The 219997-nt window shown below is 46.5% G+C and overlaps 1 protein-coding gene across 1 annotated transcript; it reads left to right on the top strand.

Annotated features, from left to right (window-relative positions):
- Positions 1-27009: 27009 nt before the first annotated feature.
- On the top strand, positions 27010-217773 carry LOC143430329 (neural cell adhesion molecule 2). Its single transcript, XM_076906522.1, has 14 exons — positions 27010-27345; positions 164807-164939; positions 166578-166786; positions 190330-190440; positions 191163-191366; positions 208618-208769; positions 211036-211180; positions 211308-211438; positions 211606-211765; positions 212190-212483; positions 215210-215518; positions 216314-216640; positions 216982-217172; positions 217394-217773. Exons 1-14 carry the CDS (start codon positions 27222-27224, stop codon positions 217664-217666), a joined length of 2763 nt encoding a protein of 920 aa, XP_076762637.1. The 5' UTR covers positions 27010-27221; the 3' UTR covers positions 217667-217773.
- Positions 217774-219997: the final 2224 nt, after the last annotated feature.

Here is a 219997-nt window from a genome sequence, read left to right as displayed (position 1 = left end):
CTCTAGCTGGTTGCCTCGATACGTTTGCACGGGCTTCTTGGCGATCATCTCACAGGTTGGTGAGATGAATCCGGTTCTTTGAAGTGTCACAGCGATCTAGAGGATATTTGAGGTTTTAAAGTAATATTTGTACAGCTGATACCTATATTGTGTCGTGAGATGAGAGATTTTTAATTAATTGAGCTGTGGTTGCACTTCGAATCTGGGATCTGTTACTTAATTGAAGGGTAGATTCATTTTGTCGTTGTTTTGTGCATTTAATATTTATCTTGAGGGGGAATATTATTTACTTGTGGATGGAAGGAGCTCGTAAGAAATTATTACGATTTGTTTCATTGGTTTCTCTGATACGATCGACCTCTAAACTCGTCAATGGCGGATGGTATATCGCGCATTCGAATCCGCTTTCACAGAAGTGCCAATTACCTACCGATACCGCCGTGGAACATTCTTTCCAATTACCCCCGGACAATAACCATAACGAAAAACCGCTCATTATGCGGTTAATCCCTTTTTCGCAGTTACCAGCAAGCGAAACGGCGTTCCACGCTAGGTTAAATTCTCTTAAATGCGCAACGGTTGCCCGCGAAGGGTCGTAGCGCGCACTTTGAAACTCGACCCGTCTATCTCGCCATTTCTGAAACATTAACCAGTGCATTAGAAAACGATAAAAAAAGGTATTTCCATTAAGCTGTCTCGCGGGGTGAAGGCAAACCAACGCAACACCCTCACGGACCCGCTCGAGCCCCAAATGCGACCGCAGAACTTGGCCAAACTTCAATTTACCCTCGCGAGAAACTTGGTGTAAGAACGCAAAACTTGGCCACCGACATCTACTATTCAATTAATATCCCCACCATCGTTTTAGTGATATCGATCATTTTGACGATCAACTGGACGCATCTAAAGAAGGAAAAATTGATTGTTTTATTCCACGAAAGTGTAATAGGACTTGGAAGAAGGGAACGACCGTTCGAGCGTTTCGATCCTCGCTTTCGAGCAGCTCCTACGTTTCTTCACTGTCCAACTTTTCGCCACGCCTCGGAAGAAACGCGTCGTTTGTATGCGCTGGGACTGCATAAGAAACTCAACCGAGTGTTTGCTACCCCACGCGTTACGGGGTTGAAACGGTGGAAGGGCGAAGAGGAGAGAATGCAGAGGGACGGGACAAAAGAGGGAATAAGAGGAAAGGAGAATTGTATCTGGATCAGTGACGATCAACCCTTTCTTCTACTGCTTCCAATTTTACTACCCTTATCGCGGTGGATATTTTTGACAATTTAGAAAGTTATAAGACTATTTTCTAGATAATAATGCGTAGCGACTAGCGACGAGGTGAAATAGACGACTTTTCGTTGCAAAAAGCTAGCATGGTTTATGGGACGTACACTAATTAAGTTATTTTTGAGGTACCACTTTAGCCCTCTGCGCTCGACGATTTCTTCGGTTGGACGTAAATGAATTCATATAAATATTAACATACGAAAGCGTTATATTTTGATATATTATCTATGAACTTCGAGTTCTGCAGTTGCATTTGATGCGATATTTTACAAAACACTGACCAAAGTATTCTGAATTGCCAGCATCTTGTGGGTCCACTGCTGCTACTTCCGGATTCACTGTCTATTCACACTCCAATTTCTCACACGTGATCGTCATCACTGTTCACACTTGTACTACAACTAATTTCACCATGGATAGATAAGTTTCTAATCAATTGAAAATCGAACTCGCCTTAAAACTTTAAAACTTCGCGATACGTGTACTCGCTACGACCGTCGCACTGTACTAACGCTAGACACGTCGTATTCAGGACTACAGTCGTAGAAAAATCTTATCTCAATCCTCGTTTGACGTCACAAAGTCACTTTCCAACCAAAAATATAAACAGCCTGAGGCACTTATTCTCGAAGTAATACTTCTATTCAATTGGAGATAACGAATCTCAACGTAAACAGAGTCCGTTGCCTCTCGAGTTGCCACGCCAAACATCGTGGCGAGTGAGCGAAATAATTATCTTTTCCTTAATCTATCAAAACTTTTACGTAAATTAATAATTTCAAAGGTAGACAGATTTAAGGTTGTATCGTGGTCCGTAGAAAATGAGCGATGTCGTGGGTTGGAGTAGGTATCACTCGCAACTTCGATGGGCCACGGGTTGCTCGTCACTGTCGCGGATAATGGTAAGTGGGTGGAGGACGAGCGAAGATTAATGAAGTTCCGATTTTCCGGTGGCTCGTGCATGTCCCTGGAAGGGTAGCGCGCGCGGCTACCAGAGGAAATAATGATCGGAGTCGGCTTGTATCGGGAAGCCGGTTGGTTTAAAATGGTAATGGCTAGAACGAGGGAACGCGACGCCCGTTAAATCGGAGGCGTTCAAGTTTTTTTCTTTTTTTTTCCCTCATGGCAGAGCTCGTGTTGATTGGAAAGGCAGTTTTTTGTAGAGCAAGAACAATTTGCGGGGATCTGAAAAGGGTGGTTGACTATGGTTTGTCGCTTGAGCTCGATGGTGACGGGGGAGCAATTTGTTTGGACAAAAAATACCTGTCTAATGGTAAATGTTGAAGTAATTGTTTCTTCACGAATACTTCGATATCGGAGAAATTATTTGTTGGTATTTAATAATCAAAGTAATTACTTATATGATCACTCATAACTATCTGATTTTGCTTGAAGGTCTGGAAAATTCGACTTTAGTCGATCTTTTTGTATTTCATCGAACACACATCACATGGAAATTAATTAAAGCGTAAATGGAGATGAAATTAACCATTGTGGAGCAAGAGATTCTCCGGATTTAAAATTCGCTCTTCGTTATTAATTCACATGACTCACTATAAAATAAAACAGAGACACTGATATCGCAGATTACTTAAATCAATGAGATCATTTCGTCGTCCCCGACATTCGAGGATCCCCGGATTAATATCCGAGTCTCGCAGTAAATAAAAATTTAACGACCAGAAAAGAAACGATGGTCTCAATAGTCGTTGCATAACATTGAAAAGACTCCTCTCCGTTCCTTGTTGATTTCTCGAGACGACGCGAGAAAAAGGGTCAGGGTGATCGCGATTAATGCAAAACTGCGAGCCAGACCTTTCCAATCCCGACGAATCCGATATTCTCTACGATCATTACGTATGAAAAAGAGAGAAGGATCCGGGGAGGCCAGCTATGCAACGAGATGAGAGAATGGCGGGACGAGAACGGGCTGCATCGCTGGAATTAATAAGATTCTATCCCATGGATAACAGGAAAATCAGTTTCTGCAATGAAGAAATATTACATGCACCGTGGAAATCCGAAAAATTATTTTGCATTTCATGAATAAATTAGTAATATTAAAATTCCACCCTCTCGAACGTTACACGATATCGGACTCTCGATATAAAAACATCGAGAATCAAATGTTATCCGTTCGCATCCGCGCGCGATCTTCGCGAGGGAGAAGAAGAAAAAAATATAATATATATACACGCACGGCTCTCGCGTCGTTGTCGTGCACATTGAGCAATGAAAAGCAGGAAATCGCAGTTGGCACGGAAAAAGTTGGCCGGATCGATGGTTTTTATTTCGAAATAAACGCGGAACGAGGGCAGCCCGGGGAACAACGCCGGATAAATCGACGGTACGCACGTGGTCGAATTCGTGCGCGTCCATTCGCCATGAAATCGGTCTTTATTCGAGCGGGCCAGTCTTAAAGCTCTGTCGCGCTAAAAACTCCGTATTAGGCGTTCAATGGCCGCCACGGCTCGATATCCCGCCATTGAAATCCGGACCCAGGCGAAATATGGACGCGCTCTGCTGTGTCAATTAACTGTTCCATCGGCCGGATCGGCCCTTGAGCGCACCCCCAATAGCGATGGCGACTCGATCCACTGCGACCAACCACCTCGAACAACTCGTATCTAAAACATTTTCAGCCAGTGATTGCTAATCGTCCATGCGAAATGGCAAGTGATTGAAAAAGCGCGAGACACTCGACTTCTCGCGAGTTTGTATTAACGGAGTTATGGGGTTCGAGTCGATTCGGATTCAAGAAAGTCTCGAGAGTTCCGAGAGCTTTGAAAATCTGAAAGGCAACGGGAAATTAGAGTTCCTTAAGAGTTTCTTTCCGAAACGAGTTGGAAGCCCGACTTTCGACGATCTTTTCAAGTTTCAAGCAGCCAAGAGAAGCTTCAGCTTTATGCGTTTCGAGACCCCCGAAATTGAAAAAATTCTTGATCGAAGTCCAAGGAAGTTAGCTCGAACGAGAGGAAGTTTGTTCGCGGCTAGTTTTGTTGCGCGTCGAGGCCATCGCTGACCGGACGCGAACAATTATCGATTCTCGGGAAAAATGAATGCCCCTTTCGACGGTTCTCTCGTCGTTACAAACGGCTGAATGCGCGGCGAAAAAATATCTGAAAATTTCAATCGGCCAGGGGATGCACTGTTCCCCCCTTTTCGCAGCCGGTTTCGCTATTCTCGCCCTGTTAATATCCATTCATCCGAAATTCTCCTCCCGCGGCGCCTGATCTCGCGGTCGATTTTCAACCCTCGTTACGCTTGATCCTCGCTTTATAACTCTGCCGCTCGTCTTTTCATGCGTGGACACCGATGATAGCCGTGCGATCTGAAACGAAATCGCCTGGTGGAATTCCGAATATATCAATCACAAAAATTATTTCCATACCATCCACTTGGCCAGCGACGAGAGCAGAAGTTGCCAGAAAATTTCGAATTTATTTCCTCTGCTATAATAAAAAAAAAATGTCGGTTGATCATATCCATTCGTATCGTCACCTGTTTCGATTTCCATTGTTTGCAGAAATTCTGGTCTCTCGTAATCGACGACAATACGTGTTTATATGTATCCCTGCCATCAGATTATTTTCGTTCCGGCAAATATTTGGCAACGGTAAATATTGCGATGAAACTTCGAACAAATATTGTATGATTTCACTGATGTACACGCTGGCTGTGTTTAGCGAGAGATTAAAGGGAAAAATTGGCGAAACGAACGGGGTTCGAGCAACCCCGTCGATAAGATCCGCGACGAACGAAGGCAGACAGCAACGACCACTTCCGCGAATTCACTCGACGTGTTTTATAAAACCGTTCGAACTTAATAAAGTTTCGACTGGTCGTTATCAGTCGTTCTGCTCGATAACGAAGCGGACCAGGGTTCGCGAACTCTTCTGTTCGAGTGCCTCTGATCGACTCTCTGCTGCAACGACGTTCCTCCTGGACAATCGAAAAGGGCGAAACGCCATTCAGACGTCCGCGAGGGAAACTGAGCTGGAGTTTTCGTTCTTATCGCTGTAAAACTTCCGAAAGTAGTAAACCTTCGTGTCGGAAGCGATCGTGGCGTTCGAAGAATGGTCTGTGTAATACTTTGAGTCATTTTTCTAGATTTCGTGAGACATTCGAGATTACACGAGGCACTCAATCGAACACCCAAATAATCTTCTAAACACAGAGAACGAAGAAAATTCGCAAGATTATTATTAACGCGATTATATTTTTATTGATTTCATCGAGAATAGAAATGACATTATTCACGACTCCCTGAAATTGGTCAGCGTCTCTGGTATTATTTTTTAACCGAGCCACGCGTGTAACGTCACGTTCGAGGGCGGAAGAAGTCGAGGGTGAAGAGGCAAGGAAGAGAAACGGCGGTGTACGTATCGCGCGGCAATGAAATATTCACGGTTCAATCCGGATTCTGGTTTATATCCATTTGAAGGACGGCCATACGCCAGTGACAGCCTCGGAGTCAGCTTCGCTGAACTTCCAACCGTCGTGTCGTTTTTTCGCCAACCGTTCCTGCGATCCTCCACGACTGGTAGAGCTTGCTGAGAAATGTCAGGATGTTCTTCGTTGCGCAACTTTTCCACCCATGGTGCGGTGGTTTTGTTCGCTTGTAGAATCGTTGAGTACGCTGTTCTTTTTATTCGTAATATTTTTCGAATCGCAAAGATAATTTTTGAATTATTTCGAGATCGTTCGTTGTCTCTGTTGAAATGTCCATGTCGAGAAGTTATTTAATATTTCGACCATCGCCAGCTGTTCATCGTGTAGAGATTGCTGAGAAATGTCAGGATGTTGTCGATTTCGCAACTTCTCGTCCATGGTACGCTGATTTCGTTCGTTTGTGGAATTATTGAGTACGCTGTTCTTTTTATTCATAATATTCTTCCAATCGCAAAGAGAATTTTTCAATTATTTAGAGATCGTTCGTCGTCTCTGTTGAAATTTCCGCGTTGCGAAGTTACTTAATATTTCGACCATCGCCAGCTGTTCATCGTACGTGGCGAGAAATGGCGTTCCCTGACGAATTGTAACTCTGATTTACCACCTGCCAAACGCCACGGCTCTCATTACGATATATTACCGGTGTAAATGGACGGGGCCGCGGGTCGGTCCGGTGTTCGCGTCGCGTCACACAAAATATATGCCGCGGAAATAGATTTCCGCGGTTATGAATATGAAACACCCGGAAACTGTCCCGGGTAAATGCGTGTCCCGCGTTCTTTTTTCGATTAAACGGAGCCGCGCACGGAAATCGTCCAGCGGTGACGAAGAGATTAATCGCTACCTGACTACGACAGTATCCAAAGTCAGTTTATTCTCGTTTGTCGCTTGTTTGACGTTAGAAAAATTGTACAAAAATTCTGACGTTAGAGAAAACTCGTGCGACGATGACAAGCGTCGCAGAATCAACTGAGATTCTTATCATTAATAATAAAAAACGTGGGCTTCGAGAATCAAATAATTGCTCGCCATTAATCTTCAATTCCAGACGTCGGACGAGCTCATTCGCTAGAAGATTACTCGGTTAATGGGTTGAGATTAGCATTTAATAATTTCAGAAAATTAAGAATCATTCCAGACTCACGCGAGGATTTAATAAGCGCAGGGAGACGTCGTTTGCGAGTAAATTACGGCGATGTTTCGCTGTTAGCCCAACGCGATACCTGTCGTCGGTGTACGGTTGAAACAGATTACACCAGTCACGGGTCGTTAAAGGGGACCCGACGGTGTCCAGAGATGAAGAAACCGGGCTGCGACTACGATTACGTGACGCGGCTGCATTTACGTGCTAATCGAAATACTTTACGCGCGATCTGCTCTTTTTACGTCCGCCGCGAGGGCGGTAAAAGCCGACGAGCGACGGGAAACGAATCCGATCCTGCATTTAAATGAAAATGAAATTGATATCCGTGGAAACGAGGGTGTTTAACAGCGGCGACGAACGCGACTTTCGTCGAGGTCGAGCGCGATTTAGATTTTCCAGAGCGCTTCGAAGTTTACGTCGAAGTTTTATCAGCGACGTTACGCGTTTCGAAAGATTCGCAACGCGACAGTTTACGCGGTTTGTCCGCGGTTGTCCATAAAAATTGTAGCCATTCCAGATTTTCAGAGGGTTCCAAAAGTATCGCGCTGTTTCTGGAGGACTCAAGGAGTTATTAAACTCGAAGTCTCCTCCCGAAACATTCGAGACTCACCGCAACCCTTTGAAACTCCTGAGATTTCGGAGGTATCCCAGAATATTTCTACAGTTCCCAGCGAAGTTGGCCAAGTTTTGAATCCAGCCGAGGCCCACGGGATCCCTGGAACCACCTGTAACTTCGAGTAACCCTCTGAACTACGAGCCAGCTTCCCCGGTTCCGCGAGGGGAATATTAATTGTTCAGCCAAATGTTTGTGCACGTTTTGCCGTGGTAACTCAAAACGGTCGAACGAGATTGGCTGGTTTAATCGAATCAAGTGGACGCGCTTCAATGTTACCACCAAAATATATTCTCCATTTTGTACATAATAAAACTGAAAATAATATCTGACCAATTGTTCAATAACTTAATTGTTCAACGTTAATTTTCTCCGCCATTTTGGTGCAAATATGTTTATACGAATTCTTTGAACACACCTTGCGTCCATCCTAACAACAGTGAGAACATCGTATTCAAAGATCGACTCCCTTTCTGGCGCCTCCTCAGACGTTGTTGTGTCCCGTTCAGATCAACTCGCACGGATCCCATAATTCGTACGCCTACCAGGCGAAGCCCATCGTTCAAGCGGCCATTGTCCGGTCGAACGGCGACGCGGAACCTGCGAGACGATAATGGAGCGCCGTTGTAAACGGATCGGGCGTCGACGATCCCGTTGTTCACGGAAGAACTCCGTGGCGATAGATACGACGGAATGTGGGCCACCGCGTCCAGATAACCCGTGTACGCCGCGATCCACGATAGATCCGTTGTTATCTCGATCGGACGCCTTGTTCGCCAGGCCCTGCGCGCGGTTCGCCCTTCTTCTGGGCGATTCAACGGCAGTCACGGATATCCTGCTCGCTGGTTTTCGACTGGCGATGCTTTCTGACTTTTCGAAGTTCCTCTGCGTTGCTTCAGAGTTTTAACATTTCGTTCGATTGGGTTTGGGAGTTTTATAATAAAATGTTAAACTACGAGTGGGATTGGAATTATTTGGTTCACTGTAGTTCTACAGGATTGAATCAGATGGTCGGTTGCCACGGTTTCTCGGTTCCCTCCCTCATCCCACATGATTATCGCCATTGTGGCTAACCGAAATAAATCGAACCCTACATCCGTTCGATCCTTCATTTATCCTGGGTTCCTTCGTTTACCTCCCCAAATGGAGGAATTATTCCCATTGTACCATTTGTGCTTGCTCCTTCGTAAATCATTGATCCCTTCACTCAGCTACGAAAATTGCGTTTCCTCCCTTCGTAATGAAGGTACGCGAGCAACCCTTCCAAGAAAAATTACGAGAATTCTTTCGTTCTCGTATATACAAGTGCCTAAAAGAATTGTGCCACGGCTAATAGCCAGCAATTGCGTTTGTATTCAACTTCTCTTTCACACCATAAATTAATCAACGCATCGTTGATACAGATTCGCAAGCAGCTTAACAAAGAATTGAAGATACGACAGGTTTACGACGCGGTCGAAAGTCCGGCGAAAGTTTCGCTGGTCAACGCTGGCGAAATTCGCCTGCGTTTAGCGTACGAAATGGCGCGCAGCCGCTTGGAGAACGCGTCGTACCGCAACAATAAAACGGTATCGCCTTTAATTTAGCGCGAGCCGGGGAAAAATTACAGGCCAGCCGAAAACTCGCACGGAAACAACATTTCTCACTGGCGCAACTTCCGAAACGCACACCCCCGAGCGCGTGGCCAGCGGCGGTCATCAGATATCAGGGAACGCAGCGATTTCCAGCGGACGGGACGTGGGAATTTTACGAGAGGTTTGCCGCTGGATATCTTTCGCCTGGCTCTGGATAACCGTGGACGGGTCCAGCGGTGTTATTTTCACGCGATACCGTCACAGGTCGTTCCGTGGGAACGTGGTGATCTCTCGGCCGCGAAAATTGTTTCGCATCAAGGAGAGCGTATCGTTGTCGACGAGAACTGACGTCAGATAAATTCCGTTTGTTAAGCGACTGTGATTCGAGTCGGATGCTGTAACTATTTGCCAAGGATGTACAGATGTAGTGAAGGGTAGATGGATTTTGGAGTGTAAAAATTGGTCCCTGCGTAGCTGCGTTCAGGAGGTGGGTTAGGGTCCTTGGTAACGTTTTTGAGAGATTACTATCTGGAAAACGATATTAAGTTAGAGACTATGCACTTAGATTTAAGTGAAGGTAGTATATTTTAATGTTAACTAGATTATTATATTCGATACCGCTATAATTTTTACGAGGATCCAGTCAGACGATGAAATTATAAGTAAAATATTCGATAACAGAGAGAAAATTAGCTTATAATAGTATAAATGTAAGTTTAATTTGTAAAAAAATTATAAAAAAATTATCTGCACTATTGCAATAGAGTGCAAAGAGCATAAATTTACAATAAAAATACGAAAATTAACAAATTATGAACTGCCATAGCATGAAAATTGATTTTGTTAACTAGGAACCTTCAGGAGGGTGGGAGGTTGACGGTAGTGGGAGTGGGTGTATAAAAGCAGTGCGAGCCTGTCAAGGGTCTTTTGGCCGTCTGGACGCCGAGGCGAGAAGGTCAGGGTGAAGATGAGATTGGTCGCTTCTGGTGGCTATCTGTGGACGAGCCAAGGGTAGTGGACACTTGTGGACACTGGTGGACACTTGTGGACACTGGTGGACACTGATGGTCACTGATGGTCACTGATGACCATTGATGGCAACTGATGGCAACTGATGGCAACTGATGGCAACTGATGGCAACTGATGGCAACTGATGGCCACTGATGGCCACTGATGGCCACTGGTGGCCACTGGTGGCCACTGACAGACACTGGTGGACACTGATGAACACTGATGAACACTGATGAACACTGATGGGCACTGATGGGCACTGATGGGCACTGGTGGACACTGGTGGACACTGGTGGACATTGGTGGACACTGATGGACACTGGTGGACACTGGTGGACACTAGTGGACACTGATGAACACTGATGAACACTGGTGAACACTGATGAATGCTGGTGGATACTGGTAGACGGTGGTGGAGCCAAGGATAGTGGATCCTGGTGGACGATAGTGAACACTGACTTTCACCTGCTGATCGGTAAGTGAATAAAGAATGGGTCCCTGCGTAGTCACCTCCACGGGGTGGGCCTGGGCCCTTGGTAACGTTTTCGAGAGATTGCGCTCTCGGAAACGATATCATGCTAAGGACTACGCGCGTAGATTTAAGTACTGATGTAAACTCGATACTAGAACTACCAAAGCATTTAGACTCTTATCATATATTAATATCATATATTATCATATATTAATTTTTAAAATTTTCTATAATTTTGCATCAGTTCAAATTTTCTTTTCACTTGTTATATTCTATTCTTTGCTTTCCCTTTCGAGTATTTTTACCTTTTCGCATAACTATCATTCAACTTTGTTCGCATGAAATCGAAATACTTTTATTGCGGGTAGTTCTAATGTCGAGTTAATTGTAAAATTTGTACTGGATTGTATATTGTACAGTTAAGCTAGAGTTAAGCTAGATTTTAAGTTAAGTTATGATTAGGTTCTCGCCGTTGGATCGCCGATGGATCGCCGATGGAGCGCCGATGGATCGCCGCTGGATCGCCGAGGGATTTTAATTATACATTCTTTCACTTGTTTTATATGTATGTAATTCCCCTATTCCTTTCTTACTTCCTTATAATAAAATTGTAAAGGAATACATTTTCTTATCCGAAGTGAAAGAGCCATTTCTATAACCCATTACCGTCCGTTTATTAAAATAGAACATAATTGTTCTCTCAGAAATCGGTTCGCGTTTAGTCTATACTGATGAACGTGCGTTACGTACTTCCTTGAGCATTCTTATTTTCTGCTACGTGAAATCGTTTCACGTATTTTTCTTTTCTTTTCTATTTCGTTCGAGATTTAGCCTTCCATAGCCACGCAGCGAGATAGTCGATGCTCAATCAAACTGATGTGGTTTTCGGAGCCCATTGAGATTTCGCAGCCCTGTTCGATTGGTACGCCCGTTGGGTACTCGAGCAGGGTATAGGCTTAGCACATTGGACGCGCTCATCGCGGTTCGTTCCGAGTAGCTCCTACCCCGTGTCGCTGGGGTCTTCGGACCTGCTGTAAGACGGCTTGGGGCGGTCTGCGAAGTTCGTTCTCGTCGGTGGGCAATGCGTCCTACTGCTAAGCCTCGCTGAATTCTTGATGGTAGCCGCATTCACCATTGGGGAGAGCGTGGTATCAGCTGTTTCGTTGTAAGACGTGGCATAAACTTAATTTGCTCGCGATTCGCGTCGGGTATGGTTCACCTAGTGACTAGTGTTGAACCATCGCGATAGAATGCTCTCGCGAGAATGTGACGCAGGTTTATTGGTATCTGTTCGTTTCGGTCGCGTCGCGAATTTTATCTATTCTTGCTTCAACTTAGCTTCATTTCTTAATTTTCATTTAATTTTCTTAGTATCAATATTTTTCTCAATAGAAAAATAGAATTTAGATTATCGCATCGTATTCCCTTTTGCGAAACACTTGAATTATTCTAAAGTGTTTGTAGAGTCACTTTAGAAATTTCACTTTGGGTAAGAAAATGGCACTCCTAATCATCCCTTTCGTAAAGTCCATACTGCAATCTCTAAAATCTATGTAAAGAGAATGTATTATGGATTCCGCGTTTAAATAATTAAAGTAGAGTCAGTCCTCGGTACCTTCTGTACCGAGAACACCTGAATGTAATGGAGGGTGGATGGGATTAGGGACATAGGGATGGGTCCCTGCGTAGTCACCTCCACGGGGTGGACCTGGGCCCTTGGTAACGTTTTCGAGAGATTGCCCTCTGGAAAACGATATCATGCTAAGGACTACGCGCGTAGTTTTAAGTACAAATGTAAATTCGATGCTAGAACTACCAGAGCATTTAATTTTCCATCAATTAAAATTTTCTTTTCACTTTTTATTTTCTCTTTGCTTTCTCTTTCGGATATTTTTATTACTTTCTCGCACAACTCATTCTATTTTGTTTGCATCAAATTAATACACTTTTATTGCGAGTAGTTCTAGCCTTGAGTTAGCTATAAACTTTGTACTGGATTGTAAATTGTGTAGTTAGTTAAACTAGAGTTTAAGTTAAGTTAAGATTAGGTTCTCGCCGTTGGATCGCCGATGGAGCGCCGATGGAACGCCGTTGGATCGCCGATGGATCGCCGAGGGATTTTAATTTTTCTATATTTTTTATATTTTTGTATATTATATATGTATATTTTTCTGTATATTATATATGTATATATGTATGTAATACCTCTATTCCCTTCTTCTCCTTTATAATAAAATTGTAAAGGAATACATTTTCTTATCCGAAGTGAGAGAGCCACTTCTATAACCCGTTACCGCCACTTTATCAAAAGAGAACACATAATTCTCTTATAAATCGGTTCGCGTTTAGTCAGTACTGATGAACATGCGTTGCATACTCCCTTGAGCATTCTAGTTTTCTGTTACGTGAAATCGCTTCACGTAGTCCTTTTCTTTTTCTTTTTCTTTTTCTTTGTTCGCTCGAAATTCCGTGTTCCATCGCCACGCAGTGAAACAGATGGGACTCAATCAAACTGATGTGGTTTTCGGTGCCCATCGAGGTTTCGCAGCCCTGTTCGATTGGTACGCCCGTTGGGTACTCGAGCAGGGTATAGGCTTAGCACAGTGGACGCGCTCATCGTGGGTTCGTTCCGAGTAGCTCCTACCCCGTGTCGCTGGGGTCTTCGGACCTGCTGTAAGACGGCTTGGGGCGGTCTGCGAAGTTCGTTCCCGTCGGTGGGCAATGCGTCCTAATGCTAAGCCTCGCTGAGATCTCGATGGTACCCGCATTCACCATTGGGGAGAGCGTGGTTCCGACTGTTTCAACGTAAGACGTGGCATAACTTGTTCGCGATTCGCGTCGGGTACGCTTCGCCTAGTGACTAGTGCCGAAGCATCGGGTTAGAATGCTCTCGCGAGAATCTGACGCAAGTTCATTGGTACTTTGTTCGTACCGGTCGCGTCGCGAATTTTATCTCAATTTTTCCTTTAACTTAGTTTCTTTTCTTAACTTTAATTTAACTTTCGTAGTATCTATTTTGTGTTAGAATAAAATAATAGAATATCGTATCGTATAATCTTTTGCAAGGCACATTAATCTTTCTAAAGTGCCAGTAGAGTCACTTTAAAAATTTCACTTCTGGTAAGATAATGGCATTCCTCGTCATCCCTTTCGTTAAGTCAAGTCCATACTACAATCTCTAAAATCTATGTAAAGAGAATGTATTATGGATTCCGCGTTTAAATAATTAAAGTAGAGTCAGTCCTCGGTACCTTCTGTACCGAGAACACCTGGATGTAATGGAGGGTGGATGGGACTAGGGAAATAGGGATGGGTCCCTGCGTAGTCACCTCCACGGGGTGGACCTGGGCCCTTGGTAACGTTTTCGAGAGATTGCGCTCTCGAAAACGATATCATGCTAAGGACTACGCGCGTAGATTTAAGTACAGATGTAAATTCGACGCTAGAACTACCAGAACATTTAATTTTCCATCAATTAAAATTTTATTTTCACTTTTTATTTTCTATTCTTTGCTTTCCCTTTCGGATATTTTTACTTTCTCGCACAAGTCATTCTATTCTGTTTGCATGAAATTAAAATAGTTTTATTGCGGGTAGTTCTAGCGTTGAGTTAGCTTCAAACTTTGTACTGGATTGTAAATTGTATAGTTGGTTAATCTAGAGTCTAAGTTAAGTTAGGTTTAGGTTCTCGCCGTTGGATCGCCGATGGAGCGCCGATGGAGCGCCGTTGGATCGCCGCTGGATCGCCGAGGGACTTTAATTTTTTTATATTTCTATATTTTTGTATATTATATATGTATGTATTTTTGTATATTATATATGTATGTAATACCCCTATTCCCTTCTTCACCTTTATAATAAAATTGTAAAGGAATACATTTTCTTATCCGAAGTGAGAACTAATTAAAAAGAATTTTAATTTTCATTTATAATTTTTTCACAATTTTTACCAAGTTTCGAACCATTGAACAGTTCAGTAGAGTTTAGTATATTGTACCGTATTCCCTTTTGTGAAACACGTTAATTTTTCTAAAGTGTTGGTAGAGTCAATCTAGAATTTTCACTTTGGCTAAGATAATGGCATTCCTAGTCATCCCTTTCGTTAAGTCCATACTGCAATCTCTAAAATCTATGTAAAGAGAATGTATTATGGATTCCGGTTTTAAATTCAGAAGTAGAGTCAGTCCTCGGTACCTTCTGTACCGAGAACACCTGGATGTAATGGAGGGTGGATGGGACTAGGGAAATAGGGATGGGTCCCTGCGTAGTCACCTCCACGTGGTGGACCTGGGCCCTTGGTAACGTTTTCCACAGTCTGGTCTCTCGAAAACGATATCAAGCTAAGGACTACGTGCTTAGATTTAAGTCATTTACATTCCAGTTGAAATTTTCCAAGTTCTTTTCAGGACTTTGAAACTTTCAATTTGATTGTAAATTGTATAATTAATTAAGTTAGAGTATAAGTTGCATAGTTCACCTGTTCCCCTTTCCCTTTTTCACCTATATATTTTTGCGAGTCGAGTAAGCACAGTCTTTCGAGTAGCAACGCAACGTCGAGAAGTATAGAGTCGAGTAATACGACAAAGTTCACGCACGTCCGCGGTATTTCCGGCGACTCGTTCCGCAGAGTCATTTCGTAGCGCGGAACTTGCTAAATTGGAGCTCTTGGTAAATGTACATTTCGCTCTTGTTGCTAGTAATAAAATTAACCGAGGAAAAGGACCGTGAAAGAGTTAATGCAACCCCTGTTGAACGAACGAGTCCCTGCAACGTGTATCGTGCAATCTTATGCAGCCGTGTTTCGGGATACAAATGCAAGCGTACAATGCAAGTGTTTCACGTTTTAAAATTATGAAGTACCACAATTAATGGACTAAAATCTGTGCTAGCGGAAATTAAGCGAGGAATGTAGTACAGGGAAGTTTCTCAACAATGTAGTAAACGACTGTTAGTGAAAGAAGAAATCACTTACGAACGTAATTAATTAGAATACGCGTGGTTCTAATCGCTAAATTCGCGTGATATTTGAGAAAACTGTGGTGGAAAGACATAGTTGCCTCGTACATTCGTGATTTCTCGTATCAATTTCTCGTTTATTTATTATCGAATCGAGGGATGCGATGTTATACAGCGAAACGCGGCACGCAATAAATTCATCGAAGTTCGCAAAACGCATTAATATTTATCAGGCTCAAGTTTAGTCCCAGACCCCAAACAGCCATCGTTTCTTCGCGATCCACAATAGATTCCTCCTTCGAGGAATTTCCCTTCTGTTGCGCGGCGCAGTGTAAACGAAAATTTGCATAAGCGACAAGAACACCGTAAATAACGGACGCTCTCCTCTTTTTATTCCCGACGGCCATTTTGTCCGCGTGCCGATATTGAACTGCGTCTTTTAAACGGCCCTCGATAAAAGGATTCGACGGTTCTATATATTAAGTACAGCTACAAGCATTTCCATTGCACTGAATAAAATCCCAGACAGATACAAGACATTTTAATTATAAATAAAACTTTCGAACTATCATCTCGTTATATCAGTATCCTTTCAATCTCAAACGTATTCTGTAACATCTGTCATACTCATAACTTCACTGCAAACAGCTATAAAACTTTTTCAGCTATAAAACTTTTTCAGCTATAAAACTATTCCATCTCTATTATTTCAAAGCATTGGACAAAACCACAAAGATAGACAGAATTTTGCTCGACTAGTTCACGCAACCCTTCGCGCCTAAAAACCGAGGGCCCATCGTTCGCGTGCATGAATTATACAGAACCCTATCACGCGACGTACGGGTTAATCTTTATTATTTACGCGGGTGCCCCAATAAACAACGATTTAAATTGCATAAATATTCATCAGGGGTGGACGCGTCCTACGTATAATATGTAATTCATGGAACGTTAAAAATGCATAGGATCTCGTTTCATCCGCGTGATTCGTCAGCTGCAACTGCACCAAACCGACTGGTGTGCCAGCGTAAATTTTTCCATCCGCGATTCCATCCGTCTGGCCGCAGTGGTCGCGTTGCGGAAGACGCCTCGCGATTACACGGCGCTTCTTCCGCTAATTGTGGATATCAACGAGATTGTACAAGCCTCATTGACAATCAGCAACACGTATTGTTTGTTCGTTGGCGTTTATTCAGTGCATACACGGGCTCGAAATGTTTCCCAAGGTGCATATTCAACGCGCGTTATTATCGTTTGCTCAGAGAGAACATCCCCTATAACCGCTGAACGTACGCCTGCGATCGTGGACGTAATTCTCGCGGCTGAGAACGCGCAAAATGGCGGCTCGTGTGAACCCAAAACTCTTGCGTACTCTCTTCAAGGGTTTCGAGGAATTTTAGGACCTCCTTGCAGTTGTGTAGTTACAAATATTCCAATTACCCTCAGAGTGGACGAACGTTCGAAGGGTTTCTGGGTATTCGAGGAAGTTTGAAGGTTCAAGAGAAGCTTAACGAGTTCGGAGTTTGCGAGGGGTTCAAGGAAGTTCGAGGATTTCCGGGTGTCTCGAATTTCTCAAAGATTAAATTATAAACTCCTGCCGAAGTCATTGCTTTGTCAACGCTGTCTGAAGTACTCTTTCCCATAAGTACCGCTGCATTCCAACGGTGAAATTTACTCTGTCGTTATTGCGATTGCCACATGTTCGTAGTAGCATCATACGAAAAATGATAATTCACACTTTCCATGTAAGACGGTGCGTCGAGAGAAATCAAATTTAAAACAAATTGGAGAATAAAAGCTGTAGGTAATATTGCGATATCGGCGCGGATGATATACACGGTTGAACAAGGATTCGAAGTTTATGCAGAAACGTATCGGGGTAGCCAATAAAAAATGAATTAGTTCGACAGGGGGCGCTCGCGACTTTCTAAGAAGCAGGAATACGTATCTCGTTTCTCAGTGTCACCGTTACGATATGGCGAGCATTTACGTGATATTTCTCCAGATTTATTGTTAGTTCTGACACGGCGTTGCATCATTTTTCACGGGTTGCGAATGCACTACCTTTCCGGTTCCGCGTGGAATTCCTCGGGGCCGCGCGATTCCTCGTATCAATCGCTGGAAACGGGTCCTCCACTCCCGATCGTCGGCCGCCCCTTCTCCACCCTCTTCCTCCCCTTTAAACGCACCCCCGTGCGCCGCTTCCATTCCCCGTTCCAAACTTCTTATTTCAACTAAACGGAAAAGATAAAGCACTTTTCCCTGTAACAGCCCGCAGAGCAGATTTATGGTACGATAATTCATAAGAACCCGCGGGTCTCGCGAGCAGGTAGCCCCAGCCAGCGAGCATTAACGCCTCGTCGGCGAAACTATTCCGCGGGATTAATCGTCGGGGTTGTTCCTCGGCAGGACCGTGCCGCGCGTCCATTGCGTATCGTTACGAACAATGCTGCTCGCTCGTTCGAAATTGTTATTAACTGAGACACGCGTACTAATCGCGAGGTTGCCACTGAAAGCGATTAAGGCGGTGATTCATACCACCCGGTTGGTAATCACCCCTCTGGACGGTAATTAGTCATGTTTCCGAGGGTAATGAGCTGGTCAACTGGCGCGCGTTTCGAACTGGGCGCAACCGCGAACACCAAATGACCCTCTGTCATTCTCGCTCTTCCGCAATTCTGTGCAACTCTGCGCGAGGTCGCTCCAAATTGAAAATCCACGCGAAAGCTCAACTTCGAAACGGGTAACGCGGCCAAAGGGCGGGATATCGTCGACGCGATTCGATTTCGTTTTAACCCAGGTGGATAGGAGATCTCTGTTGGGGGACGAAGAATTTGGAAACGATCGTGGTAGCCTCGTGCGATCGGAAAGGGTAATTGAACGATTCGATCGGCTGCGAGGCACGCAGATACAAAGTACGGGATAACGCGTCCGTGGTACGAATTGCCGCAACGAATCAGAGTAAATAGGGAATATTGATATTAATATCGCAGCGCTCGCATCACGGAAATGAAAATCCCCGCTAATGCATTCCAATTCGAGCGCGGCTCGGAATTTACGATCCGAATTCACCGGGAGGAACGACGGCCCTCGTAGTTGGCGAGTTAATCGCGGGAAAGCACGTGTGCCGGAGCACTCCGCGCGAAATACGACGAGGACGAGGTGAAAGCCGGAATAGTCATCGTCGGACGTTGCGAATAGACATTTCATCGGCGGAATTATTTGGATGGAAGCATTATTGCGAGGTTTTTACGCAGAAGACTCGCCAGGATCCGCCAGTGGTCGTCTACGTAGATCAGTGCTCGTCAGAATTTGTCGAGAAACATTTTTTAGAATGGTAAGTAGCTAAATATAATTGAATAGAAATATTCTTTGATCTGACCGTATGATATTTCTACTTTATCTCATTCCTAAGTAAATTGTCAACACTCCACTTTTCAATTTCCCGAAAATTCGTCGGAGCGTGCAAAAGCACGCTCGCCTCGCGACTCCGGCACGTACCGTTCCTGTTTGGCTTGGCTTTTTTCGAAGCGTCGAACAAACAAGGGGGTTGCGTTTACGCGCCGCGATGATTCGTGTTTGCCAATTTCGCAACGAATTAAATCGAATCGACATACCAACTAGCATTTCCGCGCCAGCCAAAACAGAGTAATATATATGTACATGTGTATATACATACGTATAAATATATAAATATATATACATGCGCGTGTACGACAGCAGAAAATTTGCCAGCGACCAGCGGCGTGTTTCGAAACGGTATTTTCGAAACGGAGCGGGCAGCGTCGTCGAAAAGGGCGTCGACGAAATTTTTGGTGCCCCCCCGTTCATTCGAACCCGACGAAACGTAAATAGTCGGTTTTACGAGTTTTCGCGTGTCCCGCTGTTTTTCACGCGCCCCCGCGTCCGAACGCAATTACACCCCCGCCGCGTAATTCTGACGGGTCATTTCGCATCGAGATTATATTTCCCGGTTTCTGTGTTATTTAATTCCGGAGTATTTCCGTTCCGGACGCGCGCTGCTATGATTTTCGCTCCACGTACGAGGGCGTACCCTCCCCCGCCCTCGTTTTCGTGCGCGAGTACGTTTATTTCGACGGGAGGGTGTTTATTACGTCGCAGAACGCGGCGAAAACGTATCGCCTCGACCACGGTCCATTGTTTCTCGTTAGGCGAGCGAAAATTACGGCGTGACTTCAGATCGAGAATCCCTTCTACGCGATGCGTTCGCGTTTCGTTCGAGGAATCGCGTTCCAACGTCTACGCGGCCATCGTCAACCCCCTCGCGCGCGACGCTCGATCGAATTTAATTAATGTTATCGCGAATAATTAAGAGAGGGGAACCCGTTTCACGTTCTGGTCCCAGTATGGCTCGAAATTAGAATCGCGAACGGGCCGTCGAGTCGAGGGTTGTTACTCGTTCAAATTTAACGTCACGTCGAACGTCTGAATAATTTATTTTAGGCCGCTGCGGACGTTTCAATCCTCGCGAACTGACGAACAACGGGCGGTTAATTGTTGCTTTTCTATGGAGGCGAATGGTGGCAAGGGTGAAACAGGGGTGGTCGCGTCTACGGTTCCTTTTTCTCTTTGGTCTGCTGTGCAAGGGCCAGAAAGGGACGCGTCAGTTTCTTGGACGGACGGCTGGAGAGTTTATGCTCGCGTCAAATTAAATTCTGGTTAACTCTGCGAGCGATATTAAATATTGTTTTCGTTAAGCACGTGACATGCGAGAATTTCGTGACGAATTTTATTTAATGTTCTTTTTTCTTTTACGGCATCTGGTATTCTATTCATTGTTCGGCTGTCTTTTCAAGCTTCCAATATATTTCTGATATAAATTATCGGGGAGAGATACAGGGAATTCTGGATGAAACTTCAGTGCGCCTCTGCTCTGAAATCTGTCGGAATCCGTACAAGCAATACCAATTTCGTCTTTCCACTCGTCAGGCTCGTTTCAGGAACGAAATATGTTTATAGCGGTTGAAGAACGCATCGTTCCTCGAAATTTTGCAAGTATTACGAATCTTTATAGTATTTTCAACATCTAATTAAGACTACTCCAAACCTCGATGCTTATATAAATATATCCTTTCATAATTTAGATTGAATTGAAAAAGGGAGGAAAGTGCGAGCAGCATCTTGCATTAAAAAAAATTCGATAAAACCATTTTAGATATATTATGACGATTTATCGAAACTACGCGTCGTAAACGAATCATAGATATTTAAAACGCAACTATAATTTTATAATGGTAAGAAATTGAGTATGAAATGTGATAGGATCGATCCTATCTTCAACTGACTCGTTCGTTCGTACGCGAACCACCTTTTTTTTCGAAGATAATTAGCTTCATTTTTTCGGTTAGTTTAATGGAGTCGCTATTAATTCCGTCGAGTTCCGAGTAATAACGAAATGTAAATACGTGAATACGAGGAACGAAGAGAGCTTCTTTTTTCACCGACCGGCTTCCTTCTTGCGCCGCGAGCCACATTTTCCACGCACGGGGCTGGTTCAGTTCCAGCGGAAGCTGTGCGCGCGTGTTCGCGAAATTAAACCGAGCCAAAGGAACTTCTCGGGTTACAAATGTTTAAAAAATAACGCGCACGAACCGCGTTCCGCTAAAAACTCGATGAATTTATCGCCAGACTCCCATTTCGTATACGGCGGTGGAACTCCTGTACCGCTTCTGTTTGGGGAACGTTGAACGCCGTTGCGAAACCCGTAACGCGCTAATAAAATTCAATTCGATGCTGTAAAATGGCATACTTTACAAATCGACTGAATTGGAAACGTTCCTTTATAGTTCCGCCTTTCTTCCGTTAGAGTTTCGTGCTTAGAAAGCGCCTCTGTTTTTTGCTTTCCATTTTATTCCCGTCGCTTGAACGTTTCACAGATTCAACCCTTTTACGTACGATTTTCGTAGTGGTTATGAGTATTCAGTACTCGAACACAGATTTAAATTACAGGGATACACGTAATTTCTATGTTTGCTTGGACTTAAAAAATTATACTTTATTTAGATCGTCGCGATCAGTGGTCATGTTAAATTTTCAGCTACGAAGGGGTGGACATAAAAAGGTGACAAAAAGAGGGTCGAACGTGGAAAGGGACGGTGGCGAGTGATCATATAAAAATTGAAGAGGGGTCGCGCGAAGGTGATCGAACACAGAAACATATGTCATGCTTAACCCTCTTCCTCTTTCTCCCTCGCTCTTATTTCCACTTTTTTCCTTCTCAAACGTACCCGTTCCTCGCTTTCATCGACGTTCCGCTTGCTACTCGAACGGGTGGAAATTCGAAATTTAACCGTGCTCCCCTTTTTTGCACGGGCGTTCGAACGTATCCATTTATATTTCTCTTTTTCGAGTGGACGAACTCGAACGTTTGAACGATGCGTTGTTCCGCAGTGAAAAATTTCGTGCTGAACCCGTGGGAAGAAAGTAAACGCGTCAAGGTCGACGTGAAAGAGGAAAAATTTATAGGGAAAAAGTCAATGGAATTTCTCCTGCTTCTGCTATTTGACCAATTCTCTTTTCCACTTTTAGCGAACGTAAATGAATAATGTAGTAATAACTCATTTTAAAAAGCACCCCGTTTCACTCTGTTCTATCGTAGAATACAGAAACACGCGAAGAATAAAAAGGGTAGATACGTTTCAAGCTCGAATCCATCAATTATTATTTTAAGGTCGAAGAATGAAATTCGAACAAATCCAGATTCGCGAGAGGCGTTTCAAGCAAAGTTTGTGGAAAATGAGAATAAAAGAAGAGAGAAAGAGAAGGGAAGGAAGCCCGCAAAGGGGTAAAGAAAAGTTGGCGTGGTTCACTCCCAGTAATTGGACAGCATCGCCTGTAGATCCACGAGAATCGCGATGTAAATGTGGCCGTAGTCAAAATTAAAGGAAATCCTTTTCCTGGCCGACGTAAGCTGGCATTCGGAACCGAGCGAACGCAATCGAGCGGCTCCTCCAAGTTTCGTTCGAAATAAACATTCATTGGGTCCCGCGGAGCTTAACATAACACGATTCCCTTTTAAACGTTCCTCCCTCCGCGGGGCCATAAAAGTTCCCCTGAGAATTCGCCTACTTTCACTTGAAAGTAACAATACTCTCGCGAATAGTCCTCCAGCGTTTTACTCGCAATACGGAACTTTCGTATATCAAAAATAACGTCCCTTCTCCCTCTTCGATTCTATCTCGAGATCGTTATTCTTTTTACCCTCCGTATTTCTTAATTATCGCACGTATGTTAGGTATAATTATAAATTCATCAGGAAAGTGCACGTGTGTCGAAAATTTACCATTGATATTCCGCGGCATTAGGTGCATATCTAGCAAGGTAAGCTCTCTGAAAGCGAGAGAGGCAGAGAGAAAAGCGGAAGAGGGCCATAGGACGATGCATTCACCTTTCAGTGGAACGTCCTCATTAACTCATTCGCCCAGTCATACATCCGGTCCCGGCTCGTCATCGGAATTATGATCACGCCGCGCACGAGCCTCGTTTCCATCGATGACCGACCCTTCATCCACCCTTTGAAAGCTCGTTTCGCCCGATCCGTTTCACGCTTCCGCGTTTATCCGCAATAGGGACCGGGGAACTGATTAAAGAAATACGAGGAGAAACGTGGAACTCGTGGCGAACGCTTGCGAGCGCATATTCAGGTTTGGTTGTGCGGCGCTCGGGAAAAAGAAGCGACGAAACGAGACGAAAATGAGGGAACCGGCGAGGAGGCGAGAGAAAAGAGGCGGTGAGAATCTGTCCGTTAATCAGCGCTAAGCGTTGTGAAACGTGACCAGGAAGTCGAGGGGTTGTCTAACGTAAGATTAACGATGGTCGGAAGGCGCTGAGAATATCCAGTGACATTAGCAAAAATTTCAGTGTCTTTCAGTCTTCTTTATCGCTGCTTTAAATGTTCTTGGCATTATTTCTTTTTCGTTTATTTTTGAAAACACGGGCTGAGTCATAATTTTATATTTACTCGTACAACCCTCTTAAGACGAGGCTGAAACCGCAGGTTTAATGTAACACGATGCAAAAATTGCTTGCCACAGCTTTCTTATAATACGATTTCCATACAGTGCGACTTGTCGAACTCGAACCCTGAAGAGCAGAACCCTCATTAGTAAGTTTCGATGTAGTTGAATGTACGTAGACGTAATTATCAGGCCTGATCAAATCCAATAATTATCGAAGGTAGAATATATTAAATGGAAATTCAAGGTTTTTGGTACTTTCAACATTTAATACAAGTGTTAATATGTTAGTTCACGATACATTGCGATTTAAATCGCATCCCCTACAAAAGGACGCAGCAACGAAGTCAAGAATGGAGAGACCACCCCTGAACATCGATAAAACAATCGAACGACGACAGTGTATAATAAAAAGAGCGAAGAAAAAAATATAAAATGGCCACAAAGTCTGAATAAAAGCACAAGCCCATAAACCGCGGCGGAACGAGGCACGCGAGGCTAAAATAAAAATGGGGTGGCGAGAACGGGGTTAAACCGGAACGAGTTTCCCTTATAATTAAACGCGTTCGTTTAAGTTTGTTTTTGTTTCCACCGCGACAGTATTCGAGCCGTCTCCTCGAGCCCCGTCAAATTCAATTCCCTCTGTATCGGTAATTTTTCATTCATCCTCCCCTTTTCATCGATACACGCTCGTCCGCCGTCTCTCTGGATCTCTCTATTTTCTCTTCTGATAAGCTTTGCGACGATTGCGAGGGTGAGCCGGCGTGGGAAAAGAGATACCAGGGAATCTCTGCTGGGGTAAGTTGAACAGCCAAGCGAAGGGGTAGTCACGGAGAACCGGATGAAGCGAAACGAATGGATTAAGCGAGCTAATTTTCGTACGAAAAGGGTGAACTGGAGAAAAGGGGAGATCGAAGCTCCAGACAAAAATACGATTAAGCGTTCCTTCGAACGAATGATCGTCTTATGAAAATAAAACATACGAAAGTAGAGTGAAATGTTTGCGCGTACTTGTTTAGATCGATTCAATTATTTGTACACGTAACCAACCCTTCGTATCATTCAGAGGCGGTATCCAGAAACCCAAAGTGAATCCTCTGAATCGAAGTTACCTCGAATTCTTGGGCGCGATGCCACGTCTAGAGCCGCTTTATAGAGAAACTGACTTCCCGTTTAAACTCCGTTGGTACAATAATGCGGACACTTGGACGTTGATCAAACGCAGCTCGTGCGCCGAGCGTTTAAGTGGGCATCCTGCGAGCGGAAAGCCTGCGCGACCGGTAACGAAGGAGGGCGAGATCACAGGGAAACAGGTGAATTTGTTTCTCTCTGTAATTAAACACCCTCTCTCGAGTGCGCCTCCGTTCGAACGGGTCGAAACGCCGCGGGAGTCGGACACCGTTGCTATATCCGTCGTTAATATAAACGAGGAGGACCTCTATCAACCCCCCATTCACGATTCCTCGATATCTTCTCGTCGCTCTAGAAATTTTTGCATTCGAGCTGGAGCATCGACACAAAGAACGAGGTTCCTGTGCTTATGATGAAGGAAAAGAAAGGACGGTTCGGCTGGTACGAGAAGGGAGGAAGCAAGGGGTGGTACCGTGCAGCGCAATGGAAACAAGTGCGCTTGGACGACGACGGAAAGGGGACGTTCGTAGTCGTTAAGAAAAAAGGAAGGAAACGTAGGAGGACTGTGAAGGGGGTGGAGATACATGGAGGAATTTGCATTCAATTCCTGGTATAATTGACCAGTTCGATTCGCACCTCCATTCAAACGTCACAGCAGAGAATGTCGCTTTATTTGGAATTAATAGGAATTCTGTCTCCCTTTGGAAAGCTGCACCTCCGACTATAGCGCGCCATCGCCATCCAAACGCTTCCTCCCTTTTTTCTCACCTACGTTCACCGTTCGCATTCTTGCAAGTACGATCCCAGCGACCTTGTTGCTGGAACTCTTCCCGTCAGACAGGACCTCGAATGAATTTAGTCGATGGCAAAGGTAGGAAGGGGAGTAGGAACAAGGGAAAGGAAACGATTGTCGGGGGGAGAACGACAAAAAGAAGCGGAACGAAGAAGAACGATGGGAAGATGAGACCGTGGTAGGCTACATCGATCAAGGAAATACGACCAATGGAAACGAGACAAGAAATTCACGCGATTAGCTCTATTATCGAGTACGTGGCAATAATTCCGGTCGAATTACGATTACGAATATCATTAAAATTAAAAGTAGCTATAAGTACATGAATTATAGAACCACGACCTGAATCGAACGAATCAATAGTAATTATTCTATGCATCATGTTTCTTTCAGTACAAATCTAACCACGAATGTTCCTTTCCATGCTTTAATTCATCTTTTCCGCGTGTCTCAGCAACTCTCAGTCCCACATCCCCCGTCGATCGCCAAGCGCGACCAGCTGTAACAGAAACGAAAGGGGTGAAAATGATAAAAATCCTAAAAATTCGCCTGGTCATATTCGCGGGGCGCTTCGAGATTAACATAAATTCGTCTGATTCGTCTCCATCGACGGTGGCCGTTCTTTTCGCGAGGCCATCCTCCTCCGTGGGTTCGGAACGCGGCACTGCGCTGAGCGGAGGCGATAGAAGCGAGCGGAGGGTGCGAGGCAGACGGCTGTATCGAGGGTGCCGTGGAAACGAGAAAGAGGCAGGAACGGTGCGTTCAATACGCATGCGAGGTAAAGCGTGTGCGCGGGCGCGTAGAGCGGAGGCTCTTTTCGATCGACGTAGCGCACCGCGATTCCGGCAACGACGTCGAGGACGAGCACGGCGACGACGACGGCGACGGCGACGCCGGCGACGAACCACGACGTCGACGTCGGCAGGTTGGTTTGCGTTGCGGAGGGTGGTCGTACTAGGGGGTAGTGTCACTGCCGTGGCGGCTGTTAGAATCGCGGTGGGGATGGATATCCGCGATGGTGGGGGCAGCTGGGGAGGTAGTGGTGGCAGCAGGAGCGACAGTGGCGACGCTAACGTCAACTGCGGTGGCTCAGCGTAGCGGTCTGCATCGCACGGTCCGGTTCTACTGATACACAGTGTGTGTGGGAGAGCGAAATCTCGCCGAGTGCGAGTGGCGCGCATTACGTCGCTCCCGTTCGACCCTCGAAATCGTATCGTTCGCGCGACGGGCAGGTTTCTCGAGGACCGCGTCGATGGCGTGCGACGCGTCACGTCGCCGACTGGGGAGAAACTGGCGCGATTCCGCGTACGGGGCGAAAGTTTGAAAGTCTCGAGGGAGCTGGAAAGGGAGCGAGGCGAGATCGAGGGTGCACAGGAAGTTGAGGACCGGCGGTGGTACGCGTCGAAGGAGTCGCGTGCGAGCGGGGTCGCGTACTCTTGCTCAGCGTCCCGACAGTGTAAGGTCGCGTGTTCCCGTCGATTGCGTGGGTTCCGTCGTTCGCGAAACGGTGCGTCTGACCGGATTGCGAAACGGGAGAGTGATTTCGAAGTGAGCCTGTTTTCGTACGTCGCGTTCTCGAGAGCGGTTCATCGATCGGTGGTTCGATTTTCGCGACGTGCGAATAAGATGTGGGAACAGTGCGCGGGGAACAGCCAGATCGAGGATACAAGAAGAGAGTCTACGTGAGAAGGCGAGCCAGGCGGAGGAGGATCCCGTGAGGTCGTCAGGGACACGGTGTCTGTGGAGTTGGCGGACGATGCTGCTGGACAATCGGTTGCTATGATCGAGCCGCGGAGAGTTCACGTGGAACGATCATGATTTACCTGAGGCTGCACGTCGGGAGGAGTCTACGGTGCAACGCGAATACGAGACACTGGAACGTGCTCATCGTGCCGCTCTTCCCACTCTGGATTATAGGCGCCTTCTGTGTCAAAGACAGTGAGTACACGGAATTACGAAATTACTTGTTCTCCTCTCGTTTTCTCGACGTCGACTGATCATGCATAATAAATAGAAACTTGGTGTTTTGACCGTGAGTCGGTAGGAAGATGTTATTCGACGAAATCACAGATAATCACGTTTCGTGGAAAATGAGGGTCGCGTAAACACGCTCTCGTAGTAGATAAACAGTGTATCACTCAGCTTCTGCGTCGACTACAACAATCTGTGGCCTCGATGTTAATTGTTATCTCCCTTTCACGCTCGATAACAACTCCTCGATACGAGCACTCGAATATACGTTCTTCGCATGTTTCTGTATTTCACACGTGGCGTAGTTCGATAGTTAAAACCCGTGGATTCGTTTAAAGCCAGTTTTCGAGACGAGGAATATTTTAACAGTATCGGATCAAAGGAAGGCTGACGCTTGGGGATGTGATTTTTCTGGGGACAGAGGGTGGCGATTGTTGCTTCTCGATTGATATTCCGCCGGCTTCGCCCGATAATCTACCCGTTTCCGTATAAGACTTCATTTGCCTGGCTAGCCGAGTCGACAGCCGGTGTTGTCATCTGAAATTGCTCGTCGAGAGGAAAAGGATTCCTTTTGTGATTTCGCGCAGGGTGAGCCCACCCTCGAGTAACGCGATCGCGACAATACGGAAACGCAACCCCTTCGCGCTTGGACGCTTGGGTGTCGCGCAAACTTATTCAACTTTGACACACGAGCCTCGCAATCTCATCTCTTTTTTTTACCCAATTCGAACGGTCACTGGAAGTGCAGACACCGGAAGCATAGAAACACTCGACTCGTTGCTCGTTCGTTTTCACTTTTTACCAGTTTTCGCGGAAACATCGATAACCAATCGCTCGCGTTTATATTTATTCATCACGCTGACGCTTACGAAAATGTTTTCTTTTCGCACGAGGAGCTCGTTCATCGTGTCTTACATTTTACTCCAACTATATCGAGCTTCTGCGATCACACTCGTGTGTTATTAACTCTCTTGCTGTTTGCTCGAAGCACGTATGAATTTTTGTTTTCGTTCACACGCGTTCCATCACTGTTGATACATTTCCACCCCTTTATCGAACGAATTCACTGCTCGTAGATCCGATCGATCGGTGCATAAATACCAGAATAAGTGGAATTGCGTGCAATCGTTTCGTATAGCGACAGTGTTATTTAACTGCGAAAGTTCAACAACCGGGGGCGAGCAGAATAAACAAGTCGACCGAGGTCGTCGCTCAGAAAGAAGTACACGCCTGCACTTTGAGCAGGCTCCGTGTCGTTCGGGGTTAATTAAGATCCCGCGAATCGATCAGCGTTTTCCACTTTAATCGCCGTCGAACGATCTATCGGAAGTACCTCCGCGCTTTACATATTCATCGCGACGTGGAGATAGGTGGACGCAGTTGGTTGCGCGTCCGCTCAAAGACAACTTTCCGCTTTGACTCGGCTCAGGGCGTCCGTATTAAACCGTGCGTCGGTCCTCGCTGGCTTTTACCCGGAAACAAGACTAGCGTTCGACGATTGGCTTCGCCTTAGTTGGTATTCAGTTCGCTTCTTGGCGTCGAGGATACATGGGAGTATAATACAGAGCGTTTCCGAAATTTTCGTCGATCCCCTTGGGAGCTGATAGGGGAACGTGGGAAGTATCATCCCTCCGCGCGCTTCTTCTCCGTTTAATACGAGAAGAACTCGAATCTTGTTCCTCTGTTCGTCGCGGATAGAAACTCGATGCATTCGATATCTGCAAGCATAATAAAACCGTCCACGTATCGCGTACTGTTCGTCGATAAACGCGAGAATCCAAGTGTCGTTAATATTTCATGATCAGAGGATAAAGAACCCCGCGCACGTCTTCGAGACTAGTTTCGAATGGTTCGTAACTCGGTAACGTGTCGCGGGAAATTGCTTGGAGAACGTAAGTCTGATCGGGTCGCGGCGAACAATGTTGCTGGGGATAGTCGAGGAAGGAGGCTGGGAACGGTTGGGCGCCGCGCACCCTTGGTACGCGTGCACCACGAAGATTTAATGCCCCTCGCCAGAGGGTGGGGCGCAAAAAATAGAGGCGCGTGAAATTGCGAGGCCACGAAACTTCGCGACGTAGTACACCTACGAATTGCGTTTCCCTTGTCGCGCGACAAAGTTATGGGAGCGGTGTTCACCTAAGTCACCAAGAGGGAAGTTTTTCCGCCCCGCTTCGTCTCGAGCAACGGGTGCGCGCGCGAGCAAAGGCGCCCTCTTCGTCGCGGGATCGACGAACGGAACGCGTTAACAGTTGCCGATATCCTCTCGAAGGATATTATTGTTCGAGGCGCCGGGGTCGCACGCTATTTATTACACGCCCCGTAAAGGAACCGGCCATTCACGCGAAACTACCGCAAACAGGCGAGATTTAAGTACGAGACGGCGCTCCGCGAGGCGAGCCAAGCACCGCCGCGTTATTATTCGAAAGTAATGGCCGTGCTTAACCGGGTATCGCCAATATTTGCGGTGATATCTCGCAGCAGGGTGGTCCGGATTATCGAAAGACGCGAGAGCCTGGGAACGGCGTGTTAAGCCGCGTTTAGACGAGCCATTGTTTCCGCGCGACCTGCTGCGCGATTATGTACGCGATCCGCACCCTGCTGCTGGTTCAAGTTCAACGGAAATGGTACCTCTTTTGGTTCATTTTTAATCCCCCGCTGACAAATTCTTATTTCTATCGCAGAGGGGTTTAAAATATTTTACTCAAGTGTTACGTTGTGTAGTAAGTCAATTTAAAATTCATGAAAACTGTATAGAAAGTATTTAAGAAGAGTAAGTTAGACTTCTTCGACAACTGAAAAGACTATTTTAATTAAATAGTAATTAGAGAGGATTTTAAAGCACGTCGTCTGTTATTACCCTCGTATCTACATCGTAAAACGTGTGTCCAATTATTAATCACCCAGCAACCCGGAAAATAGCGTAGAGTAAGAAGATCCACGTCAGCCTTAATCGCCTGACACCCTGACGACCATATTTACTCACGATCGGCTCGTCAACGTCGAGACAAACGACTCACTAACCGCGTTGAACCTTCGTCAAATTCATCCCTCCGAAAGTTCGTCAGATTCGATCGTTTCAACGCGCCACTCCGCTCGACTAATGGGCGACGGGTGTTTGTTTAGGGGCGCGTTCACGCCGCGCGCGACAGTTCGAAGGGGTGAGAGGGCTGCGTGGCGTAAGTAAAAGAGTTCAGGCACCTTATTCGTCGCTTTGACGAATTACACGTTTCTTCGTTACTCGAGATTCTCGACCTTCGACACGTCGCGTTCGACGCTAAGCCTCCCGTTATCCAGGCCAAGGTTGAAAGACGTTGACCTGATAACTTAGAGGGGTGAGTTCGCGGGGGTTAATGTAAGAACTTGGTGGATGGTCGTTTTATGGGGAAATTCCGTTCGCGGTGTTTGAAATTAATTTCAACTCGAGGAGGAAATATGACGTGGAACAGATTGAGTGGTTTTATGGGCTGATTCCGGGACGAATAATTTAATCCTTTCACTACGACAGTGGGTATTGCAAAATTACATGCATTATTCAGTGGTGTCCCTGGAAAATTTACTACGCGAAATCGTTCGGATTATTAAAAGCAGCGTGCACAATTTCGCTCGTGACATTTTATTTGCAATTTAACTTTCGAATTCGCAAAAACTGGCTTTCGTAGTTCGTGACCGTGTATGATACTAATTCGCAGATGCTACCCTCTGTAAGAAACTACTGATTCTACGCATCTGCACATGTGGTACCTCCAAACATCCTCGCAACGTTTATACAAGATAGAATAGCATAATTCTGCAAGCTAACAATATCAAAAGAAAAAAGAAAAGAAAAAGAAACGTGAAATATATCACTTTTCTGGAATGATAAAACTGTTGCCTCCGTTTCCCGCAAAGAAACGACAGAAAAAGTAACCGTGCAACGATTAACCTGGATGCTCTGCCGCGGAAAGCCGACGGAGTTGTCCGCGACACGTTTCAACTGGTAGCTGCCGCGCTGCGACATCAGCATGTTTTCGTTTCGTTCCCCAGGATGTCTGCGCCACGTAGAAACGCAACCTTATCACCGTGTTATCCAAGTAACACGGCTCGTACGGTCGTTGCACGGTTCTTTCGCGAATGTTCGCGGTATCGTTCGACCGATTCGTGATATAGGTAGTCATCGCGTTGGAAATACCATCGCCCACTTTGATAATCGAATTACGGATGCTCGTTGAACCCCGTTACAGGAGGTTTCGAACGGAGATCGTTATTAGATATCTCGCGTGATACTGCGAGGATCAACGATTGACTCTTGCGAATAATACTGGTTTCGTTTTTTCTTTCTCAATTTTATTTTTCACTACGATCAAAGGGAGGAATTAAAAGCGAATTTTTGCATGGCGCAATGATGACTGGTCGCTGCGAGTCGCAGTCGCCATCGCAGTCACGAATGTTGTTAGCCGTGATTTATGAGTGGAATTTTGGATGACAGCGGTTGGATAAGGAACAGAAGTTGACGAAGGACTCGCCCCTTGGGTTTAAGGGCGCGAATATGTAGATTTCTGTATATACTTGAGTTATTGGGTGAATATGTCCCAAGATGAAGTCGAACAAGTAGTACAAGTCGATACTACACTCTCCACTCGAACGCAAGAGATACAGATCGTTTCCCAGGCTCTTTGAAACCAGTTCAAAGATAAATAACCGGTGTCAGACATTTATTAACCTTCACAGTCAATTTGTAAAGAACATACGGTGTCGCTCGCCCTCGAAGAAATGGCCAATTACGGTTTTTACCATGCCCATCGGTCAGTCTTTTGAAAACTGCCGATGGTTCGACGTGTCCCAGCAGCGAAGTCGCGTGACGCGTCACGTGTGTAAAACTTGGAAGCCAATTAATCGACGTCGACCATTCTCGCGTTCGATGAAAAAGCAGTAACGTGAGAGCATCGGTTTCCCAGGTCTGAACGCGCGCTTCGATTGAAAGGAGTTCGATTACCCCCGCGTTCGACCGCGAGGGATCGTTTCGACGTGTAATTATTCAAATTATAGCCATCGTTGTGATCGATTCACGCCTCGAGAACGAAGAATTGTCCCAACTTTCGCGAAACGCGTCAAGTTCACCGCTCGACGGTTCACCGCGTCGCGCTCGTTGATCAGCGTGAAATGTTATCCTTTGATTCCCGCTTTTAATGGACGAATCGCAGGTGTTCTGGCGGATGAATGTTGCACGGGCGCGATTAAAAGAGCGATCGCTGACAGGCACTCCCCAGGTTAACTGGACGCGACGAATCAGTTTTTCGATGAAACGATCACGCGCCGCGTTTATCGCGATGCTGGGATTTAGCCCGCGGCACTCCGCGTGCCGTTCAAGCAGCAGTCCATCATTAGCCGTATGAATGGTCGTTTCACAGCGTATCGCGCGTCGATTCAACGCGGGGTGTCACTTAAACCTGCGATCAAAGGAAAATCGTGCACGCGCACCCCTCGTTCACGGTTTTGCCGTGCCCGCGGTCCCGCTGCCATTATACCCACCCCCGTTAATCGCTGCCGCGTTTGCGACCGCCATTTCGCTTCATTTAATGCCACGTCGGTTAAAAAGAACGAAAATTGTATGAGCTGTTTATCACCTTGGGTCAGTTTGAAAGCTTTATGGGAAATAATGGGATCTTTCAGAAAAGCAATGAAGCAATTCCGTTGACGTTCGTCCATCGATTTTTCGAATCCACGTAATATCGATTCACAGTATCGCAGAAGCATTCTTCTCCATTGATTCACTAACGCAAATAAACGTGTCCTTTATTATCGTTCTCGTTATCGTCTTCAGTATCGACAGGTACTCGACAAACTAAGGCCTCTGTACTCGTTTCCATATAAAAAAAAAATGCAGTTGTATATCTGTGTGTACGAACGACCAACTGGCCTGCTACTGTCTCAGAAAGCATTCCCGGAATAATTACAACTTTTGTTCCAAATTTCACTTTTTACAACGCACTGGAGTTTCATTCGTCCGAACCGGGAACTACCTCGCGCATAAAAGACAAAGTAAAGATAAAGCGAAAGGCGGACAAAAAGAAACGCGAGGACGTAGACGGAAGAGAAAGGTCAAGAGAGAAACGAGAGGAATAAAGAAATAAAGGAAGAGAAATAGCCGGGTTAAAGAAAGCACGGGGAGGTAAAAAGTGGAAAAGTGAAGAAAACAAATAGACAGGGGGGTGAAAGAAGAAAAGTATAACAGCTGGTCGCTGTTGTCCGGCACTGCGATCGCTGCTCGATCCACGGAATGCTCCCTTTTACTGCGCTCTCTACCGATAACGTACAATTTCGATGCTCGAATCAGCCCTCGCGATACGCAAACCGGTCGCTGGTTTGACGCGATGAGAAGTAATGGATCTCCAGCGTCGATTTTTATTGTACGCGACGAACGAAAGGGAGAAGGGGCTGTTACTTAATGGACGCGGGAAATGTACAGCTCTCGATAAGCCGCGGCGGGGATTTACGAGGCTCTTAAACGCGAGCCGCGAACAAACTCGAAGTTAAACTTTCGAGATGACCGTGATGGTGAGCACCCGGCTAATTGCCATGGGAACACAGCACATTTTTCACCGATAAACCGCAATCTCGCGAGCCGTACATCGTGATAACAATTGGGTACATTTGCTTTCTTCCTTTCAGCTTGATCGTGGAAACGGAGATAGCTCTTCCTCTGCTATTTATTACATTCTGACTCAAATACATTTCAATTCGAATGCAAATTTTGTACAGTGGTATTTAAAATTACCAGAATTATTGTAATCATCCCAGATAACATAGAAACGTCTTCTTCCACCTATAAAATTCGTATTCTTACATAATAAATCGTTTGGTACAGCAATTAAACGAAAATTCCAACAACCACGCGTGTACCTTCGGGGTTCACCGCGAAGACCACCCTCAACAGGTCAGAAATCACGGTTTAAGCCCCGACACGGGGCAACGTGGGAACGATCGCGCAGCGTTCGAGATTCTTCCGGCTCGTAAGTTTTACAGTCGAGCGGGATTCGCGCTCGATCCTCCGGGCGACGTTAATTGCGGAAGATTTTGCAAATGGAGCGCGCCGAATTACCCCCGGGGGCGGCATGTTCGTCGCATCCGCGCCGCGGATCCCATCGTCGTTAATCTCAGCGTAAAAAAAAAAGAAAGAAAGAAAAAAACATATTCAGCCGGCGAGAGTGTTTCGCGCGGCCCAACATTGATCCCGGGGATATTAATCGGAACGAACGGCCCGTCCCCCGTCGGCGTTAGTTTGATATTTATGCCCGGGCATATTTCTCAATCCCGCGGAAATTTAATAAACGCGAGCAGACGAGTACTACTTCGCTGTAAAATCGCGCGGAGCCCCCTCGTGCTACGGTGCGAAATATAAAATGCACCGGAACCCTCGTAAAGTTCATCCCGCTTATCTCGTCAAGTTCTCGGGGAATAAAATAGAGCCCTTTACGCCCTTTCTCATCTTTTTAGGGGATCGAAGGGTGTCGATCGACTGCAGATTTCATTTTTGAGGTGCTAGAGTTACTCTTTGGTTACGCATATACGATTTCGTTCTCGTAATTGATCTTGGAAGTCTAATGGGAATGACAAGTGCAATTAAATGAAATTGGCATCGAGGATTTTTCTCTTTTTTTTAGCTTCGATACGAGCTTACGTCATTCGCATTGGACGATCGAGAATCCTTTCTCGCGCAGCCAGAATCATTTCTAGCTCTCGAAGTTATCATTCATGCCGCTCTCACGCGCCATTCTCCGTTTTTTTTTTTTTTTTTTTTTTTTTTTTTCTGTGGAAGCACCTTGGAAAATTATGGAAATGCGGTCGGTTACGTGTCGTCGCGGACGTGAACGATTCGCGGAAATCTCTACTTTTCGCGCGAACGACTCGTGAATCCATTTCCTCGTCGTCGAATTACCCGCTGGTATGGGCTTGGTCGGATCGTTTCGAAATCTGTCCACGGAGCGTCGATCGAATTTTACTCTTCCCCGTCGCCCGATAAATTTCAACCGTTCGAATTGTTCGAGGAATTAGGCGCGGCATTGCGCGTCGAATTCCCGATAAATTGAATCTCGCGACGGCGAACGAAATTGATACAGCCGCGCCAGGATGTTTGTCATAGGTGCCGGAGAAGAATTCACGCCCGCGACGCGCAACGCTAACCGACTACACCGCTTTTCCGTACACTTAATGCAAATTCACTGGGAAGAGCGGACCAAGGTAAATGTTGAGAGCTCTTCCACACGCCCAGAGACAGGGTGAAGCGAAACTTCAGCGGGAATACACGCGTACTCGTACGTACTCGTTTAAAACGAGCATACAAACATGAGATAACCAAGTGAAAATCGCGGATATTTATGAAACGTAGAAACGATCCTCTTTCAACCATTTCCACTCGTGTCTTTATTTAAGAAGACTATCAAGTAACACGGAATCCATCGAGTAACAGAAGATCCATCGCAACTGTTGCTCGCGCCACTACATTAAAATATTAATATCATTAATAATTTATCTTATAGTTACAACAAAATTCCTCCTACATCGCTCTCTATAATCGTAACGATTAGAAGAAACCCAGTTTCTCCATTCAACGTTCGAACACAAGCTCGCCATACCTCGTTGCTAGCTTCAACATCCTTCGAGCTGTCGCCACGGCACATCGAATGCAACGAACACTCGAGAGGATTGCGACGGCGTTCCTCGCGGACAGAAGCGGGGCGAAGTTCGCGTAACGCCGTTTCCCGGCTGAATATTTAACCGTTCGCTGGCAATTTTCATAAAACCCCGTTTTTTACTTGGTCGAGCGTACGTAAGGAACGCGCAGGGGTGAGGGCGGTCCGGCTAAAAGCCTGCGGTGCAGTTAACCGGCGCCGGATGTAAAAGCAGCCGGCCTAAATTATTACCACGGCAACATTATTACCATTCTTAATTTAACACCGGGTGCCGGGGGCCACTGGCCGTGCTCCAGCGGCGCGGCTTTGCGAAATTAGCGGCCATCCCTCTCCCTTTCCGTAAGGGCGAATCCTTGCCACGAGCCACGCCAGCAGCGGATCCATTCTCGATCGTCGCCCCGCTACCCTTTACGACTTTTCCATTTCTACGTGTAAATTGGCTCATCAATTTCGATTCCACTGTTTCGAGGTACTTTCGTTATTTAAATTCCTCCAGAAGAACGTATAATACTTTGAATACATAGAGAAGCGATAATAATTTTTCTTTTCTTTGAATGTACGTTCTCCTTTTGGCGCAAAGGATATCATTCGAGTTTCCTGACATTGATGCTTGTTAACGCAAGGTATACACGATAACAACGTGTTTCGATGGTGACGCAGCGTCAAAGGAATTTCCACCCTCGATTGCCACTCGAAAGTATCGCCCAGGTCGCGTTCACGGTGCCCTCGTCCCTATCCATTATTCCCGCACTCTAGTTACCCGACGACTGGTATCCGCGTAACGCGTGTGCACGCTGGCGTGCTATATCATCGCGCGGAGGAACGCTCGACAACGTGCCTCGTCACTCCTCGTCCCTCGACGTCGAGGATCTTCCTGTTTAATGCACCTTCCCAGTGACAACGACACCGCACCGCGGGCAACCCTCTCTCTATCGGGTATTGTGTTTTGCCGTTTCGAAGACGACAGGGTCGTTCCTCGAAGACTGGCTTCGACGACGCCACTCGACCTACATCGCGCGTCCCTGCACGCTGCGTTTTCTCGCCGTGGACCGAACGGTGACGTCAGATTGCGGTCGATGCATATGTATGTCCGAAATTCCGTTGTTTAACGCGTTATCCGTCGATACGCTATCGTCGAGTGTCACGCAGGAGCTGCCAGGAGCTGAACGCTCTCTCGTCCTTCGAAATATGGTCATCGCTAGCAGGAAATAGATTGTGTTGGTACGCGGATGACGCGTCCTCGTGAACGCGTTCAAGATTGCTTTAAATGGTAATCATTGGCGTGGTGAACTTGGTTTATTCGGATATTTAGAAATGGCCCCTTGCAAATATGAAAGTTAACGCATCAGTTATCAGATTTTGTTCCTTTTTTTTATCATACGTATTGTATCAGGTGTACGTATATCGCGAAAAGTAGACCGTTTCCTTAACGTATCGAACGGAACACAGTGTCTGATCTCGAAACAGTTCAATCATCCGATTACCCGCAACACTTTCGCGAGTTGATCGAGTAGCTGGCCGCTGCCAGTGGCTGTGGCGTAAACAATGGATGGTAGCTGTGTCAACAAGTAATAATCGAGTGGATACTGGTCTAGGGATCACGGGAACCAGGCAATTGATTCCCTGCGTGCTGACCATTTACCGTGGAACCGCTCGTCCGCGTAACCATTTAGCTTCTCGATTAAATAGCGTGACCGACCTTGGACGAACCGCACCTTGGTCCTTGATCCGTCTTGAATCACGAGAGAACTTCAGTGATTTATTAATTCGAAGGTGTCACGAGAAAGTGTGAGATATATATATATATAATATATTAGATCCTTTTATACAGCTATACGTCCTCGAGTTCACTTTTATACCAAGGACTACGCCAGTACATAAATTCCCCAGACGTTATATAGATGCGAGCATATTTTGCGAGGAAATACGATTCTCGTATTACCCGGCCAATTTTACATCGCGACGTTGAGCAGAGCGGTATATGCGCATCCCTGATCGTCACTCCCACCGAGATGGATGTACTTTATGCTGTATCCGACGATATCGATGCTCGTTCGAGAGTCTCTTACGGATATTTTCGTCCTGTTGAATAACAATTTCTACCCTCTTCGGTTGAACGCTCCGCGCCTTTATTGTCCTTGCCGATATCGGCTGTTCGGGGGCTGTTCTCACGGAAACGTTTCGAAAGCTTCCCTCCCCACCTTATTTCGTCGCATTATATTTTCCCAGCGACTTTATTACCACTTATCGACACACGATCGCGCTGTCACGCGTGTATAAATACAGCGAGTTCATTTTTAAAATCGAATTTTGTTACGATTGCTTGGATTCAGCTGTCTTTAACGTTGGCATAACGAGGACACGAGGATTCTATTATATTTATTAATCGAGAACGCAAGCTACGTAAAAGGGTTACGTATACAATGTTTGTCACGGATAAACGTGATTTAAAAACATTTAATTGGGACTTTTTTTGCGACTAGCTTGTTAGATACAAAACATGGAATACGATGGGAAGTTCTAATTAAATGTTATAAATTAGTTCCCCCAGTAACGAATACTTTGTTAGATAACACTTTCAGGTATTTGTGTCTTCAATTGTATTTCACGGTGAGTGAAATGTCCACGAGAATTGTTAGCTAAAGACTCTCATTTATTTCATATTACACCAGATATACGTACTTTGCACCACTTTCGATCCATAGTAGTTTCTCTTTTGATCATTTTCACATTTCTAAAAGTGGTAATAATATATGTATACGATCGTCTATGGAACACCCTGTATGCTATACAGACATTTAAATTACGCATTTACCCGCTTTGGAAGCCGCAACCCAAAGAAACTTTCACGATTGATCGGCGGGAACGCTGCGTTTGACTAAACTTATCTGTAACTATTAATGGCTGACTAACGCAGCGCTCTGCTACTGGTCTCGCCAGTAGTAAAAACCCGCATCAAAGCAGCCATACCGTAGGGCCGACAATGATAAGCCGGACAAAGTTGCTACGATCGTTACCTCGCAGTGGAGGATGCAAACCATCGTCGAGGAGCTTCCCAAAACAAACTGCATCGATACCCGTTGCCTCGCTATTCTAATTAACCCCAACAAATTGTCTAATTGATATTTAACTGCGACGATAAATCCCTTCCTTTCGCGTATTTCCGTTTAATTGAAATTTAACGAAGGAATCTGAAGATTAGACTCGAGATTAAATGGAAATCTGGACGGGGAGAGGGTCCGAGTAATTCGAGTGGCCTCGAGGAGGCGTCTTAAAACTCGCTCGGTCCACGATGGAGGGGCCCTGCTCGTCGCTTAAATTATTCAGACGCGCCGTATTTCGAAGGCAACGACGCTTGATTAACATTAATTCACCTGTGATCGCGTGGCCACTGATTTCGCATTCACCAACGTCTAACTTTTATATTCGATACACTTTCCTCGTCCTCAGAACTGTTTAAACAGTCCCAGAAGCTTGCACGGGCTTCAATAATTTCTCTTATCGATGTCACGCGTATTTTTATCAGCAATCAGTTTAAATTCCCTTAAATAATTAGAAAGGAATCGTGGCAGAGATTTTTAACCAACGACGAACTACCCTCTTCGTGTTCCAACCATCGATCTTCCGTCACCCTTACTCTCTCTCCTTGAAGAAAATGTTGCAATTAAGTGTACCGACAGTGCTCAAAGAAACATTAAAATATCGCTAAGTAGTTAAAGCGGGACGTAACTTTGTTCAAAAGGAATCGATCGATTTCCTTCGAATTCCCAGAGTTGGGAGTTCCTCGAGAGGAAAGAAAGCAGCTTTCAAACTACCCCGTGGTTCACGGTATTCATATTGCATCGATTCGATCAGCCAAGTTTTTTCATTACCTTCCACGGTCACTGTTGTGTCTTTAAATCGAAGAGCACCTGTAATTCATACCTAATTTAATCTACCTTAATGAACGCTGTATAATACTTTCGTAAAGTAATCGAAGACACCCTCCATATTCATCTCGCATATGTCTATATAAATAGTAAATACGAATGACATATTTATGAACGATAGTACAGACTAATTTCTATCCTGCACGAGACGATTTCAAGATTTCATGTGTACGTGTCATCAGAAGACTGCGATGAACAACGACAACGACAGCGACCAGAATTTCAACCCCTAACCGCCGCGCGTCAATTAATCGTAGTTTGCTACGAAGTCCCGAGAGTTAATCTGATTTCGTGGAACGACGATACGATGGCTGTGATCCCGCTATAACCCGAGTACGACGCGTACGAAACGGAACGGGGCGATGGTGCCGCTAATCTCCGGAATCTTCTAATCTCGCGAGTGTAATAACCGAGCTTTCGAACTCTGACTACAGCCGCGCGAACCTCGCTTTGTCTGCCGATGCTGCTATGGTGTTACATCATTAGAACCGCGACGTAACGTTGTTCTCGAGTGTGCTTAGCCATCTTCGAGTACATGACGAGTGTGAATTACCAGCCAATAAAACGGAACTGTTGCTGTCACCAGCTCCTGGATGGGATTCTAATTTTAAACCAGCTCGCAATAATCGATAAAGTGGTATCGGATACGCACACATCGGATACTGCACACGTACAACGGCTCCACACACGCGGATCGCTCTCATTTATCATACGTGGCTCCTTTCTTTTCTTATCAATACAATCTAGAGCCCATTTACCACGTTCTTTGATCTATTTCGACGTCGAATTACCGGTTTTCTGCTCCCGCGCGGCTGAACCAGTGAACGCATTAGCGGCCAACCGAGCCACCCCCATTATCACGTTTCTTTACGACCAGAAAACGACGAGACGCGCATAAGCAACGTCCCAGGGTATATACGTGTATTCCTCGCGAGGAACAAATGTCCAACGACGTAACGATATCCGTTCTATCCTTACGAATCGCTTTGACTCTTGGAGAACTGAAATACAACGGGGGTGGAAACGTGGCGGAGGCACCCCCGGCAATTTCACGCGTCGTTTTGTCTATTCCTTTGAACGGGGGGTGGAAAGACCCGGCAATCGATTCGAAATATGCTTATCGTTAGTTATTCTTCTCTCTGAACGCTGTCTAATACGGTAATCGAGAGGTTTCCTACGATTTGGGTGAAAGATACGATCGCGAGGGGGTCGTTTCGCGTCACGTCCACGGTAGCAGCGGTTGTTTGCTGCGGCATTAGTCGCGCGTTGGCGAACGTCGCGAGTTTCGATCACGAGTCGAACTTGGATTCTGGTATCGAGTTCATGGCGGTACCTAGCGGAGTATTGAATTATTCTCTGAAAGCATTCGATATTGCTACGCTCGGGGAAAATATCGTCGATGCATTATTGAAGTTATGAAAATAATCATTCGTCAGAGTCTTGCGCGGGGAATTCTATTTTGAAGGATGCTCCCTGGAAATTTTAAGTCTCCAGCAGTGCTTCAATTACATCGAAGCGCGTTTCTAATTTCGCTCCAGCAGTCAGCGATTAAAAACGAACATCGAGACGAATATTCTTGAAGGAATGAACTTTTAACTCGCATCGAGCAGTCTCGAACATTATCCAAAGTTAGCGGGTAACTAACCAACGTCGTTTCAACACGTTTAACCAACAAGCCCAGTGCGCGTCTCTCTATTTTCGATGGGAACCGAATTAGCTCCGCCGTCTAGTCCGAACAGACGACAACTCTAGCTGGTCCACGGGTTCCGCTAACCGAATTCGGTCAATAGCCAAGTTGTCGCGTGATTTTTGAGGCCAACCACCGCCACCTTCCCTCTCGAGCGGATTTTTCCTACAAATCCTCCGGTAATACCCAGCTCGTGGCATCGCATTAATTAGCGGCTTCCTTCGCAGCTTAAATCGTTCTATTTTTCCACGCCAAGGAACGTTTCGAGCAATCGAGCAACTGGTGCGAAACAAACTCGAACAGAGTCGACCCTTTTGACGATTAATCGAAATTAGCGAGCAGTCGAGGCAACGACTACGTTGATATCGTAATTCTCGTGCCTGGATTAATTATTATTGCCAACGAATTAATACTAAAACTGCATCGCACCGAGTTAGCTTGTACGTCACCAACAAGGAGAACGCCAAGTTTCTTCGTTTCTTCCCACCGTGTACAGGTGGATAGAGCGAAGCTCTAAGCAGCAACTACCGTGTAACATTCGGATGAGCTCAGTAACAATTCCAGTGGAAAAGAAGTTCGGAAGACGGACTTCCGAACTCGCGAATTACCCGTTACCCAGGCTAATCTTCTCGGCTGCTGCGTCGGGGCGTAATGAGGATTCTTAATAAAACACGCTCGAATCGGACAAGTTCGTAACACCGCTGGGGGTAAGTTAGATTAAGAAACCTCCCTTATCCCACCACCAGTCTTACCTTCCACGTTAACTGCAGTTCTCGCCTCGATAATAGAATTGTCTGATGACTTTCGTATACGACATCCTCGTAATTTTTCGAAAATACTTCTCGAAGGAATTTTGAGTTTACACGAGACTACATACTCTTGTTTCTGTCGCTCATACAAGCTACAGAGTTATCGTTGCTTTTAATATTCTCGACAAGTTTGTCGAACATTCTCGCGACACTCATAAATCGCTGCGTGATATGGTCTGCAGGGTATGTAATAAAATCGATAGAAAAATGTAGCGTTACATGGAATCACGTCGTAATTGTGAGAAGGAAATGGAGGTGGAAGGGCAAAGGGGTAAACGTACGTAGCGTGATTGACAAACGCATTTGCCTGCGCTTGATGGAAATTAGTCGGCGTGTCGCGTACAGTGGAAAATTGTTTCATTCGCCGGGCGAGTTCTGTAACTGGATTTACGCGGACCAGGGTGTTGCACGGGCATTTCCGTCCGTGGAAGTTGCGGAGAAATGTTGTTAAGGACGGGACGTAACGGTCTCGCGGTGATTTTTCTCCCTTCGAACTAATCATCGTTGCGTAAACTTCCGTTCCGACGGTTGCTGCGAGTTAAAACTGCTTTTGAGTTTGCGTTGCCGCCGATGAGTTGTTTGAGAGAAAAACTTGTCATGTGTCACCGATCTCTTACCTAAAACACATGCCAAGAACGCTAATTTCTCTGTGTAAATTAACTCCGTGTCTCTAATTAACTTCGTACGCGATTTCGTCGACGTTGCTACTTTGAATCCACGTATATGCATTGGAAAAATTCTCCTCGCATATATTTCTACAGGATTGTAAAAATATACTCGTTTCAGTAACAGAAACAATGTAATATCCCTCGTTAATTTCGCGAAGCAAAAGAATCCGAGCAGATAAAAGCGGTAATTGATTTTCGCGCGAAATCGTTTAACCCACGCGAACGAGCACCGTGTAGTTGCTCGTTTGCTGGAGAAAGAAAAAACGGCGAGCTCAGCGTGAAAGGTTCGTTAACGGCACTTTGATTTAACGATAAACAGACGTAGCGGGGGGTGAGGGTTCGCCAGCGGAAATTGCACGGATGTGGAATTAGTTGGCTGTTTATGCTGACAATAAGTTTAATTTCGAACGCTCGTGGAACTTGCGATATCATTATGAATTATTGGCGCTCGTCAAGTCATCAACAGCTGGCTTTTAAACCTCGTAAAAACAATGAATAATAATTATCGCTGCTGACTTCCACTCGAGCGAGATGAAAAGCGCAGCGAACGTTTGAAAATTAACGCCACCGGCTCGTCTTCCGCGTTTGAGCGAGGGTTAAAAGGGGTGAAAAGTGTCGGGTGGCGGCTGCAAAGACGCGACGCACCTGTTAAGTGCGTTTTGTCGATGCGAGCTAAAAAAAAGTGCCGTTTAAAAGTCAACCAGCGCTCGCGTGCGCCTCTTCCTTTGACTCGAAGCCAGCCGATCGACTCGCGTTTCTCGTTCTCTTGCGTTTCCAGTTTACACTCGTGCGAGTCTTAACCGTAAGAACCTCTGTTGTCTTTTCTTTCCTCGTACACGGTGCAGCAGTTAACACGTGCCAAATGGAGCAGAGAGAAAATAGATCCATCAGTTTTACTTATTGCAATTATGAAACACGATGATCTTTTCAGTAGTGTAAGAAAAGAATAGTGATTGATCTTTTCTCTCAAAATACAAAATTGACAAATCCTTGTAACTTATTGTAAAGGACAGTATAATCATAAAGAAACGCGAATAACTAAATTAAAGAGAAACGAAATTAAAATTAAACGAAACGATTCAATCGAAAATTTACTCTCTAATAGCTACCAAAGCTACCACTGTTGAGTCACCAGTCGATAAAACCAAGAACGTATCCCAGAAGTCGTGAAACTCGAGCGAACTCGCTTCCACCGGACCCGGTGAAAATAAAAACGCTCGTCACACCCGAGGAACCGGCTAACTTTCCGCGTTTAATCATTCGCGCGCATTTTCGCGGCCCAGTCTCGTCGTCGTCGTCGTCGTCTCGTGTCGAGTTTCACCGGGTGCGCGACCAGACGTCGCGTTAAATAATCGACTGGAAGCGGTCCCCGCGCGCTCGTACCCTGGCCCTGTTCGGCTCGACGCCGATGTCCCGCGCGGACGGTCACGAATCGTCGCGTCGAGGATCGTAAAGCTCGAATTTACGGCATCGTATTTCGTTTGGGCGACGCGAGGCAGGGAAAGGGTGGACACACCGGCTCGTAATTCCAGCGCCCATCGCGCGCCGCTCGCCCCGACGCCGCCCTCGCGGGGGCGGCGTTCAACGGCGGAACGACGTCGCCTTCGACCTGTAAACGGCACCGAGTAAGTGGCATCGAGTGCAGTGTAAACGACGGCGATGTGAAACGCAAACTTCGACGCCCAGAACGAGCCACTCGCGAGGGTTGTAATTACGCGCGCCTCGTCTCTCGCGTTGCTGACGAAAACTCGTGATTGCGCGCACTTTCAGTATGGAATCGGCAGGAATCGTAGGCGTTTGAGTTTTGTAAGTGAACGTAAAAGCATTTCGTATGTTGTGGAGAGAAATTTGAATTGTGGTTAGTCTTATTATTTGTATATATGTCATTGTTATAATGGCAGAGTTTACGATTTGATTATCTTTCGAATTACGCAGCGATAAATGGACCGCCCAAAAGTCTGTTGTCTACAGAATGTTTCCCAGAGTTCCAACGTTCGTTTATCCTCGCAAGCGAAAAGTTTGGACAGTGGCTAATAAATTGAGGAGCATAAGTAATCGTCCGACACTTGGTCGTAGTTCGTCGACATCTACGGTGGAACGGTTAGAACTCCCTTATTTTATCGAACCGGGCGAAGAGGTTCCATTTCCACCGGAAATAGAACGAACGCCGAAACATTCCTCGAAATCACAACGATTCAAAAGGATCCAACGAATTTCCCTGTAACACCGCGAACCATCGAACTGTTGAACGACCGCGGCAGAGCCGGTTGCGAGCGCAACCGATTCTTCTTTTTCCGCTGCAATACCCGAACCTCTTTCCCACACCAGCGGAGCCCACCAAATACTTTCTCTCCGCTTCGTACAACTTTCGTGCCGTTCTCCCACGGAGAACTCTCGCTCGCCACACATTGTTCGTCTTTTAAGCTTTCACGACCAGCTGTTACTCGCGCAGACGTTCGCCCGCATTCCTCGAATCCTTCCTTTCAGATATCGTACACACGTGATGCCAGGAACCACTTCGACGAACCTTAAAATACCACTTTGCCGAAACAGCCACCCATCGGTTACTGCTGACCAGTAGCTGCAGCAAAAAACCACCAACGCGAACTGTCCTCGCGCGATTCTCGCTTGTTCTCGGTTATCGCGACGAATTCGAAGCCTCGAGAATCTCACGAGACAGAAGACATTTATACGTTAAAACGTTCTTCGCGAACGCTATTTATCTTCTATTAGAACATTCCACTTATCCCTATTTATAGCAAGCACACACACGTTCGCAACATCAGCATACGATCTACATAACGTTACATACCCTCATTATAATTAATGCGATGATAACGTCGTAAGTAAACCTGGGTTCCTGCCGCACCTAAACAACCCTTAAACATACAGGAAACTACAGGATGCGCGTAGCATGCAAAAATATGCAAAACATCCGAGGCGAAATATACTTGATACACAGAAGGCGAAAAGAATCTTCGTTGAAGCTACCCTGTCGGTTGTACATATTTCGAATAGCACGTTGGTTCGTATAAATATCGAAGTCTAAATCTATTATCGCGAGCGATCGAGGACGGACACGTACAAAGTCCCAACGCAACTGTAAGAGCCTGGCTCTCCTCTATTTCTTTCTGATTTACCACTTCCTACCCGGAGCCACCCTCATCAGTCAGTGGCCTAACGTATGCTCGCGTATCGCGTACAGCAAATTACGGGGAAGTTGCGGCGGCGGGGGTGACTGCGCAATCGTCGAAACCCCGGCGTCGACCTTAGCCTTTGGCCGCGCGCCACCCCTATGCAAATTACCGGCGCAGCCGGCCAATAAAACTGTCGGGGACTGCTCGAACTTAATTATCGCCGGAACTTGTGTAACGGATTGCGTGGCGCGGCCGCTCAGACGCGGACCAGCCGCGCGTTCGACCCGCGGAAATTACCGCGGGTAAATAACGATACCGGTGAAAGACGCGGAAATTAAGGGTGCAAGCGGCTGGCCCGCGGAGCCAAGTGAATTCCGCGCCACCCTCGAATTAACGATGCTCGCTTCCTGCGTCGAGGGTGTCGATCTGTACGCGACGGAAGGGTTGAGAGGTCGGTGGTTGCTTCCATTTTGGTTTAACATCCACCTTTTGAGTTTTTAAGGGTGATTTTAACAGTAGCAACGTTGGTGATCGAGAGGTTGGAAAGTTTCATTGATTTTCGTGATAGGATTTAGGTGATGTATAGAGTGGATATATATTTTATGCTATTTTTGGATGTAGTGTGCGTGAAATGGAATTATTTAATGATTTTTAAAAGGTTTTTTGAATGGCAAGGATAAATAAAGAGAATCGTCAAAAAATGATCGAGAGATTTTTGGTGGAAGCAAATTGTAATTTAGAGCGGAGTATGGTAAAACGGAATTATTTAATGACTTTTCGAAGTATCTGTGTGGCATAAAAATTGAGTGGAGGAAACTGGCTTGTGAAGTGCTGAAACAGAGGGTGTCTTGAAACGATCGAGAGATCAAGATTTCGAAATGGAATTTCGGTGAAATCAAAGGGAATTAATTTGCAATTTAGGGCGAGAGGGTGCATCGAAGTGGAATTTTTTAACGATTCCTAAAAGGCTTCGTTAATAGAAGGAATCGTTTAATGCTTAAGGATCGAGGTCGAGGTCGAAATGGAAATTTCGACGAGAGGAACCAGTTAAATCGAAATTTTGGCGACCACCAGCGATTTTTCAGAGAGCTTCGAAACAACGAAGACAGTAAACCGGTTTGAGAGTTTCGAGAACGTTAAAGTGGAATTTTTGACGAGGGATAATGGAGTTAAAGCCCAACGTGTAATGGAGTAGCGCGGAATTTTTAATTCGGCTAATTGCCAGTATGGGGTGGCGGCGTGTGTTGCAGGCGTTTAGCCAGATTTGGTAACGAGCGCGGTGTACGTAACACGCTTGTACAGATTTAGACAGACGCGCCTCGGCATTGAAGATTAGCATTTCAGATGTTTCATTAGCAGCATATTGGGCTTAACTTCAGCGACGGGCTGCTCGAGCATTGTGTCGCCTCGTCTTAAGCAACGTTCGTAAAACCGATTACCAACTTCTGCTCGACTGTTCACCGAATTCAGGCACAATTTTAATTCCAACTGAGACGTACAATAATATTCCACTTTACACCACGTTCTCGCGCCTGGAAATTAACGTAACAGCTCGTACATACTCTTCCAAGCGAGATAACTTTCTTAAAATTGAACCAAACGACTTGAATTTCATTCAACTATTAAAAAAACCACACTTTGCACCATACAAATGTCACAGCAATGTTTCACGTACAATAACGCTGAGCACACTACAACTAAAATAAAGAAGAAAAAATATTCCAAGCACTCCACCGCATCAAAGTTATTCTTTAATGGATGAAAGAAACAAGACTGAGAAAAGGACGTACGCGTTAAGCGTCGTGCACACAGCGACGCAGAGGCGACTTCTCGCGACCAAGTCGAGGGTGCAACGGGAAAAAGCAGGTGTGCGTGTCGCTTGTTGATCGCATCTTAATATCCTTGTAGCCAGAGTCTAGTGAACAGCCAGTCGACGGGAGTCACGTCCTAGCCACTTTGTGCTGGAACTTGGACTTTACTCCGACGTGGCGCAGCGTGGCCGGCGTTAATCTTCCTTTTAACGCGGCCCAAACCGCGCCGCACCTGCTGCTCGTAATCGGCCCGCGGAAAGTATTTTCGCCTGGCAGTCTGTCTGCGTTGGGATAAAATTGCTTTGGCGGATTTATTTTGTCTGGACTGGGACGGTGAGTTGCGACGCGACGTGCCCTCGAGGAAAACTCGCGGAGCTGGTGGCCAACGCGCTCGATCGAAGGTTCATTTTTCGGGTGAGAAGGGGTGGTTCAGGCGTTCGTTGTTGGTTCTACCAATGTTTTCCTCTGTTTTTCTATCGTTAATAGTGTCTATCATATTTAATATCGTTTCTGAGGGATAACGAAGGATATCGTAGTGAATCAGAATGATTTTCATTAATTTTTGTGTACGCGTGGAGGGATGAAGATTTAAATAGCACTTAAACGTGGATTATTATTTCGATCACAGACAGTTTACGTTCGATATTGGTAATTACTACGTAGAAATAGTTAATTAACAGGCCGATGTAATGGATCAGGCTGCAATTCCGGATCCACTGGCCAACTAACCTGCTCTAACCAATTGATTTATCTAACCTATCAACGGATTCCTTCTCTCCAACCCTAACGTTCCAGCCGGATGCCTGCAATTATCCCTGGCTGACAAACGCGATCTCCCCCGGCTATATATACAATTCGTGCCGCAATTCGGCACATTAATTTCCATTAGACCAAAGCAAACGCGAGTTCCACGTCGATGTACCGTCTCATATTCGAGGGGGGGATTGGAGGGCAGGATTCAATGGAAACGGACACCAGGACGCGAGAACCGCGCACGCCATTCGACGCGGTGCCGCGCGGATCCTGCGGAGCGATAAAATCCAGTCGAGACGGTCCCTCGAGCCAGAAGTCGCGGTTTACGGATCCGGTCGCTTCCCAAGGAGCTTCCGGGGTCTTTGAACGGTTACTACGACGGAATAGCGGCGGTCGACGAGCGACAGATCTCTTTCAGCCATTGTGAGCACGAGACACACGTCAGAAGTCGAAACGATCGAGAAACGCGCTTCGTATCCGCGTTCGAGGGAGCAGAGGCAACGGAGAAAGGGGTGGCGCATCGTGGAGACGCGAGTTGAGAGACACACACGTGGTAACCGTTGAAAGTTAAAGGCTTCGGATCGTATCGAGCAAGTGGCCCATGAAATCAAGTCGTGGGGTGGTCGGGGTTGAACGAACCCGCGGCAGACACGCTTTAAAAATATCATTTTCCATCGGACGTCGATGCAATTCCCATAAAACGGCAAATCGAGGGCGATCGTCGGGGACCTTCGTCGGTGCTCGATAAAGATGGTTCGTTCGACGCAATTTCGTTTCGATTTGCTTTTCGAATTTAGTCGATGCGTTGCGGCTGTTTAATATCGTCGATGTCTCTTGGTGTTCTCGTTGAGATTCCGATTTCGAAGCTACCTTTTCCAGTGTTTTTTTTCATACACATACAGGGCTTATTTTTATATCATCGCGCAATGTAAATGAACACGGTAATTCCACGGTCGCGAATATCGAGATCGCAGAGTAGGTTAATTAATTATTGCATAAAATAGTTAGAAATTCTTTTTTATTCTTAAATACGCTGGTAATAGTATTATAAAAATAGCATTGGGTATTTAAATATACCGTTCGACGTTCACGTAAATCGATCCAATATCGCGCGGCTACGCAAACGGCACGTACCCCGTAAATTAGAAAGCGAAGCGATAAACGCAACCAACGCTCACCAACACACGTTCACAAAGCTATCAGAGGCCCCTCAGAAACTTGGACTCGCTACGAAATTAACAGGAAACTTATCGATCCTCCGCGTCTCTCGTCGCAGCTCGCACCCCTCTCTAATTTTTCGAATCGCGTTATTTACACGCAAACGATCGCTCGCGACGAACACCACCGAACACCGCGTTCCACCCCGCGCGAATGTATTTTCCAACGGGCTCGCTAATGGAATCCGCATCGATTCGCAGCGCGTCGAAAAACGCCGGGACCGGTTTTCTAATTTACCAGCGGGACGAACCTCGCGGACGTATCCGGTGCTCGTTCAATTTTCCTTCCATATCCGGGGCTCTCGCGCGAGCCAACCGGATGCGCGGCGTACCCACGGGAGGGCCACGTGGTATCTACGCCCGCGCTCGACCCTAAATTATTAATCGAGCATCGATCTGACATTGAGGCGTCTTGCGTTCCGTGAAATCGCGGTGGTTAGAAACGACGGACAGTCCAGCGAGCTGAAAGGGAATACGTTAAGCGGATTTATGAATTCGGTTTGTGACGAGCCGACGCGTGACGGTCTTGGCATAGATCTGGGACGATCTATGCATTTTCTAAGCTCGATTCGACGGACGATTTTTTATATTCTCGCCTGCGATTCGAGCTGGTGGACGAGTATTCAAGCAATTGGAACGTTGATGATGAAAATACGAGTTGTGTGTTTAAATAATTTTGCGTGATACCGGAGAAATTTCTTATGTACTTTGCATGCGATGGAAAGGGGAGGACTGCGGCGTGATTACGTTGCATGCGCCTAATGGCGTCATTAGCGCCTATTGTGTCGCGCTGTTTATTGCGCACCATTCTTAAAGCTGACAATGTCGCTGCTCCTTAAATAAATCGCCCGACATTGTCCCCAATTTTCGGGAATTATAACCGAAAATGCACGCGCATCACCTGAAAATTATAGTTGATACATCGGATTACCGTCCCTCCAGGCGGTAGAATCGTAACGAATGTGGCACACGTGTACCAGACTGGGTCAGTTAAGCTTGATGCTACGGAATACGAATTTAAGTACAGTGTAATATTTTATTGCGTCGTTTCCTCGAGCAACGGCCATTGGTCTGTTCATCTGATACAGACCTGTCGTTTGAATAATTAACCTCGAGCAATTTCGACGTTGATCGCGTATTGCATTTAGAGAAACAAGCGAGTCTGAAACGATCTGAAGTGCAGTCCTCCGCTTCTTCGCGTAATTGCCATTGCCGTTATCGAGCGATCGCGTTGTCGTCGACGTTAAAATCAGAATGACACTTTTAAAGTAAACAGCGTTCGCAGTCGCAGACAAAGCCCCCGTTCAATTTAACTTCCGAAGAGCAACACGGACAGCCGGATAATCAGCAACAGCAATCGTGCACGGTCCGCTGGATAACAAAGTGGTTCCAGCCAATTCCATAATTGTCCGTAGCACCGTGTCCGCGAGCGTTGCGCGATTATACCAGATCCGTGCAGCTCCCCTCCTGCACGCCACCCCAATTCCGTGGCCCATCCTGCAACGATTCACCGGAAACGCACTGGTCAAGCTTCCGCGGGTTCTCTCCGCCGTTTGGAGCCGTTTTCTCCCGCATTTTGAGGTACGTTTCGTTTACGAAAGGCCTCGAACTCCTCGACCATCTCGAGCAAACAGTTCGCCCGAGGCTGATCGAAAATTCTGCCTCGCAGCGTCTCTTCCTGCTCGTCTCTTCCATTCTCGAATCCTGCAGCTTACTCGAAATCGTGGAGAAGGTTTAAGCATTCCGTCGAGGAATTTTTCTTCGCCATCAATCACGAATTAGAGGAATTGTTTAGTCGTTATACATTATAGAAGAGTTTTGAGTCGACTTGTTACGAGAGAGCAGTTTTTCAATGGCTTTGTGCTGCACTTTTAAATACTTTGAGAGCGGAATAATAGTTAGTGGTAAAGAAAAATGATTCCAAGTAGTAACTTTGTGTAACATTCTGCTTTCGCGGTTGAAGGCACACCTTCACGCTGGCTACTGTTGGCCGAGTTCTAAATCTTGCCAAGGGTGCAGATGGAGCTTTACAAAATGTATTCCCACTGAACTTCGATGCTCGCTAGACAGTGCGACTGCTATCGCGATCGATACCGACGATTCTCGCGCATCAACCACCGTGCAACCCTTAAACGCTGCTCCACGCTCAAAGGGGGTGGTACTAACCACCAACGAGTACGGAAGATCGAAGGCGCTCGTAAACCGTTTCAGACGGCTGTTTAACAGTTTCGCCTATTGATCGTCGATTAAATTTCCGTTTCAATTATGTTGATATCGATCAGCCAGCGATAACCGCGACGCCCAGCCAGCTGAGCAGTTAACAGGTGGTCAAGAGGCTCGCAAGAGAGCAGGTAATCGAGCCGAGGCCGCAACCGCGCAATTTGCGCCTCGCCACGAAAGGATCGCCGCGTTTTATCGCACGATCGATCCGATCGCCAGGCTAAGATAACACCGATCGATGCCCCCGAGTATGTTGAATTTAATTTCCGCGGCGGTTTTATCGGCGAGAGGTCGGGGTGGATCCGCCCAAGTATTCTCGAGGCGCGGTAAAAAAGGCTGGGAAAGGAGGTCGACGAAGAATGGGGACTTATCTCGAAGATATTCCCCATTGTTGCAATAGTTGGAATTCCTCGCGTAATCCTGCACGCGCCCTTTATTATTTCATCCACGAATTGGATCGAGTTTTATTCCCGAAACATCGCCAGTTTTCGATTATTATCGCGCTTAGTCAGAGGGTGCTTCCTAGCGTTCTTGATTGCATTTCTTGTTGAACGTTTTAGATGAGAACGCGAGTCATTCTCTATCGAGTATTTCATCCATGATTAACTAATAATTCGATGGCAGTTGTGGAAATTGAAAAGTCTTGAGGATTTTTAGAACGCGCTCACCCCCCTCGTGGTCTCGGTTAACATCGACGACCCTTCATCCCTCCACTGGCAACAATATCGTCAACGAGCGACCGTCCTCGTTATCCAAACACCCGGGCACACACAGTCTGAGCAATGGCCGTCAATTTGGCGAAATGTGGAGCGAGGCGGCTCGGTTCAAGTACCCAGGCATCGTAGGCACGCGAGCCCATTCAGCAGCCGGAAGATAATTAGGCGCGTGCATTAAACGAGCATCCATCGCGTCGCGTCTGGAGGAAGTGGCCCATGAAACCGTTGTCCCGTCCCTTCCGTTCGCTCTCCCCCCTTCACCAGGATTAGACCGGATCGAAAACCGGATTAAAACGTCCGGGTGGCGTCGAGATGACGAAGAGGACCAAGAACAAATGTCGACCTTCGTTTTCTCAGATCTTTTACGTGTTGCACAGCGTTTTCGATGGTGGCCCGCACCACAGGATGTGGCTTCGATGATCGCCCCGTGAATGTTTCAAAATCAACCCCCAAGACATTTTAGCATTAGAGCATTTAGAAACGATCATCACAACTCTTCGCTGATCACAGATTTATCAGTGCGAAGATAGAATAATCGTCGCTATCTCGATTGTTCGAAAGCAATCCTTAATTCGAATACGATTCGCGGCGAGACAAGCGGGAAGCTTCTCGCGTAGAAAAACCAAGGCCGTATAAAGGCGATAGGGGGGTTGCAATAAATTGTCCGCTCGTTTTGGGATTCAACTCTCGCGCGGCCGCTTTCGCATTGTCTGCGAGCGCCGCGAAATAATTATTCGCGGGTACGTGTCCGTGCGGACGGCACCGCGATTAATTCTTCGCCGTTCTGGTTAATTTTAATGCGGCCCAGGATCGCGAAGGCGCGCGTGCGGGTCGCGCAGAGTTGTGATGGATCGTTTCGCGTCTGCGGTTGTTGTTCCTCGCGCCCTCGATGACGTAGTAGCCGGAACAATAATTTCGTTTTCTCCCCCATTTTTTCGTTTTTTTTTTTCGTTTGACCACACCGCGATCGAGCTTGACGGAGCTCGTGTCTGGAGTGCGATTTGTTCCCAGCGCCGGTGGGATTGCGCTGCTCGCAAATGGAATCCTCCGCGGCGTCGTTCCGAGCTCGTAATAGGGTGGAGACGGATGCTATTAATTCGGTAATGAGGTTGCCGAGTTTTTCGTCGCTTCACCAGGGGCGGTTTTATTTCGTGGCCACCCCGCTTTGTATCGCGGGAGCAATTTAGTGTCTTGTCGAGGGGCGTATTCTATGGACACGGTGTTACGTAATCCGACATGACCGAACGTCGCGCTTTTATTTTCGCAAGCTCTCTCTCTCTCTCTACTCTTTTCACGCGCACTCGGTGTAGCTTTTATTTTGCGCGCTCTATATTTTTGTTCGCCTGATTTATCGCCTCTCCCGGCACGTTTATTAGCGTTTTTTGTTTAGCTAGACTTTAATAGACGCTTCGAATGCGAATGCGAGCTCGAGGATGAATTATAATTTACTGCTAGCAAGTGTATCGTTACATCTGTCTTTGATTAAGCTTCTGTGCTAGCTTTAACAATCTCACCTTCCCAGAAAAATCGACGAACTTATGACACTTGAACTCGAGCGACAACCACAGTTTTGCAAATTAATCTGCCACAATTTCCACCCCTAAGAAAGTGCAGGACGTAGTTTTATTTCACGCCACTCGAAAGTGAAGGTTTCAGGGACGTTTCGCGAAGTAAGCAGCTTGCGTAGCTGTAGTTCATTCGCAGCCAGTCGATCACGCGCAGCGTCCTGGATTACGAGGTAAACGATCAGCCTTTTCGCGAGGGCGGAACAGAGCGAGTGGACCGGAAGACAGGGTCTACGACTACTTGGACGCGACGGGCCGTCGGTTTTTCCACGGCGGAACAAAAGGGGCCGCTTGGCGCTGGTTAAGCAAAAGTCACGTTCGACGGTTACAGCAAGTGGCACTCGTTTCAAACAATCACGAATCGAGGCCAGGAGAGCGTCTCTGGCTCCCTCGATTCGAACCGTCCGTCCTCGTTTAATCGCCCTCGAGTGTCCCCGAGCAGACGCGAGATCGCCTGATAGACGCGGCGCGTGAGAAATACCAATTTACCGGACGAAACGTGCCGTTTCGAAAGCACCACTTTTCTAACTGCCCAAACGGCGGGGCGCTGTTGCAATCTGGCGAACGATGGGCGCTGTTTAAGAACTACCATCGGAAATTCCGCTCGTACAATTCTTTCGGTCACTCTGTAAATTAAATGAGCTTGGACTTCGAGGGAAATTAATTTTATACACATCGCCAACGTTGAAGTTTCTCAAATATTAAACGTATACCAACCCGTTTCAAGTCGACAGAAAACATGCTACAGTTTCATTTGCACGGAACACGAAAATTCTACTAATTAAGTAACGAAAAACTGTTTGTGAAAACTTTTTCGTCGTGTAACTCGTGCACGAAAAATAGCCGAATTGGTTGAACCTGGGAGCGAAACGGGAGCAAAATACGTAGGAGGATCGTAGCACATATCCGCGGAAATTTTCGAGCATTAAAATGATACGAGAACGTATTCCAAACACGAACTATTTAACCCGATTGCGAGTATCGCAAGGGTGGCGTGTTCGCCCTCGAAAAAGTTGCGCACGCTGCCGCGGTGCCGGCCGGCAATTAGTCAGGAATTAAACGGACGTAGACCACGTGACTCCGCGGCATTTGCCGTTAAATACATATTCCGCGGTGATTAAAAGCTCGCCGCCTAAAAGCTTGGTAAACTGGTAGCCTTAAATCCGGCTGGTACCCGGGGGTGCAATAACCGGAAACGGGGGCCGCACTATTTTGTCGCGCGCTCCTGAGACCTATCGCCAGACGACCCAATAAACGGAGAATCTCGATCCCTGGTCGCTTGCCTCCGAGACCTCGTTTCTTATGTATTATTCTTGCGATAGGCAACACAGTACTGTACATGGTATATACAGATATACATTTGGAAATAAAATAAGAAGAGCACGCTGTTACAGCGTACTTTGTGCTACGCTACACTGCAAGCGAGCTTCGACCATTTAAATCGTTCTGATTCTTTAAATAGCAGCGATGCTGCTATTTTGATTTCAATTCCGCGTGCTTCTTCTGTAGAATCTGAAGCGAAGTGCTTCAGTTTGCTATAGAAATGGAAAAGGAAAGAAGGAAGGAAAAGAGAGAGGAAGAATGATAAATCAAAAGTAGAAACGTGAAGTTTTATTGGTGTGTGCTTTACGTAGATTCTTTTATTTTAATATTGTAGAAGCAATACAAATTAAATTCGATATTGTAAGTCTATTTTCAATGAATTTCAATTTTTCTGCACACATTCGATCATATTTTACTGGACGCTGAACTTAATTAATTGTTTACCGCTCGGCTGGCAGATAATAAGACACCAGCGCGAACAGATTCGCAGTAATTCTGTGCCGTCGCGATCGAGGATCCGGGATATTTGCAAATTCATTATCGAAGTTCGCTCAGCGATAAACGGTAATTTCCAAAGTTGTCCGAACGGCGCTCTTAACTCGTCGAAAGTTGGCGAGCTGGCACCGAAAGGAACGCCGACAAATCGCCCGGAAAGGGAGAGCCTTGTGAGAAACGGTAATAAACAGAACTGCCTCTTCTATCTCGATTTGCGAAACGCGAAGATTCCACGTGACACGATCGTATCTCGTCGTGGATAATCGATTTTAGCCTGACCATCGCGATACGCTCTTCAGTTTACCTGGTACACGCTTCGAACCGTCGAACACGATTTCTTTCTCACTCTGTGGTACGTTTGATTTTCAATTGCGACCACTTTTATGCGTACATGTTCCGCGTCTTCGTTTCCTGCGTAAAAACTGTCGAAGCAAATGCGTATCTACTCGTAGTGTAGAGTATAAACGATTTTGAGGGCGTGCGAGTGAATATGCGTGGACGACAGGGTGTTTAGAACGAAATGAATAAAATAACTGCGTGCGATTGGGTTCGAGAGGTCGAGGTGCGATAGAAGAGCGCTTGCAAAGAAATAAGTGAACTGTATGAAGCACGAAGAAACAACGACGATCGTGACTAACGAAAATCGTCGATGGTTTGCTCGATATTTCGAAGGAGATCCCGAAAAATCGCAGAATTTTCGATGCCACGGTTTCCATCAGGGGGTAGAAGGGTGGCAAGGGTTGCTGAGGAAAGGCTGGAGAACAGAGCGGCAGGAAATTATCGTGCAAGCTTCTTCAATCCAACTTTCCCCCTTCTTCTCTGTTAGGCTTGCTTTTTCATTTCGTCGCGCGAGAGGAATCGAGGTCAGCGGGTGAACTGACCGGACGAAACCTCAGCGACATCTTGGGGACCATCGACCAGTAGAGAAATCGCTAATCAGCTGATTGATAGCGCTGAGGAACCTGGGGAAATTTGGGCATCTTGTGTTCGTCGATCGATCTGTTACGCTTCGAGCTTTCTGACTTCAAGTTTCTCAAGTCTTTATCTTGTTCGTTGATCTTTTAAGTTTCGAGTCGCGTGACATTTGGAGCGTGGCTTTGCTGGTTGAGCTTAGAATTTTGTAGTTCGAACTATTAAATGAACTTGTTTATTTCATTCCTCTATTCTGAGGGACTTTTTAAATCAAACATTCCCGTAAATTTTGCCATGCCACAATGCTCCCGTTTCAAACCTCCTACGCAAACTCCATTTCGATTTCAATCCCATTCAACCTGTTTCGTGAAAGCACCGCTGCCGTTAATTAACGCGAATAAACTCTCACACATATCGAAGAAATAAAAACGAAGGGAGAAAGAGTGAGAGAGGCTGACACCAATTATGTATTGGTCAATCTTCGAGTTCATTAGAAGGACTGCGACGACCGAGTGCAGTCTGAAAAGTGCAACCAATGGTAGCCCCTCGATCGCAACGGAAGTCGTGGCAGTCGATTACATTATGCTAGTCTATATGGCATGCTGTGCACGCTAACGCGAGCTTGATTACATATTATTAACTTACTATTATAAATATTAACGATCAACGAAGTTAGAAGCTTGGCGATTCTGAAAATTAGGCTGCGTCGCCTTCCACGCGAGAATTCGATCCGCGACAAGTACGAAGCTCGTTGAAAAATGCACTTGTGACTGTACTACAAGTGTTCAGAGGAGAAAATGGTGTTAATTAACAGCATGGAACTTGCGAACGTTAATAGAACAGTAGTAGTAGTTTCCACTGCGTTCTGTTGTGTAAAGGGGTTGGAAATTTTGATACAAAGTGATCATAATGGAGGCTAGACTAGCGGCGAACGCCATAGTGTCGGAAATGTTGAGGTAATTTATACAAATGATGATGTGCTAAAAGAAATGTGAAGCGTTAATGTTTAAAGATATCGAAAAATCCTATGTGTATTATCATAACCGAGGTGAATTAACCCAGCACCATAAAAAGCAAACGGGGACCAAAAAATGCAGCCCAGTTTCAAAGAGACTCGGAAGCCAATAGCCTGTGCATTTATTTATAGACTGAAATGGGTCATCCTTTATAACACTTTCCGATACGCCGCCATTGCACGTGAAACACCGCTAATAAGCATCGAGCGCGGCACGGGGCGAGATTGAAAACTGCTTAGACGAGCTAAACGAGTCCAACAATACAGTCAATTAAATCTCGAATGTCGAATAACCAAATTCCATTCGAACAAATAATTTCTACGAATCCATCGATGTAAATTGATTGCAAACTTCGCGAAGAATATTAAATCCCACAAAACGATTCGTCCTTCAATATTCATCTGAAACACAATTTTCGTTTTATCGTCGCGTGTCTGTTTTCTCCACGAACAGAGACGTTGGTCTTCGACAGAGCGTGACAGGTAAGAAAAATCTCACGGCTAATCACAGGCCACGGAGAAAGAGACGCAACCCCTCGAAGCCATGGGGGATGGGGAAGCGAGTCAGCTGGGGTGGGAGCACGCAGACCAGCGAACGTTCGACGCGAAGTGGAGCTCACATCCGGTTAGTCAGTTGGGCCGGGAGTTAGAAGAGAAACGTCGAATGGAATTCTGTGGTAGAAATTGCTGGTTTCACGGTGATAGAACGAGCGTTGCAGGTGAAAACGAGAAACGAGTAGAATTCCCGGGCCGCGGCTGAAAATGGCAACGAGCTCGCTCGCTGAACGAGATCAATGGCGTGCCTATGGCCGCGTTTGTTCTACGCTAACGACCACCGTTCCGAGTGTTCAACGACAGATCGTGCCTCTGTTCTTCTCCCAGCTACTTGCGTTTCAGTTTTTTTCAATCCACACTTCCACTTTATTTCTATTTCTCGCTTCATTGCCCGTTACGATGGCCGCGCGAGCCCCCATCCGCATCGACGCACCAATAATACGTCGTACTTCCTGATTTTCGTGCTGTTTCACGCTATTTCACTCTGGTTTTTTTTACAAACGGACAGCGATAAACAAGCGAGCTGTAAATAAATTTGAATATCTATGGGAGTAAACAATTGTCTGCTCCCTACTCGCGCGGGAGACTGCGATGGAAATATTGCATTTGTAAAGAAAAAAAAAATTGGAAAACCTTGCTGGCAACACGCGATGTAGGTTCGTATTAATTAAAATGATATTACTTGTCGTCCCTCTGCGATCAGAGTTATCGTTTCGGTCGGATGCTTTCCCCCAAATTTCATTCCGCCAGTATTATATTCGGTACAGTTTTTGCATCGCTGATGAAGGTTTTTCAACCCCCTGGTCCCCCTCCACCTTGTCCCGACCCGGTTGGTACATATTTCCAATGCAATTTACCGTCCGACTCCCGCGCCGTCCATAAATTGAATACGCATAGATTTTCGAGCTCATTCGATTCTCGCAAAGGTAGCACTTTGCAGCTAAATGTCGAACGAAACGAAATGATATCGCGGGGCGAAATGAACGTCGAGGCATTTTTCAAACGGGGCGCACGCACGGCGAGTTAGTTAATTGCCGCGAATTAATATTATCAATTCGTTGCACGCGTGTTTTACACAACTGCGTGATTAAAAGGTCGAACGAGTCGACGGTGAACGAAAACAAAAATAAGAAATTACTTTTTTTTTAACGAGAACGAACGCTTTCATCGCCCGCGTAATATAATTTCTTCCGAATTCACGAGAATCATAAATATTCGCGACGGTGATAATTTACACGTCGACATCCGCGAGAAGTTAACGAATAGAGAGAGACAGAGAATGTTCAGGAACCCATTACAGGTAACTCGCTAATTAACAACACGATTCAACGAGGAAATAATAAAACCAGATTAACGAACGATGAATAGTTAGCGTGGATGCAGTTAAGTTCCAACCCCTCGAACTGCCAACTCTGTTTCGCGAGCGTTTCTTGCTGTTCCATCGTCGAACAGACCGGAACTTCTTACCGCCCTCGCGAGCTACGAATGCGCGAATTAAAGAGACACGCGCACGTGGTCTTCGCGCGATATGAATTATGGAAACAGCGAGCGACGATGCGAGCCCGCTTTCTAAACACGATTTTAGCGAAGTTAATTTAAAAAATTAAACGGGAACTTGAAATATTCGAGTTACGCTTGTAATTCAACGCGCGTCCAGTGGCCGCCACCCTTTCGACTTCTTGCTTGGTGTTTCTCTCACATTTTTTTTTCCTTGCCCCGCGTAATTTCAGCGGGCACGACGACGAACGAATATTTTTGCGTTGGACTCGAGATTAACTATCTGTAGCAGTCGCTGACGATGTCCTATACGATTAGGGACTTCATCCGCTGATCTCTCTCTCTGTGGAACTCAAAAATTTGTCAGATATTCGAAAAAGAGAGAGCCGCCTAGCTAGGAACGTTAATTAGAAATTTTTCCAACGCGTTTCGCAGCGGCTGCGTTATTTGTTACAAAAATAAAATTGGCTCACGAAAGTTTGGGAATGGTTGTTCCATTCGTGGTGATTAAATTGTGGAACGTCACTGGCACGATTCAGAGGACTTTATAAAAATTGGAAAAGCTGCTTTGCACGTGTCTTAGAGAGCTTTATAATACTCGCAAATAAATGTAAAACCATCCAACATATTTGTAGGTTCATAATAGACCAAGATAGACCGGTTGGAGGGTTGAGAAAGTTTCCAAGTACCTGAAAAGTTCCCGAGATTCACCTTGAAAGCTTCACCAAGCATCGCGAACCAACATTTCGTGGTCGCAGCAGTGTCAGATCTCGCTGGCGTTTGATTAAACGTATTTCTGCTCTACTTGTTTAGTCTCCAACAGTCTTGCATCGTTTGTCGGACCAATTACGACCCTCCGCTACTGTCTACCCCTTCTACGACCAAAAACCGTCTACCATATTATACGTCGAACTGAACCACGCTTTCATTGCACTTGTTTACGCGTACCACGGCTAATATTTCTATTCAGGAGACGGCGAGAATGAAATTGAAAAGGGGGACGTGACGACGCGCGCGACTAAATATGATCAGCCGCGTTCCTGGTGAAAAATGTATGAAAGTTAGGCGGGAAACGAGACGACGAGCGACTGTTACGGTTATTTTCAAAGCGACCTACTTTAACCCTTCTAATTCAATTACATCATAACAAGCGAGCTGTAGTAATTTCACGGCGAGCTATAAAAAGCTCGTATCGGCGATCTCAAACGGCGTTTAATAATAGGGGGAATTTTATTCGCCAATCTCCCGCCACTCTAATGAGGGACTAATTGGTTCTGTTTAACGGACGACTAATAGTTTCGGGATTCTGTCGAAACTAATCGTACAGATAATTGAATAGCGGATCGAATTAAGTTAAATGAACGTGTAAGCCGGATAATGAGATTCTCCGCGAAGATATTCCGTTAAGAGGTGTGGATAGCGTTTGTTGTGTTGGTTCGCGTTTGGAAAAGTATGTATACAGTAGAAATAATGGTTTTACAAAATTGATATTTTGGTAGTCGATGCTTTTACGAAATGAGAATCGTGATAATAACAGTCGCAGCAGTACGATATTAGCGGTGGAAATAGTTTCTCTCTAGAAGAAGGGAAATTTTTCGAAAAACAAATGTTGACCAAGGAACAAACAAGCATTGTACAACTTTCATAAAAGTGGTGCATCTTACTCGCGGTAACGAGGAAGGTACACAGCTTAAAATTCCCTTCTCTTTCCTCTGCAGTTGTTTGCGATGCTACTCTGCCATCGCTCTTTACAGCCAACGCAAACTTGGTAATACCAAAACATTCTCAAATATAAATAATTAAAATAATTATTTAACGCGCTCCGCGTCTCTCCCACAAGAATTAACCACTTAACTCGAACAATTCTCTGCTCTCCTGAATAAAAAGACTGTTGCTAAATATTCGACTGCCGCCTCGTTCCGGTCTAATGAAACACCGCGAGTATCGTTGCACGCGTCACCCACCCCTTCTTATCGCTCTTCATCCATCAGCACCCCGAGCTCTTCAGCCGAAAAAACACACCGAAAAAGGAAGCCTGCGCTTCCAATCGATCACCACGCACACCCCCGCGGCCGTCATTCGCCACGTCAAACGGTGCACGTTTCGTGTTTCCCTTTGTCGTCCGTTAAAAGCCCCCGGTATTGCGTGCAAACGTTTTCCCTCGACGCCGGGACAATTTTTCACGAGGCGCTCGATCGGACGAAAACTCGCCATCGCCGCTATTTTCCTCTGTTTTTTTTCTTCCTTTCTCGCTCCAGCAACGGAGCATCTCTCCAGCAATTACGTCGGCTCGACGGTATAAGTGGAGGTTGCCCTTCGTCGCCCATCGACGATGCAACCATCCACCGCTAGGATCGATTTCGATTCCAATTTCCGTGAGTTGCGTTCGTCCCGCGATGTCTGAGAGGAATGTTCCAAGTTTTCGGCACGGGACACGTCCTCTGGGCATGCAGGGAACCGCGTATTCGCGGGAGAACGTTGCGCAGCGCACCCTGGAATCCTTGCTTCGCTAATTCGCATTCCCCAGGGCCCGTCTGCGGATCTTTCGGAGTGACCGTTTCGAGGCATGCTCTCGTTGCGAGAACATTGAATCAACAATATGCTCCTGTTGTTGGAACGCTGAGAGCTTTTCTAAGAGCAAGTTTAAAGGGGTTGATTCGTGGAAAACAGATGTTCAGGTTCGATTCTCAGGGAACAGGGTAGTTTGTTTTGAATTCTTGTTAAAGAAGACATTATCAAAGGTATTTTACGATGATTAAGTTCAGAAATAAAGAGAAACATACATATTGTAATGAAACGCCACTTACATCTGCATTTAAATAACGCACAAAGAGCTTTCAAGGAATAACGGGACGATATTCGCTCGCGTACACACGTGCCGTTTAATTTATATGCACCAGGAAGTTCGACAAAGCGGACAAACACACGTCGCATTGATCTCGGCAACAATAATCAACCCGAACAGAGCGAGCTATCTCTCGTTTCCCTCGAATCGTTTCAGACGAGCATCTCGCGCATAGAATTCCGCGGGAGCGGTGCCATTTTGCAGAGCATCGAGGGGGGACGTGTCGTTTCTGGGCCGTTCTCATTGGAATTACATCAAGGCTGGCCAGGCACGCGCGTCCGAAAGACGCAATCAGTTGTGTTGCCAGCAAGTCTGACACGGCGGAAAGTTTTAATTGCTCGCCACGTTTCACGCTTCAGGAATGATCGCCACGGTGTACACCACGATGGAAACTGGTTCCCGGCTCGAACCACGGCGTATCGCAGTTTATTACTGCGATCCCTCGTTCGGCGAGCAAAAATGTCCATTGAAATTCTTCCTCTCGTGAAAACTTTATTACTTCCTCGACGTCTTTCTTCTATTTTCCGCCATTCCCGTAAATGAATCCCAGCGAGCTTATTGTACGTGAACGGACTATGGTTCACTCGCGAATAATGGAAAAGTGTATCAGGAAAGCGTTAAAGTTACGCTCGACGATCATTAGAGGAGTCAGAAATAACGCAAGTTGAAATGTTGTTCCACGTATAAATTTGTGCAGCGATTTTTTACGTTTTATTGTACAGTCGTTGCGCGAACGAGAGTTTGATGAATTTTGCGAAGGCCCCAGAAGAATATCGTACCCCTAATTTTTAATAGATTGCTAGGTTGCCCAGCCGAGCGGCTGTAAAATTAGTTCCCCGCGAGTTTTTAATTTAATCGCCGGCTCTTCGCGTAACTTCGTCCGACAAAAATGTGCCGGAGTGATCCAGTTACCGTGGAAACTTTAAATTATTTAGCTTCGTTCCCCTGTTCTTCCGCGCTCCTCTTATACCGATTCATTCGATATGTATCGTTAGACGGTTCGAACGATTTCTAATTCTTATCTGCCCATAAAAGAACAAAAAAATAAAATTCATTCTATAGAAAACTGTTACGCAAAACTGTACCAATTAAAGGTTTATCTTAGCAAGAAAAGTTAATAAAAATATAATAAAAGAATTGTGCCCTTTCGATACACAGAGCAGCTCTCTGTCGCATCGTATTTAATTGACATCGATAATAACATGTTGCGGGTACATTTATCGTCACCCACTTCACTGATTCGCGAGACATTTCCCTCGAACAGTGCACAGTCCTACAAGTCACGCTTCAACGAATCGTTAGCGATCGTTCTCCAATTAAAACCGTTCAGGTTACAAAGCGGAGCGCCCCATCGTTCGAACTTTCTTCCTCGCACGCGTGTTGGCAATATCCGCTCGAGAGACGCGACAGAGTCCCGCGTGCCTCGATCGTTCTGAATATTCATCGCGATATTAATTAACGGATATCGCGACAGAGGCCTGGCCGCATGAAAATTTATTAGAAAACAATCGGAAAGGGATCGAACGTGGCGCAGTATGAAAAATGCGCGACGGCTATGGGAATATTCATCAGGAGGTTGTTTATCAAAATCAACGATCGCGCAGGCACGCGGGGAATGAAACGATCGTCAGATTAATTCACGTCTGAGATTCGTCCTTCTGTGGAATCTGTTGCGCGACTCGAATCAAATTTGTACGAGCAATCTCGTTCGCGGCGATCTATCATGCCTTCTGTCGTGGATGGTGCGGCACTGTGGATCGTTTCTGTGACGCTGCTCGATGCGTGCCAAGTTCAATTGACTCTTTGAACATTTCAGCAGATACACCTTTGATATCGTCTCTCTTAATTTTGTCCGTTTGATTTACTTGGAAAATCTTTGCGTTGGATAGCAATTCTGATTGCTATTCGAAGGGTTGATCCTGAATTCCTCGAATTTAAGCTTGCTTGCTACTTGATATCTTAGTTGCTTTGGATGGTAACTCTGATTGCTATTCAAAAGGTTGATCCTGAATTTTTCGAATTTAAGCTTGAGTTGTCACTTGAGATCTTAGTTGCATCCATAGTGAATCAAAGAACCTTGTTGTCCAACTCTTCAGTTTCCTACAACTCCAGAGAAACACTCTTCGAGCACGATCTAACGACATCCATCGAGCCATCCAATAACCCAGCAATTATCGGTCAGTTTCGAGCAGCGTTTCGTAAGAAACCGCGAGTTCACGATAGGATCGCAACCGCAGATCTTAATTGCGTCCTCCAGTCATTAGTCGAGTCGATCGTTCGAACTGATGAATCGAGATGAATTATTAAAACGTGGACAACCTAAAAACCAGCCTGGACGCGGTTCCTCTGGTTCACAGGACGCTAGCGCGACTTTCAGATTCAACGAGGACCCACTCGTGGTCCGTGGTAAGAATCGGATGTCGAACGGTTACCCATTCACCCTAAATATTCGCAGATATCGAGAGCGTCGGAAGCGCGGAACGGGCTTGTTAAAATTCATAAGGAATAAACGAGGCTACCGGCAGAAGCGGGATTTTTTGGTCGTTTTATGTCATTCCGATGCAATGTACTAGTTCGAACGACGCGGTTAGATGGTTCTCGATGTAAAGCACCGTTCGCCAGCTAGAAATCGATTCCATCTGAGGCACTTGAAAGGTTGCGGAGGCGAGTTCCTGTTGCGAGCGAGTTCCCAAAGCGGATTTATAATCGAACGCGATTTTTCTTACTCCCAACGTATCGAGATGCTCTCTCTCCTTCTCTCTGTCTCTTAAACACGGAAATTATTTCACTTGGATCCGTTTCTTCCTTCAGTAATTGTTGCGTTCATGAATTTTGCACTAGGACTGTAAAAAGATTGATATCATCTTTATTTAACGTGGAAATTTTATAATTCTGCTGTGGAGCAATTTTTGAATCTTATCTTAATCTTGTTGCGAAGAGTGTGGATGGAAATTTCTTTTACAACACTGTTATCGCCATTCTTTTTGGTACAAAATTTGATTATTGGTAATTCTAGCACCAAAATGGAATCTAAGCCAATCTCTTCACAGTTCTCCTCATCGATTCGTTCTGGTAAATGCATAAACATCGAATGCAAAGCTACCGATCGATAAACACGGCCGAACAATCGTCGAACGAGTGGACCAGCAAAGAAAACCGTAGCGAGGAATCGGTCGACGCGACAAAGAAAGCGGGGGCTGATTAAATTCACGGCTCGAATTTAATTAGCGGCCTAATTAATCCTAATAAGCGGTCCAACGTTGAACGACGCCAAGCGCTCGCTGTCCAATTAAGGGTTGAAACGTGGCCCGGTTTTTATTTACCAGTTTCCGGCTGGATCGCGGCCCGTTCAATTATATTGCAATTTATGAAACAACAACGGGGAACGACGGATCTTTGAACGACGCTGCCGCGTCCCGCATCGCCGGCTAATTACACAAAGTACCGGTGGAACTGCATTAAAAGCGGACGGCGATGGGTCCACTTCCGTTGGCGGGCCAGGCGGGCGTCTTAAGAAAATCTCTGGTAATCTTCCCATTAAGGTAGCTAGGCGGCGTTCTCAGAACGCGGCTGGCAAATTCAATCGCTGTAATGCAACGTTGCTCTTTGTATCGAGGAGAAGCAACGCTCGCCTCTCTTTCTCTCTGTTCGAGGGGAGTGCCAGTGGAATATTCTTGCTACGGAACGTCGTGGTTTTAGCGAGACTGCGCTGGTTTTTCTCTGTTTACCCAACGACTGTTACGGTACATGTGAATGCAATAGCTGGGTAAATGTGACTGATTGAACGGTGAAAGCAATTTCCCGGGAATATTCCTTGGGTTTCTCGAAAGGGTGGCTCTGGTGCTCGCTGAGGTACGATGCTATAGTTACGCGGAGATATTAAAATTTGCGTGGATCTTGCGGAACTTTTCAAAGTTTGCCAAACGTTACCTGTGAAACATTGCATCGCGTATGAAAGACGATGCACACCAGTTTCCAACTAGTTGCGCGGTGGAGCGTGGCCTCGTGATGGATCACGATTCATTGGTGAAAGTGTAGACAGTCTCTCGAGATCAATCGATCACTGCTGCGTGCTATGAAAGAACTTATGATCATCGAATACCTCAATACCAAGAGAAACCACTTTGGACACGCGCTTCACTGCTACCTCAGCCAATCGTTTAACTCGCAGAGCCTCGAAACCCTCGATAAAAAGGATTGCATTCGAAAGTACTTCAAACTGGATCAGCTGTTCTCACTATCGACGATTCAATGGCGTCAATAATAGAAACTATCGCTAAAATAGCAACTATTTCATCGCTAATCGATGCTGTCATCTCGAAAGAGACATCCAAGCCCAAAGTGTCACTTGATCGATATCAGGTATTCATTTATTATCAACTCTTTACACGTTCACCGTTTATCACGCGTCGATTCCCAATAACTCGTTCAAATCCGTCGAGTGTTGACTTCATCGAAGCTTACAAAACAGACCTCGATTATTCCCAATCAACACGGCGGTCCGACCAGCCAGGAACGAATTAATTTCGGCGAGCGGCGACAGCGAGGTTCGCGGTTCACCGACAACCTGTCGATGCCTGTTTTCCACCGCGGCGTCCGGACGCATCCGGCCGTAATCCCGTCACGTACGTCGCGATCGTGAATGCGCATCGCGGAACACGGATAAAGGCGACCTTCTAGGCCGGGTTAACTAGAAGGCGAGCGTGACCACCGAGCACGTGTTGCTGCGCCACGGTAAATCGTTGCCCTCATCTTCGTTGAAAGGTTCACCACGAGGGGTCTCTCGACATGTGAGCCTACCAAAACGACAGAGTCACGAGTTAGACTGCGAAGATGTTAGGGACAGATCAAGAATTTTGTTCTACAGAAACGAAAATGGAAAATGGTACATTCGAGAAGGTATGTTGTACGTGTTAAGATTGTTGTTCTTTTAGTAGCGAGTGTTGGATATGCTAGACATGTGGCAATTAATTATTTGTATCCCTGGGTTGGTTCAGGGTCGACGAAATGATTCCTCGACGTGCTGCTAGTAAAAGTATTTCTATGTAACACCCCATTCACCCTTATCATTTACGACCCACCGCGGTAACTGAAATTGATTACAACCACCCCCAACGACGCATCGGGGTCGATAACTCGCGCGAATCTATCGATACCTCGCAAGAACGGCGAGGAGTGAAAAAAGAAGAGAATTGAACGATGGCTCGTACGGTGGTCCCTTAATATAGTACAGATGAAAGTATTCCCATGTATCATCCCGTTCTTCCTTATTATTTTCGACGGTCACGGTAACTGAAATTGATCGCGAAACCCCGATGACGCATTGTACCATAAAGCTCGTATAAATCCGTCGATACCCGAAAAGAAGCAAAAATCCGACGACCCCGTTCCGTACGATCGATGTTTCAAGATATACACATACGCAGGAAGTGCAGCGCAGGAGGTCTCAGCCACCATGAGCAATAATGTATCCTCGTGCAGATAAAAAAAAACCACATTCGTGTGGCTAGCCACTTGGAGGATCTGAAAAAAAGAGCGAGCCAGCCTCGTACGTCGCGCCCATCTCACGCACAGGGTGCTGTGGGTGCTCTGGGTGGGGCTTGCACCCCAGACGAGGACCGACGCTAGAGTTTCTCGAGGCTGTGCGAGGTTATCGAATCGAAGGAGCCTCGCACAGGGTACGGAGGCCGTGTTCCGGAAGTGGATGTCGATAAATATGCCATATATATGCAAAGTACGACGTCCGAGGAAATATCGCGGCGAACTAACGATCATTTGGCGTCGTATTTTAAAGCGACTCGCGAACGCCGCGATCGCCAGCGTGAAATTTCCTCGTACCCCCCTCCCTCCCTTCTATACGTGTACGTGTACATATATCTGAGATTTCGACAGGTAGCCGCGACGCGTTCGCGGATTACCAGGGAATTTGTGTATCCGCGATAATGCGACCCGGAGGCTCACGACTCGATCCGGATGAATTATCGGAAGCCGTAGCTTCCGGTCGGGCGTGTACAGAGCCCCGCCGCTCCTATACTAAACTTCCTGTTGCTTTCGCCCATGGTTTCGCCCCGGTTACGTACGAGGGAATTTCGCTGGTCTGATTTGTCGAGCCGTTCGCGATGAGATATTGGGTAAACAGGTATCGAAGGGTGCTTACACCCGTTTGATCTATCGGCAGCGACGGAAAAGTCGGAGGAGATCAGGCGATTAACGTAATAGGATATAAACTGGAACGATTAACGGTGAATCGACGTGGCGGATTAATTTTCCCTCGATACTCGCGCGCTCCCTGAGTTATAATTAGAATTATGGCTACGTTAATGATAAACACATTTTAGTAATTATATAATTCATTATATTTAGTGATTATATATTTAAAATGGAGAGAGAGAGTAGCGCAAAGGCAGAGTACACGTCCTGAATTTTGTCTTCTAAATCGATGTCAACCCCTATCATACTAATCTACACCTATCTCTTCTCCCTTTCTCCGAGAATTTCCAGTTTGCTCTCCCAATCCAAGATACTTTTATAGACATTAACCCGTCGTGAACTGCTGCGCGCCCCTCGTTCGCACCCCTATCGCTCTGAGCTTCTACCACTCGGAAATCTCGATCAGCGCCCAGCGGAGGGTAGACAAAGGGGGTGGTCCCAAAGTGAATTCAAAGAGGCGCGAACGGTGGAACTTGGCTCCTTCCGGATTTTCGGACCGACGATTTATTACGCGAATGTAAACGTCGCCGGATAATCTCACCCTCATCGACTCGAGGGCGTTCGATGTTAAAATGGAAGCGGGACCAGCGGAAATAAGCGTCCACCCTGTTCGACGGTCCCAGGAAGACAAGTCGGACGCGATTACTTTAAACGCACCGCGCGTGCCTTGCAAGAATATCTTTTTTTATCGTGACAGTGCGACGTTTTGGTGCACTCTGCAAGCAAAAAGAGCCAAAAGAGCCAATTAGCTAGATTCGTCGACGAAGTTGAACCGTTTCACCCCAGGACGCGACGCGAGACCTTCAAACTTACGAAGTTACGTTTATTTCGAGGCAAACACTCGAGACTCGGGGCCGCTTGAAACGGATTAGCTCGGACAGAGGGTGGAAAGTTGTCTTTGTTAAACAGAGACATCGAGGACAGAGATTAAAGATTCCCTGGTGGTTAAGGAAAAACGTGCCGTGGCGGTCCAGGCCCAATTTTCGCAAACAGCGAAGTGCGCGCAATTAGTCGCGAATTATCAAACGGCTGTGTCTCCCAGCAGCGAACTTTCGTGAAATTAATTCGCTCTTATCGTGGGACTCGTTTGAAAATTAGGGGACGCGAGTGTGCGCTCTCGACGGGGATGCAAGACTTCAGCTTCTGAAAACGAGACACGCTGCTTTTGTATCGTGTTGGTAAGAAATACTGGATAGTCGAAATCGAATAACACTTCGAATCTGGTACGTATCGAGCCAAATATCTTAATATTCCACGTCTTACGCGACTCGTCTTGCTTGCCTCAGCCATTTCGAATCTCAAGAGTACACAGAATATTTCAATATTCTAATGTTCCTCTATCATTCGATGTAAGCAATTCGTAACTCTTTCGAATTAAAATTGAGTCAGTGGGATTTTAATGCACACTGACAACTCACGTAGCTAAGTATCGTCGATGGGGTAGCTATGAAAAGTGTAACGTGGATCGACGTGTCCCATATATCGCTCCAATCAGAAGCACCTTGGGTGCGTCGAGTAGGAGGCTTCAGTAATCAGCATTAATTTACGGAATAGCTGAATCGCGGGTGTATCACGGAACCACGACGTCTGAAAGCTAATCACCGCAGAAATCTTAAACGATCGAACGGCTCGGTTCGGGTTACGCTCGAGGGTAATTAGCGCGCGAGGGTGTTCTGGATTGAACTCGCGCGCGATCAATCATGCGAGCTGCACGGACGCTCGAGTTTCAGCGAATTCGGTGTACGCTATCCGTGTCGTGTGATCTTAATCGAACGGTGAGCTATCAGGAAACGCGACGATTTTCATTAATCCGTCGCCAAGCGAGCAACTTCCGGCTTTTGTAGCCGCGATAAATTGTTGACTGCGACGATACGATTGAATTTTCTCTCTTTCGACGTATCGTTTGGTTTTTTCTGTTTTTTTTTATACGAGATTTAATTCTTAACATTGAAACGTGTGGCGTTTGGAGAGCAGCCGTCTAATTGGTGGACAAAGGTACGCGGTTCTCTCTAGCGTCGTCATTTTTCTTCGCACGGTTGCACTGTGCCCATTTGTCTTGCTAAAGCAAGAATTACTGCTCGTTTTATATTTTTAAAACAAACAGACAAGATGGAGCGAGGACATAGATTACTCCTCTTATCAGCATTAACCTTAATTATAATAACAGAAAATGCGCGAGAGAGGGTGACGCGCCAGGCTACTTTCTTCGATATTCAAACTAGTTACGTTTACATTTTGAAATTGGTATCTTCGAAAATCCTTCGTCAAAAATATCGAGATGAGCAACGAGCAACGACTAACAGCTCGCGAGTCGATAGGTGTTGGTAACGAAAAAAGAAAAAAAAAGGATCGCGCTTCGAGCCAGTTGTGATCAATTCGTGACCAGCAGCGATTGTAACCATCGCGTGCACGCACAAATTGTAATCGTACGCGATGAAATTGACAGAGCTCCGCAACCGCAGGCCGCAAAAATGGCGCCGTAGGGAGGTGGGTAACGAAAAAAAAAAAAAAAAACAGCAAGAACGATCGAAGCATCGCTCGACTCGGTTCAATCAAGCACTTCGACACCGCTCGAACGCCGATCCCATCGGTTTGACATAGTCGCTCGTTTCAGCCCTGCTTTAACGCCCCTCCCCGCGCGATGTTAATAAAATATCGCTGGCATGTTTTTCGATATCGATTCCGTGTCATCGACGAGCTCGTTTCGCGAACTGCTCGCTTTGTTGTCGAATTACACTCGGCTTCATTGTTTACCATGGCACGCGCCACTTATTTCCCACGAAATGATTGGTTTCGTTCGAACGAAAAAAAAAAAGAAAAATGAATTTCGTGTTCTATTTGACGTAGAAAACACAGAGAACGAAAATAAAATGGCTCTCGAACCGTCGCAGGTCTTGCAGGAGAGTCTCGAAGCTGTGAATATTCAATTCCCTTGTTTCGTCCCCTCCGTTCCTTTTCAAATCGCGCCCTCAGCTTCTGTCGCGCTGTTCTGCAATTATAATCGACCTGTGGCGATGGCGAAGGTGCAGAAGAAGCTGCGCAGACAACGTGGCAACGATAGAAACGGCGGAACGGCGACCGGATGGCCTGGCGGATGAATGAATAGACACAAAACGAGCGTTCGCCTCTCTTTCTTCATCTGTTCTGGCCATCTATCTTTCCCGGTGTCTCCTTCTACCTCGACGTCGGTTATTCCAACCGTTCCACCGCGAATCATCCATCTCTAGCCGCTCGTCAGGCTTTCAACGAATATTACAAACTTCACCTTTTCATACGTTTCCTGGCCCGCCACGAAAAGACGCGAGGATTCTCGAGCCACGGGACAAGTCATTGTGAGCCTTGGAAACGCCTTTGATTGATAAATAACGATTAAAAGTACTGGCTGAAAAAACCAGGCAGAAGAAAATTACACAATAATCAATGCAAAGTGTGTTTTGTTAACGTCGAAGAAGCTGGAAATACGCTGAGTTTTCTTCAGAAAATATCTGTCTGCCATTGAAATCGTGGGCTGTGAAAAACGTGGACGCGACTTTCCTCGAGTTCTTTCGGTCCTTGTACCCGCGTCGTCGCTGAGGAGGGGGTGAGTCGAACCGTGGGCCGGGTGCGCCCGCCCTAATCCGCCTATCAGAAACTTGTCGTCGAGGGTTGAAGTCGCTGGGACACTTTGTAGCGAGCGTTGTAACAACTTAAATTGCTTCGCGTTCGGTTACATGGTAAACGAGGCCTAGGCATGGAACAACGTTAAGCATCGATCACGGCGGTTGACCCTTTAACTTCGCTGCCAGGACGAAGACATTCTCACGCGACACGTGTTCCCTGCCTCCGCCTGGGACGATATACTGCAGCCTGCGCGCGACATCAGCACAGAATACGTTTTATTAACAGTGTGCTCTGTAACGATGCACGAAACCCTCTGGAAACCGAAGAACCATTCATATTCAAAAGATTACCGGGCTATTACTTTCAAGAGTGAAATGCAAGCTTCGCGATATTAACCCCTTACACTTGGTAATACCAGCTGCACTCACCCAGGCAGTTACAATGTGTACGCAGTAGCTATTGCCTTAGAAATGTATAGGAATAATTAATACACCCGATAAAAGTTATCTGTGCACGGGATATATTTCATTATTATATTCGATATTAAACGGAATATTAAACTTTCCTCGAGCATCAGTGATATTCTCGTAATAACACTGTCAGATACTGATTAACAATGTAGAAGAGAGTTTATGTATGCACCTTAATCAACGCAGAACAGATTTCATTCTAGCACAGCTATGTTGTAATATTCTTAAATGCAATCAATATTTAAAGCATCTCAAAGCAAAGCACCCCTCGTATTTAATACGATCACGCGTAACCTCGAGGCGCGCTAATTATATAATTACGTAGAGACGTAACAAGCAAACGAATCGAGCAGAAATCGTTGCATTTCATTCGATGAGAAGAGAAGTAGAAAAGAAAACGGAAGGAATCTGAGCGAAAGGAAGTCGGGGGTCGTAAAATTAATGCAAACGTCGCCTGGGACCAAGGACGAGGACCAATCCTCCTCAGCGAGGGTCGCGACCCGATCCGTGGCCAGTCGTTACCCAGCATACAACTATTTATTCTATGATTCACGTTAACGAACCCTGTAAAGTTAATGAGGTCGTTCTCGAAACGGGATTAGGGTACGCCTTTATGCAATTTTGACGACGTTCGTTCTCAGACCCTCTCAACGGCGACTTCATTAACGAACGTTACGTAATGGTCAGTTATACGCAATGTTAGCGACCCTGACGCTAACTACTCGCAACGATCGTGAAGATCGGTATCCACGTTTCAATTCGAGTCTTCTCGAGAGCTCGATTATCATCGCTGAGATCTTATTGATTATCGTTCGAGGGTCGTCGCGTTGAGATCGTGCCTCGTCTGAGTAACTGTTTGGTCGCACTACTGCGAGCAGTCGAATCGCACGCCTGTACTACTTGCGCGATTCCATAAGAACTGCCATTGAGACACCCGTTCTATTGCGAGTGTATTCTTGCAGAAAGTTTCGACGAAACTTTGAAGCAGACGAAGTTCGCCAGAAGTTGCCTCGAGAGATTTTATTTCGAATCGAAGGGGTAGTGGTTGAATAACTCGGATGTTACGATGTTTGCATCGACGGTGTTTCGTGGTTTCATCTCGATTGCTAATTGTTCGCGTGTACGAGAAAATTTCTATCTCACGAGCTTCGAGATTAAAAGCTGAAGAATGTTGTTCGTTTAATAATTTTGGATAATCTTGGAACGCCTCGTCACAGCAATTTCATTATTCCTCCCTCGCTTATTTCGCCCTTCCACCACGCACCATTCTCCCCGGTGTAATCTAAAATGTAGTACCTTCTCAAATCAACGATCCACTTCCAGTCGTACGACGTCCGCAGGCCTAACTACTCCAGCACAATGGCTGCGTTATATACACAGGGAGGACTGTGAAATTTGCCAAACAGCCGGCTATAAAGGCTAACGTACCGCGCTAAGGAGCAAGCAATCTGTAACTGGAGACCAGTACGTCTGTGTATTCGGCCAGTTGTTCATAACGAGCACCAAAATGGCGATGGGACGAATTAATTTCGGAAAGTGTTCGGATGGTGGACATCCTACGCGTATCGTAGACGAGAATTAAAACGAGAACAACTACTGGAATACACTACAATATCTCTCACTACAAGTAAATTGTGTTTAAATAATATATCTTCGACGTTCACAAATTTGTTGCCACCCAAAAGCAACCTTAAAAGAGCGTTCATACCATTAACGAAATAAAAATCCGTTCAGCAGGGCGCAAATGCCTACTCGCAGAGCGATCTATTTAAAGGATCGCTCGAGCGAGACGTGTATCGAATTTAAAAACGACCCGTCCCGCTAATGGACGAATTAATTTCGAACGTATTTCACGTGTTAAGTGATTGCCTACGGATTGAAAAAGTTATTCGTTTTACGAACGCGTTCTGGAACACATTTCGTCCATCGCTGGCCCCCGCAAACAGCTCCAAATACGCAATCTCGGTGATGTCGGTTCGGCTTTCATAAATACGCGGCCGCTTTGTGCCACTTTGCCCCAATGTACTCGACCACGGCTGCAATATCGCCTGGGTTATCACGAGGAACACCGCTGCCGGTCAACGAGTCCTCTATTTCTCTTTCTCCTTCTCTCTCTATCTCTCTCTCTCCTTCAACCACCCCCGTTAATAATTACGTAACACCAGCGTCGTTGGTTGATTGATTTCTTCAGGCAGGCGGAAAGTAGGCCGCGGCAATTACTCGATCCCCGTCAAGACACTCGACTCCCGGTTCTCGCCCTCTTAATTCGACCCTGCCGCCTCTCGCCTCACTTTTTCAATCTCCTCCGCCCTTCGCCACGACTGTGGTCGACTCCTCTCCAACCCCCTGCGTGGTGTCCCTCCCCACGCGCTGTACTCGCGTCCACGTTTTTCTCGCCACGCGCGGAAAATGGGGGTTAATTTGTATTCATGAGGCGCGGGCAAGTTCAGCGGCCGGGTCCGCGCTTGAAAAACCGTCCGGTTCCTCGAGGAACGGTTCTGCTTAGCTGGCGCGGTTGTTGATTTTTATTAACGAGTTGCGAAATGTTGCGGTTGTTTAAACTGTCTCGACTAGGGGGGTGGCGTTGGTCTTCCCTTATTCCTGAGAGTACAGCTGATGCGTAAAAGTGGACGAGGCGGGGTTAAAATAGGGCAAGCTGAATCCTGTGCGATAATTTATCGAATAAATTGCTAAGAATTTTAATTAACTAATAATACGCAAGTATCGTAGCAATTGATGACACGTCTGTTTTGCTGACGGTTCTCACTATTTAGATAAATGATTTTTTACTGATATCATTGGTCATGCTATACACACTTGGTGCTGGTAACAATATATGATTTACAGAATGAAGTCTTATGGTTGTACAACGAACAGCTGAAAGTAATACTCGAAACTAGAAGTAACATGGCGCTAATTGAACCTCTACTTAGAGGTTTCAGTCGGGAACGAGTTATAAAATTGAAGCCTCAGTAGTTCGCCAATTAATTTTAATTCGATGCAAAGCTTCGTACGATGCGAGAGTTTCCACGCTCTCCAGAATCTCTTCCGGTAAAATCGTGTTCTCTCGAAGCACCCGATATTACCACCCCTCTACTTGTGCCCCGCGCGGCCCTTTAAAGGTTTCTATCGACACATTCATCGATACGTACAAACTTCGATATACCCGCTCGACTCGACGACCTCGTTACATCAAGAAGACTATACGATTAATTAATATATACGACCGAGAAATGGCGTGTGTGCTGCGAATGAATCTAAATCAACCGCGCTCGGATCGCAATTGATGGAAAGCGGAAATGAAGTCTCCTGTTCGCCATCAGTCGCGTCTGAATGGTCGATCGTTTCAGCCGCGAGGAGGAACGAGGGGAGGAAGCGTCCAGGCATTGGGTAATCGCTAAAATCGACGGAAGAAAATCGAAACCGAAGCGTAGATCGCGTCCTTCTTGACCAATTCCGCGCACGTTCCCCGCGCTCGATCGACTTCCCGAATTTATCGACGCTTTCACGATCCCCCGCTCCGAATCACGTTCCACGCCCGTTCACGCAGCCGTTCTCTCGTAATAGAAAACGTCGCGAGCAACATTCGAAATAGAGTAGCTTGACTGGTCACGCGTCGTATCCTTTAAACGAAACCCACCAAACACTGAACAGTAAACATTTTTAAACTCCATCCATATAGACTCCTGAATATCTCTAAAAAATAAAACCTCAAGTTGCACGAATTGTAGTTAATTCAATTCAGAGTTTTAATTCGTGGAACTGAATCTCTACCAGTTAGTTAAAAAATGAGCCACGAAACGCAACGACGCGTACACGGGCGTTAAACAAAAATTAGCATCCGGTTACGCGCGTGAATCGCGCGCTCGTCGAGACGAGTAGTTGGCGAGCGCGCACAGTGTGCTCCACATTTTCCCCCATCGTTTCGCGATTGTCTGGCGCGCGCTCGATATTTGCGAGCGCTGCTTCGCGCGGGCGATTGTCTCGCGAGAGATCGGGACTGTTACGTCGGGGACTGAATAATTCCCGTGCACGACGCAGATGCCACGGGTTCAATTAAGCGGCGCTCGTGCTGAATCCTGAAAGATTTATTCATGTTTCGCGAGCGGCGGAACCAGGAAACGGCGAAGAGAAAGAGGGTCGATGGGCGGGGTGAACCGGATGCTGCTGGCTGGGTGCACCCCTGGTAGTTTCGCGCTGGAACGAGCGCCGTGGTGGAGGCAGAAAAGAAAAAAAAAGAGGAAAAAAGAAATAGCGTGGGAAAAGAGCGGGAAAGGCTTTTGTGCCGCAAGTTTTCCGTACGTCTAACGAGTTGGAAGTGTCGCGGCCACGTTCAACCCGCGACCCTCGATGTGCGTTCACGCTCGCCCGCGAGGCACCGGGAGACGCACGAAAAACCCGTGCGCGAAAAGTGTCGCCGAAAAAAACCGGTGGAACGCGAGAGCAATTAACTTTAATTGAGAACAACACGTAGACGCACTCCGCAGCCTCCCTGGGAAATCGTAGTTTTACCCTGTTTTTTTTTCTCCCTTTTTATTACTTTCATGTATTCCTTTTCCGTCCCTCGCACTCGCTTCTTCCGCGGGCTCTTTTATTTCCCGTCCGCCAGCGACTCCGCGCTTTACGCGCAGCCTGCTCTCCCCGGGACCTGAAAGTCGCTAACGTCGGCTTGATATGTGGAAAAAAATGTTCTTTACTTTAGCACGAAGGTGGAAATTGCTTGAGATAAAATTCGCTCCCGGCTCTCTTCTTATTCGCGCGAGATCCGCGTTCAATTGGAGGATCGTTAATTACGGGTTTTTATTAAAACGTTTTTAACTACCTGTGTTATTTAGTTGGAAACTAGTCGAGCGGCTCGTAGAATCTTTTCTACGAGTTGAAATGAACGTACAAGCGTCCGCGATGGCTTCTCCGTACTTCAATATCGACTAGCTTTCCAGCGATTTTTATTAAGCCACTAGCTCTCGTTTCGAAAACATTTTCAACGTTTTTATATACGTCTAGGTATATTCATTCTATAGAAATGGAGAGAACGGTATTTTGCAGGATATTCGCGACGTGTATCGAAATGATTGAGATAGGAACGTTTCCTCCGCGTTTGACAGAAGAAACAGTTCTATTAATCGTGGCGCTAGATGAATTATCCGGGTTCATTAGTCGAAGGTATTTCAGTCAACGTATCTAGTTACCCGGTATTAAATTCGGAGAGCAGCCAGCTTACCGCAGAGATTAATTCTGGAACTTATGAGGCCATACAGGGGGTGCTGAATGGATCTTACGATGTGGACAGGGGTGGGTCGCCATTGTGCGGGCATCAAAGTTGATGCTCGCGATGGGAATTACCGATCGTTCAGATCGCTTGGAAAGGTTAAATTTTGATTCGCGACCCTGTATCGTCTGCTATTTAGCGTCCTCCTCGTAAACGCAAAATTTCCAAGTTTCCCGCTCCGCTCGTAATCGAAAGAGCGACGATTACCGTAATCAAATTGAGAATTGATTACGCAACCGCGTCGCGTAATTATGGTCCAGCAGATAACCCTCGTTAATTAAATTAGAGATTAATATATAACCCTATAATTAGGGATTACCAGATAGCGCTGGCTAATCAAATCGTAAATTAATACGAATAGCAGTTCACAAAATCAGTGGGAGTAACCGGTTGCTAACGATTTTCTAAGTAATCGCGTTACCACCCCTATGGACTTAAACGTTCGTAACGTTATCTGACATGGCACTTGCGATCGAACAGAATTCCATTTTATTACGAACGAATCTGTTTTCGAAAATATTAACAATTATGTCAGTTAATAATATTAATCCTTGCAGAACACATTTAGCAATGAATAAATATTTAAACTACACCGAGCGGATAAAAATATTTTACTTTAATACACGGCGCATTTTACTGTGCAATTTTTTTTACTGATCATTCTCGAATGCGAGCGCAAACGAGACAAGGAATGTTCTGATTTAACAAAAGCATCCCTTACGCGTTGCTCGACGAATAGGGGGGCGCGTATCACGGCGAACACACGCGAAACGGAACAATTGGTGCGTTTCGTTCACGGTAAAATAGAAACGGTCGTTTTGAACGTCCAATTAGTACAGTTTACCGACGTATCGGGGAAATATTCAAATCGAATCACCCGGCGGGGGTCGCGAGAGCACGGCCCGATCGGTGTCGCGGAATGTCGCGGAAAAACGCGCTGCCGTCGACGCACGCGTTTTAATTGCGGTTAATTAATATAATCCCCGGGTCGCATTTTGCATTTTCCGCGCTATTAATTTCCCCGGGAAATCCGACTGGGCTCCGTTTATTAAATTAACCAGCGCCTGGCCGCGATAAAAATACAACGGTTCCGAGTGAAACGATGCGGCGGCTATTATTATGTAATTAAATTTCAACCGCCATGCTGTTTTACGATCGCTAATAACACGTGCGCCGATAATAAACAGCGGATATGTGCGCCGCGTTTGACAATACGCGCGCTGTTGCGCTTGTCGCGGGACCATCGACGTTGTTCGTTTCGTTCCCTCGAAATTTCTTCGACTTCTATTTTTATCGATACAGTTAAATATCCATTCTATTTGGTTGATTGGTTGTTCTTGGAAAATCACGAAAAATAGTTGGGAACGTTTATATTGTTTTCTGCATTGCAAATCAATTAATATTGGAAGAAAAAATATGGAGTAATGGCAGCACACCCTCGATGAATATCTGTTCAGGTGGATCGAATGAACGTAAACGAAGAGTGAGTGAAATAATAATTATCGAAGCTTCGAATTCGAGGAATATTACTTGAAAAAAATTTGAACTTAGTGGACGATGGATTTTTTTAAATCAAAATCTCGATAATGTTTCTTTTTGTCTAGGCTTTACAGATTTCCGTATTCGTCTACGCGACCACCTGTAGCCGAACGCTCAACGACGGTTATCAAAACGCATCTATTTATAATTTTTAACTAACAAGGGAGAATACAATTAGCAAGAGTAACAAGGTTGTAATTTCGCGTGGCCGCGACGTATCTCGTTCCGTTTCTAAACGAGCCACGGACGCTGCTAACGAAGGATCGCGAAGGTAATTAAAATAAAGCTTCTTATTCCGTAGGAACTTCCGTCCCTTTAGCGAGCTGCGAAACTTTATCTGCCCGATACAGACACGTTTGTAAACCGTATTACCGTGTTAATTGAATCCCTTCTCGACCCCTCGCGATCTTATCGCGATTATATTTACGCTGAGCAGGTCGTTCGAAATTAGCAACCCTAACGATGGATATGGAAACGATGAAAACTCTTTTCTCTGCGATACAACACGATATTATGTGTATAGGACAAGAATAAAGTCTAAAAAGTAATCCATCGATGAAGTTCTTCGAGAAAAATCAGCAGAAAATCTTGCACAAGTCCATTGCATTTATCTTGCTGAAGACAATTAAATTGTTAGAAATTTGTGGTACTAACGTTTGCAATATTAACGCGAATGTTTAAGAACTTATAATATTAATAATATTAGCACGACTTGTGTCAAGTATCTACAATACTCGTACGAAGTAATCGTTTCGACTAGTTTCACAAGCGGCACCGTAAATTTATTCGAAGAAAATTCCTCGAACGGGGGTGCAGCGCGCCATCGCTAATTAACCAGGGAAAAGAAGATACTGGAACCAGGGGACGAGATCGCGGGCATAAATCTAAGGCGTTCGTATCTACAACCTTATCGAAGTTAGTTCCTTGGGCACTTTCGAACTGGGAAAGAGTGCCGGTGCCAAAGAAGCGCGAGAGGTGATTAACATAAGGTCCTTAACTCCCGAAACTTTCGACCCGCTGATGGGAATTCGTAGACCAGACGGAGTTACTCTTCCCGCGCGACGTTCGTGAAGCAAATACGGTATCGATGGGTTCGAATGGTTCAGAGAATCCCAGTAGACGATAACTGAGCAGACCATTTTCTGCTCATCTTTCTACCATTGAGCAGAGGAAGTGAAATTAACATTGAATGGTTCCAATTTTGGACAATTGAAAAATTTAGAAAATTGCTAAGTTCCTTTGTGTAATAAAAAAAAAGTTCGATAGCAAAGATGAAAGCTGCTGTAATTACGAATTTGAAACGATTTGTAAGTATCGAAAAGTGAGGTTTCCCAGAAGCAAACGTTAGACGATTGTACGAGAATCGATAGTTGCTTCGTCCCCTTTTGAGCCCCGATATTTCCGTTCACCGTAATGGTACATCTTGGCGATCGCGGAAGACACTTCCCTGCGAGGTTCTCGCGCGATTTAGTCGTCGATCCGGCGTTGAACGGCGCTGGCGAGAGAGAAGAAGCATCCGAGCGGAGGCTGGAAGGAAGTTTAAACGCGGATCGTTTGGCTATAAAGGACAGATTTATTGAAGTTCGATGGGATATTAGCTGACTGAGGGGTTGGACGGGGGATGATTGCGAGCCGAATCGGTTGGCATCGAATACGGGCACTAATGGAGAAAAATCAATGGCCGACGGTTTCGACGAATCGCGGCGAAATAAAACTGGCTGATAGTCGACGTGCCGTGCGCGAAACGCCAGGGTGGGTGTGTGAACGGATTGAAACTAGAAAGTAATTTCGTCGCGCTCGATCATGTTTTCCATAATTAACGAGCGCTCGCTGGGAGCGATCCAGATTACAATTACCTCGATCCTCGACATCGACGTGGAAAAAAAAGCGGTAATTGACATTACTGCGGAAATTATGCCGCGGACTTGGGCGATAATCGCGTTCAATTACATGTACATCGAATCGAAACGTTGGACGAGTGAAACGCGTTTGGTTGATTATCGTTTAAAGTCGTCTGTGTAACAACGAAGAAAAGTAACGAGAAACCAAGTAAACTACTAAACGAGTGCAGTGTATACTCGATGCGTGCAGCACGCGTGTTTTAATGCTGAACAAAACCCAATTATGAACTGAACGAGGAAAAAACCGAGGAAACAGGGGTTGTATTTAATCCAGCCGGTTTTTCAGTCGGTTCTTCGTTCCGTCTGATAATCGTCGGCTGTATTCATTAGCAGTCTTCCGGATCGCAGTGTCTGATCCGTTGCGACCATCTCTTCTGGTCGACGCTAATGAATTCATCGGCTGTGCCAGGGGCGCGCGCGTCGGACCGTTTAAGCGAGCCGTCGCGTCGAGACAAAGGTGCGTGTCTCGGGGCTGGCAAAAGCGGACATCCCGCCAGAACCACCCTTATAATCCGTCCAGCGCCGTATAAATCATCGCACCCGTTCACCCCGTCGATTCTGCGCTTCTTTTAACGCCGACTCGCGATACGTGACTCGAGAGATGGCTCAGGATTTTATGGTGAACGAGGGTGGCTTCGAATGTCGGTTAATTCCATTCCGCGAGCGTCGAGGCTGAATTTCCGGTCAAATTATCGATTTCTTTCGAGCTTGCAGGGGTAACTGTGAACGATGGGCTCTGCGCGTGATTTTCGTGGACGAATCAAGTGATGAGTATACTTGTTAGGGTGGTTTTTCAGTAAGTTTCAGTGTTTTCTTGTTGTAGAATAAATTGGTTTTAACGCAAAGAGCGCGGTTGCTTCTCTGGTATGCTAAAGCGTGACGAAAATGGACATTCTCGTGAGAAATGTGGTCCTTGTTCTTCTCTTTTACAAGGCGTGCTTAAAAGCAACTTTTACGACGTTTTTATGCGTGGACCTGTTAACCCATATCAAGCTCGCTAAGAGATAGAGAGAGAATAGCATTTTAAATATGGAAATAATATGGAAATTTCCTTAAAATATTTTCATAATGTTGGTTGCGATAATATTTACTGGCTCGAGCTATATCGTGTAAGATACCGTGGCTTTTGGAGAACAACCGGACAGGGAGCCATTCTTCGCGATCTTGTTCTATCTTAACTATACGCATGCATATTAAAATGCCCCAAAGTCAAAAGAAGTTCTTCGAATCTCATTTTCAATTCGCACGAACATCTCGTCGACCAATTTCCATTGAAACCCTTACAAAAATTTTCAAACATATTCCACGCTCTCTTTCACAAAAGTACCAAACAGAACACTATCTATACTTCCAATTCGAACCAGAAATATGCTATCCAAACACCTCGACAATTCGATATTTCATGTTTATACAAACGAGAGAAAAAAAATGGCCATTTTTTGTCAGTGGCCAGTGTGCACCTCTCGCAGAGATGTAACGCGAGCCACGAAGCCTTCGAATAGCTGGACAAAACGTCGATTACGGACAAGTTACGATCTGTCGCGGGGTTCGCCAGGACACTCGTCGAACTCGATTGTGCCTCAGGCGCGCTGGCGAACGAAGAATGCTCGAGGTTCGATCGGTCGACGATCGTGCTCGTCGAAGCCCTCGCGAAATGCGGTCTTCGTGGCTCGATGGTACGAATCGTTCGCTCGAGGGATGTTCCACGGGGCTCCTTTTTTCTTCCTGCAGATATAGCCAGTCAGTTTTTACGTTTGCCGCTCGTAAAGTGTGTCGTGGAAGTTTTATCGGCACGCCGGGAGACATTGACCAGCTGCCATTCGACTTTTTATCTGTTATCGCGCGCACGCTTCCGCGCGCCAATCACGGAGCCCCTTTTTTGCCCCTTACCAACGTGGCAGTATACGAACTGCCTCCCTCGAGCTGGGAACGCAGCGGGAAATAGGTTTAAAGTAGAAACTCGGTCAGTCTGATTATATACGTTCGTTTCTACTTAAAGTAGAGTCGAGCGCGGCTGGTAACTACGTAATTCTGCTAAAGGGTTGCTTTTAATTGATAGAAATCACTGATTCCAAATGAATTTATATTATTACACAGTTCACTTGCACTCGTTCCGTTGTTTCCATTTGCAGTGAAGCAAGATTGATACCGTTAGAAGGTAATTGAAACGAAACACGTGAGACGAAAAATTCAGTGAAACAAACTCAATCATTGTTACCAATTTCAATTACACTGTCACCCCAATACACCTTCACGCACTACTCCAGCCATCGTCAAAAAATCTGAACGAAACCGCACCCCTAACGCCGTATAAAAATACGATGCCCCAAAAAACACTCTCAACGCTCGTTACCATCCCCGTAACAGTTTCTCACTACAACAAGACGTAACCATTGCCACCGTGAAATACCCTCCGAGTCACGTTCGAATTCCTAACGAACAGAACGGCCCTCGTATCTCGTTGGGACGCGAAATTTATCAGGCGCATAAACAGAATTCGCGCTGACGAGTCGTGAACACTGGCATTGGCAGCGCGCCTCGTAAAAAGGGGTGCCATCCGGACGCGGAAGAGCCGCGTAAACCGCGCGGGGACGCGTCAATACGGGGGTCGTGGCGCGGATAAAAGCCTACTGTCACGCGATCGTCGGACGAAGGCGCGGACGGATAACAGGCGTTTAACGTATTTTCGCGAAAACATCGGTTGGTCACGTCCTCGTCGGCCGCGGCGCTCGTAACCGAGCGAAATGAACGCGTAAATGACGCGGACGCGAGAAAAACGGCACTGGCGTGCCAGCCAGCACGCTCTTTTGTTCGCCCTGGACCCGGTGCAGGGTGAATTTTTCGTCGCGAAAAAAGAAGAGGGCGGGTGGAAGGAATTGAAGCTGGTTTTCGAGGGGGTGTTTCCGGTTCCAATATTGTACGATGCTCGCGCGACGATATTGGCACAGACGAGGAGTTGACAATTTTTTTGCGATGCGATCGCTGAAGGAAGGGGTGGCGCGCGAAAATCTGAAGCGTTCGGTAATATCGCGAAACACTTTTGCACCGCGCAGAGCTGAACTTCGATTATCCAAATTAACGAGGACGCGCGGTTGGAACAATGAGATATTCCTGATAATCGAACAGCCTCTGATTTCATATGGAACAGCACTCTGCGCGTTCCTATGCTCTACAAACATTATTAACGAAAACAGATATACTCGAGATATTAATAATAGCCAGGAATGTTTTGTACAGACGTTACCAGTAACACGCAAAGACAGCTCCTCAGTAAATTTGTATTCTGCTCACTCGTTATTGAGCAACGTTATTTTACAATACCATGTACAATACAAAGCTCTGTTGCACGCAACAGAGAATTGAGAAATGCGTGAACGCGAGTATCTCAAAGGCTGACCTGTTAAATAAATACAGCTAACCCAACGTTTTAGTGTTGTTAGCTGTACTTTACGAGCGGAGGGTTAATTTCACGTCGCTGAGGGAGTCTAAAAGAATGTTCGCAAAGTTAATAAAGATATCCAGCGTTTAACTGCTATCCACCGGCTACAACAATGAATTTGTCGTCGCGAGGACGTTTTAATTCCAACTTCCTTGGCCCCTGTAATTTAACGATCTTTAATCTCGAACGCTCAAACACTTTCCACCCGTTCGTCCCCTTGCCCCGGCCGTTTAGTACCCTGGCCATAAAAAATTCCACGTTAATTCACCCCACGTTCCGCTTTACGGACGCGCGCGCCTTCTTCGAAACGTTTCACATCCACGTCCAGAATCTCCCTCCACAGAGTAGGAGGAGGAGGATGAGGAGGTCTCCTATCCCGGCCAACGCACCCCCGCCGACGCCCTCCCGTCGAGATACGAGAGGGGTGAAAGAGGGTCAGGTAAATCCCCTCTAAAGGTAACTCGACTGATGGGCAATAATTACAGCGGCGCCGTTTTGCAAGCACGTATCCCATCGGCCGGGGTGCAGAGGCCGGAAAATTTCGCTGGAGCTTAACAATTACACGATCTGTTACGCAATTTCACTCCGGGGATCGAGCGTTCGCTGGCCCGGGAAATCCATTGGCAAGCCGCTCGTTAATCAATTCTACGCGCCGATTGCGCGGCGCTCGTGGCTTTCGAATAAAATTCAGGGCCCTCGCGATGCGAGTCAAGGGCCGAGGCCGCTCGAAAGTAAACAGCCGAACCCTCACGGGTCACCGGACCGCCGCCCCGGAAGTGAGATTTTTCCTGCCACGTCGGAATCCCGGACACGCGTCCCGTTTCATCCCGTCCAGGCAGCGGGGGTATTTATTTCTCGTTAAGTCGAAGCGACGCGAATTTTCCGCGGGAAGGACGGCTTTCTCGTTTAAAGAGGAAGGTTTCCGCGGAATGCATTTGTCTGCTGGGACGGGCTGCGCGCGTGTGTACGCGCGCGCGGACGAGTGCTCTCGAGGAAAGACAATGCGCGACGAGTGCGATGCTTGCGAGCGGCGTGGAGAACAGGAAGAGACCGGAGTTTTAAAGCGAGTGACTAGTTAGGAGAAAGGCCGTTCTGTTTGGCGCATGACTCGGTTGTTTCAGTCTGCTCAAAGTCTGTCGACACTCAAGGCCACTTCCTCCGCGACTGACGCCGTTGCGAATAGTTCTCAATAACCTCCCTCGCGCGGCGTTATTACATTTTTGCATTAGCCAAGGGAAAACGTCCCGGAAATTGTATATCACTTCGCACTAATAAGAGACACGTTCCATTTTCCTATACCTTTCATATATTTTGTTAAAAAAACATGGATCCTCGCATGAATGTATGGACAAGGATCAAGGAACGTTTGGTCGTCCATCGCGGTGCAGTATAATGAAAATAAAAAATCTTAGCGATTCGCAAGAGGCGAAAGCGCCACAAAAGCCACCCCCTGTCATTATAAATTTTCACGCGACAGCTTTTCTCCGGCTATTAACTGGCTGCTTTTAGAACGACAGCCTCCTACCCGGCCAGCTATTAACCGCCACGTCCTTTTACTTCATTTCGTAGCCACCCTCTAATTTCGCTCGGTCACGTAGTTACAATTCCGTGCGGCCAGCCACCCCCGACGGCTAACGGCAACCCTCCCACGGAAGGCGAGCCTTCTGAGGACAGTACCACGTCGTTCGAAGTTGTTCGACAAACCCTTCGTCGCATTCTTGTCACTCTTGGAACGAAAATTCGAGCTCCTTTACGAGTTCATTCCGCTCACCCCTCCTTCCGCTCGGCTCTTCGCGCGGTGTTTTACTCGCGTCGTAGAATGTTAGGGGATAGAAGTGTCCAAGTGTTTTTCTTGAGACTCTCAAAAGATTTTTCGTTTCGCAGTTAATCGATATAATAATTGGTTAGTATAAGGGTTTTTAAAATAAACTTGAAGTATTATCGAGACGCCCCTTTGGGGTGAAATAAAATACAGCTCTTTGATATAAAGTGCAGCTATCAGTTAAGTTAGTATCGAGAATTAAATTTAAGAAATTGAAGTATTAAGTAGAACGGTACAGCGAATATAATTTGAAACTTTTAATAGTCTATTCCGCTTGCACAAGCATTCCCTATTTTCACTATATCTTCTCGGGGTGCTACTGCTTTATACGTTTTTACAATACACATTTGCAACTTCCCCGTTGTTTTGCCGGCTCCTCCTTCTACCCTCCATTTTACACCCTGCTTCCACTGTCTCCATTTATCTTGGCAACAGTTTTTTGTTTGTCACCGTGCAGACACTTTTTCACCCTTCCGTCTGCCCTTCTTTCATACTCTGTTTTTCCTACCCCACTTGTTCCATTATTTCCACGAACTTTCGCGCGCTAGCCTTTTGTCAATTCAGCATCAGGTTTTTAACTTATCCTTCGCCAATTTATTTTCCACCCCCGCGTCCCTCCGTTGTCCTTTATAAATATTTCCTCGCGCATCCTTTCTTACTTCGCACCTTTCCACTCTAACGTTCTACATCTTTCTCCGGTTTCCTTCTTCTGTGCGATTTCTTCCATCCTTGGTATAATTTCCATATTTCTTTTCGCTTCCTACTTCATTCTCTTGCTCTGTTATTTCTTCTGTTTCGCTCTAATTTTCCCTCAGGTTTGCCTCTCCTCTTTACGCACCCTCCAGTTTCTCTCTTTTCCTTTTCAATTCCAGCCATTTTATTTCCCCCTCTCGCATTCGAATTTTTCCCTCGTTCCAGCCTCTGTATTTCCTTCCTCCTTTCTGTTCTCACCGCCAACTATCCCGATCCCCTCACCGCCCTCGTGTTCCCATTCACCCCCTCCCTTTCAGCCTACGCTTTCGCTCTTTCCGCTTCGCTTTCCCACGTCCGCGTCCCCTCCTCCGCTCCGTCATCCGCCAACGACCCCTTGTTTTCTTCATCTTCGCTCTTTTATTTCGCCAGAGCCGTCCTGGCCAGCCTTCTGCGAAATAAATTTCCGCGTCCACTCGCTCCGCGAAATCCCGTATAGGCGCTTCCAACTGACGCGATTTTAAATATCGGATCGATGCAATCGACTTTGGTCATTCGCGCGCCGTTCAGGAATCCTCTCTGCGACAGCTGTGCTTCGCGCAGGAATATTTATTTGTTCATCGTTCTGCTTTTCAAATTCGGATTTGCGACTTTGATGAACGATTTATCAAAAGGGTGGTTTAAGTTAGAAAATTAGAAACTTCACTGGTGTGTTTATTATTTTTAGAAAGATCGAGGTACTCGTTTTATAACAGTGATGGTAATATTTTTATAGTACGAATTGTAAAGTGCAAATGGAAAGCAGAAATTCTGCGAGTCCACGTATACGTAGCAAAATACATTATGGCTGATGGCCACGAGCACGTCTACACGCGCAACGATAACGCTATAAACGCTGGTGAACGAGGTCCTTAACTCGGGAATTTAGAGGAAGTTTTAGAGCCGAAACCATGCAGAGATTTCGGAGTCGGAGTTTCGAGAGGATAATCGAACTTTAGTGGAGCTAGTAGCTGCCATACTTGCGTTCATTTTATTACTACGAATTCCGCTTTAACACACATTATCCATCAAGAACCAACGGCAAGAAGGAACTTCGGTGCTTCCACGAGGCATCCACCGGAAACTTTCCTTTTCTTCCGAATTATTTCCATGTCCTCGACAAGCTGAGGTTCGAACAACCCCTCAAAACTATTTCGCGTGGTTACCGATCCTACGGTTTGAACAAACTCTTCAAACTTTCAAAATATACAGAAACACCCATCTTCTTATACGTCCATGAACGATCACTCGACCAATGGGAAACCAAAATCGTTTTCCTCTTCGTCAAACCACCCCTGCAAACCCATCCTCCATTCTCACTCCAGTCACCTTCGAAATATACCAGAAACACCCATCTTTTTATACGTCCGTGAACAATCACTCGACCAATACGAAACCAAAATCGTTTTCCTGTTCGTCAAACCACCCCTGCAGACCCGTTCTCCATTCTGGTGTCGAAACAAAACCCAAGGAACGAGCGAATAAACGACGCCTATTAAAATCACGACTGTAACACTGTTCCCCATTTAATCGACCAACACTTTATCGAATGAAAGCTTACGCAACCGGAGGCGCGGTAGTTTGGTGGTTCCTCGAGTAGGACCGGAAGGGGAAGTTTGCCCCTGGTAATTCAATTGGTCGCAGAAATTCGCGGACCGAGCGTCAGGCGAAATTAAACGTCTCGTTGCATGTCAAAAGACCGTCGGTGTTCCCAGGGTAGTGAACGAGAGATGGATAGACGACGAGAGAGAGAGAGAGAAAGAGGGTGGGAATAGGAAGGAAGAGGAGCACCGTCATCTGGCGGCATTGAATATCGTCACGTGACGCGCGTCTGAGGCTCGTTCGACGTGAAACCACGTCAGCCAGCTTCCTTCGCACCGCTGCCAGTGTTCGCAGAGAAGAAAATTGCCGGTTCCATTCGACGTAAAATTCAATCTCGCCTGCCCCCTTCCATTTGCAAATTAGTGCGAGCCGACGTCGAGCCTCCCGCGGCCGTGGAGACCACCCTTTTCACCGGTTCCCTCACCCACGCTGGCCTCACGGTTGAATCGCTCCTGTCAATTGATCCTCCCGCAGCCCCTGGTTTGCGTGTTTAATGCAAACTCGTTTTCGATGGGTTGTTTCTATCGTTTACTGGATGGTTCTCCTTGCGAAATGGAAATTGGAAATTTTACGGGCGCGCGCGCGCGTTGGGGTAGTTCTCGCGGTGTGTGATAACGTTCTCCTCCCTTTTTTTTTTTTTATATTCCAGTTCTTCGAATGTAGAGTTTTCAGAGATTTCTTTCAACCGTGAGTTTTCATCCATTTCACGATCTTCGAGCAGCCGAAAGGATTATCGATTAAACTGTCAGTAGCGATATAGATTACAGCGTGAAGACCGTGAAGGGGCTGAAACGTGCCAAGAATATAACTTCGTTACAACAGCCGTTTCACAGTGAAGTTACTTCTGTCGCTCTGGATAAATTATTGCGAATGAGGAAGACAGAGTATCAGCTGGTATTATTACACGGGGCGCTCTCTTCTCTTCCCTCATTCTTATTTATTATAATTGCACAAGTTTACGCGCAGTCTCTTTAGCAACACTACGCGCAGTAAGAAACTGTGTAAACTATGTTTAATTACAACAAAGTCACCGAAGTTCGCTGTGTCTAACCTGAACTCGTATTTTATTCTCATATTTACCCAATTTCCACTGCCACGAGTCTTTGCTTCCCGCGTTACACGCGAAACGAATTTTGCCAAGCCTGTTACTCGCCATTTTCTGTTCAACCCCCATCGTACGATAAATCTACCCGGAATAAGGCGAGTTCGTACAACCGATTGACCAGTCAGAAGCTGTTTTCCAGGCGGAAGGGGAAATTGATTTCATCGTTGATCATCCTTTTGTATCGAAGTTGAAAGGGCCATTTTCGCCACGGGTCGGTTTTATAAATTACCCCCTGTTGATTCGCGGCGCTCGTTATCCAGCCTAGCGATCTTTCTCTCTCTCTCTCTCTCTCTCTCTTTCGCCACTGAAAGCTTAAATATTCACAGAGCCACGAGAGCTCGGCGATAAAATTTTAATCGACTTTCGATTAAAGTCCGGCTACTGCTCTGTGTCGATGCTGTTTACCCGCCACGGTTACAAAGGAGAAACCAACCCCCACAGCCGAACCCAGCCGCGAACGTCGCTCGTGAACTTTGCCCATCGCGACTCTTCTTCCGTTCGTATTTTCCCGTTCCTTCTTCCGCTCTGCTTTTTCAGGGGGTGAATTCGAACGCCGGGAAAGGATCGCGGTTTTACGAGCGAGAAATATGCTAGCACGGAGGATAATATTTTCGATTGGTCGTTTGCACGTTCGCTTCTCGATTTTGCGCGGAACATTGGCGCCATGTTTGTCTTTCGCGCGGTTAAAGACGATAATAGTCGACGACGTGCTGTGTAAAATTACTATTATAATTAGAAACGCATACGGATGAGAAAGAATACTTTGGTTAGATTAACATTTAGTAATCACTTTCTGAATTACAATTTCCTGTTTTAAGTGATTCGTAGAGTACTTGGAGAAATTAGATTTTTAAAATATTTATAGAAAAATTTCCAACGAATCGAAGTTCTCCCAGTTCGAACCACGTCGAGGAAATGAAGCCTCTCGTTATCGTTTCGCACTGGCAGCAATTCTCGCCGACCGCCGTGACTTCAGATCCACCGCGAATGACGAGCGTCCGTAGCTGATAGCTGGCGTCCATTATTACGTCGACCGCCACGATTTCACAAGAATATCAGTAATATGAACATCCGGCCGCTGACGCAGTAACCGAGATGTCGCCGCAGGATCGCGGTTTACTCTCGAACTCGTCAGCCCCCCCGTTTCCAGAGCGATAGTTAGGACGCACGAAATAACCGCAATTCATTCGAACGGCCCCGTGCGGCGAACAAATCGCGGAAATTAAAACCGGCTCGCTGCCATCTACCGAACCACCATCCTACGAGTTACGCGGGTCGCGCACCGAAACCGCGCGCCATCCGATTCTCCTCTACGGAAAAAAAAAAAATATCCAGCTTTTCGAAAGATAAAGAGATCCGTATCGAGATATAACTCGCTGGCTACGGGATTCATGCAAAATTATGCAAAATATTACTTTGGATATTGAGCCTTTGTAGATCGTATCAATTCAGGGATTTTTGGGAGGAACGTTTTTTGCTATTTTTCATTCCCCGCAATATTTTTTTTTTTTTATAAATCCTGCGTTCCTGTTCGGAAAAATTCGTAGTGGCTTAGTTGGACAAAAAAATTGTTTCGAAATAACGAAGCTTTGTGGCTGTAATAAAATTGTTTTGAAATGGGTTTTTTTGCCACTTCTATGGAAACACACGTATAATGTACAGATTGGTAACACCATACGCTGTACTGAATTCTGGGAAAGGTTAAAGTACAGAAGAAATTTGGTAGCAGAAGGGATAGTTACCAATGACTTTCTCAGGGTTCACCAGTGACTCGCATATTAACGAGAGAAGAAAAGAAAATTCGATGGAGAACTGGGATCACGTTCGACTATCAATCGAGTCGACGATGCGTTGCTAATTAAAGCACGTTCAGTCTCGATGAACCTGGCGAAACAACGATTCGAGCAATTCCCTATCTGCGTTCGCTGTTAACTCGTTTCCCGTTATAAATGTATGATTAATGCGTTATGGCCAGGTAGCGGAGTCGTTTGAAGAAACCTCGCTCGTTCGAGTGGAACGGCTCCAAGGGTGGGTAGCTAGTTTGAAACTGGTTGAAAAATGAACGGTTTGATGAATTACCAGAGTGAACATTTGCCTGGTGTATATATACTATCCCCTGGCAATATTCGAAATGGGATTCCGGTTTGACGTGCTTGGCGTGATTCTCTTCCGCTTTAATGTTTCCCTCGTTTAACTGGCAGATATTTCTTCTTCTTCTACGTCCAACTTGAATTTCTTATCGACGATTGCTTAACGCTGGAGGTTCGAGAAATTGCGGAAGACAGACATTGTGTTTCAAATTCACGCGCGTTCTATTCAGTCGCGAGAAGAAATTCTGGAAAATTTATTTAGTTATAACAGCTGTCACGCTCTGTATCGTGGACGATACTTCTACTTCGTACGGCTATAAAGTTCGTAAGATAATCGAATCCGCGTTGTTAACTTCAATCTTCGATCTGAACCACGGTAAATTCACCGTGCACGCTCGACGCGCATCGACTTCCGGCCCACTCGTCTCGCGACGCTGGTATCTCGGAAAATATTGCATTGCTGTTTACCAGCACCTATCTTCGGCTCCGCTCCCGTTGAGCCCGGCGAGCGTCGTCCCTGTAAATCAACTTCCACTCCACATCCTTTGACAAGTACGCGGGATAGCTTATGATCCACTAAACCACCGTTGAACATCTGCCTTTAACTTTAGTTCGAGCGAGCGCGGCGAACGTGTCCTCTGTAGATTACCTCCCTTGAAACTGCATGAAGTAGGTCAGAAAATATTAAGCCCACCCCTGCTATCAAAATTTCCTTCGAACACCGTGCTATTCGCAACGTTTTTCAACTAATCATTCAACTGGAATCGATCAGAGTCCAGCGTTAACTTTAAACACATTATTCTCGTACTGTGCTACTGAAACTACAGGCGCTATACATTTTATAGCGACTAACATTCACCGCCAATCCAATATTTAACCAACGTTTTCGCTTAAACGTGTACCAGAGAAAGCTTAACACGCCTTCCGCCTCTTAACATGCCGCGCACAACCGTAAACGTCGCTGGAGAACAAGACGCGGAAGCGTCGTCCTTTCTCAGGGCATGAAAGGTTTAATGAGGCGAGCAAACGACGCGTGCGAGATCGGAAGTTCCGTTGCGCTATACACAAGGTAACGTCGGAGCAAAAGTAAAATGGATGGACTCTCCCTCTATCCGTGGGACGCTCGCGGAAACATCTCATCAGGATTCACCGGCCGCTGCAACCACTCTCCATTTTCTCTGCCGCGATGGTTCCTAGCCTGTGGTCCGCGGGTCCTTGGACCACCCGTGACTTCCTTCAGGAAGATCCAAGAGACAATTCGTCCGTCACAATTCGCGATATTCGATCGCAATTATTTAACAGATCCCAGCCAATGTTCAAATCTTGTAACGGCGTGAATTGCGATAAAAAAAACCGTTTCGAAGAAGCTCCATATATTCTTCTCGGACATTTCTGGTCGAAAGAGTTATCTGATCGCAAGATGGAAGCGCGGAAACCGTTTCTTATCATCACTTTTCCCGCATTAAGCGCAAAATTTGCTTTCAAACGGTAGCTTGCACGCCCATTGAAAATTTATGATCCACCCCATCCGCCGCTCTCGTTGCTACTTATGCCACGCTATCCGTTCCGCTCATCCCCTGCTGCATTAGTCATGAACCCGACGCGTAGAAAAATTGTCGTGCTCCAGACATTTCTGTGTTATACATACTGGCAAGCATAAATGCAGAGGTTTATCAAGCATCAAGGAACTTGTACGGGTTCAGACGGAATTTTACTCGTTGTCTGGTATCAGTTTCGCAAAATCGATCAGAAGGGTTGAAAGAATAGCAGGCAAATCAGGAGAGGATCGGTGGACGCGTTGATATTTAAGATGGCGGCGGGTTAGTCGAGTCGCAGCGCAGGGGGCGAAGAACTCGAGGACGTCGATGTCCTCGCACGCGGAGGAATTGCTCCGCGATGAGCTACCGCTCGAATTACGTCTCATCAGCACGAGTAACGGTGCAATATTCAAATTATCCTGCCGAGCACCGTCGACTAATGAGAATGTATGCAAATAACGCGGCCCAACGACGGGCGGCGTTGCGCCGTTGAAGACGCCTGCCGCAACAACGCGAATCCCGTCGATTATTTAGCTTGGCTAATTGTTGTTTGTCGGTTTTACGTCGGCTGAATTGCGACGTTTCGAGGGGTGGATAGGCGAGCAGCTGCATTCGCAACGCTGGGGATAGTCTCGAGCAATGGAAAGGTTTCTCGTGGCACTGAAACCTGTTCAATTAACTTTTACTAATCATAATTACAAATAAAAATACATACACACACGAAACTCTACATACGACCTGAAATTTTGAAAGATATAAGAAGAAGAATTGATATTTCTTTAACTGAGGTTGTATGAAATATGTTAACTACAAAAAGCCACCCTTAATTGCTCTCAAAGAAGTCTCGATTTAATTAATATCGCGCGACAATCGGAAGATGTTACAAACCGCCAACAGAAGCCCAGAATCGTCTAGAAAAGGAGACGCATCGCGGTGAGATCGCGTAAACGTATGATTGCGAACGTTCCCGTGCGTTGCAGGGTGCACTTAACATCCACGAGGGACGAGATTAACCCGTGACGCGGCTTGTAACGGGAATCGGATCCATTCGAACGAGCAATAACGGCTGCGAGAAGCGGCGACATCGAGCCCAGCCGATTGTTATTACATTCCCTTCGCCCGTTGTATTTTTCACCGTTCGAGGGGCGCACACCCTCCGCGCGCAGAGGACGCGGAGGATCGATCGCGTCCCGCGGTATAGGCGCAGACGATCCGCGATACTTCCGCGTTATTGAATGTCGCCTCGATGCTGCTTTGATCGATTTAATCGACGTGCACGGAACGCGACGCGATGCGACGCGTCTGCACTGAATTTCGGTGCGAGGGAGGCGAGCCTTGCGAACCTTTTCACCCCCCGTCGGCCAATAATGGAGACGCTTGTACCGCGCGAAGTGCATCGACCCGTCGTTCGACGCTACTTGAACAGGGACGCCGTTTGTGTAATCTTCGAGCGAAATTGCGAATTTGATTGCGATCTGCGATTCGTTCGGAGGTTGCAGAATCGCGCGATATCGCTTTAACGAGTTTCTGATCTTGTATATCGCGTTCGTTTTGAGTTTTCTTTCCATACACCACTTTGATTTAGCGTTCTTTGGATATTATTACTTAAGGATAAGTAATTCGTGGATGAATGAAATTGTTATTGCACTCGACGTACGACTATAATCTGCTCTAAGCAGCAATGAAGTATAATGTGGTGAAAATAGCTCAGCTTAGTTAGTCGTGCATTAAAACCGGACGTCCATGGACGAGGAAGAGAGAGGATCTCTCGTAAGAGATAAAAATACTCCCACCATGATCCCGGGTAATAATCTTCCACGTGTGCAAACGCAAATGAGAATAGCCGCCGGGGTAATTTACATTATCGAAACAGAAGAGGATTGCTATTCACGTCCCTAATTTGCATTACGCTGCGCGAAATAATAGCCACTCGCTAAATTTATCGTGCCTCTAAATACCCCGCTGTTATTAAAAACATTCATTTCCGGGGGAATTACGTCGAGTTACAAGAACGCTATTCTTTCGTTAATGGTAATTAAATCGAACGATTAAAGAGCACATTGACACGAGCAAATACAGAACGTCTATTGATCTCTGGATGATATTTATGAGATAATGAGAATTATATATTATTTATTCAAGGTAAAAGGGTTGAATAAGGTTCACGATGCGCACGAAGAAATACGTTTTCATCTTCACTATATGAACAAACAACCGTTTGGAAAGTAAAATAAAAATTTGAACGAGAACACACGATTCGCATTAGCTGATCAGTACGGTTGATACGAGACCATTGAGAACGAAGCGGACAGTATGAATTAATAATTAATCAGAGTGATTTTCCTCAGAAGACACTTAAGACTACCTTTCAAATCGCTGTGAAAGCTCAAACTCATGCCCTTAAAAATACATGTTACCCCAAATCGCGTCTCATTCTACAATACTCTCCCAGTAATACCCATTTCCAATCGTGCTCAGTTAGGAGTGGAGTCTTGCTTTTTCCTTCGAAAAAGGCACAAGAAAACAGCCGATCAGCGTTCGCCTAATGCCTGTTTAAATAGCCAAGTCCATAAACAGTTGAAAATCAGTGGCAGAAACCGATACATTCGAGCTGAAAACGATCAGACATTAAGTGGGAAGCGTTCCTTAACGAAACCTATTTTTATCGAGCATGGGCTTCTGCAACGGTGTATTCAAATTACGCGGGGTGGATCCGTCCAAGGTGGCATTACCGGGAATGGCATGCAAATAGCGGGCAGAATCGACGACGGACGGGCGAGATCGTCGTTGGGAGTAATTATTCGGCCCCGTTAACGATCCGCCCGCATAACCGTTCGAATGATTTAACGGCGACGATTATTAGCACGCAGCCCGACACTCGTTGGGCCGGAAGGAGAGTTATTGGCGGCCTGGACGCGATAATGCGTCGACGACTGACAGATCGACACCCGCGAACCGTACGCCAAGCTGATTCATGCGACGATCGCGTGAGTCCATGAGCGCGGCATGAGATTCTTCTGGTTATTCTCGTCCGTTGGAACAATTTAACGCGAGGAATAATCGCTTGGTACGAAACCACGAGAGTGTTCAACTTTGTCAAAGTCAGACCGCACGATTTCCGTTAAGAACGATACCAAATTCGAGAAGTTAATAGCGCATCACCTATAAATTATTCCATTCGCAGATTTATTTAGGTATCTAAAAAAAAAAGAAATCGGAGTTCAGAAGAAAGAATAGAATTTGCGAAAGAAAGGAGGTAAAAGGTAGAAAGAAAAATGCGAGCCAGCAACGATCGTCGTTGTCGGTTTCCGGCGAGAGAGCCGCGTCCGCCCCGGTTCGATCGTGCAAAAATGGCGGACGGCCAGAGGGATGAAAGGAACGGAGAACGTTGGGGGCCACGTTCGTGTGCATTGTGCGCGACCTCGACCGCATCGTTGCGGGTGAAACAAAAGTTTGCGAGCCGCGCGGTAGGCCTCCCTCCGTTCTGGTTCACGTACGTTTCCGGCGAAGCGTCGGAGGGGGCGCAGACGCGGCCCAGCAAGTCGAAACACGAGGCCACACCGAGAGAATCGCGTCGACAACTCCGTCGCGGCGCATCCTGCGAGCGACCAACCCTCCTCTTCCTTCTTTTTCGCCACTTTTCCTCGTTCGCCACCCTGACTCGCTTCCGTTTTTCAAAGATCCCCCTCCCACTCTTTCTCTCTCTCTTCGACGATGTTGGCCGTTTCGCCTTTACTGCGGCGGTGCTTGGGCGCGGAAGTGGGTTTCGAGAGGAACGATTTGGTTCTGATTGAAATGATTGGGCGGTGGGTCTGAAAGGTGGTTTGATGGTTATTGGAGAAGGGTGAGCGGAAGGGAGAAGGTTGAGAAATGGCGTAGACGATGAGAACGGGGAATTTTTAAATCTTCCTCGATGCGTTGTTGGTGGACGTTTAATTAAGTGTTCGATGGTTTCCTGCGAATTGAATGACTACTATTCAGTCTGAAGGAAATTATTAATCGACTCTTGGGACGATTACGAACGAGATCGTTTGGTATAAGAGTGGAGAGTTAAAACGGGTGTTTGTAGAAATATTTAATTCGTGTTTTTAAATATTACCAGTCACGCTTAACGGATGATTGGAGCAGTTGGTGATACAATGCAGACCCATTTTGCTTATCGTGCGAGAACGCGAGGTTTAAATTATAAAGCTTCGCAATTGTCAGATAAAAATATGAAACGATAATTACTACGCGCGCTGAGGTACAAATGGGAATGTAATTAATGAACCTATTTCTGGATTTATCTTGTTTACTGGAAAAATTAAATTTTTGCGCGATAACAGCTGTGCTCGCTGATTGTTCATACTTGTTTAGTATTTATGTAGCTGTTATTAATTGCTGACTTAACATACCGCGATACCACAAGTATCGTCTTTTTCGATTAAAGTCGTCGCGATGATTCTACGTGCTCGATGAGCGAACGAGACGTCCGCGCGAACACGTATCTCGGGACACGCTTCGCATAAATCACGCGGAACGCTCCGCGACCAGCAATTTTATCCCGCTTCTTTATTTTCCTCTCAGCTTTGCCCGCGAAACGCAAGGACCGCCGACGCAAAGTGGAAGTTAAACGAGGAACGTCGGTTCCTGAATTACGGCGTCTGATATCGCGCGCGCGGAAGAAACATTCGGGTTTCCTCGCGGAAGATCGAAAGGTTTCCCGTGTCCAGATCGCGCGCGTCAACTTTTTCCACGACGAGCTTTTTTTCCACGAAAAAAAGCTGGATATCGTCTCGCGAATGGCGGCTCGTAAAACAAGTCGCTCGGATGCTCGCAGGGCCGTGCGCGTGTGTGTCCACGGTAAACAGGCGACGCGCAGGGATATTTTCAAATATATTTCCATCTACTAGCGCGAACGGGTAAATAAAACTATAATCCCGCGCGCGAATGTTTAACTTATAGATTTATTTATTATTCCCGGAATTTCCCTCGACCAGGTGTACATCTCGCGCAAGTGAATACAGGTAAAATTCGCTGGCGATTCAATAGAAATTCGAAACACGCTTTACACGGTTCTTTCAACGAAAATGTAAATGAATAGAACGCGGTAATAAAAAGATTTTCAAGATTGAATTTGGCTGAGCGTTTAATGGATTTCTAAACCGTGAATTTCCAACAGAACATTTCGTTCAAATTGATTTAGCAACGAAGATAATAAAATTTCATCGCAGAAATTTCGTTCTCTGAAACGATCGTGAAAACGGAGCTAGAATTGGTAGCACTCGCATTGGAAATCATGATCCAGCGAGCTTCAAGGCTCGTTCGTCCTCGACGCGATACTTGACGCTGGTCCACGTGCTTTCGTACCGCGTGTCTCTCGCTTTAACGAGGCGTCGCGTCGTTTCGCAGGACGTTCCTCGATCCATCCCCTTGAAACTCGGTAATTAATCTCCGGACGGGAACTCAGTTTCCGTTTCGTGCACCCCGCGAAAGCCCTTGATGCCTCTGAATGGATCCTGCGCGCTGTGTGTACTGTTTTCTGTACGCGTTGGCGCGGTCGTGGGGGGTGAGAAAAGGTAAGGGCCGCGAAGGGGTGGTGGCTGGCGGGCATTTTCGGTACCACCTTTCTGTCGCCGGCTTCTTTTTCCCTGCTCTTTGTCCCCGCGAGGGACGAACCGGCAAAAACGACGACAAGACTCGACGCTGATGATACAATGCCGCTACCCACCCCAACCAGCCACCCCCTTCTCGATGTCTCTTGTCGCTGGATTCAAACGTTGTCGCATCGGGTGCGACCACGCTGATGAGTTTTCGGGGAGTGAATCTTGTTTGGAGAGCGACGCGAGCCGACGTTTCAGAAGCGGAAGGGTTTCTCTTTGGTGGTGGTTGTTAACGAGATGTTTGAAATCATTTTTTGTCTATCGCGTATTTTTTAAAATATTTATTTGAAAGTATAATTATATATATTTCCTTAGTATTATTAGTATAATTGCTGATAATTGCTTAGAAAGTACTATTTGGAGAATTAATTGGGATACGAAAGTAGTGAAAATTATTTTCAAGAAGTTACAACTATTACGGAATGGAAGGATTGCTTTAACATTCCAGAATCTAAGGATAAATCTCTAAAAAATTCCACAGAATTGCACATAAATCAAGACACGTCGCACAGTCGCCTTTATTGCATACAAACCCTCAAAATACATATCCATCGCGATGAATTCTTTAAACCGTCTCGGTTAGAAGAGAGAAACGGTATGAAATCTGCGAGACAAAGGCGAGATTGGCCCGAAATACGTCCCTCGTGAAACATTGCCGGCGTCGCCGCTCGATAAGGCGTCGGGGAACGCGGTACGCCATAAAAAATGCATCCAGCTTCCGGCTGGCGGCGAACTCGTACGAAGATGCAGCACGATTCTCGGCTAAACGGACGCGGAAGTCGTCTCGAAGACCGGATCGCTTTAAGGCGCGGCGTGGATCGCGCAATGAAAGTGGGAACCAAAGGGGTTGGTAACGGTTCACCGCGCGATAAGAAGGCGCGAAGTGTTTCAGGGATGGAGCGAGTTTACGGGCGCGCGGAATTTCCGCGAGGGTGTAAATATGCCACGCGAACCGGATGCTTGGCGGGCGTACAATTTTTCTCGCAAGATTGAAGGAATTCGCGAACGCGTTTTCAACGGGACTCTGAACACCGTATGGAATAGAGATTTTGCTCGAATTATTTGCTCGACTCGCTGCTTTCCACCAGCTATTGTGTATATACACGTATATTGTACCTAGCAGACATCGTAAACTTAGACGCAGAAATTCGCTAGGTGTTTCACAAAATAGTGGAGATATAGAAATCCATAAAATCGAGCGATAAAATTTGTAGACGAGATAAGGAAGTTGTCGACCGATGCACCCCTCGCGGTTTTAATTGTTGGACGTGTGCCTAGTTTTGATTGCGGTGTTATCGGTGGGGAGTTGGATGTTTCATGGATATCGTTCGCCATGAGATAATACGCGAAACAATCTTCGCAAATTTTATTACAAAAATCATCCCTCTATCTCTCTCTCTATCTCTTATCGCGAAAGTAGTGAAATTGTACGCAGCAAGTTAGAACGATGAAATAACAGTGACAAAAAATTGTGCGAGCATGATAAATAATAGTTGGAATAAATGAGAATAAAAATTATATACCCTGCTGATGTTACGGTAACAATTCTAGTAACCAAAGAACAGTAAGAGTATCCTCCGTGATAAATCCGGCCATGCATCGCGGTTTCTCGAGGAATAATTTACATTCGGTGGTGGAAGTAAACACCGTTTGGAAAGGGGAGAAACACTTCCTTTGAATTGGGAGGGTGGCGTGCGAGAAAAAACTTGGCCGGATAAAAAGCTGCTGATTCCATGATTTACCTCCCTCGGGTGGATGTTTAAATTATGTTTAGGTAACGTTCTACAACGCGAGACTGTAAAAACAAGAATTATTACCTCCAGCCGCTTACCGTGGCTCGCGTGCGTTGGCTTTTTACGTCGGGTTTAGCCGCGTCTTGCGCTCACTTTGCTCGGGAAGAAACGTACCAAGCTTTGTATTCTCTAAATTAAATGCAGCTAAATTATTTCGCATCGCGACGTCTGTTCTTCGTAGCGTTTTCCGAAAAGATTCTTAAAATTGTTTGAACGCTATTCAAAATTCTTTTTTATTTTCCAATGTGATTTCACGTGGTCGTTCAAAGTCATCTGAGAATCGTACCAAAGCTGAGAACCATCCATCGATATCTTTTCAAAATCACATTTGTTATGAGAGATCATACGAGTGATTTGGAAATGACGAGTGTAAAAACCGAGAAAGTGGTTATCAGTGGACGCTGAAAATTGGATGATTGGTTACCACACAGGGGTTGTTTCCATAGCAGAAAACTTTCGAAATCGCGTCATCGATTTTACGCGGCCGTATTTTCCCGCGGCTCGCTGATAAAAACGGAACCGCAGAACGAGGAGAGACGCGGGTTTCATAAAGGCTGCGTTTATTTTCAGCTGGTACGCGGAATCGATAATTCAATCCCGGTGAAACATTCGAGTAAATGAGAGGAAGCAGCCGGGAAGCGAAACGTTCGATTCCATTTTGTCTCGCGGCCTCGAGAACGGGTCTTCCCATTCGCGCACGTTTCGCACCTGCCGCGGGTTTATTGTTTTATTAACGGCAGCCCGGCTGGCTCCGTTTGTTTCTGTAAATAATTTCAACGGTAACCGCGGACAAGAGAACTCGCGAAATACACCCTGCGAGCAGCCACGGTCGATTATAGGCCGCGCAATGGCACATGATCAATTTAACAACGCGAGCGCTCGCATCGCCCAATAAACTTCTCAATTATTCCGTTTCTCGTTGTTAATTCGAGCTTGTACACCCGATTCACCGGCGGGTTACTTCGTTTCCCACGTGAAACCGTGGATCGATAACTGGCAACGCTTCGAGGACCATTAATCTCCGCTTTCTTCGCGAACGAACGTTCCAACGAACGTTTCGCTCTCCACGATTCCCGCTTCTCTTCATTTCTCCTCGTTGCTATCCTCTAAAAACGTTAAAAGAGCGATTTCAAAATACCAGCAGAACCCTCGCAATGGAATCTTACCGTAAACGCTCATAGAACAGAAATAAAATCTCCGTAGAATTGAATCAAGTCTCACGAAGAACGAATACTAATCCGGGTAACCGTATGAAACGCGCGATCTTCAGCTATTCGAATCCACCGTGGCTACGATAACAACGTAACACGGAATCCAGGCTCGAGCAACTCTTCGCAGAGAGAGAGAGTCGCGTATAACTCCGCGCGTTAGCGCCTCGTAGCCCAGCTCCGTTCTCCACCTTTCCACGGGATCCGCGGGGACAACAATACCGAGCAACTAATTACGCAAGCCCCGGCAAATCCGCGAGAATGCGGGGGGAGGACGACGGCGTTCAGAATGGACGCGGCTGCGAACAACTCGCGTCGAACACCGTCGACTTTGAATGGCTTAACACGCTCGCCCTTAATGGAAGCGCGCGCCGTGAACGACACTCGGGGTTATGGCTCGAAGGGTAGGCCAGCGAGAGTGGGCCCGCGTACCGGAAAGGGTTGCGGAAGTCGAACTTTTCCAATGAATGAAAAGGTATTTGCGGCAAGTCCGAAGAAATATAGCGTGGCACGGGGTGAAAGCGCCCCACTGGCAGTTACTGATTGATGCAACCAGGGATTAATGTCGTCTTTTGATAAGGGGTTGAATCGACGTTGGGAAAAACTGGGATATACTTCACGCAGCGTTGGTCTCTTGTTTTCTCGCATTACTTGGTACTCTGTACGTTTACTTGTTAAGTATACAACAACGTTTCCGTCGAGTCGACTTGTTAATTTCATCCCCCAAGGATAAACGCGTGGGAAGTTCGTCGCGATACGAAGAAATTTCGCGAGCAGAGATCGAAAAGGGTAGAAGAAGAGTTAAGTATCTTCTTCCCTTCGAGCATTGAATATCCGTGAAAGGCGACAACATTCATCGACAAAAGTAAATTCCACGTAGCATTCTCGAACGAGATCCGAGGCACGATCGAGTGGCCTGTCCACGAGAGAATTCACGCGTCGCGCAACTTCATCAAAGCGACGACAGTCCCGTTGAGAAAAGCAACGGGGGATCTTTGAAACGGCGTTTCGACGGATAAGCCGTGGGGGTCGAAAGAAGGCGCGGAGATCGGGTCAAAGGGAGAAACGGGGGCGTGGAGACTGGTCTCGGCTGGTTTCCTCGTTCATGGCGACGAGGGCAGGGACGGTGAGAGGCGGAGGGTGCGCGACAAAGGTGGCGGGTCGAACAAACGGGCAAAGTGGCTATCGCGCGGGCCGCTTCGCCTTCGATCCGAGTTTGAGCGGAACGGGAGCGTGTCCTGACGCGGCTATGCACCGTTGCACGCACCCCCGTCGACGGCGACGCGCTGCATTAGCCACGACGGCAGCCAGTTTCTAAATCAAACTTTCATTCGCGCGGGGGAGAGACATCAAAGATTTCCGGCCCGCCGCCCGCGTGACACCAGTCATCCTTTACCCAGAGGGGGGACACCAGGGGACGGTTCTTTGCTAATTTGACCGCAGAGGACGAGATGGCCTCTAATGAGTGTCCTGTGTGCGAACCCTTCCCGCGAGGGTGATTACGGAGCACCCTGGGCACCGTCCAAATGGGGGAACTTGTTTCAGAAGACTCGAAATGGGCGTGTGATGGAGGATGTTGGTTAGGTTGGATTGTTGGTAGAGTGCTTTTAAAACTTTGAGCAGGCTCGCCGTGGAATTACTGCCAGGTTGATGGGAAACGGAGGATATTTGTTAGGGGAGGAGGGTTGTTTTTCCGGCACGAGCATGGGGGGGTGGTTGTAACAGTCTACGGCTGTATCTTCTAGTTACACGCTGATAGCATATTCTATTTTATATCGTACTCTATTCTACAGAAACGAAGCAATGACAATCGTAACGGCTAAACGAGCAGTATTGCGAACGAAGTCATCTGTAAGATCGAACGGAAATAGCAACGAGCTACCTGGATTACAGAAGTGTCGCTACTTAGTTTCAGTTACTTGAACAATGTAAAACCACAATTTCCCTTCAGTCGCATTCTCCCTTGAACCAATCAGATTAACCTCTGACTCCAAAGAAAAAAAAAAAAAAAATAAAAGGAATTGCAGGCTTTCATCGTTCTATTAGAAAAAGAAAAAAAACTCCATTTCCAACTTTCACTTCCGTCAAATCCCCTATCTAAAACCCTTCGAACTGCTTCCAAACACCGCAGCTTAACGCCGTCCTCCCTCGACGGCTCTCTATAAATCGAGTTATCGGCGAACGAAAGACGTGGCGGCGGATCGAACCGAGTTCACCCCCTCGCGGCTCGAAAGGTAACGACGAATCGGGGCGGTATTTCGATCGGGCGAAACAGCACGCGCGTTGAATTTTATATTCGGCCATTTTTCCACCGGAAGGTACGTGCGCTGTCGGCCGCGGAGAGAAAGGCCGCGGCCGGCTTAATTTAATTTGAATTTCAAGCAGGTCCCGCTCCGCGGCTCGATAAAACTCGAAATAACGACGAGAATATAGCCGCGTAAGAAGCGAGCAATTTAGGCGAGGTAGGTGGGGGTTGGATCCAGTGGAATTTTATTAATTCATTAAACGCAGTTTGTACGCGACGCGAGAAAAAAAAGAAGAGAGAGAGGGGGTGGAACGATGATTGGAAGAATAAGCGCGAGAGAATTAGAGGGTGAATTAGCATGCGCGCGAGAGAGAGACAGAGTCGAGTTCTCGCGAGAGACAGTCGAACCAGCTGCTTTATCGGCGAACCAGCACATCCCTTCTGACTCGCTACCCCTGAAACGCTCCTCGAAGGTACACCAGGCGTGTAGCATTCTGATTAAAGCGACGGGAACGCCGTCGCGATTCTCGTAAAAAGTCGAGAAGATTGAGTTCTGCCCTCTCGGCTTTCATTGCCGCCTCGATTTTGATTATCGAGCCTGGAACGACAGCTGGAAACGGAGCTCGATTTCCAGCGCAGTCTACCTCGGAGAGAGATTTTTTTGCGGCGTCGATTCGATTCCCAGATCGAATTTATATTTAGCGTGGATGTGAAGATACATGTGTACCCTCTTTTCGTATGATTATCGAAACTGAAAGAAAACAGCGTCGTCGATGGGAAACCTTAAATCTAAATTTACAATCAACCCTTCCGTAACACGATTAATTCGTACGTTTGGGGTTTCTTCGCGTTGAAATTCTAGAATCGACGAGGAGCGCGCGGAAGGAAATGTTGAAATTCTTGTAACTCTATCGGTTCTTTTATTTAAATTACCCAAGCAAAGTTCGTCTCGGAAATTAGTCTTTTTTTTACTTCGAGCCGAGAGTAATAGCTTTTCAGAGCTGGCGCGGTAACCGAGGCAAAGAAAGAATTCAACGGTTTCTCTTCCGTGTGCATTCTAGGTATCTTGATTGCGCGTGATTCAACGATGATTTCCACGGAACGGTTTCCCGGGGCCGCGAGTGAAGTTTTTGCTAATCAGCCACGTAGAATAGAGATAATGCCAGGTTGGGTAACGGCGTTCCTAACGGAGATTCAGCCATCGGAAAACTAATTACACGGGGATTGGAATTGTTTACGCATACCTGCACCACTGGCCCGTCGATATAATAGAATTAGAAAGACGTAAGCAAACCCATTACCCAAATCGTTCCAGTTTTCACCAAGTATTCATTCGGAAAATGCTTTTAAAATACCAAACTGATTCTATTACGGTTCTCGAAATTTTTCCCCTTTTAATCTCGCAGTAATCATTTAAAAGAATGGAAGACGAATTTAAAATGGCTTCCTGAAAATACACGCGATGCAAAGTATAAAGGTGTACGACAGTTTTACAACCTAAACTCGATTAAATACGATCAGGTTCGTTGGACGTGCCGGCGGCAGAAAAACCGCGAAGAATTCCCATTTTTCCCCAGCTCGAAGACCACCGCGAACGCTTACGTTCCCCGTTACACGGTAACGCAGTTACCCCGACGTGTAGCAACATGCAAATCATGCGCCCGCAACTCCGTTGCCGGCCGCATTGTTGCGAGAATGAATTCACGAGCTGTTAGTAATTGTTCCTGGGGCGATGAAAACTTGGCGCACCCGCTCGCGAGCGTAAATCTGGCCGGCGCGCGGAGCCGTGGGCGCCGTGGAACTCTTCGAAAGGCTTCGATCTCCGTTCTCCACGAGCCAGCCGCGGCGGAACTTCCGTGGCGCCTCGCCACCGTCGAAATTCCGCTTAACAGCGCCAGGGAAAATTCGTTTCCCGCGAACTACTTTAGCCTACCCGAAACTTGGCCAAGTTCTAGCCCGCGCCGCGACTAGTTAACGCCATGGAAATCTCGAAACGGAATCCATTATGCGCCGCGTACCACGATTTCCATACCGGATGGCGGGGGTAAACTATGGCGTCGCGGGGGTTGGAGCGCGTCGCGAGCTCGATATTGCCTGCGAAGTCGAACGACGGGACGGATCCTCTTACGCGACGATCCGATCGTCTTTTCTTGTTACGAAGACACTAATTGATCCGTTTCGTTCGGCTTTACGGCGACGCGATTAGGTTTTAAGGGTGCAACGGCGTCCGGGTAATGGCTCGCTGTTACGGAGTTCGACCCTGGACTCGTTTAACCGGCTCGATTAAGCGAATACCTCTGCGATGCTTCATTAGACGAAATTTGTATTCTCAAGGAAATCTTTTTCTCCATTTTCATAGCTGTTGCTTGTATAAAAAGTGGGGCGAAAATCGTACGAACGTTTTCTCTTTGAAAGAGGGTATAGTATTTATTATTCGAACGCGTCGAAACTTATTTGCGCGTCGATCGAAAGACTTGGCGCTTCAATACCCGCGCTTAATTTCTACAACACCATCGAACGATTCGCTTCGCAGAAAATTAGAGCTGTCGATTTGAACAATCGAACAGCCCTGAATTCGACAACGCGACGTCGCGAACGACGCGCGTCCGCTCGCGTGAATAATCTCACGGAGACGGGATCCACGCGCGGAGGAAAATAACCCGGCGAACAGTCTAATGGAAATTTATGACGCCAGATACACGGACGGTTATTGGATTCCGCGCGAACGGTTCCGCGTTGCGACGCTCGACCCGGGCCACTTCAATCGGCCCTGATTACTTCGTTTACATTCAGCTGATTTCGTTCGCGCTGATTAAACCGCACTCGCGGACGCGTCGAGCTGGTTTTTGTGCCCGACACGAAGGAGCAGAAACGGTCGTCGATCGTCGACCGCGTTGATAAAGAGGTCGTCTTGGACAACGAGGGTGCACCCTCGTCGCGGTTGAATCGCATTCTACCACCGCGAACGAGTGTTTGCACAAGCGACGCTAATTGCGCCCCATCTTCGCGCGAACCCCTCGTCTCGACTCCCAGTTTTATTCTCCGCTTCCTCTCGCTGTTCCCGATTTTCGTTCGCCTCTTTTCCCTTTATTCTCTTCCTGAGAAAAGGCGCTGTGTCGAATGGAATTGAAATGAAATATTCACGCAACAGGGGTTGCTGAAAGTATCGAATAATTGTGAGTGAGGGTTTATCAAGGATGTATAAACTGGAGAAGCTTTAACGAGAGACTCAGTTCGATTAATTACTCGTGTTTTAATTATGCAAGCATCGACGATTGTAGTAGCTAGAGTAGGAAGTAATAGTTCGATCCATAGTTGCAAGAGCATAGTTGAACGTCTGATCAAAATCGTCAGAAAAGAGACGCATAGCCAAGCCAACTGTCTGGTCTCGCTAGACCTCGACTTGACAAACATCCATGGTATAATCGAATTTTACAGCCCCGCGTAAATAGTAATTAGCGAGGGCATTACGGTACGTCGCGAACGCGCGGTTGAAATGCAGTCGTAGCCAGGTTCAATCGTAACTAATTACTGACCCGAGAGTACTGCACCCTGCGAAATCGCGCGCGTCGCTTGCGAATTCGATAAGTCCCGACGAGAGAACGCGGGTTCAATTTGTAAAACCGTCGCGTGTCACGGCGAAAGGATTTACTCGACACGCCATGGCGATGCCAGATGCAACTTTCGTGCGATGCAGTCGCTCGAAATACCTCGAGGGCTATGTTTTACGTAGGATCCCTAAAAAATTGGAATAACGATTGAAATAGAATGGATCGCTAAGTGATTCGTACCCGAACGTTTTATTTTATTTGCTCTCAACCCTGAGGTTCGACCAATAATGCCTCTTTTTTATTATTTAAATATGCTTTCACCATTTTTGGAATTTCACGATATAATGATCGTACTATGAGATAGTTGCATCGTCGTCGTGTTATATGGGAACACACTGTACACCAACTTGAGATATTTCGCAACCACGAGGTCGTTAATGCAATTCTATAGACGAGATATCTCGATATCGCTATGTCGCTTATACGACATCCCAGACAAGATAACTGGTGCCTCGATAACGTTCGCGCGACACCATAAACTACACACTTTGCGTTTACTTTTTAGTTAGAATCTAAGAAGAATGATATTCACTTAGAAAAACGTAGCGTATACTTCATTCATTGGTCGTGATTCGTTAATGAAAAGTGTGTGGCAAGTAGATTTCGCAGCCTAATAAAGGACACAGATATCCGGATAGCATAGCCACGTCGCAATGTACGCAAACGCGTTTATTATCGGGCTGATTACTGTTTACGAAGTCAGAGCGAGCGTCATAGCTGGGAATTTCGTCGGACAATGCAAGCGCGGCCAGTTAGGCGTTCAATCAACGATAACTGTTACGCTTACATCGATATGCTAATTGCAGCGCAGAGCTAAGTTAGAGCGTTCGAAGTTCGCGAGTTCACCTGGCAAGAATACTTTCAGCGAATTCAATTTCCTCTGAACAGAATTCACAAATTCCTCACATATACAATCAACTTGTGCTATTTTGCTCGACAAATAGAAATTGCGTTATCGTAAATATCCCAAGTCCCACCCCTCTCTCTAAAACCAACTACTAGCTCGCCGTTCTCGAGACGCAAAGTCAAAAGCAGCACAGTTACACGGTATCTCGTGAAAGCATCATCCCTTATCGTCATCGTTGGAACCAGTCCCTCCGTGTCGCGGTAAATAATATCAGCAGCTAAAACGCGCGCTGCAGAGACGATAACAGGTCTCACCCCCTCGCCACCTGGTAACAACGTGATCTCGTCTCACGCTCGTCATCCCCTTTCGCGCGTGTACATAAATCATCATTGTTCACTGGCAGTGTTCTCCGTAACGCGCGCGCGCAGGATAGGGTAAATATTTAAAAAAAAACGTCCCAGATTCAGGCGACAGACGCGCACACCGGATTCGCCCTTCCGGCGAAACGGAACACGCGATCGGAGGCTCGATTGTTCTCCCGGTTTTCCAAGACTCGGATGTTCCAATCGCGGATCCGTGTGCACGTGAAATTCGGTGACGTTGCAATCGACAGCCGCCGCGAATGTTTCAATAGCCGAGAGTTCCGTTCCGGCGAAGCCACTGGTGTTAAGGCGGGAATTGGGTCAGCCATTTTGGTGCACGCCACCGTAGCTCGCGATACTGTCTATGTAAATAGAGAAAAATTAATCATTTCTGAGTCTTCGTTGGGGTGATATTCAGTGGTCGATGTTTGAATTGTAAACTGTTTATAGAATGATTGTTATTTAATCATTTTGGAAAGAATAAAGAATAACAGCGGTGGAGTTGAGTTTTGCGTGAACGTAGGGTTGGTAGGCGACAGTGGAATGGTAGAATCTTAGAGGTATGTTTGATTAAGCAAATCGATTCAACGAAAGTGGCACGGAAACGGTTCGTTGTGCGTTTCTGTGCCGTGAAATTTCCGGGACCAGGCTTTACGAGCGCGGAGAACGATTTCGTCAGTAGCCTCCCGCGGGATGCATGCGCGCTGAAAGATGATCGTAATTCATTTGAAACTCCGCTATTATGTAGGAACCGCCTACAGTAATTTGACGAAATCGCTGGAACGACCGTTCAGAGGCGACAGTGCCTTGGTATGCGTTGATTGAACGCATACATTCGCTCCGACAGAGGAGCACGAATATTCGGCTCTTTTCTTCTCAGCTAAATGAAACGAGCGTGTTTCCTCTGTGGTTTTCATTTAAAAATTGCCTTCGATCTCATTCATTTACTTCGAGAGTATGAAACTCATTAAAATTGCTTTTATTTTTCTCTCTCGTTTTATCTTTCATTGGTTTTTTAAACAGCGTCTGAATTGGTTCGTCGATCGTTCTGAATAAATGACACACGAAGTTCGAGTGTCTCTGTTACTAGAACGATCGAAAAATCACTTCGTCCAGCGAAGACAAAATCTGCTGGAGCAAATTGAAATGCATTATCGAAGCGTGGGGGCGTTTACTTGCGACTTGATGAACTAAACTTCTCGTGTCTATCCGCGGGACATTTTATTCGTCTCTGCGGTTGATTTCGGTATCCTGTACGGTCCGCGCAGTTTTCACGCGAACACGCGGTATTTCGTCATCGCGAAACCAAACAATTCCATTCTAAAATCTCCATCGGGCACCAAAGTGACCGCGTTCCATTACACGTACAGAAATACGCTTTTATGGGCGAGGACTAATTCAATTACCCTGGTTGACGCGTAACATGTATAAAGTGCTTTCGAAAGCAACGAATAATAAAATTGAAATTAATTAAAAACATCCAAATTAATAAAAAAAAAACTTGATTAAAATTCAAACGCCAAACCACGAACGAACACACGTCCATCCATCCCTCTTTAATTCACGATCGCCCACGTACAAGACAACAACGAACGCTAAATACATGAAAAGCTACGCCTCATTAAAAAAGTGGTCAATCATCTCTGAACACTCGGAAGCAATCATCTCTGAGCCAAGCCCCGACGCAATCATCGCGGCGAACGAGGTCGGAAAGATCGGAATACCCCGTGGAAATGGCTGGTACCGCGCGGAAGATCGCCAACCAGAAGGCGAGGATTACGCGGCGAGGCTGGCGAACAGGAAGTCCATTTAATCCCGTGGCGTTAGTCGCGGAAGGCGAAACGGGGCGACACGGTTCGGTCGTTGAATTCCTGTCGAACGCCGTGGACGCCGCCGCAGCGAACTTTTTATTCATCCCGTAAAGGCTCAGTGACGCGTGTGCATACGCGCGCGGATGCCGGGTGGGTATTAAAGGAAAATCGATCCAGCACGATGCGCCACCGCCGGCTCTGTCCTCTCCTCCGCGTAACTTCCTGTCCCGCGCTAGCCGCGCGCACGGTCGCCCCTCGACGGAAGGCACAATACGCGGAATACTATCGGGAAAGTTCGAGATTCTGGGTCAGATATTGGGGCTCATCGGTGACGCGACGATGGATCCGTGGATACGGGACGGATGAAATTGAGTTGCGTCCGATTTTTTTTTACCCCTGCTGCGAGGCTGGCGCGCGGTATGATTAATGGTGATTCGTCGGGGCTGAAATTAATACAAGATGTCCGCTCGAGTAATTAGAGCGCGTAATTTCGGGCAGAGTTTTGAGGAGATCTGATAGATATTGGACGCTCTGGAATTGACTGTTTTAGAAAAGAACGGGGATGGCAGCTAATATTTTTACACCACAGACATCGATTTCTATGGGCAATGTTTTCTCTCCACAGTTTCGACTCAAAACTTCGCTGTATTTTTAATAGGTTTCTCTGAAAATTCTAGCATCTATACATTATTATAACACAGCCAGGTTTTATCTTAATGTAGAATTGAACGGAGCACAAAAATAAGAAGTTTGTCGTTATTTTTAAAGACAGAATCCTCCAAGAAATTTCTACTGTTCGCATCGAAAATGAAACATAAAAAATTAATATTCTTGTAGCAATGTAAAATTTACAGAATCCATACTATACTTGAAATTCCTCGATACAACTATCCATCTTCCTATTCTCTATCCCCTGTTTTCGATACACCCTTTTTCAACCCCACTGACAACTCCAACGCGTCGTTCGAAAAATGGCGGTCGATAGTAGAGGCAGACATTAGTCGCGCGCGTCAGGACGAACGAACGTGGCGTTTAAAAAACCTGTTACCCGCTCGACGATCGTTCCTCGCGGCGGTAAGTGCTCATCGCTCATTTCGACCGATTGTCCCGCGGCCGGGGAAGGTTAATCGTACGCGGTATTTGCGGAGCCGATCCGTTTGTTCGCGAAGCGTGCCAGCGTCGAACGGCGGCGATCATATTTCACGGTGATAAGCACACGGTAATCCGCGCGCGACAAGTATTCATTAACCGAATCAAACGTACCCATTGTCCGCGAGCCGCGTTACACGCTGTTTTCCTCGCGCCACGTCCGCTGGCCGCGGCCAAACGCGTTTTCTATCCGTCCTCCCCCAGCGATATCGCAATAACGCCGTCCGCCAGCTCGACTAATTACTCGATCGAGAAATCCCCGGAAGGGCGAGCCGGCGTTTCGCTCGATACGGTGTTATTCAGTCGTTTCAGGGGAGCCGTTCGAACGGATAATACCCGGATTCGGTGCCGTCCCGTTGTTCCTCCCCGCGAAACATTCCGATCAAGGTGTTATCATTGGGTTATACTGCTCGCGCGATACATTGAATACGGGGAACAGGGGAATCTGCGAGTCTTATTTGTCTTAATTAGCTGGCAGCTTCGTTATTAATATTTGTGCCGCGATTTATTCATATTTCTGCGTGATGTGTTTTAATCTTGTCGCTTGTATCGCTGAAACGAAATGTGAAATGCATTGCAGAGCGGGGAGAATTATTTTATATATCTGAATTTGTGTAATTATTGCAATGTTATTGAAATATTTCAGATGGAAAGCTATTGAGATAGATTCACGTTCAAGAGACACTATCATCGAGTCATACTAGTTAAATAAGAAAGAAGTTATAAAAAAGAGAGGAATGAAATAATCGTACTTGATTCATTTAATTAGCAAGTTTTCAGTGTTTTCGTAAATGTATCTTTGTGAACACTTCTAATGGCTGAGTTACCATTGAGTCGTACCACTTGAACTAGAAAACGCGTTGGACGCACGAAGAGAAGCAACGCGGCTCGATTACACGTGAGAAACAGCGAGGTGAAAAAAATTCGCATCGATCTAATCTCGCTAATAATCAATTAGACTGCGGCGACACAATCTCCCTGGGAATTTATCGCTAATGAATGGCCACTCGCGGAGCGGCGTGTAATTTATGCAACGCACGGTGTCCTCGCGGCAAAAACTGCAACGCCGTGTCTCCAGCGTAATCGTTCGCCGCCGTTTCTCATTTACAAGATGATTATCTATCGTAATAGGGCGTATCAATTGTAATTGTTACGTTTTTTTTCCCTTAGCAGCGATGACGTCCATGCTGCAGGACACGATCGAACCGCGCGACTCTTTTCCTCGTAAACACCCTGAGGCCATCGTCGTCGATGGGAGCGTAATATCTCTCGAAACGATTAGGGGAACACTTGTCGCTTCCGCTCCAATAACGAACGTCCCCCTAATCACCGCGAGCGGCCTACAATTTTTCACTTCGCACGAAGCGCCCACCGCTCGACGCAGACACGCGACGCCGCGCACCCTGTGCTCGTTAAACTGTGCGCGAACTCGCTATTAGAGGCTGTAAAATACTTTGTTACGAGCTCAGTAGCTTTTTCATTTCGTCCCTTAAATTGGTTACTTCTTCGTTCATTTATATAATCATCGAATAGAATATTATAAAAGTTTTGTTGAATATATTGCAGAATATCATTCGCAAGGATGTTACATCTTGTGACTTCACGAATAAAACGTTTATAATTTATAGTAAATGACTCAGTTTACTCTGATTGTGTTTTATTTATATGAATGGAATATTTGAATTATATTTAAGCGTAGGAGAACAAAGGTACAGTGTAAATCGAGATATTGTAAATATCGAGAGTAGTTTTCAATTGGAAAGAGACTGTCAACAGTACCGCTGAAGTCTATAAACCAGTATGGATCCCAAAAGCGATCAAGGGTTCGCGAACTCATCATAAAACCGAAGTTTCATCGCCTTGACCCGCCCTGGCTGCGACTCGATTCGGAAACAATTCAACTTCGGCTGCCGCGGTAAAAGTTTCCCCGTCCCGGTTCGCCAAATTTCCCTCCACCCCTCGAAGCCCCCTCGAACGGTCAAAGATTTATCAGCGATCGAAGATTTATCATCGAACTTCGCTTAGGTAAACTTATGCCCGTGCTCAGAGCGTCGGGACCGAACGAATGGGCTTGGTCAATTAAAGTTTTGCATCGAAACGGATCGCTCGACTTCTCCTGACAATCAAAGTGGAAATTTAAGGAAAGGTTCGATCGCTTAACGACAGCTTTCCGTCAGCTTTGTCAGTTCGCATTAAACTTTCCGTTCCATTGGTTCCCTGACATTTTCATCCCGTCACGCTTCGAGGATATTTTTACCCTTTCAACGTCCCCTTAGCACGTTATTCTCGTCTCGCGAACATTCTCTCATCTATTCCTTATATATATATCGTCCAATTTTTCCTTGCTTCCATAATTAAAAAAAGGTATACAATATAGTCTATAAAAATACAAGTCACATCGAAGTGGGAAGCGCCAGGCTGTCGTGAGCTGATCAACAACGTTCGTCCCTCGATGGCGAGGGTGAGAGAGCACCAAAACTGGGCGCGCTTTAATCAGTAGCCAGCTTAAACAACGCCACTTACGACGTATCGCGAGCCATCCAATTATTACGGGCGGTAATGATCACTGGCCAGCTTCGTCCTCGACCGCGGCGTGCTTCAGCGTGCACAGGTGAGACAGAAAATATCGACGCTCGTGCAATATCCGTGGCGGCGGCGTCCAGAACGCGACGGGGGTGCGAACCGCGTGGCAAGGGGTTGGCTCGATTTATGGCGCCCTCCCCTCGTAACGTACGATTGTAATTTTTTCGCATCCGACTGATTGAACGCGCTGGCTGAAGGACGAGACCGCTTAATACGCGGTTGCTCGCGATAATAGCTCTTCCAGAACGGTGAAGCGAAACTAACGAGCACTCGGACTTGTCTGCAGGCTACCAGGTTTCTCGTCCACGAGATTTTCTCAGTTGAGCCGATTTGTCGACGATTTTTAAAGCGAAAGTGGTATAATTATTTTATTGTATCCAATTTTACATATCTGAACAAATATGAGGATAATTGTTTAAATGTCCTTTACTCTTTGGTCTGTTAGTGAAGAATTAACTAGCCAATTTCATTGAGATATAATTAAATACTTTTTACAAAAATTGCATAATTGAGTTTATCAGAATTTTAGATTATTATTCGCTCTTGCACTGTGGAGGCAATATTCGAATATTTTTTCATGCACAGATATCAAACTTCAATTATGAAGATGGCTAATAGTTTCGAATATATAGTCCGGGTATTAAAGGCTCGTATCGAAAACAGAATGGCCCTTAATTACTAAACGAGGCAACACGCGCAACCAAGCCATCAATAGAACACCCCCAGCGTGCTTCTCCGTATCGAAATTAGAAGACAAAGTTCGCTACGAATTTGACCGCGCCTTCTAATTATAGCCCCTAACTAATTGCGCGATCCGTTACGGAATATTAGCTACGAGATACGGCTTTCCAATATCGTGTATAGAATTTGAAACTCGGCCCACGTAACATCGCTCCCTCGCGATCTATCTCTCTGCCTGTTCTCGTTAAAAACACCCCTAATTACGATCGATAGGCAATTTTTTTTATTTCCCTCGCACGCGTTCGCATGTCCGCGTGCGTATTATAAAATACGAGCACTGCTTGATCAATTTTGCTGTATAAAATTCTAACGAAGCCGGATTTTTAAACGTAAATACGGTCGTCGTTACATCGATTCAGATACGTGCACGTCATAAATGCCTATCATGGTTTATTCAAAACTATTTTACGATTCTACCGTGAAATTCTGCGCGGGACGACGATGAAAAATAAAAAAAAATACCATTGTTTTCGCGAACGAAAGCCGAGTTCATCCACCGTGGTAGGGCGTAAGCTGTATTAAAATTCTATCCGGTAGTGATTCTATTTAAATGATAGAAACGGGGAAGAGAGGAACGAGGATTAAAGCGCAAACACGCGTTCAATTATGAATTTTTCTGGCGAAACTTTGCCGTGTACAACTCGCGGGTAAATTACTCCGTAAATTCCTACGTAAATGGAAGGGTACAAGCGGCGATAGTGAAACAGATGACTGGGAACCACGCGAAAATTCTATTTAGTTATAACAAAAAAAAAAAAAGAAAACTACGATTAAAAAACGAAAAGAAGAGAATAACTGAAACGGCGATTTCCCTTTTTCGCCCTGTCTCGTTCTGTGCGGTAAAAAATTCTAGTCAGACCAGAAATGGTTGAGTGAAGGGCTCGGAAACCCGCAAGAAACTAATAAGGAAAGAATCTCGAGAAGTCCACCGCGTTGGGACCGCTAAACGACTTTCCTCTCGCCCAGTGGCTCGCTGTTGAAATCCCCCAGGACCACTGATTTTTACTGGACGCTTGGATCGGTGTTTCTTTACCGTTAAAAAACGAAGAAGGGTCGGGGAAAAGAAGGGTCACGTTCGACGAATCCTCGTGATTTCGTCGCGCCACGAGACCGGATCAGGTGTTCGAACTTCGCGAAATACGTTCGTGCCAAGGAAGAAATAGCGTGGGAAGAGGGTGGTTGGTTTTTCAGTGAATCGATAGAGCCAGGAGGACCCTTCGAGTAGGTGGGTCGCGGGGCATTTGCGTGGACACCGCCTGTTTTTAAGGGTAATTTATCGTGTTTTTCAGGGAGGGTTACTGGCGAGGGAGAATATTAACTGCTAAATTATCCGACGCTTCTTCCCTACGCGTGTCCGAGGGATGATATTGCAGGTGTAAGTAAACGAGAGACGATTTGCGCGAAATAATGCCGGTCGTTAAATTTAATCGCTCGATTCCCACGCTTATCTGCATCAAGTTCCAATGGAAATATCGCACGAACAGTGGCTCGCAAAAAGATAAACATTACAGTCGAAAGAATTAATTGGCAACCCCTATCGAGCACTTAACACGCGAGATTACCTCCGCCTTCCTGGAGAACAGTCCTTCCTATCGGGATTGGCAACCCTCCAGATGGTCTCGAAACGGACGCGTTATAGGGTTGTAAGTTTATCGCGAAATAATTAAGCCAGCCAGGCCTTCCCTTAAATTGGATGTTTGCTGTAAAACGCTGGGACCGTTAAATCTACTCGAAACTCGATCTTGATCACGTCTGAACGCGTGCCATCGAATGCTGGGACTGTAAACCGGAAGACGATAGAGCGAAGTGGTTCTAACCAGGGCCCCACGACCCTCCGCGACCTCGAAGCGAGCGAATTCTGCCTGGTCCCGAGCCGAGCTCGAGTTCCTCGCGTTCCTGCGCGGTAATTCCGCGACGGCGTTGTGGAACTTCCGAACCGCAATAAAACCGTGCGCGTCGCTCGCTTCTTCTTTTCTTCTCCGGGTGAAATCTCGTCTGCTCGGACGGCTCGCCGTCAGCCCAGGAATTCGTTTTCGGTTGTCGCGGTGGTTTTAGCGGAGGAAACGAACGGATGAAAAATGAGCACGCGTTCTTCGTTGCTGTTGAAGAAATAAGAATGTGCTGCGCGGAATGTTGAAATTGTTGAAATTACTGGAGTTCGTTCGAGCGTGTTGGCTCTTCGGATTTTCGTCTCGTTTGTCGATTTTTTTAATTAATTGAACAGTTATTGAACTAAAGTAACGAACGTTTGGCATTTTTTCTTGCGAAAGCGTCTAAGGTTGGCTGAAAATTGAAACGAAATTCGATCGAGTAGGCTTTTTGGATTTTCACGCAGGGTTGTCGAGGAGATCCATTGCGAAACTGGCCAGGGCACGTGGAACGCAGCAGCGCGAACTTAATGCATCACGGTGGCTGCAGTTCAGACGTTCCAAGAATCCACGGAGTCGACGGACACTTGCGAAATACTTGGACAACTATGCTCTAACTTCGTGTCAACGTTCTCTTTTCGAGCGTCCTATAAAATGGCGCGTAATACGATATATAACCGAAGCCAAGGTGTCCAAATAAATGAAATTATTGGAAACACACCTATGATGGACATTTCTGAATCAAAAATACAGAACAGCTCAAGAATCCACTAACGGAAGGTAATCTCATTCGTGAAAATCCAACACACAAGATCCATGAAGACTTGGAAAACAAAACGAACAATCTACAATACCCGAGACAAGATCATTCGAGTGTATCCGTAAATTGGATTCACTCGCGATACCAGAAACGTTTCTCACCAGACAGCTTCCCAGTCAGCCCTCGTGGACGCGCCACGTCAAGTTACACGAGAGTTCATTCCCCGAGCATAATGGATTCACGCGAGAGAAATAGACCAGTCTCAGGCCAGTGGCGATATAAAAAGAACAGCATCGGAGAATCTGTACTGCAGGAAGAAGAGCGAACGCGGAACGGGTATCCTTGGTAATGACGAGGCGAGGAGGCGAGGGCTGCAACTCCAATCTCGAGGGGCTACTCCAATTCTCCTGGTTCCGCCCGTCAATTTGACGTTTGCATCGTGCAGATCTGCGAGGCGTCTCCCTCTTTCTCTCGCGAAGGACGAAGGGAAACCGGATGAAATCGCGCGAGCGATACACCTGAAAGGGAGATAAAAAGAAACGCAACGGCGAAAGTTTGTTCGCGTGATAACGCTTTGGACTGGCCCATCTGTCTTTCCGCGTGCCTGTACATTCGAAAATTCTCGGGGGTGCACGCTGGGATATCTCCGTGGTCCCTCGCGAGTCACCCCTAACGCTTTATCGCTGGGCTGATAAAGTCCGCGCGACGGGTCGTTAGAAGTTTGGGTGACGAGCAGCTGCAACGTGGCTGGGAAGCCAAGAGAATCGTTGTTGCTCGCCTGTGTTCAACTTCTTCGCTGTCCACGGTTTAATCTCGATGCGGACGGTCGAACAATGATGGATTTGATAGCTCGTTGGAGATGCTTTCGTAGCTTAGCGATCACAATAACGGACAGAGGAAGTTTCGTGGTGCGGTTGGTTTTGAAAATTACAGGGTGAGTTGTGGATTTTTAGGAGAGACGAGGTATTGGGTTTCATTTGATATTAGAACTTTGAGCTTTTGCGGTCTGGCGTTACATGATCATCTCTGTTATTATATCTCTCTGATATATCTGAATATTCAAATGTAATTTCACTCCCATTTACTCGATATAGAAAGGATCAAATATTCTGTAACAAGATGTTAGGTCGACTAAGTGAACGTTGAACATCATTAGTCGTATATTTATTGGTTTTCGGACACCCAAAGTAGCAGATTGGAACAACAGATCGCACGCCATCAGCGATATTGTCCGATCCAATTTGCCAACTGTCAATTCGCCTCGATATTCCACCGCCAATCCTTCAATATCGACCGCGTGCGATCGGTATTTGTCAATATTTACGACGTTATTGATCGCGTGCCTGGCGTTTGTCATATAGACGCACAACTTATCGTCATTTTTCGTCCACGATTCGTTCTAAGTACCCAAACAACCGAAAAATGTCCAACATATTTCACCTTCCATCACTAGCTGCTGTGATTTGAATATTTCGATGCGCACAGAATTTGCACCCTCGAACAATTTCGTGCACATTTCCGTGAAGCCAGACACGCGAAAAGTTCCCCTTCTCGACACACCCGTTCGTTTCTGGTATTGTCAGAAATTAAACGGCGAAATTCAGCGAAATTTTTATTGTCCGCCGTCCGTTTTATCTAACCCGTCGCGTTTCTCGTTTTATCGTTCGCGAGCAAACAGCAGAGCGGCGAGGGAGACGTGCCGCCTCGTTATTTACGAAGTCGCGGGACAATTTCGCGCGGTCGCTTTCCTCCGGCGCCCAGTGATTAACTGACCCCGAGGCTCGAATTCCAAAAGGCGAGGCAAGCTGGTCACCCTCTCCGCCCTTAGTCTCGCGCTGGCCAGTCGACCAACCCTGGTGCGCGTATTCGAGATAATTGCCGTGACAGCTTTGTGTCACCTCGCCTCCTGTTCGAGCGCGACTGCCGTCGCAATTACGTGGGTAGAGGAACCATGGAACGGAGGCAAGACGCGTGGGAACAAGGGTGTAACCGTGTCCTCCGCGACGAGGGGTTGCTGGAAGACGCGCTCGAGCAACCCTCGAGCGAACATCGCGCCGCGCGACCAACCTGAACGCCTTTTTTTCAGGACCACGGATTTCCTTAGACTTTGCTCGATGGTTTCCTTAATTTTTCTGCGAACTCCAATCGCAGACTTCGGATGGTCCATCGAGATAATGTTAACATTATACGAAAAGCTGGAAGATCGCTCGGTTTCTTAGATTTTTGCGATTTAATGAAGTCGAACGTAACGTAAAGTAAATAATTACGAATCGACTCGACACTAATTTAAATCGTCCTTTCGATCGATGCGTCACGATCGAGTCTTAACAATCGAAGCGATTCAACGAACGAGAGATCGTTCGACTGTAAAAAAAAACTGTTTAAATCGCGGACTGCGCCCCGAGCGGGCACCCGGCGCAATTAATCAGCGGACGCGGATGACGGATCGCAGGGTGTCACGGACATCGGTCTGTTTAAGCTGGCGAACCCCGTTGCTCGACCAGGCCACTCGATAAACGAGAGTTTGCGTCGAAACTGCGCGGACCGTGAATCGCGATCGAGCGTGAAATTTCGTTTCCGGGAGAGAAAATGGACGGCGAAAGGGTTGGAAAAGTGGTGCGAGGAGAAAGGCTGGTTCTGATTCCGCGCTTGGAATTTACGCGCGCGGATAAAACGCGCTGCGATATGGCTCTTAAAAAATTCAACATCGCCTATAATTTATTAGAAAAATTCCATAATTTTGCAAACATTCACACTTTTCAAAATCTCTCAGTATTTTTCGTCAAGTGGCTCTATCTTTCGCTCTCTTTGGAAGAACGTGTATTTGAATCGTTCAGAGTCACGTTCGATTAAATGTTATATCGTACGAAACACAGCAGAATATACGCTGGATCTGGAAACAAACTGGCATTGTCCATAAACTCAATACGAGAAGCAGCGACGATTAATGGAGGAAGTTAAAGCGAACCGAGGGTTGACACGCGTCCTCGTCAAAGGAACGCGAGTTAGTCGGGCCGTTGACGAGGCTGGCTCGCAGCTTCTCGTCTTTTAATTTTAATTGCATAAGCCGGGGGAACGCGAGCGAGTGCAAAGTTTGTCGACGCCGGCGGGAAGTTCGTCTGAACGACAACGAAACGATAACAGGCAAATAGACGACGCACCGCGTCTCTGCTCCCGTGAAACAAATAAGCCCCGAACCCGTTGAATATTCCGCCGCCTTAGATTGCACATTTCTCATTTACCAGCTTTATCTTTACCAGCGCCCGACGATTCTATTTCCTCGCTGTCGCCTGTTCGCGTTACTTTTTACTTCGCGCGAGAAATTCCAGATCCAGGGGAATTAAAGGAAACCGGTCGCATTATTACGGAAACCGTACTCCCCTCGTGCGTCCTCTCGCGTGCACGGTGAAACATAATAGTTTTCACGTACCATAGGAGATTAAAGTAACACATTTGTTCGCTGCGACGCGAAATGCGGCGAAAGAACAAATCCTGAACTCAGTCCCCTATAAATTTAATATTTATAATGTAGCAACCATATAAAAAGAATATAACGTGCCATCTAACATGGTTTTTTTTAAATAGACACTGCCCTAAAAATTGTAATTACAGCAAAGGGTGATTTCACCTCCAAGGATGTCACCCTCGAGAGAAGACAAATCTCAAAGAAATAATTCTAATCTCTCTAAAATACTTCTTCCTAACCCTCTGCAAAAAAAATTGCACAACTCACCATCAGATATACTTTAATTATTAAATGCAACAGCCACGACTTTCACCGAATAAACCGTAGACACAGTGTGCCCAGGTCGCATCGAAACCATTAATCTACGCGGCGCAAGTAAGAACCGCGTGTCCCGGAAGCGCAGCCAGGAAAGCGATGGGATTCGAATCGATAGAGAGAAAGAGGGAGAGAGAGAGAGAAAGAGAGAGAGAGAGAGGGATAGCCGAGGTCAAACGGAAACGCGGGTTCTTTCCAGCAGAAAGCAGCAGAAACGGGGACACGGGATCATCGGGGTAAACTCGGCCGGTGCATTAGCTCGTTCCGACAGATAGGAATCTCGTTTCGCCGTGGCGGTCGATGCGCTGGCTGCGAATTGCTACTCCGCCGTCGAGAATTGCCCTGAAATTGAAGCGTCAGATGGCAGGAAGAGGGATGGCAGCCACGTACATCCATCTCTCTTTGGCGCGAAGACGCGCGCCACCGAACGGAAGGGACGCAGCGGCCATTCTGCAACCCCTGTCTCACCGTCTGCGCCAGTTTTATCACGGAACGGTGTTTCTCGCAGTAGCCACACCGTTTTCTTACCACTGCCCTTCTTCTCTCTCCCACGCGAGCAATTATTTTTCGACCTTTCCTTCGAAACCGTTCGCCCAGAAGAATTCAATCCCTTCCATCCCCATAGAGTCGACTAAAATTGAACGAACGCGGGTCAAACGCGCGATATCTCCCCACTTCGCGGCTGATATATCGCGCGACAGCATCGTACACAGCCATGAAAAATGTGCTCGAGAGTTTTTGACTTTGGCCAACGTCCAAGGAGATCCCCCGCCGGAAGGAAAACCCTTTCGCGTTCTTTAAATCAAAATCGCCGCGAGCAGGAAGCGCTCGACGATCGATTCTCACCCCTTTTTTTTTTACCGCGTCGCTTGGAACTTCGATCAGCCAGATCGACGAGGAGAGGCGACGTCTAATTGACAGACGCCTGTTAAATTACGCGCGACGCGAGCCTCCGCGTCGCAAGTTATTGCCATTGGATTTCTCTCTGTCGAAGCGCCACGCGACTCGATTCGAAACTGCGATCTCGAGGATCGAACAGGATCGCTCGCTGGAGCGTCGCTGAAAGGATATCCAACGCGAGTAAATCGAGGCTGTAATGAAAAATTGTTCGCTTGCTTTTGGATAGCATTGTAATTGGCCACCTCGCGAGCCAGTTCTTTCATTCGTCCCAACGTTTAATCCAAGCTCAGAGGGTCGTCCTTATACTTTATCGCGTCCCGGGCTAATGGCTCGATGAAAGATGGTACAGGAAATCGTGAGGAACGATCGCTGGCATTTTTAAATCATTCAATATCACGATACCAGCGATGATTCTGAGTTAATATAAACAGAGGAAATTACGGTGGCGAAAAGAGAAAATAAATTTCTTCCCGTTCTGATGGCAATAAAATTTCATATTTGCGTTTCTCGAATAAAAATCACCCGTGTTTTGATCAGTCATACAAAAGGCATCCGGATTGTTGTTCTATTAAATACAGCAGAATTAAAGAGATCGATGAAAATTCAGCGCGAGTGCAATTGGAAATCAAAAATCCTCGTCGAAGTGAAACGGAACGTAGAATCAGGATTAATAAAACGAATCAACCATAGAAAGCTGAGTATCCTGATCAACTAAAGAAGCTACAATTACAAGAATTGAATACAACGCGAAACCATTTTCCAATAAGGGTGACCCAACGATAACGAAAGCTCGATAAAACGTTAGCCCCGTTCGTGAAGCTTCGTTTTCGCGCGTTAGCCACCCCCAGAAAGAAGAGGGTGACGATGATAACCGCGTTGCCACGGTAATATGTACCAGCGGTTTTTCGCGCCGCTTTACGCCGTGGTATCTCGTCGCTGTACCGGTTCCCGAATGTCGGATTTATTAAGTTAGCCAACCGTTGATGAGCTTTCCGTGTTCCCGGGGCGTTACATTTTAAGAGCCCTTGTGCAGAGTTTACGACTGATTCAGCCCGTGTCCACGAGATTACCGGTGACTGATAGCGCGGTTAGCGCGGTTTTAGGTCGATTCCTCGAGGCTCCCGTTGGCCACGACACGTACTCCAAGCGAAGCCAACGTTTTACGATGCGAATTTTTCCTTGCTCGCATTTCCAAAGAATATTAGACACAGTGCGATAATTCGAAATACATCGAACACGAAATACTACTTTTCTTTAAGAAAATAGCGAGGGTTGAAGAGTAATTATGACCACGACACGTACTCGAAGCGAAGTCAATGTTTTAAGATGCGAATTTTTCCTCGCTCGTATTTCGAAAGAATATTAGACACAGTGCGATAATTCGAAATACATCGAACACGAAATATAGTAATTTTCTTTAAGAAAATAGCGAGGGTTGAAGAGTAATTATGGCGAGAGGGGAGGATAGAAAACAAACGTTAGAAATTCCACCTGAATTTACACTGAATATCCGAACGACAGAAAACAGGTAGCACGAATTTTTCCATTTTACGGTGCATCGACATAATCCCAAGCTAATTTAAGCGACGCCCGCTGCCGATGGAAACGATGAACCGCGCGGAGGGTGAATCACGGTAGCGGAAGTCGGATTCGAATTTCGTATCGGATCGAATCGAATCTCCACTCGAGCAAAACGCTCGACGAGAGAAACGGGAAGCGAACAGGTGGAAAATAACAAAACAAAGAGGCTCAATCAATCGGCGAACCGGCGGAAACCGGGTGAAACGGGCGGCGGACGTGGCTGCGCTTGGGATGGAGGAAGGTTAAAGGAGAGAAGAAACGTTCGAGGGGGGTGCACGTTCGAACGTGGGCGGATTTTCAGTAAGAAGCGACGTTCGAACGCGCGGCTATTTCGTATGCAAACAAAGGCCAAGGGAAATGGAATCACCGGCGAACGTACACGCTAAGGAAGATGGATATCATCGATGGGACGCTGTCGCAAAGCGCCACGCAGCCGCGACCACCGCTCGAGGGAATAATGGAACGTTCTCCACGAGAAGAAGGCCACGTAATCGATGGAAAAACATGCCACGATAATGGAACGTTTCGCGTGGCTTCTTTCGAAAGAGGGCTAAGCTGGTCCCATCGTTTCGAGGTGTTACCCCTTTTCGATCCTGCTGGCTTTATTTGCATTCGCGGCTGTTGTCGATCCCAGACATCTCTGCGCGCCATCGGCTCTGGTGGTTACGATCGCGGTTCCAGGCGTTCGCGTTGCCAGTTACATCGGTTCGAGCCATTTGTTCCTGGACGCATTAGTCGAAATCGCGATTCCATCGACTCGAAGCGATCCTAATCGATTTGTGTCCTCGATCACTTTAGCCTGGGTTGTTCGTGACCCCCGTTTCGTTCATTCCACGCGTTTCTACCCTTGGTTACATTAGTTACGAACATTTCTGTTCTCGATTTCGTTGGTCTTCTCAGGTGTAATCGATCGCAGACGATCGTACGTTCGTTCGAAACGTTCCTCTTTTCATTTACAATTTCGGTTACATCGATGTTGGCCATTCATTTCTGGTCCCATTGGCACGCGTTTCGAATGTTTACTGTCTCGGTTCCATCTACTCCAGCCGTTTGTGTCCCGAATCATCGGCTGGTTTGTATTCCGGTTCCGTTACAGTTGCACACCGATTTCGGTTATTTAACACGGGACATATCGGTTTAAAATATTTGCAGTCTCAATTACATCGGTTCGATGCGTTCGTTTACCATCGATCCGGACTGTATCTTTTCGTTCACAACCGTGCGACGCATTTGTATTCCCATCGAGGCGGATATTAATACTTTTAATTGTACGCGTTGAACAATTCGATACGTTCTGTTACAATTACAGTTGCGAACATTTTCACAAGAAATTAAGTTACATGCACAGAATCAATTTATTTCGTTTCAGAACGCGTGTCGATTAACAAAGCGGAATTTGTTTAACATTGTAAAGCAAATTATTTGAATAACCTGCTGGAAATTGTGAGACACAGAGACCGCGTGTTTTTAAGCACAGAAAAGGCTAACAGATGACACTGAAGCGAGGCTGAAACGGACGATTTCACATAAACCACCCCTCGATCAAACACGCGTCCCACGCGTAATTTCGAAATAACCGTGGTCGAACAGATGAAAGTTATCGGTTCGATCGGACCAAGACCGAATTAAAAAAGGCGGAACTGGCGAATTTGTCGAGAATCCGGACGCAACGTTCCGTGCGAGCGCGTCCACTTCGATCCACCCTTCGCTTCGCGCAGCTTTTTTTCTCGCTCGCGTGTGCAACCATCGCGGTGTTTCCGTAGCCGATCGTAGCCTGATATTTCATCGGAGGCGAGAAAAAGAGCGTTTAGCCAGCTTTTTGTGATTCCACTTCACCGTGTACGTTCGATCGCTGTTTTATAGGGGGTGAAAATTGAGCCGTTCCGTTGCGCTCTGGGGACGCCAGAAGGTCCTGATTTTTCCAGGAATCTATAAAATGTAAACCACGCTGCACACCACGCGACAGTGCGTAGCAAAAGCTAAAAAGTGGCAATAAAAATTCTCTGCAAACGAACACCAGCCGCGTATTAGTTACAATCGCGGTGTCTCCTTTTTCAACCAACGCTCAAGCGGGACCAAAAAGGAGGAGCCTCCAACGTTATTCGCAATTTCAACGCGTAACTCTTAATGCGCCCCTACCACTGGTTTGACGGAATGAAATTTTAATTTATCGTTTAATAGAATCCTCCCGAGGGACCGTTCAATCGTGGCACATCCAAGAGCCCAGGCATTCCGCGGGCGGACGAGGAGAGGGGCCATAAAGGGTTTCGAGGGGTCGTTCCAATAACTAAAGAAGCTCGTGATTTATCGCCAAGCGGGTTCCTCGATATACCGGCCGGAGATATTTCACCGTTGTAATGTTCATGGTCCGACGATCGAACCATCGGTCAGGAAATATTTCCAGCAGCGTAGAATGAACGTATAATAGCCGCCGTGGGCGAAACGGGTTTTTTAATATGGAATATTTGAGAGGAAGAAAAGGTTATGGGACGCGGCCCAGTGAACCTGTGGTACTCGCTTCCTCGCACACGTAGGGCAAGCATAAATCTCGCGGCAGGCAGAATTCAGGTTCGAGGATGATGGAATTATAATTAAAGAATTTTTGGTAATTATATACAATGAGAGATGTTGTTCACAAATTCCAACTGTTTTATTTCGACGTGTTCTCGGAGAATACGCAACGGAAACCGCTATTTTGGCGGGATTTTGGTACGTAGATATATACAATATGCAGACTATATATGTACTGTATATACATGCATCGTTACTAGATTAATTTTAAACTCACACTTGGAAGATTGAAAAATCTCGTAATAGCCAACAAAGTACGCCATCGTCTACTACAAAACTTCCACCGATTATTCCTACGCTGATTAAATTCCTACCGATTAAAATCTCATTTTTCCAGCCGAGTTGATTGCTCGACTTTAATTAACAACGACACGACGAGAAGAATATTCCTCGATAATTCAGGACGGCTGAAGAAATTAAACTTTTCCGTTCCACCGATGCTAGAGCGAGCCTTGGACCTTCGAGACCGTTCGCCATGGCGATCATCGACTCGCACCACTAGCGAGGAGAGTGTTTCCGCCTGGCGAACGTTCGGAAAATAGGTTGCCGAAACTTTCCGAGCCGGAAACGCGGGTTCCAAGATACCTAGCCGTGGAGACGGTTAAAATTACCGAGCCGCTTAAGCCACGGCGCACAATCAACCCCCCATTCAAGGTTTCCAGCCACGTTTAAGCCACGCGCGAAGTAACGTCGTAACGTGTAAGTAGTTTGTTGCGCGAATTTCTGCTCCTCTCTAAGAGCGATTCAGTTGACAGAGGCGCAATGATGCTCGACGATGGTAGTTGGTAAATTCGATTCTACGCGCGATCCACGGTATGTGCGAAAAGTGCCATCAGCGACGTTGTAAATGCTGGTGATTCTCGAGAGAATAATTATCGAAGTACCAATGGCATTTTAGATGTGTGTCTGTAGAATGAATGTATATGAGAAATTCGAAATTGGTTATTTGTGTGTGTATTTAAGTAATCGTGGAGAATAGTTAATTGACTGCAGAGGGGGTGGAAAATGAAAAAGAGGAAATGGAAAGCTGCAGCGAAGGAGACTGAAAGGTCTGTTGTTGAAGAAGAGATTAATGGTAGGAAAGAAAATATCCAGAGTGGAAAGATAATTAATAAGTGGCACAGTTGTTCAGCGATATTTGCTTTGGAAGGGTGGAGAGAAAAAGATGGCGGTTTCTCGCGAAACGGGGCAAACGTGGACGTAGCTGCACTTGAATCCGCTCGAGAGGGGGAGGAAGTAATCACTGTCGAAAAGCCGCGTTGGAAAGGCTGCATCGGTCGCTGGTACGCGTTTCCCATTGATTCTCCGCGGTGATTCGAGGTTCCATTAACGAGCGCGTGACCACGAAGATAGAAACTGGCAACCTCGATAGAGACGCGCGTTTCATCGGCAATCAAATGCGGCAACCGAGATACGCGCGACCGCGAGATAATGGATCCGCGTTGTTCTTCAATCCCTGAAACCGCCTGTCCGCTTCCAGTTTTATTCTCCAAGCATTTATTTCCTTTTGTTATTCACGATGCTGCCGTTGATAAATCATCTTTTAACAGTCCTTCCATCAAACATTACTAACTTTTTATTTCATTCGTTATCATTTGTAGTTATTCTTTCAAGGTAAGCTAATCTACTGCCTTTGTTAAACTCGATCACTCCCTTCGTTACACCATTCATGCACGTTTTTCTCGCATTCATTCCACTACCCCCGTGTTTGCTACCCACAACTTTCCTCGCACCGCCTACTCGCCCTCGATCATATGGTCTCTCGTTACAATTACCGGATGCTCCCCAGAAACCCACCCGATTCTTCACACCTCCCCTTGTTCCTGCACGCGCGCCCTATTCTCACTCTTCACGCGCGTCTCCCTTTCCGAGACGCATCGGTCAGCCCATCGCGTGCCGGCCATTACAGAACCGGGCAGCTCCGTGTCCGGCATGAAACGAGCGGCCATTCATCCCCCGTCATCGCCGTGAAACATCAACGGGATTGAACAACCGTCGAAAAAAAAAGAATCAAGCAAGAACAGAGAGCTGGGGGAAAGAAAAATAGAGAAACGAGGGGGTGGTGTAGGTGGAGGGGGTAGAAAAGGGAAATAAATGAGCGGGAAGAAAAACGAAACGAAAAAGGAACACGGTCGATCATCGTGCGTCCTCGCAATTTCGCCGGTCGGCCGTTTCCTGCTACCCGCGATACGTTTGACGATTTTCCACCCTCTCGGTCCAATTTCCATCCCTCTCCCTCTGCGGGAGCATTTTAGAGACCGGCACTCGAGCGTTTTCCACGGCACGAAATAGCTCGAAGCTGTTGTTCGCCGCTCGCGGGGGCTATCGCCGGTTGCCGAGGCCGAGGGTGACCGTGGCTCTCTCTCTCTCGAGGGGGTGGCGGATCGATAGGTGGGGCGCATGGCCGCAGAGAGCCACGGCCGTGGCGCACGGGCGCCGAAAACTTTTACCCCTGCCAGCCGCTGGACGCTTGTTCCGAGCCTCTCATTATCCCGTTGTCTCCGTTACCACTTCGTGCTCGCCGATCGTAATACCGCGAGGACCATTAAATGGCAACTGTGCCGACAGTGGCACAGTGGCGCAGCCGTTTGACGCACTGCCATAATCGTACGAATTCGGGTGTCGTAATCGAAACAACGAATGGATCTAGAGCGCGCATGAAAAAAAAGGGAAAAACAGGCGAACATCCCTCCCTCGCCGCTGCTCCTCTTACAGAAATCACCCCTTTGTGTAGCCAGCTATCTTTCATTCGAATTGCATCGTTCGCGCCATAGACGCGCGATTTTAATTGAGCAACGAGCACAGCCTACGCTCGGTTTTTTGTTCCGCTCAGGGAGAAAGCGCGCAGAATGGATCGTCCCGAATCGAAATTGCTCTATTTTCGTCGGACACGATCGGTTTGATTAGCGAAGTATGGATTGGCCGTTAATTGATGGTCATGCCGGTCTTTGATTCCACCGTGGCCCGCTTTCCAATGGCCCACTGCTAGAAAAACATTTGTCCGCCACCCGTACAGCGTATTAGACGTGGTGCCACGATGTCTGTTATTTCCGTTCTTCCAAGCTGTCGCAAAATATTGTGACAAATGAAATTAACAGAGACACGCACACACACACCTCTACGTGAAATAACTATATTTAAATTCAGATATACAACGAGCATCGTTCCGCTCCAATTCGTTTCTTCTCTGTTTCGTTTGGTTGCGCCGTATAGAAAGAGTATTGAAAAACACCGCGCTACGAAGAACCAATTAATTAAAACCGTTACCACATACTTCTGAACCGATTGTAACACGGTACGTCGAAGGAGAGCGTGGCTTACAGGGAAATTCTACGGACATTCCTCTACCAACAAGGAAACAAGCGAAATATGCGAGGAGTAATTATATTATAGTCAGCGGGGTGCTCGTATAGAAAAAGCAGCACCCCAGGCCTTCTCTCCTTCCGAGTCGACGCTAATTGATTTTTTTTTTTTTTTTTTTTTTACGCCCCGCCCGGTTTTACCGTCCGTTCCTTCCTTTTTCCGCCCCGTTAAAGGATCCTCCCTCCTTGTCGACGCGGAGGATTCGTTAGTTACGTGACTTTTTAATTTTACTGAATTTAACAGGCTCTCTACCCGGTGCTTTCATAGCGGAACGAAGGATTTTTATTTACGCGCGGATGCTTGTTCCCGTTTTAAATATTTTTAAATAGCTTGGCGGATGTTAATCGATTTATGATGGACCACGAAAGCGGAGGAACGATGCAGTATCTACGTGAGTACATTAGAGACTGCTCCGGGTGGAATGGAAACAGAAGTTAATAGGAAGTTACCGGGCACATGAAGCTATGTTGAGAAATAAATAACGTTTTTGCTGGCAGGAGTTATTAAAAATGTTTCTTCCGGCTTTTTATATACATTTCCATCAGCTCAGTCGCGCTTGGACATGCACTTCTTTTAATTCATTAATTTCTAATTCAATTCCCGATTCTTCTCTCTAACTGTAACTAAAATAACGCTGTCAACCAAAAATAAAGATTATCGACTTCTTATCCGGCGATTTTAAATTAAAGAAACCAACCAGTGGTGCATTCTAGTACCTACTGTCCCTGTGTTGGTCAAATTTAAATACAAAATCCCAACCAAACTCGCGTATTCCTCTACTTTTTTAGACCACCGAAGAAGCCGCCGCTAATTCGTCGACTGGTCTAACAATACCAAGATCTTTTGTCACTCGATCCACCGTGAATTCAGCCTGCCGTTGAGTCTATATACACTCCAGCTCCTGACTATAAAACTGCGTCCGCTTTTAGAGAGCCGAGATAGAAACGAAAGAATAGAAAAAAAGAAGGGGGGGAAAAATAGTCACCTCCGCGGGGAATCCAATTTTTTCCCCCTATTAATTTCCTTTACACGCCAGCCCAGTTCCCCGGCGAATCAACGGGAATAAAAAACGAACGAACACACCGTAGAGGGAGAGCGAAAAACGAAACGTTCGACGATAAATCCTAGAAATATTTGCTCGAGGCTAATTTTCCTGAGAATAACGCCATCGTCAGCTGGAATGAAGAGAGAGAGAGAGAAAGAGGAACGCAGCGGAGAGAAAGTAAACGAGAAGGAGTAGTCGAGGGTTTTTTTCGAGGAACGGCGAGAAACGCGTTCGAGTAATCCCGCGGGAGAAAAGAGCCGCGGCTGGTGGAGTTCGAAGCCACTCGGGAGCCGCGAAAACCGGCGGCGGGATATTTTTTCGCTCCGCGGGCCGTGTGATTCATCGAGCGAGGCGGAAACGGTCTTCAGCTACTTGGCGAACTTTCGCATCCGGTCCCGGGCGTCGCTCTCGACCGTCACGGGGCACCCACGCCATTCCCCCCCACGTTGCCACCGTAAAATCGATCCGCTGCACTCGACTTTGTTCCAGTTATTAGGCTCTCAGTATTTGCTCGAGGATCACGGTTTACTTGGTCTCGACGGATCTGAAGGACTCGACGAATGTTTTCGCGGACCTCGAGCCCCCTTTTCCATCCTCCGCGACGCGTTTCAAACGAGCGAACGAGCTTCTCGATTAACGGTGTACAGTTCCAGAAGGGGATGAAAATCCGCTCTCCTCTCGCTGGCTAATCATTTCCCCGCTATATACCAGGAAATGATAATTCCATTTCTTATTTCGAATAATCGTAGATCAGTATTAGCAACCGTTGTCAAGCTGGATAATCGTGGGATCGCGAGAACCTAATTAAACATTATGGGCGCGCTTAACGGTCCGTTATTTCAGAGCAGAATTATGACTACGTTTGTTTCACGGATGCTCTGAAGCTGCGCTGGAGTAGTTAAGGGTTAACGACGCACCTGTTAGTAAATGTTTGCGAAAATGGTGTGTAAACCAGTGGTAGCAAATGTATCATGTATCTCCATCTTGTATCTTCGGAATTTACCTGATTTATTATATCTCGCAGACGTTCCTTCCTCCTTTTCAAGTTTTCATCCAAAATTGCCAATATCCACGTCGTACCACGCACTTTCTGGTGCTTCAAAAATTCATCAACTCCGTTCCTCGTTTTATCCGATCGCGACTCGAAATAGTCCCATGGTACGTACACACGTAACACCCGTCGCGTCCCATTTAAAGGCGCTATTTGTACGCGGCAAGAGCAGCGCGAGATTTTAATGGGGGTGGCCGTTACATGGAGGTATTACCGCGCGAGGGTGGCTTTGTTGCGTGAAATTAATGAAAAGATCGCGAGCAGAGAGGCGACGGACTTAACGCCGGGTATAACCGTTTGTTTATGAGCGGACATTGCGAACGCTCGCGACGGTGGTTATTTACGGTGGAAAAAAATTGGCCGGTAAAACCGGCGCGATTTCCACGCGATCGATATTTCGCCACGCTCGTCGAGGGATGGAAAGCGCGGAATGTTCGTGGTCGCGTGAAAAAATTGTAGCCAAGCCTGCATCAGCCTGGTAAAGTAGGGTATATTAACCCGTTAATTGCGGTTTATTTTGATTCGAGGCGCTGGACGGACGTTATTAACGGATAAATCACGGGTTAACTCAATTTTCTTGGACCAGATAAGTCCTGATATCGGTCAAAGCGATGTGTTTTTTGGCTTTTTTACTTCATTATACGATATAATAGCGAATAATTGCGGGTCCTTAGTGAAAATTGCAGATCCGATTTTGTAAGAAATACGAAATAATGGTGAGCCAGAATGCGAAGTAATTAAGGCAAAGAAGACACTTTTTAACGACGAATCAATTTGTCCCCTTTCCGCTTAAAAGGTTTAATTCAATGAAATAAGAGGGTCCTCGTAAATTTGCGAGCATAAAAGGCTTGGTTGTGATCTAAATAGATCAATTCCGACGATCTTATTGAAGTTTTGAAGTCCCACGAATCCTCTACTTCTCCAACAACTTGATAGAATGATAAACCATTGAACAATCCAACCAAAAGGAAAAGAGGAGAAAGGAGTTTTTCATACGACGTTGTAATAATATTTATCGTCGTTACAAACGAATTCTCTGTGTTAAAACTTCTGTCTCCATCGAACGAGCAGCAAAATCGGAAATGCCTCTCTCTTTCTCTCTCTCAAATAGAGCTGTGACAATAGAGAAAGAGGATTAAAGTTACTAACAAGGCAAAAAGCGAGAGGACTTCAGCGTTCGTATTTATACATCTCGACTCTACCATTCTTCCCCAGTTATCAAGCATCCCCTTTGTGTCCCTCGACTTGAGAGAGCAAGTAGACATCTAACGAAAACTAGCAACGAACGACGAAAAACAAAAACGGAGCACGCCTCCGTTTATTATTTTACCGTGCCAGAGTTTAATTAATTTTTACTACACGAGCACGGGACGCTCCTTTTATGCCATCCAAACGTGGGATTGAGAATCCGTCTCAGCCAGCTGACTACGTGACATTAGTGTCGTGCATTGTTCACGAGTTATTTTATTAAAACATCCCTTTCAACTGTTTGATTGAAAATATCCCTTATTCGATCATTTGATTTCCTTTAAAATCTATGGAAGGATTTTGTTGCCCTTTAGTTATCTCGGTTAGAGCGCGGAGGGTGGTTTGATGACTTAGATTTAACCCTTTGCGCTCAGATGTCTGCTCTGAGGAGATATCGCAGGTCTAATACATCAATGGCTATCAAGTTAAAGCGTTGAAAGTGTAAAATGTTCTCAAATTACGAAGTTAATCACGTGAAAAAGAAGATAATAATTGGCAGTCATCAAAAATCTAACGGTACGCGATAGAATTCGTTATTCTAGAATTAACTCGCACGATTAATTACGTTGTGATCAAATAACGAGACACAATAGCGCGAATAATGAAAGGGATAAAACCGAGTGGCGGGACGTTTGGTCCCATTAAAGGCGAAATTATCCGGATTACTTTGAGGCAGCAAAGCGATCGATCAACAACAATATCGAAAACAAAGTTCGCAACGCGGATTACAATTTAATCGAGCACTTTGATTAAATGGTAATTTATGCCAGTCACTTTGCCTCCAATTTTGCCGAATCAACCGCGTCGGTCGACCGAAGTAAACCGTGTAATACCGCTCGAACGCGAACGCTTGACCAAACGGCCAACCAAACGGGGGGAACCATCTACTTATTTAAGTGGACAGAACCCTCCACCGTGGCACGCGTTTACGCTAACGAGGCCAGCGGAGGGCCAAAGCTGCCCCGCCATTTTAAATTTCCTCGCGATGAAAATTAACGAACGCTCGCGCGCAGCAGTCGAACGCAGAAGTCCGTCGACACGCTCCCTGGTAATCCCTCAAGTAAACGGCTTTGAAAATCGGCGAGCGGCGAAGGAAATCTGGCGATTTGCGAGCGTCGTTAAAATCAGCCCGCCAATCGACGAGCAGAGGCGAATAAAACCGTGCAACCGTGAAAGTAACTCGCTGGAGGTATAAAATATACACGGGCATGCTTTTTACCTTTCATCGACGCGCAGTGGGGCGTAGAAAAAAATGTATTAAGCCTACCCGCGCCTCTCCACGCTCGACGGTTTTTCCCTCCTCGTAGGAGGCAAAAATACGAAACGAACCTATGCTCTGCGAGTGAACAACGAGAAAAAGGACTGCAAGATGCGCGCGCGTTGCCAGGAACAGGCAGGGAGGCGCCCAGCGAATTTTTTCGATCGGAAACGCATAAGAAGCGATGTTTATGTGAGTCGTTCGCAGACGAGCCTGAATTGAATGGCTCGAAACGGGAACGCTCTCGCGTGTGTGCATCGCGGGGCGGAGGGAATCTTTGAACGGCTGTCAAGGGATTCTATGAAACCCCGATACCATCGTTTTCTACAGAGAATTGTTTCCGCTGGGAATCTCGACTTGCGGAAGAATGCGATCGCTTCGTTTATCGTGTTAATACCTTTTAACACGGTTCGTTAAAGAGTGTACTCATAGTACTTGGCAAGAGAACAATTCTCGAGTTCGAATCGAAAGCTGCTTTTAATTTTAATCAAGCATCGAACGCGTAAGAACTACTATTTCGCGTTATCCTGATTTTTCACATTTCTCACAATTAACAATTCTCCATCTCACAAGACACTGCATAACACATGCGTAGGTGTTGGCAGACATTAAGACACTCTGTACGCGCATACGTTAACCCCGCGTGAACTACACCGCCATTACTATTCAAATTAGAAACCTAGGATCGGACTAAGTATACGGGATAGGATCTTATCGGTCCCCAACAGGCCTCAGCCGCAACCCTTTCCAGAGATTCGGTAAAGTCGAACGCGGAATTAAGTCGCGCAGGCTGGTCGCCCCGTTCCATCCACCGCCATATTGGTCTGGGAATATTTCGGGATTTACGAGCCCGTATAAATCTCCAGGTCAATGGGGAAAGTTTCCCTATTATTTTTGCTGGCAGCCATCGCGATCGAGCCGCGGGCAACACGTTCCAACGTGTAATCCACTGCTCCTCTGTCAGTTGGCGTGTCGAAGACGTCGAAGAACGTCGAAGAACGCTGAACGCGAGATGACCGCCATAGTGTCTTCGTAAAGAGAAACGGTGCACGCATCCAACGCGAAAGTTCGCGGACGTCGTCGAGAAATTGCCTGAACTTTTCCTGCGCGACGAGTTCGCTCGACAACTCGAAGGACCACCACTGGAGACACCCTTTTAATAAAATTTAAGCGACTTCGATGCAGTAAAATTGTTTTCCGCGCCCTTGAGAAAGGGTTCGTTAAGGCCTTGCGCTCCTCGCGGCGTCTGACACGCGTGATTATCGCGTGTTTGTCGAAAAGTCGGCGGTTAGGAAGGGCTGCCAAGTTGCGGAGCTAATTTTAAACCGTGCGCTCGCAGACAGTCTGGAAACTGGTAATGACTCCTACAAATTAATAAACTCTTCGTCTGGCAACTTCGTACCTTTTGCGATTCTCGCGTCGACGGGGTAACGCGCTTTACATACATATTTCATTACTCTCAGAACTAGTAGGTTAATACTATATACTATAATCTTTATACAATTGATATATTTGACCTGTAAGCTGTCAATATTCCAAGCACTGAATTACTCAAGCAAATCTCGTAATAGAACAGAACTGCACGATTCAATTAGCACACATAAACGCAACCACTAAGTGGACGAACCAAGATCTATAGAATGAAATTAACAATTATTTACTCCATCCTGATCCCACCAACAACAATAACCACGACTCCTCAATCCAATCTCCATTATCAATCCCCTCGACAAAGAACAAATATCTCTCTAAAAAAAAAAAAAATAGCAGAGTTAAATTTTCACAGCGACGAACAAAACCAGCCCAGAATAATCCCGCGCGTGTGTATCGAGCATAAACAGTGACGGTTCATCCATGGAAAATTATTCACGGCATGGAAACCTGGAACAACGAGGGTGGGACGCGTCGCGTCGAAGTGCTCATAGACGCAGGAGCGTTATTAGCGGATTATTCCGAGGAAATTGCGCGTCTACGATCGGTTGCTCGAGCGCCGCGAAGCCACGGAGGTAAAGGGGTAGGAATAATCCGTGGGGCGCGTCGATGCAGCGTCTCCGCGAAGGGCGCGAGAGCGTCCGCGAACGCCTCCAACACCCGCGTTTAATCCGCTTTGAAAGGCAAACAAGGATTTTATCGCCGGTACACGTTCAGACGTTCCTCGAGCGTATTAAACCGACCGACACCAGCGACGAGGCGTGATTTGCGACGCGCTCGATCAAGCGCGCCGCGCAATATTTTGGTGGAAAACCGGTTGGCTGTCTCGCATTGGTGATCGGCGCAGAGCACGGTGAGAAATACGTGGGCAAAATCACCAAGCCTGAACGAAATCGATGGTTATAACTGCGTGAAGGGGGGATTGCAGCGAAACGATTGGAAAACTGGAAAAATTAGGTTCCGTTATTGACGGAGTAAACATTGCTTCGAAGTGTTTCCGTGCGACGGGGGTGTACTGTATTCATTTATTTATTTCGCGCGCTATCGTTCGCTTCGGACGAGCCAGGAAGCGCGAGGATAAATTGTACGGACTGCCATTGTGTTTGCGATGTAATTTGACGATCGAGGGTGTACTTTGAAACGATAAGTGAAATTTATTTAGAAAGTAACGCGTTCGAATAAAGGGTACGTTGTACGAAAGAGACGAATGAAAACATCGAAGTGGTACGAGCATCTTCGAGGAAAATAAAATTCCCAAAAGTTTCATATATCTCCCGAAAATATCAGAGACACCTGCGCTGTCGTCGAAATATACATAAGTATACCATCAACCAAAAAATATATTCCGCTAGACGTCACAGCGAAATGAAACTCCTCCACGGGGAGCTGCTAGTACCACCAGTTATTAAGCACCCGATACTGACTGGAAAATTGAGTTTCCCGTTCCAATCGAGCGTTCCTGCTTTCGCGCGAATTATCGACAGTCAATATTTCATCTGTACAGAAAAATTCTGGGACCATTTCCCCAACGACCATTTTACCATGCCCCCGGTTAACTACCTGGTTCCTAGCAATTTTATAGCCTCGACTATTCTCTCTTGAAATGCACGCCCCGGAGGTAACACGCGCAGAAACTCGAGCAGAAAAATAGAAAGAGACCAGCGAGAAATATCCCCAGCCAAGGACAAAATTATCAGCATCCGTCGTTGGTGGTTGTCGACAGGAAGCGAGCCGGTTATTACACACTCGATAGCAGCTGGCAGGGGGGGTTGCGGAGTCTCTCGACGGGCAACGGCACCGGTTCGTGTCGAGGATACCATCTTGACCCCTGGACCCGCAGGAGACTATGCATTTGCTAGTCAGCAGCATTACTCGTTGCATCCCTCTTGGCGGACGCTCGCTCTCGAATCGGAGCCGAATCGACCGGGTTTTTGTGCATGCACGGCACCGCGAGCGCGAGAGAGAGCGCTGGGGGTGGGTGCGCGCACCCTTCGCGGGCCACTTAAGGCTAGCCGATAAAATAGCGAGAGCGGAATTTTGTTCGAGAGCACGTTCGAATGTTCTATAAGTACTCGAGGAGATAATTTGCTTTCGCGCGAGTGGGCCTTCATCGAGGGGCCACGGAAGTGGCGGTGTTCTTCCTCGAGTGGAACACGTACGGGGGGAAATTCGATAAATTTATTGCCCGTTCTGCTGCGTTTACAGAAGGAGGCGGAGGGTGGTACGTTTTCCAACGGGGGTGCGCGCTTCGCTGCGGGAAGATCAATGGGTCATCGGAGGCCTTCGAACGAGCCAGGCAAATGAAAGAGGGTGGCGGGCGGATTCTGTTCGATCGACTCTCTGGCTTCGAAAAATTAACCGCGAGAGACGGTCGTTAAAGGGTGGCTAAGGGGCGGATCTTATCTATGGGAGAATTCGGGTATACGTCGCGAACTGGAAATTCCAGATTTAATCGCGGTCCCCGAGAATCCGACCCGGCTAATACCGGATAACGTACATCCTGGAAACAACTTTTATCTGAAATCCTCTTACATTAAAACCCTCAACATCTAGGACCGTCTTATAAGAATAATCGTCAAAAGGATTAGTCGGCTGAGCGGAAATCGTGTGTAATTAGCTTGCTAGCAGGGTTAACCAAAAAGTTCAGCGTTAAGAATGAACAAAAATTTAAATGAACCAAATATATCAGCGCAATAAGAAACGCATGCGATAATAGACATCTTTGACTCACCCCAATTGCAAACTCACGCTTCCTCAACTTCTCCCTCAAGAATGCATCTCCATAGAGTACAAAATCCCATCGACGATTCTGCAAACCACAGATTCCATTATCAGGAGAAATTCGCAAAGTACAGTTAAATAAATCAAGTAACCGCAGACACCGATACAGACAGCCGCTAAATGGCAAGAAAGTTCGTCGTATCGTTTGTAGCGGACTGTTCGCAAGAATATCGATCACCGTGCGATTACCAGAGGGACACACTCGGTATGTACCGTACGTACACTCTTACGATCACGTTTCGAAGCGACTGGCGCGGCGTCCAGTCGAGGTATTCGAGTTAGGCATCGCTGGCACGCTGTGTTCCACGACGAGACAATTCGAGGGGGATTCCGTTAGCGAGCAGAAAATGCGCTTATGCCGCACGCGTGATCGGAGCGGCGCTGTTTTCCAGGCTGGAATGTAGATTCTGCTGGTCGAGCTGTTTACCCTGTTCGCGTTTGCGTTGCATTAATTCGCGAATAATTCTCGTGCCGGTCCCAGGCGCTCGCATTATCGATATTCAATTTGACAATGCCAGAGATGACGAAACGATTGGTGCTCGAAGGACCAGAACTTTATCTTGCGGAACGAGACAGACATTTCTTTGACGACCTACGATTACATTGTTTCGTTACGAAATGTACGACAGTGTTGAAAACGACTGCTGTTTCGATTCTTTTTTATTATGCGAGTCACAAGGTAGCAGTGCACAGATAGACACAAGAATTAACTCTTATATATTGTTAAATTTCTATGTCGACGTTTCATAAGAATCGATGAGAGACACAAAGGTATGTTTGCTTGCGAGAATTAAACAGCTGCCTCATTTATTCGATCTAGAATAAGAAACTTAACGTTCCAACGCGATTGAAGAAACAGCTAATCCTCGACTAATGGGGGTGAACAGGCGCTGGTATCGAGCTGATTCCTGGAAAACTGCCTTTGTGCGGATCCCACTCGAAGGAGAATCAAAGATTAACAACGAGAGGATTCCAATTAGTCCGCGAGCTAGAGGAGACAGACGGTATTCAAGCGAATTCCCGTCGTCGCTAACTTCGTACGATCGTTAAACCCGGAAAAAGCTCTCAGACGGAGAACAAGACGATCGCGACTTGTCCAGGAACTCGAGATGATTAACAGCGTCTGGGAATCGCGAGTTTGATCCTGATAATTCCCGTGTCCAGGGGAATTATGGAGCTGTGCGCGCGTACAAACTTCCAGACGGATTAGCTGTTCCGGTGGATATCATTCTCCACGCAAAATGGAGGCCATCGCGTTTTCTGTGCAACCAGATTCGAAGGCGATCGAAGAGCCAGCGGTACCAACGACGGTCCCGCGTACTTCCGCTGCCCGCCAACCTTCGACAGCCATTTCCTGTCTACGCGATAGTTTCACGGTACGTAATCGCAGTGAATACGCGCCAGTTTTCCACCGGATGGCCAGACTGAACCGGAAGAGACCTCGAGAGGACCGATGAACGCGTGTCATACTTTCCAGTGCAACTTTAACGACTTCTCGTGTAACAAATGATATCGTATTAATTATTTTGCATTGATAAAAATGTCTGTGGCGATCGCTGGTAACTACGAAGCATCGAGGAACACGAAACCAAAAGGCACACAGACGAAGAACAAACAGAACGCTAATTGCTCCGGACAATTGAATTGTTAGATCAAAATCACCTGACCACGGAAAAAATGAACCTGTTCACCTAGTAACCGTCGATGTTGCGCCGCCAGGGGATAGCGCTGGATCCAATTACGGGAGGGGTAGAGAAAAAAAAAACGATCCGCAAAAGTAAAAGAACCATGTTCTCTGATCCGCGATTTTCCGACCGTGGCTCGATCATTAACGGTGACCCGTATTTTTTTTCCTTTCTTTCTCTCCTTTTTTTAAAGCGTCGATAAAACGTCGATGGTGACGGCTGCGGGAATAAACTCGAGAGGAAACAATCGCCGAGCGTGTATCAAAATAGAGAAAGAAGCCGCTGGGTTTGGGAAATTCGCGAGGAAATTGTGAAAAGAAAGAGTTCGACGGTGGACCTGTTAGGCACACGTGTTCACGATTTTCTCGTCGAGATACAAGCATTTTCTCGCTAATAGTAAATAGAAAAATTCGTGGAAAGTCGTTGGACAATAATAACAGAGTTTTTTAAAATAATCAAATCGATAATTCGATGAGAAAGAAATGAATCGAGAAACATTTAAATGGCCAATTCTTATTTTATCGAAAGCTCTCCAACGTCTCTTGGATTTCAACGACTCTTACTATCTTTCTTAAATATTTTAAGCAGCAAGGTGGCGGAAATGCAATTTAAGTGAACTTTCATGTTACCTACTTTGTATTACTCTTCCGTTCTGAGAAAGTTTGAATTAAGGAAATCGAAGGAACGCGATGATTTCGATATGCAGCGGGTTGAATCAATATCTGCCGGTACACCACGCGACAGTGCCGTGCAGAAGGTGCACGGCAATGCGTCAATACGTATGCGTTTGTCATGCGGGATTCTCGATGGGCGAAACATCTGTAGAACACGTGTACAAATGCGCCGCTGGGGATCGAACGTCAGCAGATATTTTGAATAATGGAATAAGGCGCGATCGGTATTGCAAATCGCGATATTATTCAGACAATATCTCTACCGAATCCCTGGATTCAACTTCGCAACGTGACAATAAAACAACATTATTAATCCAAATCCTGCAAAGGTTTCCACGCGCGTTTCTTCATAACAAAAATGAAAACTAAATTCCATGACAGAAATTTCAACCTCTCCATAAAACGGTGCACGAAACACCCTCGAACGGTGAACCCAAAATGGTCGAAAACCATTTCTGACCTCACAGGAAGCGCCTCTGAATTCACTCGACGGAGAAACTCACCGATTGCGCCAATAACGAGGCGTAGGCGTCGCTGAAGAATTACGTATCCACAGGTAGTCGATTGACGCGATGTTCTGAGCTGCACCGTTACCAGATCCGTGGCACCCAGCTTCGTGAATGAACCGAAACGAGCTTCCTCCCGGTCGGCTACGAATGGAACGATTGAATTTCCTCGTGAACGGGCACGAAATTTCGTGGACCAAACGTGGTGCATGCATGGGCTGGGCTTTTGCGGAAGGTGTCCGTGGGAAGCTGCAATTGACTCGCCGTTCCCTCGAACCCGAGGCTCTCGTTTGTCTAATCCCGAGATTAGGGGGCTGCGAGGACCGGCAGCGAGGAATCGGTTGCGAAATTTCGTTCGAACGACGTTCTTTGGCTCGATGGGACTGCGTCCAAGTTGGTACCAGACGAAGTAAAAGTTTGCCACGGGCTGGGATATTTGGGTAGAGAAAAAAAGGTGCGCGCGAGAGTTTAGATCGACTAAGGGGTGGATTAAAAACGTACTTCCTTTTTTTAAAGCATCGCTGTTACAAGTTACTTTCTAATTAATCATTGGTTGGGTTCGACTTGTGATCCTGCAGACCAAAATGAAGGGTTTCTCAAGAAAAATATATAATTACTATCTTGAAGAAAGTATGGAAGGTGTTTGAGACATTACGAAAGCATACACTTTGTATGCCACGCGATTAGAGTCACGTATTATTTCTAAGGAGAAACTCTGAACGCGAGACAGCAGGAGATGCTGAACTGCAACGTCGATCGGGCCAAAATCGCGATTATCGCTGGAGCAGGGGATGAAATAAGACTTATCGTAATCCTGGGGAGAGTCGTGGGGCCTGCGAGGCGCGCGTATGTATGCGTAATATGTGCAGGGGCGGCGCGTAACAATTAGTAAGGACGACATTCGAGAGTGGCGTTATGGGCTAATGTGGACATTCGTAATATTGGCAGTAATCCCGCAATAACGTGATCACCGGACGGAGGCCAAGCCCCGAATCGGGCATTTCGAATATCCTTGGCTTTAACGCGCGTTTGCTCTCCCACCGGGCGGAATCGTTTTGCGCCACGATTGTTTGGTGTTGTTCTAACGTAACCCCGTCGAGGTTAGCCTCCCCGCTGAATTATAACCTGGCTTACCACGGGTTATACTTGCACGGTCAACGGCGCGCTGGCGAACGTTGCCCACGCTTTGTTGACGACATCCTGTCAACGCTCAGCCTCGACGGCTCCAACCGTTCGACGCGCGTATATCGTTAAGTCGGATGCCATCCGATGCTGAGTAATGGGCCAACGCGTCACTTCCAGGCGCCATTCTTCTTGCGACAAAGGTACTGCGCGCTGCTACCACGTCCACGTGGGCGTACCTTGTTTTATAATCAACGTTAACCACCGTTTTTGGCAATTAAGGTATCGGTGCCAACATGGCTAGATCAATTATTGAAATTTGCGTCTGGTGTTACGAATTGTCGATGGCCAAGCTTAATTCATCCTTGGTTGTTTCTTAACGATTCCAAGTAGTTGTTTAAAGTGAACATCAGAGCCACACGTCTGTCGCGCGCAAAATATGCGCTGACGTCTGTTACGTGCCACAGAATATCATGCACCCCCCTGCACTCGACGACACGTTACGCAAACTATATGGGAAGCTTCGCTGTCAGCTGGACGCCACGATGCACCCTGCCTGAAGCAGCAGGAGCCTGGCTCCGGTACTGTTTCCTCCCGAACAAACACGACGAGAAACACGGATTTATCGAGAGAGCATCGGTGGATGGTGTCACGTCAGAATGGCTGGCGAAATCTTCCAACTCGACTGACTGCCTCGCGCACGGCCATCTGTCGTCGATGGTCCATCGATCGATCCTCTTTAAAACGTGTACATACAGAAGTAAAGTTAGATGTTCGATAAAAATTAAAACCAATCGTCTCGTTTCTGTACAGTTAAACGTCAGTTACTTGGGCGATCTAACTTCATACTCTTTCATTTGGTTTAACGAACAGAAATTTGTCTACTGACTTTTGAAATGTGGATTTTGTAATATATACATGTTGCACCAAATAAATTCGAAGTACACTTTACAGACAGTTATTTAATCTATTGGCATAGAAAAAAAGAAAACCACGTCTCTGGTCCAGACAGATTCGATAATTCAACATGTCAGTAGGGAAGGTTCGCGGCGAACCGATCCAGGAAATAAAGCAACGCGTGACAAAACAGAAAAATGGCAGACACGAGGGGAGGACATGTATCGAGACTCGCGAATCCATCGCGATTGAATTGTCGCTCGCAGACTTTACACGCGTTCGCCGTTCTCCGATCCGTTCTCGCTGGCCTCTTCAACAGAGTTTTCCTCTCGATCGTACTCGATCGAAATGAAATTCGTTGGTCAGTTCGTAGGGATATCATCGACGCGTTAATCCGTGGCGAAAGGCGCGCAGTAACGAATATTACTTGTTGAATTAATGAATGCCGAGCCGCGTGTATACGCGTTGACCCCGGCCGCGCGAGTTCGAGAGATTAATTCGCGGAAACTATGCCACAGTTTGCTTCATATCCAGCCCATCCTGAATACGCTGCCGGTAAAACGGTTCGCAGATGTGCGGGGAAATGATTTGCTCGATTTTAATTGACCCTTTATATCGAGATCGTTCGTTCTCGTTCTCTGTTCGTTCAGTACTGACTCGCGGAGGAACGCGCGTATGAATTATCCTCTTTGGAAAATAATGTTATCAATTATAAATGAAACTTTTATTTTTCAACCCTTTAGCTTGCACTGTAATTAACTTCTTGCTAATTTTTATCGAACGCGAGATAGAACAAGGTTTAATTGCGCGACTTACTTCGTATGCGCGAGTCAATGCGATGTCTTGCAAGAAGGAAGAATTTTTTCCAGTTTCGAAACGGGAAAAATGGCTGCTTAACACGTGATCGTTATAGTGGCCCGTGTGTTCTTATTAGGTACGAACACGGGCTCGTTATTAGGTGTTCGTGGTGCATCGGACGTTTATAGGGGCGTTTCTTAATTGGGTTACTCGTAATAGCCACACGGAAACAATTAGGTCCTGTTCTACCAATAGCGGCGGCACGGACGTGTCCTCGACATATTCCGCAACGACATTCGCCGCTGATTCGGACCTCGCTTGATTTCGTGTTTTCTCTTCAATTTAGAACGCAATACCCGCGAGACCAATCGACGACATAGTCGACACTTAATGCGTCGCAAAAATAAATCTTGATATTACTACTATTCAACTGATTTCATATTCTTCCTTCGACTCGTATCAAGAAAATATGAAATCATTTTTTTGCTAATTAAAAATATAGGATTAACAAACGGACTGCAGATGACAGAGCAAACGCGAGCATCAGTGAACGCGATTAAAATAGCCTGACGCGAAATTAGGGTGTACATATCTTTCGAAAAACCCAGCTGAAGGTACGCGATTCCGAAACTGCATCGCGACAGCGTAGGATTAACGATAAAAGCGGCAAAGCAGAAAATAATACAAAAGTGGAACCGAGTCGGCGGGGTATCCGTGGACGAAATACAAAAAGACTGGTCCCCTTTTCGTCCGCTTTCCATTTTACGCGCGGAGATTGCCACCGCTGCGAAATAAAACCGAGCAAAAATCCGGGCGACTTTAATTAGAACCAAAATTGCGCGGCAAGATTAAACAAATCTCTCGATGGAGCTCGTCAAAGTATCCGAGGAGCGGAACCGCGCCGCTGTCCACCGAACTTCCCGCTGGAATTCACGAATGAACGACCAGAGAGGGCTTCCTCTATCTGGGGACTTGGCTGGAAGGGCTGGCGGGGAAAATGTCGGCTGAAAAGTTGCGCGAGCGGAAACTCGCGGCGGAAGAGGGTTCTGGCGACCTTCTGACACTCGCAACTGGAGGAACAACGCCACTTACAATTATCCAAAAGTACACAAATACCTTATTCGTTCCCATATATATAACTTCTGACCTGTCCCAAATATCCCAGCGTCTGAAGCAGGGCCTAGCAGGCCCAGGAATAAAACGCCCAGTGTCTAAAGCAGGGCATGCTAGGTAGCCTTAAACACTGTTAACTCCACTAACAGACTCAGAACGAAACGTTCTTCCCTTTCTTCTCCTTCCTTCTTTCTTCTTTCATTCTACAGAAAATCGAAACACTCTCGCTTCAGGGTCGAGAAGTTCGTGTACAACGATGGAGAGGAGGCAGAAACGGCGTTTCGCGGATTTACGAGGGGCGAAACGTCGAGCAGATTTCGGCCAGGAAGATCTATTAGATATCGGCTGGGCGAAGGTAGCCGTTTGGTGAACGAGCAATGGCGCGCGGAAGCAACCCCCGGAACGGGTAACAAATCGGTAGCGCTTCGAAGAGCTCCGCGATTTGTCGATGTTTCCCGGTGTATTACCCTCGTTTGTCTAATCAGCAGCCGTGGCAGGGTTGTTGTTGCGAGCAGATAACGATGGGCTCGCGAATGGGCACCGAAAAAGTGATCCGCGAGAGGAATTATCGATGACGATACCGCGCGAGCCAGTGTTCGACGCGTCGCTCTGCTGGATTTAGATTTACCAGTTCCAGTGGCAATTGAAACGGTGAATTATTTTATTCCACGATGGAAATGGAGTGGCTGGGGAATTGAAATTATTTTTTTTTTTCTACGACAGACGCGCACGTTCGCGACAAACCTCAAGATCACCGATCGAGTGGATCGCTCGATGTTTCGAGGGCGAAAAGGAAGCAGAGGGATGAATGTAACGCGACGGTTAACCAAGGTGGTGAAACGACACGGGGCTGACCGGATGTCCGCTACATCCGGGGTGTCCACGTTCGCCCCGATCGATCAGCGACCGACGACATGCAGGTGGCCCACGGCGAATCGAATTCCGCGTGCCACGTGTGCGTGTACGCTGGCCAATATGTCCGCCGTCCCTCGCGATCATGCGTGTGCATCCGCTCGATGGACGACGCTCGTTTGTTATTAAGCTCCCATAGAGCTTGCGACGCTTCCACGAAATATGGCACCACGGTTCGATATGGATATACGTGGGCTCCTTTGACAAATTGTCCTCTGTGTGAATTTTCATCAGTGTTCTTCGTTTCTTAAGATTGTAGCAACTCGAGCGTTTTTTTTTTTATCCTTGTTTGAGGTACGAAGAGGTTTCTAGTTTATGACATGGATAGTGCGTTTATTTTTGCTAATTGAGGATAATCTGAACCATGTTATTGGAAACAGTTCCTTTGAATTATTCTTTGACTCACTTTTAAGAAAGTAAGGGATGAGAGAAGGAAATGAGAATGAAAGTAGACAAGAAGTAGTAGAAAGTAGACACGCGTCGAAGCATCGCCAGCTAAACGAGAGCACGGATTACCGAGTAATCGCTTTCGTTCGCGTATTTTCGAGCGAGAAAAGATGCTGGCCATAATCTCCTCGTTCCCATTCTTCTTCTGCTCGAAGCAGCGGCAAAAGTTCAGCCCCGTAGCGGAGGGGTGGTATTAAGAAACGCTCGAGCATTGTATTGAAATTGGAGCCATTCGGATAATCTCAACTTACGACGGCTCTTTTCCAAAGTTTTTTCCAGCTCGTTACAACGATCACGTTGCTGTTCTCAGTCGAAGCGAGGGGATGGCGATCGCAAATCCACTTCGAGCCGGCGATCGTTCCGCGTTAAAACTGTTGCGAGCCACCCAGCGTCGTTTCGTAGCCGCGGCGCGTTTTAAAGTCGCGTTGTAATCTCGTTTGGACAGTCCACTAATGGAACGTTGCGCTCGAGCTTTTAGCGCGCTCGTTCAGATCGTAATCGGTGAATTATTGTTAGATAAGATCTCGAAGCGTGCTGGGAAATCGCTCGATACGCGATTGGTGTATCCGTGGCGCGGAAGTTCGTTTCGTGGACCGACTGGAAAGTCTAACGGACGAAAGTGCTCGAGAAAAGGAACGTCCTGATAGCACGCAGACCACTTGGATGCAAATCGAGCGATCAGAATCCTTGTATCCTGATGGTAACGATATCAGATCCAACATCGTATAGTTTTCTACTCTTCCAAGGTCCGTTCTCCAATTTCTCAGCACTCCTATCCAAGGAAAGTCAAGAATACTCCAATAGTTTAAAGGGAGGGAAATTAAACGTAAGAATCTTCTTCTACGATTTCACGAAAGTCGTTTCTAGTGCCTATTAATATAACGAGAGACTCGAATTCCACGTGAAAAATGTAACTTTCGATCCTCTTCTCGTTGAGAAAGATCTCGCGAATCAAAAGGCAATCCATATCGAAACGGAAGAAAACGAGGAACCACCAGAGGCTTCCCTAAACGATTCTGCGAAGCTTCACTGTGACAGCCCACCCTGATAGCCAGCTCTTAGCTATGCCAAAAAGAGCTGCATTAATCAGAGAACTCGAGTCAACTGACACGATTGGACGTCGAAAAGAACTGCTCAAAGAAGAGTGCTTGTTACAGTCTCGTACGAGTAAAACCAACCCTAAAAAGAAACTAAATCACAAGTATCTACAAATCAAACTTTTAAGGTCGAAGCACTTGCAATATTTTAATCAGATCGATTATATTATGCAATAAACGGAAAACTGAATTGCCAATGTACAATGTCTGAGCTAAAAAAACTTTGTAAGACCAGATGGAGAACAGCTGCGAGCGACCGCAATGGGGTGAAACCCTGACGCGTTTGGGGTAGTCGAGCGGACTACGGTATACACTTCCCGATGAGAATGGAAGGGTGGCCATCGCGGAGGAGCGCATTCAGAACAAAATGAAGGAGAGAGAGAAAGGTGTTACCATGGAAATCGAGACGTATATACTCGTCCTTTATTCCGTCCCCAGACTAACTCCACCTCGCTCGAATAGCCTTGCGAATCTGGCTAAAACTGAATTGGCAAATTCCGCCAGAGGAATCCTAGCCTTGATCGTGCCTATCTAGCCGCCTTCTCGCTTGCTCTCGAGAAGGAATTACACAGGGAGAGCGTCAATATTGAATCAGCTGCTCGATGGTTTGCCAAGACATTTTTCCACCGATCGCGTCACGATAATAAGGGTTGCTCTCGCCCGTTCCCGTTGATCGTCGAATCGCGTTATCCACGCCTTTCGATGTTATCGACGACCAGTCGATCGCAAATATCAGTGGCGAACGAGTGTTCCTTCAATTTTGAAACAGAAGCGCCGAGGAGAAACTCTTTAAACGCTGCGAACGAACGGATATTTCCGCGAACCAGTTCCCTCGCAAGGTTCGTACTTGATCGTCTGGTGCCCATATGAGAAACTTCCGGCTCAGACTCCATCTCCAGTCCCGCGTTACCAGATCTCTCAACTTTTTCATTAAAATAAGAATTGCTTTCTACATTTTCATACGCGAATCTACGAAACAAATTTTCTTCTGTTCCGCACGCGTCCCGCATAGTTTCGTGTTTCCTTACTCGTATTCTTTAAATATTAAAAAATTCCACGGTATTTCTTACCCAGTTGCGCGCAAGAATTTCTTAATTATGTTCTTGCCGTGTATGCTTCCAGCGTGACGAATGTAACGTTTGGAAAAAATGATGCAGTGAAGGGTTAATTAGACGAATTGGTTTCTGAATTGAACTATCAATGTAATAGAACATATCAATGCATGCACGAGCGTGTATTTTTATTCGTTCCTACTACGAAAGCGACTGAACACGATAGAAATTTTAATTTATTTATCACGGATACACGTGTCGTTTGTATCGTATTTAAACGGAAAAATGATACCAATAATAGAACGATCGAAGAGGATGCCAAAATAAAATTGTTACGCAACGGACGCGATTATCTGCAACGCGAGATAATTAATTTGAAGACACCGATATCGAAATCCAATAGCACCGCGATCCTTTGTATCGCAATTTCGAGGGTACTTTGCGGCTGCAGGAGAAAAGGAAAGATTGGGAGGAATCCAGGACCAACGATCCCAAAGAGAAACACGTTGTATACGTGCCGATCCAGTGGTGGACCCGCCGTCTGGCTTCGTTCATTTCGCGTTATTGCCTCGCAAGAACGACAAACTACCAACTCGAGGAAGCTTTGCTTCGCGCCAAAGAATTTAGGGGGTGCAACGTTCCTCGATGGCCTCGTCCACCGATCCAACGCTCAGATCTTTAAACGTATCATCCAGAATGTATAAAACGACTGTTAGACGATCGTTGGATGACAAACTCGCTTGGATTTTCGCGAATCACAGCGGATCTTGGTTATTAACGTCGATAAGCAACGAAGTTGCTTCGACACGCGAATCGTCGCGATGTATCCGCTTTACTCGAGCGCGTTGAACGCCCCTTTGCGACTCGAGGGGTCCTGGGGATGATAAGTGGAACAGTTCGAGTGGTATCGTTGAATTTAACCGGTCCTGTTCACCACCAGCTTTTCATCGACTCCCATTCATTGAAGTTTCTCGTACGGACATCGTTTAAAAATCATTTCAAGCGTTTCCACCCTTTACTTTTTTTTTAAGAATAGAAATATGGACGTTGAAGCGTAAATCGCTGCTGAATTTCGTTACCAGACACGAGGAACTTATCGAACGCGCGCTAATTACACCACGATGGTATCTCGCAATGACACGAGCTGTTTTACGGACACTGCGGATTTACAGAGGTCCGACGATTAATTGGCGAAAATTCGAAACCAATTAAATCGCCATCCTCGTCGCGAAATTCGTATCGAGAATCATTAACAGGCCGCGCTGGCGAGGAAAGAAAGCGAACGCCGTTATTCATATCGGAAATCATTAAATCCGATTTGGCAGCCGTCGATCGGAGATAAAAAAAAGTGGAAACCCAAACGTGGTCTAATCAAAATTCTTACGTGCCCACGCTCTCGATGAAAGTACGCGAAACGTGGCGAACTATTAAACGCGCGATTGTACGAAAACCAGCTGAACGATTGCGAAACCGCGAGGGAGAAGAGAAAACGCAACATTTTTCGTTCGAGCAATTTTTATAATTAAACCGTACGCACACTAACTCGAATCCTCAACGATTCTCTCGTATCAGTTTACGTCTAAACGAGATGAACGCGCGTTTCATTCTAGCCATTCGAAAAACTTGTTCTTCGCGAATTTAATGGTAGCTTCGACCAGCCACGTTTCAACGTCCATTCCACCCCTTGGCGCCCTTCGTTTCCTCGACTCTTCAGACCTGAACCTTCGCATGTCGAACGACCATGCGTGTTATAATCCTCGTGCACCGCGATTATCAGAATAATACCAAAGAGAAATATAGAGACGAGAGAAGGATGAAAATAAAGGGTAGAAACAGCGTGGTATCGCAGAGGGTAGTTCAGATTTGAGGATCGCGCGCGCGTGTGAGCCGCGTTTCGTTGAAATCTGTAATGGCTCCTCCAGTGGGGAGGAAAATCCAGTGGTTCACGATCCAGGGCCCTCGAAGTTCCCCGGGTAAATCGGATGACGGTACGTCGAGCAGTGGGACGCGGGCTGCATATTTAAGGGTCGAGCTTGTTAACGTTCGTCGCGGCCAACGGAGGTGACGCGGTACGAAACAGGAAGCAGCCGTTTCCATGGACACGCCGCACGCCGTATTGGCTTAGGATCAGCTTTTCCCCGGATGCATTTTCATACCGTCAGCCCTGTCGCAGCGCGGGCGCGCGATGTCACGTACGAACGCGAGTCGCACGCGCGCGTCGAACGAGCTGCACCCTGCTGCTAGCCACAGGGCGGGAACTCTCGGCTAACTACGAGCACCGCGAGCATCGTGACCGACCACGGTGGTAACTTTTACACGGGGAAAAAAACAGGGGTGGATTGTTGTGGTTGTTGCATTTCGCGCGAGAAAACCTTCAAACAGGGGTGAACGCCACGCTCTGAAACGTGTTGCGCGAAGATTTCGCATGAGTCTGGTTTGTTCCAAGGTGTACATGGCTGTTCTTCTTTAAAAAGAGGACGTACGCGCATTAGGAATTCAGTGCCAGTTGTATTTTGGGGAACTGGTTGTGGAGAGAGCGCAAGGGTAGTTCGTGGACATTTATCATTTCAAGTATGAATCTTTGCAGTTAGAAATAACTTTTTTCAGATAGATAAGTTCCTTGGTTGTTAAGATATAAGCTAGAAACTGGGGTGCGATATCTCTCTGGGTCGATGGAATTGTCCGCTATCTCGAGTTCTTTGCATAAGTTCATTGATACCGGGGATATTCCAGCGCAAAAGTGCGCAGGGTGCGCGGTGAAACGCGTGAAAAATTTCGAGGAAACAGCCGGGGATATTCTCCCGTGTATATATATATATATACACGTTCCCAAGAACGTCCCGCATTTTCTCTCGCCTTCCTCTTAGTCATATTACAAAACTGAGAAACGAAAGAGAGGCATTTCTCTCTGAAACCTGGAACGCTGATATTCGCGGAACTATCCCAGAAATCTGTCCCCTGGCGGCCCTAACGTTCGATAAACGCGAGGCACGAAATTATGACGAAACATCTGTGCGAGCTTCACAACCAATATACAAAATTAATAGAAAATAACTATTAAACACGTGTAGCATTCAAGCTTCAAGATTTCACCTGGTCGAATGATCGATTGCAGATTGAATGATAGCCGTACGTAGAAAACGAGACGCGTTTCTTGAATCGCGATCGAGACTCTTCAATCCAGGGACCATGTTCGAGGGTTGATGTTTCCATCGCGGAAAAACCGGGCCATAAACCATGTCGCTTGGCGTACGGGCGAAACAATCGCGGCCAGCTGAATCCGAGGATTAATGGGAACCGATGAAACATCGAAACCGCGGACGACGGCGCATGAAATATAAATTCCGTATCAACGGGAACCGGAGGGGTGGAAAGGGCGGTCCGGGAGGGGTGGCTGGGCTGCGGCGAGTGAATCGGACCGTCTTCGCAGCGGGGATTATTCCCAGCACAATGAATTGCACGGCGAATTGCGAGAATCCCCCTTTTGAACTTCGTTGCATCGTACGAATGCGAGAACAAAGGGACATTTCTGCACAAAGGAGCCTGCAGAGAGCACCTGAGAACACCGGATCTCTCTCTCTCTCTCCCCCTCTCTCTCTGTCTCTTTCTCACCCACGCTCTTCTTGTTTCTTCCAGCTCGGTTTCTTACGGGAGAAAAACATTTATCCCCGAGCTACTGAATGCTCGCGAACGTAGCAGCGGTTAAAATCGATTAATAGGAACAACGAGACGGTTGTATCCAACCTCTTCGCGTTGTCCCTCGAACGGGTTATCCGTCCGCTTGTAAAGGAAGGTACTCGCGTGTACCTTTTTCCAGTGGGATCCTCGCGTATTGTTTATACTATTCATTCCGACAATCGAAGCAATTAACGTCAATTGGCTGTGCCTTTTGTTCGACGTATTCGTTGCTTGGTTTCGATTGGTGGAGGGTACGCAGAGTTTTTATCGCGACGAATTTCCATTGTCTGGAAAGTAGCACATGTCAGTGTCTGATATTAAAATATCTTCCAATGAGGCTGAAGAGGATAATTTCACTTGCTCGCGGGAAACTAAAATCCAACCGATCCGCGTTACGCTATATTCCAAAGAATCTGCGTGGGATTCGCTTTAATCCCCGACCCGTGTAAGTAATACTCTCTCTCTTCGAAGGATCCGATGGTATCGAGTAACAGGTAATACCATTCACCCTCGCGGAAGACAGTTTCCTCTCGCGTTCCCCCAAGCTCCGCGAGAATGGATGTAAAATCTGATTTACTGCTCTCTGTTTTATATCTCCTCGAGTGGTAGTGCCGTTTTCGACTAATCCCGTTTCGAGCAGCCGTTTCAGCGACGGGTTGGAGAATCTTGCGTGGCTGCCAATCGTACGAGGACATTAACCAGCCCTCGCGCGAGGATCTTGAAACAGTTGGAAGAGGAAAAACGAAAATCGAAAGGTCGATGGACGAGAGGAGAATGTAACGGGGTGGAGTGGTGGCTAAAAATGTCACTTGTCGTTGGAAAATAATCTTCTGTCTGCGGCTACGAGATCACGTCCCGATTTATCTTTCTCTCGACGAATTCCCCGACGAGTCCTCGTCATCGAGCACGATCTTGAATGGCTTTCATCGCGCGGCGTACGCGATTAAAACGACGCGCGACGTCCTCCCGCTCGCGCTGAACGTCCCGCAACATTTTTTCCCTGGGAATATATCCGGCTGGCGTGTTCCGCGATACCGTGTGAGAGCACTCGAGAATTCGTATGAAATATTGCGGGTAGCGAATGTTTCGTACGAGTTCAGCCATCAAACACGCGGCGTGCGCGATGCGGACGCGAAGGGGTGGATACTTTAAAAATGCAATGGAGGGTAGACAAATACCAGCGTGTACGAAATATCAATCCGCGAAGTGGCGACGTCGCGAGATGCCAGCGAACTGTCTTCAAATTGGATTCCACGGGGATATTATCTTCCACGCGAGGCGAGATTTACGCGGAAGTATCGAGACGAAGCGGGAGAACGCGCGAACCAAAATGGCGCCCGTTCGATTTCCACCGCGATCCGTCCGCGATATCGTGACCGAGCAATTAAAACTTTCGAACGCGCAATTTCCGCAATAATAACCGGCCGCCCCGCGGTCCGATTACGTTCGACGGTTCAATTATTTCACGAATTAGACGGGCAACAATACGTGAAATGTAACGAAGCCACCGATGGAGGGGGGCGACCCGTTCGAATCCACGACTCGACGAGCTCGATACACGATTTAGTCCAGGTTTACGAGGGCCGTTCGAAGAGCTTCTGATCAAGTTCCAAGGTTGTTAGTCGGTTTATGGAAGATAAACGAACGCCTGTGCCTTCGTAGCGATCGCTAAATTCGGTTGGGACAGCGAAACTCGTTGGAAACGAGTCGGATAAACGGATCGAGTATTAACTCTCGTTCAGATCGCTCGAGTTATTTCAATTCGCTAATCAAATTACTTGTCTCTACGGTACATCGACTCAACTGGACTACAAGTAATCAGTAACTAAAACAAGAGAGTAGAATTCGTTTCTTTTTACGAATATAATAATAATTCCTATAAAAAGTACTCGTTTATGGTATACTTGAAGGTATTCCAACTTCCAGCGAAATAATCTCAGTTCCACGAAACGTGTAATTTCTACGATCTCTCCAGAGTATTGTAAACAACCGCGACAATCTACACGTGCTCGCGTACGTTTCGCAATCCGCGCGAGAGCAAAATCTGGTTAGCGACAGCGAACACTGTGGAACTTCTTGCAGCCGCGTTCGAAACGATCGACAAACAGGTTCGCGCATAACGTCCAACGATCACGTAACGAACGGAAACGTCCAACAACCGTCATTATCCCTGTCTAAATCCTCTGTGGCGGCCCTTCGACTCTCGCCACTAGATGGACAGCACCGTTTACACTTTCCACAAAGTACCCAATGACCTATCCTTTCCAACATATAATTCTGACCTGTTCCTAATATCCCAGCGTCTAAGGCAGGGCCTGCTAGGTAGCCGCACTGATGAGTCTCCACTAGCAGGCCCAGAACGATCCAATAATCAACCATCATTCGAGGTTCTACACACATCGTCGCACCTGAGGGAACATCTCGAAGAACGAAGACGCAGATATTGCCAGATATCGTTCATCACTGGCAAGAGGGCGTTGGGTCCATTGACAGGCCCAAGACGAAACGTTCTTCCCCTCTCTTTTCCTTCCTTCTTTTCTCTTCCATTTCTACAGCGAACCAAAGCATCGTCGCTCCATCTTCATATCTTATCACCTGCGTATCGAGACCGGTTCGGTTGTCGCAACGAGGAGAATAAATCCTGGCGAACGAGATTATCCGACACCGCAGCCGAGATTCGAACTTATGAATTCGCCACGGTTTCATTAGCCAGGCAAATCTGGTTATCCATGGCGATATTCCGTTTTCGCTAATACGCACGGTCAACTGGAAAACCAGCGACGTTCCATCCCGCAGCTCGAGCGCGAATATCGTTATTAAATTACAGGGGTGCGCGTGAAATACGCCTCGATACCGGGTGCGACGGAAACGAGCATCGCTAGATGGCGCGATCCGCGAGCTCGCCGTCGCGCAACGAATGGCTAATAACTCGGTTAAAGCCTAGGAAAACAGAGTTGTCGTTGTTGCCGTCGGTGTATCCCGCTCGCGGGCGATTTAATTAAGCGATCCTATCTCGGCCGCGGACTATTCCCGCATAAATTATCGTCCACGAATTTTCTCGTTAATCCGCAATAAATAGCGCGCCCTCGGAACAAATAACGGCATTTCGCTCGATTAGCGCGTCGCGTTTCAACGGGATTAACCAACGGAATACCCGTGCAGCCCCTGGACGAGCTTCCGCCATGATGTTCGCCAGTTTTCTAGTTCCAAATTTCGTTTTAATTCGCCTCTGGTCGAGGATGGCTCGCGAGAATTATGGAAATTATCTCTCGCGAGTTGTCTTCTCCTCTGCTAGTTTCAAGTTGTGATTCTTTCGATGGAATTTCTGAGAATGCTAGTTGCCAACGAGTGCGATACGTAGGGGATGCAGTCGAAGGCGGAACACCGTGAAAATCGGTGTGTCAATTTACTTTGACAGAGTCAACTTGGGCGCAGCGTCCATCGACGAGGAACCGTCGTATCGGAGCGGACAGTTCGTTAACCATTTCGTAAATAACGCCTCGCGTGAAGCTCTCGTGTTCTTCTGTGTCGTGTTTACGTTTCATTCGTCGCGATTCGACGGGTAAATCGGCAATCTGCATTTTTTTTTAACGATCGCGATTGTTAATATTGATTCGTCATAATGTAGAGAATAAAACAAGTCGCCATTCCGTTTTTTTCTTTTAACGATCAACGTTAATACGAGAGTGGAGGATAAAAGAACGACCAACGCCAGCGAGGATCCATTGAAAACGGCTGAGAGATCCTTTTTTACGACGACACCGTGATACAGTTGAACAAACATCAGGATCATCGAAATTTATGAGCCACCCTGTTTCATCGACGAATTAAAACGCTTCCTCCAGGATCGAACCGGGGTCCAGAGAATGGGATCGAAAATATAATGTCATCCGTGACAATCGTACAACGCATTTCACGCTCGCGCTTTCAATAGATCTGTTCGTGATAAATCCGACGAAGATCGCGCCGAATTTCACCGCGATAGAACGGAATTATTATTACCAAAAATCTCTGTTCGCTTCGAGCTGAACGTAATCAACGATAGTCTAATTAATCTCGTTCAGCGTGGTTGAATTCTGCCAACTTTTGTTCAATTATCCAACGCTTGTAGGATTTACTCGCTGTTCTTTCTTCGATGCATTCTTCGTACCCAAAACTTTATACAAACTTTCTTGTATAATACACAAACTTTGTTGCGCTTAATAAAACCATGTATTAGGGAGTAATTAGAAAATATAATTTGCCAAATATCTTGGCTCGCACTAATTACACGAGGTCGAAGTTCCTTCGCGCAAGTAGTTCGAACGTAAAATTTGTCCGACCAGCGGACGAGCATCGACGCCACGTTAAATCTGAACCAACGATCGATGATATCCTTATCATTTTAGAGCGATTGTTTCGTTTAACGGCGCAGGCAAGTCACGAGAATCGAGGTGCAGGGAATTTCACTCAGAACACGCGAATCCACTTGGCGAAAATTCATCCGGCCCGCGATCCTGTCCGCGATCGTGTTTCGCATCGATTCCGCTCTCGAATTACCGTGGAACGCGAAACGTTCGTATCGTAAAAAGCGGACGATTTCAAACAAATGGCGGAGTCCAGTTTTCGATTTTGAGGGCGAAGGGAGGGGGATTGTTTTATCGATGTCTCCTCGAAATTTCGTCGACGTTACATTTTCGTAACGATCGAGTACAGTGCTCTTCCATCATTGGGCCGCTCGAACACCCTCTCGCGCATCCCCCTTATAACTTAAACGGCGAGGGACATTTATAAAACGTCGCGGGCCAATTCCCTCGCGCGTCTCGAGATTCAGCAAAATTTTCACCGATACGTGGAAAGGCTGAACGCGACTGGAGAAATATCTGCGCATCTAACATTCACAGAAACAACTGATCACTCTTTTGGGTAGAAAATAAGAAGATCGACATTCACTGCTACTTGGCGATAGACATTAACCTAATACTCTACTTAAAAAAAAATAAAATGTAATCTGTAGATATATTCCTCATCAAAAGCTAAGTATTTTCAATCTTTATTGCACTGTACCACTATCATCAGTTCACGTTTACTATCCTCAAATGCTAGCTTTAAATCTCCACGAACTCGCTCGAGAGCCTCGACTGAACTTATCACCCGCAGCCTTGGGCGTCGGTCCACTCGAAGCGAAGATCATCTTAGGCTCCACACTCGAGCCAGCTAATTTCTCTCTCTCTCGATGCCAGTTAATCACTGGTCCCGGTTGAACGTCAGATCCGACAAAGTCTAAGCGCGAAGCTAAGTGCGACGGCGTTCCTCTGGCTGCTGATATTATCGATTCGAGCAGCGCGATGCCGCTGCTGGCAGCTGCCGCGACAGCCGTTTATGCACGCGTTTCCCGCGGTATGACAAACAGCACGAGGGAACGGGGTTGGCTGATAGGCGGCACTGCACGTCAGGGGGTGGGTTTTCGTGCGTCTACGCGGGGTCAGACGGACGAGCCTCGTGGTCGAGAGGCCTCGAAACGCTCGGATGGCCACAGGGTGAATTATGTCCAGACGCCTTTCCGCGGAGTACACTTCAGAGGGTGGACAATTTATGTTTGCACGCGCGAGGATCAACTGTGCATGGACTGCTTTGAAAAGTTTGGGGTGATTCCCTTTTTTTTAACGTAGATCGATCATTTTTATTTTGGGTTCTCTAGTAAAATTTGTGAAGAAGAGAATATTGCGAGAAATTTGGGAAACGATAGATTGAAGTATCGCGTAGAATCGGCGCATGGACTGCTTTGAAAAGTTTGGGGTGGTTCCCTTTTATTTTAACGTAAATCGATCATTTTTATTTTGGGTTTTGTAGTAAGATTTGTGAAGAAGAGAAGACTACGAGAAATTTGGTAGACGATAGATTGAAGTATCGCGTAGATTCGGCGAGATTTGAAGACGAACTAGGCCAGTGATGTTCGTTCGGATGGACGCGTGCGAAACGGAAGTTTCAAGTGAGAGGATAACGACGCGATTCGACAAGAAAACGTGGTCGTGAATTTCGCGGAGGAAATGGAACTGCGGAGGTTTTATGGTAAGGAGTCCTACTGACCTGTTTTATTGCTATAGACGTTTCGAACTACCGTACGTAGCTTTAAAGTGTAATTCGAATCGCCGGGACGTTCGTAGCACCTGTTATACTGCTTCGAGAAGTCGTGCTTATTCTATTAACCAATAGTGAACGTTGGAACATTTAAAAAAAGCGCCACTACTTCTACGTTCTACTTAAACTTTCCTGCACTCAGGCAAACGGATATTTCAAGCTCTGAAATACCAAATTGTCCAGTACATATAATAGTGTCGTTGGAAAACCTTAGTTCTAAGAGATGTTGGATGGAAGAACCTTTTCTGCCTATAAAGTTCTTTCGTTGCGCTTTTATACACAATTCATTGTTAAATTATTCACATCTTTTAATCTGAATAAATTCAACTTTTTATCATCCGATATTGCATCACCCTCGTAATTCATAGAATATTATTATATAAGAAAGGTATTCGAAAAATCTGTCCGTTTCGTACGTAATTAATTCACGTGACCCGCGAAAGAGAAAATCGAGGAGCGTACAAAAGGAGGAACGAGCTGGAGTGCACGGAGGGATGCTGAAATGAAAATAGACTAGTCTGAAATTATTTTGAACCAAGTGTTTCGTGCTGGTGGCCACGATTCATACGGCTGAATCGTTTGACGATCGTGGAATGGCTGGCTGATATTACGTCGCATACTTTAATAAGATTATTTAGCGGCGAGGACTTTGTACCCCTGCGGTTCAGCGACGCGGGAATATTAATAGCTACGCGAATTTTCGAGCAAAGTTATTCTTCGTTAAATCCGACGAGCCATGGTGGAAAAAAAGGAAAAAAAATAGAAATTAATAAATTCCACGTATATCGATAAACGTTCGATTAAATAAATAAATAATTCGCACGAGCACATACGCTTTTAAGCTTTCCAAATTCGAAACAGAATGGAGAATAAAGCGGTTTCGGGTATCGATAATATTTTCAACGGACAGATTCTAAATATTTTATATTACATTCGTCGAGCTTTTAAATTTCCAAGGTTCCATTCGCAGCTGGAAATAATTCACGAACAAATATCGAACTGCGATAATGCGGCTGTGAATCTGAACCTGGGACGCGAACGGTACCAGCGAACGCTCATCGACGAACCTGGAGCAGCGAAACGATCGAAGGGTGGCTCGATTCGCGGCTAATGGCGCTCAATTAAATTTCGTCCGGTCTGGCAATTATAATTCGTTGAAACGCGGAAACGTCTGGCAAGGACGTGGCACGAGAACTGGGCCCGTCGCGTCGCTCGCGCGTCCTGCAGTTGATTAAAAGAGGGCGAAGGGTAACGCGGGTGTTGATAATACACAGGACGCGTCGTTTAGCCCGGAGGGCGAAGGTGCACTTAAAATTAATTGAGGCACGTAATTTCGTAACTGCGCCGCTCTTTCACGAGCCGCGCATGCGATCATTACTACACGGCTTAATTTCCGGAAAACGACACCGGTATCCGTTTCTTTACCATTGTCCACGCTCTGCCACGTGTCCATTAAACCAGCTGATGGCCAACCGTGGTTGCAATGACGCGAAAATTCACCCACTTGTTTCAATGGATCTCTTTCCAGCTACTTAAAATTTCAGTGAGCAATTTTATTCCTTCCAAACGCGATAAACGTTAGACGCGAGCTATGAGTGATCATATTTCACTGGCGAACAAAAAGAACGAACTCGAATCGCTGGACCAAACGCAGCACCCAACGACACCCTCGTAGTCCGCACCCACGCGTTTCTATTCACTTCGAACAGTTTATAAACGTCGATTCCATCGCGTCGCTGGGACGCAGCGTTCTTCCAGATGTCGTAAACGCGACGCGCTCCCCAGCTCGTGGGGGTGGAAAGAGAAACGGTGGAGCGTCAACCCCTAGAAATCGAGAAGCTTCGATCGATGGAGCCCGCGTCAATTTCCGCGGCGAATGTTTCGAATTTCCTCGTCTGCGTCGAATCGACGAACGGAATGTAAGACGTGGAGGACGGTTCGCTTGATTTTCTGGAGCAAAGAGAGAGAGAGAGAGGAAGGGCTTCTTCGTAGCGGTTAAACGGAACTCGCGAACGCTCGACTACTTTATCGAGCCTTACGGGAGATCTTAGATTGTGGAAATTTCAGCTTTGTAATTTTCTACCGCTGGCCTGATATTTGTGAAGACACTCGGGTAATTGGTTCGTTCCATTCCGACGAGATCGGAGCGGTCGATCTAATTTTCGGCTGGGGATACCCTGTGACCCGATGTACCCGGAAATTCGCGAATATTTGAATATACGCTTTATTAAGTTTCGCGCGCACACACACGAGATACATACCGTACAATTAGATTAAAGTTTGATGTTCTCGACTATAAATATTGATCCTGCTGAAAGCTCCGCGGGAGACAATATTGAAACAACTATCCCAATCTGTTTTAATGTACAGTCCTCTGTTTTGAAATATTCCGCTCTGCCTCGCGGATGTCTGACCGTCTACCATCTTATTCTACTGCACAACATCCTCGAGTTCGATCTGAACGAACCATAACGCTAATTGCAAACTCTCCACGGCTTAAACTCGATATAATACTCGCCACTCTCCCCACAAATGCTGATCTTTACTACTTAATCTCGCCAGCGAGGCGCGAAGCTATCGCCCAGCTAATTATTGACACGTACTGCTTAGTCCACGCGAGGAACCACGGCGCACACCCGATAATTACCTGGCCCGCGGTGCTTAATAGCCGACATTAGAAGCATCAAGACGTTAGCTGACTAATTACGGAGTTGAACAGCTTGATATGGAAGTCGCGCGATCGAATCGACCGTCTAAACGCCGACCTGTACCACTTAATTCAGGTATCTCGCCATGGATAAACGCTACTCTATGCTGCTCTTCGTGTCGTGTCCATATTCCTCGTTTCATAACGCACCAGTGATACGTTTTGAGATTTGTACACGTAATACGATGAAGCGTGCGCGCGAGGGAAACAGCAGAAACCACAGGGGTGGAAAATGTTGGAATCGAAAGGCGGAGACGTTGCGCGAAAAATGTTGGCCAACGCAAATGCTTTAAGCGTATTAAGTTTACCCGCGGCTCGTTTTACAGGCGACCTCGTTGCTTTCTCGCTTTTGCTGGCCGCGAAAAAAGCGCTCAGCCTCGCGGAAACTGGTCAGCGTAGAAAGATCTCAGATAACGTACGCAAATGCCTCAACGAAACGGTGCTCTTTTCTAAGTTCCTTCTGCAACGTGATACGTCTCGGACGGCGGAAAACTCTTTCGAAAAAATGTTTGCGAATCTCTCTCTCTCTTTCGTCAATCGCAAGTTGTTTCATAATCGAAACGAGGACAATTACGAATGCCAAAACTGTTGCGACGTGAACGATCGAAAAATGGAAGTCGCCTAACGCGAAACTAAATTTCATCGCGCCAGAGGAAAATGTCGCATTAATTCGACGAAACGAGACAAAAGTCGAGCACGGCGATCAACTCCAATTCTGCGTCCTTAACAGGCTCGCCCCAGTTAATCAGAAAATTTTCCGCGAGCTGACGCGGCGTCCGCGCGATTAAAACCGTTCACGCGATAAATAAAGCTCGTTCGACAGCCAGCCTTTGTTTCGAGCTGCTCGTGGCTGACAATATCCATTTATTTCGAAGATAACGCGTCGAGCAACTGGACAATATTTTCAGTGTCGCGAGTCTGTCAAAACAACGACGATTTCTGGTTCCTCGTCCTTAACCACGCGACACGCTCGCATTTAAGTCACCAGAGGGGTTGGTTTCGTTTTATTTCGCGTCTCCACGCTTCTGCTGTTCTGTATTTTTTCTCCACCTCGTCTCGAAGCCACTGGTTAAACAGACGCGTTCTCATGCGAGCCACGAAACGGACGCGAAAGGATTTCGCAGGAAACCAAGTGTCAGAGCTGGTTGCAGTTCGTGGTTTTACCTTATTCGAGAGACGCGTGCCTTCGTGCGAAACTTGAGGAGCTGCGCTTCTGGAAAATTGTTAACGATTCTGTCTTCGTTATTGACTTCGAGGGTTCGAAGGTTTAAGAACAGGATGCACGAAGTGGAACACAAATTTGGATTGTTCCAACGAGAACGATCTTGAGGATAGACACACCCCATTAGACAGTCTGAATTTTGTACACGCCTCGTGACATCGTGACGTGCAAGGGTGCAGGTGTGCATTACAGGAACACCTCGTTGCTTTTCAAGAAGACGGACCATAAATCTAAAGTTGGTGCCCTGATCCGAATTCAGAGAGTCGCGAAATATGAATCACCGTTGAGGATTACGCGACACACTTTCGCCATCAAATTTTCAACCCCTACAAGCTACTTTATCGACGCTCAAAACGGAGTAGAATTCCAAAATCCTGTATTAATACATCAAAAGTTTATCATTCGTGCAAGCGAATGGTAACTGAAGGTATAATTAAAAACAAAAAAGGATCAATTTGTTTGAATTCTCTTCTCCTAAAGAACGCGTTCTCCAGTTTGGCTATGCGTGCACACAGCGTTGTAACGATTTGATCGAGGATCGAATCGACGAATTATCGCGACCCAGCTGCCAATATCCGTCAATAACACACGACACCAATAACTCACGATTCCGCTTGTTTCTCTGTTTCAGTCCCGATATCGCACATCGTGGCGCTGGTCGGAGATCCCACGTATCTTCCCTGCGACATATCAACCACCCACGAAGGGGACTCGGTGCACCTTGTGCTCTGGTACCGCGAGGACCTCGGCACATCGGTTTACAGGTACGAAGGCGAATCAATTTGAGGCTTCGCAAATAGCCAGGAGTCATTTCTCGACCGAATTTCCTGGCTCACTGACAGATCGCTAGATCAACCCTTACGCTATGGCCTCGATGAAGACACCAATGCTGGATATCGATCTTGCGGATTTTTCAATTTTCAAACGCATTTTAGAAAATAGTGGAATCGCCAGTAGCAATATCGTTACGTTAAAGTACTTCGTGTCAGATCGATAGAGAAAGTGTGTATGCGAGGGGTGTTTATAGGGTAAATGGTAAGGGATGAAAAGTAGAATTCGAGGAATGAAAGCGAATGTAATTTCTGCAATTGGAAAGAGCGATTGAGAGTGATTCATGAGAGCGTATGAAGGAATGAGAGAAATAAATTCAGGGAGAATGAGAAGGGTAGTGTGAATGATGCAAGCGAGAGAGGAAGGAATCGTACGCGAAACGAGAGAGCCTGGATTCGAAAAAACAAGGGTAGCATACCTATTCAGCCCGGTTTTCATATATTCTTTTAAAATAAAATATTCTGCTGGTTCTTTCGAATTTACTTTTTTGCGCCGACGAAAACGTTCTCGAAAGTTGGTGCTCCAATTTCGATCGCAAGTAATTATCTCGCAGTCCACCAATTATCCGTAATATCGTCGCGATGAATTTAATTAAGCGCCGAATATTTTCGAACAAGGGCCGTGCGAGTTTTATTATTTAAAACGGGACGAAAGACGTTCGCTTTCCTGCAATATTCATAAATCCGTTTTTATCGTCCCGCTCTCTCTCTCTCTCTCTCTCTCTCTCTCTCTCTCTCTCTCTCTCTTGCCCTCGCACGGGATTTCAAATACGCGCGGCGCTTTTTGCACGAAGGGGCCCGTGATACCGCCGTCAAAACTAGCGGGAATCTTAAAATACGAGCCGGCTCGACGTTTGCATTTAAAACGTCCCATTCATTCGCGCAACCCGGGGAACTTTAATTTATTCACCGCGGCACTCGAGGAATACGTCTATCCGCTCTGCGAGAACCACGCACGTGGCGTTAATTAAAATAATTATGATCAAATTTCGGCACCGTTTCCCGCGCGAGCCCCTGAGAACTTCTCAGGGAGCGGAAAAAAACACTGGAAAAGTTCATGAAAATCTACTGAGCACGTCACACTGCGCTCCAACATCGTTGCTCTGGAACACCACTTCTATTTGCATATCCTTCAATTAATCATTACTTTAATTAATCACAGTTACAAACTATCGTGCTAAAAATGTTAACGTCTTATTCTAACGAAGCAATGCTTTGGCTACGGGGTGTCTTCGCATAGAAAGCTTCCTAATCGAAAACTACCCTCTTCTCTCTACTACGTTAAATCATAATAATGTAAGTCATACCAAGACTTTTTTATTCACCTAAATTATTTTTTATATCTGCTCACACAGCGATAAATTTCGTTTCTGACAGTTTCACGAACCGCTTTCTATATCCGAAACATCGCGTACAAAGGGTGGCTACGAAAGATCCGCGTGGTCAGCGCGCCCAAGGGTGTCCCAGCGAGGCCGTAAACGTAACGTTACACGCATCCTCCGCTTGATGGTATATCGATAAGCCATTGAATGGAAGGGCCGCTGAATTTCACGCGTAACACGCATTTTCCAGTGTCGATGCGAGGGATCGAGATTTCGGCATCGCTGAACGATGGTCCGACGACACGGTGTTCTCGAACCGAGCCTACTTCATGCCGGACAAGAAACCGGCGGAACTTGGCGTGGACCACATCAGGGAGGAGGACGCTGGTATTTACAGGTGCCGCGTCGACTTCCAGATCGGACAGACGCGAAACTCCAAAGTCAATTTAACAGTGATAGGTGAGTAACTAACTTGAGTTCCATCGAGAGAAAAAATTAGAAACAGTCTAGGGAAAACAGTCGACGATCTGTAACTGTATTTTCAATCAACTGGTGGAAATCTAGTTTCTAATGTGAAACCCAAAATCTATAATGGAACATTGCTTCCAGTGCTCGAATAATTACCAACGCTCTGCTAGTTAATTAATACAACAATTTGTTTCAGAAATGCATGTTACAGTACACCCATTGTTTGAATTGTTCGTAGTTTCGGTTGCTACAGTTCTAAACCACAATGTAAATCGAAACATGCGTCTAGAGAATTCTGAACCGCTAAACCATCCCAGATAGCATAACAATATAACAATAACCGAAGGTATAATAAAATATACGAAGCACAAATATGTAAACCTACGTTCCAACCATAGAATACAAGAACTTAAAGTACAGAATGAAAAACGATATCGAAGAATAATCCCTTTGAATCCAAACGAAGAACGCCTTCAAGTGCAACGTTACACTTTAGCGATAAATCGAATCTTCCCTTCATTTCGTTCAATCGTTCGCAGAAAAAAAAAGAAAAGAAAGAGAGAGAGAGGCGACGTGAAGACACAGTTTGAAGAACAAGTAAAACATCGTCGATCTCCGGCATCTGTTTATCCGGGGGGAACGTCGGACGGTACGGAAACACGCGGCGCGTAACAGGATCGAATATTTGCCGGGACATATTGTTGTCGAGCAGCAAACAGAATTTCCTGCTGGTAGACAATAAAGAGATCCATCAGCGTTCGTTGGATGAAATCGTGCCACGCGTACCAAAAATCGGCGGCTCGCTACAAAGAAGCCAACCCGGATGGATGCGAGATCGATGGCGGTGACGTTGGCTCCCATAAATCGGCGGTGGCCTTTTTTCGAGTCCGTCGTTCGTGAAAACTTAAGATATGCCTGACCAGCGATGCTCGCCAGCTTTTGTGCGCTTTCAGCCTGTATCAGATCGAGCACACTCGGGGGTTGGTTTCGGTCACGGACGCCACGCTCGCTCGATCTCTTTTCCACCCCCTCGCGAACGTTCTCGCGCGCCACGAGGGAGGCACACGAGGTGCACAAACGCGAAAACTATTCGAGCCGTGGTCAGACAATAGCGTGTCGCGGTGCGTTCTATCTGGGCATCGCAGCTTTTTAAACGCTTTCCATCGCCGCGGCGATCTGTCTGACAGGTATTCGATACGAATTCAAAGGTGCACGCGATTTTTTTCGAGACACGCCGCGCTGTTGTCGGTGTTTTTAAATGTCTCCGAATATCGCTGCTCGCTGCGTGCACGTAATCCTATTCCGACAGCTCTCTGACGATCGATGAGGAATCACCTTCTATTTTTTTAACTCTGTCACGCGATCCTAGTATTTTTGCGATATTCAAATATATCACAAATAAAGTATCGATGCGTTGATTAACTTGTGCCATTATAAATAACAATAGCAGCTGTTTTACGTGCGCATTGAGATTGAATAGTTTTTCTAAAAACGAGAACGAAATTGCGTTTGTAACAACCGGATAGCGAGCAGGCTAATTGGCATCGTTACGAACGCACAGCAGTCCGACCAAACACGGTCTCATTCTACTAGTCAGACCTACCATACACTACGCGGTGTTCAATGAAATCGACCGGGGGATGATCTTTCGTCATTAAAATCTGCAATTTCGCAAACGCACATATTGTCCGACGCAACTCTGGTGAAAGCGATATCATTTCACCCCCGCTTGTTTAGGTTTGTTAACGACGGCCGCTGGTTTCCGGTGGCGCGGCGCGTTTCAGGGTGAAACAGATTCGCTGGAATTGGAATCGAGCGATTAATGCCGCCGATACGAGGGCTCTGGACAAAGAACCGATAATATTTACACAACACTGGCCCGTTCGGCTGAAAGTTCGTGAACGCGTTCGAAGGGGAATAAAATCGAACGAAACGTAGAAAACAAAAAATAGGTGGGAAAACGCGATATTACGTTACGCTTGCTCGCGCGCACGGAATCGTTAAGATCGTAAATATCCGGGCGAAACGCGATTCCTTCCGTTCGGATGATTATTAACACGCGGCCGAGTGTTCGTAAACGAGCGGAACAAAATTATGGCGCGCGTGGCGTCCACTTGGAAATGAAAACTTCGCGTCCCCCTCCTCCCGCTCGATATTAAAATTTCGCAGCCGAAACGAGCGCGATTAATCAAACGTGGGAATAATCGAACGTGAGATTCTACAAGCGATAACCAACCCCTGCGCCATCCCCCTCGCCAGCGTCGCGTCGCTGCCGCGCGGTACTTGAAACTTTTTATCGACGGACGGCTGATCCGTTCCGCCGTTTAAATCATGTTCAAAAGTTATTACTTAACCGTGATTCCGGCTCTGCCACGGCGCGAAGAGTGAGCTACAACTCATATTTATGGCCGACCAGCGATAAATCAGCGTGTGATCGCTCCCCGTATCGTTTTGATCCGCTCGAAATGGCTGCCAATGCGTTCCTCTTCCGAGCGGAACAAAACACGATGCAAATTACGATAATGGTGCTCCTTGTGTAAAGTGCATCGTTGTACGTGGCACTGTGTACGTGTGTGTATATATTTGCAATAGAAAAAGATAAGAAGAAGATACGTCTATTGGTAGAAGGGACGTTGTTTGGACAGCGAAATAGGTATATATTGAACTATTCAAATAAGGGAAGCTGTGCCGCGTGTGCATTGTCGTCGTGGGCTATTGTAAATATACTACAGTTTGTTATCTTCGAGGAATTATAAACTCGATTTTGAAATAATAAGATGCACTTGAGATCAAGATAACATAAAAGTTTGCTTTGGATTAATCTGTCGATTTTTATCTTGCCATGATGATTTGAGATGAATTGAGAAATTATTATGGATACGACTTTAGTAGGTTGTATAATAAGAATGAATAATTTAATTGTTCGCAAGCCCACTTCAAAGACTGACATTTATAATTATTCCTTAATCTAACTGAATAAATCAGTTATCTCAAAATACCGCTTGCATAATTGTCCACTTAACGTTCGTTTCTGTCACACAAGAGATTTCTCCGATCTCAATAATGAAACCTAATTGCAAAAGCTCTACTTCCACTGTCTTCCATCAATAATTATCTATCTGACGCTTATCACCGTCGCAAACAATACCCCGCAAATTTACCCGATATCTCAACCAATGAAAAACAATTAACAGAACCGCCTACACGATGATCAACATCCCAACGAAATAAACCGAAACGAGACGGGATCGTAGCCGAAAATCCGGGCTCAGAATGAACGACGCTCCGCTCGAGGTGTACAGGTTTGTAAATCGATCAGCCCCACACCCCAACCGCCATCGAATCACATCGAAACAAGCTGGAAACGAATTTTACACCCAGTCACCAGGTATCGAACACCCACTGCTGGCGATCTCCTGCCAGCCGCGGATATGAAGTCTCGTCTACTTTAACGAGGGACCTCTCAGCGAGCTTCGATTCTCAGGCTGCGACGCGACGAGATACGCGGATGGTTTCCGGTGATCTTCGAGGTCGAACGACGTCTGTCGCGTTTCGTAACCCTGTTCGCGCGACGCGGCTTCCGTTCTCCGCGTCGATCGCCGGATGCGAGGGAATCAAAGTCGAGGCGTAAGCACGAAGTCAATAAGCTGGGACATGTCGCGTAATTTACCTCCCTTTGGCCAGCCTCTGAGCCAACGGGAACTCCGATAACGTTACGAATCGTTCGTTGCGTAAGTCGCTTTGACGGTCCTCGGAGAGTTTCGACGGAGGCTGGAATCAACTAATTGCTCAACTGGAATCACGTAATTGCTCGTAACGATCGAAACGATTGGAATTAAACCGGGGATCCGTTGGGAATACTAGATGAATAGTCGATACGAACGTTGTCGGATATTTTAAGCGAAAGAAAGAAAGTTTCTCTCGTAAGAAATAGTCTGTCCCATATGTCGAATAAATAAGCAGATTACCTTTTTCTAAAATAGTTTCAAAGGGCTGGTGGGAGCAGACGCGGACGGCCAGGCGGCGGTGGAAAAGTTTCCTTTTAGAGAACAGTAAAGTCCGTGTACAATGCAAGATAAATCATTTCGAGGGACATGAACGGGCCCCCGAGCAAATCGACTTTATTCCCAAACGTCTCGCGACGTTCTAAACCATCCCTCTTACTTTACAACCGGGAGAACGCCTCTTTTCCCGTAGCGGCGGCCCTCGTTGCGCATTTCCAGCGAAATTTTCGAACGAGAGATTACGACGGGAATAACAGCGGGATGATAGATAAAAGTTTCGCGGGAATAAAAGTTTCGATATCGAGGTCCGCTAACGCCTAACGTCGCCAACTGTATCTCGCTTAGCAGAGCGACGACGACGACGAGACATTACCGCGGACTGGAGGAGGAAATAACGAGGTACCAGAGGGACAGGAGAAATAAAAGCTCGCAGGAAGTTAGGGTGGTCGACACGCGGGGCGAGGGGACCGAATAAAAGGAACGAGAAGGAGCAGCTGTTAAAAGGGGAACGATCGCGGAGAACCGCCATCAAATGGAACCGTCGTGGAAAAACGCGGGGCGGAGAGGAAGAAAAAAAAAGAAGAACAATCAACGGACAAATAGGTCAAGAAGAGGATCAAAAAGGAGGCTGTGAAGTGCCAATGAGAAATGAGAGGACCTGGCTCGAGTGGAACAAATAGGGCAAAACAATTGCTAAGAGCAAGAGCGATGAAGGTGCGGGAAGAGAGGGCCTCAGAGGGGGTGTGGACGGCGGAAGGTGGCTCGGAAGAGGCCGCGCTATAATGAAACGGCGCGGCCTGGTGAAGAAAAAATCCAATTAACAATCCTGCTCGAGAGTTATGGAGATGCTGCCGGCTGTTAGACGCGGAACGTTCGCCGCCGTTTCCACCCGTCCCGCTGGAATTTTTCCCGCGGGATAATTAGGTTCGCCCCCGCCGCGGCCATTTCGCGCGATCATCCCCGTCGGACCTGCTCCTTACGCCCTGTTCGTGTTGGTAAACCTTTTCCAGATGAACGCCAATTAACGCGCCCCCCTGCTTTCTCTCGCAGCCGAGGAAATTGCCCTCGCGCCCTCGTCCTGCGCCTCTCCCTTTTCCCCTCGTTCCAGGAACGATCCTCGAGCGTCGCTGGCGGACGCGTCGCTCGCCCACGGCACGTACGCGCCGCAATACCGCGCTTCCGGCGCACGTTCGACGATTTTTCGAGAGGACGCCGGGGTGATTCGCCGCGCGAGGCGTGCTCGATGCAATTTCAGTCTTTCGCCCGATCACGGAAACGTCATGGACGTAAAGTGGCGATAATTAGGTTCGCGCTGCCCTTCTGGCACCGTTCAGAGAGCGGCTGGAAGCACACCAGAGGGTTGAAATTGAAATTTGTTATCGTGGTACTGAACGTTCGACGGGAATCGTGGTAAGAAAGATTGGAAGCGATTGAAATTTATGCTTTGCGCATTCGTACGGGATTCTAGAAAGTTCTAATATACTCGAGCAATTTTCAGAAAACAAGACTAACTCGAGTCAATCTTCGTTACTTTTCAGTAAGAGAATTGAAACTTTTCTTCTTTAATATGATAAGAGGCTTGACTCGTCTGTAAGAGTATAAAGAACCAAACGACCCCAAGTCTCATCCTCTACGACACTTATCTCACAAGATAAAGCGTTAGCCAATAAATCCAACTGAACTTCAAAGAAAAAAATCAGCTCAAAGCTCAGTCTTTGACAGCAGGACACCGACACGCCTAAACCCAACTGCAGCTAATTTGAGAAAGCGTAGAATCGCAAGCAGCGCCGATTATAAACCAATTACGCGATGCTAAATTAATTTCCCCAAGATTCCGATCGTTGTTTGCGACCTTTGTCACGGCCTTAAGCCCAGGGAGGGCTCCTTTGTGCGCCCTTTGGGATCCCCAGCCGCTCGGAACAGTTCTGTGGAAGTTCCTTCAGCACGCTCGCCGCTACGGCTCCTCTGTGCCGCGCACCCCTTTGTGCCACGACGTTTGTCCAAGTTCAAACGTTGCAGACGCGAGCGGCCAGGCTGGTCCACGGCTGCATCCAGCCCAGGGCGCAAAAGGGGGACGAGTGCGCGACGTTTGCGCGTCGTGTAAACGCGAGAAATTCGACTGCCAGACTCCCTTCGACCATCGCGCGCCCATGCGAGTTGACTTTGCCCCGATCAGCGTTCGCCAGAGGGCGAAGAACCTCGACGAGATTGAAACGAACGCGCAGCGTGTCGCGTTACGGCTCGATACACCCCTTCGTCGAACGGTAAGAAGTGTCAAAGACGAGACGAGCCAAGAGTTGAGCGACGGCAGAGAGGCTTTTCATGAATACTGTCGACGATTTTTAAAAAGAGACGAGAGAGAGAGAGAGAAAGAGGATGTAGACACGCAAGACGCTTCAGAGGCATCGCGGTTTCACGGGACATGAATTTTTATTAAACTTTTAAGTTCCGTCGCTGCTTCGTGTGCGTGGAGAACAGAGGGTTGCAAAGGAAGGACGGGCCGCTGGGAAATGTTCGAATGTAACGACGAATTTAGTTGTATGGTCGGTCAACAAGGCTGGTCAATTCTTTCTTCAGTGCTCTGTTTTATGATCTACTTCCGGTTTATATATATATATATATATACATTCATCTTCAGACTGTAGGGTACTAAAGTATTACTGTTTCATTATTTCTTATACCCTTTGGGATTCGAGTGGCTGTTTAAATAAGTCCGAAATAAATTGCACGTATCGTACGTGACTGATAAAAAAAAAAATTGCTCGAATATTAGAAAACATATGCGCGTATCAACGAAGCACACGTGCCTCAACAACCTGCATTTTTCAAACACTAAAACGCCGTTCCACCTCGATATATACGATTATCCAGTTACCGCCGCTCCATTTCGATAATCCACTCCGCGAGGGGAAAAGAACGACTGGCTGATGGCAGAACAGGACGATACAGCGGAAATAAGCGAATCGGAACACGTTCTCCCATCGCGAAGCATCGCAATTGTATTCACTGGCGTGCCTCGATCAGGATCGGTAAAAAAAAAAGAAAAAAAAGAAACAACCCCGCCACGGCATCTTTTATCAAACAGTACGTTATCGCGCGGCTTGGCTTTTATCGAGCTTGGATTATTTTCCCGCGAACAAAGAGCGAAAGGAAGAGAGGGACGTCGCGAAGATACGAATGCGTATCACGAATTTTTCATCGAGCACGCGAATCGAATACCAGCTTGCGTTCGCGCGGTGATTTCTGCGGGGAATACGACCGCCAAATATCGTTCTGATAGTCGTTCGAAGAATCCTCGACCTAGAATACAGTGGACCTCTTCAGAGGTTCGTTCGCGTTCGTCGCGGTTGCTCGTCGCGAGAAACGAAGAAACACGAAAGAAAAAGAGACAAAAACGAAGCCAAAACGCAACGCAGAGGAAACGGAGGACGAACGACAGAGGCGATCAAATCTTAGTTTAATAGATTTGAAAGAAGTTGGTACAGTGAATTAAAGTTATTTTCTCGGGTGCTTCTCGGATGCGACGGAGCAAAAAAACCGGACGACGTGCCGTCCGCGGATTACGGAGAACGAAAACCACCCTCGAAGTGGAAGTTCGGTGGAGGACGCCATTTGTCGCATTGGATTCTCGCTCTCGTTAGGTCGCAGTGAAAAAGAAAGTTCTTCTCAACGAAGATAATACCGCGAGACGTATCCAAGCCTCGAACGGAATCGTTACCGCGATTTCGAGTGTTTGAACGGTTTGTAAACTCGGTCGTATTGTAAATCGAACGGTTCTGTGATTCAGAAAAAATTTCATTACCAGAACGAGAACGAACGATCTTAACTGCCGCCCTTAATCCCCTGACCGAGCCCAGTCGGACGTTCACGCTCGAAGAATTGGCCAAGAAGAGAAAGAGTGGATTACCGAGAGGAGGATCCAAGGAAAACCGTGGAGAAATAAGAGGAGCGAGTCGTAAGAAGATTCGCATCGAGCAAAGAGGTCCTTTCGAACAAGAAGAAAACGAACGAGAGAAGATTTTGCATCTGCGATCATCGATGAACGTCCTCGAGTGACATGTTACAAATATTATTTACCAACTTTGCTTATAGACTTGCAAACGTCGATGTGGTAACATAAAATCATTTTGAAGCGAGCTCGTTACTCGATATAAAAAAAGTATTCGACTTGTACCGCGACTTTTCGCTACAACGGAAAATCGGCAAACGCCAAAAAATCTCGGTAACGAAGAGTTTCAGAAAAATTGAGTTCCCTCCATCGAATCAAATACGGGCACAAAGCGCAACGACCCCTTAGCCGGGGTTCTCGTCGAAGAAAGAGAGTTTTCGCCTTGGGTAAAAGTTGGCGGTTTTCACGAGCGCGCGAAGGCGCCTCTCTGGCGTTTCTTTGCCTTTGGGAGCCCCGCTAGAATTCAATATCGCTTTCGACCGGGTCGAGACTTTCCGCGCGAGGGCCGAGGCGTACACTGGACGGTTTAACGATACCGTCGAAAGTGGAACAAGAACAACGAACGGCCACAAACGGACCTGGCAGGAGGGGAAGAAGAAGAAGAAGAAGAAGAAGAAGACGAGGTTTCCTCCCTTTGGCGGATGCCGGTGTTTCGCTTTGAATTCGATAAAAGGTGAAACCTATTTAGCTCGTTACGGTGCTTAAATACGACGGCCAGGAAGGAAGTTGGCCGCGGCGCTTTTGCGCGAACGAATTCCGCGGTCAAACAGAGACGAAGGAGCTCGAGGGATGAAACGAGAGGCCGCGAGAATGGCGACCGTCCAGAGCCGCGCGATTTCAGACAACGAGACGCAGCATTTATCTTTCCGAATGGATCCACCCTGTTCTGATGGGGGCGAGGCGGGGTGGAGATGGCGGCGGGGAACGAAAACACTGTCCGGCTCGATTTTTCGAACCACCGAACCGGCGAGGCGCTGCATTTACTCGTGAAATTGAAAGAAATCTCTCCGCGCGAGTGTTATTACTCAACCGCGATGAGCTCGGGAATTTTAGCTGCCGGATGCGTCGCGACTGTGACCTGAATCCGCTGAAAGGATTCTGGAAGCTCTGCCAAATAATGGATCTTATTATGCGTTTCGTCGTCGCCTAATTATAGGCGCTGCGAAGAGAACGAGATCAAAATGTATTAGGAATTAGGCTCCCCCATCGAAATCGACTTGTTGTCTTTTTATATTATTTACGAGACAATTTGGCAAGAACATCTCTTGCTTTAAAATGACCCCTTTAATACTACCAAAGCAGACTAAAAGCGAAATAGAATGATTCACTTTGGCAGATTTCACAAAAAGGATCATCATCCAAGTAGAGAAACTACCCCTAAACAACTTCCCACTGAGTACTCCTCTCGAACGACTTCGAAACAACCATCGAATAACCTTCCCTCGAATTCTAATAATCGCACAGTCCAGTTCTTCTCAGAAATTTTTCTCATCTCCCATCCGTTCGATCAGAACGCGTATTGGATTAAACGAAGACGCACCGTGGACCAGAGGCACGGACGTCGAGGCAACATCCCCAGGGCGCGAGGGGAACGAACGAGGCGGGTTAACAAAAACAGCCAGGTTTTATCAGCGACTCGAAATACCCGACGGGATCCTTCGATCGAGCTGTTGATTTCCAACGGAAATGTAAATTTCCCTGGATATTAAGCGCGGCGAACCGGACGGTAACTCTCGTCGAGTTTCCATCGACGAGCTCGCGCGTCGACCTTCCCATATTTCTGCGGGGAATTGCATAGACGGTGACCATCCAATATCGACGCGGACGTCGTCTGGTCGTCTCGCGCCGCGGGCATCGGTGTTAAAACAACAGAACGCGATCGTGTAAATCGGCTGGGAACCGTCGAAGGAGCGTCTGCTTTATTGGAAGGTCCCGGTAAACCCCAGCAATTGACCGGAAGTGGAAGACCGATCGAACGTGTCGGCTCTTGAGGGCGAGCTTGATTACAGTGCTCCTCTGGCGTTGTTCAATCAACGCCTCGGACGCACTGCGCTCTCTTTTCACTCGCCACGATCTTATCTCGCGGCGATAAATTATCGGTCAGCTGGTTGAGGGCTGCTGGAGAACGGGGGTGGCGCTTGGAGAACGCTCGCTGTCTGTGATTTCGTCTGCTTTACCGTGTATCTGTCTTGAACTAATCGTGTTTTCTGTTCATTTTCAATGACTTTCCGAGTGATTCATTGGCTACAGAGAAAATGTACAATTCTAACTATTCATTCTCATTACTTTAAATTCCCCGGTTAATTTCTAAAAAAAAATGAAGATCGTCGCAAATGTTTAAACATCTGCCACGAATTGCAATCGAGCCTCGAGCCTGCCGTATTCGGCTAATCAAACGGAATTAAAAAAGATTAGAGTTGTTCCGTTGAATTGGCTGTTTCTCGCAAAAGAACAATGACACTGGAGACGTTCCAAGAGACGTCCTCGTTCGCGTAATCTCAATAATGAATGCGAGAGTTCGGGGGGCTGGGGGAAAGGCAAACACGCGAGCCCGTGGAATCGGAATAAAAATTAGCCGGGACGTTAAAGGAAGACGAAGTGGCGACGTTAAAGCGGATTAAACGAGTTATCGAGCTCCTTCCCGGCCGCGATAATTACTCGCGCAAATACGCTCGATCTTCTTTCATGCGGACCCGCACAGTTCACCCGGACGACGAGTCTGTTAATTCGTCAAAGCGTCGCGATATCCGTGAAACAGTCTCTTCAGTCATTTTTAACGACTCAAAGTCTGCGTGTTCCGCGTCGAGTTTCTTGACACATTTCCCACCCACTCTAAACTATTTAATATCACCCGACGAACACGCGCGGAGGAGCCGCGCCTTTGGCCACCCTTCTCGAGACGCCTCGCGGTTTCAGAGATGATTTCTTCGGAGGATACTCACTCGAGATCTTCTTTCGTAAATAACTACTAAAGCCAGCAAACTGTAGCCACGAAATTTCCGCCGACGAATCTTTCCATCTACCATTTGAATCATTTTCTTCTCTCCTCTGCTTCTCAGCTATTGCTCGCAGAGGCAAGTGTCACGATGAAATTGCTTTCAAATTTATACTCCATACTCGATATTAACGAAGATTAGACAATTTTACATGTATTGCAAGCGAAAACTGTTTAATTCAATACTGGATAAGAGTCGAATTTTTTCTTCTTTTTTTTTTAATAACAAATCCATTTCATCGGTTGCATCTATCGTTGAACTGATCGCAATTAACTGAGCCAAAGTCATCGGATCGAAGCTGCTCCGTGCGTATCGTAATCCACTCGATAAAATAACTGGCACGATTCCATCCCTGAAGTTACCCAGTAAAGTTCCGCCCGAGCCGTCCAAGTTCCCAGCCTTAAAGCCGAATTGTTCTTCCGGAAGGTAATTGATCCGCGCTACCCCTCCTCAGCTCGCTCGAGCTGTATTTTTCCCGCCAACTTTTAATAGTATTTCACCGGAGGGGAGTAACACACTCCAAGTACGATGTCAGAGATGCATCCTCGTACGAGACTCGACTGATCGAGCCGCGGATTTCGCTTGTCTAAGGGAATCTATGCTCGCATGAAAGTTGACGGGATTGCCAGACCCAGACTGTATCTCTTACTTTATCTTCGGCTCTTCTGTTCGAGTTCTTCGACTCTTTTTCTTTGCTCTTACTGCACCTCATTGCAACTCGTTCTCTCGTCCTTTTTCTTCCATAATTTTTTTACGTGCATTCTGATTATCTTTTTTTCATATATTTCTCTCTTATCGTTTGTTGTTCTGCGTTGTCTTCTCGTTGTCTTCAATAGTTCTTCTGCGATTCCTTCACACTGTCATATTATACTAGATCTTATAATCGGTTCTGTCACTTTTTTATTAACTTCTTCGACCGTCAGCTAACGCGTGCATATTCCCAAAAAAAAAAATCCGTTAACGAGCAAACGAACATCAAATAGAACCGCGCACTAACCGCCACGATTACACGTTGTCGGTGATAATTGAGTCGCGCGAAGACGGGGGACGGAAAGCAATCAAGTTTTTGCACCGCCGCTGGTCGTTCGCGTCGGTCGTTATTTGCCAAACAATCGTGCAGCCGTGAAATGTGGGACGTGGCAAGATGGATGCAGTTAATTACACCGGTTTTAAGCCGGGACGACAATTTGTTCCACGGAGGGAGGAATGCAATAACTGAAACGTTTCCGTCTTATCGTAGCGGCGGAATTTTCGCGGCAGGGGGTTCCTGGCGCGCGGTTCTTGCGTGTCCCTCCTTGTACGAAGGACGGCGAGCGTCGCAGGATGTTCTTGCCGTGGCGTGCTCCGCGTCTCGCGAGGAACACGTGAAATCCGTGAACGGAAGCGGAGGAACTGTGGGGAAGTGGAAAAAAAAGTAGAAAAAAAAGAACAAGCATGCTCGAATCGTACGGAAAGAAGCTGTTTATTCAGCCGCGTGTTTATTCAACGCTTTGTTCCAAGCGTTACACGCGAACAATGGCGCTGGTCGACGTTTCAACGTGGAGGCAGGGAAATAATGCGATGTCCGCGACGCTCGCGAGGACGAAAAAAATAAATGTAGTATTGCAACGGGGAAAGGAGGAACACGGGAGGCGGGGGTGGTTCGTTGTGCGTAACAATAACGGTGGACAATTAAGCGTCCTTTGCTCCTCGACGCGGTGGGGCGACCTCACAAAGAGACGTGGTAACGGTCAATGCGGTTATCCATTGCCTCGATTGTACCCGGTTACTCTCTACGCAGCTCTCCAGCCACCGTGGACGAAAGAATGAACAATTTTCGGATCAATGTGAACGACAATGGAAACGAGAATGGTAAGAAGACAGCGAGCAAAAGAGTAAAGAGGGAACAATTGCTGGGGCAAACGTTCACGCACGAAATCGTTGGAAAAACGACTGTGTTTTTGTCAAACAACACCTCTGAGACCTCTAATTCTGACCTCCACTGAGAGTAAAGTACCACATGATTTTTTAATATTTTAATTAGCTTATCTTTTAGAGGAGACGATATGAATATTAACTAGTTTCAGGATCAGAAGTCTCTATTGAATATTCCAACGAGATTAACGTAATCGATACGATCACCGTTATCGGACAAGCGACTGTTACCCGACGAATATTACCTTCGCTATCGACAGCCAGGATGGGATTAACGCTGCCGTCGAATAAGCTACGGCGTGTTCGCGAGAGCTATCGCAACCGCCTGGGATTTCTTGGCGTGGCAAAAACAACAAGAGCCAAGACGCCGGCCATGGAACTCGAGCGTTGATTGAAAGGACAACAATCGACGTGGCAGCGAAAGGATTTGCAGTTTCCATTCTAATCGCTGATCGAATATACGTGTTCGACGCGATCGATGGCGTTAATCCGCTCGAACCGGTGCTGGGGAAGCGTCGAGCGTCCCGTCCGTCGCGACGCGATATTAATTGCATTCGGTTGAGGCGCATACGTCCTCATCGTTGATGGATGTTCACTTCCGAGACGAACGATAGAGAGAATGGTAGCTCTGGAATACTATATTTCATCCGTCGACGAATGTGATTAAAGAAATTCTGCTCTAATAGCGTACGTTTCGTTTGGGATTTAACAAGATTTTCCAGTATGATTTTAATTGAGATTTACCATGTAAATATACACAGGGATCTGAACGAGTCTAATCGATCCACAGACCGCGAGAAAGGCTGAAAAACTTGAGAAATGTAGACCATATTATCGAGCATATAAATTCGCAGTAGTACAAGTAACTCATAAAGGAGACGCCTGGAGAAGGCAAGTAGTCGAGACATTGAAAAGGCAGAGAACGAGGATCAATTGTACGTTCTTTATTCTCCATCTTTCGCCTCTGATGCTTTTTCGTCCCGTTTCAACATTTATATTCCACGACACACTCCTTGCGGAATTAAAATGGCGCAGAGGGACGCGAGACCATCGAAGGACTACCGAGAAGATAAATGCATATCAATGACCCACGACGATATCTTTCAGCCCGCTTTATCTCTCGTTATACTCGATCCATTTGGCGTTCCCGTTTAGCGGTAAAAGTTCTCATTTAATTTCTCGTTACTTTGTTCGCGGCTGTTGGATAAGATTCCAGAGATGTCGAAGCAGATCCTCGAGTTACCAACACGGGACTGAATTACCGCCGTGGGGAGCAGCCTCGTTTGTTTTCTTCACTCTTTAAATGCCCGGAACTTTCCTCTATTATTATTTAATCAATTGCGCGGAGAAGAACGGATGCATTAAAGATGAAAGTTCTGGCCGACGGATGAAAGAAGGCAACGCGTAGCAGCGCAACGCCTCTCCATGGGCGAGGCCGTGAGGAAAATGGATTCACCGCGCTAGAGTTTCGCGGACACGAATCCATCAAAACTTACACGAAACTTTCTCGAGCCTCTGATGAGTTTTCACTAGAAGCCCTGCCACGGCGAGCTTTTAAACACGCGACATCGTTGGATTAACAAAACAGGAATCTTCGAGCCCAGAAGAACCGATGGCAAATTGCAGTGAAGGTTCCATCGAACAATCCTAGGACTAATAACGATCAATATTAAACATACCTCGAATCAATTCTTATCATAAATCTATCACATCAAAATTAACTTCTAAACTGATCAATCCTCGACTACAGCTCAGACTCTATGAAGAGTATATTAAAATAATCAAAACACTGAAACGATATTATTCATTTCTCTTTAATTTAGAGTATTGCATTGCAATTTTTCAAGCGTCTTTAAGCGGCTGAATGCAACTCAAACAAAAGTTCCCCACGATCTATTATCGATCCGTACACCGCTGAGTTTCCCATTACCAGTGAATGCGAGCTCGTCGCCGCGAGTATGACTCGGAAGAAGCCAGTATTCTACGTGATGGCTCGGAATATCGCCGGTATTAATAATTCCACACGGTCGCAGAATCTGGCGCAACGAGTCTATCAAAACTTGCGGGCGAACTTTTCCTCGAGTCACCGCTGATGAGTTTCCTCTCCACGGACTTATCCAGGCAGCCGGTACAAGAACAGCTACAAAGTTATCGGGGCATTCCACGGAATCCAGGCCAGGCCGCGCTTGGTATTGGCGAACAAAGACGGCAAGGAGTAAAGAGAGAGAGAAAGAGAGAGAGAGAGTGTACAAAGACGTCGGCGTGTCTATCGCGGGGGTGGCTCGCGCAGGAGACGTCCTGTTGTCCGCAAATTAGAGCGCCTCCGCGGAGGGTCGCTTCTTTTAAAAGGAGCAACCTCGTCCTTTTCGATAGGGACGCTTTGTCGAGGACGCGGTAAACTCTCGACCCCGTGCGCGATCGAGCACGCTGTTTAACGTCTGTAGCGAACTTTCGAGTTGGCAAGATCTTAAGCTTTAAGGTCTTACGATATTCTCGTTCTTATCTCTCGCTTCTGTTCGACGAGAGAGCGATTTTTCTAAAGCACTCTTCTTCGTCGTGACTCTACGTGAGCTATTATTTCGTTTATAGAATGCTTGGACAAAGAATTCGACGAAATCTTACAACTGTCTGATCTAATACTCGGTTGTACTACTTGGGATGTCGTATTAAGGAAATATTGGGACGTAACGATTATCTAATCGCACAGCAGTCTATGATATCTGATTATACATCAGATCGTAGATATCATCGTGCTTGATCGTGCACAGAAGTATCAGAGAATCCTATTACTTTTCCTGGCTCGTGCGCCGCGGTTGTACTACCCTTGGCTGAACTATTCACCGGATCGCGCTACTTATTTTGACCGTATACGGAGTTATTCCACTTATCTGACCATATAGCGGGTTATTCCACTTGTCTGGCCATGTACCGGGATTATACACCCTTGTCTAACCAAAGCGTGACCTATTTCGCCTACCTTGCCCAACTGCGTATCGATCTTCGCCTATCTCTACGCTATTACACACGGGACACGTGTTCCTCCCTTTTTCCCCTGGATAAATTCCAAATATCTCGCCGCTCGCCCGCGGAAATAAGAAGCGGAACATTGAAATGAACTCACCGCGTATCGATCCTCGACGGCGTCCGTTTCGAACGGAAAATCGCGAACCGTCCAGGAAACACCGTTCTCGTCTCGCGCATCGCCTTCGCGCAAGAAACACTTCTGTTACAGGGAATATTCAGATACTATGATTTTCATCGATGATTCTGTATCACGTATACCAGAAATGACGATGCGCGACAAGAGACAAACATCGAAAATATAAAATGGTAATTTTTAATAAGAGAAGAAATACCGTTCTCTCGTTTTCATTCAGTTTCAACTTGCTCTCAGGCGAGAGTTGCTTTCCTTTCTTTCTAATTATACCACGCGATGTTTCTCGAGTTCGATGTATAACCGTAAATACAAATAAATGATTGATCGCATGTAGACATCGCGAGATATTCCCATCCACGAGCCTTGACCAATCTTAACGGTCCCGAATGGGCACCGCCGCGAACATTCCCTCCGCCGTTTCTTGCTCGTTATGAGAAATGTCTGTCGCGGGGATACGAGAGGGACGCACGAAGGAAGAAACATTTTCCCCGGCTCATGAGAAACATTTTTCCCCGAGATACTGCTCGTCGTTCGTAGATACAATACGCCTCAGCCACAATGCCACGTTGATATTAGTCCCGTGACGTGTACCACGAAACATGTAAGTACCTTTGTAACCCGCGCACAAAGACACCCTCCCAATCCCATGGTACATCCTTTGACATCAGACTCGCGGCATGAACTTGCCGCGAGGTTCGTGTGCATTCTGATTGATCAAAATAACGCGGAGGAATTACTAGCGTTCTGAGTTTTCAAACCTCCAATGTGTTTCCTTTAAACAGCAAATCATTCCTACTAAATTCTGTAAATAGGAATAAAATAAAAAATAGATATATCACCTTCTACGTAAATGCTTTCATGAGAAATTTTGATCAGTTAAGAGACAAATTCGATCAGGTGTGAATAGTGAACGTAAAAAAGAAGATCGTTTGTTACGCAACGTTAGATCGCGATTGCAAAGCGGCACGATAGTTACACTTCCCGTTCAGTTGGCTTTCAAATTTCCATTGTGGCGGCTAGGCCAGGCTGAAAGAAGCCTGGAGAATCGAGCAGAGTCTTTCTTGGCCAGCGATAAACTGTAAACAACTTTTAGTCAATCTCAGTATTCCATGGACCCTTTGGAGGAAGAAAAAGCAATTTTGCTTAAAGTTCGAGGCATTTTCGTCGGTACAGAGTCGTCTGAATGTACAGCGGCCAGGATACACCAACGTGTGTGTATGTGTGCGAGAGACTCTATGGAAACTACTTCGAACTCTCCGCCTAACTCGAGGCGAACAATTTTTAAAGAAGCGCCGACAAATAAGATCCCTTCGTCGGCCTAATTTCGCCCTCGCGAACCACCAACCATGGTGATTCTTTCAAGTACGAAAGATCTCGGATTAAACCACCGTCCTGAAATACTTCGAGGCTGTTCGAAACGACGCAACGATAATTAAAGCGCCACGAAGAAATGTTATTACTCGAACGATAAGCAAAGGTAGCGTTGATTATCAAAACGTCTCAGAAACTATACTCCACATCGTAACAACAATCAACAGTTGCAAAAGAAACAGTTTACTCGACCGAGCACTGGGCTACCAAACTTCTCCTCGGCTACGAGGAATGAAATCACGAATTAATTGCGGTTCCTTACTTAATGGAAATAATAATTGTTTCGAACAGAAAACAGGGTGGAAACACGAGGGTACGAGGGCGAGTAGAAACGAAAGAGCACGACTCGCGAAACGATCCGCGAGCGACGAGCACTCGCCAGTCGCGTCTGATTAAACGGGGATTCGATAGGAATTAGAACATTAATTTAGAATGGCGAGGCGCGAGCTGCGAATTGAATTTCAAGGATTTCGCAGGATCACTTTCGATGTTCGATTATACAAACGCGGATCAGGCTGCAGCGAAATGAATCTGACGCGATTCGATTTGTCCGGTCGTGCGCGATCGAATCCGATTCATCGCAGGCTGGCTGCCGCTTAAACGACGTCGAAGGAGGGATTCGTCTGATACGGTTGATTGGCTGTGATTCGCGTACTCGTAAGCAGCACGATCCTTACTCTATGAATATTATTATTATTACTAAAATATTCCCTCGATCTTCGTACGAAACAAAGTTACCAGAGAGATCTGTAGCGCGTGAGAAGCCAAACGTCTTTGAATATTGTTAGAAGTTCCAGATCCCCTCCTTAGAATCCAATGACTTCGTCGATAGAGGAGCCAAGGATCTCTGATGTCGAAGATACCAGAGAGGTTGTATCAAGTTTCTTGACTTAGATGGTCGCGTGTGTCGAGTTCTGCCAGCTTGGCGACATTAATAGTGCGATCTGCAGGGGGCAGGAAGCAACCACGAGAGAACTTCGAGACAACATAGTAGACAAGACTGTCACTTAGCAAATATATGAAGAATATAAAAAACTTTACATATGTATGCTCAAACGTAAACGCGACTACTTGTATTTTTCTGTCATTTTCAATGCGACTAAATAACGAAACAGCAATAACAGTGGATAAAAGTTGTAACATTCTAGATATCCCAAAAACTGAACGATTCTAAAGAACAATGGATATATGAACGAGCAACGAAATTATTCCCAGATAACCGAGCCACGTAAATGGACGGACGTATCTAACGTCACCCAATTGTATCGAGTAAAAGATTTTCGAGGGACGATCGCGGAGAGGCGAACGATTTCCTTTTGTCTCGGGGAATTCTATTATACTCGAATCGAAGCCCGTATTCCTTTCACGGATGGCGAACCCCGTGCCTGGTCCACATCCGCGGCGAGCGAATCGAAAAGCGGGTCTCTCGACGCGCCGCGACAATCTTATCTGCGAGGGCACCCACGCCGCGAAGAAAAGAAGACACCCGCCGAGCAGAGGCGTTCAGAGGAACGCTACGGCTCTGTCCGATCCGTGAAACGCTCGCAGCCGTGTCAACGAGTGTATTTTCCCCTGTCAAAGCGAGCTCTCGAACCGAACGGAGATATCAAAGCTCGAGTGGTCGTCGTGGGACAATGGATTCAATAAAATTATGAGCCATCCCCCTTTTTATACATCGAGGTACAGTTCAAGCGATATTGGTATCATTTTAAAATTGTGTATCTTACTGTTCGACGCGAGAGTATGTGCATTTGTGTATTTTTTAACTGGTTAAAAATTCGACTATATGTTTGAAAGAGTGGAAGACGACAGAGTTGTGGCGACCACCGTAGTCGCCTTTGCACCCCGTGGCGCAGGGTGGAAGAAGATACTTAACCCTCGAAACGAAGAGACTGGAGGCATGAAATATATGTTTGAGTCCAAACTTTCTCTTCGTCTTCGAAGGTTAAGGACGTTTTCTGCGAACGTGCCTCCTCCTTTTCGACATCGAAATGAGGGGGCGAAAACAGATATAATGTGAGGGAAAGAAGCCCTCAACAGTTAGTTAGTTAGTAGTTACGTTTCGTACAGCATAGCGTCGATACCTTGAGCGAGTATAAAATTTGTTATTTATTATTTGTTAAAATAAATTATTTTGTTCCGTTATTCTACCTCACCCACGTAGGTTTCCCAAGGAGTAAAATTTTAGCTAAACTACATTCTTGCTGAACCAACGAACTTAGACGAATGATTTATATTTTCTCTATTCGTTCATCCATTAGAGATCAATTCGCAGATGGTTTTACTTAACTTTATAAACATTTCCGTCTCTCTGACGCTTCGAGTGCAGCGTCGCAACGGGCGCATCAGTTCCGAGTGGCCCTGGCAATACTTTCGTGGGTCGTGAATAGAAAAATCTTTGGGAGATTCGCGGTATTGCGTTGAATTAACTTCTCCCGGGGGCGGGAGCCGAAAGGCGACAGATCCTTCCAGCGGCGTTCCATTTTACCCGAGATTCGTTCACACCCTATTTCCCTTTTACGAAGAAGAGCCCACGAGTCTCGCCCGACGTCTGAACCAACACGAACGACTCTCGACAAGATCTTGTCCCGGGGAGTTTTCCAGATCGGGGCGCTGCTTTCTCACGGGCCGTCGAAGAGGAACGGGGGGCGAAAAATCGGTCGGCCCGATCTTCACGAGACCCTCTGTTACCGGGCATCGAGACGTGAAGATTACAAAGCGGCGCGTTGCCTGGGGCTGTACTTCGATGCACACACTGTGCGCGCCAGTGAAAGCGAAGTAACGTGAAATCGTCCAACTCGAATCGAATAAATATTAGACTTTTTTCGTTTACGAGATCATTCGTCGAATTACTAATAGTTATGTCATTTCGAAATTTACAGAAATCTATGTATTATGTATAACGTAGACTCCCTTGTAATGCGACTACAGGAAATTTGTCTCGTACAGCATATAGTCGTATAGCGATCTAAAAGTGGTCGCATGAAAAATCAGTTGCCTGTAATGATTAATTACAGCAGATTTAATATACATCGTTCGCCACGTTGTATGAGAGATCGCGTTATAAGAGATCGCGTTACACGGAAGTCTGCTGGCATCTACGTTGAACTAAGAATTAATCAACGCGCATGCACAGGACGAACCACAAGTCTCGACATCCATCTCGTTCGAACCTTTCACGGTATTTCGAAGGTCGTAAATGAAAGTGCTGATCTATCAACGGGAACGGGGTTAATGAACGACGACGCGTCGGCTAAATAAACGAACGCGGCTGGAAAAGGGACGGAATAAACGGTGAAAGAACCAGACGGGAGAGAGAAAGAGAGAGAGAGAGAGAGAGAAAAAAAGAGAAGCAGACCGGGAGTTCGAAACGCGGAACTCGAAACGAATTGGATCACCGTATTCATCGACGCGGCGTCGAAAATCCGGGACGAGCAGACTATGGCTCTTTGGAAATTCGTATGTACAGAGAACACGACTGATACACGGACGAATATCGATTCCACCCGCTGTTGCCAGTGACACGGAATGCGTAAGAAAGCTATTTACATTGCTGGCGATAAATGTCCGGCTGCATCGTGGAAAAGAGAAATATTTCTCGACGCATCCCCGTGCGTGGTTGCGCGGTGGCTGTAGAAATTATTGAAGCGACCAGACCAGTCGAGTGGAGACTGAGAGATGAAATTGATTCCAGCCTCGTCGACTGGTGATATTTAAAAAAATATTTATTACAAATATATTTTATTATTAATGATCAGCTAAAATGGCCAGTGTTTTCATATTGCGAAAACCATCATTCCCACTTAATGGAACCGACACGATTACCAAAACTGCGGAACTCACCCCCAATTCCAACGAAAAAAGGGGAAAAACAGGGACGAACTATGAACTGGGATACAAGGAAATGAACGACTCGAAGTTTCTTAAGAAAACTCACGAAATGAAGGGGGTGGAAGAGGCATGGGAGCAAGCAGAAATTGGTTCGACGAGGAAGAAGGTACACGGAATAGTCGTTGAAACGTGGACGTTGTAGTACCCGCCACTAACTTTGCGAACTTCTCGTGCCACGTGTATGCATCCGCGGACATGTACCAAAGTACAGGAAAACGTACATGCACCTCGTTGTATGTATACCAGGAAATACCGCACGCGGCCACATTCGTTCAGCTATTCGCGTTGCGTGATTTTTCACTGGCAAGGGAAGACCAGTGATGCGTGGCTGGTGAAGCAATTATCGTAATGAGATGTTCACAGTGGAACCAGGGGAGAACTGGACAAGCTGTTACCCGAGTCAGCTCTGTCCTTGAAACGTCTGCGTGTCTGGCGTTGAGTGGAAGAATGGCTGGCGTCTGGCTGGTCTCGCTTGACTAAAGGATTTGCGTTTATCGCTTTTTCGAGGAAGCTTCGAATTTTTACGACTTCCTGAAGACTACTTTGGAGAATATTGAACTTGAGGTAAATGGAAACTGTCGATTTGTTTCCGTGATTTTTTTATATGAAGAGAAATAAATACCAAGTTTTCTGAGTTTCTGAAAGAATCAATTTTGGTGGTAATTAAATTACGATAGGAACTGAGATGATACATTTTGTTGTCTCGTATTGTCTGTGATAGACACGGAACAGTATTATCCGGTGGTGTTACGCAAATTCTGAAGACACTGAGCGCGTGTCTCAAAGGGAATATCGAAGCCGCTCGACGTACTCTTCAACCAAGCTCAAACAATCAAATATTGGCTCGGCTGGCGTACCACGATTGTCACTGGAACACCGCTGATACAGTGCAAATAGTCTAAGTTACAAGGGGCAGTTAATCGATCCCTCTAATATTACTTGCGGCTCGTAACCCATCGCAAAGCTACCGTGCAGGTCATCGATCCTGTAATTAAATCGCCACCTTCTATTACGTGACCGCAAACACAACTGAAATTCCAGTCCACCAAAAAAAACTCCACACGACAAGAATGTTAATAAATATCTATAAATCCAGATACTAAAAATCCACTCTGCAACGCGATACTCCAATTTAACACGTAGCTAAATCATGGACGACGCTTTACGTGGACACTCCATCATCCAAGAAGCACCACGACCGACCCAAATTCTTCATCACCCAACGAAACTCCATTACTCAACATCCCAAAGCACACCACCGCCAGACTACGCCAAACAAATAACCAATAGCCTGCAAATTGATAACGTTTCAGTCACCGTTCTCTCAGCATCGTCTCGAGTCAATAAAAGGCACTCGAAACAACGGCGCGCGTATAACACAAGCGTTCTCCAAGAAGCCATCCTAGCACACACCCCATACATCTCCTCGAGGAGCGTCCATACGGTGGTCCAAGAGATTTATCACGTATTACACGACGGACTGTATGATACTACAAATACTACAGGGCGTAATGCCGATGAATGGCGCGTTACCGCGGCTCCATTCGTCAGGATCGCGAGGGGTGGCCCTCGCGGAGCCACGCTCGCCGACGAGCGAACGGAATCATAATGCCGATAATCGACTTTCGCGACGATAATTTTTCAATTACCATCCCTTGGCTACCGTTGCTCGAAGGTTCCTCTCGTGGCCCCCCGCGTGGAGGGAGCAGTATCGATTTCAGATTCCAATTTAATGCCACCGCGGTATCCGAGCCACGATCTTCCAATACCAATTTCACGTTATCGGTCTACGTACGACGACGATGGCTTCCGTCTTGCGACCGCCAGACGAGACTCACCGCGGTCTTCGAGCCCTGAACCCGACTCCGTTCACGAGCGCGATCCTCGAACGCGAGTCTGTTCTCCGTTCAAAGTCGAGGAGACGCCACAGGTTCTCTAATTTCGTTTGGTATTGCGAACGCGATTTTCATGTTCTCTGGGATGTTTAGAGTTCTTAAACTCTCTTGCGATGTAAATGCAAAAAGATCACTTTCGTGTTCCAGTTCCGTCGCACAAAATCGTAATCGTCGATGACTCCGTTCACGAACGCGATTCTCGAACGCGAGTCAGTTTTCTGTTCGAAGTCGGGGAGACGCCACAGGTTCTCTAATTTCATTTGGTATTGCGAACGCGATCTTCATGTTCTCTGGGATGTTTAGAGTTCTTAAACTCTCTTGCGATGTAAATGCAAAAAGATCGCTTTCGTGTTCCAGTTCCGCCGCACAAAATCGTGATCGTCGATGACTCTGGGATCGCACGGAACTCGATGGTGGGCCCGTACATGGAGGGCGACACTCTGCGGCTCTACTGCGACGTGTACGGGGGTAAGTATAACGCGATGTCACGTGTCCGGCCGCGAGGACCACCGGAACATCCGGAGCAATTTCAAAAACGAGCACGACTCTCGCGGATCGTTTAAGGCTCGTTTGCAACCGGGTTCACGTGTGGGAAATCCTGGCCACCTATTATTTCCTCGAGTAAAACTTTAAATTCTCTCGTGAAACGGATATTCTTTGCTTCTAAAGTCTAGCTATACGTAAAGAAGAATGCATCGCGATGAAAATGAGAACGATAATATTTCGACAAATTTCCCAAACACACACGAGAACAGAACAATTCTAGCAATCACGAATATTGCACTGCGCTACCGTGCACTCGAAAAAGTGAACGGCAATTAAAACACCAAACACCTCTAATCTCTAGCAAATAATTTTTACGTACGGACACTATAAACAAGTACATTCAATTTGAGCACAAAAAATTTGCCGTAAAAATAACCGTAGAGAACACCAACGATTAGCTTCAATTACCGTCGTTCCCGCGAATCGACTCAGTTTATTGCCAGCGAGCCTCTCGAAACAACTTCCAGGTTCCCGGTACCCAGTTGAAAACGATCGAAAAGAAACGAAAAACAACAGTAGCAAACAATATTGCGCGCGACGAGAAAAGAGAGGCAAAAGAATCGGAAAATCCTTTCGCGGGGTACGGGTCGTGGGTAAATAGTTGGAAAATCGGATGGAAAACGGTGGTGATTCGTGCTCCACAGGTAAACCAACGCCAACGGTGTCCTGGCACCGCAACGAGAAGCTCGTCAGCAACAAAACGTTAACCGTGAGGAACGGGGTGACGCGCAGCGAGCTAGTTATGAAAAATTTAGGACGAGACGACGTCCGTTCGGTGCTGACCTGCAACGCCACGAACAACAATAGGTCGATCCCGCTCTCTTCGTCCGTTCACGTGGATATGAACCGTAAGTATCGCTCTGCACACTCGTCGAACAACGAAAACAGCCATCCACTGTGTTCGCTTTCGTTCGACATCCCCGCTCCTCCAATTCTACGACTCTCTTGCTAACGAAACGTATGAAACAGTATACGTATCCGATGGTAATGAACGAACGAGTGACATCGTAAATCGTAACGTCAGAACGCAACGTGTACTCGACGAGAGATCGTTGGACGAGCTGATTTTCGATACGCTTTTGGCAGAGGCGAAAAGTATGTTGGGAACCTCTCGCAGGTGGTATTCTGTTGGTATCAATGGCACGTCATCGCGATAAAGCTAGGTTATTGACAAGCCATCGGTAAGAGATGTTTATCGGAATAATAGAAAAGCCAATAACCATTTTTCCAGGACCGTTTCGCGGCTCACTATATGGCGTTGGATACCTTGCGGACGATTCTTGACGTGCACAGTATCGATTAGGAATTTCATTGATCTTTTCTATTCCAAGGAACGATAACCACACGTATCCAAAATCCATGGCTTCCTTACTTCTTCTATCAACGTAAATTAGATCGTGTCGTAAAATGACTTAGCTAGTAGCTGGCGTAATACGAATTTCCTGGATTTGTTTCTTGGTGTACAGGTAGAAAAAGGACCAGGAGCCACATTCGTTTGCTTGTCCGTACACGTTCCTCGCTTCTCCCGTAATTCTCCGAGCATTAAATTGAATGATCCCGCGCGTATCGCTCCGGTGGCAGCATAAAATACAAAGGTGGAGCATAAAACGCGTCCACTCGTGATGCAGACCGCACGGCCGCGGTCACGGCCGGGTTTTCAATCTAAATTATTAGGGGTCGGCCACATAAAACAGGGTCGTAACCAGAAATAATAAGTATAAGCGTCGGGTTGGAATCAAGATGGACGATAAGATCTCTCTGTCTCTCTCTCTCTCGAGAGAGAGAGAGAAGAAGTACGCAACGTGAACGCGAGGGATCTGCCGCCCCCGAGGGAGCCACCCGGGATTCTTTACAAGGCCAGGCCCGTTTTCTAGCCACGGTGCGTAAAGGAAACGGAGGATGGCCAGCCACAGGCGTGGCCGTTATTCCCTGAATTACTTCCGTAAGGTTAGAAGCGGCTGACGCTCTCTCTTTCTCTCTTGGAGAAAGGAGAGGACCCCTGAAAGGGTCTTCGATTATCTATACGATGATTTAAAATATCCTCCCGATAACGCTCGGGGATCAGCAAGTGACCACTCCCGCTCTCAACGACCCTCGATCCGGCTGACTCTTCGCTTTTACCCTCTTGGAAACAACGCGAGAACTGATGAACTGTTTATACCACCGTATCGTCCGGGGTATACTTTAGAGAGATGGGATAGGCAGAGAGGATAATGGTCGATGATCTGATGATGAAGAACAGGGTACCTCGGGTCTTATATAGCCTCGACTCGAATGGAAAACGACTGTCTGATTTATATCTTGAGAAGTTATCGAGAATCTTTCAAACATTCTTGATTGCCAGCAACTGGTGCATAAGTATAATGGATTTAATAGTGAGAAATTGGTAGTGAATGGTAGCCAATCGGGTTAACGAGTGAAAAGCGTCTAAAATTGTCAATCGTGAAATTTGTCGAGGATTCTCCAGGCGAATTTCCGAGTTCAATCAATCGAAGACGGTACCGACACTGCCCAACGATCCAATAGCTTGGACAACGGCAGCAATTACTTCTGGCAAGATTCTACGGTTCTATCGATAGCAGGGTGTTTGACAAGCAACAACGGTCGATGCACAGAGCAGATGACTGGAGCGGATTATCGCGACTTTGGCTGCGGAAACTTGGGCGAGATCGAGGCGTTACACGATTTAGTAGAATGCTGAAGTTTCCGCAGGTACCCTCCTTCTGTCTGGTTCTTAACCAAAGTTCGCCAGTTAGACGCTGAGATCTCGTTTGTTCGAGCGTTTCCGATCTTCAAACTGTAGTCGCTTCTCGCCAGATCGTTCCAGAAATCGTACTACAAAAACGGGGTAGAATCAAAACTGACCAAACTGAACATTCTTCTTTCTCAAACCCCAACGCGAAAGAAACAGAGAATATAATTTATTACGTTTGCTGTACCGCGAAAAAGCGCCACGGAGGGTTCTCGAGATGTGTTCTCGAGATCGCTTAGAAATCTTCAGACTTTCGTCAGATCTGCGAGAGTGAACTCTCAACAAATTCAACTTTCGAGAAGAATCCGTTAGAGGAAAATAGAAAGTTGTTTTCTTACGGACGGAACTTCCCTCCGCGAATGGACCGCGTCCAATCTCCCAATACACGTATCGCGGTGTTAAAGTACAAGCCTGGTACAAAGTGAAATCACTCAAGTATATCCGGCGAATGAACCGCAAAGCTGACGTATTTCACTTCGCCAGAGAGCCCCTATAAATCTCGACGACGTTCTAAACGCCAACTCACGTTGTCCTGCGAGCAGGGACAGGATCCCTCCGTGCAGAACCCGTGACTCGACGAATATCAAGTCTCCCGCAGCCCGTCGCTGCCAACTTCCTCCATCGGACCCGACAAGCCTGATCACCGTGTTGCAGCAGAAACGTCTCGATCCTCCCCGGCTGCAACTTAAATAATTTAACCGCGCGTAATTCCCAGAAGTGGCACGCGAGGCCGACGTTTCGTATTGTCGCGACGCGACTTTATGCAACCGGATGTCTCGCTCCCCACGGTGCATCGTCCTGGGACAGGGCGCAGCCACCCTCGCTGGTCTCCGTCCCGCTTTCTATTTCCGTTCCTTTCAATCACTTCAGCCACTCTATTTATGGACAGAGAACTAGCGCGGACTCGCGAGATTCGTGGCAAATAAATTTGACACTTCAATTATTGTTGATGACTGAAGGTGCTTGGAAGCTTAGAAAGCTTGCGCTTGGAAAACTCATGCTTGTGATATTGAAACCGTTTAGAAAACTTATGCTTAATACTGCAGGCGTTTAGAAAACTTGCGCTTGGAAAATCGAGTTAAACAACCCTCTCCACTCTGGTGTCAACTTTGGACGAGCGATAACTGTTAGGTTTACGATAAGATCGCAAGGGTGGGTAATCCTTGATTCGGGAAATTTTTATTTACCGCCCGCGTGTTTTACGGTATACCCTGGCGAGGGAAATTCAAATTTATTAGAGTTTAGAAATTGGTACTTCTCTCCGTCAATGGCCTGTCGTGGACATAAACCAGGAGTTCTGAAGGGTGGGTCTGTTCGTAACGGTACGATGGCCGAACGAGCCAACCTGGAGGAAATGTCCCGTCATTGCCAACTTCTTTCTATATAGCTTTACATTTACTGATCTTTCTTATTTCTCTTTTAACATTTGCAATTTAAGAAGAACATGCGTGGATCATTGCGACGGATATTATCCACTATAAAATAAATTTGTAAAATTTTGTCAAACGTAAGGCGCAGAAGTGGTTTGTTAATGGATACTGTTTTTATTATTATCACGTCGAATTGCTGCGAGGAAATCTTATATTCATTGCAACGGTTTATAGCTCTCAAAGGGTTAACGCCCTCGCCATGGCTCTATGTTTGGTTTATTACGTCGTGAATCGATCGTAGCCGCCATTAAGCTGTAAATACAGCCGGAGTCAAGGTCCACATGTGTCTCCTGGTGAACGTTACTGGTTAATTGTGCCTAAGAAGCTTCCTTCCAGCAGGTCTCTAAAGTACATCGAGTCTAAATGGTATGGCACGATTTCAACTGGCAAAAAATTCGATGAAACTCCACAGTTCTCTCGTTTGCAACTCTTGGTATCGTAAGCTCTAACTTTTATCGGCTAATCAACGCCTGGTAATCGCGATTCGACGCGGAAATTCATTACGAGATCTCAGCAGGCAACTTCGTCAAAGATGGGATACGCTGGCACTGATTCCAAAGTCCGGATTAGCGACGCTGGTATCGGAACCAGCGAGCTTTCCAATCTCTGACGATGTCGGCTGCAACTTCCGTCGGAATGTCGTAATGAATACTCGAGGCTCGAGGGAACTTCCAGCCGAGGAATCGACGTTCTAACCTATTAGCTATAACGCCAACATCGTCGAGCGTTAATCTGATTCGCCACAAAAATATCGTCAGCAGGGCGCAGTAAAATTTAATGGAAGATTGTCCCAAACGTTTGTTTAAATGGCCCGCTTCGGGTGTTCTTCGCGAGCAGTTCATCGCGCTCGACCGTAAAAAGTTTTACTGGCTTTAATCTTGTCCGTGTTCCTTGGGAACGGTCTTGGCTGGATGGGTGCAACTGCACGGCTGAGATAAAACTGAAATTTCTCTATTTATTAACCCCCATGATATGAGACGATTCTGAAAAGCTGATCACATCTTGAAGAACGTTACACCACTCGAGACTCCATTCAGACGTCACACGTAGCTTTCTCTCAAAGCTTGCTTATCGTCCCAAAAGCAACAAGCTCGCATCTAGCGTATCATACACATCGAGATCAATGTACAAAAAGATTTTCCAACCTGAATCCACCAACCCTTTGCCTGACACTCCAAATTCAAGATAATTAACTGTACGAAACAGGTTGATAAGCTTGTTACCAAATTCGAAGAGAATTCAAGAAGCGAAGTCAGTCACTTTGACCTGCGAACCGTTTGGATAGCCTCGCTGATGAGTCTACTAGTAAAACCCGAAGGAAACAACCCTCCATCCTTCTCCCACTTTTTCTTACCCATCGTCCCAGCTCGTTCCTCTCCTCTGCTCGCTCCCGCCCGCTTTACTTCGCAGGAAATAATGTTTATAAAGTGGATTGAAGGTAACGTAGTATATTAGAGGGAATATTGAAACAAAGAGCCGGGTAGTGAATCATGGAATAAAGCGTCGAAGCGGCCGGAAATGGACGAGGCTCGGGGCGGGAAGCCTCGGATGTATTATTGCTTCGTCCCACGTTGCAACGATACCCAGACATTGTGGCTTGGTAACCGCGAAAAGAAACAACCGCGATACCCAGGCCCCTTCTATTGTCTCTCGATCCACGGCTACCTTGGATCCGACACCAATCCCGCGGGGGACCCCACCTGAGGCTTACGCGAAACACCAGGAAAGACGGGAGAGAACGGCCGACCTACATCCGCGAAAAAGTGTACACGCCCCGACGTTGCCACGGGAAATCTGCCGCGCGCGCGGAATTATCAACGTCGAAATTGACATTGTCCGCCTCCCGCGAGCTTTGAAGACGACAAAAAAATTCCACCTTCGTTAGCTTAATTGTCCCGGATGGCCGTTTTCCACTTTTCTGAGCATCTCGAATATCTCGTTCCTTCAGGTACGTCTTCAAAGTATACTTCGTACGATCTTGAAGTTCAAACTGTCTTTCAACGACGCTTTCACCGATTCTCGAATTTCGTGAACAATTTAAAAATCGTAAAAGAACAATTAAAGAAGAGCGTCGCTACAACTTGAAAAAAATATGAAACGAGCCATCTTCGACCCTCCACGGCCTATATCTCGCGCAAACATTCGCCCAACAATTCGTTCTAAAAGAAAAAAGAAATAGAAAGAGCAGAGAGGAAGGAAAAAGGGTGGGTGATAAAAAGCCGAGAAAGGAGAACAAAATAAGCCATCGAGCTGCTTTATACGCGAGCCTGCGCACGTATCACAAAAGACGAGCTGTTGGGAACGGGTTGCAGGGGTGGCTTGGCACTCTGCGAGTTAATAATACGTTTCCGGTGTTTTTCACGGGCAGTGGAGTATCGCGGCCGCGGCGCTGCCCGTGTGAAGCTCGAAAGGGATCGTCGCTCTCAATGGGCGTGCGAGGGGCTTTCTTATTTGCCTCTCGGCCCCGGCGATACGCCGCGTTCGGTGACACGGATTTCCTGACTGATATGTCCTCGTCGACGACCCCCGAAACGCGCAGATGCGCGACCCGTTCGTCCCCGTTTTGCGCGTCCCGCCGCGTTCTTGCCAGCCGCGGCGATCCGTTCCGGCAACGGCCGTAAAGAAATTGTTCGACGGCCCTTTCGCGGGGCCGACGATGGCCATTAAAGACACTCGCAGCGTTGTACCGGCTCTCTTGGCTCGAGAATCGCGACACGAACCGTTTGACGGAGCCTGCGTTTGAGCTGTGGGTTTCAGAGAGAGAGTTAAACGCGTGCCACTTAGCTTCAACGTTTTAGTGGTCTGGTTATCGGTTATCGTCGTCTTTGTGTCAGCGATGTTTCTACTTTGTTTCGATCGACTTCGTTCCCTTTGTTTCCACCCCTGTTCGATCGCGATAAGAGAAAGTATGGAGATGAGACGTCTTGGATTATTAACGCGAGACTATGCGCATACTGCGAGTACTTTTTCAAATTTTAGGCAATATTATTACTTCACGCAGAGTTGCCACTTGAGTCCAAAGAACATCTCATGAATCATCGAAGAGGGTGAAACTTAAATTTAATAAACTCGAAGAATCCGAGGCGTTGGAGTCTAAAAATGCTCCCTTCGAAGAACCAGAGCCCCTAAATTCTACAACCCTTCCCATAAATCAATCTCACCACGATTCAATCGTATTTCTTGATCAGTCGGTTCGTATATCCATCGCGATGTCCACAAGCAGAGAGACTTCTCGTCCGCGTTCGTCACGCGAAGACGATAACACTCGCGAGGAGTCGAAACCGCGTTTAATCCGACCCGTTTCTCAACCGCCGCCATTAATACGGAGCAAATGGATAGCAGCAACGGGGCGAACCATCCGCTGGTCGAGAAATTATGCGACCCTTTGTTTTCAGTTACACCGGGCCACGTTCACTCGTAATAGGTTCGCGCTTCAACTAACACGTAAGTACATCCATTCATCGTGGTTTACGAAAGCAGGTGGAAACGCCTATACGAAGGCGCTGGCTATTTGTTTCGAGCGGTCATCGCAAACCTGGCCGTGAACCGGAATTTTCCTCAGCGGTCTGCGGCTCTCGTTCGCCATTCGTTCGCGGTACGACCTTCCACCTCGTCGTGGGTGCCATCGCAGGGTGAGAACACCCTAACCGTAAATACAGCAAGAGTAAACAATTGTTGAACGTGGAGAAACCAAGAACATTCACGTATCGAAGCATCGATCGATTTCTGAGACGATTGCTCTTGAAAAATCGAAGAGCAAAGGTGTTCCTTGATCGTGAATCGTCAAGATTTCGTCGCCTCTCGCGAAAGCTAGGAGGATTCGACCGGATATAAGGCCTACAGTCGAGCAGTTCATACAAGAATGGAATAAGAGCGATCGCAGAAGGCAGAATCGGCCCGTTTTCTCGAGGGAATCTCATTACGCGAGCGAGATTGGATCACGCCGATCAATTACCAGAACTCGAGCCACTTCGAACTACGGAATGGTTCTCTTACGGTCGATTAACGTTGCTGGACTCGTCGGAGACCTTGTCGTCGGGTGCAGCCGCGCGTCCGCGTACGGAATCGCCTCCTGTTCGCCACAGACGTCGCGCTCGGTTGCGCGGATGTTTCGTCACGTGCCTGCCTTCGAAACGGCCCGATTAGAATGCTCCGTGCGTTCGTAGGTCGGTAGGAAGTGAATTTCGAATGATTCCGTGCAAGTGAAATCGAGAAGAGTTTGTCGCGAGTTCGACGGTTCTAATTTATTCTGAGTAAGTCATTTGGCATCGATACTCGAAACGAACTTAAAATAAATATCTATCCTTATCCTATCATATTTCAATTTATCGCCAATTTCTTGCCACGTGCGATCGAGACGATAAAACGAGAAAACAAGGATGTCAGACAACTGTCTTTACATTCTACTTCGCCCTCTGGTACTAGCGATTGACGTGTACTACTTTCTTTTTCTGCAACGAATGGTATCGAAGAACTCTGGCTCTAATTTCAACGTAACATCGTACTCTATATGCAGATAGACGCCATTCGCGATAAGAACGAGGAGTGAGGAAGTGCTAAAACCAGGGAAAATGGAGACGTAGACACGGTCAAAGACTAGGACGAGATTCCGCCTATCGGCATCGCACCTTATTCACGAAGGTCGATTTTCATTCGCTTTGCAATTCAATCTATCGAACCGTCGCGAGATATTCCTGTCTGGTTCCGGCGCCTCATTCGACGCCCCCGATCGTCGTTTCCAGCGGGCGACAAGGTTGCGGTCCCGGTTGTTCGAGGTCGTGACACCGTTCGGTTTATATCCGCAGCCAGAGGCGACGAATTAATGATTCCGTGCAGCCGTCGTTCGCCTCCCTTTACGCGCCACCACCCCGGAAGTATGTTAATTCGGTGTCTTCGACGGTGACACGAGTCCTGGGACGACGACGTGACAGCTGATTCGATCAGAAACGATTCTCTTCTCAGTGAAACAAGGACGCGAAGAGAATTCGCACACCCATCCACCTGAAACTCTTAAGATCGAGCATTTCTTGCGTCGATTTCTGAGTTGGTGAACAGTCAGCCACGCGAATGTTCGTAACCCTTGCTACGTATGCATCGAAATGGAATTCGTTGAACTTATTGCGAGATGTAATATATAATGCAGTATGTAATTTTCCTTCTACGTGATTTACCTCCGTTCGAGACTCGTGCTGTTGCCTGGCAAAAGTTTCGAGGATCGAGGAACTTCGGTTAAACAGAGTGACGGGTAAAAACCTGAACTACAACTTAGAAATTCATCTTCCGTGAAAATATAATAAGCTGAGCGTTAAAGACAAGTCTCGAGAACGCACCCCTATCCATCGCTTCCGGCTGAACATATTTTACCAGCCGGGAAACGGTCGGGAATACCCGAAAGTGTTTCCTCGGCGTTCCTTTTCAAGCATCGACGCTCACAAAACTCGGTGAATACGAACCCCATGCGTACGAATTCCGCATACAAAAGCGTCCCTCTATTCATGACGTTTATATTGCACCCTATGATATTTCAGTGGTAACCGACGTTTGACATACGCAAAATCGATTCCTGTTTACGGGCAACAAAGGAAACGTTGAATAACCTCGCTTTCGTTCTGTAAATCGCGGTGCTTTGTCGGGTGCGCCCTTTAAGCCAGGTTTCCACGTGCAGAGATTATCGTCTACTGCCTGCACGTTTAAATTGCGTTAAGAAGTGCCTCGCGAATAACACTGACAACTATATTTAATATCAATAACAACGATATATAACTATTACTAAAGTTCTTAAAATTTTATGAAATTGTGACGACCAAACACTCGTCTCGAGTCTTTCGAATCGATCCAATCCATCCTCTGCTCTGCACCCACTGTTCTACGCTTTGTTGCACGAATTAGACACGTTCCCAACGCAACAAAACAAACACCAGTCGCGGCGTCGCCGCGACGTAATCCACCAAGTACAAATCTGGCTTAACATCGCGACGTCTTCTCGATTAGCGGCTAAAGCCTCTCTCGAATACACGCCTGCGAACGGCTGAATGGACAGAGCAAGGGTTGGCCTAAATTCTCGGCGACGGAAACGCCGGGCGTAACTATGGGCCGTCGTTGCAGAAACCGTGGAGACGAAAGAGCCGGTGGCCCCGGGCGACAGAAGGTCTAGGAACGGCGCTGGGTCGTTCGTGGGAAGAAACCACCCTCTATACGAACTTTCACCCACACGTGTACACGATGGTACGGGGGAACGAAAATACCTGGACGAGCCTCGGGCCACGGAACACCTATCGACGCCCCTTTTCACCCTCGCCAACTACCCTCGAAGAGTAGCAGGCGTGTTTCGCGTGGCTCCTCGAACGAACAGAGCCAGGATCGTGCCTCGTGGCGGGATATCGTTTGTATCCACCGTATTTGCTCTCGCGACTGGTCTCTGTGCAGGAGGGATGCTAAAAAACAGGAAACGGACGAAGGAATGGGAGTATATGGTAATTTCGCGTACGATGCTGGGGTCGATGGGTCGCGAACTACTCGGTTGTTCGACGTTCTGTTGCTCTTTGGCGAAACGGGACGAACTGTTTGAACGAGGGTTGCTTCTTCCCCCTTCGTTATCGTTTGAACGGGGTAACACTCGCAACCTAACGGGGGATGCGGTCGATTCGAACGAAAACTGCACAGCTTCGTCGTGATACACGGCGGCCATCTTGTCTCTGCTCGTTGGATGTGCTTAAATCTATGTCCGCGTATATACGTTGGTGTTTTATCGAGTCCGTCCTCAACAAGAACGTAGGATTCGCGAGAGGAGACCTGGACAAAAAGTGGGACAGAGTTTGATCCCTCGTGACGGGGGTGTCTTCGTTGGCGATTAGGTAAATCCAGTCTCGAGGACCCCCTGCGGAGCTGCGGTACGATTTTTTCCGCGGATCCTATGCTAACGTTTGCATAATCTACGTGACAAAACCCGGTCCCTGAATCGCGGATTAACGAACGGCCTGGTTGCTGGGTGAAAACGTTACGCTTGTTTGGCGAACGGACTAGCCACCCTGATCGATAATCGATGCTTTGGTGAACGAATACTTCCGCGAAAAAATTTCATTTATGCTTCTCTAATACTCTGTAGAACGCAAACTACTGTTTTTTATTTATTACTATATCTATCGAATAATAATAATAATAATAACAGAAATGTTAGACTAGCCAAGATATGAAGACTTTATATTCGAGTATGCGGTGAGAGTGATTGGAATAATTAAATAGGTGATCATTCAAATCTATCATCAGGTTTGTACCCCAGATTTAGAACAGTGGTCTAACATCTATCAACGGCATAATACCTCCGGTGATTCCGACGCGCTAACAGGTGTCTATACAGGTAGGAAGCTCGTCCATCAGCCATCATGACTGAACACTTTCTGACCCTATCCCGAGCTGAATTCCCGCTCCTCTTTATACCTCGCGCGCTGATGGACTCGTACATTGAAAAACGCGGCCGGACAGAAAAAAAAAAGATAGCCCGTTTGACAAGAGAACGCGCTCCTTTCAACCCGCCGCCGCCTTTCTAACCCATTCTACCAAGGAATCCATTGTCGTTCCCGCGAATTGACAAGAAACGACTGCGACGACCGGGAGGAAGGTTCGCGCTATTCAATGAATCGCCGGGTAACTCCATTTCCATCTTTGAATCGACCCCCGGCACTTTAACTACCCCCAGAGAGTCGCTTTCTGGGCAATCCCGCTAACAACGTTAGCGGAACTCTACAAGTTACAAACACTGACGCGTCTGCAATGGCAATCTTCTTAACGGCGCGGGTAAAATCCGAGGAAATTTTAGATACCAAGAGACAGACGGGATACCAAGTCTCCTCGATACGCTTTCCCTAGCTCGACCGTGGAAACGCGCGATATAACAAGCTGGTAATTTCTCGAGGGCGAGGAGGTCCACGGGAAAACGGGGTTCCCATCGACCACGCCACTTCGCAGACCGTCATTAGCCGCGATGGCTTTCATCCGATTTCCTCAGCCGCGACGCAACTCGCGGTCGCCACTTAAATCGAAGTGCTGGTTCGCCGCGACGTCCGACACCACCCACGACGCCCATTCTAGGCTTGACGATCGACAGCCACCCCGTCCCACCCATCGCGATTATTCTTTTACAGTCTCTTGGCTTTTCGACCTCGTCAACGTCCAACATCCACCCTCTTCAGTTGGGTGGTCGTTTCGTAGTGAAGATTGTAGTATCTGTTACCATTCATATTGATACTACTTATAGCACGACTGTAATTCGTATATTTTTTTATTAAAACTGGAGATGTCTGAAAAATTCCCATTTGAATCGACCATAAATGTAAGCAACCCCCGAGAGCGCGGCGAAAAAGTGGAATGCCACAGTTTCCCAACAGCCATTGAACGAGCCACGGGGCGTCTATTGCGAGAATGTAGCGCAGCCACTTAAATAACAACAATGCAGAGGGGATCTCTCATGTTTGAAAGAGTATCTACATTTCAACGAGCACGGTCGCGTTAACGCGACGTGCTTCCACGAGCGGCCGAAATTGCGGTATTAAATTTATTTTGGCCTCGTAACTCGGACAAACCGCAACGAGAACACGAATAGTCGCGACAGCAGCTGCGCCCTCGCGAGTCGCGAAAACAGGGAAAAGGCACTGATTAAATTTAAGTGACTCGCAAACCCAATCGGGATTATTTGAAAAAAAAAACAAAAAAACAGAGGGATGACCGCAAGAGCGGGCGAAAAATCGTGTATCGGAAACGCGCGGCAAGTATAATAAAAAAATCTGATACTTGACAAATATCGCGCTAACGTCAAACGTTCCACTTTGTTTACCTGACCCTTGACCGAGCTTTTTATGAAACACCACGCGCGCTCTGCCGTTTATTTTGCCCGAGTGCGGCACGTATTTTTCTATGCGATCGAGCAAAAATCTCTGCTGCGAGCGAGATGGAACGCTTCGATCCCTTTGAGTCTTTGCGTCGGCTGAAATCGAAGTTCAACAAATTCTGCCTGTTACAACAATTTCTAAAAAAAAAAAACCTGTCAAGCCCTCGATGCATTCATAAAATAATCCTCTATCCAATTTTTTCCATTCTTCGAAATTTCAATTTCTAAATCTAAACGAGTCGCGATACGAATTTAATAAAAATCCATAGGATTCTATATTCCAATCAAAATGCGTTCAAAATGTATGAACACGTACTTCCATTTAATTCCACATCGATTATAAAATTATTACCCGCTACTATCCCCTATCTATCCCTATTCTTCGCGAATGTTGTTGCACTGCTCGAATACTTCCGCGAGTCTACGTAAAAGAGACTTAAGATAGCATAGTTGAGAGAAAAGTTGCGTTGAATCACTAACGCAAAAGATTCCTCTTCGTTATAAAGAATAATATTAAACGAGATCGTCGAGACGGCTCGAAGGAGGAAAGCAATTTTCTCTTTCTCTTCAAGATCGATTACAATGCTGCGAGAACCACGAATGACTACTAACGTAATAAACGTCCTATTCGTAAGGATATAGCCTTGTTCAACGATATGGCTCCACATTTTAGCATACGATAATAATGAAAATTCTATTATGGCTTTCATTGCGAGCTATAGAAAACTGGCATACCAGTCAACAGGTTAATTTCAGCTTAAATCGAGCCTCGTCGTTTAAACCGCCATAACTCCCGTATTCTTTCGTGTCCCGTTTCCCTTTCCACGTCAGTTGTATAATAGAACGGTTGGACGCAATAACTGTGCAATATTTTTTATTAAAATATCGATGTAAGAGGAAAATTGAATCGTCTAGAATAAGCAGAAACCGTGAACCCACGCGGTACTGTACAAAAGGGACAGAGAATATCAGAATTCAGTTCAATATCCAGCTAGCTATCGAGCCAGTTTAGACGTCACACAAAGCGAAGAGCTTCATAAACCTGCAGCATTTCTATCACGCAGTGCTGTTCCCTTTTCGGAGCGACGAAGGTTCGAAAGGACTCGCGGGTCCTTTTCAAGTTCGTTAACAGAATTTACGATTGTTCTTTCACAATTTTTTAAAATAATATTATTATAGTAAAATAAAATCGTAATAACTTGCATGGGACTGAAAAGCACTTCTCTTTGGTGATTTTTCAAACAGCTCCCTTGAAACAACACTGGCGAACTCCTTTTATAACTTCCCCTAAAGCACTAAACCTGCGTTTTCACTTAGATGAAAGCCCTCTCCTTCTGTTCCTCCCAGTATTTACGCGCACTTTTCCGAATTATCCTCGAACGCGATCAAACGAGTCCGCGGGAACCGTGCCGAGGGATTTCTGACGAGTCTTGCCTTTCACTTTTATTGCTTTCTTCAGTGTACAAATTCTTAACCGTCCGTTCGATCATTCTGAACCCTCTAGGACACAAAATTCCGCTCTCCGTTCATAGTTACGCACATTCTTACTTGCTCCACAAAAAAGTGCCAACAATAACTATCATCGAATCCCGTGCAGCACTTAGCAAAGTCTCGAGTGGAAAGAAAAAAACTGACGTTCCCTTGAAACCTCGTCCCTATAACGATACCATCGTGTCTCGTGCAATGTGCACAGAATTGCGAACGCCTGTAGCATCATCGATACCCCTCGCCAACGCTTTCAACCGTTCACCGTGCTCAAGAACGAAACGAAGAGAGTGGCCGGCGTTTAAAAGAGCCATAAGGCGTTTCTAAAGTGGCCTCCGGTGTGCCGCCGTCAATATTGTGCTCCGCCGTGATTACATAATAAAGTAAACATCGTTCCAACCCTTTCAGCAGGCGCTATCGACCGCCGCTCGAATTACCCCCCGACGCAAGTCATGTAAATTAGCCACGGCCGCAACTCAGAAGGGACGCCGGCTCGCTCCCCTTGGCCGCTGCCGGTGACAGAATGGAATATTTGAAATATCACCCGGTCGATCCAGCCGGTGTGCCTTGTCGGCTCCGCGCGGTCAACCCCTCTTCTCGCTCGTGCTCGATCGGAATTCGTGAACCGTCGACGGCCAGCCGTGCACCCCTCCCTCGCCGTCAAAAATTCGCGAAATTTCAATCGGAGAACGACGACCCGCCCGCGAGTACCGAATTTTACAGCCAGATACGATACGCGGTCAATTGATTCGAGAAAGCGCCCCATGAATTTCGCGCGAACAAACAAGTACCCGGCGCGGGTAAACAGGAGGGCGGGGGCGAATGTAAACGAGCGAACTCGCAGTGTACATGAATGCCAAGTGCGCGGGCAGAAATTTGAGGGAATCGTAAAAGGTGGCCACGCGTACTGCTTTTTTAAACTTCTGGCTTACCTTGTTTGAAACAACGGTGTATTTAATACCAACTCACTGTTCTCTGAGCCATAGTTGTCGGTTGGAAAGAACAATCAACGCGACATGCTGCGTTCTTGCTGTTCATATAATTATTGGTTCGTACTACTTGTTCTCTGAGATATCCATTTTTGCTCGCGTGAAACGCACGCGGTTCTCGTTGGAACGCTTCCACTCGCGATAACGAGCGCCTTTTTAGAGACAACGAAAGACAAGCTGAGAGAGTAACGCGACGCACCATGGACGCATAATAAGCAGGCGTAAAATGTCGAGTGGAGATTTATTAAAATTGATATCGCCCTGCGTCTGTTACGAATTTATGAGACACGCGCTGATGGAAGATCATAGGCGGGCCCCTTTTGTGATTGAAGCCAATTATGGTAAAAGAGGCACTCCATCATCCTTACCGAGCAAAACACGGACATTTATTCTCCTCTGTAATCTCGATACTAACGCCTCTGGGGAGCTACGGATGACACCGCTCAATCTCCAGCGGATCTAAATCCCGGCTTAATTCGAAAAATACGCGACGATAAAAAATATCACTGAGTACGGAATGGCAGTTTCATAATCCCGCCCCGTTGGTTCAATCGTACCCAACAAGTCTCTGCGTCCGAGGAAAATATTCCCGGAAACCAACGAAAGCGTTCGAGGAACGAATAAATTAGAGCGGCGAACGACGTTCGAACTTTTTTTTAACAACTGGAGAACACGCGGCGCTGCGATATATTTGTGCATGCTGTGCGTTTTATCGTTGAATATCATTTTACATTTCATATTCCGCAAAAGGTAATCAGCGTGCATGCGTTGTTGCGTTTTATTCGCATTTTTTATCCAGCTAATCGTCACGTGACAGCAGACTCCATCGACCGTTCCTTAAAAGACTCCGACACTGGCTTCCACGGTTTTACGTAACAGAGAAAAACGTTACCTTCGCTGGGAAACAGCAAGCGAGAGTCGATCAAAAGCAGACATCGAAAAATGCTCAAAGCGTGTGCAAAGCGGGGTAGCAACGGTGTCTCGAACAAATACAAGCAGACAGCGTTCACGGCTGGTCGCGTGCAAGAGATATTCCCGATCCGCTACACAATCCAATGGAATTTCGAGTACACGTACCGTAAACGGAGTCAAACGCCCCGAAGAAGCACGCGAGAAGGGTTAACAAATTCAAGCTGGCGAGTGGCGGAGCAATTTTCCGCGTAACTCGATCGTACGGGCCGAGTTCGCGACTGTGATGTATCGTTTTGCAACAATGAGAATTAATCAATGTCAATTTGTCACGGTGGCGACTATCTAGCGACCTTTCTTACCGCCGCGAAGCGTGCTGCGAGGAAGAAAAAGGAGCAACGAAGAAGAATACTTAATTCTGGACGCGACGTTATCGTTCAATTATGCGAGGAGATAATAGAGGAACGAGGATTAATTATATAACTGCCCCTTTCTCGTTCGTCCCCTCCTTCCGACTCGAATAACTTTTTCACCGTGAGAGTCTCATTGAATCTAGCTGCGATCGCAATGAACGGAAGGCAAGCTTATTATTCGCATTCAGACTTATTACTACGATTTGTAGTGAAACGTGTAAGATTATTATGGTAATTCCAAGCTTGCGTAGAAGAAAGAATGATTGGTGGTTTGGAAGATACGACTCTTCTCTTTAATCGCTTCCAAAGACCAATGTACGACGCCTGAAGATCGATCGAGGGCTAAAAATCGAGTCATTACGTAGCTAGATTTTTATCTAAGCGAAATATATGGAGCAGAATGAAGGGGTTCGAAGAAAAAATAATTACAGGACAATGTGGGGAGAGAAATCGATACCATCTGATAACGCAGGCAATTATCCAATTAGAGGGCAACGATACAGCACCAGGGATGATATGTGGTATAATTATATAGGAAGTAGTTAGAAATCTACTTTGACTATCGGATATTTTTAGAAAAGAACAATAGACATCCTGTTCACCCACTATCCTATTCCACTTGTTCTTGTCAGCCTCGATATTTCCCTTAAATACAGACCTGTTCTACTTACGTGTTCGCACATCATCCTTTTCTACTTGACTGAACAACCACCGTTTCTACTCCTCTTATCTGATAAGATATTGACCCGTCCTCCTTTTCCGCTCGCAAACACCGTGTCCTGTCCCACTTTGCCACCCCTCGCTTCTACGGAGCCCAACTAACCGACTCGCCCTCTCCAACTTCTGCGGTGGTTCAAATAATTCAAGAGCTCCACCTGACCGCCTCAGATATGTATTTTTCTTACCAACCAGACGCGCGAATTGCAACATTTTCCAATGATAAATTGCACGTTTTCAACTAAACGTTTCTTTGAAACTAATAACCTGTTAATTTCAAATTCGTTTGTATCAATTACGCTGCCAATTGCGACGCGAAATATCCCAGCTATAATTTTATTCAACAAACGGCAAATAATATCGTATCGGATGCTAAATGAAACGAAACAACGATTTCGAGTAAATCCCCCAAAGAACGATCGAATACGCGCAAACTGCTTTTTAGACTTCCGTCGTTAGCACGCGAGGCTTGTTTCTTACGATTACGACATTAATAACGCACGAACGACTGAACTTGCAGTCAGCCCCTTGGACGTGAAGATAATCGGGTCGAACCAGCCGCTGTCGGCGGGCAAGAGGTACGAGCTGGTCTGCACCACTTCCGGATCCAGGCCGCCAGCCACGGTGACTTGGTGGAGGAACGGGCAGCGATTAGTAGAGTCGAAGGAGAGCGTAAGTACCAAGGCGGTAAGATGTGGTAACCGATCGACCTATTCCCTAGACGATAGATACTTCTAAAATATAAATACGAGCGCAGTTTTTCTTACACGCCACATGAAAATCGTGTTACAAGAATATCGCGCTGTAAAAGTGCCATAACAATTTTTGCGCCATATTTTCCGACCGCCACGTCACAAAAGGATTTACAAAGGGGGTTGTACACGTACCTGTACGATCGATAGATATCGCTAACCTATAAAAAAGTAATCGCGCGGAAATCGGTGAAACTAGGACAAAGGGATCTGGTATGGGTTCGATTTACCATCGTGGAAGCCTGCATTCGACACGATTTCTAATCTCGACTCGTGGTCCCTCGAAGGAGCCTCGAAGTAGACGCGCTTCAGGGGTGCGTGCGACTCGCCGCGTGTTCCGTCGTCGTGCACGTTCTCCACGTCGATAGCGTGCCGCGATATCGTTATCGCGACCCACCCTGGACCACACAACCCAGGACCACGTTAAAAGCGCCATTAGACTGCGAATAATTTAAATCGAAGCTAGCCGGTGACGCGATAAAATCGCGCTGCCGGCTGTTAGTTCGCGACTCCGCGCTCTCTCGTTACCAGCGCGTAATTAAGGCAAATCGAGTAGGCCACGATCGAGTATACAACAGCCGTCGATTAATTAGCCTCGAGCGAGTGCTCCTTGGCGAAAAACAATGCCTGGAACCAAAGGGACTCGAGGGCGATTCTAGAGACGATCGTCGCGATTTATCGTTACCATTAGAAGTTTAACAACCGAGCTATTAAATTTAGGCAATTTCAAAAGTATTCTTATGGTGTTAGAAATAGATGCGTTTCAAAATGGCAGACGAGCTCAATTCGCGATTAAGGAGATAACAGAAGATTTAAATAGCTGATGAAGTTTCATGCAGTCGATCGAAGGTGTCGCAAAAATTGGACTCTGATATCACTTGCGCGTTTCATTGAAAAGATTAATCGAAGTAACCCGACGATTCGTCCGGAGAATATGGCCGCGGGTCGATGGGAGACGTAAACGTGTTAGCGGAAAAGCGAAGCGAAACTTTTCGAACTGCAAGATTACAGAAAGATGAAAAAGAAGGAGAAGAAGAAGAACGATCTCGTTTCCTCCGACGTACTCCTATAGATTACACTTCCACCCCGTATTTCTTCTTACGCCTCATCCTCTTTTGTTTAACTTTCTTATATAAGCGGCAGAGCAAAGTCTCGCGGAATGAGAAGCATCGACTTTGGAACAATATTTTCTCTGTTTCCTTCCTGGGAAGAGTGTCTCCTCTAATTTTTTTTTCCTCCATCTCCCTCTTTTTACACCGTCAGCCCTTCAATCTCCGCGATTCAAATATTTATATCCCGTGATCGGGTGCAACAGGGTAACGCTTCCGTCGATGGAAATTAAAATTTATAACCCGAGCTAGAAAATCTCTAACTTCCCTCGCGATCGAACCGTGAAATTAAAATTCTGTTTACCGGAACACGTCAACTCAATAACGCGACGCGAAGCTTCCTTGATTCAGGAATTTAATAAAGCCGAGAGGAAGAGGGAGAATAGATTTACCAACTAAACAGAGAACGCGAGGGATAATCGAGTCTAGAGAAGATTCGAGAGATCTGATCCAAGTTGCAACTGTTACAAAAATGAATAAATCAGAAGTAAGGTAGCTGGACGAGCGCGTGTCGAACCTCATCTCCACGCGCATCGGTTCCCAAGAGTTCGCGCTCGTAAAAGGTGGCACAAAAGTAAAGGATCCACCGGGAACCAGGCAAGTGTGGGAACACTTTAGACTAAGGAAACTCTAAACTAAGCCATTCCCGCGGAGTAACGCGCACGATGGGTGCTTTTCTAAGCCTAACCCCGTGGCACGACTATTACAGCGCGGCACGGTATCCAGAACTTTACTGCTGAGTGGTCCACGAAGCACTGAGCTAAGATAACATTTTCAAGTGTATCATCGGTACGAGCGGAAATAAGTTTAGTTCGGAGCACCCTTTGTTGTCTCTAAACTGCCAGCCCACCGTCTCGAAAGACTCCGCGACGCGAGTTCCATCGAATCACGCGTGCAACTCTCGAGGTTCAACAAAAATATTTGCTCGACCGTAACCGCGCTCCTATCCTCCATATTTAGAATTCGATTCGAGACAGGATACGAGACGAGAGATAGGACGGTCGCGCGGTATAAAAGTAACAAAAAAAAAAAAAAATACGCTGAGGCCGTAGCAAAGTTATCGTAACGATGTTACAGACCACCAACGATGGGAACACGACCAGCAGTATTTTATCTTTTATGGCGACGAAGGCAGACGCCGGCAGACACTTGTCGTGTCGGTCTGAGAATCCAATCATGGGAACCGAGCCGATAGAGGACGGCTGGATGCTCGAGATACAGTGTAAGCGTATTAAAGACACGCTCCTGGGGAGGGTGCGGCTGTACATCGAGCCACCCCCGTCCTCGCGTACCGTCACGATTATTCGCCGCGAGCCGTGCACCGACGTATTGACGTTTTCAATTTCCAGACACCCCGGAAACGCGGATACAGCTGGGCACCTCGTTGAATCCGAACGCGATCCGCGAGGGCACCGACGTCTACTTCGATTGTCTGATCCACGCGGAGCCGCCGGTTTACAAGGTTGAATGGCGACACTTGGTAAGCAGTTTCGTAATTAATTTCGTAGCTGGTCCGTGTCGATGTCTTTTTCATCCCGTATCTCTATCAAGGGAAACAAATTGGACTGGTTGTTAAAGCTAGTTCGCGTGACGTGACGTAATCTTTTTTTCATGAATCTCTGCGAGGTCGATCGACGTTTGTTGCAGGGTAAAACTCTTCACCACAACATCACGCAGGGTATCATAATCAGCAATCAGAGCTTAGTGCTGCAGGGTGTCGACCGTAAAAGCGCTGGCAATTACACCTGCGTCGGGTATAACATGGAAGGCGACGGGGAGAGCAGCCCCTTTTATTTGAACGTAATGTGTACGTGTCGCCGTCCTAAATAAATGATCAGACCTTCCGCCAACCAATCCCTGCGCCCTCGCAAGCGTACAATTACCGCGTGAAACATCGCTTCCCAGCGAATTAAGACATTTCTATTAGCAGTAAAACACGTTGCTAACAATGAGACCAGAAATGACGTCTAATACAGTCAACGTTCGTTTAATTACCGTAGAACATCATCGACCGTTCTCTTAACCAAAAATATCCCTGTTGCAACAATTACCATTATCTAGCTTCGTTTACTATATTATAATCATACAATCAAATAAATCGAGTCCAGAATTAATCGCTATTAATTATCCAACGCGTGAACCAAGCTATCGACGCGATTCGCGGTACGTTCGATGCTTCTTCGAAATCGCACGACATGCCAATCTAAATACGTTCGAATCGTGGATTCCAGTCGCTCCTACCTGCAAGCCAAATCAGACCAAGGTGCACGGGGTGGCGAAGCAAGAAAAGGCGAACATATCCTGCCAGGTGGACGCGAACCCTGCCGAGGTCGAGTTCCGTTGGACGTTCAACAACTCCGCGGAGAGTATCGACGTGGCGGCAGGTCATATCGGAAGGGTTGGCACATCCTCGGTCGTTACGTACACGCCCATGACGGAATTGGATTACGGCACGTTGCTCTGCTGGGCCAGCAATCGAATTGGACATCAACAAGTGCCCTGCGTCTATCACATCATACCGGCCGGTGAGGTATCTTTATGTGGCAATTCGATCACGGGGATCCCCGTTCGGCCGTGAAACGCGATATTCGGCCAACGTAATGACACCGTTAATTATATCGTTATTTTGTTCACGTTTAACACGGCCGCGCGCCCCGTAACGATATTTCGCGAGGCTGCCACGCGATATCCGATACAATAATTACGATAAATTGTGTCCTTATCGCGCGGCTATTCGTGCGAGAGCGAAACAGGGGTTAGATACGGATGCTCCAACTATTGCTCCCTCTGTGATGGTCTACTTTGCTGGTCGATTGACATTTGAAACAAGCGAATTTGGATATTGTGTTTAAAAAATACGATGGACATCGAACGGGTTGTATAAATATGTTCAAAGTCGGTGTTAATTTCTTTGAGAACCGTAAATTCCAGTGAATGTAGCTCTCCTGATAGCGGAGACTCTAATGAGAGGAGAGAATTGCAGAATCCATTAGCGAGGGACACGTGGATAATGCGTCAAGTCGGTGGACGTAGCTTGGAACCGACCGTGTCGAGAGACACGTGGAGCAATGCAGATTGCTTAAAATATTACGGGTCAGATTAGCCCGTCCCACTCCTCTCGACCGACCAGACACGGTCCCATTTCACTAGCCCGATACGATACTGTCTTGAACTACTTGTCTGATCAGATACCGCGCTGGTCCATTCGTCTCGCCAGATAGCGTCCGATTCTACTTGTCAGCCCAGTCGTACCAGCCCTTGCACGGCTGATAAGTACCATAAATTCCTCTTACTCGACGCCCTCGACTGAAAAAACGCTAATTATCGTAGTAGCGTTTCTCGAAATTACGAAATCTATATGCGCGTGCTTGTTCGTCTGTTGCGGACAATTTTCAGACTGAAAAACGATCCGACAGAGTGCGACGGAGGAGGGAAGAGTTAAAAATGAAACGTTCGCGGTCGGTGGTAATTACAGAAAAAAAAAAACTACCTTCGCTAGAGCTATGCTGACTTTTCAAAAGCGACTATCCCACCGTGCAAAATCGAGGAGTTCGGGGATTAAAACGGAAGTTCGTTATCGCGTGTGTGTTCGTACGGGAATCCGTACGTTGGACAGCCCTTTTTTTTTACGACGAACACAGCCATCGATCTACCGAAGCGAACCAATTGTTGCGTGACAAAAAAGAATGACCATTTGAACGCGGCGCTGGGAAACTCGTTGGAAAAGCCACGGATCTTCATTAAAACCGTGGATCGCTAAATAACCGTAGCGATTTGTCACACCCGATTATTACTTTTTTAACGATACATTAATTCTTAGTCGATACAGGGAGAGACGATTTCTGTTTGATTTTTATACGAGAGTAGATTTAATTTCGATACTCGAAAGAGAGAGATTAGGTGCTCGTTAAGAGGTGCATTTTTAGAGATTAAAAGCAGAGAGAACCAAATGAAAAATCGTGCTTCGTGATTATAGCAAGTGGTTGTTTTTTGGTAGCTCGCGAGTACCAAGCAGCATTTCCGGTTCTTCCTTTGACGCCATTTTTTTCGTTGCTCCCTTTGCGAATGTCTCGCCGCGTTTCCTTCCCTCTGCTCGCTAATTATTCTTCGCTGGCATCAAAACATCGCGAATTCCTGTCTCGGAACATTATCCATACAAAATCTACTATCTGCATACAAATGACTCTGACGTGAAATACAGTTCTTCTCAATTATTTCGAGAGCGCTCTGGCTCTTTCGAAGCTTCCGTTCGCGGAGAGTTACGCGTCAATTTATTACCTTTTCCATTTTTTCAATTTTAATACAAAAGATAACAGTGAGGATGATTTACTTTTATTATTATGCGATCACCTCGTTTGTCATCGTTCGTTATTATTTGTTACGCTCAACGATGCTAACAAATAATCAACGTCTCTAAATAACTTAAAAGAAATGCTCGACCAGTCGACGATAATGGAATCGTTTGTATGATGTTCACGGAACATTTTTTTTCAGTTTACACAACTGTTATCGAGCAACTACTCCGCGAGTTTGTTGGCCCGAGAAACGTTTACGTTACTCGTGAATTTTAAGGGGGCACTAAAACAAAGAACAAGATAGAACGGAGCTTGGGTAAATAAGTTTAAAGAGGTGCCTCCCTCGGTTCTTGTTTACGCTGCCATAAGAAAAACGCGTCTCTAGTTACAAACGAAACGGTTAAGTGCTGCACTCTTTGTTAATCTAATATTTCGCAACGAAATTATTCCTCGCTGTACCACCGCCTCGCGAGTGGGCCACCGTCTTTACTTGTTTCTTTTTTCTATATTTTTAATTACCCTCCATTGAAGCACGCTGCGTGTACCCGTTGCTTCGCTCCATTTACCGATGTCAAACATCTTTAATGCGCCAGTTTTCTATTATACTATCAGTAAGAACCGTTCAAAATGAGTCTCACCCTTTCGCTTCTATTAATTTACCTTCGAACGCGTGCAGAAAAATAACACAGTGACTAATTCAATAACGATTGCAAATAGTACTGATCATTCTAAAAACTTGCTCTCATCGTAAAACTAAATGTTTATCGATTGATAAAAGAGACGATACAAGCCTGATTGTAGAATATTTGATGCAGAATTGAACGCGCAACCAATAAAAGAACCATCTATTCTACACGCGTATAATTAAAATAGAAATAGAGCAAAGTACTAGATTAAGATTCGATTGAATCGACGAATGGGCATCCGGAAGCTTACCTGGAAACTGTCTGCGCCAGGTCGACCGGATATGGTCCACAATTGCACCACATCGAACACGTCGACGACCTCGTTCTCGGTGCGATGCACAGAGGGTTTCAACGGCGGGCTACCGCAGTCCTTTTTTCTCGAAGTGAGAGAGAGCAGCAGCCAGGAGCTGCGGACCAATCTGACATCAGCCGTGCCACGTTTCACCGTAACCAACCTGGACTCTGGCGCCCTTTACCACGCGATTATATACGCGTACAACGATAAGGGGCACAGCGAGGCGGTCGTCGTTCAGGCTGGGACGTTGAGGTTGCCTGAAAAACAGTTAACATCCGAGTCAGGTACGCACGTGGCAAACTTTGCTTAACAATCTCGATACGAACATTTTCATTCGACTTTATTGTGATCAATTTGATCGTGTCACACTTTTTTTTCGAGGAAACCGAGTTGAAAGGTCAAACCTGTGACTAACTAATAAACTCATACGAAACTTCATTTTCAAATGAATCAACGATGGAGATTTAATTTATATAAGTGTCTATGAGAGTTCTTTTTTCCAATACTGCACCTCTATTGTATTCGTTTAAATATTAGTCACGATCCACAGCGAGCCATTCGTTGAATCTTTCGACTCGATCTCCTCGAACAACAAGGCTTCAACCGAGCTGACTTTCTATCGACCGTTCCTCGCAATTGAACGAGTATTTCCGACACTCTCAAAAGCGTGTCTGCGTATCGTTTTTAATTTTGAAATAATTAGAACATTCGACGAATCGATACCTGCGAGAGTCATCCGAGCATCCATGTTCGAATGAATAGGCGCAACTACGAAACGGCTTTATGCGAATTCCATCGAGTAGAATCGAGGGGTGAGCGGAAGAGGCAGAGGAAGGGAGGGTTGAATTTCGATTCGCGTTTGCGACGAGATCTTTGTGCGTGAAATAATTCATCCATCCTGGCGGGAAATTGTCCCATTGTACCGTGGAACAGGTTTGTCCGCTCTCCCGTGAAAGTAACTTCGCGTTTGTTTCAATTAATCACGATGGTCCTCGGACGTTCGCCCTTCGAAATCGACGAAACGGCGCGTCGATTGAAAATAAACTGCTTGAAACTGGTTGATCGTTCTCTAATCGCAGAGAGGCCACGGTCGAACATGAAGCTGATGCCGATGCTGAGCGTGATGATCGGCGTGATGGCTGCCCTGGTGATCGTCGCGGTAATTGTGATGGTCGTGCTACGAATTCAGCACACGCAGGTCGACGAGCAGAGCAAGTCTCAGATGGAGGATCACGGTAAACAAACGAAAACGATGCCCATCCAACGGGAGCTGAGGTTCCGCGAGGGTAGCAGTCTGCTCACGGATGAAAAGCATCCCAGCAGTCCATTCAGGAAGCTGGATAGCAGCGGTGACATAAGCGAAAACGACGAGAAGAATCCGGACATCATACCTCAGCAAATCACAGGTTCGTCTGCCTCTCCTTTCCACAGCAGATTCCATTTGAACGGAAATTTTTCTGTAACAGAAATTGGCCAGAGATTTCCTTTAAAATATCTGAGAAATCAAATTCTTCGTTTTCGCCAACTTATAACGATTCAAACTAGTTTAAAAATGGATACTCTTTACAAGCTAACGATAACTTATAAATAGTGAAATCGAGTGGTTAAGTTTATAATCTTTTCTTCTATCCTTTACTATTTCATAAAAAATTGGAATTATAATCATGGCAAAAGGATCGCACAAGATTTCTAATTGCTGGTAATACGATATCGCTAAGGGTGTTAACATAGAATCGTGTACACGCAGGCGACGAGCCATCCGAGTACCTGAGGAAGAGACGACTCGTATCAACGATCGAAACATCGCCATCGAGAAGTTTGCTAGAACACTCGACGGTCACTTCCGTCAGCGGCCACGGTAGTTACGTCGGTTATTGCACGATTCGCAACGGCATGCCATTACACGAGTTCTCGAACCTGGCGACGAAACATAAAAGCGTAAGTTCAACTCGCACTAACCAATCCCAACAACCCTCTGCACTCTCAGACTCGCCTCTTCCTTCAATTACTCCAAACACACGTGTTCCAACGAATTCACTCGACGAAACGACGCCATATAATAATATAATCCATCGACGAAACGATCGCATCCATCCTTGACGCGAATTTCCACGGGGATCGTTCAAAGGCATCGATCATCCTGCAGCCGCAAACTTCAGTTTCAGCCGATGGTGGGCGACGAGTATCAAAGCGGCGTTTGCACCCTTCCGAGGCAACACTGGCCAAGTCAAAGCGTTCAGTCGATGTCGATGACAATGAGCCCGCCCATGCTCTACACGGGCCTTGGTGTAGTCAGCAGAACCTGCCCCAGCGGCACGTTGCTCGCCAAAGACATGGAGGCGAGGATCCCCGCGCAGTGCTGCATCCAGTCGCAGAAGGACGGGAAAACGGGCACGCCGATCGTGATGGCGAAACGGGAGAGCTCCGTGTGACACTTTTGCCGCTCGCAGACCAGCCACGTGTGAACGACCACCGACGCTCGTCGGGGTTTCGTTTCGCGTTTACGCGTACCAGCGTCGACGTCGCGCTCTGACGTATCCTTCGAACCCTTCCTGGTTGCAATTTCGAGGAGCGTGTCTTTTAACAAACTTCTGATCGCTTTTCGTTTCTCTAATTAGCTTTCTATCACTCGATTCGTGTTACATTTTTATTCTATTTACGAGTGAGCATCGTCAATTATCTTCCACGAAATGTTAATTGGTTCCTTCAAGTTAATGATTCATTTCGATTGATTATATACAATTGTGAAGAAGGATAATATCGATTTTTATGTAATGAACGAGATTATGCGATCTCGAGGAAGTGTTAAAAGAATCGCAGCTCGAACAGAGCGTCGAAACGATCGCTGCGTCCGAAGGACAGATACCATCGCCTTCTTATCGATCATTCGCGACATACACCCTTGTACGTTCCTCGAACAATCGTCGTTCGTGTTCAGAAACGTTGGACGATCGCGTGTACGGGTCCGATGCGAGCCTGCGAAGCCGATACCTACATGAAAGCCGCACGCAAATCGGGAAACGAGGCCGGTTTATTTCACGAACGAATTTATTTCATCCCCCTCCGGACAAACCTCCCCAAACCACCCTGACGCGAGATACCATCGCGTTTACGTCTCTCTCTGTTTGATCAAGTGCCCTTTTTACATTGAACGGACGATCCTCGAGCCACCGTGTGCGTGAATATATAAATATATATATATACATACATATACATAGACGAAAGAGAAGAATACCTTTTGGGGGTGCGGATCGTGCGTAGCAAGAGGCGTGCGTGTGCTGACGAGGGAACGAATTAATGACAGAGAGTCTTCACTTACAATTATACATATGCACGGATTTCACGCGTGCTGTACATACGTCTTGGATAACGGAGGATATTTTATACAGATTGCTATAGCATAAAGACGAAACAAACATAAAAAAAAAAAGAGTAAGAATTGTGAAAAGAGAAGAGGGAAAGAAAGGAGAGTGATAGAGAGAGAGAGAGGTTTATTCCAATAAATGAAAAATATATACTGTACAATTCGTCTAGTTGATGTAAGTATAAATAATGTATATGCGTATGAAAATGAAAATCGATCGAGGAAAGCCGGAATAACGCGCGCTGAGGATGGCACCGCGACGAAACGAGGGTCGAAGCGTCGATTGGGGGTGGCAAGAATTTTTCGTGCGCCTGTTCGATTTCGATAACGGCTGGCGTGGGCTGGGATGGCTGACGGAGGACACAGAAGACATATCGTACAGAATTTTCCATCGTCGAGAAAAATCGTAATTAACGAACGGGACGTTACGAATGAAATTGGTGCGCGAGGAAGAGGAACAGAGATATCACGAAAACGTACGAGCCCTAAGAAATCCCCCGTTGCTTCCGTCAGCGCGTGGTATTCTGGATTTTACTGTAAGATTACGTATCTGTATAAAGAGTAACGATTTTCCTTCCGAGTAATGTATCGCGATTGAGAAGGGGTGAGAAACGGGGAGAGGAAGATGGACTCTTCGATCTTGCTCTCGAAAATTGTGTCGAGTTATTCGAAACGAGTATACTCGTTGCGTCCTGTAACCAGGAAGCTTAACCTGATTCGACTCCACGTTTCGTTTCTAAAATGTACAGCCTGAACACAAATCGTTCGTTTCCGTTTTACTATGGATGCGACTATGGTGTCTCAAGATCGCTGGTACCAAAAGCGTGCAACTTGGACATCTCTCGCGAGTTTCAACCCTTTAAAACTGCAACTTCCTGGTTGCAGTCTAACGTCACGATCGAGTGAGACGATTGAAAGTCACGTCGCGTTCTCTGGTGCAAGCGCATGATCGTGACAGGAAAAAAAAGGAAAGAGAGTAGAGACTCCATCTTTTCCTAATGAAAAACGTGAAAGAGTGCGCGCGTGTGTGTGTGTGTTTTTTCAATTGGGATCTCGTGGTGAGAGTCGAGGAGAACGAGGTGGGATTATATGAGAATGGCGAGGAGAAACGTGGGTACTTAATAAATAAATTCGATGTAATAGGAAATGGCGGCGAGCGGTGGCGCAGTAGCCGCTCGTGTGTACATACTATCGAGAATTAGACGTTCTTTCGAGTCCTCTAGATGAATGTGTTCTTTCGATCGCTAGTCGTTAAGTTTTATCCTCGGAGACACGGTGTCTGATTGTAATATTTAAAAGAGAGAATAAAAGAAGAAGCGTCGCGCGCGGCGGGCAGAGAAACGCGCGAGTCTCGTTATTTATTATTGCCATTGATGGAATTGATGTCGGCGCATAGCCA

This window comes from Xylocopa sonorina, chromosome 13, assembly GCF_050948175.1.
Source record: "Xylocopa sonorina isolate GNS202 chromosome 13, iyXylSono1_principal, whole genome shotgun sequence".
NCBI classification, from domain to species: Eukaryota; Metazoa; Arthropoda; class Insecta; order Hymenoptera; family Apidae; genus Xylocopa; species Xylocopa sonorina.
This window is presented reverse-complemented; position numbering and strand designations above follow the sequence as displayed.

Excerpts from the sequence above, each read along its gene's own strand:
- LOC143430329 (XM_076906522.1), top strand. The coding sequence starts at position 27,222 with ATGATTTACCTGAGGCTGCACGTCGGGAGGAGTCTACGGTGCAACGCG. Across the intron at positions 211,439-211,605 it reads AGGTTGAATGGCGACACTTG|GGTAAAACTCTTCACCACAA; the intron begins GTAAGCAGTTTC and ends CGTTTGTTGCAG. Across the intron at positions 215,519-216,313 it reads ACAGTTAACATCCGAGTCAG|AGAGGCCACGGTCGAACATG; the intron begins GTACGCACGTGG and ends CTCTAATCGCAG.